The 288,358-nt window shown below is 43.7% G+C and overlaps 1 protein-coding gene across 2 annotated transcripts; it reads right to left on the minus strand.

The window, feature by feature from the left end:
• Nucleotides 1-82,516: 82,516 nt before the first annotated feature.
• On the minus strand, nucleotides 82,517-243,454 carry HSD17B3 (hydroxysteroid 17-beta dehydrogenase 3). 2 transcript variants are annotated; one of them, XM_069745460.1, is made up of 11 exons: nucleotides 243,218-243,454; nucleotides 233,030-233,076; nucleotides 201,550-201,625; nucleotides 192,871-192,978; nucleotides 188,645-188,712; nucleotides 152,330-152,365; nucleotides 108,671-108,705; nucleotides 105,883-105,964; nucleotides 102,331-102,396; nucleotides 86,308-86,457; nucleotides 82,517-83,039 (listed from the first exon to the last, which is right to left on the minus strand). In XM_069745460.1, exons 1-11 carry the CDS (start codon nucleotides 243,369-243,371, stop codon nucleotides 82,941-82,943), a joined length of 921 nt encoding a protein of 306 aa, XP_069601561.1. In that variant the 5' UTR covers nucleotides 243,372-243,454; the 3' UTR covers nucleotides 82,517-82,940. The 2 variants fall into 2 exon arrangements, with proteins under 2 accessions (XP_069601561.1, XP_069601562.1); XM_069745461.1 differs by lacking the exon at nucleotides 152,330-152,365.
• Between the last annotated feature and the right edge of the window lie 44,904 nt (nucleotides 243,455-288,358).

A 288,358-nucleotide genomic window follows, 5' to 3' on the forward strand; every position in this document is an offset into this window, starting at 1 on the left:
TAAGAGAATCTCTTGTGTCTGGACATTGTGGATGGTTTTGGCGCTCTTATTGGTTGCCAGAAAGTCCACATATTAACATAAAAAAAAAGAATAACAGTACATCACTCCTCAGATCTCTACCCAACCCCATCCCTCATGAAACACTTCCCCTCCATTCAACATACAGCATCACTATTCTAGCCAAAGTACTAACAAAAGCATTAGTGTAATTGCGATCATTTACAGAACTGCTCCCAAATTTTTGCAACTCTGATGGAAAATGCATGGGAATCCAAATGAGCAACGTTCCAAATCTGAGATTGGCGCACATTTCCCGAACAACTTACAGTATCTCATCTCTATTGTTGAAATCGAACAGTCTGTGATGCTGTTACGTTAAGCTAATAGAATTTTTCATTCTAATTCAAATAGATTCTATTCTCTAATAATACTGCTCTTATCTGCAATTTGTGTAGGGTGAGCATCAAGGTAACATCTATTCTATTCCCTATTAATTCCGCTGTTAGCTGTGTTTAGTGTAGGGATAGGTGCTAGGTATCCTGTTCTGGAAATTAGTGTTCATTCTGGCCACATACATGTCTTCCACAGTCCATAACTTGATTGCTTTTTTCCATGCACTGATTGAAAGATTCATGTTTTTACAGTGATCTGTACTCAGAAATTCATTAAAGCAGGCCAAATTAACTGATTTCATGTGTCCATTTGCAGTTTCTCTTTAGCATCTGTATGTAAGAGGTGGTGGTGAGAAACTTTACACTACTGGAACTGAAATTGCCACTTCTGAACTCTCTAGTGATTTTTTTTACATCAAGTAGAAGTACAGGTGCATCTCACAAAATTAGAATATTATCAAAAAGTAAATTTATTTCAGTTCTTCAATATAAAAAGTGAAACTCATATATTATATAGAGTCATTACAGATAGTGTGATGTATTTCAAGTGTTTATTTCTGTTAATGTTGATGATTATGGCTTACAGCCAATGAAAACCCAAAAATAATTATCTCCGTAAATTAGAATACTTTCTAACACCAACTTGAAAAAATGATTATAACATGCAAAATGTTGGCCTACTGAAATGTATGTTCACTAGTGTTGAGCATTCCGATACTGCAAATATCGGGTATTGGCCGATATTCGCTGTATCGGAATTCCGATACGGAGTTCCCATACTTTTGCGATATCGGATACCGGAATCGGAAGTTCCCATAGTGCAATGATGCACTATAATGGAGTGTGGGCGGTGCGTGGGCGGAGACTGCGTGTGTGTGGGCGGGTTCTGTGTGTGACCGTGGGGGGTCTGTGTGGGCTGCCGGGGGTCTGTGCATGCCTGCCAGGGGTCTGTGCATGCCTGCCGGGGGTCTCTGTGCTGGCTGCCGGGGGTCTGTGCGGGCCTGCCGGGGCTCTGTGTGGGCTGCTGGGGGTCTGTGTGGGCTGCCAGGGGTCTGTGCGGGCCTTCCGGGGCTCTGTACGGGCTGCCGTGGGTCTGTGTGGGCTGCCGGGGGTCTGTGCGGCCTGCCGGGGGTCTGTGCGGGCCTGCCGGGGCTCTGTGCGGGCCTGCCGGGGCTCTGTGCGGGCTGCAGGGGCTCTGTGCGGGCTGCAGGGGCTCTGTGTGGGCTGCCGGGGCTCTGAGCGGCTGCCGGGGGTCTGTGCGTGTGCAGGCATCATCCGATGGGACTACAAGTCCCACAATTGTGTTCCTTGTGTCCTTAGACAGCTCTTTGGTCTTGGCCACAGTGGAAAGGTTGGAGTGTGGTTGATTGACTGTGTGGACAGGTGTCTTTTACACAGATGAGTCCAAACAGGTGCAATTAATACAGTTAATGAATGTAGAGAAGAAGGGCTTCTTAAAGAAAAACTACTAGGTCTGTGAGAGCCAGAATTCTTGCTGTTGGTAGGTGATCAAATACTTATTTCATGCAATAAAATGCAATTCAATTATTTAAAAATCATACAATATTATTTTCAGTTCTTTTTATTTTTAGATTCTCACTCTCACAGGTGAAGTGTACCTATGATAAATATTATAGACCTCTTCATTCTTTGTAGGTGGGAAAACTTGCAAAATAGGCAGTGTATAAATTACTTATTTTCCCCATTGTATGTACTCCACCCCCAATGTCTCAAAAGTGATGTATATGCTCAAGACCCAGTGTCTCCTTTGATTTATATGCTCTGACCCCAATGTCTCCTGTGATGTGTATGCTTCAGCCCCAATGTCTCCTATTGTATTTACTTGAGTTCCATTCAAGTAGGAGACTATGTGATATATATGCTCCAGCATCCCCTATTTGATGTATATACTCCAGACCCAGTATTTTTTATGTCATGTATATGCTCCGTTCCCAATGTCTCCTATTGTATACACTCCAGTCCCAGTCTCTCTTATACAATGTTTATGCTCCAGCATCTCCAATGTAATGTATATGCTGCAGCCCCAATGTCTTCTATTTTATATATACCAGCTTCAATGCCTCCTATATGATGTAAATACACCAGCCCCAGTATAACTTATGTGATGCTTATACATCAGTCCCAGTGTCTCCTGTGATGTATGTGCTCTGACACCAAAGTCTCCTGTGGAGATAATTGACAAAAAAGGAAGAAAAGGATCCACATGGCCGTATGGATAAACTATATGTACCTTTATTTCACATGATTAAAAAAGTTGTCCAGACAATTAAAAACCGTTGCCAATTCTGACGTACGTGTCTGGCCGAAGCCCTTAGGCTACGGACACACTAGCAGTATTTGGTCAGTATTTTACATCAGTATTTGTAAGCCAAAACCAGGAGTGGAACAAACAGAGGGAAAGCTATAATAGAAGCACGTCACCAAGTCTGTATTTTTGACCCACTCCTGGTTTTGGCTAACAAATACTGATGTGAAATACTGACCAAATACTGAATGTGTGACCATAGCCTTAGGCCAGGTTCACATTGTGTTAACAGCAGCCCAACACATGCGTTAACGGGCTGCTGTTAACGCAAGTGCCGGTATGTCATCGCGCTAGCAGATGCTCTATCTGCGCTAGCAGTGACGGACCTGGAAACGCTGCAGCCCGCGTACCAGGGTCCGTCACTCAATGACGGCACATTGCTAGCGCACGCCCATTGTGGGCGTGCGCTAGCGATGCATCCGATATTGGACTCAATGGCGCCGTTAACGGACTGCGTTACACCGCGTTATGCCATGGTGTAACGTAGTCCGTCTAACGGACGCCAGTAACGTAATGTGAACCCAGCCTTAGTCATAGAATGTGGCACGATGCCAATGGAAGCACTATATAACGGGTTGACCTTATGTGACTTCACAACATGCATTTGCATATAATACATGTTTATGAAAAAAAAGAATCAGAATATATGCAAAACTATTCTTCACTGTATACATTTTTTTTCCGTGGGTCCTAATTGCTTCACAGTTTTTTTTTTTTTTTTGGTTTTTACTCTGCAGTTTCTAAGTAGCCTCCCTTTTATAATTATGGCTGGTTAAATATTGCATGGAGTCTCATCTTGATAGAAAAGTTTCTGTTGCATTGCTATAATCATGGCATTTTCATTAGCCATTGTTCAGACATCGTTTTTTCTCATTATTTATTTATTTTAATTTGCAAATTGCCTCTTCAAAGAAAAAGAGGGCTTGAACTCTATAGTGCCACCTGTTGGAAGTAGCGATCCTACAAGTCACAATCAACCCTTTAACGAGTCTTAAAATATGACTTAGGATAAGAGCCAAATCAGTATCTCAATTTGCAGACACGGTGTTTAGGGCTGTTGTCCTTCATCAGTATGAGAACTGATTTGGCTAAGTGAGAGGCCCTGGACTGAGGTCTAAGGCCGGCGTCACACTCAGCGTATGAAAATACAGTCTGTTTTTTACGGCCGTAATACGTAGAAATGTTCCCAAAATAGTTATCCGTATGTCATCCGTAGGCAGGGTGTGTCAGCGTATTTTGCGCATGTCATCCTCCGTATGTAATCCGTATGGCATCCGTACTGCGAGATTTTCTTGCAGGTTTGCAAAACAGACATGGATCTATGGTCTCAAATATTCATTAAAACATATATACTGTCTATATATATATATACAGTTAGGGCCATATATATTTGGACAGAGACAACACTTTTCTAATTTTGGTTATAGACATTACCACAATGAATTTTATACACAACAATTCAGATGCAGTTGAAGTTCCGAGTTTCAGCTTTCATTTGAGGGTATCCACATTAAAATTGGATGAAGAGTTTAGGAGTTTCAGCTCCTTAACATGTGCCAACCTGTTTTTAAAGGGACCAAAAGTAATTGGACAATTGACTCCATGGCTATTTCATGGACAGGTGTGGGCAATCCCTTCTTTATGTCATTCTCAATTAAACAGATAAAAGGCCTGGAGTTGATTTGAGGTGTGGTGTTTGCATTTGGAAGGTTTTGCTGTGAAGTAAACATGCGGTCAAAAGAGCTCTCCATGCAGGTGAAACAAGCCATCCTTAAACTGCGAAAACAGAAAAAACCCATCCGAGAAATTGCTACAATATTAGGAGTGTCAAAATCTACAGTTTGGTACATCCTGAGAAAGAAAGAAAGCACTGGTGAACTCATCAATGCAAAAAGACCTGGGCGCCAAGGAAGACAACAGTGGTGGATGATCGCAGAATAATCTCCATGGTGAAGAGAAACCCCTTCACAACAGCCAACCAAGTGACCAACACTCTCCAGGGGGTCGGCGTATCAAAATTCAAATCTACCATAAAGAGAAGACTGCATGAAAGTAAATACAGAGGGTTCACTGCACGGTGCAAGCCACTCATAAGCATCAAGAATAAAAAGGCTAGACTGGACTTTGCTAAAAAAAATCTAAAAAAGCCAGCACAGTTCTGGAAGAACATTCTTTGGACAGATGAAACCAAGATCAACCTCTACCAGAATGATGGAAAGAGAAAAGTATGACAAAGGCGTGGTACAGCTCATGATCCAAAGCATACCACATCATCTGTAAAACACAGCAGAGGTAGTGTGATGGCTTGGGAATGCATGACTGCCAGTGGCACTGGGTCACTAGTGTTTATTGATGATTTGACACAGGACAGAAGCAGCTGAATGAGTTCTGAGGTATTCAGAGACATACTGTGTGCTCAGATCCAGCCAAATGCAGCCAAACTGATTGTCGTCATTTCATACTACAGATGGACAATGACCCAAAACATAAAGCCAAAGCAACCCAGGAGTTTATTAAAGCAAAGAAGTGTAATATTCTTGAATGGCCAAGTCAGTCACCTGATCTCAACCCAATTGAGCAGCATTTCACTTGTTAAAGACTAAACTTCAGACAGAAAGGCCCACAAACAAACAGCAACTGAAAACCACCGCATTGAAGGCCTGGCAGAGCATCAAAAAGGAGGAAACACAGCGTCTGGTGATGTCCATGAGTTCAAGACTTCAGGCAGTCATTGCCAACAAAGGGTTTTCAACCAAGTACTAAAAATGAACATTATATTTAAAATTATTGAATCTGTCCAATTACTTTTGGTCTCTCTAAAAACAGGGTGGCACATGTTAAGGAGCTGAAACTCCTAAACCCTTCATCCAATTTTAATGTGGATACCCTCAAATGAAAGCTGAAAGTCTGAACTTCAACTGTATCTGAATTGTTTTGTGTAAAATTCATTGTGGTAATGTCTATAACCAAAGTAAGAAATATGTTGTCTCTGTCCAAATATATATGGACCTAACTGTATATATATATATATATATATATATATATGTCAGTGAGACACATATATGTATATATATTAATATTTCATACAGCGCTAGATAGCAGAAAAGCTGGTAATTCAATTGCCGGCTTTTCCTATCTCCTTCTCAAACCCAACCCGACATGATATGAGACATGGTTTACATACAGTAAACCATCTCATATCCCTTCTTTTATTACATATTCCTCTTTAGTAATGTAAGAAGTGTCTTGGTGTAAAATTTGGGGGCTCTAGCTTTTAAATTAAAGGGTTAAATCGCGGAAACAATTGGCATGGGCTCCCGCGCAATTTTCACCGCCAGATTTGGAAAGCCAGTGACTGAGGGCAGATATTAATGGCCTAGAGAGGGACCATGGTTATTGGCCCCCCTGGCTATAAACATCTGCCCCCAGCCACCCCAGAAAAGGCACATCTGGAATATGCGCCTATTCTGGCACTTAGCCTCTCTCTTCCCACTCCTGTGTAGCGTTGGGATATGGGTTAATGAAGGGTTAATGTCACCTTGCTATTGTAAGGTGACATTAAGCCAGATTAATAATGGAGAGGCGTCATTTATGAAACCTATCCATTATTAATCCAATAGTACAAAATGGTTAATAAAACACACACACATTATTACAAAGTATTTTAAAGAAATAAAGACAAAGGGTGTTTTAATATTTTATTATACTCTTAATGCACCTGAAGACCCTTGTCACCTGGAAGAAAGTTAGAAAAACAAACAACAATATTCCATACCTTCCGTCGTGTAGTCTTGTCCCACGCTGTAAATCCATCTGAAGGGGTTAAATCATTTTACACCCAGGAGCTCTGCTAATGCAGCTGTGCTCGTGGCTGTTAAAACCCAGGGAATGAATGGAATGCAGGGGAATGACCTGTAGTTACCTCGAGTCGCGGTGATGCACCCTCTGCTGGATGTCCTCATATGAACTCGAGCTTGGGAACTTTTCAGAATATTTTTCCACTTTGGTCCAGGTGACAAGGGTCTTCAGGTGGATTAAGAGTATAATAAAATATTAAAACACCCTGTGTCTTTATTTCATTAAAATACTTTGTAATAATGTGTGTGTGTTTTATTAACCATTTCGTACTATTGGATTAATAATGGATAGGTGTCATAGTTGACGCCTCTCCATTATTAATCTGGCTTAATGTCACCTTACAATAGCAAGATGACATTAACCCTTCATTACCCCATATCCCACTGCTACACGGGAGTGGGAAGAGAGAGGCTAAGTGCTAGAATAGGCGCATCTTCGAGATGTGCCTTTTCTGGGGTGGCTGGGGGCACATGTTTTTAGCCAGGGGGGCCAATAACCATGGACCCTCTCCAGTCCATTAATATCTGCCCTCAGTCACTGGCTTTCCAAATCTGGCGGTGAAAATTGCGCGGGAGCCCATGCCAATTGTTTCCGCGATTTAACCCTTTAATTTAAAAGCTAGAGCCACCAAATTTTACACCAAGACACTTCTTACATTACTAAAGAGGAATATGTAATAAAATAAGGGATATGAGATGGTTTACTGTATGTAAACCATGTCTCATATCATGTCGGGTTTGAGAAGGAGATAGAAAAAGCCAGCAATTGAATTACCGCCTTTTCTGCTATCTAGCACTGTATGAATTATTAATATATATACATATATGTGTCTCACTGACATACATATATATAAATATATATATACCCCTATACTATGCGTAGACATTTATTTTAGCTATTCTATTCTAACCTGTCAATGTGATTTTACTGTACACCACACTGAATTGCCGGCTTTTCTATAGAACACCGCTGCATATTTCTCACAAGTCACACTGTTGGTCCGTGTGTAATCCGTATTTTTCTCGTCCTCATAGACTTTCATTGGTGATTTTTTTTTTTGCGCAATACGCTGACAAACGCAGCATGCTGCGATTTTCTACGGCTGTAGAAGACCGTATAATATGGATCAGTGAAATACGGCAGAAAGGAGCTGGGCCATAGAGAATCATTGTACCGTGTGCAATCCGTATTTTCTGCACCTCTCATACGTCCGTAAAACTCGCTAGTGTGACGCTGGCCTCAGGGGTAAGGTTTCTCCTTGTGGAGAGTGACATACCAGCTCTGGCTTGTCAAGGTAAGGAGACTTATTCGCCATGCAATGCTCCTTTGGGAAATTTAATATGCAAATTGCCTCTTCAGAGAAAAAGAGGACTTGAACTCTATAGTGCCACCTGTTGGAAGTAGCGATCGTACAAGTCACAAGGAACCCTTTAACGAGTCTTACAATATGACTTAAGATAAGAGCCAAATCAGTATCTCAGTTCACAGACACGGTGTTTCGGGCTGTTGGCCTTCATCAGTGCGAAGCATGAGAACTGATTTGGCAAGGTGAGAAGCTCTGAACTGAGGTCTAAGGCCGGTTTCACATGTCAGTGGCTCTGGTACGTGAGGTGACAGTTTCCTCACGTACCGGAGACACTGACTCACATAGACACATTAAAATCAATGTGTCTCTGCACATATTAGCGTGTTTTCACAGACCATGTGTCCGTTTGAAAAACACGGAGACATGTCAGTGTTCGTGGGAGCGCACGTATTACACGGACCCATTAAAGTCAATGGGTCCGTGTAAAACACGTAATGCACATGGATGTTGTCCGTGTGCAGTCCGTGTGCCATGCAGGAGACAGCGCTACAGTAAGCGCTGTCCCCCCAGCGTGGTGCTGAAGCCGCCATTCATTTCTTCTCTCCAGCAGCGTTCGCTGGAGAGAAGATATGAAAAATCTTTTTTTGTTTTTTTTTGGTGTTTAAAAAAAAAGATCCCTGTCCCCAACCCCCTCCCACCCCCTGTGCGCCCCCCTCCCCCGCTGTTAATAAAATACTTACCCGACTCCCTCGCTGCTTCCTCTCCTGGCCGCAGCTTCTCCTGTATGAGCGGTCATGTGGTGCCGTTCATTACAGTGATGAATATGCGGCTCCACCTCCCATAGGGGTGGAACCGCATATTCATCACTGTAATGGGTGGCACCACGTGACCGCTCATACAGGAGAAGCTGCGGCCAGGAGAGGAAGCAGCGAGGGAGCCGGTTAAGTATTTTATTAACAGCGGGGGGGCGCACAGGGGGTGAGAGGGGGTTGGGAACAGGGATCTTTTTTTTAAACACCAAAAAAAAAAGAAAAGATTTTTCATATCTTCTCTCCAGCGAACGCTGCTGGAGAGAAGAAATTAATGGCGGCTTCAGCACCAGATGAAGGGGACAGTGCTTAACTGTAGCGCTGTCTCCTGCACGGTGCGTGTGGTACCCAGTCGGCACACGGATGCCGCATGTGTGCCACACTGATGTGCCGCGTGAGCACACGGACACATGGAAACGGATAATTCCGGTACCGATTTTTCCGGTACCGGAATTATCTGGACGTGTGAGTCTGGCCTAAGGGGTAAGGTTTCTCCTTGTGGAGAGTGAAATGTCAGCTCTGGCTTGTCAAGGTAAAGAGGCTTATTTGCCGTGCAATGCTCCTCTGGGAAATTTCATATGCAAATTGCCTCTTCAGAGAAAAAGAGGACTTGAACTCTATAGCAAAACCTGTTGGAAGTAGCAATCCTTCAAGTCACAATCAACCCTTTAACGAGTCTTACTGTTACGACCGCTACTCACCTTTGCTGCCCCGCTCCTGGCTCTCGGCGAGCTGTTCCTGCTCCTTCGGCTGTGGCTGCGGTTCCTGCTCGCCTCGGTCGCTCTTCTTCCGGGTCCCGGCGCGCTTCCTCCTTGGCGACGCTGACTCCTTCCTTCGCTGCTCATTCCTGCTGTCCTGCTTCCGGAGGGCAGCGCGCTGGTCCCCGGTGGGCTCCTCCTCCACGTCCAGCTTCTGCGCAGGCGCACAGGGGTCTGCGTTTGATCCACTCGCTCCAGTCCTGATCCTCTGCTACCGGATGTTTAGATCCGGAAATCTTCTGCAGCCAATCCCTGTAAGGTTCACAGTATTTCAGGCTACCTCCTCTGCTAGGAGGTGCCTGAGTGTCATTTGCAATAGCTTCTGCCTCCGGCCACCTTCCGCTCTGTGCTTTAGTACTTCCGTGCTAGCTCCGTGTTCTACTCCTTGCCTCTCGCTTTGTGCCTCCATTTACCCTCCTCTCTCCATTCTCTCTCTCCCTACAGTTTCGCTCCTGTTCCAGCTCTCCTTCAGCTCATGCCTGACGTCCACTCCCCGTTTCCATTGCTGTTGGTTCCACCGCCCTCGTTCCAGTGTTTCTGTTTAGGTCTTTTTTTTGTTTCCTCTCCTTCTGAGCCATCCCTCTTGGTATCTGCTACCGTGGATTAGTGATCTCTGGGCCTGCTCCTGACAGCCCCTGTATAGGGGTTGGTTAACTCTAGGTCAGCTCGCCCAGGGGTAGGTCTCTTCCACGGTCCAGAGGGTCCACTCTCGTTCTTACCTCCGATAACGTAATACTTACAATATGATTTAGGCTTAGATTTTACATATATATATTTTATATATTCTTCTTTATGCCTTTTTTCATTATACTTTATCACAAACTTGATGTTCAATTGAAATTGTGATATTTATATTATTGATGACTAATAATTTTTTTTCATTTATTTTTTTACGCTGCATTTTCTAGGCATACACCCTTTTATAACTATGGCTGGTTAAATATCGTATGGTGTTTCACCTTGATAAAGAAGTTTCTGCTACATTGCTCTAATCATTGCTTTTCCATTAGCCATCGTTTAGACATCATATTTTTTCTTTATATATTTTTTTTTCACAATTTTTTATGCTTTTTTTCCTGTCTTCATTATACTTTATCATGGACTTGATGTTTAAGTCAAATTGTGATATTTGTATCATTGATTAATAATTTCTAAAAATGTGTTTTTTGCTGTTTTTTTATTTTTTATTCATTCATATTTATATTCTTTCTTTTTTATAGTTCTCCAAAGGCCACATTTGCCCAATATATTTTTCACCTCAATTGTGGCTGCTTTAATATCGCACGCTGTCTCATTCAGTTTTTCTGTCACCCATAACAGCACCAACGAGAGAAGTAATCCATCCCTCAAGGACAGGAAACATTCAAGATAAAAAGGGTGGCTCCTCTTTCCACCTCAGTGATTTCCTATCCTTGAACCTCCAGTCCTGCGCGAAGAAGAAAACAAGTTCCCAGACCTGGACCGTTCGGTTGGGGCAGGGCACCGTCTCTGCTGCAACCAGCACCAGGATTGCTGGAAGCGCCGTGGGGACCATCACTGCACGGTAAGCTGGCAGCCACTGAGCGCATACGGAAACCAGAAATCACGCTCTGATGACATGGCCAGCACCTTTCGAGTACTACTGGGGGTCGGGTGCTGGAAGCTACAGGAGCGCACCGGCCGGCAGATCCATCTGTAGTAAAATACTTACGGGTGGATTGCCTGTCAGGCAGAGGCACTTGTGCAGGCATGGATGCACAGCAGCCCTCTTCACAGCAGCAGCAGATGCTGCAGCCACAGCAGCACTTGGAGCCAGAGCAGCCACAGCGACCCCAGCATCAGAAGTGTCCCCAGGAGTGACCACACCAGGATAGAACCAGCGAGACATGCAGGTCCAGGATTCCGGTTCAAGTTGTCACAGCTCTATCAGAATGGAGGATTCCGCAGTCTCCAGGGGAGACCTTTTGGATGACATTCTGCCTCCTGTTCTGGTACCCTTCAATTTCCTCTGAGTGGTGAGTGAACTCTGAGAATGTCATTTTAATAATGGAAATCTCTCTCTCTCCCTCTCTATCCTCTTGCTTTTCTGTCTAGGAACCCCCTTAGGAAATGTACAGAAAAATCGAAGCACAGGGCTTGTGGTCTGTGCGGTCACGGATTTTCTAGTGCATTGCCCCCAAAATTGTGCCAATCATGTAACAATGATACAATTGCAAATGAGACCCCAGATTTCTCCTCCACCTTAAAGACTCATCAAGACGGAGGTAGAGAATTCAATAAGATGCCGGTCCCACTCAGAGGAAGCACCCTGAAGAGACAGGGCTGAAACATCTCCCACATCATCGGTTATAGACTCAGACAAAGGGGTTTTCATCGGAAGCAGGTTATTGTTTCCACCTCGAGGAAGTAGACAATTTTATTAAAGCCGTGAGGTCCACAATGGGTCTGGTCAACCAAAAGGCCAAAAATCAGTCCAGGATGTAATGTTTGGGAGTCTGACCGGAAGAAACATAGATCCTTCCTTATTAATGAGAAAGTGCTCGATCGCATTAATAAAGAATAAGAAAGGCCAGACAAAAAGGGCCCTCTGCCATCCTCCTTGGAAAGGAAATACCCCTTTGAGGAAGAGGCAACGACATCCTGGAATAATGCTCCAAAATTGGATGTCGCTATTTCCAAAGCCTTAAAATGGTCATCTCTTACCTTTGAGTTTGAGGATGTGGGCTTGCTGAAAGACCCCTTTGATAGGAAAGTGGATACCTTTCTCAAGGGTATCTGGGAGTCATTGGCGGGCATTCTGAGGCCAGCTATTGCAACAACCTGTATGGCTAGGTCTCTTATGATCTGGCTGGCCAGGTTGGAAGACCAGCTGAGGGAAAATTCACCCAGACACTCCATTCTGGCCACATTCCCAGTAATCAAGGGGGTGGCAGCCTTCCTACGCGACGCCTTGGCTGCCTTGGCAAGACTAGCTGCAAGATCTGCCGCGCTATCCAATGCAGGCCGAACAGCAGTTTGGTTGAAAGGCTGCTCGGGAGACTGACAAGCTAAAGGGAAACTGTGTTCTCTCCTTTGTGAAGGACAGTATTTATTTGGCACAGCTTTGGATGACATCCTGGAAAATGCTGGGGATAAAAAAAAAAAAAAACCTCCCTTCTCATGCTTCAGGCAGTCCTTTTGGAGAAGAAATTCAGAAGAAGGATACTGGTCACAGAACACAACAGATGAGATGATCGACTCATGAAAGGCAAGGGATACTTGTTTGGATCCCTCCCAGAATAGTATAAAACCCTCCAAATGACTTAGTACCCCAGGTGGGATTAAGACTCTCTTTTTTCTTCCCAGCCTGGGAGAAGATTTCCTCCAGAACTTGGATCATCTGTCTGGTAAGATCAGGGTTAAGGCTGGAGTTCCTGAAATAACAGCCAGACAGGTTTACCATGACGGCCCCATGAACATCCTTCTTGGAACAAAAAGCTCTGGAAACAGAGATATGCATCTCTAGCAATCCTACTAGCAGCTCTCAATGAAATTTTGAATGGCCTTCCAGACCTTACCTTGACCTTCACTGTTCCTGTTAACTACCATTTCTTATTTACATTTCCAACTGAGGAAATGGCAACTTGAAAACACTTTGCTATCTTCTTATAGCCTTTTCCTGCTTTGTGGACCTCCATCATTTTCAATTTCAGACTGCTAGGCAGCTGCTTAGAAATATTCTTGGCTGCTGGTTTTTGCACAAGGTTAGTGGAGGCTGGAATTTTATAACGCTGGGAAATTTGCATCACCTTACCTTTCCTAATGATGATAGCGAACAAGCCCTAATACTAATAGACCAGAGGCATAGCTAGGGTTTTGGTTCAGGGGGTGTAAGGAGGTGAAGCACAAGAAGAGTCCCGAGGCGGTTACCTTCTCGGCTCTATGCCTGGAACCATTGAGCTGTGCTACAGGTTCCCCAGGGGGCAGAATTAGAGACTGGGACAGGAAGGAAGCCGGGAAGAGAGCGGAAAAGGCGCGTGCAAGGAGCAGAACAGCGTGAGCAGCAGTCAGAGCAGGGCGCAGCTGCGCTCTGGGAGAGAGAGAGAGCTCTCGGTCAGAGGACAAATAGAGGGAGATTGCCCAGAAAGATTGCATCTTGTGAGTACATTAAAGTGGACTCTGCTGTGACTGGAGAGGGGCGCTTTGAGACCCATGCAGAGACATTGGCCCGGGCAGAGACTGTGACTCCCTGCTACCCACGGTATCAGTACAGAGACTGTGACCCCTGGTACCCACGGTATCAGTGCAGAACCCCTGATTCCTGGTGGGTGAGAGACCTAATAATAGATTGACCATCGTTTTCCTGGGATAGGCTGTGCTGTAAAAGCTAAAGACTCAGAGCCAGTGCATATCACATTAACTCCCGGAACCCCATGCAACGGGCTCCTAGCGACTACTCAGCCCACAGACAACAGAGGGACGACAAGTGCCGCTGTTTCTCGGCACCTATGTTGGAGAAGACGACCCTTCAAGCAAGTCCTCATCAGACTGATAAGTGTTCTTTTTCTCAAGAAGTCCTGCTTAATTCTGTTACACTGTTTGACTCCCATATTTTTGCATTGTTTTATTGTTAGTTATATTCTACTGATTCCTCCCTGCGAGGAGAACCCGATTCCTGTTATTAAACCCCTCAACTGTTGGTCTGTCTGTTCCGTGGTGACACACTCAGTATCTGCATACTATTACATTTGGCGTAGTCGGCAGGTTGTCACACGGTAGCGCAGAAAGGGCAGACCAAGCAGCTGGGGAAGTTCCCAGGTCTAGCATTTCCCTGGGAGCCATGTTGAATAGTTTGCCAAGGTTCACTGGGAACAATGTAATGCTGTGGAGTTGGACGGAGCGTATCCGGGGAATGATGCGGATGCTTCCAATGACACCAGCCCTGGAGGCGGAAAGTGCATTGATAGCCCTGGAGGGGGAGGGGCGGGATTCTGTCATGCATAGGTCCCCCCAGGAGAGAGATACCCTGGACAAAGTACTGCGCATACTTGAGGAGACGCATGGGGACCCCACTGACATAGGGGAATTTCGCATGCGACTGTTTCACCGGGTACAACGACAGGGGGAGACCGTGACCCAATTCATGAATTCCCTACAAGAATTTCACACTGCTATCAGATGAAAGGATGGTGTAGGGGTTGGGTCAGTTGATGTGGTGCTCAGGGATCAGCTGGTGACGGGACTGCGTGACGCAATGATGAAACAGGCACTGCGAGAACGCATGTGAGTAAAGCCAGACATGACTTTCTTAGAGGTTGGCAGTGAGGCGTGTGCGAGAACAAGAGCAGGGAGTGATGGGGCTGGTGGGAAGGGTGTGGAGCGGGGAGGTAACCGCCACTGCAGACAATATCCCCCAATGGGTGGAGGACTTGAGAATGGAGAATAGACACGTCCATGAAGAAATGGCGGCCTCCAGAAGAACTCTGGCAGAAGGACCTGGCCCTCTGGTGTGAGACAGAGAAGCTGCCCCCCGAAGGGAGGGTGAAACTACCAGGAGGAGAAGCCCTCTGACATGCTACAGCTGTGGAGAATCCGGCCACATTGCTCGATAGTGTCCCCGGTGGAGCCAACCATCCCTGCGCCCTCCTTTAAACTAGGTGGCTCTGAGCTCGAGGGGCACCGCTCGGAGTGTGAAGAACAGAGGAGGAGGAGTAAAATTCCCCACAGCCTTGTTTCCACGTGCCCTCTGGTCTGGGCAGAAATCAATGGAAGAGCAGTGCGGTGCTTGATAGACGCCGGCTCACAAGTGACCATAATGCCTGAGAGCTATTTCCACTGTCACTTCACAGGGGCGCTACGGCCTGAATGGGGCCCTGTGATCAAACTTATGGTGGCCAATCACTTGCCCATCCCAGTCACAGGGGTGGTATGGATGAACATAGACCTCAGGAGGAGTGGTACTGGTGGATGGAGAGTTGGCTAAAGACCATACCGTGACCCTGGGCATGAATGTGTTAAAAGACCTCGGAAGCCTGGTTTTCAACGAGTCCCCAGAGCAGTTCCCGCAACAATGGAGCAACCAAACCCACCAGAGAAGGGTCTTTCAACAACTGATACGGACCGCCCAGGTCCGAGAAGCATACATCGACGGAAAGGAACTCGGCAAAGTCATCGCCCCCGCCTCAGTCAATCGAGTGTTGCCCCCTGGGCAGATGGTGCTTCCCCTTTGCACTGTGTTTTGTTTCTCTTTTCCCCTAGACCTTTGGGTGGTTCAGGACACAGGTGTAGGTATGGACATTCAAGGTCTGTCCTCTTGTGTGGATCATCTCACTACAAGGGTACAAAACATTCAAGATTTTGTGGTTCAGAATCCTATGTTAGAGCCTAGAATTCCTATTCCTGACTTATTTTTTGGGGATAGATCTAGGTTCTTGAATTTAAAAAATAATTGTAAACTGTTTCTAGCTTTGAAACCCCGCTCCTCTGGTGACCCCGCTCAACAAGTAAAAATCATTATTTCTTTGTTGCGTGGTGACCCTCAAGACTGGGCATTTTCCCTTGCGCCAGGAGATCCTGCATTGCGTGATGTTGATGCGTTTTTTCTGGCGCTTGGATTGCTTTATGATGAACCAAATTCAGTGGATCAGGCAGAGAAAATCTTGCTGGCTTTGTGTCAGGGTCAGGATGAAGCGGAGGTGTACTGTCAGAAGTTTAGAAAGTGGTCTGTGCTTACTCAGTGGAATGAATGTGCCCTGGCAGCAATTTTCAGAAAGGGTCTTTCTGAAGCCCTTAAGGATGTCATGGTGGGATTTCCCACGCCTGCTGGTCTGAATGAGTCTATGTCTTTGGCCATTCAGATCGATCGGCGCATGCGTGAGCGCAAAGCTGTGCACCATTTGGCGGTCTTCTCTGAGCATAGGCCTGAGCCTATGCAGTATGATAGGACTTTGACCAGAGCTGAAAGGCAAGAACACAGACGTCGGAATGGGCTGTGTTTTTACTGTGGTGAATCCACTCATGCTATCTCCGATTGTCCTAAGCGCACTAAGCGGTTCGTTAGGTCTGTCACCATTGGTACGGTACAGTCTAAATTTCTTTTGTCCGTTACTCTGATTTGCTCTCTGTCGTCCTATTCTGTAATGGCATTTGTGGATTCAGGCGCTGCCCTGAATTTGATGGATCTGGAGTTTGCCAGGCACTGTGGTTTTTTCTTGGAGCCCTTGCAGTATCCTATTCCATTGAGAGGAATTGATGCTACGTCTTTGGCCAAGAATAAGCCTCAGTACTGGACTCAATTGACCATGTGCATGGCTCCTGCACATCAGGAGGATATTCGCTTTTTGGTGTTGCATAATCTGCATGATGTGGTCGTTTTGGGGTTGCCATGGCTACAGGTCCATAATCCAGTGTTGGATTGGAAATCTATGTCTGTGTCCAGCTGGGGTTGTCAGGGGGTACATGGTGATGTTCCATTGCTGTCTATTTCGCCTTCCACTCCTTCTGAAGTCCCTGAGTTTTTATCAGATTACCGGGATGTATTTGAAGAGCCCAAATCCGGTGCCCTACCCCCTCATAGGGATTGCGACTGTGCTATTAATTTGATTCCTGGTAGTAAGTTTCCTAAGGGCCGTCTGTTTAATTTATCTGTGCCAGAGCACGCCGCTATGCGGAGTTATATAAAGGAATCCTTGGAGAAGGGTCATATTCGTCCGTTGTCGTCACCATTGGGAGCAGGGTTCTTTTTTGTGGCCAAGAAGGATGGCTCTTTAAGACCTTGTATTGATTACCGCCTTCTTAATAAGATCACAGTCAAATTTCAGTATCCTTTGCCGCTGCTGTCTGATTTATTTGCTCGGATTAAGGGGGCTAGTTGGTTCACCAAGATAGATCTGCGTGGTGCGTATAATCTTGTGCGAATTAAACCGGGTGATGAATGGAAAAAGGCGTTTAATACGCCCGAGGGCCATTTTGAGTACCTGGTTATGCCATTCGGGCTTTCTAATGCTCCATCTGTGTTTCAGTCCTTTATGCATGACATCTTCCGAGAGTACCTGGATAGATTCATGATTGTATATTTGGATGACATTTTGGTCTTTTCGGATGATTGGGAGTCTCATGTGAAGCAGGTCAGAATGGTGTTCCAGGTCCTTCGTGCGAATTCCTTGTTTGTCAAGGGGTCAAAGTGTCTCTTTGGTGTTCAGAAGGTTTCATTTTTGGGTTTCATTTTTTCCCCTTCTACTATTGAGATGGACCCTGTTAAAGTTCAGGCCATTCACGATTGGACTCAGCCTACATCTGTGATGAGCTTGCAGAAGTTCCTGGGCTTTGCTAATTTTTATCGTCGCTTCATCGCTAATTTTTCCAGTATTGCTAAACCGTTGACTGATTTGACCAAGAAAGGTTCTGATGTGGTCAATTGGTCCTTTGCGGCTGGAGAGGCTTTTCAGGAGTTGAAGCGTCGGGATCTAAAAATGTGAAGGCTGACGCCCTGTCAAGGAGTTTTGTGCCTGACTCTCCGGGTGTTCCGGAGCCGGCGGGTATTCTTAAAGAAGGGGTAATTTTGTCTGCCATTTCCCCTGATTTGTGGCGTGTGCTGCAAAAGTTTTAGGCTGATAGACCTGACCGTTGTCCTACGGAGAAACTGTTTGTCCCTAGTAGAGTTATCTCTGAGATTCATTGTTCAGTGTTGGCTGGTCATCCTGGAATCTTTGGTACTAGAGATTTGGTGGCTAGATCCTTTTGGTGGCCTTCTTTGTCACGGGATGTGCGTTCTTTTGTGCAGTCCTGTGGGACTTGTGCTCGGGCTAAGCCCTGCTGTTCTCGTGCCAGTGGGTTGCTTTTGCCCTTGCCGATCCCGAAGAGGCCCTGGACGCATATTTCCATGGATTTTATTTCAGATCTCCCTGTTTCTCAAAGGATGTCGGTCATTTGGGTGGTTTGTGATCGCTTCTCTAAGATGGTCCATTTGGTACCCTTGTCTAAATTGCCTTCCTCCTCTGATTTGGTGCCATTGTTTTTCCAGCATGTGGTTCGTTTGCATGGCATTCCAGAGAACATCGTCTCGGACAGAGGTTCCCAGTTTGTTTCGAGGTTTTGGCGGTCCTTTTGCGCTAAGATGGGCATTGATTTGTCTTTTTCTTCGGCTTTCCATCCTCAGACTAATGGCCAAACCGAACGAACTAATCAGACTTTGGAGACATATCTGAGATGCTTTGTTTCTGCTGATCAGGATGATTGGGTGTCCTTCTTGCCTTTGGCTGAGTTCGCCCTCAATAATCGGGCCAGCTCGGCTACTTTAGTTTCTCCTTTTTTCTGTAATTCTGGTTTCCATCCTCGTTTCTCTTCAGGGCAGGTTGAGCCTTCGGACTGTCCTGGTGTGGATGCGGTGGTGGACAGGTTGCAGCGGATTTGGACTCATGTGGTGGACAATTTGACATTGTCCCAGGAGAAGGCTCAACGTTTCGCTAACCGCCAGCGTTGTGTTGGTCCCCGACTTCGTGTTGGGGATTTGGTTTGGCTGTCATCTCGTCATGTTCCTATGAAGGTTTCCTCTCCTAAGTTTAAGCCTCGTTTCATTGGGCCTTATAAGATTTCTGAAGTTCTTAATCCTGTGTCATTTCGTTTGGACCTTCCAGCTTCTTTTGCCATCCATAATGTGTTCCATAGGTCATTGTTGCGGAGATACGTGGCGCCTATGGTTCCCTCCGTTCATCCCCCTGCCCCGGTGTTGGTTGAGGGGGAGTTGGAGTATGTGGTGGAGAAGATTTTGGATTCTCGCGTTTCGAGACGGAAACTTCAGTACCTGGTCAAGTGGAAGGGTTATGGTCAGGAAGATAATTCCTGGGTTTTTGCCTCTGATGTTCATGCTGCCGATCTTGTTCGTGCCTTTCATCTGGCTCATCCTGATCGGCCTGGGGGCTCTGGTGAGGGTTCGGTGACCCCTCCTCAAGGGGGGGGTACTGTTGTGAATTCTGTTGTCGAGCTCCCTCCTGTGGTCGTGAATGGTACTTCGGTGAGTTCTGTCTATGGGCTCCCTCTGGTGGCTATGAGTGAAGCTGCGGCTTCTGAGGTTCCTTACACAGGTGACGTGGTTTATCCTTTGGTTGACTGCTCTATTTAACTCCTCTCAGATCGTTACTCCATGCCAGCTGTCAATATTTTTGCATTTGTTCAGTTCGCTCCTGGATCTCTCTGGTGACCTGCCTTCTCCTGCAGAAGCTAAGTTCCTGATAGTCATTATTTGTTCTTTGTTTTCTTGTCCAGCTGGTTATCATGATTTTGTCTTGCTTGCTGGAAGCTCTGGGATGCAGAGTGGTCCCTCCGCACCGTGAGTCAGTGCGGAGGTTTTTTTGCACACTCTGCGTGGTCTTTTGTATGTTTTTGTGCTGATCGCAAAGTTACCTTTCCTATCCTCTGTCTATTTAGTAAGTCTGGCCTCCCTTTGCTGAAACCTGTTTCATTTCTGCATTTGTGACTTTCATCTTTACTCACAGTCAATATATGTGGGGGGCTTCCTTTACCTTTGGGGAATTTCTCTGAGGCAAGGTAGGCTTTATTTTCCATCTCTAGGGCTAGATAGTTCTTAGGCTGTGACGAGGCGCCTAGGTCTGGTCAGGAGCGCTCCACGGCTATTTCTAGTGTGTGATAGGATTAGGGCTTGCGGTCAGCAGAGTTCCCACATCCCAGAGCTCGTTCTGTATGAGGTTTAACTATCAGGTCATTCCGGGTACTCCTAACCACCAGGTCATAACAGATTGCCCAGAAAGACTGCATCTTGTGAGTACATTAAAGCGGACTCTGCTGTGACTGGAGAGGGGCGCTTTGAGACCCGTGCAAAGACATTTGCCCGTGCAGAGACTGTGACTCCCTGGTACCCACGGTATCAGTACAGAGACAGTGACCCCTGGTACCCACGGTATTAGTGCGGAGCCCCTGATTCCTGGTGAGAGACTTAACAATAGACTGACCATCGTTTTCCCGGGATAGGCTGTGCTGTAAAAGCTAAAGACTCAGAGCCTGTGCATATAACTCCCGGTACCCCAAGCAGCGGGCTCCTAGGGACTACTCAGCCCATGGACAACAGAGGGATGACAAGTGCCGCTGTTTCTCGGTGCCTACGTTGGAGAAGACGACCCTTCAAGCAAGTCCTCATCAGACTGATAAGTGTTCTTTTTCTCAAGAAATCCTGCTTAATTCTGTTACACTGTTTGACTCCCATATTTTTACATTGTTTTATTGTTAGTTATATTCTGCTGCTTCCTCCCTGCGAGGAGAACCTGATTCCTGTTATTAAACCCCTCAACTGTTGGTCTGTCTGTTCCGAGGTGACACACTCAGTAACTGCATACTATTACAGGGAGCGAAGCTTCTGAGTGGGGTCCTAACCAGGTAACCTTGATTACAACTCGGTGACGTGCCCTAATAGTGGAGAAGAAGCTCAGCAGATGATAGCAATGTTACGGAAGATAATCTCTATATAACGACCAACATGGATATTACCGCCATATGGTCAGTGGTAGATACCAGTCCTACAGAGCAGACCCCCCATAGGCAGACCCTGTAGTATTAGGCAGACCCCCCATAGGAAGACCCTGTAGTATTAGGCAGACCCCCCATAGGCAAACCCTGTAGTATTAGGCAGACCCCCCATAGGCAGACCCTGTAGTTTAAGGCAGACCCACCATAGGCAGACCCTGTAGTATTAGGCAGACCCCCCATAGGCAGACCCTGTAGTATTAGGCAGACCCCTATAGGCAGACCCTGTAGTATTAGGCAGACTCCCCATAGGCAGACCCTGTAGTATTAGACAGACCCCCCATAGGCAGACCCTGTAGTATAAGGCAGATCCCCATAGGCAGACCCTGAAGTATAAGGCAGACCCCCCATAGGCAGACCCTGTAGTATTAGGCAGACCCCCCATAGGCAGACCCTGTAGTATTAGGCAGACCCCCCATAGGCAGTCCCTGTAGTATTAGGCAGACCCCCCATAGGCAGACCCTGTAGAATTAGGCAGACCCCCTATAGGCAGATCCTGTTGTATTAGGCAGACCCATCATAGGCAGACCCTGTAGTATTAGGCAGACCCCCCCATAGGCAGACCCTGTAGTATTAGGCAGACCCCCCCATAGGCAGACCCTGTAGTATAAGACAGCACCCCCCAATAGGCAGTCTGTAGTATAAGCCAGCACCCCTTCAAAATAAATACTCACCTCTCTTCTTCCTGGTTCCTGCGCTGCTCTGAGCTCCCGCTCATCTCCTGACAGTGGAGGATGATCCAAAAAAATTCTGGAACAAATAAGAAAAAAGTAATTGAGATGTATCAGTCTGGAAAAAAGTTATAAAGACATTGCAAAAGCTTTGGAACTCCAATGAACCACAGTGAGAACCATTATTCACAAATGGCCAAAACATGAAACAATAGTAAATCTTCCCAGGAATGGCCGTCCGACCAAAATTACCCCAAGAGTACAGCGTTGACTCATCCAAAAGGTCACAAATACTCCACAAAAACATCCAAATAAATGCTGGCCTCACTTGCCTCAGTTAAGGTCAGTGTTCATGACTCCACCATAAAAAAGAGACTGGGCAAAAATGGCCTGCATGGCAGAGTTCCATGATGAAAACCACTGCTGAGCAATAAGAATATAAAGGCTTGTCTCAGTTTTGCCAGAAAACATCTTGATGATCCCTAAGACTTTTGGGAGAATATTCTGTGGGCTAAGCAGGTACAAGTTGACCTGTTTGGAAGGTGTATGTCCCATTTCATTTGGCATAGAAGTAACACAGCATTTTAGAAAAGGAACAGCAATCCAACAATAAAATATGGTGGTGGTAGTGTGATGGTCTGGGGCTGTTTTGCTTCAGGACCTTGAAGACTTGCTGTGGTAAATGGAACCAGGAATTCTGTTGTCTACCAAAAAATCCTAAAGGAGAATGTCCGGCCATGTGTTTGTGACTTCAAGCTGAAGCACATGTGGGTTACCATGTAGTAGAACAATGATCTAAAACACACCTGCAAGTTCACCTCTGAATGGCTTAAGAAAAACAAAACTAAGACATTGGAGTGGCCTAGTCAAAGTCCTGACCTTAATAAGATTGAGATGCTGTTGTATGGTGTTAAAAAGGGTAGTTCATGTTCGTAAACTCTCCAATGAGAGTTGCTGCTTGATTGCAGTTGTTGCTGCTTAACATGGCCCAATCCAGTTATTAGGTTTAGGGGCAATCACTTTTTCACACAGGGCCCGGTAGGTTTGGATATGTTTTTCCCTTAACCCCTTTCTGCCATATGATGTACTATCCCGTCGAGGTGGGGTGGGCCCGTATGACCACCGATGGGATAGTACGTCAAACGCGATCGGCCGTGCTCACGGGGGGAGCGCGGCCAATCGCGGCCGGGTGTTAGCTGCCTATCGCAGCTGACATCCAGCACTATGTGCCAGGAGTGGTCACGGACCGCCCCGGCACATTAACCCCCGGCACACCGCGATCAAACATGATCGCGGTGTGCCGGTGGTGCAGGGAAGCATCACGCAGGACGAGGGCTCCCTGCGGGCTTCCCTGAGACCCCCGCAGCAACGCGATGTGATTGCGTTGCTGCGAAGGTCTCCTTACCTCCCTCCCTGCAGCAGGCCCGGATCCAATATGACCGTGGCATCCGGGTCCTGCAGCGAGGGAGGTGGCTTACCAAGTGCCTGCTCAGAGCAGGCACTTGGTAAGCCTGCAGTGCTCTGAGACAGATCGGTGATCTGACAGAGTGCTGTGCAAACTGTCAGATCAGCGATCTGTGATGTCCCCCCCGGGACAAAGTAAAAAAGTAAAAAAAATGTTTTCCAAATGTGTAAAAAAAATTAAACAAAAAAATCCAAAATAAGGAAAAAAATATTTATTATTCCCATAAATACATTTCTTTATCTAAATAAAAAGAAAAAAACAATAAAAGTACACATATTTAGTATCACCGCGTCTGTAACGACCCGACCTATAAAACTGGCCCACTAGTTAACCCCTTCAGTAAACACCGTAAGAAAAAAAAAAACGAGGCAAAAAAAACCGCTTTATTATCATACCGCCGAACAAAAAGTGGAATAACACGCGATCAAAAAGACAGATATAAATGACAATGGTACCGCTGAAAACGTCATCTTGCCGTGCAAAAAACGAGCCACCATACAGCATCATCAGCAAAAAAATAAAAAAGTTAAAGTCCTCAGAATAAGGCGATGCAAAAATAATTATTTTTTCTGTAAAATAGTTTTTATCGTATAAAAGCGCCAAAACATAAAAAAATTATATAAATGAGGTATCACTGTAATCGTACTGACTTGAAGAATAAAACTGCTTCATCAATTTTACCAAACGCAGAACAGTATAAACACCTCCCCCAAAAGAAATTCATGAATAGCTGGTTTTTGGTCATTCTGCCTCACAAAAATCGGAATAAAAAGCGATCAAAAAATGTCATGTGCCCGAAAATGTTACCAATAAAAACGTAAACTCGTTCCGCAAAAATAAAGACCTCATATGACTCTGTGGACCAAAATATTGAAAAATTATATATATAGAAAAATTATATATTTTTTGCAATAAAAAGCGTCTTTCAGTGTGTGACGGCTGCCAATCATAAAAATCCGCTAAAAAACCCGCTATAAAAATAAATCAAACCCCCCTTCATCACCCCCTTAGTTAGGGAAAAATTAAAAAAAAATGTATTTATTTCCATTTTCCCATTAGGGCTAGGGTTAGGGCTAGTGTTAGGGCTAGGGTTAGGGTTAGGGCTAGGGTTAGGGTTGGGGCCAAGGTTAAGGCTACAGTTAGGGTTGGGGCTAAAGTTAGGGTTAGGGTTGGGGCTAAAGTTACGGTTAGGGTTTAGATTACATTTACGGTTGGGAATAGGGTTGGGATTAGGGTTAGGGGTGTGTCAAGGTTAGAGGTGTGGTTAGGGTTACTGTTGGGATTAGGGTTAGGGGTGTGTTTGGATTAGGGTTTCAGTTATAATTGGGGGTTTTTCACTGTTTAGGCACATCAGGGGCTCTCGAAACGCGACATGGCATCCGATCTCAATTCCAGCCAATTCTGTGTTGAAAAAGTAAAACCTCCTTCCCTTCTGAGCTCTCCCGTATGCCCAAACAGGGGTTTACCCCAACATATGGGGTATCAGCGTACTCAGGACAAATAGGACAACAACTTTTGGGGTCCAATTTCTCCTGTTACCCTTGAGAAAATACAAAACTGGGGGCTAAAAAATAATTTTTGTGGGAAAAAAAAATCTTTTATTTTCACGGCTCTGCGTTATAAAGTGTAGTGAAACACTTGGGGGCTCAAAGTTCTCACAACTCATCTAGATAGGTTCCTTGGGGGGTCTAGTTTCCAATATGGGGTCACTTGTGGGGGGTTTCTACTGTTTAGGTACATTAGGGGCTCTGCAAACGCAATGTGACGCCTGCACACCATTCCATCTAAGTCTGCATTCCAAATGGCGCTCCTTCCCTTCCGAGCCCTCCCATGCGCCCAAACGGTGGTTCCCCCCACATATGGGGTATCAGCATACTCAGGACAAATTGGACAACAACTTTTGGGGTCGAATTTCTCCTGTTACCCTCGGGAAAATACAAAACTGGGGGCTAAAAAATAATTTTTTTGGGAAAAAATTTTTGTTTTATTTTTACAGCTCTGCATTATAAACTTCTGTGAAGTCCTTGGTCGGTCAAAGCGCTCGCCACACATCTAGATAAGTTCCTTAGGGGTCTACTTTCCAAAATGGTGTCACTTGTGGGGGGTTTCTACTGTTTAGGTATATTAGAGGCTCTGCAAACGCAATGTGACACCTGCAGACCATTCCATCTAAGTCTGCATTCCAAATGGCGCTCCTTCCCTTCCGAGCCCTCCCATGTGGCCAAACAGTGGTTCCCCAACATATGGGGTATCAGCGCACTCAGGACAAATTGGACAACAAACTTTGGGGTTCAATTTCTCCTGTTACCCTCGGGAAAGTACAAAACTGGAGGCTAAAAAATAATTTTTGTGGGAAAAAATTTTTGTTTTATTTTTACGGCTCTGCATTATAAACTTCTGTGAAGCCCTTGGTGGGTCAAAGCTCTCACCACACATCTAGATAAGTTCCTTAGGGGGTCTACTTTCCAAAATGGTGTCACTTGTGTGGGGTTTCAATGTTTAGGCACATCAGTGGCTCTCCAAACGCAACATGGCGTCCCATCTCAATTCCTGTCAATTTTGCATTGAAAAGTCAAACGGCGCTCCTTCCCTTCCGAGCTCTCCCATGCGCCCAAACAGTGGTTTACACCCACATATGGGGTATCAGCGTACTCAGGACAAATTGTACAACAACATTTGGGGTCCAATTTCTTCTCTTACTCTTGGGAAAATAAAAAATTGGGAGTGAAAAGATAATTTTTGTGAAAAAATATGATTTTTTATTTTTACGGTTCTGCATTATAAACTTCTGTAAAGCACTTGGTGGGTGTTAGGGTTGGCGGAACGCACCAAATATATTGTTTATTAAAAGGAATTAGTGCGTTCGCAACCCGGGATCCACCGTGCAGGAAAGTACCTGCTGCTAAATAATGGCGGCTCTATATGGCGGTATATACCAACTCTGTTAGCTTCACAGAGTAACCGCGAGAGATGAGCTCTGTGCCCTGTTAGACTTTCACAGAGGCACAGGCCAACTACCCAGATGTGAGCAGTGAGTGGTCATGCATGCATACACAATCTCCTCGCCGGAGGAGCCAGCATTCTAGGGGCTTATTTCAGCCGGGTCCCTGAACACTCTTATACACAATCTCCTCGCCGGAGGTGCCAGCATTCTAGGGGTTTATTTCAGCCAGGTCCCTGAACACATACAAACACATGACCACATTGGCGCAAAGCATATAGCAAAAGACGATACTAGCGCATGGCCGTGCGGTCATGCGCAGTTTATATAGTTGCAGCACAGGAAGCTGCTACTGAAGTTTTTGCCCTTTCAGGACCTTCCAGAAGGACCAATGGAAAGTGCTGCAGTACCTGAGCATGTTTTGCCCTTTCAGGACCTTCCAGAAGGACCAATGGAATGTACTGCAGCACCTGAGCATGTGACCGAACATGTGGCCCTCGACCTCCAATGGGAGACCCTGCCCTGGGCATGCTCAGTGTGAGTAAACAAGGACTTAGTCCCAGAGAGGCTCGCTCGCCGCAGATCAGTGCAGGGTACCATAGGAAAGCCAGAAAAGGCAGTAGTGACCCTATGCACCGAATCAGCCCCAGCGAGACGCTGGGAGCGACGTCTCCGCTGAGCAGAGCCCACTGCGGCCGATACCAAATGGGAGACCGCAGCAGACACGGATCGAGATTCCCCCTGTGCAGCAGAGGAAACTCGACTCCTAACATTACCCCCCCCTCCTAGGGCCCCCCCCTCCTTGAGTCTCACTACGCTCAAAAGCTGCGATAAGCAGCGGAGCCCGAATGTGCTCCACAGGCTCCCAGGTTCTATCCTCTGGGCAGTGACCCTTCCAGTCCACCAGATAAAATTTCTTGCCACGTACCACCTTGCACCCCACAATAGCATTCACCTCAAACTCATCCGTGGATGAACCCGATGTCCCAGCAGATGACTCGGAAAACCGGGACAAATGAACGGGCTTTAAGAGGGAAACGTGGAAAGTATCGGTGATACCAAGGCGTGGAGGAATAGCCAAACGGTAGACCACAGGGTTGACCTGTTCCAGAACCTTAAACGGGCCAATGTAGCGAGGAGCAAACTTAGTGGACTCAACTCGCAGCCTGATGTTACGGGCGGAGAGCCACACTAAGTCGCCAGGAGCAAAGACCGGAGCAGGGCGCCGGTGTGTATCAGCCGAAACCCTCATTCTCTCCTTGGAGGCCCGGATGGCATCCTGTGTGCGGTCCCAGATGTCACGTGCCTCCACCGCCCAGTCTGCCACCCTAGAATCGGTGGATGACACGGGCATGGGCACAGGGACACGCGGATGCTGGCCGTAATTAAGGAGAAAAGGAGTTTGACCAGTGGAATCGGCTACAGCGTTGTTCAGGGCAAATTCCGCCCAAGGTAGCAAAGATGCCCAGTCATCCTGCCTAGCAGAGACAAAATGTCGCAAATATGTCACCAGAGTCTGGTTGGTTCTCTCCACCAACCCATTCGTCTCGGGATGGTATGCAGAGGAGAGGTTTAACTCTATGCTGAGTAAACGGCAGAGCTCTCTCCAAAACCGAGATGCGAACTGGGGACCCCGATCGCTGACAATCTTATCAGGCATACCATGCAAACGGAAAACATGTTTAATGAACAACACCGCCAAGGCCCGTGCTGAGGGTAACCGAGGAAGCGGCACCAAATGCACCATCTTGGAGAAATGGTCGGTGACAACCCAAATAATGGAGCAGCCATGCGACTTGGGTAGACCCACCACAAAGTCCATCCCGACCATCTCCCAGGACCTGTCTGCCACCGGTAGAGGGTAAAGCAACCCAGCAGGCCGTTGCCGAGGAGACCGATTCTGGGCGCAAGAAACGCACGCCTGAATATAGTCCTTGACATCTCGGGCCATATGGGGACACCAGTATGTTCTCGCCAGAAGCTCAGATGTCCTCTTGGTCCCAAAATGCCCACCCACTCTGGAGGAGTGAGCCCAAGAGAGAACCTCCGGTCGCAAGTTAGCTGGTACGAAAGTCTTGCCCGGGGGCACAGACTCTAGCGAAACCGGAGCTACAGTTCTCAGGCTCTCAGAAGGGACAATAAGCCGAGGCTCCTCCTCCTCCGATGACACCACGGAGTGGGAGAGAGCGTCAGCACGAACGTTCTTCTCCCCGGAGAGGAAATGGAGAGTAAAATGGAACCGGGAGAAGAACAGGGACCATCTAGCCTGGCGAGAATTCAGCCGCTGGGCCGTTTGCAGATACATCAAGTTCTTGTGGTCAGTGAAGACTTGGAAGGGAAAGCGAGCTCCCTCCAAGAGATGTCTCCACTCTGAAAAAGCCAACTTCATGGCCAGCAACTCCCTGTCCCCGATGGAATAATTCCTCTCCGCTGGTGTGAAGGTCTTGGAGAAGAAGAAGCAAGGATGCTTCCGACCTTGAGCATCCTTTTGGAAAAGGACTGCTCCAGCAGCAACGGATGAGGCATCCACCTCCAAGATAAATGGTTTATCAACATCGGGGCGATGTAGGATGGGAGCGCTAGCGAAGTGTGACTTGATCGAGAGAAAGGCTTTGGAGACCTCCTCTGACCACAACTTGGGATTTGCTCCCTTCTTGGTGAGGGCAACCAAGGGAGCTACCAAAGTTGAGAAGTGTGGAATGAACTGGCGATAGTAATTAATGAACCCCATAAAGCGCTGCACCGCTTTAAGAGAATGGGGTTCCTGCCAGTCCATTACAGCCTGTAGCTTGGCAGGATCCATAGCCAAACCCTGGGCAGAGATGATATAACCAAGGAAAGGAAAGGACTCCTGCTCAAACACACACTTCTCCAACTTGGCGTAGAGGGAGTTTGCCCGTAAGAGGTCGAAGACTTTGCGAACATCTCTCCGATGGGAGTCAATATCTGGAGAGAAGATGAGAATATCATTCAGATAGACTACGACCGAGGTGGTGAGCATATCCCAGAAGATGTCGTTCACAAAGTCTTGGAAAACGGCTGGGGCATTACAGAGCCCGAAGGGCATCACCAGATATTCATAGTGTCCATCCCTGGTGTTAAAAGCCGTCTTCCATTCATCCCCCTCACGGATGCGAATCAGGTTGTAAGAACCCCACAGATCTAACTTTGTAAATACCCTCGCTCCCCGTAGCCTATCAAACAGCTCAGATATCAGGGGTAGTGGGTACTTGTTCTTAACGGTGATGGCGTTAAGACCCCTGTAGTCTATGCATGGACGTAAGTCTCCAGTCTTCTTCTGTACGAAGAAGAACCCTGCCCCTGCCGGTGACACTGACTTCCCAATGAATCCTCTTGCCAGATTCTCCTGGATGTACTGGGACATTGCCTCCGTCTCTGGGAGAGATAACGGATAGACTCGACCCCGGGGAGGCTCAGCACCAGGCAAGAGGTCAATAGGACAGTCATAGGGGCGGTGAGGCGGAAGGGTCTCCGCAGCTCTTTTGGAGAACACGTCTGCATAGGGCCAATAGTGCTTGGGGAGAGAGGAAAGATCTGTGGGTACCTGTGTAGTAGCAACCTGAACGCACTCCCTCAGACATCTACCCTCGCAAGATTTACTCCAACCCAAAATTCTCCCAGAGGACCACTCAATATGAGGAGAATGATAGCGAAGCCATGGTATCCCCAACAGGACCTCATCAATTCCCTCAGGAATGACTAATAGGGAGATTATCTCCTGATGTGATGGAGACACAGATAGCGTGAAAGGAATGGTTTGGTGGGTAATCTGTGAAGGTAGTGTTGACCCATTTACCACTCGAACGGTTACCGGCTTGGCGAGCATCACCAAGGGTATTGCGTGACGCTGGGCAAAAGCGGAAGACATAAAGTTACCCTCTGCCCCAGAATCCACGCATAGCTCGACCATAAGAGTGGATGGGCCTATGGTAATTGTCCCCTTGAAGGACAACTTTGAGGCAAATGTCGCCGTGTCTAGTGTACCTCCTCCAGCTGCCACTAGACGCTGACGTTTCCCCGACCGCTGAGGACCCTTGGAGGCAAGGTGTCCTGACTGCTGGCAAACATGACGGACCTTATGTGCACGGGCAGACTGAGACTTGGATCCCGCTCGTGTCACCTCTAAGGCCTCATGTGACTCGGATGCCTGGACTGGAGATTCCAAAGGTTTGGCGAAGGTGGGAGCCAGCCGAAACCTCTGCCTACACTGGGCTCGCTCCAACCTCCGCTCGTTAAAACGGAGGTCAATACGAGTAGATACGGCTATGAGCTCCTCCAGTGTGGCGGGAATCTCCCTAGTGGCCAAAGCGTCCTTCACATGATCAGCCAGCCCCCTCCAAAATACGGGAATGAGGGTTTTATCTGGCCATTCCAACTCAGACGCTAATGTCCGGAAGTGAACAGCAAAATGGCTGACCATGGTTGAACCCTGAGTCAAAGCCAGCAGTTGGAGCGCTGCATCATGGGTGACTTGAGGTCCTAAAAAGACCTGTTTCAGAGTGTCCAGAAACCTAGGAACACTCCGCACCACATGATCGTTGCGCTCCCACAGCGGCGTAGCCCACTCCAACGCTCTGTCCGCCAGGAGAGAGATTATGAATCCCACCTTTGCCCGCTCAGTAGGGAAACGTGCAGCCAGAAGCTCGAGGTGTATACCACATTGGCTCACGAAACCCCTACAGGACTTACTGTCCCCAGAGTATCTCTCAGGCAAAGGAAGGTGAGATAGGGTCGGAACAGAGGTGGCAGTGGGTAAAGCTGCTGCAGCCACGCTAGCAGCCTGAACAGCTATTGCGGTAACATCCACCGCCGAGGTTGCACGCTCAAGAGACGCCAACCGGCCCTCCAGCAGCTGGATGTACCCCTGCAATCGCTGTTCATCAGCCATTACTTAGCCAGATCCTGGCGCTAGTATACTGTTAGGGTTGGCGGAACGCACCAAATATATTGTTTATTAAAAGGAATTAGTGCGTTCGCAACCCGGGATCCACCGTGCAGGAAAGTACCTGCTGCTAAATAATGGCGGCTCTATATGGCGGTATATACCAACTCTGTTAGCTTCACAGAGTAACCGCGAGAGATGAGCTCTGTGCCCTGTTAGACTTTCACAGAGGCACAGGCCAACTACCCAGATGTGAGCAGTGGGTGGTCATGCCTGCATACACAATCTCCTCGCCGGAGGAGCCAGCATTCTAGGGGCTTATTTCAGCCGGGTCCCTGAACACATACAAACACATGACCACATTGGCGCAAAGCATATAGCAAAAGACGATACTAGCGCATGGCCGTGCGGTCATGCGCAGTTTATATAGTTGCAGCACAGGAAGCTGCTACTGAAGTTTTTGCCCTTTCAGGACCTTCCAGAAGGACCAATGGAAAGTGCTGCAGTACCTGAGCATGTTTTGCCCTTTCAGGACCTTCCAGAAGGACCAATGGAATGTACTGCAGCACCTGAGCATGTGACCGAACATGTGGCCCTCGACCTCCAATGGGAGACCCTGCCCTGGGCATGCTCAGTGTGAGTAAACAAGGACTTAGTCCCAGAGAGGCTCGCTCGCCGCAGATCAGTGCAGGGTACCATAGGAAAGCCAGAAAAGGCAGTAGTGACCCTATGCACCGAATCAGCCCCAGCGAGACGCTGGGAGCGACGTCTCCGCTGAGCAGAGCCCACTGCGGCCGATACCGAATGGGAGACCGCAGCAGACACGGATCGAGATTCCCCCTGTGCAGCAGAGGAAACTCGACTCCTAACAGTGGGTCAAAGTGCTCACCACACCTCTAGATAAGTTCCTTAGGGGGTCTACTTTCCAAAATGGTGACACTTGTGGGGGGTTTCAATGTTTAGGCACATCAGGGGCTCTCCAAACGCAACATGGTGTCCCATCTCGATTCCAGTCAATTTTGCATTGAAAAGTCAAATGGCGCTCCTTCGCTTCCAAGCTCTGTCATGCACCCAAACAGTGGTTTACCCCCACATATGGGGTATCGGTGTACTCAGGACAAATTGTACAACAACTTTTGAGGTCCATTTTCTTCTGTTACCCTTGGTAAAATAAAACAAATTGGAGCTGAAGTAAATTTTTTGTGAAAAAAAGTTAAATGTTCATTTTTATTTAAACATTCCAAAAATTCCTGTGAAGCACCAGAAGGGTTAATAAACTTCTTGAATATGATTTTGAGCACCTTGAGGGGTGCAGTTTTTAGAATGGTGTCACACTTGGGTTTTTTCTATCATATAGACCCCTCAAAATGACTTCAAATGAGATGTGGTCCCTAAAAATAAATGATGTTGTAAAAATGAGAAATTGCTGGTCAAATTTTAACCCTTATAACTCCCTAACAAAAAAAATGTTGGTTCCAAAATTGTGCTGATGTAAAGTAGACATGTGGGAAATTTTACTTATTAAGTATTTTGTGTGACATATATCTGTAATTTTATATATATCTATATCCGCGCTGTAGATACCATAGAATTCAAGCATAATCATAAAAAGACTTTCTAAATGAAATACCTATCCTAACTTAGATAAGCAGTAACCTAATTGGGCAATGTTGCAGCATTCAAATAGCATATAGGATATAAATGATTACCCGATGTGAACAAGCAGATGTCTCTGGATCCGGAATTCCAAAATGTTTGCCCGATGATGGAGAAATCTTCAGCTGTCTTTGAAGCAAGTATGTGAGGGGGGGTGTTAAAAAAGCCTGTCCCGGCCGGTGACAGACACCCCCTGCCTCACAAATGTGGTTACCTGATCTTCAGCGCAAGACGGCGCTTCCACACGCTGATTGCCGGCGAGGTGCAGGAAGTTTGCAGGACCTCGCGTGACGTCACATACACGTGATGCTTCACGTGAACGGCTACGGAATACACACTGTGCCAAAAAAGGTTCTTGTCCTGTCCAACGCGTTTCGGAGTCTGCGGACTCCTTCCTCAGGGATGGACCAGTGCATGTCGGCGGTACTATTTATATTTTGTAGCGAGTGGAAGCGCTAGATGTGGTTGGTTGAACATAAGGAATTAAAAGCTGCTATAAACCCATCATATGGAGAATGAAAGCACTGGGTTCTAATTATTGAAAGCGAAAAGTTCGATCTCGCTATGGAGTCCATTCGGAATTAATGTGTTTAATTCAAAAATCCATTTGCTTTCCTCCCTTGACATCTGGTGGATGAAGTTGCCTCTCCGCCAATTCCTTTTCACAATTTTAATTCCAGTGACTACAATATCTTTTATAGAGCCCTCGTGATATTCTTCAAAATGTTTTGATAGTGGATGACCCGCAAATTTTCTATTGATATTGCGCAGGTGTTCCGCTATACGTGTACTCATAGGACGGATGGTACGCCCTATATATAATTTTCCACACGGGCATTTTATGCCATAGATCACTCCTCGGGTGGAACAGGTTATGAGATCCTTAATCTCTACCTTATTATCTTTATAAGTGATACTCAGTTGTTTTTCTGTCTTCAATTTTCTGCACGGAAGGCACTTTTTGCATGGGAAAAAGCCAGACAGGGTTTGTGATGTAAACGATAATATGGGCAGTGTCGGTTTACGCACTGAACAAAAAAAGAAAAAAAGTAACATCATAGGAAATGAAGTGGTACCGATAATAACGTCATATAACACCAATAGTTATCTTTTGAAAAAAATCGTTAATAAACATTGGAATTTACTCAAGGAGGATAGGGTAATTGGTAACATATTAACGGAACATCCACGATTTATCTACAGGAGGGCTAGTAATTTGGGTAATATATTAGCTCCATCTGTGCGTAAACCGACACTGCCCATATTATCGTTTACATCACAAACCCTGTCTGGCTTTTTCCCATGCAAAAAGTGCCTTCCGTGCAGAAAATTGAAGACAGAAAAACAACTGAGTATCACTTATAAAGATAATAAGGTAGAGATTAAGGATCTCATAACTTGTTCCACCCGAGGAGTGATCTATGGCATAAAATGCCCGTGTGGAAAATTATATATAGGGCGTACCATCCGTCCTATGAGTACACGTATAGCGGAACACCTGCGCAATATCAATTGAAAATTTGCGGGTCATCTACTATCAAAACATTTTGAAGAATATCACGAGGGCTCTATAAAAGATATTGTAGTCACTGGAATTAAAATTGTGAAAAGGAATTGGCGGAGAGGCAACTTCATCCACCAGATGTCAAGGGAGGAAAGCAAATGGATTTTTGAATTAAACACATTAATTCCGAATGGACTCAATAGCGAGATCGAACTTTTCGCTTTCAATAATTAGAACCCAGTGCTTTCACTCTCCATATGATGGGTTTATAGCAGCTTTTAATTCCTTATGTTCAACCAATCACATCTAGCGCTTCCACTCGCTACAAAATATAAATAGTACCGCCGACATGCACTGGTCCATCCCTGAGAAAGGAGTCCGCAGACTCTGAAACGCGTTGGACAGGACAAGAACCTTTTTTGGCACAGTGTGTATTCCATAGCCGTTCACGTGAAGCATCACGTGTATGTGACGTCACGCGAGGTCCTGCAAACTTCCTGCACCTCGCCGGCAATCAGCGTGTGGAAGCGCCGTCTTGCGCTGAAGATCAGGTAACCACATTTGTGAGGCAGGGGGTATCTGTCACCGGCCGGGACAGGCTTTTTTAACACACCCCGCCCCCCCCCTCACATTCTTGCTTCAAAGACAGCTGAAGATTTCTCCATCATCGGGCAAACATTTTGGATTTCCGGATCCAGAGACATCTGCTTGTTCACATTGGATAATCATTTATATCCTATATGCTATTTGAATGCTGCAACATTGCCCAATTAGGTTACTGCTTATCTAAGTTAGGATAGGTATTTCATTTAGAAAGTCTTTTTATGATTATGCTTGAATTCTATGGTATCTCCAGCACGGATATAGATATATATATGATTGTTGGTGTTTTTTGCACTTTACATTGGACAATTTAGGTAGTTGTGTCCGCATATTCGCAGCAGGAGCACTACCAGTATTAATACATTTTGTATGCAGCGCCCCCAGCCGCTTTTATATTTGGATATATTTGTGATTTAATTGCATAAAAATTGAAAGTTGGAAAATTGCGAAATTGTGAAAATTTTTGCCAAATTTCCATTTTTTTCACAAATAAACGCAGGTCATATCAAAGGAATTTTACCACTATCATGAAGTACAATATGTCACGAGAAAACATTGTCAGAATCACTGGGATCCGTTGAAGCGTTCCAGAGTTATAACCTCATAAAGGGACAGTGGTCAGAATTGTAAAAATTGGCTCGATCATTAACGTGCAAACCACCCTTGGGGGTAAAGGGGTTAATGGTAAAGATCATTATTAGAATTTACTGCATGTTGTGTTTACGTGTGTTATCTTTGTCTAATATTTAAATTTGTTTGGTGATCTGAAACATTTAAGTGTGACAAACATGCAAAAAAAGAATAGGAAATAAGGAAGTGAGCAAACACTTTTTCACACAACTGTATATGCTTCAGCCCCAGTGTATCCTGTGATGTGTATGCTCCAGCCTTAATGTCTCCTATTGTATGTACTGCAGCCCCAATGTCTGCTTTGTGATGTATATACACAAGCCCCAGTGTCTCCTATGTGATGTTTATGCTGCAGCCCCAAAGTCTTCTATGTGATGTATATACTCCAGCCCCAATGTCTCCTATTGTATATAATGCAGCCTCAATGTCTGCTTTGTGACGTATATACACAAGCCCCAGTGTCTCCTATGTGATGTTTATGCTCCAGCGCCAAAGTCTTCTATGTGATGTATATACTCCAGCCCTATTGTCTCCTATGTGATGTATATACATCAGCCGCAGTGTCTCTGATGTGATGTATGTGCTCCGGACAAATGTGTCTCCTGTGATGTGTATGCCCTGATCCCAATGTCTACTGTGATGTGTATGCTCCAGCCTCAATATCTCCTATTTTAAATACTCAACCCCAATGTCTCCTAGGTGATATTTATGCTTCAGCCCCAATGTCTCTCATTGTATATACACCAGCCCCAATGTATCCTATGTGATGTATATGAACCAGCCCCAGTGTCTCCTAAGATGTACCGTATTTTTCGGACTATAAGACGCACCGGACTATAAGGCGCACCCAGGTTTTAGAGGTGGAAAATAGGGAAAAAAAAATATTTGAAGCTAAAAAATGTGGTAAAATATTTAATAACATAAATGACATACTATTATATGTGGTGTTATTATATATAATAGTATGTTATTATGTTGGAAGCTGCGGGACAAGTGTGGTGTCTGTACAGTACTATATGAAGATGCTGGAGGGTGAGTATAAGAATGGGGGCACAGGGCTTATATTTAAAGCACCACTCCAGCACTGCAAAATAACACTGGAGTGCTGCTTTAAAATCCCATGGGAGAACTATAACTCCCAGCATGTCCTGCAGATCCTATGACATGCTGGGAGTTATAGTTCACCAAAGGAGTGGCAGAGTGCTTTATTGTGTTTTGTAAAGACTAACCTCTTAAATGTGGCAGCCAGCCACACTATGGTGAGGTTAAAGCTGGAGCATCCCATTACTGTACACAGAGCAGTCCCTCTTTCATTTCAATAGCACAGGTTATGAGGAAGCTGCAGTGGAGACTGGAAAGCCTGAAGGACCTGTGATGATGTCAAGAAGAGGGAGGGCTCTGAGCTGCCATGTGATGCTCCAGCCCGCCCACTCCTGACATCATCACAGGTCCTCCTGCACAGAACTCAGCGTCCAGCCCAGGCATGGCAGGCAGGTATGCAGCCATCTCCTCTCTCCCTTGGCCCCTGCTGCTGCCTCCTCTCCCCCGGACACACAGACCTGCCCAGCTGCTGCAGGAATCAGCCCTGGAGAAGCCATGTGTGTCCCTGCTTAAGCATTTGCTGCTCCTGACTCACCGCTCAGCTGATAGGTGGGCGGGGAGCCGCTAATGAATATTCACTGCACTTAATCGTCGGTAGAGCACATGGTTTCTCCAGCGCTGATTCTGGGCAGCGGGGACATCCTGAAGTGGGATAACAGTGCGATCCCACTCACTGCTGCCCCCCTCCCCACATGCTACATCCGTACCATAAGACGCACCCACACTTTCCTCCCAAATTTGGAGGGAAAAAAGTGCGTCTTATGGTCGGAAAAATACGGTATATGCTGACCCCAAAGTCTCATGTGAAGTGTATGCTCCAGCCTCAATGACTCCTATTGCATATACTCCAGCCCCATTGTCTACTATGTAATGTATATACACCAGTCTCAGTGTCTCTTATGTGATGTATATACACCAGCACCAATTTCTCCTACGTGATATACAGTGGGGCAAAAAAGTATTTAATCAGTCAGCAATAGTGCAAGTTCCACCACTTAAAAAGATGAGAGGCGTCTGTAATTTACATCATAGGTAGACCTCAACTATGGGAGACAGAGAAAAAAAATCCAGAAAATCACATTGTCTGTTTTTTTAACATTTTATTTGCATATTATGGTGGAAAATAAGTATTTGGTCAGAAACAAAATTTCATCTCAATACTTTGTAATATATCCTTTGTTGGCAATGACAGAGGTCAAACGTTTTCTCTAAGTCTTCACAAGGTTGCCACACACTGTTGTTGGTATGTTGGCCCATTCCTCCATGCAGATCTCCTCTAGAGCAGTGATGTTTTTGGCTTTTCGCTTGGCAACACGGACTTTCAACTCCCTCCAAAGGTTTTCTATAGGGTTGAGATCTGGAGACTGGCTAGGCCACTCCAGGACCTTGAAATGCTTCTTACGAAGCTACTCCTTCGTTGCCCTGGCGGTGTGCTTTGGATCATTGTCATGTTGAAAGACCCAGCCACGTTTCATCTTCAATGCCCTTGCTGATGGAAGGAGGTTTGCACTCAAAATCTCACGATACATGGCCCCATTCATTCTTTCATGTACCCGGATCAGTCGTCCTGGCCCCTTTGCAGAGAAACAGCCCCAAAGCATGATGTTTCCACCACCATGCTTTACAGTAGGTATGGTGTTTGATGGATGCAACTCAGTATTCTTTTTCCTCCAAACACGACAAGTTGTGTTTCTATCAAACAGTTCCAGTTTGGTTTCATCAGACCATAGGACATTCTCCCAAAACTCCTCTGGATCATCCAAATGCTCTCTAGCAAACTTCAGATGGGCCCGGACAAGTACTGGCTTAAGCAGTGGGACACGTCTGGCACAGCAGGATCTGAGTCCATGGTGGCGTAGTGTGTTACTTATGGTAGGCCTTGTTACATTTGTCCCAGCTCTCTGCAGTTCATTCACTAGGTCCCCCCGCGTGGTTCTGGGATTTTTGCTCACCGTTCTTGTGATCATTCTGACCCCACGGGGTGGGATTTTGCGTGGAGTCCCAGATCGAGGGAGATTATCAGTGGTCTTGTATGTCTTCCATTTTCTAATTATTGCTCCCACTGTTGATTTCTTCACTCCAAGCTGGTTGGCTTTTGCAGATTCAGTCTTCCCAGCCTGGTGCAGGGCTACAATTTTGTTTCTGGTGTCCTTTGACAGCTCTTTGGTCTTCACCATAGTGGAGTTTGGAGTCAAACTGTTTGAGGGTGTGCACAGGTGTCTTTTTATACTGATAACAAGTTTAAACAGGTGCCATTACTACAGGTAATGAGTGGAGGAAAGAGGAGACTCTTAAAGAAGAAGTTACAGGTTTGTGAGAGCCAGAAATCTTGATTGTTTGTTTCTGACCAAATACATATTTTCCACCATAAAATGCAAAAAAAATGATAAAAAAACAGACAATGTGATTTTCTGGATTTTTTTTTCTCAGTTTGTCTCCCATAGTTGAGGTCTACCTATGATGTAAATTACAGACGCCTCTCATCTTTTTAAGTGGTGGAACTTGCACTATTGCTGACTGACTAAATACTTTTTTGCCCCACTGTATATGCTCTGACACCAATGCCTTCTATATTGTGTTTGCTCCTGCCCCAATGTCCCATATTGTATATTCTTCAGCCTCAATGTCTTCTAGGTGAAGTATATGCTGAAGCCCCAATGTGTTCTGTGATGTTTGTGCTATGGCCACAATGTCTCTCATGTAATGTATACAGGGTGGTCCATGTATATTGATACACATAAATGGAAATGGTTGGTGATATCAATTTCCTGTTAGTGGCACATAAGTATATGGGAGGGGGAAAACTTTTCAAGATGGGTGGTGACCATGGAGGCCATTTTGAAGTCGGCCATTTTGGATCCAACTTTATTTTTTCCAATGGGAAGAGGGTCATGTGACACATCAAACTTTTTGAGAATTTCACAAGAAAAACAATGGTGTGCTTGGTTTTAACATAACTTTATTCTTTCATGAGTTATTTACAAGTTTCTCTTTGATTACAGCCATTGACATGTTGCAGAGGTTACCACGTGAGGAGCGGATAGAAATTGTGTTGATGTCTGGTGAATGCAGTACCTGGGTCATTGCAGCAGATTTCAATGCAAGACACCCTACGCAAGAAAACTGTTACCATTACCATGTTATTTAGGTGTATCCATACAATTGGCCCACCCAAAAAAGTTTGCCTCATCACTGCAGAGGCGTAGCTAGAGCTTTTGCCGCCCGGGGCTGATCCCGAGTTTGGCGCCCCCCCCCCATCCCACCCCCCCAGCTCAATACACACAAAGGTTACCAAAAATGGTTTTCCTGTTTTGTAGAACTTAAACTGGGCCTAATGGTGTCACCCCCACATGCCACACCTGTGACTTAATACCACCACACCATGACCAGGCCACATAGTGACCGAATAATACTACATACAAGGGACAAATACCACCGCACCATTTCCAGACCACATATTACCACCACATAGTGACTGAATACTACAATACTGATCAGTAATAATAAAAAAACCACAATACTATCACCATAAGTGCCAGTATTCACAGGAGATCTGTACTTAGTATGCAGTGTCTGTGTAGAGGTAATACAGAGATCACTGGTGACATTATACACAGGACCTCTATATAGTATACAGTGTATAGTGTCAGTGTATAGGTAACACTGACTCACCAGTGACGTCTCTAGGTGAAGTCCTTCATCTTTCATCCAGCACAGACCGCCATCATTCCTTCCAGCCAGGACTCGTTTCTGCAGGAAATAACACAGTTATCTCGAGCTCCGCTTGCAGAACACATTACTTAATTTTTCACAACTTCTACATTACACCACATGAAGAAAAAAAGGTGATATAGTGTCACTCTGCACAGTAACAGGACCGCCCCCCCATTTAAAACAGTATACTCAAAAAATAAAATAAATACATCACTGCAGTAATAATATCCCTTAATTATCCCCTATGGTAATAATATTCCCCACCCTGGCCCCGTTTATCTCATTCCTGGCTCCAGCCATATGTTGTCGTATCCTGCCCTCATGAGTATCCATTCTACCCCATATGATCTCCCCATCCTGCCCCACCAGTCTCCATCGTATCCGTCCTGCCCCATGATCCAATCCTGCCCCGTGTCTCCAATCATGCCCCGTATCTACATTCTGCCCATGCCTCAAGTCCTGCCCCCAGTGTGTCCAGCATATTACCCCCAGTGTCCAGCATTGCCCCAGTGTGTCCAGTATATTACCCCCAGTGTGTCCAGCAATCTGCCCCAGTGTCCAGCATTGCCCCAGTGTGTCCAGAAGTCTGCCCCAGGGTCTCCAGCATTGCCTCAATGTGTCCAGAAATCTGCCCCAGGGTCTCCAGCAATCTGCCCCAGGGTCTCCAGTATTGCCCCAGTGTGTCCAGCAATCTGCCCCATGGTCTCCTGTATTGCCCCAGTGTGTCCAGCATTCTGCCCCATGGTCTCCAGTATTGCCCCGGTGTGTCCAGCAATCTGCCCCATGGTCTCCAGTATTGCCCCAGTATGTCCAGCATTCTGCCCCATGGTCTCCAGTATTGCCCCAGTGTGTCCAGCATTCTGCCCCATGGTCTCCAGTATTGCCCCAGTGTGTCCAGCATTCTGCCCCATGGTCTCCAGTATTGCCCCAGTGTGTCCAGCATTCTGCCACATGGTCTCCAGTATTGCCCCAGTGTGTCCAGCATTCTGCCCCATGGTCTCCAGTATTGCCCCAGTGTGACCAGCAATCTGCCCCATAGTCTCCTGTATTGCCCCAGTGTGTCCAGCAATCTGCCCCATGGTCTCCTGTATTGCCCCAGTGTGTCCAGCAATCTGCCCCATGGTCTCCTGTATTGCCCCAGTGTGTCCAGCAATCTGCCCCATAGTCTCCAGTATTGCCCCAGTGTGTCCAGCATTCTGCCCCATGGTCTCCAGTATTGCCCCAGTGTGACCAGCAATCTGCCCCATAGTCTCCTGTATTGCCCCAGTGTGTCCAGCAATCTGCCCCATGGTCTCCTGTATTGCCCCAGTGTGTCCAGCAATCTGCCCCATGGTCTCCAGTATTGCCCCAGTGTGTCCAGCATTGCCCCAGCCCCAGACAGTCAGACATAAAGAAAAAAAAAAAAAAAGTAAAATCCTCACCTCTCCCGTTCCCAGCGCAGGTCCGGTGCAGTCAGCGTCTCTCCGGCTCTGCGACGCTCAGGACAGAGAGGCAGAGCGGCGCGCACAGTAGTGACGTCATCGCGCCCTCTGCTCTGAGACGTCGCAGAGTCAGAGGACGCTGCAGCTGCCGGCGCCGCAGGAACCAGGAGAGGTGAGTATAGAGCGGGGGGCGGGGGCGGGGGCGGGACCCGGGGGTGGGGGGAGCTGGCCCTGGTCGTGGCGGCGGACGGCGCCGCCCGAAGATTTAAAGGGGCGTCTTTTTTTTTTTTTTTTATCTTCTTCTCCTGCAGCGCCGGCCGCCCCCAGCATTGTGCCGCCCGGGGCAGACCGCCCCCCCCGCACCCCCCTTCCTACGCCACTGCATCACTGAACATAATGTTCTGTGTAAACTGAGGGTCCTGATCCAATTTTTGTTTTGCACATTCTGCAAATTCAGCACGCCGATCAGGCATCAGTCGAACATCCCTTCGGCAGATATTAGCTACTCACAAATGGCACTCTTACAAAATCCAGCTGCTGCAGCATCTCAACGTGGATGAGCCAGATCGGCGCGCTGAATTTGCAGAATGAACAAAACAAATATTGGAACAGGACCCTCAGTTTACACATGGAATATTGCAGAAAACAAGGTTCCCCACCCCTGACCAAGCCAAACAATGTTGCAAACCAAATTTAATTAATTTAATTTTTTCCCAATTTTCATTTTTGTATTTTTTTTTCTTTTTCTTCTTCATACTTTATGACAGTATTTAAAGCTGCATATCTGGACACATCTTTTTGCCTTCGTGTAAAACAATGAAAAATGATATACTGTACACTAAAAATAACTGCATATAAATGAATAATTACAAGCCTACCTGTGCTGTAGAGTGGGTTTTATATGAAGTAAGATCACGATAGTCCATGCTAAATAATGATTCTTGGCAAGGTTGCTGAGGATATGATCCTAGTTATTCATTTATATTTGTTGCAATTTCAGTAATTTTAGTGCATATCATTGTTTTACATTTTTGGATTTAAGAGACGATATCATGATATGATGGATATCACTATAGCTTCGGTGATAATATTATATAGTGGTAACATACAACTGTATAGTGGTAACTATCCACATGATACTTACGAAAAGAAAGGCAGGCAGAGCCTAAAGTATATCCATCTGCTTTATTAAAGTCAATAGCCCTGTCAACAAATCCACATAAATACCTTTTTTTTAAGGGCTTTGGCGAAAGCCTTGGTGAAGCCACTGATCTATGGCCAAAACGTGATGCTCACACAGATTAAGGCTGTCCATACACTTTAATGGCTGTTGACAAAACAATGATTTGGCCAATCATTTGGCTGACTGCAATCTCAGATAGCTCTTCGGCTACGTTCACATTGGCGTTCCGCCAATGTGCGTCGCTGTTGCGCCGGCGATGCAGCGGCGACGCAGCGGTGACGCAGCGGCGACGCGCCCCTATGTTTAACATAGGGGACGCGTGCGTTGTTTTGGTGGCGTTTTTGCCACGTGCGTCGTTTCCGACGCTAGCGTCGGACGCAAGAAAACGCTACATTGTAGCATTTTCTGTGCGTCCGATTTTCGTCAAAAACGACGCACGCGTCGCAAAACGCGCGCGTTTTTGCGCGTGTTTGCGCGCGTTTTTACGTGCGTCGCGCGTTGCGTCGCCGACGCAGGGCGGCGCAACGCTAGTGTGAACCTAGCCTTCCATAGACACTATATTAACCAAGTGCTCCTGTGCTCTCTATGAGAAAGCCATCAACAGATAAGTCTAACAATGGCTTATCTGTGGGAAAACAAACAGATCGGCAGCCCAAAATCAGGCATGCTCATTCAACATTTTCCTGACGATATAAAGGTACCGTCACACTGAACAACTTAACAACGATATCGATAGCGATCCGTGACGTTGCAGCGTCCTGGATAGCGATATCGTTGTGTTTGACACGCAGCAGTGATTAGGATCCTGCTGTGACATCGTTGGTCGGAGCAGAAAGGCCAGAACTTTATTTCGTCGCTGGATCTCCCGCAGACATCGCTGAATCGGCGTGTGTGATGCCGATTCAGCGATGTCTTCACTGGTGACCAGGGTAAACATCGGGTTATTAAGCGCAGGACCACGCTTAGTAACCCGATATTTACCCTGGTTACCAGTGTAAATGTAAAAAAAACAAACACTACATACTTACATTCCGGTGTCTGTCCCCCGGCGTTCTGCTTCCCTGCACTCCTCCTGCATCCTGTGTCAGCGTTGGCTGGCTGTAAAGCAGAGCACAGCGGTAACGTCACCGCTCTGCTTTAAGGCCGGCGGTTACGCAGTGCAGGAAAACAGAACGCCGGGGGACGCGACAGACACTGGAATGTAAGTATGTAGTGTTTTTTTTTTTTTACATTTACACTGGTAACCAGGGAAAACATCGGGTTACTAAGCGCGGCCCTGCGCTTAGTAAACCGATGTTTACCCTGGTTACCCGGGGACCTCGACATCGTTGGTCGCTGGAGAGCTGTCTGTGTGACAGCTCTCCAGCGACCACACAGCGACGTCTAGATCGCTGCAGCGTCGCTAAATGTGACGGTACCTTAAGGTGTTCGGGTCTGCCATACACATTGTTGGCTAAACCCATCGATATAAGAAAGTTTAGCAGGCAATAGTCTAATGAGTATGAGGGCCTTAATACTGTGAAGAAAAAAGAAAATATAATTTCATCTCACTATTGCGTAGGAACCTGGATGAACTCCTTCAGCGAAGCAAAGGATTGAGTCTCTGCCAGACTCCACAGACCATGAGGAAGGAAAGATAATCCAGCTTCATTGTTAAAATCAAAAAACTTCAAGAAACTGGATGCATTTCAAACACTGTGAAGTGTTCTTAAACTCGGCACTTCGCAGTGTTCGAAACGCGTCCGGTTTCTTATTTATTTTTTTGCACTCGCCAATCAATCTACATTTGCAATTGATTTGGAATTATATGCTATGCTTTTTTTTTTTAAATTTTGGGGGGAATAAAGGTTTTTCGGTTTTAACAATGAAGCTGGATTATCTTTCCTTCCTCAGCGCCATAAGACTAACTGTATACCCATTTTGCAGATTCATCTATTTAAGGCAGAGGTCCCCAATGTTTTTGACCTTGAGAGCCACATTCAACTCTTAGAGAGGGTCGCGAGCCACATTCATGTCCCGCCCCCTCACAATTGTGGCAACCAAAGCCCCCATTACAGGCATAATGGTTAACCAAAGCTTTTCCACAAAAATCAACCACCCCAAAGCAGTATACTAAGATCCAGAGGTTCCCACAATACCCCCATTCAGTATTCTCCTATAAAGCACTCCCAACACACTGTCACATTCAGCTTCAAACATCTCGTCTGACAGGTGGTATCATCTTGTCTCCAGCGTACCATACTTACATCATCTCAAAACCCCCTAAGACCAGTATATGTGCATCCAGATCTGCTCTTCTGTGCAGGGCTGCTCACAAAATTCACCATTTTCAGATTTGCTCATTATACCTGTTTGCTAGAATTGGAGCTAATTCACCAAGCTGACAGACAGCCGCGAGCCACAATTCATGGGATGGCGAGCCACATGTGGCTCCTGAGCTAAAGGTTGGGGACCTGTTATGGACCTGGTGGTTAGGAGCACCCGGAACGACCTGATGGTTAAACTAACACAGGACAAGCTCTGGGAAGTGGGAGCTCTGCTGACCGCAACCCCTAATCCTATCACACACACTAGAAATAGCTGTGGAGCGGACCTAACTCTGCCTAGACGCCTCTTCACAGCCTAAGAGCTAACTAGCCCTAGAGATAGAAAATAAAGCCTACCTTGCCTCAGAGAAATTCCCCAAAGGAAAAGGCAGCCCCCCACATATATTGACTGTGAGTTAAGATGAAAGTCACAAACACAGAAATAAAACAGGTTTCAGCAAAGGAGGCCAGACTTACTAAACAGACTGAGGATAGGAAAGGTATCTTTGCGGTCAGCACAAAAACTACAAAAAGACCACGCAGAGTGTGCAAAAGACCTCCGCACTGACTCACGGTGCGGAGGTGCCACTCTGCATTCCAGAGCTTCCAGCTAGCAAGGCAAAATCATGATAGCAAGCTGGACAAGAAAACAATGAACAATTAACTAGCAGGGACTTAGCTTCTTGTTACGAAAGGCAATTCAGAATCACAATGGACATGGAGGTCAGAGCACATATAGTGAACTGACAATAACCCAAAATAATAGAACGAGCTCTGAGACGTGGGAACTCTGAAGACCGCAATCCCTAAGCCTATCAAACCACACTAAAGGTAGCCGTGGAGCGCTCCTGACCAGAACCTAGGCGCCTCGTCACAGCCTGAGAAACTAGCTAATCCTGAAGATAGAAAAATAAGCCTACCTTGCCTCAGAGAAATTCCCCAAAGGAAAAGGCAGCCCCCCACATATAATGACTGTGAGTAAGATGAAAACACAAACATAGAGATGAAACAGATTTAGCAAAGTGAGGCCCGACTAGCTGAACAGAACGAGGATAGGGAAGATAACTTTGCGGTCAGCACAAAAACCTATAAAAACCACGCAGAGGGGACAAAAAGACCCTCCGCACCGACTAACGGTACGGAGGTGGTCCCTCTGCATCTCAGAGCTTCCAGCAGGTGGGAAAAACCAATAAAGCAAGCTGGACAGAAAAATAGCAACAAAATAACATAAGCAAAACTTAGCTTTGCAGAGCAGCAGGCCACAGGAATGATCCAGGGAAAAAACAAGTCCCACACTGAAACATTGACAGGAAGCATAGATCAAAGCATCAGGTGGAGTTAAGTAGAGAAGAAGCTAACGAGCTCACCAGATCACCTGAGGGAGGAAACTCAGAAGCTGCAGTACCACTTTCCTCCACAAACGGAAGATCCCAGAGAGAATCAGCCGAAGTACCACTTGTGACCACAGGAGTGAACTCTGCCACAGAATTCACAACAGTACCCCCCCCTTGAGGAGGGGTCACCGAACCCTCACCAGAGCCCCCAGGCCGACCAGGATGAGCCACATGAAAGGCACGAACAAGATCGGGAGCATGGACATCAGAGGCAAAAACCCAGGAATTATCCTCCTGAGCATAACCCTTCCATTTAACCAGATACTGGAGTTTCCGTCTTGAAACACGAGAATCCAAAATCTTCTCCACAATATACTCCAATTCCCCCTCCACCAAAACCGGGGCAGGAGGCTCAACAGATGGAACCATAGGTGCCACGTATCTCCGCAACAATGACCTATGGAATACGTTATGTATGGAAAAAGAGTCTGGAAGGGTCAGACGAAAAGACACAGGATTAAGAACCTCAGAAATCCTATACGGACCAATAAAACGAGGTTTAAACTTAGGAGAGGAAACCTTCATAGGAATATGACGAGAAGACAACCAAACCAGATCCCCAACACGAAGTCGGGGATCCACACGGCGTCTGCGATTAGCGAAAAGTTGAGCCTTCTCCTGGGACAAGGTCAAATTGTCCATTACCTGAGTCCAAATCTGCTGCAACCTGTCCACCACAGTATCCACACCAGGACAGTCCGAAGACTCAACCTGTCCAGAAGAGAAACGAGGATGGAACCCAGAATTGCAGAAAAACGGTGAAACCAAGGTAGCCGAGCTGGCCCGATTATTAAGGGCGAACTCAGCCAAAGGCAAAAAGGACACCCAATCATCCTGATCAGCAGAAACAAAACACCTCAGATATGTTTCCAAGGTCTGATTGGTTCGCTCGGTCTGGCCATTAGTCTGAGGATGGAAAGCCGAGGAAAAAGACAAGTCAATGCCCATCCTACCACAAAAGGCTCGCCAAAACCTCGAAACAAACTGGGAACCTCTGTCAGAAACAATATTCTCTGGAATGCCATGCAAACGAACCACATGCTGGAAGAACAAAGGCACCAAATCAGAGGACGAAGGCAATTTAGACAAGGGTACCAGATGGACCATCTTAGAAAAGCGATCACAGACCACCCAAATGATTGACATCTTTTGAGAAACGGGAAGGTCAGAAATAAAATCCATAGAGATATGTGTCCAAGGCCTCTTCGGGACCGGCAAGGGCAAAAGCAACCCACTGGCACGAGAACAGCAGGGCTTAGCCCGAGCACAAATCCCACAGGACTGCACAAAAGCACGCACATCCCGCGACAGAGAGGGCCACCAAAAGGATCTAGACACTAACTCTCTGGTACCAAAGATTCCAGGATGACCAGCCAACACCGAACAATGAAGTTCAGAGATAACTCTATTCGTCCACCTATCAGGGACAAACAGTTTCTCCGCTGGGCAACGATCAGGTTTATTAGCCTGAAATTTTTGCAGCACCCGCCGCAAATCAGGGGAGATGGCAGACACAATTACTCCTTCCTTGAGGATACCCGCCGGCTCAGATAAACCCGGAGAGTCGGGTACAAAACTCCTAGACAGAGCATCCGCCTTCACATTTTTAGAGCCCGGAAGGTACGAAATCACAAAGTCAAAACGGGCAAAAAACAACGACCAACGAGCTTGTCTAGGATTCAAGCGCTTGGCAGACTCGAGATAAGTCAAGTTCTTATGATCAGTCAATACCACCACGCGATGCTTAGCTCCTTCAAGCCAATGACGCCACTCCTCGAATGCCCACTTCATGGCCAGCAACTCTCGGTTGCCCACATCATAATTACGCTCAGCAGGCGAGAACTTTCTAGAAAAGAAGGCGCATGGTTTCATCACTGAGCAACCAGAACCTCTCTGCGACAAAACAGCCCCTGCTCCAATCTCAGAAGCATCAACCTCGACCTGGAACGGAAGAGAAACATCTGGTTGACACAACACAGGGGCAGAAGAAAAACGATGCTTCAACTCTTGAAAAGCTTCCACAGCAGCAGAAGACCAATTGACCACATCAGCACCCTTCTTGGTCAAATCGGTCAATGGTTTAGCAATACTAGAAAAATTGCAGATGAAGCGACGATAAAAATTAGCAAAGCCCAGGAACTTCTGCAGACTTTTCAGAGATGTCGGCTGAGTCCAATCATGGATGGCTTGGACCTTAACAGGATCCATCTCGATAGTAGAAGGGGAAAAGATGAACCCCAAAAATGAAACCTTCTGCACACCAAAGAGACACTTTGATCCCTTCACAAACAAAGAATTAGCACGCAGGACCTGAAAAACCGTTCTGACCTGCTTCACATGAGACTCCCAATCATCCGAGAAGATCAAAATGTCATCCAAGTACACAATCAGGAATTTATCCAGGTACTCTCGGAAGATGTCATGCATAAAGGACTGAAACACTGATGGAGCATTGGCAAGTCCGAACGGCACCACGAGATACTCAAAATGACCCTCGGGCGTATTAAATGCAGTTTTCCATTCATCACCTTGCTTAATTCGCACCAGATTATACGCACCACGAAGATCTATCTTTGTGAACCAACTAGCCCCCTTAATCCGAGCAAACAGATCAGATAACAATGGCAAGGGGTACTGAAATTTATCCGTGATCTTATTAAGAAGGCGGTAATCTATACAAGCTCTCAGCGAACCATCCTTCTTTGCTACAAAAAAGAACCCTGCTCCTAATGGCGACGATGACGGGCGAATATGCCCCTTCTCCAGGGATTCCTTCACATAACTGCGCATAGCGGTGTGCTCAGGCACGGACAAATTAAACAATCGACCTTTTGGGAATTTACTACCAGGAATCAAATTGATAGCACAATCACAATCCCTATGCGGAGGTAGGGTATTGGACTTAGGCTCATCAAATACATCCCGGTAATCAGACAAGAACTCTGGGACCTCAGAAGGAGTGGATGACGAAATTGACAGAAATGGAACATCACCATGTACCCCCTGACAACCCCAGCTGGACACCGACATGGATTTCCAATCTAATACTGGATTATGGGCTTGTAGCCATGGCAACCCCAACACGACCACATCATGCAGATTATGCAACACCAGAAAGCGAATAACCTCCTGATGTGCAGGAGCCATGCACATGGTCAGCTGGGTCCAGTACTGAGGCTTATTCTTGGCCAAAGGCGTAGCATCAATTCCTCTCAATGGAATAGGACACTGCAAGGGCTCCAAGAAAAACCCACAACGCTTAGCATATTCCAAGTCCATCAAATTCAGGGCAGCGCCTGAATCCACAAATGCCATGACAGAATATGATGACAAAGAGCAGATCAAGGTAACGGACAGAAGAAATTTTGACTGCACAGTACCAATGGTGGCAGACCTAGCGAACCGCATAGTGCACTTAGGACAATCAGAGATCGCATGAGTGGAATCACCACAGTAGAAACACAGACCATTCTGACGTCTGTGTTCTTGCCGTTCAACTCTGGTCATAGTCCTATCGCACTGCATAGGCTCAGGTTTAAGCTCAGGTAATACCGCCAAATGGTGCACAGGTTTACGCTCATGCAAGCGTCGACCGATCTGAATGGCCAAAGACATAGACTCATTCAAACCAGCAGGCATAGGAAATCCCACCATGACATCCTTAAGGGCTTCAGAAAGACCCTTTCTGAATATTGCTGCCAGCACAGATTTATTCCATTGAGTGAGCACTGACCACTTCCTAAATTTCTGACAATATACCTCTATCTCATCCTGAGCCTGACAAAGAGCCAGCAAATTTTTTTCTGCCTGATCCACTGAATTAGGCTCATCGTACAGCAACCCAAGCGCCAGGAAAAACGCATCGATATTACTCAATGCAGGATCTCCTGACGCAAGAGAAAACGCCCAGTCCTGAGGGTCGCCGCGCAAAAAAGAAATGACGATCCTAACCTGTTGAATTGGGTCACCAGAAGAGCGAGGTTTCAAAGCCAGAAATAGTTTACAATTATTTTTGAAACTCAGAAATTTAGTTCTATCTCCAAAAAACAAATCTGGAATAGGAATTCTCGGTTCAAGCAAAGAATTCTGGACCACAAAATCTTTAATATTTTGAACTCTTGCCGTGAGCTGATCCACACATGAAGACAGACCTTTAATGTCCATTGCTACACCTGTGTCCTGAACCACCCAAATGTCTAGGGGAAAAAAAAGACAAAACACAGTGCAAAGAAAAAAAAATGGTCTCAGAACTTCTTTTTTCCCTCTATTGAGAATCATTAGCACTTTTGGCTTCCTGTACTGTTATGAAAGGCAATTCAGAATCACAATGGACATGGAGGTCAGAGCACATACAGTGAACTGACAATAACCCAAAATAATAGAACGAGCTCTGAGACGTGGGAACTCTGCAGACCGCAATCCCTAAGCCTATCAAACCACACTAAAGGTAGCCGTGGAGCGCTCCTGACCAGAACCTAGGCGCCTCGTCACAGCCTGAGAAACTAGCTAATCCTGAAGATAGAAAAATAAGCCTACCTTGCCTCAGAGAAATTCCCCAAAGGAAAAGGCAGCCCCCCACATATAATGACTGTGAGTAAGATGAAAACACAAACATAGAGATGAAACAGATTTAGCAAAGTGAGGCCCGACTAGCTGAACAGAACGAGGATAGGGAAGATAACTTTGCGGTCAGCACAAAAACCTATAAAAACCACGCAGAGGGGACAAAAAGACCCTCCGCACCGACTAACGGTACGGAGGTGGTCCCTCTGCGTCTCAGAGCTTCCAGCAGGCGAGAAAAACCAATAAAGCAAGCTGGACAGAAAAATAGCAACAAAATAACATAAGCAAAACTTAGCTTTGCAGAGCAGCAGGCCACAGGAATGATCCAGGGAAAAAACAAGTCCCACACTGAAACATTGACAGGAAGCATAGATCAAAGCATCAGGTGGAGTTAAGTAGAGAAGAAGCTAACGAGCTCACCAGATCACCTGAGGGAGGAAACTCAGAAGCTGCAGTACCACTTTCCTCCACAAACAGAAGATCCCAGAGAGAATCAGCCGAAGTACCACTTGTAACCACAGGAGTGAACTCTGCCACAGAATTAACAACAGCTTCTACTGGAGTAGACAGGTCACCAGAAAGATCCAAGAGCGAACTGAACCAGTACAAGAACATTGACAGCTGGCATGGAATAACGATCTGAGTGGAGTTAAATAGAGCAGCCAGCCAAAGAATAAACTAAGTCACCTGTGGAAGGAACCTCAGAAGCAGCAGCTCCACTCACAGCCACCAGAGGGAGTCCATGGACAGAACTCGCCGAAGTACCATTCATGACCACAGGACGGGGGTTCGATAACAGAATTCACAACAGTACCCCCCCTTGAGGAGGGGTCACCGAACCCTCACCAGAGCACCCAGGCCGATCAGGACGAGCCAAATGAAAGGCACGAACTAGATCGGCAGCATGAACATCAGAGGCAACAACCCAGGAATTATCTTCCTGACCATAAGCCTTCCACTTGACCAGGTACTGGAGTTTCCGTCTCGAAATACGAGAATCCAAAATCTTCTCCACCACATACTCCAACTCCCCCTCGACCAACACTGGGGCAGGAGGATCAACGGAGGGAACCATAGGCGCCACGTATCTCCGCAATAACGACCTATGGAACACATTATGGATGGCAAAAGAAGCTGGAAGGGCCAAACGAAATGACACAGGATTGAGAACTTCAGAAATCTTATACGGACCAATGAAACGAGGCTTAAACTTAGGAGAGGAAACCTTCATAGGAACATAATGAGACGACAACCAAACCAAATCCCCAACACGAAGTCGGGGACCAACACAGCGCCAGCGGTTAGCGAAACGTTGAGCCTTCTGGGACAATGTCAAATTGTCCACCACATGAGTCCAAATCTGCTGCAACCTGTCCACCACAGTATCCACACCAGGACAGTCCGAAGGCTCAACCTGCCATGAAGAGAAACGAGGATGGAAACCAGAATTACAGAAAAAAGGCGAAACCAAAGTAGTCGAGCTGTCCCGATTATTAAGGGCGAACTCAGCCAAAGGCAAGAAGGACACCCAATCATCCTGATCAGCAGAAACAAAGCATCTCAGATATGTTTCCAAAGTCTGATTAGTTCGTTCGGTTTGGCCATTTGTCTGAGGATGGAAAGCCGAAGAAAAAGACAAATCAATGCCCATCTTAGCACAAAAGGACCGCCAAAACCTCGAAACAAACTGGGAACCTCTATCCGAGACGATGTTCTCCGGAATGCCATGCAAACGAACCACATGCTGGAAAAACAATGGCACCAAATCAGAGGAGGAAGGCAATTTAGACAAGGGTACCAAATGGACCATCTTAGAGAAGCAATCACAAACCACCCAAATGACCGACATCCTTTGAGAGACAGGGAGATCTGAAATAAAATCCATGGAAATATGCGTCCAGGGCCTCTTCGGGACCGGCAAGGGCAAAAGCAACCCACTGGCACGAGAACAGCAGGGATTAGCCCGAGCACAAGTCCCACAGGACTGCACAAAAGAACGCACATCCCGTGACAAAGAAGGCCACCAAAAGGATCTAGCCACCAAATCTCTGGTACCAAAGATTCCAGGATGACCAGCCAACACCGAACAATGAACCTCAGAGAAAACTCTACTAGTCCATCTATCAGGGACAAACAGTTTCTCCACTGGACAACGGTCAGGTCTATCAGCCTGAAACTTCTGCAGCACCCGCCGCAAATCAGGGGAGATGGCAGACAAAATTACCCCCGTCTCAGGAACACCCGGAGAGTCAGGCACAAAACTCCTTGACAGGGCATCAGCCTTCACATTCTTAGAGCCCGGAAGGTACGAAACCACAAAATCAAAACGGGAGAAAAACAGCGACCATCGAGCCTGTCTAGGATTCAACCGTTTGGCAGACTCGAGATAAGTCAAATTCTTGTGATCCGTCAAGACCACCACGCGATGCTTGGCTCCTTCAAGCCAATGACGCCACTCCTCGAATGCCCACTTCATGGCCAACAACTCTCGGTTGCCAACATCATAATTGCGCTCAGCAGGCGAGAACTTTCTAGAAAAGAAGGCACATGGTTTCATCACCGAGCCATCAGAACTTCTTTGCGACAAAACAGCCCCTGCTCCAATCTCAGAAGCATCAACCTCGACCTGAAACAGGAGCAAAACATCTGGCTGGCACAACACAGGGGCAGAAGAAAAATGACGCTTCAACTCCTGAAAAGCCTCTACAGCCGCAGAGGACCAATTGACCACATCAGCACCTTTCTAGGTCAAATTAGTCAACGGTTTAGCAACACTAGAAAAATTAGCGATGAAGCGACGGTAAAAATTAGCAAAGCCCAGGAACTTCTGCAGGCTCTTCACAGATGTTGGCTGAGTCCAATCATAAATGGCCTGAACTTTAACAGGGTCCATCTCGATAGTAGAAGGGGAAAAAATGAAACCCAAAAATGAAACCTTCTGAACTCCAAAGAGACATTTAGACCCCTTCACAAACAAGGAATTCGCACGAAGGACCTGGAACACCATTCTGACCTGCTTCACATGAGACTCCCAATCATCCGAAAAGACCAAAATATCATCCAAATATACAATCATGAATCTATCCAGGTACTTTCGGAAGATGTTATGCATAAAGGACTGAAACACAGATGGAGCATTAGAAAGCCCGAATGGCATCACCAGGTACTCAAAATGGCCCTCGGGCGTATTAAATGCTGTTTTCCATTCATCACCCTGTTTAATACGCACAAGATTATACGCCCCTCGAAGATCTATCTTGGTGAACCAACTAGCCCCCTTAATCAGAGCAAACAAATCAGACAGCAGCGGCAAAGGGTACTGAAATTTGACTGTGATCTTATTAAGAAGGCAGTAATCAATACAAGGTCTCAAACAACCATCCTTCTTGGCCACAAAAAAGAACCCTGCTCCCAACGGTGATGACGACGGGCGAATATGACCTTTCTCCAAGGATTCCTTTATATAACTCCGCATAGTGGCGTGCGCTGGCACAGATAAATTGAACAGTCGGCCCTTAGGAAACTTACTACCAGGAATCAAATTAATAGCACAATCACAATCCCTATGAGGAGGTAGGGCACTAGATTTGGGCTCATCAAATACATCCCGATAATCCGACAAAAACTCAGGGACTTCAGAAGGAGTGGAAGACGAAATTGACAGCAATGGAACATCACCATGTACCCCTTGACAACCCCAGCTGGACACAGACATAGATTTCCAATCCAATACTGTATTATGGACCTGTAGCCATGGCAACCCCAAAACGACCACATCATGCAGATTATGCAACACCAAAAAGCGAATATCCTCCTGATGTGCAGGAGCCATGCACATGGTCAATTGAGTCCAGTACTGAGGCTTATTCTTGGCCAAAGGCGTAGCATCAATTCCTCTCAATGGAATAGGATACTGCAAGGGCTCCAAGAAAAAACCACAGCGCCTGGCAAACTCCAGATCCATCAAATTCAGGGCAGCGCCTGAATCCACAAATGCCATAACAGAATAGGACGACAAAGAGCAAATCAGAGTAACGGACAAAAGAAATTTAGACTGTACCGCACCAATGGTGGCAGACCTAGCGAACCGCTTAGTGCACTTAGGACAATCGGAGATAGCATGAGTGGAATCACCACAGTAAAAACACAGCCCATTCCGACGTCTGTGTTCTTGCCGTTCAGTTCTGGTCAAAGTCCTATCACTTAGCATAGGCTCAGGCCTATGCTCAGAGAATACCGCCAAATGGTGCACAGCTTTGCGCTCAAGCAAGCGCCGATCGATCTGAATGGCCAAGGACATAGACTCATTCAGACCAGCAGGCGTGGGAAATCCCACCATGACATCCTTAAGGGCTTCAGAAAGACCCTTTCTGAAAATTGCTGCCAGGGCACACTCATTCCACTGAGTAAGCACAGACCACTTTCTAAACTTCTGACAATATACCTCCGCTTCATCCTGACCCTGACACAAAGCCAGCAAGATTTTCTCTGCCTGATCCACTGAATTTGGTTCATCATAAAGCAATCCAAGCGCCAGGAAAAACGCATCAACATCACGCAATACCGGATCTCCTGGTGCAAGGGAAAATGCCCAGTCTTGAGGGTCGCCACGCAACAAAGAAATAATGATTTTTACTTGTTGAATGGGGTCACCAGAGGAGCGGGGTTTCAAAGCAAGAAACAGTTTACAATTATTTTTGAAATTCAGGAACTTAGATCTATCCCCAGAAAACAAATCAGGAATTGGAATTCTAGGCTCTAACATCGGATTCTGAACCACAAAATCTGTTGCCGTGTTTGACGTCTCCTAGCAACCTAAACAGCAACGCTGCAGCGATCGGCTCGTTGTCTATATCGCTGCAGCGTCGCTAAATTTGACGGTACCTTTACTGAAGGAATCAAGACAAAATTACAAATGACATTCAATCAGTAGCAAGATCAGTGCATGGAAATAGTGCATTTCTTTAAGACGTAGTAATAAGAGGCTTAAAGGGCTTGCCCAGAGTGAGAATGATGGATCTGTTTTTTTATTTCATTAACAGTGCGATGGGCAATCATTGGTATTGCAGTTAGTTCACATCTATTACAATACCAGAAGAAGCCCAAGGTCACACAGGGTGCTGTTTCTAGGGAAAAATAAACATTTTTTAACACCAAACAACCATTCTTGGGTCTCATGTTTTGTAATGTACTCTCATATGAATCTTTTTTGGCTAACATGTAGACCATATGACAATACTACATGTGCCCATGTACATGATCACTACTAGTTAATTCTGTATACATACTGTGCATTTCAATGTTAGATAAAAAGAATACAATTTTAACCCCTTAGTGACAGAGCCAATTTGGTACTTAATGACCGAGCCAATTTTTGCAATTCTGACCACTGTCACTTTATGAGGTTATAACTCTGGAACGCTTCAACGGATCCCGCTGATTCTGAGATTGTTTTTTCATGACATATTGTACTTCATGATAGTAGTAACATTTCTTCGATATTACTTGCGATTATTTATGAAAAAAATTGAAATATGGCGAAAATTGTTAAAATTTTGCAATTTTCAAATTTTGTATTTTTATGCCCTTAAATCAGAGAGATATGTCACTAAAAATAGTTAATAAATAACATTTCCCACATGTCTACTCTACATCAGCACAATTTTGGAAACAAAATTTTTTTTTGTTAGGGAGTTATAAGGGTTAAAAGTTGACCAGCAATTTCTCATTTTTACAACACCTTTTTTTTTTAGGGACCACGTCACATTTGAAGTCATTTTGAGGGGTCTATATGATAGAAAATAACGAAGTGTGACACCATTCTAAAAACTACACCCCTCAAGGTTCTCAAAACCACATTCAAGAAGTTTATTAACCCTTTACGTGCTTCACAGGAACTGAAACAATGTGGAAGGAAAAAATGAACATTTAACTTTGTTTTGCAAACATTTTAATTCAGAACCATTTTTTTTATTTTCACAAGTGTAAAAACAGAAATGTAACCATAAATTTTGTTATGCAATTTCTCCTGAATACGCCAATACCCCATATGTGGGGGTACACCACTGTTTGGGCGCACCGCAGAACTTGGAAGTGAAGGAGCGCCGTTTGACTTTTTCAATGCAGAATTGGCTGGAATTGAGATCGGACGTCATGTCACGTTTAGAGAGCCCCTGATGTGCCTAAACAGTGGAAACCCCCCACAAGTGACACCATTTTGTAAACTAGACCCCTTAAGGAACTTATCTAGATGCGTGGTGAATACTTTGAACCCCCGAGAGCTTCACAGAAGTTTATAACGTAGAGCCGTGAAAATGAAAAATCGCATTTGTTTACACAAAAATGATCTTTTCGCCCACAAATTCTTATTTTCACAAGGGTAACAGGAGAAATTAGACCACAAAAGTTATTGTGCGATTTCTCCTGAATACGCCAATACCCTATATGTGGGGGTAAACCACTGTTTGGGCGCACCGCAGAGCTTGGAAGTGAAGGAGCGCCGTTTTACTTTTTCAATGTAGAATTGTCTGGAATTGAGATTGGACGCCATGTCGCGTTTGGAGAGCCCCTGATGTGCCTAAACAGTGGAAACCCCCCACAAGTGACCACATTTTGGAAACTAGACCCCCCATGGAACTTAAACAGAATTGGTCCACGGGGACCAAGAACAAACGACCAAACAGTCAATATCAAGATTCAAATATAGAAAAAATCTTTATTAAATATAACAACAAAAACATAGAACAAGAAAGAAACAAGTAGGGGGAAGTACCGCATGGTGTGCACATCTGCCTCACCGGTGCATAAAAGACCACAGACGCACGGGACCAGGGAGGAAGGACATCCGCATATATAATAATAAATGAGTAACAAGGAAGCTAGGAGAGTCAGCAGCCACAGAGGCCCAATATGGGTGATACTGCAGAACAAAGCTTAATAAGTAAACAGAGACCACCCATTCTTACATAATGAAGCTCAAATTAGTGCGTATAGTGAGACTCCACTTACAAAAAGCAGTACCGCAGCATATACAGCATATAAATAATGGCCATGGCGCAGCGCTTACCTCGGATGTAAAAAGCAGAACACTCCTCCCTGGGACCGTACGCCCTCCCCGACGCGCGTTTCGGCAACACACCTTCTTCAGGGGGCTTGGTGTGAGAATGCCAGGCAAAGATTTTATGTGCTATACCGACCCGGAAGTGACCGCGGAGAAACCGGAAGTACATACCGGTAATCATGGCAACAAAGCTAAACTATCTCCGCTGTTATAAGAGGCGCCCAGAAAAGCCGGCAGATAAATGATGCTGATAGCGTCAATCGGATACCAGGAAGTCCTCCTGTGTTGTGCCGTCCGCCCGGCCACCGCAGGGCCCTGCGGCTCCAGGCGGCGGACACGCCACCAGGAGAACGCCCAGCAATACCGATATAAGGGCGCACATGCGCAGAGCGCAGCAGAAGCCGGCGGCGCCATCTTAGAACAGGAAACATGGAAAGAAAAGAAAGTACTAGGGAAGGACATAACAAACTAAAAAATAAAAAATCAAGAAGATAACGATACATCAAATACTACTGTGGATATAGCCATATCATGTAAATCCTATAATTGGCACATAAGCCGCGCGATAACAAGCCGCACTCACATACCATACGAGCGCTGCCATAAGTGGGCCAGTGTATCCAGGGTAGAAATGGATCATCAGCCCCATATATATCAGCATGGAGAGTACGACAGTGTAAAAAACCACTACCCTAATCTCCTTGGTACTATCCCTGCCAAATCGGAAATACATGAGATTCCATTAAACGCCAAAAAAATGATAGATATTAATAGCCATACATTAACCTCTCAACATTACATATAAGTATCGATATATATCAGTTGGTTTAATACAAGAAATGCACACATCGAACAGGAAATGAGGCTATAGAATGATAAAGCGGCGAAACGTTATAATAGTGGTCCCACGCAAAGGAGCCTTCTATGGTAGTATCAATCATCAGTAGTTCATCCAACAAATCTTCTAACGACGAAATCCAATTTCCTCATCCATCAGCTGGCCAGATAATACCCACAGGGATCACAGGAAAGCAGACTCCACATATCCACACAGTAAGGTTAATAACATTTAAAGCCATGGGCATAAACACTAAACCTACAATAAAAGAGAAAGATTAGTAAAACATAAAACAACAATGTAAAACAATAAAAACACGTACATACTACACACCCGGTGAAGCATGTGAAGAAAATATAAAAATGTGCAGCGGGCGGTGATCACAGAAAGGGTGAGAAGCTAAGGTTCTCGTTCAACCCACGCGGATGGACGGTGCCCAGAGTCCAGATCCAACGCGACTCAAGTTGAGCCAAGCGTTGGGAGATATTACCACCACGGATACCCAGGTCAATTTGATCAATACCTCTAACACGTAATAATCTACCGTTACAGTCATGATGAATCTTAAAGTGTCGAGGTATAGTTTTAAGGAGGGCTGTATCCGTCTGGCCGCTGGCCGCCTGAATGCCCCGCACATGCTCCCTGACTCTGATCTTAAATTGGCGTGTGGTGAGGCCAACGTAGATCAGGGAGCATGGGCAGGTAGCATAATAAATCACATTGGTGGTGGAACATGTAATCGACTTCCTGATTTTATAGTTCTTACTACCCGAAGAGTCCGAAAATGAATCACACCGATCAATGTTGGTACAGGCGACACAGCGGCCACAGGGCCTACAGCCCCCCCTAGATGGAATATCACTCAAAAATGTACTGATGGGTACCCCTTTGTGGTGACTGTTGACCAAGTGGTCACGTAAATTCCTAGACCGTCTAAAAGTAATAGACGGCCTAGAAGGTAAGATTTTAGCCAAGGTGGAATCGGTCATAAGGACAGGCCACGCCTTCTCCAATGTAGAGCGGACCAAATCAGAACGGGTGTTGAAGTCAGTAATAAATCTGACTACTCCAGATTCCCCAGTTCTGGCCGTACTCCGATAAAGCAGTGTATTCCTATCTGACCATTTTGCCCTGTGATATGCTCGTTTGATGGACCGGCGGCTATACCCCCTCTCCATGAATCTTTCCTTGAGTTTGTCCGCCTCCACCTCAAAAAGGGCCAGTGAGGAACAAATACGCCGTAGGCGCAAAAATTGGCCCACAGGTACAGATCGAATCATGTGGGCCGGGTGTGAGGAGGAGGCATGTATTAGCATATTAGTCGAGGTGGGTTTACGATAGATGTTGGTGCTGATGCTATCACCCGAATCCCTCCGAAGGGTAACATCCAAGAATTCCATTTCGTCTGGATGGTATTTAACCGTCAGTCGAATGTTCAGATCATTCTGATTAATCCCCTCAAAAAAACTCTCAAGGGCTAAAGGGGTACCCTGCCAGATGAGAAAGACGTCGTCGATGTACCGCGTCCAGGAAAGGACGCAGTCCACCGACGACGGCCGCTCATCTGACAGAAAGAGGTCCCTCTCCCACAGCCCCAGGAACAGGTTTGCATAGGAGGGAGCAAAAGCCGCCCCCATAGCAGTGCCCTGGAGCTGCAGGTAGAGGGACCCCTTAAAAGTAAAAAAATTATGGGTCAGAGTGAACTCCAACATTTCAAGTACCAGAGCCCTGAAGGCGGGGGAGTGGTCCGACGAGCCCAGAAAAAACTTAACGGCCCTTAATCCGTCACAGTGGCGTATGCTAGTATACAAGGACTCGACATCAGCCGCCACCAGGAGGGTATCGGGTTCCAAGGAGAGCCCGTCAACCATCCGGAGCAGCTGAGTCGTGTCCTTGAGGAAAGAAGGAAGTCCCACCACCAGAGGTTGAAGGATAGAATCGATCCACTTATTGATATGCTCCAGGAAGTTTCCCCGACCCGACACAATTGGACGTCCAGGGGGGACTTTGATATCCTTATGTATTTTAGGGAGGAGGTAAAACGTAGGGATGGTGGGTTCACACACCACCAAGGCGGCCGCCAACTCCCTAGTAATCACACCACCATCCACAGCGGCAGACAGAATGGAAGAAAGCTGTGCACTATAGGCGGACAAGGGGTTAAACGTGAGCTTCCTATAGCACACCAGATTATTCAATTGGTGGAATGCCTCATGCTCATACATGGCAATAGGCCAGATTACAACGTTACCCCCCTTGTCCGCCGGTTTGAGCACAACGTCTGGAAGCCGCTGTAGATGATGGAGCCGTTGACGCTCCTCCCTAGTTAAATTGTCCCCCTGAATGTGCTGTGGAATTTTAAGGATATCATTAGTAGCTACCTGCACAAAGAGGTCAATGGCACTACAATTGGACGGGGGGGAAACCTCCTGGAGCGTGGTCTGATCGATAAAGGTATCCTACCTCCCTCTGTGGACCTGTGCTCGTCCGACAACTCCTCCAACGCCCTCAGGGCTGCTTGTTCTTCATCTGTAGGGAACAAATTGTGTAAATGATCATCAAAGAAAAATCTTTTAAACAGTAAGGATCGGGCAAATAAATGGAGATCCTTAATCAGAGAAAAGGTATCTAAACCAGCTGATGGGGAAAAGGAAAAGCCCTTATTGAGCAAGGATAGATCAGTAGATGTTAATAGATGTTCACTGAGGTTAATTACCTTATTATTGTCTTGTCCCTCATTGCAAGTGCCGAATTCCCGGCGTCTATATGGATGATAAGTACGTTTACGGGATCTATTATACGTTGATCCTGATCGCGTCACCATAGAGGATCCAGATGCATCAGAAACTTCCCCAGCCGATGACATAGATGAAAAAGAATTGCCCCGATTCCTGAGCGATGTCTGTGATGCATGTTTAGCCCACCGATAAACGGTCTTTAACTGATAATCCTTTGAATCTCTGTTGAATTTCTGAATCTGGTTATCGTGGATCCTCTTAACTGTCTGGTCTAATGTTTTTTCAAGATTAAGTTCAAAAAGTTTAATCTTCTCCTCTGTGCCGCTTATCCGAAGATCCGCCTGTGCTGCATCAATTTGTCTATCAAGATCTTCGATTGACTTTGTATTCAATTTGATAAGTAGCTGCATCAGTGTCATTGAGCAGCCACTACATGCCTCCTCCCACTCACTAATAAATGTCCCATCATCGATCGGATATACCGGAACTACTCTAACCCTCAGGCCACGGGGAATCATGGAACGAGTCACATATTTTTCTAAAAAAGCCCGATTCCACCATAGCTTAGTCCGCTTGGTCAACAGCAACTGAACCTGGGCACACTTCTCCTCCCACAAGTGATCACCAGCCCGCTGAACACCAGAGGCACCCCCCCCAAAAACCTGCTCCATTTGTCCGAGCCAGACTTGTTCTCTGGCCCTATAGTCCATTTTGTTATGCGAGAAACCTGTGCAAAACACAGTAAACATACAATAGTAAATAGATAGCACTACAAACCTCAGCATTATATAGACCATAGAATACACGCTGAGCCCAAAATCGGGGACTATGACAAGACTAGTCGCTATATAGCACAACCAAACAGAATTGGTCCACGGGGACCAAGAACAAACGACCAAACAGTCAATATCAAGATTCAAATATAGAAAAAATCTTTATTAAATATAACAACAAAAACATAGAACAAGAAAGAAACAAGTAGGGGGAAGTACCGCATGGTGTGCACATCTGCCTCACCGGTGCATAAAAGACCACAGACGCACGGGACCAGGGAGGAAGGACATCCGCATATATAATAATAAATGAGTAACAAGGAAGCTAGGAGAGTCAGCAGCCACAGAGGCCCAATATGGGTGATACTGCAGAACAAAGCTTAATAAGTAAACAGAGACCACCCATTCTTACATAATGAAGCTCAAATTAGTGCGTATAGTGAGACTCCACTTACAAAAAGCAGTACCGCAGCATATACAGCATATAAATAATGGCCATGGCGCAGCGCTTACCTCGGATGTAAAAAGCAGAACACTCCTCCCTGGGACCGTACGCCCTCCCCGACGCGCGTTTCGGCAACACACCTTCTTCAGGGGGCTTGGTGTGAGAATGCCAGGCAAAGATATTATGTGCTATACCGACCCGGAAGTGACCGCGGAGAAACCGGAAGTACATACCGGTAATCATGGCAACAAAGCTAAACTATCTCCGCTGTTATAAGAGGCGCCCAGAAAAGCCGGCAGATAAATGATGCTGATAGCGTCAATCGGATACCAGGAAGTCCTCCTGTGTTGTGCCGTCCGCCCGGCCACCGCAGGGCCCTGCGGCTCCAGGCGGCGGACACGCCACCAGGAGAACGCCCAGCAATACCGATATAAGGGCGCACATGCGCAGAGCGCAGCAGAAGCCGGCGGCGCCATCTTAGAACAGGAAACATGGAAAGAAAAGAAAGTACTAGGGAAGGACATAACAAACTAAAAAATAAAAAATCAAGAAGATAACGATACATCAAATACTACTGTGGATATAGCCATATCATGTAAATCCTATAATTGGCACATAAGCCGCGCGATAACAAGCCGCACTCACATACCATACGAGCGCTGCCATAAGTGGGCCAGTGTATCCAGGGTAGAAATGGATCATCAGCCCCATATATATCAGCATGGAGAGTACGACAGTGTAAAAAACCACTACCCTAATCTCCTTGGTACTATCCCTGCCAAATCGGAAATACATGAGATTCCATTAAACGCCAAAAAAATGATAGATATTAATAGCCATACATTAACCTCTCAACATTACATATAAGTATCGATATATATCAGTTGGTTTAATACAAGAAATGCACACATCGAACAGGAAATGAGGCTATAGAATGATAAAGCGGCGAAACGTTATAATAGTGGTCCCACGCAAAGGAGCCTTCTATGGTAGTATCAATCATCAGTAGTTCATCCAACAAATCTTCTAACGACGAAATCCAATTTCCTCATCCATCAGCTGGCCAGATAATACCCACAGGGATCACAGGAAAGCAGACTCCACATATCCACACAGTAAGGTTAATAACATTTAAAGCCATGGGCATAAACACTAAACCTACAATAAAAGAGAAAGATTAGTAAAACATAAAACAACAATGTAAAACAATAAAAACACGTACATACTACACACCCGGTGAAGCATGTGAAGAAAATATAAAAATGTGCAGCGGGCGGTGATCACAGAAAGGGTGAGAAGCTAAGGTTCTCGTTCAACCCACGCGGATGGACGGTGCCCAGAGTCCAGATCCAACGCGACTCAAGTTGAGCCAAGCGTTGGGAGATATTACCACCACGGATACCCAGGTCAATTTGATCAATACCTCTAACACGTAATAATCTACCGTTACAGTCATGATGAATCTTAAAGTGTCGAGGTATAGTTTTAAGGAGGGCTGTATCCGTCTGGCCGCTGGCCGCCTGAATGCCCCGCACATGCTCCCTGACTCTGATCTTAAATTGGCGTGTGGTGAGGCCAACGTAGATCAGGGAGCATGGGCAGGTAGCATAATAAATCACATTGGTGGTGGAACATGTAATCGACTTCCTGATTTTATAGTTCTTACTACCCGAAGAGTCCGAAAATGAATCACACCGATCAATGTTGGTACAGGCGACACAGCGGCCACAGGGCCTACAGCCCCCCCTAGATGGAATATCACTCAAAAATGTACTGATGGGTACCCCTTTGTGGTGACTGTTGACCAAGTGGTCACGTAAATTCCTAGACCGTCTAAAAGTAATAGACGGCCTAGAAGGTAAGATTTTAGCCAAGGTGGAATCGGTCATAAGGACAGGCCACGCCTTCTCCAATGTAGAGCGGACCAAATCAGAACGGGTGTTGAAGTCAGTAATAAATCTGACTACTCCAGATTCCCCAGTTCTGGCCGTACTCCGATAAAGCAGTGTATTCCTATCTGACCATTTTGCCCTGTGATATGCTCGTTTGATGGACCGGCGGCTATACCCCCTCTCCATGAATCTTTCCTTGAGTTTGTCCGCCTCCACCTCAAAAAGGGCCAGTGAGGAACAAATACGCCGTAGGCGCAAAAATTGGCCCACAGGTACAGATCGAATCATGTGGGCCGGGTGTGAGGAGGAGGCATGTAGTAGCATATTAGTCGAGGTGGGTTTACGATAGATGTTGGTGCTGATGCTATCACCCGAATCCCTCCGAAGGGTAACATCCAAGAATTCCATTTCGTCTGGATGGTATTTAACCGTCAGTCGAATGTTCAGATCATTCTGATTAATCCCCTCAAAAAAACTCTCAAGGGCTAAAGGGGTACCCTGCCAGATGAGAAAGACGTCGTCGATGTACCGCGTCCAGGAAAGGACGCAGTCCACCGACGACGGCCGCTCATCTGACAGAAAGAGGTCCCTCTCCCACAGCCCCAGGAACAGGTTTGCATAGGAGGGAGCAAAAGCCGCCCCCATAGCAGTGCCCTGGAGCTGCAGGTAGAGGGACCCCTTAAAAGTAAAAAAATTATGGGTCAGAGTGAACTCCAACATTTCAAGTACCAGAGCCCTGAAGGCGGGGGAGTGGTCCGACGAGCCCAGAAAAAACTTAACGGCCCTTAATCCGTCACAGTGGCGTATGCTAGTATACAAGGACTCGACATCAGCCGCCACCAGGAGGGTATCGGGTTCCAAGGAGAGCCCGTCAACCATCCGGAGCAGCTGAGTCGTGTCCTTGAGGAAAGAAGGAAGTCCCACCACCAGAGGTTGAAGGATAGAATCGATCCACTTATTGATATGCTCCAGGAAGTTTCCCCGACCCGACACAATTGGACGTCCAGGGGGGACTTTGATATCCTTATGTATTTTAGGGAGGAGGTAAAACGTAGGGATGGTGGGTTCTGATTTGGTCCGCTCTACATTGGAGAAGGCGTGGCCTGTCCTTATGACCGATTCCACCTTGGCTAAAATCTTACCTTCTAGGCCGTCTATTACTTTTAGACGGTCTAGGAATTTACGTGACCACTTGGTCAACAGTCACCACAAAGGGGTACCCATCAGTACATTTTTGAGTGATATTCCATCTAGGGGGGGCTGTAGGCCCTGTGGCCGCTGTGTCGCCTGTACCAACATTGATCGGTGTGATTCATTTTCGGACTCTTCGGGTAGTAAGAACTATAAAATCAGGAAGTCGATTACATGTTCCACCACCAATGTGATTTATTATGCTACCTGCCCATGCTCCCTGATCTACGTTGGCCTCACCACACGCCAATTTAAGATCAGAGTCAGGGAGCATGTGCGGGGCATTCAGGCGGCCAGCGGCCAGACGGATACAGCCCTCCTTAAAACTATACCTCGACACTTTAAGATTCATCATGACTGTAACGGTAGATTATTACGTGTTAGAGGTATTGATCAAATTGACCTGGGTATCCGTGGTGGTAATATCTCCCAACGCTTGGCTCAACTTGAGTCGCGTTGGATCTGGACTCTGGGCACCGTCCATCCGCGTGGGTTGAACGAGAACCTTAGCTTCTCACCCTTTCTGTGATCACCGCCCGCTGCACATTTTTATATTTTCTTCACATGCTTCACCGGGTGTGTAGTATGTACGTGTTTTTATTGTTTTACATTGTTGTTTTATGTTTTACTAATCTTTCTCTTTTATTGTAGGTTTAGTGTTTATGCCCATGGCTTTAAATGTTATTAACCTTACTGTGTGGATATGTGGAGTCTGCTTTCCTGTGATCCCTGTGGGTATTATCTGGCCAGCTGATGGATGAGGAAATTGGATTTCGTCGTTAGAAGATTTGTTGGATGAACTACTGATGATTGATACTACCATAGAAGGCTCCTTTGCGTGGGACCACTATTATAACGTTTCGCCGCTTTATCATTCTATAGCCTCATTTCCTGTTCGATGTGTGCATTTCTTGTATTAAACCAACTGATATATATCGATACTTATATGTAATGTTGAGAGGTTAATGTATGGCTATTAATATCTATCATTTTTTTGGCGTTTAATGGAATCTCATGTATTTCCGATTTGGCAGGGATAGTACCAAGGAGATTAGGGTAGTGGTTTTTTACACTGTCGTACTCTCCATGCTGATATATATGGGGCTGATGATCCATTTCTACCCTGGATACACTGGCCCACTTATGGCAGCGCTCGTATGGTATGTGAGTGCGGCTTGTTATCGCGCGGCTTATATGCCAATTATAGGATTTACATGATATGGCTATATCCACAGTAGTATTTGATGTATCGTTATCTTCTTGATTTTTTATTTTTTAGTTTGTTATGTCCTTCCCTAGTACTTTCTTTTCTTTCCATGTTTCCTGTTCTAAGATGGCGCCGCCGGCTTCTGCTGCGCTCTGCGCATGTGCGCCCTTATATCGGTATTGCTGGGCATTCTCCTGGTGGCGTGTCCGCCGCCTGGAGCCGCAGGGCCCTGCGGTGGCCGGGCGGACGGCACAACACAGGAGGACTTCCTGGTATCCGATTGACGCTATCAGCATCATTTATCTGCCGGCTTTTCTGGGCGCCTCTTATAACAGCGGAGATAGTTTAGCTTTGTTGCCATGATTACCGGTATGTACTTCCGGTTTCTCCGCGGTCACTTCCGGGTCGGTATAGCACATAAAATCTTTGCCTGGCATTCTCACACCAAGCCCCCTGAAGAAGGTGTGTTGCCGAAACGCGCGTCGGGGAGGGCGTACGGTCCCAGGGAGGAGTGTTCTGCTTTTTACATCCGAGGTAAGCGCTGCGCCATGGCCATTATTTATATGCTGTATATGCTGCGGTACTGCTTTTTGTAAGTGGAGTCTCACTATACGCACTAATTTGAGCTTCATTATGTAAGAATGGGTGGTCTCTGTTTACTTATTAAGCTTTGTTCTGCAGTATCACCCATATTGGGCCTCTGTGGCTGCTGACTCTCCTAGCTTCCTTGTTACTCATTTATTATTATATATGCGGATGTCCTTCCTCCCTGGTCCCGTGCGTCTGTGGTCTTTTATGCACCGGTGAGGCAGATGTGCACACCATGCGGTACTTCCCCCTACTTGTTTCTTTCTTGTTCTATGTTTTTGTTGTTATATTTAATAAAGATTTTTTCTATATTTGAATCTTGATATTGACTGTTTGGTCGTTTGTTCTTGGTCCCCGTGGACCAATTCTGTTTGGTTGTGCTATATAGCGACTAGTCTTGTCATAGTCCCCGATTTTGGGCTCAGCGTGTATTCTATGGTCTATATAATGCTGAGGTTTGTAGTGCTATCTATTTACTATTGTATGTTTACTGTGTTTTGCACAGGTTTCTCGCATAACAAAATGGACTATAGGGCCAGAGAACAAGTCTGGCTCGGACAAATGGAGCAGGTTTTTGGGGGGGGTGCCTCTGGTGTTCAGCGGGCTGGTGATCACTTGTGGGAGGAGAAGTGTGCCCAGGTTCAGTTGCTGTTGACCAAGCGGACTAAGCTATGGTGGAATCGGGCTTTTTTAGAAAAATATGTGACTCGTTCCATGATTCCCCGTGGCCTGAGGGTTAGAGTAGTTCCGGTATATCCGATCGATGATGGGACATTTATTAGTGAGTGGGAGGAGGCATGTAGTGGCTGCTCAATGACACTGATGCAGCTACTTATCAAATTGAATACAAAGTCAATCGAAGATCTTGATAGACAAATTGATGCAGCACAGGCGGATCTTCGGATAAGCGGCACAGAGGAGAAGATTAAACTTTTTGAACTTAATCTTGAAAAAACATTAGACCAGACAGTTAAGAGGATCCACGATAACCAGATTCAGAAATTCAACAGAGATTCAAAGGATTATCAGTTAAAGACCGTTTATCGGTGGGCTAAACATGCATCACAGACATCGCTCAGGAATCGGGGCAATTCTTTTTCATCTATGTCATCGGCTGGGGAAGTTTCTGATGCATCTGGATCCTCTATGGTGACGCGATCAGGATCAACGTATAATAGATCCCGTAAACGTACTTATCATCCATATAGACGCCGGGAATTCGGCACTTGCAATGAGGGACAAGACAATAATAAGGTAATTAACCTCAGTGAACATCTATTAACATCTACTGATCTATCCTTGCTCAATAAGGGCTTTTCCTTTTCCCCATCAGCTGGTTTAGATACCTTTTCTCTGATTAAGGATCTCCATTTATTTGCCCGATCCTTACTGTTTAAAAGATTTTTCTTTGATGATCATTTACACAATTTGTTCCCTACAGATGAAGAACAAGCAGCCCTGAGGGCGTTGGAGGAGTTGTCGGACGAGCACAGGTCCACAGAGGGAGGTAGGATACCTTTATCGATCAGACCACGCTCCAGGAGGTTTCCCCCCCCTGTCCAATTGTAGTGCCATTGACCTCTTTGTGCAGGTAGCTACTAATGATATCCTTAAAATTCCACAGCACATTCAGGGGGACAATTTAACTAGGGAGGAGCGTCAACGGCTCCATCATCTACAGCGGCTTCCAGACGTTGTGCTCAAACCGGCGGACAAGGGGGGTAACGTTGTAATCTGGCCTATTGCCATGTATGAGCATGAGGCATTCCACCAATTGAATAATCTGGTGTGCTATAGGAAGCTCACGTTTAACCCCTTGTCCGCCTATAGTGCACAGCTTTCTTCCATTCTGTCTGCCGCTGTGGATGGTGGTGTGATTACTAGGGAGTTGGCGGCCGCCTTGGTGGTGTGTGAACCCACCATCCCTACGTTTTACCTCCTCCCTAAAATACATAAGGATATCAAAGTCCCCCCTGGACGTCCAATTGTGTCGGGTCGGGGAAACTTCCTGGAGCATATCAATAAGTGGATCGATTCTATCCTTCAACCTCTGGTGGTGGGACTTCCTTCTTTCCTCAAGGACACGACTCAGCTGCTCCGGATGGTTGACGGGCTCTCCTTGGAACCCGATACCCTCCTGGTGGCGGCTGATGTCGAGTCCTTGTATACTAGCATACGCCACTGTGACGGATTAAGGGCCGTTAAGTTTTTTCTGGGCTCGTCGGACCACTCCCCCGCCTTCAGGGCTCTGGTACTTGAAATGTTGGAGTTCACTCTGACCCATAATTTTTTTACTTTTAAGGGGTCCCTCTACCTGCAGCTCCAGGGCACTGCTATGGGGGCGGCTTTTGCTCCCTCCTATGCAAACCTGTTCCTGGGGCTGTGGGAGAGGGACCTCTTTCTGTCAGATGAGCGGCCGTCGTCGGTGGACTGCGTCCTTTCCTGGACGCGGTACATCGACGACGTCTTTCTCATCTGGCAGGGTACCCCTTTAGCCCTTGAGAGTTTTTTTGAGGGGATTAATCAGAATGATCTGAACATTCGACTGACGGTTAAATACCATCCAGACGAAATGGAATTCTTGGATGTTACCCTTCGGAGGGATTCGGGTGATAGCATCAGCACCAACATCTATCGTAAACCCACCTCGACTAATATGCTACTACATGCCTCCTCCTCACACCCGGCCCACATGATTCGATCTGTACCTGTGGGCCAATTTTTGCGCCTACGGCGTATTTGTTCCTCACTGGCCCTTTTTGAGGTGGAGGCGGACAAACTCAAGGAAAGATTCATGGAGAGGGGGTATAGCCGCCGGTCCATCAAACGAGCATATCACAGGGCAAAATGGTCAGATAGGAATACACTGCTTTATCGGAGTACGGCCAGAACTGGGGAATCTGGAGTAGTCAGATTTATTACTGACTTCAACACCCGTTCTGATTTGGTCCGCTCTACATTGGAGAAGGCGTGGCCTGTCCTTATGACCGATTCCACCTTGGCTAAAATCTTACCTTCTAGGCCGTCTATTACTTTTAGACGGTCTAGGAATTTACGTGACCACTTGGTCAACAGTCACCACAAAGGGGTACCCATCAGTACATTTTTGAGTGATATTCCATCTAGGGGGGGCTGTAGGCCCTGTGGCCGCTGTGTCGCCTGTACCAACATTGATCGGTGTGATTCATTTTCGGACTCTTCGGGTAGTAAGAACTATAAAATCAGGAAGTCGATTACATGTTCCACCACCAATGTGATTTATTATGCTACCTGCCCATGCTCCCTGATCTACGTTGGCCTCACCACACGCCAATTTAAGATCAGAGTCAGGGAGCATGTGCGGGGCATTCAGGCGGCCAGCGGCCAGACGGATACAGCCCTCCTTAAAACTATACCTCGACACTTTAAGATTCATCATGACTGTAACGGTAGATTATTACGTGTTAGAGGTATTGATCAAATTGACCTGGGTATCCGTGGTGGTAATATCTCCCAACGCTTGGCTCAACTTGAGTCGCGTTGGATCTGGACTCTGGGCACCGTCCATCCGCGTGGGTTGAACGAGAACCTTAGCTTCTCACCCTTTCTGTGATCACCGCCCGCTGCACATTTTTATATTTTCTTCACATGCTTCACCGGGTGTGTAGTATGTACGTGTTTTTATTGTTTTACATTGTTGTTTTATGTTTTACTAATCTTTCTCTTTTATTGTAGGTTTAGTGTTTATGCCCATGGCTTTAAATGTTATTAACCTTACTGTGTGGATATGTGGAGTCTGCTTTCCTGTGATCCCTGTGGGTATTATCTGGCCAGCTGATGGATGAGGAAATTGGATTTCGTCGTTAGAAGATTTGTTGGATGAACTACTGATGATTGATACTACCATAGAAGGCTCCTTTGCGTGGGACCACTATTATAACGTTTCGCCGCTTTATCATTCTATAGCCTCATTTCCTGTTCGATGTGTGCATTTCTTGTATTAAACCAACTGATATATATCGATACTTATATGTAATGTTGAGAGGTTAATGTATGGCTATTAATATCTATCATTTTTTTGGCGTTTAATGGAATCTCATGTATTTCCGATTTGGCAGGGATAGTACCAAGGAGATTAGGGTAGTGGTTTTTTACACTGTCGTACTCTCCATGCTGATATATATGGGGCTGATGATCCATTTCTACCCTGGATACACTGGCCCACTTATGGCAGCGCTCGTATGGTATGTGAGTGCGGCTTGTTATCGCGCGGCTTATGTGCCAATTATAGGATTTACATGATATGGCTATATCCACAGTAGTATTTGATGTATCGTTATCTTCTTGATTTTTTATTTTTTAGTTTGTTATGTCCTTCCCTAGTACTTTCTTTTCTTTCCATGTTTCCTGTTCTAAGATGGCGCCGCCGGCTTCTGCTGCGCTCTGCGCATGTGCGCCCTTATATCGGTATTGCTGGGCGTTCTCCTGGTGGCGTGTCCGCCGCCTGGAGCCGCAGGGCCCTGCGGTGGCCGGGCGGACGGCACAACACAGGAGGACTTCCTGGTATCCGATTGACGCTATCAGCATCATTTATCTGCCGGCTTTTCTGGGCGCCTCTTATAACAGCGGAGATAGTTTAGCTTTGTTGCCATGATTACCGGTATGTACTTCCGGTTTCTCCGCGGTCACTTCCGGGTCGGTATAGCACATAAAATCTTTGCCTGGCATTCTCACACCAAGCCCCCTGAAGAAGGTGTGTTGCCGAAACGCGCGTCGGGGAGGGCGTACGGTCCCAGGGAGGAGTGTTCTGCTTTTTACATCCGAGGTAAGCGCTGCGCCATGGCCATTATTTATATGCTGTATATGCTGCGGTACTGCTTTTTGTAAGTGGAGTCTCACTATACGCACTAATTTGAGCTTCATTATGTAAGAATGGGTGGTCTCTGTTTACTTATTAAGCTTTGTTCTGCAGTATCACCCATATTGGGCCTCTGTGGCTGCTGACTCTCCTAGCTTCCTTGTTACTCATTTATTATTATATATGCGGATGTCCTTCCTCCCTGGTCCCGTGCGTCTGTGGTCTTTTATGCACCGGTGAGGCAGATGTGCACACCATGCGGTACTTCCCCCTACTTGTTTCTTTCTTGTTCTATGTTTTTGTTGTTATATTTAATAAAGATTTTTTCTATATTTGAATCTTGATATTGACTGTTTGGTCGTTTGTTCTTGGTCCCCGTGGACCAATTCTGTTTGGTTGTGCTATATAGCGACTAGTCTTGTCATAGTCCCCGATTTTGGGCTCAGCGTGTATTCTATGGTCTATATAATGCTGAGGTTTGTAGTGCTATCTATTTACCCCCATGGAACTTATCTAGATGTGTGGTGAGAACTTTGAATGCCCAAGTGCTTCACAGAAGTTTAGAATGCAGAGTCGTGAAAATAAAAAATATTTTTTTTTCCACAAAAAAGATTTTTTAGCCCCCAAGTTTTTATTTTCACAAGGGTAACAAGAGAAATCGGACCCCAAAAGTTGTTGTGCAATTTGTCCTGAGTATGCTTGTACCCCATATATGGGGGTAAACCACTGTTTGGGCGCACGGCAGAGCTCGGAAGGAAGGAGCGCCGTTTTGGAATGCAGATTTTGAAAGAATGGTCTGCGGGCGTTATGTTGCGTTTGCAGAGCCCCTGATGTACCTAAACAGTAGAAACCCTCCACAAGTGACCCCATTTTGGAAACTAGACCCCCCAAGGAACTTATCTAGATGTGTGGTGGGAACTTTGAATGCCCAAGTGCTTCACAGAAGTTTAGAATGCAGAGTCGTGAAAATAAAAAATAAAAAAATTTCCACAAAAAAGATATTGTAGCCCCCAAGTTTTTATTTTCTCAAGGGTAACAGGAAAAATTGGACTCTCCCTCCGTTGCCCTTTACTTGCTGGCTGCCCAGTTCTTGCTATATTGTCTCCATATTTTGTGAGCCTTCTGTCTGGATCACCTTCTAGCTGCCGCAGCATGTTCCCCTCTTATGCTCAGGACGGGTGACAGCCGTGCTCCTTTTTCCTATTTGGGGTAATTATTTGGCGATATTTGCATGTGCCTTACTCATTACATACCAGGAGGACTATTTGCTGTGGGTAAGCTGCAGCCTGACAGGGTTTTGCTATTGACAGATATATCTTTTGCTGATCAGGACAGGGCGGCTTTGCCAGTAATTATTTGTGTATACCATTTTCTGCCATATCTGATGCATGTTTTCCACCACTATATGGAAGTATTGTGTGTTGGGCACACGTATATGGAGGGAGTTTTGTGTGTATGGTTTTAATTGTTTTTATATGTTACCAATAAAGCTTGTGTGACTTATTATAACTTTTGGTGGTGTGCATACATTATAGTGGCTTTTCTTTTCTTGTTTATTATCTGCTTTGCATATTAGCCATTGTTTTGCACCCCCAGTATATATTTATTTATTTGATATCATTGTGGTGCGCCAACTAATTTTTCTATGAAGGAGAAATTGGACTGCAATAGTTGTTGTCCAATTTATCCTGAGTACACTGATGTGCCATATGTGGGGGTAAACCACTGTTTGGGCGCACGGCAGAGCTCGGAAGGGAAGGAGCGCTGTTTTGGAATGCAGACTTTGATAGATATCTTTGTGAACCAACTAGCCCCCTTAATCCGAGCAAACAGGTCAGATAACAATGGCAAGGGGTACTGAAATTTAACCGTGATCTTATTAAGAAGGCGGTAATCTATACAAGGTCTCAGCGAACCATCCTTCTTGGCTACAAAAAAGAACCCTGCTCCTAATGGCGACGATGACGGGCGAATATGCCCCTTCTCCAGGGATTCCTTCACATAACTGCGCATAGCGGTGTGCTCAGGCACGGACAAATTAAACAATCGACCTTTTGGGAATTTACTACCAGGAATCAAATTGATAGCACAATCACAATCCCTATGCGGAGGTAGGGTATTGGACTTGGGCTCATCAAATACATCCCGGTAATCAGACAAGAACTCTGGGACCTCAGAAGGAGTAGATGACGAAATTGACAGAAATGGAACATCACCATGTACCCCCTGACAACCCCAGCTGGACACCGACATGGACTTCCAATCTAATACTGGATTATGGGCTTGTAGCCATGGCAACCCCAACACGACCACATCATGCAGATTATGCAACACCAGAAAGCGAATAACCTCCTGATGTGCAGGAGCCATGCACATGGTCAGCTGGGTCCAGTACTGAGGCTTATTCTTGGCCAAAGGCGTAGCATCAATTCCTCTCAATGGAATAGGACACTGCAAGGGCTCCAAGAAAAACCCACAACGCTTAGCATATTCCAAGTCCATCAAATTCAGGGCAGCGCCTGAATCCACAAATGCCATGACAGAATATGATGCCAAAGAGCAGATCAAGGTAACGGACAGAAGAAATTTTGACTGCACAGTACCAATGGTGGCAGACCTAGCGAACCGCTTAGTGCGCTTAGGACAATCAGAGATAGCATGAGTGGAATCACCACAGTAGAAACACAGACCATTCTGACGTCTGTGTTCTTGCCGTTCAACTCTGGTCATAGTCCTATCGCACTGCATAGGCTCAGGTTTAAGCTCAGGTAATACCGCCAAATGGTGCACAGGTTTACGCTCATGCAAGCGTCGACCGATCTGAATGGCCAAAGACATAGACTCATTCAAACCAGTAGGCATAGGAAATCCCACCATGACATCCTTAAGGGCTTCAGAAAGACCCTTTCTGAATATTGCTGCCAGCGCAGATTCATTCCATTGAGTGAGCACTGACCACTTCCTAAATTTCTGACAATATACCTCTATCTCATCCTGAGCCTGACAAAGAGCCAGCAAATTTTTTTCTGCCTGATCCACTGAATTAGGCTCATCGTACAGCAACCCAAGCGCCAGGAAAAACGCATCGATATTACTCAATGCAGGATCTCCTGACGCAAGAGAAAACGCCCAGTCCTGAGGGTCGCCGCGCAAAAAAGAAATGACGATCCTAACCTGTTGAATTGGGTCACCAGAAGAGCGAGGTTTCAAAGCCAGAAATAGTTTACAATTATTTTTGAAACTCAGAAATTTAGTTCTATCTCCAAAAAACAAATCTGGAATAGGAATTCTCGGTTCAAGCAAAGAATTCTGGACCACAAAATCTTGAATATTTTGAACTCTTGCCGTGAGCTGATCCACACATGAAGACAGACCTTTAATGTCCATTGCTACACCTGTGTCCTGAACCACCCAAATGTCTAGGGGAAAAAAAAGACAAAACACAGTGCAAAGAAAAATGGTCTCAGAACTTCTTTTTTCCCTCTATTGAGAATCATTAGCACTTTTGGCTTCCTGTACTGTTATGAAAGGCAATTCAGAATCACAATGGGCATGGAGGTCAGAGCACATACAGTGAACTGACAATAACCCAAAATAATAGAACGAGCTCTGAGACGTGGGAACTCTGCAGACCGCAATCCCTAAGCCTATCAAACCACACTAAAGGTAGCAGTGGAGCGCTCCTGACCAGAACCTAGGCGCCTCGTCACAGCCTGAGAAACTAGCTAATCCTGAAGATAGAAAAATAAGCCTACCTTGCCTCAGAGAAATACCCCAAAGGAAAAGGCAGCCCCCCACATATAATGACTGTGAGTAAGATGAAAAGACAAACGTAGGGATGAAATGGATTCAGCAAAGTGTGGCCCGATATTCTAGACAGAACGAGGATAGGAAAGATAACTTTGCGGTCTACACAAAACCCTAAAGAAAACCACGCAAAGGGGGCAAAAAGACCCTCCGTACCGAACTAACGGCACGGAGGTACACCCTTTGCGTCCCAGAGCTTCCAGCAAAACAAATAGACAAGCTGGACAGAAAAAATAGTAACAAATAGCAAAGAAGCACTTAGCTATGCAGAGCAGCAGGCCACAGGAATGATCCAGAGAAACACAAGTCCAACACTGGAACATTGACAGGAAGCATGGATCAAAGCATCAGGTGGAGTTAAGTAGAGAATCAGCTAACGACCTCACCAGATCACCTGAGGGAGCAAACTCAGAAGCTGCAGTACCACTTTCCTCCACAAACGGAAGCTCCCAGAGAGAATCAGCCGAAGTACCACTTGTGACCACAGGAGTGAACTCTGCCACAGAATTCACAACAGTCCGCCATTTCTGACCGCGCATGCGTGGCCGTAACTCCGCCCCTTCCTCCCCAGGACATAGATTGGGCAGCGGATGCGTTGAAAAACTACATCCGCTGCCCACGTTGTGCACAATTTTCACAACGTGCGTCGGTATGTCGGGCCGACGCATTGCGAAGGCCCCGTACCGACGTAAGTGTGAAAGAACCCTAACCCTGAATTTAGCCCCAACCCTAACCCTAAATTTAGCCCCATTCCTAACCCTAGCCCTAACCCTAGCCCTAACCCTAACCCTAGCCCTAACCCTAGCCCTAACCCTAGCTCTAACCCTAGCCCTAACCCTAGCCCTAACCCTAACCCTAACCCTAGCCCTAACCCTAGCCCTAACCCTAACCCTAGCCCTAACCCTAGCCCTAACCCTAACCCTAATTTTAGCCCCAACTGCTCTTCTCCTGACGGCCGGCAGATGGCGATAGATGGCGGGCGCACTGCGCATGCGCCCGCCATTTTCTTTTCCCCGGCAGCCAGGAGGAGCAGCAGGAGGATCCAGGGACACCGGTGAGTATGATAGGGTCCCCGAATCCCCCTATTTCTCTGTCCTCTGATGTGCGATCACATCAGAGGACAGAGAATTACACTTTGCTTTTTTTTTTTTTTTTTTTTTGCGGTCGCCGGTAAACAGTTAATTACCGGCGATCGCAAAACATGGGTTCATGTTCTTTGCGGTCTTGGCTACCCCCGGCAGCTGAGACCCCAAAGATTCTCCCGATGCCGGCCGGCGGGCGCATGCACCCGCCATTTTGAAGGTGGTGGCGCCCACCGGGAGCCACGAGGAGCACCGGGGGAGATAGGTGAGTATCGGGGGGCTATCTGGGACCCCTTTTCTCTGTCCTCTGATATGGTCCCGGGTCACCTTTGTAGGTTTTTAGTTTTTTGACATATTGGAGACCCTTAATAGCCCTGTGCATTGGTGGGGGTCTCTGTCCTAAGACCGTGTATAGTGTTTAGTGTCCCCCAGAGTCAGATTTTCTCTGGGATTTCGGCTGCCAGGGGTAGCCAAGTCCCCAGAGAACATGATTCGGGACGGTTTTTACCGACCCCGATTTTGTGATCGCCGGTATTACCCGTGTAGTGGCGGCCGCAAAAAAAGTTCGATGTGCCATTTAATTTCTCCTGATGTGATCGCACATCAGAAGAGAGAGAAATAGGGTCCCCAATCCCCCCATACCTCCCAGTGCTCCTCGGCCTCCTGCTTCCTCCGGTGGGTGCCGCCATCTTCATCGGGGAAAAAATGGCGGGCACATGGGCAGTGCGCCCGCCGAGATCTACCGGCCGGCACCCTGGAACAATAGGAAGATTTTTCTTATTGGTTCATTTTGGTTACTGTGATAAAAATAAAAAAAATAGTAAATAAACCCACCTTTATTACCCCCTTAGGGAAAAATAATAAAATAAAGACCATGTATTTATTTCCATTTTCCCATTAGGGTTAGAGTTGGTCTAAAGTTAGGGTTAGGGTTGGGGCTAAAATTATGGTTAGGGTTGGTGCTAAAATTAGGGTTAGGATTAGGTTAAGGCTTCTTTTACACTTACCGTGGTTTTGCGTCCCGTTTTTGCTGACCCAATAGATTTCTATGGGGCCGCATAAATGGGCCTCAATAGTTCCACGGAGCACCCTATGCTGTATGGCCGTGAGGGCGGTATTTACGGCTGTGAAAAATATCGAGCCTGCTCAATATTTTTCACGGCTTACGGACACGGCCCCCATTGTAATTCAATGGGGCTGCAAAAACAACGGAAGGCTGTTTTTGTGGGGCACCATGACTTCCAGTTTTGCAGACCGACTTTTTATTCCAATACAATAAAATAGTATTGCAAACCCAAAAAACTGCGATCCACAAGTTTTTTGCAGTCCGTTATTGCGGCAGACCGTGAAAATTGGGGCAATACAGCCCGCAAAAAAGTCCCGCAATAACGGGCCGCAAAAAAACTTGTCAGTGTAAAAGAAGCCTTAGGTTTGGGATTAGGGATAGGTTTGGGATTAGGGTTATGGTTAGGGATGGGATTAGGGTTAGGGTTGGGGTTAGGATTAGGGTTAGGTTTGGGATTAGGGTTATGGTTAGAGTTGGGATTAGGGTTAGGGGTGTGTTGGGGTTAGGGTTGTGATTAGGGTTAGGGTTGGGATTAGGATTAGGGTGTGTTGGGGTTAGGGTTGTGATTAGAGTTATGGTTAGGGATGGGATTAGGGGTGTGTTGAGGTTAGGGTTGTGATTAGGGTTATGGTTAGTGTTGGTATTAGGGTTAGGGGGTGTTGGGGTTAGGGTTGGAGTTAGAATTGGGGGTTTCCACTGTTTAGGTACATCAGGGGGTCTCCAAACGCGACATGGCTCCACCACTGATTCCAGCCAATTTTGTGTTGAAAAAGTCAAATGGTGCTCCCTCCCTTCTGAGCTCTGCCGTGCACCCAAACCGTGGTTTATCCTCACATATGGGGCTTCAGCGTACTCAGGACAAATTGGACATTTTGGGGTCAGTTTGTCCTGCTACCCTTAGGAAAATAAAAAAAAATTGGGGGCTAAAAAATCATTTTTGTGGAGAAAAAGATTTTTTATTTTAATGGCTCTACGTTATAAACTTCTGTGAAACACTTGGGGGTTCATAGTTCTCACCACACTTCGAGATAAGTTCCTCGAGGGGTCTAGTTTCCAAAATGGGGTCACTTGTGGGGGATTGCTACTGTTTAGGCACATCAGGGGCTCTGCAAATGCAACATGACGCCCGCAGACCATTCTATCAAAGTCTGCATTCCTAAACGCCGCTCCTTCCCTTCCGAGCTCTGCCATGTGCCCAAACAGGGGTGTCTCCCCCATATAAGGTATCAACGTACTCAGGACAAATTGCACAATAACTTTCATGGTCCAATTTCTCCTGTTACTCTTGTGAAAGTAAAAATTTGAGGGTGAAAATATCATTTTTGTGGAAAAAATGTGATTTTTTTTATTTTTACGGCTCTATGTTATAAACTTCTGTGAAGCACTTGGGGGTTTATAGTGCTCACCACACATCTAGATAAGCTCCTTGGGGGGTCTAGTTTTCAAAATGGGGTCACTGGTGGGAGGTTTCTACTGTTTAGGTACGTCAGGGGCTCTGCAAATGCAACATGATGCCCACAGACCATTCTATCAAAGTCTACATTTTAAAACGTCACTACTTCCCTTCCGAGCCCCGCTGTGCGCCCAAACAGTGGTACCTCCCTCATATGGGGTATCGGCGTACTCAGGACAAACTGGACAGCAAGTTTTGGGGTCCAATTTCTCCTGTTACCCTTGTGAAAGTAAAACATTGCGGGCTAAAAATTAATTTTTGAGGAAAAAAAAGATTTTTTATTTTCACGGCTCTACGTTATAAACTTCTGTGAAGCACTTGGGGATTAAAAGTGCACACCACACATCTATTTAAATTCCTTAGGGGTCTAGTTTCCAAAATGGTGTCACTTGTGGGGGGTTTCCACTGTTTAGGCACATCAGGGGTTCTCCAAACACAACATAGCGTTTGATCTCAATTACAGCCAATTCTGCATTGAAAAAGTCAAACAGCGCTCCTTCCCTTCCGAGCTCTGCCATGTGCCCAAACAGTGGTTTACCCCCACATATGGGGTATAGTTGTACTCAGGACAAATTGCACAACATCTTTAGTTGTCTAATTTCTCTTGTTACCATTATAAAAATAACAATTTGGGGGCAAAAAAATCATTTCTGTGGAAAAAATTCGATTTTTTTTATTTTCACGGCTCTACCTATAATTAGGATTATTTAGTCTAGAAAAAAGACGACTGAGGGGCGATCTAATAACCATGTATAAGTATATAAGGGGACAATACAAATATCTCGCTGAGGATCTGTTTATACCAAGGAAGGTGACGGGCACAAGAGGGCATTCTTTGCGTCTGGAGGAGAGAAGGTTTTTCCACCAACATAGAAGAGGATTCTTTACTGTTAGGGCAGTGAGAATCTGGAATTGCTTGCCTGAGGAGGTGGTGATGGCGAACTCAGTCGAGGGGTTCAAGAGAGGCCTGGATGTCTTCCTGGAGCAGAACAATATTGTATCATACAATTATTAGGTTCTGTAGAAGGACGTAGATCTGGGTATTTATTATAATGGAATATAGGCTGAACTGGATGGACAAATGTCTTTTTTCGGCCTTACTAACTATGTTACTATGTTACTATGTTACGTTATAAACTTCTGTGAATCACTTGGGGGTTCAAAGTGCTCACCACACATCTAGATAATTTCCTTAAGGGGTCTAGTTTCCAAAATGGTGTCAGTTGTGGGGTGTTTCCACTGGTTAGGCACATCAGGGGCTCTCTAAACACAACATGGCGTCCGATCTCAATTCCAGCCAATTCTGCATTGAAAAAGTCAAACGGCACTCCTTCTCTTCCAAGTTCTGCGGTGCGCCCAAACAGTGGTTTACGCCCACATATTCGATATCGGCGTATTCAGGAGAAATTGCACAACAAATTTTGTGGTTCATTTTCTTCTTTTACACTTGTGAAAATAAAAAAATGGCTCTGAAGTAAAATGTTTGTAAAAAAAGTTAAATGTTAATTTTTTCCTTCCACATTGCTTCACTTCCTGTGGTTTTGAGCACCTTGAGGGGTGCAGTTTTTTGAATGGTGTCACTTTTGGGTATTTTCTGTCATGAACACCCCTTAAAGTGACTTTAAATGTGAGATGCTCCCTAAAAAATGGTTTTGTAAATTTTGTTGTAAAAATGAGAAATCACTGGTCAACTTTTAATCCTTATAACTTCCTAACAAAAAAATTGTTTCCAAAATTGTGCTGATGTAAAGTAGACATGTGGAAAATGTTATTTATAAACTATCTTTGTGTGACATATCTCTCTGATTTAAGGGCATCAAAATTCAAATTTTGAGAATTGCAAAGTTTTAACATTTTTTGCCATATTTCTGTTTTTTTCATAAATAAACGCAAGTAATATCAAAGAAATTTTACCACTAACATGAAGTACAATATGTCACAAGAAAACATTCTCAGAATCAGTGGGATCCATTAAAGCATTCCAGAGTTATAACCTCATAAAGTGACAGTGGTCAGAATTGTAAAAATTGGCTTGGTCATTAAGCACCAAATTGGCTCTGTCACTAAGGGTTAAAAAAGTTGTTTGAGTGTTTGCAGGGGTCTCAGAACTAAGACCTCATCAGATATACAGCGTCTCCAGTTTGTCGAAAAGTTTAGTCACACTTTCAGGGCTCATACTCACTTGTGCGAGTCTCGGATGAGTCTCGCATGGCAATACCCGACACTGCACCTGGCACGGAGGAGCGGAGCGTGCAGCTGCATGCATTCCTATGCGGCCGCACGCTCCGATCTGAGTGCCGGCAGTAGCGACAGGTATTGCTGTGCGAGAGTCATCCGAGTCTCGTGCAAGTGAGTATGAGCCCTAAAGGACAGATTCACTTTTGAACTGCGTCTTGCTATCTATAGACTTAGGAATCATAAAAAATAACTTGTGAGGCATGCTATGGCATTGACATAGCTCGGTTATTTCAGAACACAGTTTACTTTGCATTTGAACTACAACTTCATGAACTACCAATTTACTTAAATTGCTACGGCAAACAAAAATTCAGGGTGCATCATGAAGTAATTTACAAATGCTATATTTTGGATCTCAATTGTCAGTTTTTTCTTTATACATTCGCAATAGCTTTTATGTGCACTATAAACTGGTATGGCAAAGTATAAAAACTGTAGTGTAGATGCTCTGCACAAAAGCAATGGAGACCAATGATTACATGCATAATGGCTGTTTTCTTATGTCATTCACACCACCAGTCTCCATATATACCACAATAAAGATCTGTAATGTGCCTTTTATAGTAAATGTTTTTCTTCCATAGGAACACACCTACAGTATATGTTGCTTTGGTGTCTTTTTTTTTATTTACTAGGAGTTCATAAGATGCTAAACATTTAATGCCTATAGGCTCCTGGAATATGGATCCAGTCTTGGTAGCCAGCTTAGGTTTTGTCTTCCAACCAATTTACTTTTTTTTATCTATTTCTTCCAATATTTTCAGAAAACTCTTTTGTACCCTATCGCTGTGGAGCACCGACAGTGGAACTTGTTTCATAATACTTCCCTGGAAAAAAAACAAAAATATTTACAATTCAGTCATTATATTATGTGTTGTTAGAATTAAAAATGGCATATCAAAATTAAACTTAGAGTGGTAGAGATAAAAAGGTTGTTGACCCCTTATAAGTTTTGAACTTTTTGAATTTTTTGTATTAGTTTGATTTAAAATACTGGGTGTTCCACAAAATACTAGAGTGAGATTTGGGTCATCTATTGTAAAAGAATATATACCTGAGTCTTTAATACCTAAGTATGGTTTATGAATAGTGATGAGCGAATTTGTTTGGAAAATGATTGCCAAACATAAATTCGGCATGAATATGGCACTTTCGGATTTGTGATAGGAAACACGAGCAAAATTTTATAAAATCGGAAAAAAATCGGTAACCTTCGGTAAAAAGTGCTGGAAAATATTTGCGTTGCCACAAAAGTATTTTCAGCACTTTAGCAACGATAATGGTGGTGTATCATGAGCGTTTGACACATGTTTGATGAGGGGAGGGGGTTTGCAGAGCTCAGGAGGTGTGGTGTCCATGTAAACAGTCATTTTTTCCCCCTAACTTTATATTTGCACATTGCAGCTAGCCAATCATTGTCCAACAATGTCCTGACTAGAGATGAGTGAATATTTCAGTGTTGAGTTCAGATTACAATTTGCAATATTCGCTAATTAATTTGTTGAATATTTGCCGAACATAGCTGAACGCCATTACAATCATTGGGAGCCAAAAACAAACGCATGCACATCACCTTATAGCAGCCCCAAATGCTGCCAAAACACATCAAATGAGGGACAGACACAAGGAAAGTGGCCTCAATTCACCCATAGTAAAAATTGTAGCATGGCACTGCAGCATGAGGTATCGGGGTCTGGGACAGCATTTACAGAATTCAATTGAACATCACAGTAAGATGAGGTGGGTTAGGGATTGGTGTAGGCCGCCTGTGCTGGGAGCCCTGATACCACATGCAACACCTCTACCTGCTTTCATGCTGAGCCACACGCAGGTGGCACAAATATCAGTTTTCTAGACTACCATTGTCAGAAAAATTTAAGGATAGTAACTAGAGTAGTTGAGTCCAAGGAAGTGGAGGCCTGATGGTCTCTGAGGCCTACTGCTACAGGCAACACACATGAAGGAGACCCAGCCAGGAGTGTTCACATTTCCAAAAATTATTGACGGACACCATCAAAGTGGCATCAATTTCACAACAGTAGAAATAGTATAATAGGGACCAATAGTCTTCCACTACACCCAATGCAGCAGATGGACACCCAACCAGGAGTGTCAACATTTAAACAAAATGTGGGCCTTACACCACAGAAGTGGCAAACATGGATGAACATCTCTACTTATGAACACTTTAAAATAAATGTTTCAAGAGCTAAAAAAAAGGACAAAAAAAAGGATAATTATCATGCTTTCGTTTGGCAAACGAAATTCTCAAAGAGGCATTCCCATCTACAAATCTTATGGCACGGAAGATATGAAAAATCATAGCAATCTGATTTGCTGGTGGTCTGATCTCTGAGATCTTTGCCGAACTTCAACAAAAAAAGGAAACTAATTTCTTATTCTGTACAGTGGTCCTCTTAGCCATCCATTGTGCATGGAACAGCAATGCACACGACACATGTTGTGTAGAAAGAAGTTATGAAGTTGTAGTAGCTGTTAAATAGTACGGGCCAAGCTCAGACAAAGTTTAAGAACGAGGCTTGTTTTTGAAATTTGTTTGGTTTCTCAGGATGTTCTTTCCCTATTCACATACACACATGTTTTCAACGTGTATGCATTTTAAGGTATGAAGATATGTTTTTTTCTATTATCATCACAATTGGAAGCAGGATCAATCTTCTCTCTTTGTTAAATAGTACTGCTATCCCTTCAATTTCTTGATGCTTTAGGTGTCAGAGTATCTAGCAATACAATCTATTTGGTTTCGATCTGTGCCAAACGTTTTTTATTGTATTTTGGTGACCATAAAAAACGTTTGGCACAGATCGAAACCAAATGGATTGTATTGCTAGATACTCTGACACCTAGAGGTCTTTATGAATCTTTGAGCTTTGCCTCTTATCTTTAGTATGTTTTGTTTTATTTAACTCTTTGGTTCTTTTTTTCTTTTTCCATCATTTTGTACCCCATCATTTTCTTTCGGATTTATTGTTCTGTTTTTATCTTGTTTTTAATTCTTTTTTCTCTTTCCATTATCAGTAAAATTTCCAACCTATGGGTCCTGTTTTTGACTCCCTCTGCTCCGTATGGACTTAACTGATCACCACCCCCGCCATCTGCAATCACGGACACCAACTATGGACAAGAACATGCCGCTTATTGCCCGCATAACGTGAATGGACTTCTATATACTTATATAGTCCTTTCTGAGGATTGCATTTATCTTTATATTATTAAGTGCCTTTCTTGAGAATATTGTGGACTAGAAGTATAAATGACTATATGGTATTGTCTTTCCATCCTGTTTGCGGTTATTATACCTTCTGCAGCATGCTCCTCCTTGTGGCCGTGCGCATCGCACTGTGTATGGCCGGCTCCGGCATGTTGGCGGGCGTCTTTGTGCTTTGTGCGCCCACTCCGGGACATTTTCCCCGCGCCTGCGCACTTGGCTTGACGCCCTGTCTTCATGCAGGGACCTGGCTGTCGCAGTGCGCATGCACCGCTTGTGCCGCTATGATTGGCTGGGTATGTACATGTAACTGGGGTCGGGGGGTTATTAGAAGGTCCTGGACGATCTAACTTTATATCCCTTTGAGAAAGCGGCGTGGCAGTGCCGCAAAACGCTCATCGGGGCTTCTTTTCCGGTTGTGCCTCTCCTTCTCCCCCTGTTTCTGGTAAGACCATCATCAATAGATGATGTTACGTCCTAGACAATTGATGATTTTCTATTTATGTTAGTACATGTGGCTATATTGCCTGATACATCTTCTCTATATGGGCTTACCAATTTTACATTGCATATGGGGACTGGTTTTTCCCTGTTTAACTACCTACTATTTACTGGGGTGAAAAGGGGTGGCAGCTCTCTTTCTGTTATTGATTGGAATATTAATATAACGATGTATTACTGATTGCTACTTTAATGTTTATACTAATAAAGATACCGTTTACATACACTCCTACTGTATGCTCCTTGTTCTCCACTTTTCTACAACTAACTTTATTGTTAAGTGTTATTTTTACATATATTTAATTTAATATTTAATTCTATAAATTAAGAATAGCTGAACATGCACAGTTCTTAATTGAATTTACCAAAACTGCATGTGCAAGGCAACCAAATGTCTCATTTCCACGTGTAACATGATTTAGTGACTCTTGTACAAAGTCTCTTGGAGATTTTGTTATTATATTTGTGTTTTGGTTTTTGGTCATAGGAGTAGAAACTCCAAATGGAGTAACAGCCTGTAAGGAGATAAAAAACAGACAGATTAAAATACTGATGGAAAGTACATTATCAGCAAATTATTGCAATCTCTTTTCATTACATAATAAATAGATTATTGTTATATTTTTCTTTATGTCAACTTTGTAAATGTAGCTGTTTTCAGATAGCAAAGCAGAGATTGCGAACACTTTCAGCTTACATTGCATGGCAGTCACTATGGTGGGAGGGGAGTATAACTGAACTGACAGTACTGTGTCAGGAGAGCTGCAGCTGCAGATGTGTTTGTAATACTACAAAGCCCAGCTCTGCTTTACTGCCTCTCCCCCAAACAGACTGCCCTGAGATGAAAGCTGTAGGGTGTTAGTAGTCTCTACTCTACTTTAGCACTTGAAATCATGCATGGCTCTGCAGTGAGACCAGTGAGGAGAACAAACTGTCTTTACATATCTCACCAGAGAAACCCGTTATAGTCTATTGTTGGGGGCGTGTTCTTTATACTCCTGTATATTGTTGCCTACCTGTGATTGGCCAACATAATGCAGGAGATAAAGTATATGTCTCTCAGTGAAAAAGTGTTTGGTAATGCCCTTGGACAAAATATACAGCTCTGGCAAAAATTAAGAGACCACCACATTAAAAGCCCTGTCATGGGCAGTCCAATCTCCAGACCTGAACCCCATTGAAAACCTCTGGAATGTAATCAAGAGGATGATGAACAGTCACAAGCCATCAAACAAAGAAGAACTTAAATTTTTGTGCCAGGGGCAGTGTGAAAGACTAGTGGTAAGCATGCCAAGACGCATGAAAGCTGTGATTAAAAATCATGGTTATTCCACAAAAATTTGATTTCTGAACTCTTCCTGAGTTAAAACATTAGTATTGTTGTTTCTAAATGATTATGAACTTGTTTTCTTTGCATTATTTGAGGTCTGAAAGCAATTTTTTATTTTTTTTATTTTGACGATTTCTCCTTTTCTGAAAAAAATACTAAATTTATTGCTTGGAAATTCGGAGACATATTGTCAGAAATTTAAAGAGTAAAAGAAAAATGTACATTTTACTCAAAAATACACCTGTAAAGCGAAAAATCGGAGAATCTGAACATTGTGCAGTGGTCTCTTAATTTTTGCCAGACCTGTATATTAGAACCTTGACTTTACAAGCTTATATCTCTGTAATGATAAATTAAAAATGAACAACTATGTTTTACTCAGCTCTACAGCCACTATTCCATGATGTGGCTAGCTTAACATTCTAAAACTGGTGAAAGGTCCTCTTTATGAGCATAGGTGCCCATTAAACCAGAATCATATATATTATTTTCCTAGTAGCTGTACAAAATAGCATTTAGTCAAATACATTGTTTTGGTCATAAATGTAACATAAAATTAAAGGGTCCAATCTACCATTTGCCATTTATATTACTAGTGTCATTTCATGTGGAAGAGGATATTTTGGGCCTAATAAAGCTGCAATGCCTGGGTGCAACTATTACCTCTGGTCCCCATACAGTGGCATGTAAAGGTATGGACTCCCCTGGTCAAAATTAGTGTTATTTTGAACAGTTAAGGTACCGTCACATTTAGCGACGCTCCAGCGATATAGACAACAATCCGACCTAAACTAGATCGCTGGAGCGTCGCTGTTAGGTCGCTGTAGAGATGTCAAAAACAACAACTCCAGAACGATGCAGGCGCGATCCAGTGACGCATTTAAGGTACCGTCACACTAAGCGACGCTGCAGCGATACCGACAACGAGGTCGATCGCTGCAGCGTCGCTGTTTGGTCGCTGGAGAGCTGTCACACAGACAGCTCTCCAGCGACCAACGATCCCGAGGTCCCCGGTAACCAGGGTAAACATCGGGTTACTAAGCGCAGGGCCGTGCTTAGTAACCCGATGTTTACCCTGGTTACCAGCGTAAACGTTAAAAAAACAAACACTACATACTTACATTCCGTGTCTGTCCTCCGGCGCTCTGCTTTCCTCTGCACTGTCAGCGCCAGTCAGCCGGAAAGCAGAGCGGTAACGTCACCGCTGTGCTTTCCGGCTGGCCGGCGCTGACACAGGATGCAGGAGGAGTGCAGAGAAGCACAGCGCCGGGGACAGACAGCAGAAGGTAAGTATGTAGTGTTTGTTTTTTTAACGTTTATGCTGGTAACCAGGGTAAACATCGGGTTACTAAGCGCGGCCCTGCATTTAGTAACCCGATATTTACCCTGGTTACCAGTGAAGACATCGCTGGATCGGTGTCACACACGCCGATCCAGCGATGTCAGCGGGAAGTCCAGCGACGAAATAAAGTTCTGGACTTTCCTCAGCGACCAACGATCTCCCAGCAGGGGCCTGATCGTTGGTCGCTGTCACACAAAACGATTTCCTTAACGATATCGTTGCTACGTCACAAAAAGCAACGATATCGTTAACGATATCGTTATGTGTGATGGTACCTTTATCGTTATCACTGGTTGTTAGCTCCGTGAAAAAACATTGCAGGCATCGTTGCTTTTGCTGTCAAACATGACGAATCACGCTGACCTGACGACCAAATAAAGTTCTGGACCTTCAGCTACGACCAGCGATGTCACAGCAGGATCCTGATCGCTGCTGTATGTCAAACACAACGAGATCGCTATCCAGGACGTTGCAACGTCACGGATCGTTGTCGTTCTCGTTGTAAAGTTGCTCAGTGTGAAGGTACCTTTAAGCAAGTTGAAGATTAAATGATCTCTAAAATGGATAACGTTAAAAGTGACATATTTACCTTGTATTTCAGGCAAAAAAATTATATATTTTCATCTTTTACATTTTAAAGATTACAAATAGGAAAATGGGCCGATGCAAAAATTTGGGCACCCTGCATGATTACTACCTAGTAGCACCCCTTTTGCAAGTATAGCAGCTTCTAATTGCTTTTTATAGCAAGCCAAGAATCTTTCAATTCTTGTTTGAGGGATTTTCATACATTCTTCCTTGGAAAATTTAGTTCTGTGAGATTCCTGGGTCATCTTGCATGCACAGCTATTTTGAGGTCTAGCCACTTGATTTTCAATGATGTTCAGATCAGGGGACTGTGAGGACCATTGTAAAAGCTTCAGTTTGATCCCTTTGAGGTAGTCTATTGAGGATTTTGACATTTGTCTAGGATCATTATCCATTTGTAGAAGCCATCCTCTTTTCAACTTCAGCTTTTTTACAGATGGTGTTACTTTCGCATCAAGAATTTGATGAAATTCCATTGCAAACGTCTGATACTGAATTTCATGATGAGGATGCAGGAGAGGTTTTCTTCTGTTGACTCTTCTATTACTGCGATATTTGTGCAGGTGTCTCTGAACAGTAAAACAATGTATCACAATTCCAGACTTTGGTAAATCTTTCTGAAGGTCTTTTGCAGTCAATCAGGGGTTTTAATTTGCCTCTCTAGCAATCTTACGAACAGCTATCACTGAAATTTTGATTGGTCTTCCAGACCTTATCTTGACCTATACTGTTCCTGTTAACTGCCATTTCTTAATTACATTTTGAACTGAGGAAAGGGCAACTTTAAAATTCTTTACTATCTTCTGGTAGCCATCTCCTGCTTTGTGGGCCTCCACCATTTTAATTTTAAGACTGCTAGGCAGCTGCTTAGAAGAACCCGCGGCTGCTGTTTTTTGGCACACAGTTAGGAAAGGCTGGGTTTTTATAAGGGTACGTGCACACGTTGTGGTTTTTGATGCATTGCCATGGTGTTTTTGGATGCACAAAATGGTCTTAAATCCGCAGTGCACTGTGCGCACAATGTTAATGGTAAATTCAAAAACGTGCGCATGCTGCAAAACAAACGCGCGCATTTGCAGCTTTTTTCCGCAGCATGTCAATTCATTGTGCGGAACTTCAGTGTTTCTGCACCCATTGGCTTCCATTGTGTCAGGCCAATCCGCAGGAAGACCGCAGATGTAAAAAAGATCTGCAGTTTTGCTGCGGATGTGGTTCGGGAAATGCTGCGGCCCGGGAGGAGGGAAGTGTGTGGGCAGAGTGTAGGCAGTGACTGTGTCCATGTCTGTGTGTGTGGGCAGGGTCTGAATGTCTGTGTGTGGGTCTGCGGGGCTGTGTGCAGGGTCGGCAGGGCTGTGCTTGGGTCGGCGGGGCTGTGCTTGGGTCGGCGGGGCTGTGTGCTATGTCAGTGAGGGTCGGTGGGGCTGTGTGTGGGGATGGCAGGGCTGTGTGTGGGGGGTCTGCGAAGCTGTCCGGGGGTCTGTGGGCTGTTCATGGGTCTGTGGGGGTCTGCCGGGGCTGTGTGGGGTCTGCTCGTTGCCCGGGGGTCTGCCGAGGCTGCGCGGGGATCTGCGGGGCTGTCCGGGGGTCTGCTTGCTGTCCAGTGGTCGGCCAGGGCTGTGTTAGTGTGTGATTGTGTGTGCAGGCATCATCCGATGGGACTATAAGTCGCATCCACTATGCATGCTACAGTGACAGTGATTGACACATTAGCCAATGATGGGCCAGTAGTAGTCCCATCATCCGGCTAATGTGTTGAATGTAAAGAAAAAAAAACACATACAGTACATATATAGTTCATACTCACCATTTACACTTAATTCCCGAAACCATCGCTCACCTGAAAAAAAATGAAAATAATAAACTAACAATATACTCCCTGTGTCCGATGTAATCCAATTAATACGATTGTCCCACGGCGATCTCCCATGGAGAACTGTCACATCAGCTGATGCGACCGCTCTCCAGGGGCTCTGGTGATACAGATAGGTTTCTTGCTCTTCTTGCCACTACCCTCGGTTTACTTGGGATAAGTGCCTTGAGCCTTATGTCATTCAGCAGGATCCCCCAGTTTCCCTCCATTATTTGATGAACATCACCCCACTGATTGTTAAATTTAGTTATAAGGCTCAGTTGGTTTGAGCTGGTTCTTAACCGTGTTTGTAGGACTTCTTCTATTGGTCTCTGTCGGGAATATTCGAACGCCCTTGAGATGATTTTACGTGGGTAACCCTGTTCCTGAAAACGGTTTGTAAGTGATCTTGTTTTATCCTGAAAATCCGACATAGTGCTACAATTCCTCCTAAGGCGCAGGAACTGTCCTTTTGGGATGCTGTTGCGTAGGTGGTTCGGATGAAAACTTGAATAATGCAATACATTATTAGAGGCCATCCTTTTACGGAAGAGAGTGGTATTGATCCGATTATCCCGAATCATAATTTTCAGGTCCAGGAAATCGACCGAGCTGGTAGAATAACAAGATGTTAGTCGAATGTTGCATTGACTGGTATTCAGCTCCTCAACAAAATTTTCCAAAGCTTCTGCTGAACCTGTCCAGAAAAAAATAATATCATCAATGAATCGGTACCATTTTAAAACATTCTCATGAAAGTACCTATTCTTTGCCACCTGAGTCTCCTCCCACCACCCCAAAAAAAGATTCGCATATCAGGGCGCGCACAAAGCCCCCATAGCTGTTCCTGACCCCTGTTTGTTGAAAACTCTGTCAAGAATAAAGTAGCTCTTTTATGAAATCATTCTCAAAAGGTCCAAAATAAATGGGTCGTGACCCCTATTTTCCGTTGAGAACTTGTCCAAAAAATATGCCACGGCAGAAATACCTAAGTCATGCTTGATACTTGTATACTCATCAAGGGGTCCAACTGTTGAATCAGAAATGATGAGTCACGTATGTATGAATCCAGTTTGAGGATGATGGGCTGTAGAAAGAAGTCAAGATAGATACAGAATTTCTCATAGAGACCCCCGATTCCCCAAAAAATGGGCCTACCCGGAGGATCAGACAAAGATTTATGCACCTTCGGTAACATATAAAACGTTGGAACAACCGAGTGCTTGACCGTCAGGAAATCCAATTCTTTTTTGTCTATGATGTTTAGAGAGTGGGCATTACCCAAGAGTCTATCCAAACTAGATTTAAACACCACCGTCAGGTCCAAAGGTGTTATGACCTGGTGGTCAGGACAATAATGGACCTGGTGGTTAAGAGCACACGGAATGACCTGATAGTTACTGATAATAAAGGACGAGCTCTGGGACGTGGGAACTCTGCTGACCGCAATCCCTAATCCTATCACACACACTAGAAATAGCCGTGGATTGCTCCTAACGCTCCCTATGCAACTCGGCACAGCCTAAGGAACTAGCTAGCCCTGAAGATAGAAAAATAAAGCCTACCTTGCCTCAGAGAAATTCCCCAAAGGAAAAGGCAGCCCCCCACATATAATGACTGTGAGTAAAGATGAAAATACAAACACAGAGATGAAATAGATTTAGCAAAGTGAGGCCCGACTTACTGAACAGACTGAGGATAGGAAAGGTTGCTTTGCGGTCAGCACAAAAAACTACAAAAAGACCACGCAGAGGGTGCAAAAAGACCCTCCGCACCGACTCACGGTGCGGAGGCGCTCCCTCTGCGTCCCAGAGCTTCCAGCAAGCAAGACAACAATAAAAATAGCAAGCTGGACAGAAAAATAGCAAACCAAAGAAAAACAAGCAGGAACTTAACTTCTGCTGGGAAGACAGGTCACAAGAACGATCCAGAAGTGAACTAGACCAATGCTGGAACATTGACAGGTGGCATGGAGCAAAGATCTAAGTGGAGTTAAATAGAGCAGCCAGCTAACGAATTAACCTCGTCACCTGTGGAAGGAAACTCAGAAACACCCACCAGAGGAAGTCCATGGACAGAACCAGCCGAAGTACCATTCATGACCACAGGAGGGAGCCCGACAACAGAATTCACAACAGTATTCCCCCCTTGAGGAGGGGTCACCGAACCCTCACCAGAGCCCCCAGGCCGACCAGGATGAGCCAAATGAAAGGCACGAACCAGATTGGCAGCATGAACATCAGAGGCAAAAACCCAGGAATTATCTTCCTGACCATAACCCTTCCACTTGACCAGGTACTGGAGTTTCCGTCTCGAAATAGGAGAATCCAAAATCTTCTCCACCACATACTCCAACTCCCCCTCGACCAACACCGGCGCAGGAGGATCAACGGATGGAACCACAGGCGCCACGTATCTCCGCAATAACAGCCTATGGAACACATTATGGATGGCAAAAGAAGCAGGAAGGGCCAAACGAAATGACACAGGATTGATAACCTCAGAAATCTTATACGGACCAATGAAACGAGGCTTAAACTTAGGAGAGGAAACCTTCATAGGAACATAACGAGACGACAACCAAACCAAATCCCAAACACGAAGTCGGGGACCCACACAGCGCCGGCTGTTAGCGAAACGTTGAGCCTTCTCCTGGGACAATGTCAAATTGTCCACCACATGAGTCCAAATCTGCTGCAACCTATCCACCACAGTATCTACACCAGGACAGTCCGAAGACTTAACCTGCCCTGAAGAGAAACGAGGATGGAAACCAGAATTGCAGAAAAATGGCGAAACCAAAGTAGCCGAGCTGGCCCGATTATTAAGGGCGAACTCAGCCAATGGCAAAAAGGACACCCAATCATCCTGATCAGCAGAAACAAAGCATCTCAGATATGTTTCCAAAGTTTGATTAGTTCGTTCGGTTTGGCCATTTGTCTGAGGATGGAAAGCCGAGGAAAAAGACAAATCAATGCCCATCCTAGCACAAAAGGATCGCCAAAACCTCGAAACAAACTGGGAACCTCTGTCAGAAACGATGTTCTCCGGGATACCATGTAAACAAACCACATGCTGGAAAAATAATGGCACCAAATCAGAGGAGGAAGGCAATTTAGACAAAGGTACCAAATGGACCATCTTAGAAAAGCGATCACAAACCACCCAAATGACCGACATCTTTTGAGAGACGGGGAGATCCGAAATAAAATCCATAGAAATATGCGTCCAGGGCCTCTTCAGGACCGGCAAGGGCAAAAGCAACCCACTGGCATGAGAACAGCAGGGCTTAGCCCGCGCACAAGTCCCACAGGACTGCACAAAAGAACGCACATCCCGTGACAAAGACGGCCACCAAAAGGATCTAGCCACCAAATCTCTGGTACCAAAGATTCCAGGATGCCCAGCCAACACTGAACAATGAATCTCAGAGATAACTCTACTAGTCCATCTATCAGGGACAAACAGTTTCTCCACTGGGCAACGGTCAGGTCTATCAGCCTGAAATTTTTGCAGTACCCGCCGCAAATCAGGGGAGATGGCAGACAAAATTACCCCCTCTTTGAGAATACCCGCCGGCTCAGGAACACCCGGAGAGTCAGGCACAAAACTCCTTGACAGGGCATCAGCCTTCACATTCTTAGAGCCCGGAAGGTACGAAACCACAAAATCAAAACGGGAGAAAAATAACGACCATCGAGCCTGTCTCGGATTCAACCGTTTGGCAGACTCAAGATAAGTCAAATTCTTGTGATCTGTCAAGACCACCACGCGATGCTTGGCTCCTTCAAGCCAATGACGCCACTCCTCGAATGCCCACTTCATGGCCAACAACTCACGATTACCAACATCATAATTACGCTCAGCAGGCGAAAACTTTCTAGAAAAGAAAGCACATGGCTTCATCACCGAGCCATCAGAACTTCTTTGCGACAAAACAGCCCCTGCTCCAATCTCAGAAGCATCAACCTCAACCTGAAATGGGAGCGAAACATCTGGCTGGCACAACACAGGGGCAGAAGAAAAACGACGCTTCAACTCCCGAAAACCTCCACAGCTGCAGAAGACCAATTGACCACATCAGCACCCTTCTTGGTCAAATCAGTCAACGGTTTAGCAACACTAGAAAAATTAGCGATGAAGCGCCGATAAAAATTAGCAAAGCCCAGGAACTTTTGCAGGCTCTTCACAGATGTCGGCTGAGTCCAATCGTAAATGGCCTGGACTTTAACAGGGTCCATCTCAATAGTAGAAGGGGAAAAAATGAACCCCAAAAATGAAACCTTCTGAACTCCAAAGAGACACTTTGACCCCTTCACAAACAAGGAATTCGCACGAAGGACCTGGAACACCATTCTGACCTGCTGCACATGAGACTCCCAATCATCCGAAAAGACCAAAATATCATCCAAATATACAATCAGGAATTTATCCAGGTACTCTCGGAAGATGTTATGCATAAAGGACTGAAATACTGATGGAGCACTGGAAAGCCCGAATGGCATAACCAGGTACTCAAAATGGCCCTCGGGCGTATTAAATGCTGTTTTCCATTCATCGCCTTGTTTAATACGCACAAGATTATACGCCCCTCGAAGATCTATCTTGGTGAACCAACTAGCCCCTTTAATCCGAGCAAACAAATCAGACAGCAACGGCAAAGGATACTGAAATTTGACGCTAATTTTATTAAGAAGGCGGTAATCAATACAAGGTCTCAAAGAACCATCCTTCTTGGCCACAAAAAAGAACCCTGCTCCTAACGGTGATGACGACGGGCGAATATGGCCTTTCTCCAAGGATTCCTTTATATAACTCCGCATAGCGGCGTGTTCTGGCACAGATAAATTGAACAATCGGCCCTTAGGAAACTTACTACCAAGAATCAAATTAATTGCACAATCGCAATCCCTATGAGGAGGTAGGGCACTGGCTTTGGGCTCATCAAATACATCCCGATAATCCGACAAAAACTCTGGAACTTCAGAAGGAGTGGAAGACGAAATAGACAAACATGGAACATCACCATGTACCCCCTGGCAACCCCAGCTGGACACAGACATAGATTTCCAGTCCAATACTGGATTATGAACCTGTAGCCATGGCAACCCCAAAACGACCACATCATGCAGATTATGCAACACCAGAAAGCGGATATCCTCCTGATGTGCAGGAGCCATGCACATGGTCAATTGCGTCCAGTACTGAGGCTTATTCTTGGCCAAAGGTGTAGCATCAATTCCTCTCAATGGAATAGGATACTGCAAGGGCTCCAAGAAAAAACCACAGCGCCTAGCATACTCCAAGTCCATCAAATTCAGGGCAGCGCCTGAATCCACAAATGCCATAACAGAATAGGATGACAAAGAGCAAATCAGACAATAGAAATTTCGACTGTACCGTACCAATGGTGGCAGACCTAGCGAACCGCTTAGTGCGCTTAGGACAATCGGAGATAGCATGAGTGGAATCACCACAGTAAAAACATAGCTCATTCCGACGTCTGTGTTCTTGCCGTTCAGCTCTGGTCAAAGTCCTATCACATTGCATAGGCTCAGGCCCATGCTCAGATAGTACCGCCAAATGGTGCACAGCTTTACGCTCACGCAAGCGTCGATCGATCTGAATGGCCAAAGACATAGACTCATTCAGACCAGCAGGCATGGGAAATCCCACCATGACATCCTTAAGGGCTTCAGAGAGACCCTTTCTGAAGATTGCTGCCAGGACACATTCATTCCACTGAGTGAGCACAGACCACTTTCTAAACTTCTGACAACATATCTCCGCTTCATCCTGACCCTGACACAGAGCCAGCAAGATTTTCTCTGCCTAATCCACTGAAATAGGTTCGTCATAAAGCAATCCAAGCGCCAGGAAAAACGCATCAACATCACGCAATACCGGATCTCCTGGTGCAAGGGAAAATGCCCAGTCTTGAGGGTCACCACGTAACAAAGAAATAATGATCTTTACTTGTTGAACAGGGTCACCTGAGGAGCGAGGTTTCAAGGCAAGAAACAATTTACAATTATTTTTGAAATTCAAGAACTTAGATCTATCACCAAAAAACAAATCAGGAATTGGAATCCTAGGCTCTGACATCGGATTCTGAACCACAAAATCTTGAATGTTTTGTACCCTTGTAGTGAGATTATCCATCCAAGAGGACAGAACTGGAATGTCCATGTTTACACCTGTGTCCTGAACCACCCAGAGGTAAAGGGGAAAAGAGAGACAAAACACACTGCAAAGAAAAAAAAATGGTCTCAGAACTTCTCTTATCCCTCTATTGAGATGCATTAGTACTTTGGGCCACCTGTACTGTTATGACCTGGTGGTCAGGACAATAATGGACCTGGTGGTTAAGAGCACACGGAATGACCTGATAGTTACTGATAATAAAGGACGAGCTCTGGGACGTGGGAACTCTGCTGACCGCAATCCCTAATCCTATCACACACACTAGAAATAGCCGTGGATTGCTCCTAACGCTCCCTATGCAACTCGGCACAGCCTAAGGAACTAGCTAGCCCTGAAGATAGAAAAATAAAGCCTACCTTGCCTCAGAGAAATTCCCCAAAGGAAAAGGCAGCCCCCCACATATAATGACTGTGAGTAAAGATGAAAATACAAACACAGAGATGAAATAGATTTAGCAAAGTGAGGCCCGACTTACTGAACAGACTGAGGATAGGAAAGGTTGCTTTGCGGTCAGCACAAAAACCTACAAAAAGACCACGCAGAGGGCGCAAAAAGACCCTCCGCGCCGATTCACGGTGCGGAGGCGCTCCCTCTGCGTCCCAGAGCTTCCAGCAAGCAAGACAACAATAAAAATAGCAAGCTGGACAGAAAAATAGCAAACCAAAGAAAAACAAGCAGGAACTTAACTTCTGCTGGGAAGACAGGTCACAAGAACGATCCAGAAGTGAACTAGACCAATACTGGAACATTGACAGGTGGCATGGAGCAAAGATCTAAGTGGAGTTAAATAGAGCAGCCAGCTAACGAATTAACCTCATCACCTGTGGAAGGAAACTCAGAAACACCCACCAGAGGAAGTCCATGGACAGAACCAGCCGAAGTACCATTCATGACCACAGGAGGGAGCCCGACAACAGAATTCACAACACAAAGGTAAGGCAACATAGTGCTGTGGATTACCCAATTGTCTCTTAGCTTCCTTACTATACATATCCTTGGGCCACAGCACTATGTTGCCCCCCTTCTCTGTCTCCTTAATCTCAAAGAGTTCATTGGATTTTAATTTTGATAGGGCCTGTTCCTCTTCTTTGGACAGATTATTTTGACCAAATCTATCTATCCTTAGATTCTGAATGTCCCTACTAGTTTTTTCAAAAAAGATTTGGATGGCTGGGAACAGGGAAAATGACGGGGTGGCTTGAGATGCCAACCTGCCACCAAATTTGCGCCTACCTTGGTAGTTCTCATTTTCCTCAAGAAGCTCCATCAGATCCCGCAAGAGCTGTCTATACATATCTGTTAGGTCATCCAATATTGAGGGGTTTTGATACAGTAATCTGAAAGTCAGTTGTCTACAAAATAAATACAAGTCCTTCGTTAACCCAAATTTGTCAAGGGTGTTCATTGGGGAAAAAGACAGACCCCTGGATAACAACACCCTTTCAGCATCGGATAGACTATATGAGGACAGATTAATGATATTCATCTCACCCATCTCCCCTTCTGGTGTTGTATCTTCTCCTATCGTTTGCGGTTGTTGTATCGGGTGACTCGTTTGAAACTTGGTGACCAATCCCTGTGGCGGCCATTCTTCTTTCTTTGAGTCCAGGGTGATGAAGAAGTGCGTTCCACTTCGAAACGCGTTGGTTAATTTTGACCCTTCTGCTACTCCGTTGTCCAGTGACGTCACATCGTAGTCCTGCGACTGCGCAACAGCGGCCATCTTTTTTGTATCTCCGCGTGTATCAAGGGACGCCGCCGGCCGGGGCGCCTCAGGCTCTACTCACTTCAACATTTTCCTCTCCACCTCTTGCTCTGCCTACAAGCTATACCGGGTACGTGCACACTTGCCTCGGCTCTGCAGAGACCAACAAGTACTGGTTGCACAAACGCTTGCTGGAGCCCTTCCACACAGCATTAGACTCCACACGCTACTAAGGTATGTGAAACACGTATGTATGCTAATCTGGTAACGCAGGATTAACATAGGGATGATTGAATAGGAGTACTTACCATACGAAGTTATAAGTGTGATCAAACAGCTAGTGATTGACTCTATAGAGCACAGCAGTACCTTCTGCGTATTCATTTTCAGTTAATCGAACCCCCAACTCCCATGGGATTTTTTTTCGTTGCGCGGTATTTTATAGTGTTTCTTGTTTTGGGATTTTTAACCTGTTTTTTTATGCCAAGAGATGCAGATTCTGTGTGGAAAAATCCGCAGGCAAATCTGCAACGTGTGCATATACCCTAAAGCTGGAAAATTTACATCACCTGGCCTTTCCTAATAATGATGTTGAACAAGACATAACCCTAACAGGCTAATTAAGGTATCAAACTTTGGTCAAAGTTATTTGAGCACACTTATACCCAAGGATGCCCAACCTTTTGCATTGGCCCATTTTCCTTTTTGCATTTTTGTAAAAGATAAAAAATAACAATATATACATTTGTTTACCTAAAATACAAAGCAAATGTGTCTTCTTTAACTTTGGCATTTTAGAGATCATTTCATCTTCAACTTGCTAATCTGTTCACAATAACAGTCATTTTAACCTGGGGTGTCCAATCTTTTACATGCCACTGTATATGTAAACTCCTGTACCAAGATTTGACTTCTCTTTTATACAGTTGTGCTCAAAAGTTTACATATCCTGGCAGAATTTTTGCTTTCTTCACCTTTTTTCAGAGAATATGAATGATAACACCAAAACATTTCCTCCACTCATGGTTAGAGGTTGGGTGAAGTCATTTATTGTCAAACTACTGTTTTTTTTCTCTTTTTAAATCATAATGACAACCCAAAACATCCAAATGACCCTGATCAAAAGTTCATATTCCCTGGTGATTTTGGCCTGATAACATGCACAGAAGTTGGCACAAATGGGTTTGAATGGCTACTAAAAGTAACATCCTCACCTGTGACCTGTTTGCTTGTAATCAGTGTGTGTGCATAAAAGCTGAGTGAGTTTCTGGGATCCAGACAGACTCTTTCATCTTTCATCCAGCCACTATCAGTTCTGGATTGTGAGTCATTGTGAGAATTGTCAACAGATCTACCGGAAAAGGTAGTTGAACTGTATAAAACAGGCCAAGAAAGCAAAAATTCTGCTGGGGTATGTAAACTTTTGAACACAACTGTATGTTTGTCAATTAACATCACAGTCTAGTATCTAACACAAGTAATTTGCTATTAGGTTTATAAAGTGTTATAAGAAATGTGGAACTTGTAAATGGTTTACAGGAATCTGTTAGCCATTTTAATTGTGCTTACAGCATCATTCCAGGCAGAATTTATCTAATAAGTCAGTGAGTATTGTTCTTACAGCATCATTCCAGGCTGAGTTCACTTAATAAATCAGTGAATATTTAGTGTTGCTCAATTGAGGGGTTGTTCTTTTACCTAGGGTTTCATTTCCATTATAGGCAAAATAGTAACAACAGTACTAGGTAAGAAGCCAGCACAGAAATGGGGTATATTCACCAGACACCTTATAATAATATTTTATTAACCACTTGATGTTCCCTATAATCCAAATAAATGTGCTAATTGATGCTGATAATTGAGGGTGAGTTCATATGTAATGCCTAAGGCAGAACCATTGGAAAATATAGAATTGCATCATGCATTGGAAGTTATTATCGGGAATACTAATGAAGTACTTAAAAATACTTACTTAGTATTAATAGGATCGGTCTAATGAGTAAGCATTGAACATTTCAATATGGAAGCTGCAAAAGCTGAAATTAAGCAGTTTCTTACACCTATGTTAGTACTGGGCATAAAAACACTTTTCAAGATTTCAACCTGGCCATACACATGAGACAATTGTCCGCCAAGCATTTGATTGACAATTTGCCATTTCTCCCAACTTACCCCCCACATATTTGTCTCTGACGGACTTTTGATATATCAATGCTGGCCACAGTTTTCCTAATATTGTATGGGTAATAATGAAATAATGAAATTATTTTTTTAGAGGCTCAGTTGCCAGAGCAAGTGTCATCCTGCTTTTTAAAGTGCAGCCCACAGAGACATCACTAGTGGTCCATAATAAAACTAGCCAATGTTCCAAATAACAGAGTTAGCCATAACATCCTCTACCAGTGCAAGCCTGAAAGTGCCCATAACATCAATACACTTTATCATCCCCAACAAGCTCCTTTGCCACCAGGAGGAAATTATGTGTTAGAGGCAGTTCTTATGTAAATTTACTACATCATATCACTTCCTAGAGTATTAGGTACCCAATGACCGTGTAGCATGTGGTGATATCACAAAATACTCATACATTGTTGCAGGGTTTATATATGGATTGAGGGTATTGCGTAACAATTTTATCTCTAATCATTCACTGAACATGTGACAGAGAACTTCAAGCAAGTTCTTACTGTATCTTACCCAGATGCTTTCTAACGACCTCAATATTTTTTTAAAACAAGGCTTGCATTTTATATCTTAAAAAAGAGGTCAAATACTAATAGCTAGTAAAATTTGAGTTCCATATGAATTACTTTAAAAAAATCTAATTATTATGTCTGCCTGGAAGAATGCTACAAAAAATACAGCATAAGAATACCACTTAAATACTGTACTTTGTACTTGTCACGCTGGTGGATCATGGACACATAGTGCCACAGGCCGGCCATACCCTGGAGGGGCGTGGATAAGCGGCTACCTGGTTTTCACTAGAGCCTCTGATGGTGGAGTTAGGCTTCAGCTGCAGGTAGCCACCAGGTACCACTCCAGGACAGTCCCTGGTACTGCGGCAGCTGACCCAAGAGTCAGGATCCCAGACATGGACTTGGGGTCACTGGCAGGACAGGATACTGCTGCTGGTTTAGACAATGCAGATTCTCAAACACTAGAAAGGACAGACATTGGTGATGGTTTAGACAATGCGGATTCCTGAACACTAGACAGGATGGACACTGGTGCTGGTTCAGACAGGTCGGGTACAGCAACAGGTTCAGGTTCTGAGTAACTGAATAAGTTCGGCCAACTCTAGTCTTCACAAATATTAAGACTAACAGAATAACAATATGAAAACTTGATATTGTTTATTACAGATTACCTGTATAATAATCCCTTTGGTTTTGTATTCAGCTTGAAGTGCTTTGGAGAAAGTAGTAATAAATGCCTATTGAAAAAATACAATAACAAACAGATCAACTCATTATTGCAACTTAGCTAATAATAAAAGAAAATACAAGGGACCTGATACATTATTACTAGTGATGAGCGAGCACTAAAATGCTCGGGTGCTCATTGCTCAGGTCGAGCAGATTGGTATACTTGGGTACTCGAGCAGAACAACGAGCCCAATGTAAGTCTATGGGAGCCCAATGTAAGTCTATGGGAGCCCCCAGTATTTTTACCGCAATCCCCCCGGGGGTCCTTTTAAGGTCTAAAAACATCTGAAAATGATGGAAACACTGCTCAAATGACACAGGGACTTCATGGGGATCGAACCTGAAAGCATTCCTGACTCCTAGTTCACAGCCGTAAACTTTTTTTTCCGAGATTCATACCATTTTTCCCGGTGCAACAAAAAACACACTAAAACGAAACCAAAACAGATTTACCTGGGAAATATGTCAAAGTACATCCTTTGCAGGTTAATGACTTGCCTGTAAGGCCAAATAATTAACCCTAGACCGAAAATTTCCTTCCCCACATAGGCTTAGTTCAGACGCAGCATTTTTGAAGCGTTTTTCAACTTTAACATTGCTTTCAACCACTAGAAATGCATTCACTGGGAAATGTCATTGAAATATTTAACAACTCTAGCTGGCCATGTGGTGTGTGACACATAAGCAGACCGATCTTGTTTCATTTATGAAGGAGGGACTCTTAAAGTCACAGAGCCTATTTTTACTGGTGCATCAGGCGGCATTAATCTTCCTAAAGCTGTTGTAGCCTATGCTATGAGTGGATGGGCTTCCAAGAATTACGACGCGCCAAGCATGAAATGGACTCTACAACCCACAAAAGTGGCTCAGGTAGTGCAGCTCATCCAGGATGGCACATCAATGTGAACTGTGGCATGAATATTTGCTGTGTCTGTCAGCATAGTGTCCAGAGGCTGGAGGTGCTACCAGGGGACAGGCCAGTACACCAGGAAATGTGGAGGGGCCATAGGAGGGCAACAACCCAGCAGCAGTACTGCTACCTCAGCCTTTGTTCAAGGAGGAACAGGAGGAGCACTGCCAGAGCCCTGCAAAATGACCTCCAGCAGGCCTAAATGTGAATGTGTCTGCACAAACAGTTAGAAACCGACTCCATGGGGATGGTCTGAGTGGCTGACGTCCACAGATGGGGGTTGTGCTCACAGCCCAACACTGCGCAGGATGCTTGGCATTTGACACAGAACACCAGGATTGGCAAATTTGCCACTGGCGCCATGTGCTCTCAGATGAAAGCAGGTTCACACTGAGCACATGTGACAGACATGACAAAGTCTGGAGATGCCATGGAGAGCGATCTGCTGCCTGCAACTTCCTACAGCGGAACGATTTGGCAATGGGTCAGTAATAGTGTTGGGTGGCATTTCTTTGGAGGGCCGCACAGCCCTCCATGTGCTGGCCAGACGTAGCCTGACTGCCAATAGGTACCGAGATGAGATCCTCAGACCCCTTGTGAGACCATATGCTGGTGCTGTTGTCCCTGGGTTCCTCCTAATGCCAGACCTCATGTGGCTGGAGTGTGTTAGCAGTTCCTGCAAGATGAAGGCATTGCAGCTATGGACTGGCTTGCCTTTCCCCAGACCTGAATCCGATTGAACACATCTGGAACATCATATCTTGCACCATCCACCAACGTCTCATTGCATCACAGACTGTCCAGGAGTTGGCAGATGCTTTAGTCCAGGTCTGTGAGAAGATCCTGTCGCCTCATCAGGAGCATCCCCAGGCATTGTAGGGAGGTTATACAGGCACTTGGTGGCCACACACACTACCGAGCATCATTTCCTTGTCTTGAGGCATTTCCACTGAAGTTGGATCAGCCTGTAATTTGATTTTCCACTTTGATTTTGAGTATCATTCCAAATTCAGACCTCCATGGGATATTAATTTTGATTTACATTGATCATTTTTATGTTTTAGTTTTCTCAACACATTCCACTATGTAATGAATAAAGATTTGCAACTGGAATATTTAATGGATGTGGGATTTTAGTGTTCCCTTTATGCTTTTGAGCAGTGTGTATATATATATATAGAGAGAGAGAGTTGCACTCACTGTCTAAAAAAAGTAGCCCATCACTGTGAACTGTGGTGATCTCATTGAGCACCATGAGAATTTTCTCATGAAGGTCACCGAAGTTCACCCACCCAGCTCACAGTAAACTGCTTTCTCAGCAGATGATTGAGTCCTGCTTCTCTGCGTGGTCGCATCATGGCACCATTCATGTTGAAAACCAGATGTTGCAGAGATGGATCACTACGTGGGACAGTATGGCTTATCTGCACTTCGGACAGGTGAGGGATATGGTTGTTTATTATTATTATTTTTTTTTTACAGAGGACAGGGGCATCGGTGGGTTAGATGTAAAGTGATTATTTTTGTTGTTTATTATTTTCTGTCTTTTACAGGGAGACAAAGGCTTCAATGGATTAATAATAATAAAACTCACTTTGTTTTATTTCAAATAAGGACTTTTATTGCTGTGTGTTTTAGTCCAAATTTAATAAGGGGTTAGTAATGTGGGTGTCTTAACTCCTGGGATTGATGTCACCTGACAATACAAAGGTGACATCAACTCTAACCCTATTACTCCACTTGCCACCACAAAGCAAGTGGGAAGAGCGAGGATAAGCACCAGATTTGATGCATCTTATAGATGCACTCTTTCTGGGGAAGCTGAGGGCTGATGTTGCTAGCCTGGGGGCAGGAAATATCTCTGACCCATTCATATCAGGCTATTAATATCATCCCACAGCTGTCTAGTTAGCCTTTGCAGGGTTGAGTTTACACGGGGACTCTCGGTCATTTTTTTTCTGGGGTCCCCCACAAATTTACCAGGAAAAGGTTTGTAAACAGCTGTGAGCTGTTAATAGCCTGGGAACCTTATGTGGTATTGTCTCTTGTCCCAGATTATTAACACCAGCTCTCAGCCTTGGGCTATCCTTCTGCAGGTTATGAAAATTGTGCAGGAGTCCACACCGTTCTTTTATTTCTTTATTTTACACAAGAGTTACACAGCTGCTGCGGAATCCAACTCCCTGCCTTCAGCAGCGAGCCGGCGCCCGGGAACAGCGCAAACTGTACTGCTTCTTCCCAGGCTCCGGTACTTGTGATGCTGATTACAACTCCCATCATTGTCTTCTGGTCATGGCGATCTCAGAGTGAGCAGGAGACATTAATGAGAGTTGCTTTCAGCCGGCAGCGTCTGGAAGCAGCGCAAAACTGTACCACTACTTTCCAGATGCTGTTACATGTCAAGCTGGTGACACACGGATGCCATCCTTGTGTCAATAGTGTGCACGTGTGCAGCACGCATTTTGTTCATGCTGTGGAATAAAAACTGAAATGTCTGTGGGTTTTATTGAATGACATCTCCATTTTTTATTAGAAAAAAAAGCCAGTTCATTTTCAAACATTTTGTGCCCACCACATTACTTACTTTGGAAGCAGAATATATGGTATAAAGGGGGCAAGGAAAGATACCAATAGCAGAGGAAACATTCAAAATTAGACCCTTTTTCCTAAAAGTAAAAAAAAAGCAAATATAAACATGACATATTTTTTTTACATTGTAGCACTTTGATTTGTTCATTTAAGATAAAGCAATTTATATATTTCAGGAAATAGCAGCATTTCATTAAAGTGTAATTTTGTTTCAGGTGACTTTTCAGGATAAGCTGCAATGTTGGGATAGCACAATTTCTGTCCACTAAATGATTCATATTCTGCCTTTGAGTCTTTGTGTCTCTCTGCCAGGTGCTCAGCTATCTCCGAGCTGCTACTGACCAGATGCAGGCGGCACCATCTTGGAGGAGTAATTTTTTTCTTCTCCAGTAAGATGGCGCCGCCGGCGCATGCGCAGTAGCAGCTATCAGATCACAGCTATAGACACCGATAATTGCTACTGCGCAGACACAGTGGGCGACATTTTCAAAGTTTATTTCTCTCTAAGCTGAATAACATGAAGAAAATGTATTCTTCATAAAACAAGCGATTATGCTGCAGCGCAGGTGTACACAGATATTCATTATGCAAACTAGGAGGCAAGTCAGTGAGGGATCAGTGACCTGTCAGCAGTCTGCATTATGAATAGCTAATCAGAGCACCACATGCAGCCCCCCCACAGGCCGCTCCGGAGCACGAGCATATCATTAACTCAAAACTGAAAATAAAGATTAACAACAACCACAAGACAGACTTCATCAACCAAGGTATCATTTTAATCAATATAACAGCGCTGACCTGACAATGTGTGTAGGTTACTGTGCACAATGCTGCTGACAGGTTCACTTTAAGGTTAACAAAGTTGTTTTATTTTCCAGGCTGTAAACTACAAGCTGTACGTTATGAAATTACTGCTAATATTAGACTATATCCAGACTGGACCACAGGAGAACAGGTGAATTCCCCGGTGGGCCTCTGTGCAGAAGTATGAATTGTAGTTGACACAATATACTTGATTCACTCTGTACAGACATAGGCAGCATCTCTTCATCCATACAAACTACCCAACGTATTATATAGAAGCAGTGCATGATGTAAGACCATAGGGGAGCCCACACGGTGGGAAAAGTTATACCACTAGATTGCCTCTTGTGCCAGCTAAAATGTCCAAATGTCTAGAGTGGTGGTCATTCACATGGGGTACAGGTAAACCCCACCATTCTGCTAGTGAGTGTTATAGATTTAAATAAGGGTGAAAGCGACGCTGGTGATATAGGGTATATAAATACCTGCAGCGAATAAAACAATCACCACAGATTGTAAAAAGTACAAAGTTATAAAATATATATATATATTCGCGCTGGTATACCCTAAAAATAAGATGACCTTCCAATTGCCAGAATATACAAAGTGAAATCGCATGTGCGATGCAATCCAGATATACACCTAGGTTCTTTCCTCAACCCGTTCTAATAGTCACAAGTCCAATATGTAGTCCACTATATGACTGCCGCACAATCACAACTCCAAAAAAAGATGTTAATATTGTTTACCAAAAACGTACTACGTTCTCCCACTAAAATTGTGAACATATGCTCAGATGGAGGTCAGTACCTTAAGTAGTAAGAATCAGTCGTCTCCTGGTTCAAAGAAGTTCCCGGTTTATGATAAACCACACACGTAGATTCTAAGAAGCGTGATGCCGGAGAGCTGCCCTGGCCGGTGGCAGCTGACTCCGGATATCGGGTTCCAGCTGGGGGCGGAGATCCTCCGTCTTGGTCCGGCGACGCCGCAAAGTGCAAACAATGTGAGCGGCGCGACTAGGACCTGTGTGACGTAAGTGATCAGGTGACCGCCCCACGTGACCGTAAAACTCCGTACGGATCGCTGTAAGGAGTGTTATAGATTGTTTAAAATAAAGCAGATAAAACCAAACAATAAGCACATAAAGGTAATGTTAGTCTTTCACAAATATACATGCTGGCTACAGTATTAGAAAAGTTGTTTTACCTTATCGTTGTCAAGTCTGTAGTCCGGTAGCTGGGGAGGAAGATCTTCAGTGCTGCCTTTTGTAAACATGGGGATAAATAGTGGGCAGATGGAATTGTAGCGTTGTCCCAGCCGGTGACAAGCGCTCTGTGCGACTCTTCCGGCCAACTGTAGGAGTGCAGGCACTGCAACGAAATGGTGCGTGCTTGCAACGGTGCAGGACCTGTCCAATTCTTCCTAAAACCACTTTTCCAATATTATAGCCAGCACATATATTTGTGAAAGACTAACATTACCTTTATGTACTTATGGTTAGGCTTTAACTGCCTTATTTTAAATTATCTATAATACTCACTAGCAGGCCAGACCACCACATTTGGACATTTTAGCTGGCACTAAGGCAATCTGGTGGCATAACTTTCACTACCGTGTGGGCTTCCCTATGGTCTTACATCTTGCCCGGCTAATTTATACTTCTTTTTTCTCCTGCTAGGGAAGGCAAAATATATTATAAATTAATTATAACAATCTATAAAATGTTTACACTTGACAAATTTGTGGTTATTGTCTTATTTGCAGCTGAATCCTCTCCACTTTGTATCAGCGTCACTAACTGTCAATTTCACTATTATATAGAAGCAAAGCCAAATTTGTGAATGAAGGTAATGTAATATTTGCATGTAGGAGAACAATGGGCCCCCAGCGTCAATGTTATTGGTGGGCCCTTGACACCCCTGACTAAATCACATTCAAACAGAAGAAACAAAAATGGGCATATAAGTAACAGATTTTACCTTTGCTCCATCTGCTTCAATACTAGTCTTGTCATCTAGATAAAAAAGTAAGTAATATTTAGTATAATATAGTGGCTTGAGAAAGGTCCACACTTGGGACCGAAACGTTGCATATTGGCCAATAAACCGAACGTGAATTTTCAGCTGTTGGTGTGCTGCCTTCATTTTTTGGATTTAATGCAAAGGTTTGGTACATGCCTGGTTTTTGCTTTTCTTCTTTATATACAGTATATGTAGATATACAGTTAGGGCCAGAAATATTTGGACAGTGACACAATTTTCGCGAGTTGGGCTCTGCATGCCACCACATTGGATTTGAAATGAAACCTCTACAACAGAATTCAAGTGCAGATTGTAACGTTTAATTTGAAGGGTTGAACAAAAATATCTGATAGAAAATGTAGGAATTGTACACATTTCTTTACAAACACTCCACATTTTAGGAGGTCAAAAGAAATTGGACAAATAAACATAACCCAAACAAAATATTTTTATTTTCAATATTTTGTTGCAAATCCTTTGGAGGCAATCACTGCCTTAAGTCTGGAACCCATGGACATCACCAAACGCTGGGTTTCCTCCTTCTTAATGCTTTGCCAGGCCTTTACAGCCGCAGCCTTCAGGTCTTGCTTGTTTGTGGGTCTTTCCGTCTTAAGTCTGGATTTGAGCAAGTGAAATGCATGCTCAATTGGGTTTAGATCTGGAGATTGACTTGGCCATTGCAGAATGTTCCACTTTTTGGCACTCATGAACTCCTGGGTAGTTTGGATGTTTGCTTGGGGTCATTGTCCATCTGTACTATGAAGCGCAGTCCAATCAACTTTGCAGCATTTGGCTGAATCTGGGCTGAAAGTGTATCCCGGTACACTTCAGAATTCATCCGGCTACTCTTGTCTGCTCTTATGTCATCAATAAACACAAGTGACCCAGTGCCATTGAAAGCCATGCATGCCCATGCCATCACGTTGCCTCCACCATGTTTTACAGAGGATGTGGGGTGCCTTGGATCATGTGCCGTTCCCTTTCTTCTCCAAACTTTTTTCTTCCCATCATTCTGGTACAGGTTGATCTTTGTCTCATCTGTCCATAGAATACTTTTCCAGAACTGAGCTGGCTTCTTGAGGTGTTTTTCTGCAAATTTAACTCTGGCCTGTCTATTTTTGGTATTGATGAATGGTTTGCATCTAGATGTGAACCCTTTGTATTTACTGTCATGGAGTCTTCTCTTTACTGTTGACTTAGAGACAGATACACGTACTTCACTGAGAGTGTTCTGGACTTCAGTTGATGTTGTGAACGGGTTCTTCTTCACCAAATTAAGTATGCGGCGATCATCCACCACTGTTGTCATCTGTGGACGCCCAGGCCTTTTTGAGTTCCCAAGCTCACCAGTCAATTCCTTTTTTCTCAGAATGTACCCAACTGTTGATTTTGCTACTCCAAGCATGTCTGCTATCTCTCTGATGGATTTTTTCTTTTTTTTCAGCCTCAGGATGTTCTGCTTCACCTCAATTGAGAGTTCCTTTGACCGCATGTTGTCTGCTCACAGCAACAGCTTCCAAATGCAAAACCACACACCTGGAATCCACCCCTGACCTTTTAACTACTTCATTGATTACAGGTTAACGAGGGAGACGCCTTCAGAGTTAATTGCAGCCCTTAGAGTCCATTGTCCAATTACTTTTGGTCCCTTGAAAAAGAGGACGCTATGCATTACAGAGCTATGATTCCTAAACCCTTTCTCCGATTTGGATGTGGAAACTATCATATTGCAGCTGGGAGTGTGCACTTTCAGCCCATATTATATATATAATTGTATTTCTGAACATGTTTTTGTAAACAGCTAAAATAACAAAACTTGTGTCACTGTCCAAATATTTCTGGCCCTAACTGTATAGATAGAGAGAGAGCATATGTATATATATATATATATATATATATATATATATATATATATATATGTATTCTGTACACAGATACACACGCCTCTAACATCTACCTCTCCTGTGGAAACATGTCTTTATTTATGCACTTTAGCTTTTTTCCTTCCCTTCATCCCAAAAGCCATAACTTTTAAGCCATATGAGGACTTTTTTTTTGTCAGAGAAGTTGTAGTTCTAAATGACACCATTTATTTTAGCATATAACAAATAAAGAAATAGAAACAAAATTGTGAAAAAAAGAAATCCCGCCCTTTTTTTTGATTGGTTTTGTTTTTATAGACTCTTTTTATGCATTTTACTGCTTTTAAAAAACCCAGTCCTTTGTTTTTTTTATACATACCGTATAAACTCGAGTATAAGCTGAGATTTTCAGCCCCAAAAAATAGGCTGAAAGTGCCCCTCTCGGTTTATACTCGAGTCATGGATGGCGGGAGGGTCGGCGGGTGAGGGGGAGTGACGCTTGTCAAATACTCACCTGCTCCCAGCGCTCCTGGCGTGGTCCCCGCATCTTCGGGCACGGCAGCTTCTTCCCCTGTTCAGCGGTCACTGGTACTGCTCATTAAAGTTATGAATATGGACTCCACTCCCATAGGGGTGGAGCCGCATATTCATTACTGTAATGAGCGGTACCACGTGACCGCTCACTATAGGAAGAAGCTGCCGCTCCCGGAGACATGGGACATGCGGGGACCGCGTCAGGAGCGCTGGGAGCAGGTGAGTATGTCATATTCACCTTTCCGCGTTCCACCGCCGCCTCGTCTTCCGCGTCCTCTACAGTGACTGTTCAGGACAGAGGGTGCGATGACGTATTAGTGTGCACGCCGCTTTCTGCCTGAGCAGTTAGTGCAGAGAGATGGGGCGCTGAGGAGCAGCGGGCAGCGACGAGAGGTGAGTATGTCATTTTTTTTGTTTTAGTGCAGCAGCAGCAGCATTACATGTGGCACAATGCTATATGAATCGTCTATGGGGCCATAAAGAACTGCATGAAGCATTATATGGGGCACCTATGGGGCCATAACTGCATGGAGCATTATATGGGGCATCTATGGGGCCATAACTGCATGGAGCATTATATGGGGCATCTATGGGGCCATAAAGAACTGCATGGAGCATTATACGGGCAACTATGGTGCCATACTGAACTGCATGGAGCATTATATGGAGCATTACATCGGGCCATAAAGAACTCCATGGAGCATTATATGGAGCATCTATGGGGCCATAAAGAACTGAATGGAGCATTATATGGGGCATCTATGGGGCCATAAAGAACTGCATGGAGCATTATATGAAGCATCTATGGGGCAATAAAGAACTGAATGGAGCATTATATGGGGCATCTATGGGGCCATAAAGAACTGCATGGAGTATTATATTGGGCATCTATGGGGCCATAAAGAACTGCATGGAGCATTATATGGGGCATCTATGGGGCCATAAAGAACTGCATGGAGCATTATATGGAGCATCTATGGGGCCATAAAGAACTGAATGGAGCATTATATGGGGCATCTATGGGTCCATAAAGAACTGCATGGAGCATTATATGGGGCATATTTGTATATGGAGCATCTTATGGGGCCATAATAAACTGTATGGAGCATTATTTGGGGCCTATTTTGTATGGAGCATCTTATGGGGCCATAATGAACTGTATGGAGCATTATATGGGGCCTATTTTGTATGAAGCATCATATGGGGCCATAATGAACAGTATGGAGCATTATATGGGGCTCCTGATTCAATATGGGTATTCAAAAACACTTAACCTACTGATGTCTCAAATAATTTTACTTTTATTGGTATCTTTTTTTATTTTGGACATTTACCGGTAGCTGCTGCATTTTCCACCCTAGACTTATACTTGAGTCAATAAGTTTTCCCTGCTTTTTGTTGCAAAATTAGGGGGGTCGACTTATACTCGGGTCGGCTTATACTCGAGCATATACGGTAATTGGTTTGTATTACCACTGTCTAAAACCAACAACATTTCTATCGCTCCGCCGAAGAACTGGTAAGGGCTTGTTGTTTGAGTGGTGAGCTGTAGTTCTCATTAGTTCTCATTTGGTAACATTTTTAATGGTCACCTTTACTCCACTTTTTTAAGCAGGCAAGATGACCAAAAAAAACAGCATTTTGAGGTTTTCATTTATTGTTTTTGGATTTGCATTGTTTACCATATAAATTAAATAATTTTGTATTTTGAAAGATTGGACTTTTCTCGAAGTAGCAACATTATAGACCCAATGTAAAAGAAGAGGAGTGGGTCAAAAAGACCCAAAAGAACGGCCCAAAAATTCAAAAAATAACAGGATATCAAAAAATCTTTATTAATAAAACAGTAGCAAACAGGTAGGGGCATGGCGCAGCATGGCATACAAAGACACTGCACAGTCATGTAAAATACCAAGGGCACACGGAGCCGGGGAATCAACACACCCAAATACTATTATGGATCAACATAGAGAACCATGCATTCCCTCTGCAAGGGGAGAAGATTATAGGGTACATACATATCTATATAGGAAACATGGATGCACTTTCAGCATACAAATAAATAGACGAGGGCCACAAAAATCTTAAGAATAAACCTTTGTAGGAGATGTAACAGATACAAAATACAAGGTCCCCATATTAAACTGCAAGATGGAGAAAATGCTAATTATCTTATGGATGTGAGACTCCCAGGATCCGTGCGCCCACCCCGACGCGTGTTTCGGTAACACACCTTCCTCAGGGGGCTTGGAGAAGGAGTACCAAGAGTGACGCTTTATACACATGGATGCCGGAAATGAACCCAGCGTGATCCCGGAAGTGCTCTGGGATACCCATAGCAACCAATACTCACCGCCCACTGCTGACATTAAAAACACAGGCGTTTAGTGCAGGGAGTGCCCACCCATACAGCCAACCCTCCCAAGATACCCGGCGCCCGCGCCGCACCCCGCCGGCCAGCAGACAAACCACAGGGCCCCGTGTAGTCTGATACCGGACGTGCAGCCAGCGCGAACGCCGGGTAAAGCAGGGAAGACCGGCGCATGCGCAGTAGACTCCCGAGCAGCAAGACGCCATGTTGCAAAAGGGAAACAAGTGTGGGCACACAACAAGTGAATAAAAAACAATTTTAAAATGGAATGGAATTGAACATACATGGAGGGGAAACTACATACAGGGATGCGTGGCTAATATATACTGCCATATCATCACCCCACACGGCAATGGACGAAAGCGCCTCAGCACTATTAACAGTTACAGTAACCGGTTGAAATGCAACAGATAGAGCCTCCGCCATCCAGGTATTTTGATAATTTGAATGAATATGGGCAAGTATTTCCATTAATACCAAAAGATGTAATATATATAAAAGCGAAAAGACTCATGGTTCATTATTACAGCACAATATTCATCCAAAAAAGCGTCCCAACTAAAAGCTCCTTTCCAAATTGTCCTCCGTGCTTGATGACAATGGGGCAATTTTTGCGCCTTCGGCGGATTTGCTCCACACAAGTGTTATTTGAGGAGGAGGCTAAAAAACTTAAGCAGCGGTTTCTCGAGAGGGGATATAGTCGGCGAGCAATTAAAAGGGCATACCATCGAGCGAAATGGTCAGAAAGAAACTCGTTATTGTATTCTAATAACAGCCATGCAAGCGATTCTGGAGTGTTGAGATTTATTACTAATGTCAACACCCAATCTGAATCAGTAGGCTCAGACCTCACTAAGGCATGGCCTATACTAATGACTGACTCAACCATTGCCAAATTGCTACCTGATAAATCCGCTATTACATTTAGAAGGGCTAGAAATTTGCGTGACTACCTGGTGCATAGCCACTACAATAGAGAGCCTCGGAGGACATTTTTGAGTAGCACCCACGGGGTCTGAATGAGAGTCTCAGCTTTTCGTCCTTTTTGTGATCGCCGCTTGCTGCGCGTTCTGTACTTGACTCTGTTACAGGTGTTTGTTTTTAATTTTTTATTGTATGCTTCATATTTTATTTTAGGATTTGTCACGGAGTTTCTTTTGGTTAAGTGTTCCTGGAAATTTTGGAAGTATGGACTTGTGATGAAGGGGATTTACCATTGGCTGTATTGGCCCCTCCATCGGCCCCCCTGCGGAGGAGTTAGCTGGGATCCAGTCTGGTGCATCGAATCATCATCCCTTTATTTAGCACAACTGGACAAATCTCATCATGCACGGAGGACAATTTGGAAAGGAGCTTTTAGTTGAGACACCTTTTATGGATGAATATTGTGCTGTAATAATGAACCATGAGTCTTTTCGCTTTTATATATATTACATCTTTTGGTATTAATGGAAATACTTGCCCATATTCATTCAAATGATCAAAATACCTGGATGGCGGAGGCTCTATCCGTTGCATTTCATCCGGTTACTGTAAGGGTTAATAGTGGACAGGCGCTTTCGTCCATTGCCGTGTGGGGTGATGATATGGCAGTATATATTAGCCACGCATCCCTGTATGTAGTTTCACCCTCCATGTATGTTCAATTCCATTCCATTTTAAAATTGTTTTTTATTCACTTGTTGTGTGCCCACACTTGTTTCCCTTTTGCAACATGGCGTCTTGCAGCTCGGGAGTCTACTGCGCATGCGCCGGCCTTCCTTGCTTTACCCGGCGTTCGCGCTGGCTGCACGTCCGGCATCAGACTACACGGGGCCCCGTGGTTTGTCTGCTGGCCGGCGGGGTGCGGCTTGGGCGCCGGGTATCTTGGGAGGGTTGGCTGTATGGGTGGGCGCTCACTGCACTAAACGCCTGTGTTTTTAATGTCAGCAGTGGGCGGTTAGTATTGGTTGCTATGGGTATCCCAAAGCACTTCTGGGATCACGCTGGGTTCATTTCCGGCATCCATGTGTATAAAGCGTCACTCTTGGTACTCCTTCTCCAAGCCCCCTGAGGAAGGTGTGTTACCGAAACGCGCGTCGGGGTGGGCGCACGGATCCTGGGAGTCTCACATCCATAAGGTAATTAGCATATTCTCCATCTTGCAATTTAATATGGGGACCTTGTATTTTGTATCTGTTACATCTCCTACAAAGGTTTATTCTTAAGATTTTTGTGACCCTCGTCTATTTATTTGTATGCTGAAAGTGCATCCATGTTTCCTATATAGATATGTATGTACCCTATAATCTTCTCCCCTTGCAGGGGGAATGCATGGTTCTCTATGGTGATCCATAATAGTATTTGGGTGTGTTGATTCCCCGGCTCTGTGCGCCCTTGGTATTTTACACGACTGTGCAGTGTCTTTTTATGCCATGCTGCGCCATGCCCCTACCTGTTTGCTACTGTTTTATTAATAAAGATTTTTTGATATCCTGTTATTTTTTGAATTTTTGGGCCGTTCTTTTGGGTCTTTTTGACCCACTCCTCTTCTATGTATCATTGCGACTAGTTCGTATATTTTGTCCTGATTCGTATCAGCATTACCACATCTTCTAATAATTTCTTTGATTTTTTGGGTAGGATTTTTCATTATGCTGATTTTGGTCGTTTGTTTGTTTAAATATTACACCCAATGTGTGTAGAGAGGACTCAATCCACCCGGAACTGACATCCGCCATACATCTATGGGAGTTATCGGGACGGAATTAGAAGATGTTACAATAAGAACTTAACATCTTTTAAATGTTGTTCTTCTGGCTTATTAATTTCTAAACTTTCCTGTTGAAGGAGATGCTTCGTTTTTAAAGTTTGCAAATATAATTTTTCTATTTAGCTGATAAAGTTATCTATATATATAATTGTCTAAGGGGCACTTCCGTCTGTTTGTCTGTCTGTCTGTCATGGAAATCCCGCGTCGCTGATTGGCCGAGAATTAGTCCCTCCCTACTTCCGTCCAGTCAGTGCCTGGCACCCGCTCCATACTCCCCTCCAGTCAGCGCTCACACAGGGTTAATGGCAGCATTAATGGACCGCGTTATGCCGCGGTGTAACACACTCCGTTAACGCTGCTATTAACCCTGTGTGACCAACTTTTTACTACTGATGCTCCCAATGCAGCATCAATAGTAAAAAAATCTAATGTTAACCTTCATCAGGCTGCATAATTTTACAACGTTAACAGGCTGCAGAGGTATAATTGTACCTTCATATATACCTCCACTGTGATATTTGGCCAATATATTCTGGACCAAAACTGCAGAGATGTCACGAAATTTCAGCCCTCTACGGCTTTACGAAAAAAAGTTATTGCAATTTTAAAACTGAATAGTTACAATTGTACCTAGTCAGGCGGACGAAGGTTAAAAATAATAAAAAAACAAAAAAACCTGCTATTCTCACCTCCCGTCGTCCGCCGATGCGCACGCTACTGCCGCCTGCTTCCATTCCCAGAGCTGCATTGCGAAACTACCCAGAATACTTAGTGGTCTCGCGAGACCGCTAAGTCATCTGGGTAATTTCACAATGCATCTCTGGGAACGGAAGCTGGTGGCAGCAGCGCGCGCATCGGGACAGCTTTGCTGGACACCGGAGGGTGAGTATATAACTATTTTTTATTTTAATTATTTTTTTAACAGGGATATAGTGCCCACACTGCTATATACTATGTGGGCAGTGTTATATACTGCGTGAGCTGTGTTATATACTGCGTGGGCTGTGTTATATACTGCGTGGGCTGTGCTATATACTGCGTGGCTGCTATATACTACGTGGGCAGTGTTATATACTGCGTGGGCTGTGTTATATACTGCGTGGCTACTGTTATATACTGCGTGGCCACTGTTATATACTGCGTGGCCTGTGTTATATACTGCGTGGCCTGTGTTATATACTGCATGGGCTGTGCTATATACTGTGTGCCCTGTGTTATATACTGCGTGGCTGTGTTATATATTGCATGGCCTGTGTTATATACTGCGTGGGCTGTGCTATATATTACGTGGGCTGTGTTATATATTGCGTGGGCTGTGTTATATACTGTGTGGGCTGTGTTATATACTGTGTGTGCTGTGTTATATACTGCGTGGGCTGTGTTATATACAGAGTGGGCTGTGTTATATACTGCATGGGCTGTGTTATATACTGCATGGGCTGTGTTATAAACTGCGTGGCCTATGTTATATATTGCATGGCCTGTGATATACATTATGTGGGCTGTGTTATATACTACGTGGCTGTGTTATATACTGCGTGGCTGCTATATAGTACGTGGCTCCTATATACTATGTAGCTCCTATATACTACATGGAATGTGCTATATACTATGTGGCTGCTATATACATACATACATACATATTCTAGAATACCCGATGTGTTAGAATTGGGCCACCATCTAGTTAATTATATATTTCTGGAGGCAGAGCTATGAAAACAGCTGAGAAATTCTGAGCTCTATTTCCTTGATTCCCAAAGTAATGAATGGGAGTTAAGAAAACTGCATAGGCAGAGATGGGAATTAATCCTAAAATTGGAGTAAATAAGGTTTTTCTGTGTTGGATTTTTAGACCAGTTACCTTCAAAGTTATTTATAAAAATTAATTTGAAAATACTTTGCACAACTCGGCATCTAACCAAAATTCTGCTTTCATAATTCGAAGAACGTTGTTTCCCATTGTGTAATGTTCTTACATTCATCTTTATAATTGAAATAGACTACCATAACTAAATTAAAATAATCCATGTTTCTTAGGGGAATTTAAGGAAAGTACAAAAATTGTTATGGTTAAAGTAAACCCATTTATTTGCCACTTTTGATTAGTTTTAATGCATGCAGTTTTACAACAATTCTACGAATCTGTATAGGAAATTTGGCAACATAGTTTTGTGCTGCATCAGGCATAAAATATACCAAAACAATCTGGAATAAGGAAACACTAATAAGCTATGTGGAAAGAAGCTGGCCAACAATCCGATAATTTCATGTCAGCAAGACCTTATTTCATTGATATGTAATCTACGGTGTGAACATAAAACTATTTAAATGATAAAAAACAACTACATCTTAGGAATATCTGTATATAACGCTTGTCAGGAGATTTGCTTGACTTGTCACCAGTGGAGAAGAGCAAAACTTAAAGTGGATGTTTTGTTTTATTTACATTTCTCCTTGACAATGTGGCAGCTAGGGTTGAGCGAAACGGATCGGTCAATTTCCTAAGTCGCCGACTTTCGGCAAAGTCGGGTTTCATGAAACCCGACCCGATCCCAGTGTGGGATCGGCCATGCGGTACGCGATCTTCGTGCCAAAGTCGCGTTTCATATGACGCGTTCAGCGCCATTTCTCAGCCAATGAAGGTGGACGCAGAGTGTGGGCAGCGTGATGACATGGGTCTCAGTCCCCACCATCTTAGAGAAGGGCATTACAGTGATTGGCTTGCTTTCTGCGGCGTCACAGGGGCTATAAAGGGGCGTGCACGCCGACCGCCATCTTACTTCTGCCGATCTGAGCATAGGGAGATGTTGCTGTAGCTTTGTCTGAAGCAGGGATATTGTTAGGAAGGGAAAATTAACCCCCAAACTGCTTGTGCTATAGCGATTTCCACTGTCCAACAACACCTTTTCCTTGCAGGGACAGTGGAGGCTAGATTTCTTTGCATCAGCTCTGTAGCTTATAAGGCTGCCTTATAAGGTTCCCTGATAGCTGCATTGCTGTTTGTATGCCGCTGTGCAAACCAACTGCTTTTTTCAAGGCAAAAATCATGTTGCTCCTTCTTTTCTGCACAGTTCTCTTGTTTCTTTGCCCACACTCTTGTGTGCAGCAGTCCTTTTTATTGCTGCCATACTTGTCCTTTGATCATTGTAGGGAGATTGAAATTTTACTACAGCCCTTGTATTTTTTGATATATCTGCCAACCACTTTCTGCCACTCAAACTGTAGTGTAATACAGTGGGCCTGATGTTTTCCTGCTGTCTCCCACACATAAAAAAGGGAGATTTATATTGCCACTGAGTGCATCTGCGTCAGTGCTGTTTGTGGCATCTGTCATCCACTTTCTGCCACTCAAACTGTAGTGTAATACAGTGGGCCTGATTTTTTCCTGCATTCTCCCACACATAAAAAAAGTGAGATTTATATTGCCACTGAGTGCATCTGCGTCAGTGCTGTTTGTGGCATCTGTCATCCACTTTCTGCCACTCAAACTGTAGTGTAATACAGTGGGCCAGATTTTTTCCTGCATTCTCCCACACATAAAAATGGAGATTTATATTGCCACTGAGTGCATCTGCGTCAGTCCTGTTTGTGGCATCTGTCATCCACTTTCTGTCACTCAAACTGTAGTGTAATACAGTGGGCCTGATTTTTTCCTGCATTCTCCCACACATAAAAAAGGGAGATTTATATTGCCACTGAGTGCATCTGCGTCAGTCCTGTTTGTAGCATCTGTCATCCACTTTCTGCCACTCAAACTGTAGTGTAATACAGTGGGCCTGATTTTTTTCTTGCATTCTTCCACACATAAAAAAGGGAGATTTATATTGCCACTGAGTGCATCTGCGTCATTCCTGTTTGTGGCATCTGTCATCCACTTTCTGCCTCTCAAACTGTAGTGTAATACAGTGGGCTTGATTTTTTCCTGCATTCTCCCACGCATAAAAAAGGGAGATTTATATTGCCACTGAGTGCATCTGCATCAGTCCTGTTTGTGGCATCTGTCATCCACTTTCTGTCACTCAAACTGTAGTGCAATACAGTGGGCCTGATTTTTTCCTGCATTCTCCCACACATAAAAAAATGAGATTTATATTGCCACTGATTGCATCTGCGTCAGTCCTGTTTGTGGCACCTGTCATCCATTTTCTGCCACTCAAACTGTAGTGTAATACAGTGGGCCAGATTTTTTCCTGCATTCTCCCACACATAAAAAAGGGAAATTTATATTGCCACTGAGTGCATCTGCGCCAGTCCTGTTTGTGGCATCTGTCATCCACTTTCTGCTACTCAAACTATAGTGTAATACAGTGGGCCTGATGTTTTCCTGCAGTCTCCTTCACATAAAAAAGGGAGATTTGTATTGCCACTGAGTGCATCTGCGTCAGTCCTGTTTGTGGCATCTGTCATCCACTTTCTGCCACTCAATCTGTTTAGTGTAATACAGTGGGCCTGATTTTCCCCAGCAGTCTCACACACCTATAAAGGAAGATTTAAACTCACAACAAGTTTACGTACACCTTCTAACTGGTTTTACAGTACCATATAACATTTGTTAGTTTGGTTACATTTTTCCAAGAATGAAGAAGTCTGGTGGAAGAGGTCGTGGCCGTGGGTGGTCATTGCCAGCTAGTAATGATGGTAGTGGTGGTGGAGCATCAGGTGGTCGTGGGAAAAGCAATATAGCACCTAAGTCTCGAGTTGTTGAGCCAGCGTCATCATCTGGCTACACGAGGCCTCGAACGCTCCCTTTTCTGGGAGTAGGAAAACCGCTTTTAAAGCCGGAGCAGCAGGAACAAGTTTTGGCTTTCCTTGCTGACTCTGCCTCTAGCTCTTTCGCCTCCTCTTCGGAAGGTGCAAAATTTAAAAGCAGTGCGTCGTCAGTGGATGCTCCCGGTTAGGAACAAGTCGCTTCCTTGTGTCCTTCACCCAGAACAACAGAGAAGGATACATCAGGCGACACAAAAGGTTACTCCATGGAGCTCTTTACACATACCGTGCCTGGGTTAGAAAGGGAAATTGTTAACAGGCCATGCCCATTACAAGATGAATCGGACATGGAGTGCACAGATGCACAGCCACAGCTAGATAATTATGCTTTTCCATTGACTCAGATCACAACATTGCCCTCACAATGTACTGAGCCAGAATCTGACCCTGATGAGAATATTGGGCCCCGTCCCAAACGCTCTAGCACCGGCTTACACGGTGACACAGAGGAAGGTGCACAGGACATAGAAGAGGAGGTGATAGATGACCCAGTTGTTGACCCCGATTGGCAGCCATTGGGGGAACAGGGTGCTGCCAGCAGTAGCTCTGAAGTGGAGGAGGAGGAGCCACAGCAGGCATCAATATCACAACAGCTTTCATCAGGCAGGCCCGTATCTGGCCAAAAACGTGTGTCAAAACCAAAAACAGTTGTAGGACAGTGTGGCCATCCGGTTAATGTAGCTCAGTGTGCAATGCCCGACAAGGTATCCGATAGTAGGAAGAGTGCAGTCTGGCAATTTTTTAACCAAGATCCAAATGATCAGTGCAAAGTCATCTGTAAAAATGCTCAAGGACCTTCAGCAGAGGTCAGAATGTGAAAAATCTAAATACAAGTTGCATGCGTAGACATTTAACCACCATGCACTTGCAAGCCTGGACTAACTACCAAATGTCCCGTAACGTTGTTGCACCCTCTCACAATGAAGCTAGTCAGCAACGCTACATTCCTTCCCTCACTGTAAGCCCACCGTTTATGACACCACCTGCAGCAAATGTGGAGGTTTCGTCACAAGGACAAAGCAGTCAGGGAATCACCGGGTTCGTGGTAGGAAACACTGTATGTAGACCAACTGCAAGAATACCATCACCAACCCTCTCTCAGTCTGCCATGTCCACCATCACCACCGCTAGTTCCACCATGTGCAGCTCTCCAGTCCAGCTCACTCTACAAGGGACTCTCGTTAGGAAAAGGAAGTACTCATCCTCTCATCCACGTACACAGGGTTTGAACGCCCACATTGCTAGACTAATATCGTTAGAGATGATGCCCTACCGGTTAATTAAAAGCGAAGCTTTCAAAGCCCTGATGGACTACGCAGTACCATGCTACGACCTACCCAGTCGACACTTCTTTGCGAGAAAAGCCATCCCAGCCCTCCACCAGCATGTAAAAGACCGCATTGTCCATGCACTCAGGCAATCTGTCAGTAGAAAGGTGCACCTCACAACAGATGCATGGACCAGTAGGCATGGCCAAGGACGTTACGTGTCCATCACGGCACACTGGGTTAATGTGGTGGATGCAGGGTCCACAGGGGACAGCCATATTGGGACAGTTCTGCCTAGTCCACGGTCTAGGAAACAGTTGGCTGTAGGCGTTGGCCCCCCTCCTCCTCCTCCTCGTCCTCCAGCAGAAGCGAGAGCTCGTCCACAGACCGCAGTCCCACGACCACTCCATCCGCAGCTGCCACTGTTGCACACGAGGTGTCCCATTACGGAACAGCTAGTGGCAAGCGTCAGCAGGCTGTGTTTGGGCGACAACAGACACACCGCGGACGTTCTGTCTGAGTTCTTGCAGCAAGAAACTCAGTCATGGCTGGGCAGTGTACATCTTGAGGCAGGCAAGGTAGTCAGTGATAACGGAAGGAATTTTATGGCTGCCATAGCCCTTTCACAACTGAAACACATTCCTTGCCTGGCTCACACCTTGAACCTGGTGGTGCAGTGCTTCCTGAAAAGTTATCCGGGGGTTACCCAACCTGCTCCTGAAGATGCGCAGACTTTGCTTGCACATTCTCCGTTCGCCCGTACACTCCAGCCGTATGCAGAACCATCAGCGATCTTTGAAGCTTCCCCAGCACCGCCTAATAATCGACGTTGCAACAAGGTGGAACTCCACATTGCACATGCTTCAGAGGCTGTGCGAACAGAGGCGTGCTGTTATGTATTTGTGGGAGGATACACATACACGGGCAGGCAGTTGGATGGCAGACATGGAGTTGTCAGGTGTACAGTGGTCGAAGCTACAAGATCTGTGTCAAGTCCTTCAGTGTTTTGAGGAATGCACACGCCTGGTTAGTGCAGACAACGCCTTCATAAGCATGCGCATCCCCCTAATGCGTCTGCTGATGCAAAGTTTGACGCACATAAAGGAGCAGGCGTCTGCAGCCGAGGACGAGGAAAGCCTTGATGATGACAGTCAGCCATTGTCTGGTCAGGGAAGTCAACTGGACGAGGTGGCGGGCGAAGAGGAGGATGATGGGGATGAATATTTTTTGGATGAGGAAGCTTCTCAGGGGGCAATAGAAACTGGTGGCGTTGCAAGGTCAGGTTCAGGGTTTTTGAGGGAGACAAATGACGTTGATTTGCCAGAAAGTGCTCCTCAACCCAGCAGTGAATTGACACCTGGAACATTGGCCCACATCGCGGATTATGCCTTGCGTATCCTAAAAATGGACCCCCGCATTATAAAAATGATGACCGATGACGATTACTGGTTGTCCTGCCTCCTAGATCCACGCTATAAAGGGAAATTGCAAAATATCATGCCACATGAGAACCTTGAGCAAATCTTGGCAATCAAACAAGCAACTCTTGTAGACCGTTTGATTCAGGCATTCCCAGCACACAGCGGCTGTGATGGTTCTCACACGAGCTGCAGAGGGCAACATGGTAGAGGTGTTAGAGGTGCACAAATCAGAAGTGGCGTTGGACAGAGGGGTTTTCTGACCAGGTTGTGGAGTGATTTCGCCATGACCGCAGACAGGACAGGTACTGCAGCATCAATTCAAAGTTTGCATCAATTCAAAGTGACAGGAGACAACATTTGTCCAGTATGGTTACTAACTATTTTTCCTCCCTTATCGATGTTCTCCCTCACCCGCCATTCCCATTTGATTACTGGGCATCCAAAATAGACACCTGGCCTGAATTGGCAGAATATGCATTGCATTGCAGGAGCTTGCTTGCCCAGCAGCTAGTGTGCTATCAGAAAGAGTCTTCAGTGCTGCTGGTTCAATACTGACTGAAAAAAGTAGTCATCTGGATACCTCAAATTTGTTGATGATCTAACCTTCATTAAAATGAACCACTCATGGATTTCTAATTCTTTTGCCCCACCTTTCCCGGCTGACACCTAGCTTTCCTGTAAAAAGGTCTTGCTTTTGGACTGGTCTTACTGACTGTTCCAATTTCTCCATTTTCAGCAGCTTTATGTCCAGCATACGACATTTTTACACCTCCCTAAATGGGCTGACTCCCCCACGGGGCCGTGGTCACCACTTGGCGAAGCACCCGTGCGAGTGCCGTTTGGCTGAAGAGGTGGGTGTGCCCACTTTTGGGCGACGGCACTGGCACAGGGTCCCTCATAGTACAATGAAGTGTCTCTGGCAGTGGTGGTGCACCCCCAACGTCAGACACACCGTCGTAACATGAGGGGCCCTGGGCCAGTACCGCCGGCCACGAGAGAGCCCCCCCCCAAGCTAAAACAGTGCTCTACCACTTGCAAAATTATCTCTCACTGCTCCACCACTGTTTAGTCTATGCGGTTAAATCCTTCAATGGCACTGCCAAAACCAATTTGTTGACATATATGATGCTAGTAAAAAGATTCAGGTGCCCTGTCCTACATTTACACCAGCTAATACTTTGCGCCAAATACCACTGTCTGCAAGTCAGCAGAGGAGCCCACCCCTGAACCTAGGTATGCCACTTGTTTATTTGTTACTTTTTTTTTTGCCAGACATTAACCTCAATTTATTATTTTGGCCTACTAACTGTGTCAGACACTCCTTTCAATTGTCCTCCGCTGACCACACCAATGCTGCCTGTGTACTCCTGGAACCTATTTAAAAGTGCATAGAGCCTACTTTTTTATTTTAGGCCTAGTAAGTCTGTCTGCGGTCCCTCCTTCCAATTGTCCTCCGCTGACCACACCAATGCTGCCTGTGTAACCCTGGAACCTATTTAAAAGTGCATAGAGCCTCCTTTTTTTATTTTAGGCCTAGTAAGTCTGTCTGCGGTCCCTCCTTCCAATTGTCCTCCGCTGACCACACCAATGCTGCCTGCGTACCCCTGGAACCTATTTAAAAGTGCATAGAGCCTCCTTTTTTATTTTAGGCCTAGTAAGTCTGTATGCGGTCCCTCCTTCCAATTGTCCTCCGCTGACCACACCAATGATACCTGTGTACTCCTGGAACCTATTTAAAAGTGCATAGAGCCTACTTTTTTATTTTAGGCCTAGTAAGTCTGTCTGCGGTCCCTCCTTCCAATTGTCCTCCGCTGACCACACCAATGCTGCCTGTGTAACCCTGGAACCTATTTAAAAGTGCATAGAGCCTCCTTTTTTTATTTTAGGCCTAGTAAGTCTGTCTGCGGTCCCTCCTTCCAATTGTCCTCCGCTGACCACACCAATGCTGCCTGTTTACCCCCTGGAACCTATTTAAAAGTGCATAGAGCCTCCTTTTTTTATTTTAGGCCTAGTAAGTCTGTCTGCGGTCCCTCCTTCCAATTGTCCTCCGCTGACCACACCAATGCTGCCTGCGTACCCCTGGAACCTATTTAAAAGTGCATAGAGCCTCCTTTTTTATTTTAGGCCTAGTAAGTCTGTATGCGGTCCCTCCTTCCAATTGTCCTCCACTGACCACACCAATGATACCTGTGTACTCCTGGAACCTATTTAAAAGTGCATAGAGCCTACTTTTTTATTTTAGGCCTAGTAAGTCTGTCTGCGGTCCCTCCTTCCAATTGTCCTCCGCTGACCACACCAATGCTGCCTGTGTAACCCTGGAACCTATTTAAAAGTGCATAGAGCCTCCTTTTTTTATTTTAGGCCTAGTAAGTCTGTCTGCGGTCCGTCCTTCCAATTGTCCTCCGCTGACCACACCAATGCTGCCTGTTTACCCCTGGAACCTATTTAAAAGTGCATAGAGCCTCCTTTTTTTATTTTAGGCCTAGTAAGTCTGTCTGCGGTCCCTCCTTTCAATTGTCCTCTGCTGACCACACCAATGCTGCCTGTGTACTCCTGGAACCGATTTAAAAGTGCATAGAGCCTACTTTTTTATTTTAGGCCTAGTAAGTCTGTCTGCGGTCCCTCCTTCCAATTGTCCTCCGCTGACCACACCAATGCTGCCTGTGTAACCCTGGAACCTATTTAAAAGTGCATAGAGCCTCCTTTTTTTATTTTAGGTCTAGTAAGTCTGTCTGCGGTCCCTCCTTCCAATTGTCCTCCGCTGACCACACCAATGCTGCCTGTGTACCCCTGGAACCTATTTAAAAGTGCATAGAGCCTCCTTTTTTTATTTTAGGCCTAGTAAGTCTGTCTGCGGTCCCTCCTTCCAATTGTCCTCCGCTGACCACACCAATGATACCTGTGTACTCCTGGAACCTATTTAAAAGTGCATAGAGCCTACTTTTTTATTTTAGGCCTAGTAAGTCTGTCTGCGGTCCCTCCTTCCAATTGTCCTCCGCTGACCACACCAATGCTGCCTGTGTACCCCTGGAACCTATTTAAAAGTGCATAGAGCCTCCTTTTTTTTATTTTAGGCCTAGTAAGTCTGTCTGCGGTCCCTCCTTCCAATTGTCCTCCGCTGACCACACCAATGATGCCTGTGTACCCCTGGAACCTATTTAGAAGTGCATAGAGCCTACTTTTTTATTTTAGGCCTAGTAAGTCTGTTTGTGGTCCCTCCTTCCAATTGTCCTCCACTGACCACACCAATGCTGCCTGTGTACCGCTGTAACCTTTTTTAAACTGCTTTGAGCCAAGTTTTTGGTTTAAGGCCTACTACCTGTGTCTGTTTGCGCCACTCAATACAGCTGTCCTCCTCTTTAAAAAGCTGAGCTTCAATTGTCAGGTTTTTAGCCTATCGGAATTTGAAAACTGCATTTGGCCTACTAGTTGGGTTGGGGCCTACTAACGGTGTCTGCCGCTCCAAGGTGTTCTCCTGGTCTCCTTTCCTAAGCTTCGATCTTCAGGCTTTCATTAAGTAGTTTTTAGATTACACAGCATTTGGCCTACTAGTTGGGTTGGGGCCTACTAACGGTGTCTGCCGCTCCAAGGTTTTCTCCTGGTCTCCTTTCCTCAGCTTCAATCTTCAGGCTTTCATTAAGTAGTTTTTAGATTACACTGCATTTGGCCTACTAGTTGGGTTGGGGCCTACTAACAGTGTCTGCCACTCCAAGGTTTTCTCCTGGTTTCCTTTCCTGAGCTTCGATCTTCAGGCTTTCATTAAGTAGTTTTTAGATTACACTGCATTTGCATTTGGCCTACTAGTTTGGTTGGGGCCTACTAACGGTGTCTGCCACTCCTTGCTGTTCTCCACTGAACAAAGCAGTGCCGCCTGTTTACTACTGTTACCAATTTTGAACTGCATTTAGCCTACTTACTGATTTGGGCCTACTCACTGTGTCAGCCTTTCATTATAGTTGTCCTCCACTGAACAAAGCAATGCCGCCTGGTTAGTCCTGTTACCAATTTTGAAATGCATTTAGCCCACTTTATTATTTGGGCCTATATCACATGGTTGAGTTCATGCTGCAGTGCCTGAGAAACAACCGCTGCCTCGCCCACATTCTCAACACGGCTGATTATTAGGTGTCCACCCTCCTAGATCCTTGCTACCGGGACAACTTACAAAGCCTCATAACACTGTTGAACCGGGAGCGTAAAATGCGGGAGTACCAAGACGCACTGGTGCATTTTATCATGTTCTCCATTCCACCCGAGAGCAGTGCTGCTAGTGCTTTACCAAGCAGCTTAGTGCGTCGAGGCAGTGGAGGAAGCTCTGCACATAGAGGGAGCAGAAGCAGTGCCTCAACACAAGGCAAGACCAGTATGGCCCAAATATGGCAAAGTTTTGTGTCCCCGCCACAAATGTCTACACCATCACAGACGGCTCCAGTCAGCAGGAGGCAAAGTTTCTGTCAGATGGTGATAGACTACATGTCTTGCCCTCTCAGTGTACTCCCAGACGGCTCTTCCCCCTTCAAGTTTTGGGCCTCTAAGCTGGATACATGACCAGAGCTTAACCAGTATGCATTGGAGGTGCTGGCATGCCCTGCTGCTAGTGTATTATCGGAACGCGTCTTAAGAGCCGCAGGTGGTAGACTAACAGACCATCGCATGCGACTATCCTCCGATAAGGTTGATCGGGTTACTTTTCTGAAAATGAACAAGGCGTGGATCTCGCAGGAATTTGCCAGTCCTCTTCCAGATTAAATAATTGGTTCGGCAACAGTATCCAGGTCTTCTGCTGTGTTCATGTTTCTACCACCTGAACTGTAATCCCTGGGCTCCAACACCGCCAGTTGCTGCTCAGAAGTGCCGTCTGCACAGTCAACACTTGCTCCTGTGCTATTGGGGTTCAGTAACGTCAGCTGATCCCCTGCTGTGTGTTCGGAAATTTCTCCTGCTCTGTCCGCATTCACACTACTACTGATGTTAAACTAGCTCCAATTAGGCCTCTGCCTCCCCTCTGTTTCTAGTATTTACCCTGGGCTCCAGCACCGCCAGCTGTTTCCCGTCAGTGTCTTTGGCACGGGTACTCCCTCCTGCCCAGCCTGGTTCCAGCACGCCAGCTGTTTCTGGGTAGTGTCAACGTCACTTTGCCTCCAATACGTTGTCCTGTCTTGTTGCGGTCGGGTTAGCCGACTCTATGGTGACTGCAGTGTAGGTGCTTCCTGTGGGATCTGGCAATGAAGACTGGTTCCGTAGTGCCAATAGGACAAGCACCCCCTGTAGGACTGTGGGTTTTAGTAACTCCGGCCAGCTCGCAGCTTTGCAACTTTTTTTTCATGTGTACCTTCTGCTGCCTTTCTGAGTTCCAGTACTATTAGCTGGTTCTTTGGAAGTCAATCTTGAATATCTCCCCCTGGGTTCCAGTAGCATCAGCTGGTTCCAGGCAGTGCCTTTGGATTAGGTGCCTCCTTCTCGGTATCCGAGTTCCACCAATGTCTGCTGATCCTTGGTAGTGCTTTCTGGCACAGGTACCTCCTGCTTAGTAACCGGGTTCCAGTACCATCAGCTGGTCCTCGGTAGTTCCATCGGCTCTTGTACCTTTTGCTACCCATCCGGGTTCCAGTACCGTCAGCTAGTTCTCGGCAGTTCCTCAGCCTTCTTATACCTTCTGCTACATTTCCAAGTTCAAGCTTTTTGAAATGGTTTCTGGTAATCACTCTGGATCTCCCTGACGACGACCCTAAAGATGACGACGCTGAAGACCACCTCGAAGAAGACGACGACCCCGAAGACGACGACCCTGAAGACGACGACCCTGATGACTACCCCGAAGAAGACGATGACCCCGAAGACGACGACCCTGATGACGACGACCCTGATGATGACGACCCTGAAGACCACCCCAAAGAAGACCAGGAAGATGACCCTGAAGAGGATGATGAAGGAGAAAGTGTGGGAGAAGTAAAAAAGAAGGTGAAGAGCATGGAAGTAGTAAAACATAAATATCTGATAAAATATAAAAAGCTTAACATAGTCAATATCTTTGTACCTCCGAACGTCTTAAAAATTTTTTTTAATTCCTGCTATTCCATTTGATTGGGCTAAACCTCTATGCCTTTAATGTCTCTTCCATCAACCCCAATACATTCTACATTATTCTTAGTTGCTTTACTTCATGTAGAATTAACCTACAAGGAAAGAAAGGGTTTTTTTCATTCCGATATTTGTGTCCCATTTACTTGCATTGGTTTCCGGTATCGGAATCAGCGATATCCGATATTTTTGGGGTATTGGTCTGATCCAATCCGATCCGATATTTCCCGATATCGGAAGGTATCGCTCAACACTACTAGTGAACACTGTATAAAAATAATTAGAAAAACAGGCAAAAAACAATGCTTTATCATCATACTGCTGTACAAAAAGTGCAATAAAACACGATAAAAAAGACGAATGTAAATAAAAATGGTACCTCTGAAAACATTGCATTGTCCTGCAAATACGAAGCAATCATACAGCTCCATCAACAGAATATAAAAAAAGTTATAGCTCTCAGACTACAGCGATACAAAAATAACTATTTTTTCTATAAAATAGTTTTTATTGTGTAAAAGGGCCAAAACATAAAAAAAAATATAAATTGAGTATCGCTGTAATCGTACTGACCTGAAGAACGGGCAGCACGGCGGCGCAGTGGTTAGCACAGCAGCCTTGCAGCGCTGGAGTCCTGGGTTCTAATCCCACTCAGGACAACATCTGCAAAGAGTTTGTATGTTCTCTCCGTGTTTGCGTGGGTTTCCTCCGGGCACTCCGGTTTCCTCCCACATTCCAAAGACATACTGATAGGGAATTTAGATTGTGAACCCCAACAGGGACAGCGATGATAATGTGTGTAAATTGTAAAGCGCTGCGGAATATGTTAGCGCTATATAAAAATAAAGATTATTATTATTATAAGAATAAAGCTGCCTTACCAATTTTACCACACGTTGAATGGTATAAGAAAATAAAATAAAAGCCAATTCGTGAATAGCTGGTTTTTATTCATTCTGTCACCAAAAATATCAGAATTTAAAGCGATCAAAAAATGTCATGTGCGCAAATATGGCACCAATAAAATAGTCAGCTCAGCCTGCAAAAAACAAGCCAGAACATCACTCTGTCGGCTGAAATATGTAAAAATTATAGCTTTCAAAATGTGGTGCAAGATTTTTTGACATGAAAAGCATCTTTTAGTGTGTAACAGAAGCCAAACATAAAAATCTGATATAAATCTGGTATTGCTGTATTCGCACCAACCCAAACAATAAAGTCGCCAATTCACTTACACAGCACGAGAAATGGCATAAAAAATAAATAAAACCAATTCTTCGCATGCTGTTTTCATTCTGCCTCCCAAAGACCGCAGAAGACTCGGCGCACAGCTTTCCTGCACTGAGCTCTTACACCGGGGTTTCCATGTAAATGTCTGAAATATGTGATTCAGATGGAACCTCTGGCGGAAGATTCTGTATAATGAGGCAGATGGAGGCAGACGGTGGTGTCTGTCTTTTTAAGATTGCATAAAAGTGCCGTCGGCCACAGTTTTGTGCACTTCTGAAAAGAAGGACACCGCTGAACAGAGGCCCGGATGGAGTCCAGAGTAATGCATTATATTGAATGGATCCATCGGAGGTTTCATCTGTCATGTCATTCAGAGATTTAGATGGAAATCTCGATGTAAGTGCTCAGCGTAGAGCGTGGATACATGTGATCATAAATGTTATGTAAAATGTTCCCAATTAAAGCTTTAATTCCCAAAAAAGAAAGCCCTCACTCAGGTCTGTCATCTGTTAAAGGAAATATAACGGCTTCCATGTTACTGGTAGCACAAAGGTTCTTGAAAATCAAAATGGCTCCTCGCCACCCAAAAGAAATTCAACAAATTTTCCGCTCTCAAATCCAAATTCCGCTCCTCCTTTCTGAGCCCCAGTGTGCCTACCACATTTAGCACCCACATGTTTGGCATTCCTGTAGTGATGAAAGCCCTCCTAATTTACAGGTACGTGTCTCCAGAAGCAAGGGCTAGTGTTATAACACGGTGGTTTAGGAGCAACATGGAACGAGCTCAGAAGGAAGTGGTAACTGTACTGACCGCAGTCCCTAAGCTCAACACAACACTAGAAGTAGCCGTGGGATGCTCCTAACTCTCCCTAGGCACCTCGTCACCGCCTAAGAGCTAACTACACCTAAAGATAGAAGCAGGAAAACTATCTTGCCTCAGAGAAAATCCCCAAAGGATAGATTAGCCCCCCACAAATAATGACTGTGAGTGGAGAGGGAAAAGACATACACAGAATGAAACCAGGATGAGCACAGGAGGCCAGTCTAGCTTGATAGATAGGACAGGATGAAATACTGTGCGGTCAGTATAAAACACTACAAAAATCCACGTAGAGTTTACTAAAAATCTCCACACCTGACTAAAGGTGTGGAGGGTAAATCTGCTTCCCAGAGCTTCCAGCAAGACAGAATTAATTCATACTGATAACGCTGGATAAACATAGAAAACACCGAACTGATAAGTCCACAATCTGTGAACAGAAAAGAGCAAGCAAAAACTTAGCTTTGCTGAACTGGTCAGGATAACAGGGAAATCCAAAGAGATGTGAATCCAACCAGGAACCATTTACAAGTGGCACTGGCTGAAGGACAGAGCCAGGCATAAATAGCCGAGCAGAAAAGACGATCAGTGGAAGCAGCTGCGGACAGCTAACTCCAAGGAGCAGCCATACCACTTGAAACCACAAGAGGGAGCCCAAGAGCAGAACTCACAAAAGTGCCACTTACAACCACCGGAGGGAGCCCAAGAGCGGAATTCACAACAGGCTAGGCATAACGTACTGGTCACTACAACAGCAGTTTGCAATTTTCACTCAGGAACATCCACATATGGGGTATTTCAACATTCAGCAGAAATTGTAAGACAAATTTTGGTGCCATTTTTACCGTTTCCTCAGTATAAAAATGTAAGATTTGGAGCGAACACAATTTTGGTGGTAAAAATGAGACATCGCAGGTCAACTTTTAATCCTTATAACTTCCTAACCAAAAAAAAATTCTGTTACAAAAATTGTGCTGATGTAAAGTAGACATGTGGGAAATGTGATTTATTAACTACTTTGTGCAATATGACTCTCTAATTTAGGGGCATAAAAAATAAAAGTTTGAAATTTGCGATAATTTCAAAATTTTCGCCAAATTTCCTTTTTTTCACAAATAAACAGAAATCATATCTAAGAAATTTTACCACTATCATGAAGTACAATATGTCACAAGAAAACAAACAATCTCAGAATCAGTGGATTCATGAAGCTTTCCAGAGTTATGACCTCATAAATTGACAGTGGTCAGAATTGTAAAAATTGGCCTGGTCAAGAAGGTGAAAACAGGGTGAAGGGGTTAAAGAACAGTGGACATATATTCCAAAAAGGGGCCTTGAATAGGGGACATGTATACCAGAAAGGGGGCCATGATGTGGGGACATATCTACCAGGAAGGGAGACATACATACTAGGAAATGGGACGCATACACTTACAAGCAAAAAGGAAACAATGTTTTCAACTTTTGACTTTCAGGCTCCATATCTCACCATCATAACTGCTTTGAATATGTGACTGCTATCATTTTATAGACAATCATCTCAGCTATCTCATACATAAATTTGACTTTGTATTTTGCATATGCTTAGTTATGCAGATCCTTGTCAAGTCACTGCATTATTACTGTTCTGTTCCTAGAAATCTAAATTTTAACTTTTATTATCTTGTGAGTATCTTTGGCTTTCAACACTGCCTGAATTCTTCGGGGCATGCTATCTATCAAATTTAACCATGTCTCTACCGAAATCTGATCCACGTCACTTCTACACATTCCCAAAGTTGGTGCATACTGGTCGACTCACTTGAGTATGTATACAGCTTTTTCTTCAACTCTACCCACAAGTGTTCAATTGGGTTGAGGTCAGGGGACTGTGGGAGAAAATCCAGCACCTCTACTTCATTGTCATTGAACCATTTCTTTGCCAATCTCGACATATGCTTTGGGTTGTTGTTCTGCTTGGAACACTATGTCGTCCTTGTAATACCCATAATATTTGAGTGTGTGAAGTAAGTCGACTTGTATATACAGTAGTTCAGCACTGAGACCACCATCGATCTTGGTCAAGTATTCAATGCCTTTGGCTCTGAAACATTCCCCTATCATCATGCTTACTCCACTGAACTTGACAGTTCCTTCAATTTCTCAATCCGTAAGCTCCTTTTCCCTTGTTTCTTCCAGACAGATTTGCACCCATTAAAGTCTAATATTTTACTGTTCAGCTTTTGTACTTTTTTGCACACTTGTGCTGGTGCTTCTTATGACGGTATTGAACACGAAGCTTCTTAGCCTTTTTTTAATGCCGGGATCACACATACGCGAGATACGGCCAAGTCTCGCAAGTGAAAACCCAGCTCTGGCGCCGGCACTCCGGAGCGGAGCGTGCAGCTCCATGTCTTGCTGTGCGGTTGCACGTTCCACTTCGGAGTGCCGGCACCAGAGCTCGGTTTTCACCTGCGAGACTCGGCCGTATCTCGCGTATGTGTGATACTGGCCTAAGGCTACCATTGACTCTGATATTTTGCCTTGACATCCACTTCTTGGCTTTTGAATGAATGGATGGACATCATTGCATATACTTTAAACTGTCATGGCACTCACATGATGCAGTTTGGCAATTTTCTTGGCCGAGAGAATGCTATCAATGATGCTGTTTCTCTTTTCTTGGGAAATCTTCATGTCTGCTCCTCAATTCGAATTAGTAACCTTTTGCTTGGTAATCAACTTTCTAACAGTCTGAGCTTTTAGAGAAAATGAGAACAGGTTGTAATTTGTATTATACAGAAGGAAAAGATTTTTCCACCACCAGGAGCAAAACAGTTACAATGCAGTGACATAACAAGAATCTGCATATCTATTATATGCTAAAGCACTGTTATCCTCTTCATTGTATGTATGGATATATATATATATATCCCAGAAAAAATGAAGGCAGCACTCCAATAGAAAAATAAATGTGATATATTGGCCCATATGCACATGGGCCAATAAACCACATTTATTTTTTCTATTGGAGTGCTGCCTTCATTTTTCTGGATAATAGCACGGGGTTTGGTACACATGTACCTGGGAGGATTCTTTGCACCAATTGTTTTCTTTCGGTGCTGCTTTTTGTTATATATATATATATATATATATATATATATATATATATATACTGTATATACATATGCAGCGCCCCAGAGATCTGGTCGTTGCAGTATGACACTCTGCCACTAAGGGGAGTGATGGTACGTCTGATGGCACTAAGGAGTTCTCCTGACCAGGTATCACCAGAACACATTACACTTCACACTCCGGCCACTAGGGGCAGAAAAAGGCTTTATTTATTGGGCCACTCCTCGCACTTGTAAAACTAGGGGTTGGGGAGGAAGTTAGTCAGAAGCTGACTGGGTTGGATTCAGGCAACATTCCGTGGCAGGGGGTGTTGCAGGGAGAAGACACAGGGGGTCCCTGTCAGGCGTGGGAACCTGGCAGGTGCCTAGCGAACAGAGCAGAACGTAAAGGAACCGTGCCTGCACACCCCGCGGCGGTGTCCAAGAGAGAGACATGAAGGGAAGGATATTGTGGAACAGTGTAAACGAGATCAAGCACAAAGGAGTACCAGTAGGAGTCGTGCCGTGAGACCGAGACAACATCCTACTGAGGCGCGTAGCCGGTGGCCAGAACACCGCGGGAGTAACTGACTCTAGGCCTTACTTCGAACTCCGCAGGACAGTTAATCATAGGTTGGCTGTCTACCTTACTACACCTACGAAGACATAGGGGGCAACAGTGGGAGAGGGGCATCTCTAGGGTCCCGGAAGACCTCCAGGCCTTCCCGTCATACGGGTGCGTCCTAGCCATAACATACCTGGGGGACGTTGAAATAGAAACATCTGGAACCAAAGAGAGAGAGAGCTGTAGAGAACGAATGAACGAGAACAGCAGTTGTGAGGACTATTCCGAATGCTCAGCAGGGTAGGACTACAACACACAGGCGCTAGTGGTAGGCAACAATTTCCATCTGTGAAGGAAACTCTGGATGTGCCCATCGGACCGGCCGGTCTCAGATAGCCCTGTTAAGCGTGCTCTGGATTGAGGATCCTGAAGTCTTCAGTAAAGAGGTAAAGAGACTGCAACCCTGTGTCCTCGTTATTGACTGCACCCTACACCATTACCATCCACCTTACTGGAAAGCCCTGGGGACATACTTCACCTGTGGGAAGGTATACCATCCAGCTGCCATTCCATCACCCCAGCGGACCACACAGCAGCGTCGGTCACCATGACCGAACACCACAGGTGGCGTCATGAACCCCTGACAGACTGCACCACCTTTATTGGACGCCCCTTAGCAGGGTCGCGGACCGGGTCTAGCCACCGTGACAGCATCAGAACCGAACCAGAGAGGCCCGGTACCGAGAACTCGTAGCTCTGTGTCTGGGGGCGCTCCACATATATACACACATATACAGTGGGGGGGAAAAAGTTTTTAGTTAGCCACCAATTGTGCACATTCTCCCACTTTAAAAGATGAGAGAGGCCTGTAAGTGACATCATAGGTAGACCACAACTATGAGAGTCGAAATGAGAAAACAAATCCAGAAAATCACCTTGTCTGATTTGGCAAGATGTATTTAGCAAGTTATGGTGGAAAATAAGTATTTGGTCGTTAACAAAAGTTTATCTCAATATTTTGTTATATATCTTTTGTTGGCAATGACAGAGGTCAATCGTTTTCTGTAAGCCTTGACAAGGTTGGCACACACTGCTGCCGGTATGTTGGCCCATTCCTCCATGCAGATCTCTTCTAGAGCAGTGATGTTTTAGGCCTGTCGCTGGGCAACAGGGACTTTCAACTCCCACCCAAGGTTTCTATGTGGTTGAGATCTGGAGACTGGCTAAGCCACTCCAGGACCTTCATATGCTTCTTACGAAGCCACTCCTTCATTGCCCTGGTGGTGTGCTTGGGATCATTATCATGCTGAAAGACCCATCAACATTTCATCTTCAATGCCCTTGCTGATGGAAGGAGGTTTGCACTCAAAATCTCAGGATACATGGCCTCATTCACTCTTTCATGTACACGGATCAGTCGTCCTCATTCTTTTGCGGAGTAACGGCCCCAAAGCATGATATTGCCACACCCTCATGCTTCACATTATGTATGGTGTTCTTTGGATGCAAGTCGGCATTCTGTCTCCTCCAAACACGACGAGTTTTGTTTCTACTAAACAGTTCTACTTTGGTTTCATCAGACCATATGACATTCTCCCAATACTCTTCTGGATAATCTAAATGCTCTCTAGCAAATTTCAGACGTGCCCAGACATGTACTGGCTTAAGCAGGGGGACACGTCTGGCACTGCAGGATCTGAGTCTCTGGCGTCGTAGTGTGTTATTGATGGTAGCCTTTGTTATGGTGTTTCCAGCTTTATGCAGGTCATTCAATAGGTCCCCTCGTATGGTCCTGGGATTTTTGCTTACCGTTCTTGTGATCATTTTGACCCCACGGGGTGAGATCTTGCGTGGAGCCCCAGATCGAGGGAGATTATCAGTGGTCTTGTATGTCTTCAATTTTCTTATTATTGCTCCCACAGTTGATTTCATCACACCAAGCTGCTTGCCTATTGCAGATTCAGTCTTCCCAGCCTGGTGGAGTGCTACAATTTTGTTGATGGTATCCTTCGACAGCTCTTTAGTCTTCACCATAGTAGAGTTTGGAGTGTGACTGTTTGAGGTTGTGGACAGGTGTCTTTTATACTGATAACAAGTTCAAACAGGTGCCATTACTACAGGTAATGATTGGAGGACAGAGGAGCCTCTTAAGGAAGAAGTTACAGGTCTGAGAGCGAGAAATCTTGCATGATTTTAGGTGACCAAATACTTATTTTCCACCATAATTTGCTAAATAAATTTTGCCAAATCAGACAAGGTGATTTTCTGGATTTGTTTTCTCAATTTGACTCTGATCGTTGTGGTCTACCTATGATGTAAATTACAGGCCTCTCTCATCTTTTTAAGTGGGAGAACTTGCACAATTGGTGGCTGACTAAATCCATTTTTTCCCACTGTACATGTATACATATACACACACCCACTTTCCAGGACCTGCTGCTTGATTTGTTGAATTCCTGGAAGAGGGGGGTCAGTTATGGTGATGAAGAGTGGAACATACTGTATGACTGCTGGTGGCTTTCTGTCTTGGGGTCTGCACACTGCAGTTAGCCAGCCATTCCACCTCCCCATCCTCTCAACTTCTGACCCAACACTGCTGGGGGAGAGAGAGAAAGATAAGTAACAAATTACAGAGGATGTACATTACACTGATGTACATTCCCTGTGCACTGCATGGAAGGGTTGAAGGAGCAGGGGGGTCCCATTTGTTATGGGAAAGCAGACAGGGCCATCCACACTGTCCCTAGTCCTGCTGCAGAAATTTTTTAGGCTAATCAGATGCCTCCCTGATGGGTAGTGCATTATGAAAGGAATTGCAATTTGCAAACCATATACAAGTCTTTCCATCCTTGCTAGAGCCAATTATGAACAAGAGGGTTTAATCTAGATTTTCCTCCTTCATCTACCTGCTGACATTCTTATAAAGTAATTATAGTCTGCAAAAACATAAATTTCAGACTTTCTATTCACTCTATTTCAGATCCGTTCTGCCATTGTCCTCCACCATCTTTGGTTCTTCTATTCAAAATTGAGTTCTGATTAAGTGTGATGTGTGACTTTGGCTATGGAATGCTTATTGGTGCCAAACAAGTGATTCACAATAGCCTCTTGAGTTAACAAAGTATGTCGAGTAAAAAAAAAAACGAAAAAAAAAAAACACCTAGTCATGCAATGCAGCACCAGCTTCACTTCTGTGGGAGAAAAAGTTTTCTTACTGCAGAAGGTCAGAGCAGAATGGGTAGGGTTCAAGTCCATACAATACTGAATTGAAGGAGATTGGTTACAATGGGAGATTGTAGCGTGCAGCTAAAATCAAAAAGCAAAACTCCTCAAAGCTGAAAAAGCAGACTCATCAAGAACATGATGAGAATTTCTTGCAAACCATTTGCATCCACATATTCCTTTTGTCATACGTATGGTAGAATGTTTTCTTGTCCAACATTACACTCCTTAAAGGGTTATTCAACCCCTGGCAAAAATTATGGAATCACCGACCTTGGAGGATGTTCATTCAGTTGTTTAATTTTGTAGAAAAAAAGCAGATCACAGACATGGCGCAAAACTCATTTCTGAAGAAAAAATTATGGAATCACCCTGTAAATTTTCACAACCAAAACTAACACTTGCATCAAATTAGATCTGCTCGTTTGTCTGCATCTAAAAAGGAGTGATCACACCTTGGAGAGCTGTTCCACCAAGTGGACTGACATAAATCATGGCTCCAACAAGAGACAAGTCAATTGAAACAAAGGAGAGGATTATCAAACTCTTACAAGAGGGTAAATCATCACGCAATGTTGCAAAAGATGTTGGTTGTTCACAGTCAGCTGTGTCTAAAATCTGGACCAAATATAAACAACATGGGAAGGTTCTTAAAGGCAAACATACTGGTAGACCAAGGAAGACATCAAAGCGTCAAGACTGAAAACTTAAAGCAATATGTCTCCAAAACAGGAAATGCACAACAAATCAAATGAGGAACGAATGGGTGGAAACTGGATTCAACGTCTGTGACCGAACTGTAAGAAACCGCCTAAAGGAAATGGGATTTACATATAGAAAAGCTAAACGAAAGCCATGATTAACACCTAAGCAGAAAAAAACAAGGTTACAATGGGCTAAGGAAAATAAATCGTGGACTGTGGATGACTGAATGAAAGTCATATTCAGTGATGAATCGCGAATCTGCATTGGGCAAGGTGATGATGCTGGAACTTAGGTTTGGTGCCATTGCAATGACATTTATAAAGATGACTGCCTGAAGAGAACATGCAAATTTCCACAGTCATTGATGATATGGGGCTGCATGACCAGGTAAAGGCACTGGGGAGATGGCTGTCATTACATCTTCAATAAATGCACAAGTTTATGTTGATATTTCGGACTCTTTTCTTATCCCATCAATTGAAAGGATGTTTGGGGATGATGAAATCATTTTTCAAGATGATAATTCATCCTGCCATAGAGCAAAAACTGTGAAAACATTCCTTGAAAAAAGACACATAAGGTCAATGTCATGGCCTGCAAATAGTCCAAATCTCAATCCAATTGAAAATCTTTGGTGGAAGTGGAAGAAAATGGTCCATGACAAGACTCCAACCTGCAAAGCTGACCTGGCAACAGCAATCAGAGAAAGTTGGAGCCAGATTGATGAAGAGAACTGTTTGACACTCATTAAGTCCATGCCTTAGAGACTGCAAGCTAGAGGTAATGCAAAAAAATACTAGTGATGTTTTGGAGTGGTTTTTTTGTTTGTTTATTTTTCATGATTCCATAATTTTTTCCTCAGAATTGAGTGACTCCGTAATTTTTCCCTATGCTTGGTTAAAAAAAAGTAACCATTACTGACTACCACATTTTTTGTTCTTGGTTTCTTTTAGTGTTTCTTAAAGCCAGAAAGTTGCCATTTGAAAGGACTTTAGTTTTGTGTCATGTCTCTGATCTGCTTTTTTTCTACAAAATTAAACAGCTGAATGAACATCCTCCAAGGCCAGTGATTCTAAAATTTTTGCCAGGAGTTGTATCCATCTTCATAAATGCTATATATATGTATGTGATCGCGCTGGAGGTGCCGATACAACAAGAAAAGCTTTCTTTTTAGAAAAACATTCACACTATGCTTAATTACCTACTTAGCATTTGGCGTCTGTTTCCCACATATAAGCAGTTGCCAGGTTTTCCTGTTAATTCTAGAGGTCTTCCCAGATATGAACGGTTACCGTATTTTCCTATTGATTCTGATGATCTTCACGGATAAATATAAAGTGCTGTGCTTAAAAATATATATGCGAGGGAGTGGGTATAAAACTGTCCCGGCCGGTGACAGTTACCCGTTACCTCACATGCGGTGTGTTCCAGACCTTCAGCGGTGAAGTCGCGCTTAGAAAATGGAATTGCCGGCGAGGTACAGGACCTCGCGTGACGTCACATGCACGTGGTACTCCACGTGATCAGCTAACGGAATGCACCTAGGACCAAAAAGTCTCTCCAACGCGTTTCGAAGTCGGCAGACTTCTTCCTCAGAGATGGTCCGGTGCAGAATAAAGGTGCTTTTATATCTGGCCATGAGTGGAAGCGCTGAGTCTATTGGTTGAAGGCAAAAAGCTCAATCTCGCTATTTAACCCATTCGGCATTAGTGTGTTCAATTCAAAAATCCACCTGCTTTCTTCCCTCGACATCTGGTGGATAAAATTGCCTCTTCGCCAGTTCTTTTTTACTATTTTTATCCCGGTGACCACTACATCTTCAACTAAACCCGCATGAAATTTCTCAAAATGTTGAGATAGGGGGTGACCCACAAATTTTTTATTAATATTACGCAAATGTTCCCCAATGCGTATGCTCATAGGTCGTATAGTGCGGCCTATATATAATTTCCCGCACGGGCATTTAATGCCATAAATTATTCCTCGGGTGGAACAGGTAATAAAATCTTTGATTTCTACTTCATTGTCTTTATAGGTAATACTCAGTTGTTTTTTCGTGTTCAGTTTTTTGCATGGTAGACATCTTCCACATGGAAAAAAGCCCGATCGAGTCTTTAATGTAAGTGGCATCATAGGAGGTACAGGTTTCCGCACAGTTGGGGCTATAATATTACCCAAGTTATTCGCCCTCCTAAAAACGAACCTGGGATATTCGGCTATTGTGTCCCCAATCACTTTATCCTCTTTTAATATATTCCAATATTTCTTGACAATTCTCCTCAAGAGATAACTATTAGAATTATACGAGGTTATGATTGGTATCATTTCCTTCTCCATGTTGTTCGTTTTTTTAGATTTAGGTTTTAGAAGTTTTTTTCTAGATTGTTTACCTACTTGTTCCTTCACCTGTATCAGAGTTTCTTTGTCATATCCTTTTTGACTAAACCTTTCTATGAGGATATCTGTCTCTTTCCTGAAGTCCTCTAATTTGGAGCAATTTCTATGAGCTCTAATGAATTGGCCTTTGGGGACATTTAAAAGCCAACTTGGTAAGTGGCAACTATTTAATGCAATATAATTATTCGAGTCGGTGGGTTTGTGGTACAAGCTAGTCTGAATCTCATTGTCCTCCACAAAAATCTTCAAATCTAAAAAATTAATTGCTTTATTGCTTGTGTTTACTGTAAAATTTAAAAAATAATCATTTTTATTCAGTTCATTGATAAAATCTAATAATAAAACCGGTCCCCCTGACCAAATAAAAACTATATCGTCTATAAAACGCTGCCATTTCAGAGGAACGTCATTAATGATATTAGGAATATATCAAATAAAAACTGCTCTAAATATAAGTATAATTTGTCTTACCGTGAACGGACAGCAATTAGACAACTCCAAGACAATAAAAACATCACGATAAGGCCAGCAGACAAAGGGGGGGGAATAGTTATTTTAAACACTGCGGACTACAATAAAGAATCCTTACGCTTATTGGGAGATGAGTGTACATATAAAATACTTAAGGCAGATCCAACTGATAGTTATATCCTCGAAATGCAAAACTTAATTAAAATAGGATTACAAAAAGGTTTTTTAAACAAAGGGGAATATGATTTTATTAATATAATACATCCCAGAGTCCCATGTTTTTACTATTTACCCAAGATCCATAAAGATCTGTCACGTCCGCCGGGTAGGCCTATTGTTTCAGCTATAGGAGGCCTCACTACCAATATGTCAAGATATGTCGATTGCCATCTTCAGAAACTTTGTCATTCACTTCCTTCCTACCTAAAGGATAGTGCTCATATATTACGTATATTACAGACCGTTCGGTGGGAGGACCACTATATAATAGGCACACTCGATATTACTTCCTTATATACAGTGATCCAGCATCAGAAAGGCTGTGAGGCCGCTCAATATTTTTTATCTAAGGATGGAAATTTGCCTAGTGACCAAATTTCTTTTATTATTGATTGTATAAATTTTATTCTTACCCACAATTATTTTTGCTTTGGGAGGGACTACTACTCCCAGCAGTGGGGCACTGCCATGGGTACCAGGTTCGCCCCCAGCTATGCCAACCTGTATGTTGGCAGGTGGGAGGAGGACCATATCTATGCGAATGGACTCCTGAGGGCGAACCTGGTCCTATGGCAGCGTTTTATAGACGATATAGTTTTTATTTGGTCAGGGGGACCGGTTTTATTATTAGATTTTATCAATGAACTGAATAAAAATGATTATTTTTTAAATTTTACAGTAAACACAAGCAATAAAGCAATTAATTTTTTAGATTTGAAGATTTTTGTGGAGGACAATGAGATTCAGACTAGCTTGTACCACAAACCCACCGACTCGAATAATTATATTGCATTAAATAGTTGCCACTTACCAAGTTGGCTTTTAAATGTCCCCAAAGGCCAATTCATTAGAGCTCATAGAAATTGCTCCAAATTAGAGGACTTCAGGAAAGAGACAGATATCCTCATAGAAAGGTTTAGTCAAAAAGGATATGACAAAGAAACTCTGATACAGGTGAAGGAACAAGTAGGTAAACAATCTAGAAAAAAACTTCTAAAACCTAAATCTAAAAAAACGAACAACATGGAGAAGGAAATGATACCAATCATAACCTCGTATAATTCTAATAGTTATCTCTTGAGGAGAATTGTCAAGAAATATTGGAATATATTAAAAGAGGATAAAGTGATTGGGGACACAATAGCCGAATATCCCAGGTTCGTTTTTAGGAGGGCGAATAACTTGGGTAATATTATAGCCCCAACTGTGCGGAAACCTGTACCTCCTATGATGCCACTTACATTAAAGACTCGATCGGGCTTTTTTCCATGTGGAAGATGTCTACCATGCAAAAAACTGAACACGAAAAAACAACTGAGTATTACCTATAAAGACAATGAAGTAGAAATCAAAGATTTTATTACCTGTTCCACCCGAGGAATAATTTATGGCATTAAATGCCCGTGCGGGAAATTATATATAGGCCGCACTATACGACCTATGAGCATACGCATTGGGGAACATTTGCGTAATATTAATAAAAAATTTGTGGGTCACCCCCTATCTCAACATTTTGAGAAATTTCATGCGGGTTTAGTTGAAGATGTAGTGGTCACCGGGATAAAAATAGTAAAAAAGAACTGGCGAAGAGGCAATTTTATCCACCAGATGTCGAGGGAAGAAAGCAGGTGGATTTTTGAATTGAACACACTAATGCCGAATGGGTTAAATAGCGAGATTGAGCTTTTTGCCTTCAACCAATAGACTCAGCGCTTCCACTCATGGCCAGATATAAAAGCACCTTTATTCTGCACCGGACCATCCCTGAGGAAGAAGTCTGCCGACTTCGAAACGCGTTGGAGAGACTTTTTGGTCCTAGGTGCATTCCGTTAGCTGATCACGTGGAGTACCACGTGCATGTGACGTCACGCGAGGTCCTGTACCTCGCCGGCAATTCCATTTTCTAAGCGCGACTTCACCGCTGAAGGTCTGGAACACACCGCATGTGAGGTAACGGGTAACTGTCACCGGCCGGGACAGTTTTATACCCACTCCCTCGCATATATATTTTTAAGCACAGCACTTTATATTTATCCGTGAAGATCATCAGAATCAATAGGAAAATACGGTAACCGTTCATATCTGGAAGACCTCTAGAATTAACAGGAAAACCTGGCAACTGCTTATATGTGGGAAACAGACGCCAAATGCTAAGTAGGTAATTAAGCATAGTGTGAATGTTTTTCTAAAAAGAAAGCTTTTCTTGTTGTATCGGCACCTCCAGCGCGATCACATACATATATATAGTCCTTGTGTTCGCACACCTGGCATTTGACACTTTTGTAGTGGTGTCTGTGTATTTGCTGCAGGAGGGTGACCGAGGAATGTGCAGCGCCTCTGGTTGTTTTGAATTCTGATCTTCATAAATGCAGCTGCAGACCGGACTTCCTCTTCATGTTCGAATCGCTGATTGGGCACTGGCATCGCATGTTACAAACAACACCGCAGGCTGACACCACGAGAACGGCACTGTCATGGGAGGGGAGTATAGGCTTTATTATTTTAATTGAGGCCAAGTGGTGGGTATGAGAAGAAGTTGACACTGCTGACTTCCTCAAGGAGTATATGTATATGTACAGTATAAGCCTAAAATTAGCATAATTGTTTTTGCCACTCCTCTTCTGTTTATATATAAATAGGCATGTTTTCCACTTCAGAAATAGGTTATCATTAGGAACCCTTCTGTTCGAAACGCGTCACCTTATCCCTATGGTTTTAATATTTTTTCTTGTTTTTCTTTTTTCTCCATGTTTTTCATTTTTTTTTTAAATAAATAAAATGGGACAGCAGAAGCTGTTGCCTTTTGATGGAAAGATTAATTGGGGTATTTGAAGTGGTTATTCTCATGGATTTCAAAACAGAATCTATTTTTAAATCCTCAAAAAACCTGTGTGAATATACCATTACTGTGTTGATTGGGGGAGCAAAGGGTCCTGAAAGTAGAATATGCACCTATTAGACATTTATAGCATAAAATTTCAGTATGCCATACATGTCACAGAAGGTAATACTGTTTATTGTGGTCTTTAAAAAGAAGAAAGGTTGTGCACCCCCGGCCTAATGGTTGCCAGATCTGAATCAAGCCAGAATTTTTGTAATGTCACAGTTTGAAATCTGACAAACTTGCAACAATTACCTGATACAAACATGTCAACAGGGACCAGAAACTTTAAGGACATTTTTCACCAAAAACCATGCAATTTAAACTTTTAGCTATTCTGAGAACATACTGAAAGTTACACAAAGTACAGTACTTGGAAAGTTGACTGTTAGTATTGCTACTTCTTTTAGGTGGCACTAGAGTTCTAGTCATCTTCCTCTCTGAAGATACAATTTGCATATTTCCCAGTAGAGCATTGCGGTTCACCTCGGCATGTCAGGCTTAACATGTCACTTTCTGAAATGAGAAACGTTACCCCTTGGATCCCAGTCAGTCGCCTCTCACACAGCCAAACCAGAGCTCACACTTTGCACTAAAGAGTGGCAGTACCCCAAAACAGGGACTGCAAATTGAGATTCTGGTTTTGGCTTTTATCCTAAGTCATGTGACAAGGCTCTTTGGAGATTCGATATTGACTTTTAGGATTGCTACTTCCAATAGGTGGCACTAGAGTTCCAGTCCCATTCCTCTATGAAGAGGCAATTTGCATTTTTTTCACAAAACATTGATTTAACCCTAAATTTTTCAATTTTGAGACTCTCACATTTCGTTACCCACTTTCTTCTGAGCGCATCAATACCCTACATGTAGTCAAAAAGTTCTCTTGGAAACATGGCAGGCTCGGAAGGGAAGAAGCGACATTTGGTATTTGAAATGTAAATTTGGCTCGAGTAGATTGCATGCACCATGTCTCATTTGCACAGCCCCTGAGGTACCAAAACAGCAGAAAGCCTCGTACATGACCCATTTTAGAAACTGGGCCCATCAAGGAATTCATCTAGGGCTATGTTGAGCAGGTTGAACCCATAGGTGCTTCACACAACTTTTAAAAATATAGATGTGAAACGAAAATTAAGTATTTTCCTCAAATTGTTTTAGGACTGAATTTGCAATTTTCACAAAGGATAATAGGAGAAAACAAACCCCATAATTTGTTACGCAAAGTCTTTCAAATGCGATGATACCCTATATGGGTTCGAAAACTGCTACATTGGCATATGGCAAGGCTTGGAAAGGAAGGAGCGCTATTTGTTTTTTGGAGTGTAAATTTGTCTGACAGATTGTGAATGCCGTGTCGCATTTGCAGAGCTCCTGGTTTGCCAAAACAGCAGAAATCCTCCCATTTTGGAAACTAGACACCTGAAGGAATTTATCTAGAGGTAGACTGAGAATTTTTAACCTACAGGTGATTCACAAAACTTTAACATTTAGACACAAAAAAATTGCATTTGTCCCTAAAATACTGTTTCAGCAGTGCATCAAAGTTACAATTTCCATGAGAGGTAATAATAAAAAATGGACCCGATAATTTGTTATGCAATTTTTACTGAACATGGCAGTATTCTATATGTGGTTGTACACTACTGTTTGGACACATAGCAGGGATCAAAAGAGCGCTACTTGGCTTTTAGAACGCAGATTCTGCTTAAATAGATTGTGAGATCTATTAACTGAGCCACTGGGGTGCCAGAACATCAGAAACCCCCCAGGTGACCCTATATTGAAAATTTCGCTGCTTACGGAAGTTATCTAGGGGTGTAGTAAGTATCTTGATCCCACAGGTGCCTCATAGAATTGTATAACTTCGGGACAGCTACATAAGGGTTACAATCTCTGCTTGCTGTCATCGGCTGTTTATCGTCCTGCAACATTTCCTTTAATGGTATATAACAGTGCCTGCTGAATCTTTGATAAATTCATCTATTGCATTGTACTCAATGCTCACTGCTGTATATCCATGCTGGGGTCACTAGAGATGTTATTTGGTGCAAAGTGTTATAGCATATAGATGTAGCCAGGCCCAGTACCTTTGTCATCTAACCTCCCCTGGTTTGCTAGCCAACTGCTAATTTATCAAAAACCAGCTCCCACAATCCCTTTCACCTGATCCTCTATCCAGTCCTATAAATTTAGTAGCATCTTAAAGGGTGCACACAGTGTGGGGTCTGGCATGCGTCCCCTGCAGCAAAGCTCCACTGTAGCTAAGCATCGATCAGCTGCAGTTATTTAAATGGCAGTTAGTCACGGCAGAAGTCAGGACCCTACACTATGTATCTGTCTCTTTTGGGTATGTCTGCCGAGTAAACACTTTTTATTACTTGGACCTAGCTTTTCTATTAACCATCTTACTCCTTCACCATGTTTACATATGCCCTTACAGTGTTTGCTCCATTAATCCTCATGCTCCTTCGCTATCCCCAAACCCCAGAACCCTCTAACCAAATAACCATTTCCCCTTCCCTCTTTACTCCCCTCTTCTGCCGACCTGCTCCTCAACCTCAGATCTCTCCTAACAAAACATAAAGCAAGCCGGCCACTCTCGTTCTCCCACCTGCTCTTCCTCTGCTTATCCTCACTGCTGGTGACATGTCTCCCAGTCCTGGACCCCAACAGCGCATACCCCCCATTACTACCCCCTCCTACTGCTCCCTATCAAATATGAACTACCGCAATCTTTCCAAAGTAAAACTCGTGCCCCTGACGCCCACCCCCCTGCTCCCTCTCTGGAATGCCTGCTCTATCTGCAATAAGCTTGATTTTATTCACAACCTCTTTCTCTCTCGCAATCTTGCCTTCCTTGGCTTCACAAAAACATGGCTGACACCCTCCGATACCACCTCCCCTGCTGCACTGTGTTATGGTGGCCTCCACTTCACCCACACGCCTCGCCCCGGCAACAGACATGGTGGAGGAGTGGGTCTTCTCCTTTCCACTAACTGCAGCTTCAACCCAATCCTACCTCTACCTTCCCTTGTCCTCCCCTCTTTTGAAGTCCACTCAGTCCGCATCTACTCTCCCTCCAACCAGCCGTCATATGCCAACCTCTGAGCCTGGCCACTGCCTTTATTGACCAATTCTCCACCTGGCTTTATCTCTTTCTTACCACTGACATTCCCACTATGATCATGGGTGACTTCAACATCCCCACTGATACCCTTCAGTCAACAGCCTCCGAACTCCTGTCCCTTACTTCATCTTTTGGGCTTACTTAGTAGTCCTCCGCAGCCACCCACACAGATGGACATACATTAGACCTGGTCTTCACCCGTTTCTGCTCTCTATCTAACTTCACCACCTCCCCTCTTCCTCTATTCGACCACCATCTACTCACTTTTTCATCCCTGCCCTCCTCACCAGTCACCCATGTCCAGTAACATGCGCACCCCCACAGAAACCTCGCACACCTAGACACACACGCACTCTCTGACTCTATTCTACCACTGGCAACCATATCCTCACTCCACGACACAGGCAGTGCCACTGCTTTCTACAATGCCACTCTCACATCAGCTATTGACACGATCGCCCCTCTCATTCACGGCAGTGTGCGATGTATCAATAGACAACCATGCCACAATAACTTCACTAAAAAGCTCTGGAAAGTGTCCAGGGTTGCAGAGCGACGTTGGAAGACAACAAATTCGTGAGATCATTTCACTGCATTCAAACAGGCAACGCTTGCTTTCAAACCTGCCCTCACCTCTGCTAAACAGGTCTACTTTACAACCCTCGTATCTTCCCTATCCTACAACCCCAAAGAGTTATTCAAAACTTTTAACTCCATCCTCCGCCCACCACTGCCCCCTCCAACCACCCACATCTCTGCTGAGGACTTTGCCACACACTTCAAAAGTAAGATCGACCAAACAAGGCAAGTCTTTATTGTTCAACCACCACAACACCTTTGTATACCAGACCAATGCCCAAAACCCATAACCTCCCATGCCCCACTAATTCATCTCTCTCCTTGCTACTCCTCCACTTCTCCCCTCTACAATCTCTTCACTGGCTCCCATTCTCTCAGTGTATCCAGTTCAAATTACTAATACTGACCTACAAAGCCATCCATAACCTATCTCCTCCATATATCTCTGAACTAATCTCTTGATATTTACCCTCACTTCATCTCCGGTCCTCCCAAGACCTCCTTCTCTTCTCTACACTTATCCGTTCCTCACCTAATCGCCTCCAAGACTTCTCCTGAATATCCCCCATCCTCTGGAATTCTGTGCCCCAACACATCCGACTATCAACCACATTTGGATCCTTCATACGGAACCTGAAAACCCACCTCTTCAAGAAAGCCTACAGCCTGCAATGACCCCGCTGCCTCCTCTCCACTACCGGAGCTACCACCTCACCAACATCGGAACTGTCGCAAACCCCCAACCTATTGTCTCCTTCCTCACCATCCTGTAGAATGTAAGCCCGCAAGGGCAGGGTCCTCTCCCCTCTGTATTAGTCTGTTATTGTTAGTTTGTTTACTGTAATTTGTATGTAACCCCTTCTCATGTACAGCACCATGGAATGAATGATGCTATAAAAATAAATAATAATAATAATAGGTGAGACTGGAACCCTCAATATATTGTGCACATTTTCTCAAACGTGGTGATGCTCTATATGTCACCAGAAACTGTTATGCCATACATCAGGATTGAAAAGGCAGGCCTGCTATTTGACTTTTGGAGCACAGATTTTAGTAGAATAGTTTGCGGGCAACATTTGCGGAGCCCCTAAGGTGCCAGAATAGCAGGGAAAAAAAACCCCAAAGTGACCACATAGTGGAAATTGCACCTTTCAATTACCGTAATTCATCTATGGCTGGTGTGACTATTTTGTAAAATCCACACTGTGCTTTATTATGGAGAATTACAAATCTGCCAATTTAGTGCCCACACGGTGTAGAGCCCCATTATATTGTAGCGCCCACATACATTGTGGACCCCCTATATTTACAATGACAGATGATGGATCTCAGTGGGGGCTGGGTTTTTATTGATAACATTTGGAGGGTACATAACAGGTTGTAATCACTTCCAATGTAAGGCTGGGATAACATTATTGTGTCTCCGCTGAGCACTTACGTCAGGGTTTCCACTCACCATAATGAGGCAGATCGAGACTCTTTGGACTCTGTTTGGTGTCTGTTCCGGGGGTATCCATCTTTTTAGGCATGTACAGAACTGTGGTCTTCCACACTTGTCCACTAAAAATACACCTAAAATAACATGACACCACCGGATAGAACAGAGATCAGACAGAGTGCAAAGTGACTCCATCTGTCTCATAAGTGAGTGATTCTATTCAGGGGTTTTGTCTGAATTGCGTTTTTGGAGATTTACATGGAAACTCCAATGTAAGAGCTCCGTTAAAAGCACAGTATAAATGTGAACCAAGCATTATTCAGATTTTTGGGAGGCAGAATGAACAAATAATCAGCAGTACAATAAGAGTTCTTATTTTTATTTTTACGTTGTTCACCGTATGGTAATAATGATAAAACGGCTTAATTATTCAGGTCGGTGCGATTGCAATTCCAGAGTTATATTTTTTATTATGCTTTATTGTAAAATTAAAAAAAAATGTCACGATATTCTGAGAGCTGCAACTTTTTCTATTTTTTGGCGAACAGAATTCATTGGTACCATTTTTGGGCACATAACTCTTTGATTGCTTTTTATTCAGATTTTTCAGACACAGAATGAACAAAAAACAGCAATTCCATTATTGTTTTTATTTAAATTTAAAAATAATATTTTAGAAACAATTTGTTTTTGCATTGTCATATTCTATAGGCTGTATGTATTTTTTCATTAATTTAATTTTTTAGGTAAGACTTTTCGAACACTTTTTATGTAAGGAATAAATAGCATGACAGTTTTAGAAATCAGGTCATTCCAGATGCGGTGTTACCAATTATGTTGACTTTTTTTGTTAATTTTTGTTTTGACAAAGGCTGCGTTTTTAGTGGCAAATTGGGTTTTCGTGATTTGTGTGAGCTTTTGTGTTTTTTTTAAACTTTTTTACATATTTTATTTTTATTTAACGTTTTTGTACTTTTTCACTTAGTCCCACTGTGGCACATGAATATTTTTACTAATCCACCTGTCCCCCCGCTATTCCCTGGCCTCTCCCCTCTGTTAATCCCTTCACTGGCTCCCCATTACCCAGAGACTCCAGCACAAAAGCCTAAACAAGACATACAAAGCCATCTACAACCTGTCTCCTCCATACATCTGTGACCTTGTCTCCCGGTACTTACCTACACGCAACCTCCGATCCTCACAAAGGTCTAAAAAGCCGCCACCATATCTTGGGGTCATTAGATGACTTCAGGGTGCCATGGCAATGATCGGTAATCGCGGGTGGTCGAACCTGTTTAAGTGGGTCTTTTAATCCCATTTTATCAGGTTAGATGTCACTGTCACAATTGACAGTGGTATTTAAGTGGTTACTCGGCCCCGATCGGTTCCCAAATCTGCCAGGGCCAATGCTGCAGGGTGTCCACTGTCATGTTAATTGTCACCCGCAGTAATTTGGCTCTCTGGGGGTGCTATTCACTTGTTCCCGATTGACATTTTAAAACGGCGATCAGGATTGAGGTCTCTTAACGGACGCCGTTTTAATGCATATTGGTGGTTGGCAATGGGTTAACTTAAGTGCAAGATCCTATACAAAGAACTGTCCTTACTTTCATATGGATTCTGAAGCTGACTAATTTGAAAAGACAAAAGAGAGAACAAGAAGGTGGAGCATTTTTTTTCAGTGTAACTTAGTGAATTGAACTTTAAATAAAAGTAATTATTAATGTTATTAGTAACAAGTTTGTTGAAATTTAACATTAACATACTTTATAGAAGCACAAATTAAAAAAGATGCACACTGTTTATACATACCCTCACAGTGGAAACAACATTGCAATGAATGAGATTCTACATGAGAAACAGAAAAGTATAATGATAATGATTAATATCATTCTCTTGTGACATGTCATACATTTTCTGTTCCATTGATTTCCATTCTACCAAAAGGTAAAGACGCATGCATTTCATTATCAATAGGTTCAGCATTTGATTCTTAATATAGTACACATTGCTATAGGGCTTATGTACAGTATATTGTGGGAGAACTAAGTCACTGTTAGGTCACGTGGCTAACAGCAGATTGAAGAGCATTCACCATAAGTATGCTAATTGCCACTAAGTGAATAAATAATATTTTGTAATATATATTTTCATACAGTTAGGGCCAGAAATATTTGGACAGTGACACAATTTTCGCGAGTTGGGCTCTGCATGCCACCACATTGGATTTGAAATGAAACCTCTACAACAGAATTCAAGTGCAGATTGTAACGTTTAATTTGAAGGGTTGAACAAAAATATCTGATAGAAAATGTAGGAATTGTACACATTTCTTTACAAACACTCCACATTTTAGGAGGTCAAAAGTAATTGGACAAATAAACATAACCCAAACAAAATATTTTTATTTTCAATATTTTGTTGCAAATCCTTTGGAGGCAATCACTGCCTTAAGTCTGGAACCCATGGACATCACCAAACGCTGGGTTTCCTCCTTCTTAATGCTTTGCCAGGCCTTTACAGCCGCAGCCTTCAGGTCTTGCTTGTTTGTGGGTCTTTCCGTCTTAAGTCTGGATTTGAGCAAGTGAAATGCATGCTCAATTGGGTTTAGATCTGGAGATTGACTTGGCCATTGCAGAATGTTCCACTTTTTGGCACTCATGAACTCCTGGGTAGCTTTGGATGTATGCTTGGGGTCATTGTCCATCTGTACTATGAAGCGCTGTCCAATCAACTTTGCAGCATTTGGCTGAATCTGGGCTGAAAGTATATCCCGGTACACTTCAGAATTCATCCGGCTACTCTTGTCTGCTCTTATGTCATCAATAAACACAAGTGACCCAGTGCCATTGAAAGCCATGCATGCCCATGCCATCACGTTGCCTCCACCATGTTTTACAGAGGATGTGGTATGCCTTGGATCATGTGCCGTTCCCTTTCTTCTCCAAACTTTTTTCTTCCCATCATTCTGGTACAGGTTGATCTTTGTCTCATCTGTCCATAGAATACTTTTCCAGAACTGAGCTGGCTTCTTGAGGTGTTTTTCTGCAAATTGAATTCTGGCCTGTCTATTTTTGGTATTGATGAATGGTTTGCATCTAGATGTGAACCCTTTGTATTTACTGTCATGGAGTCTTCTCTTTACTGTTGACTTAGAGACAGATACACCTACTTCACTGAGAGTGTTCTGGACTTCAGTTGATGTTGTGAACGGGTTCTTCTTCACCAAATTAAGTATGCGGCGATCATCCACCACTGTTGTCATCCGTGGACGCCCAGGCCTTTTTGAGTTCCCAAGCTCACCAGTCAATTCCTTTTTTCTCAGAATGTACCCAACTGTTGATTTTGCTACTCCAAGCATGTCTGCTATCTCTCTGATGGATTTTTTTTTTTTTCAGCCTCGGGATGTTCTGCTTCACCTCAATTGAGAGTTCCTTTGACCGCATGTTGTCTGCTCACAGCAACAGCTTCCAAATGCAAAACCACACACCTGGAATCCACCCCTGACCTTTTAACTACTTCATTGATTACAGGTTAACGAGGGAGACGCCTTCAGAGTTAATTGCAGCCCTTAGAGTCCATTGTCCAATTACTTTTGGTCCCTTGAAAAAGAGGACGCTATGCATTACAGAGCTATGATTCCTAAACCCTTTCTCCGATTTGGATGTGGAAACTATCATATTGCAGCTGGGAGTGTGCACTTTCAGCCCATATTATATATATAATTGTATTTCTGAACATGTTTTTGTAAACAGCTAAAATAACAAAACTTGTGTCACTGTCCAAATATTTCTGGCCCTAACTGTATATAATAAATCTCTCATTTGGGAGATGAGAACTCATGACATATACAGTGGCTTGCGAAAGTATTCACCCCCTTGGCTTTTTACCTATTTTGTTACATTACATCCTATGCTCAAATATTTTTGCAATCCGATTTGTTTGTGATGAACCAGCACAAAATATTCTAAGTTGGTGAAGTGAAATGAGAAAAATATAGGCATAAATTAAATTTATGGGATCAAAAAACTAAAATTTAGCATGTGCATATGTATTCACCCCTTTTGCTATGAAGCTCCTAAAAATTTCTGGTGCAAGCAATTACCTTCATATGTTACATGTTTAGTGAAAGGACGTCCATCTGTGTGCAATCTGTGTCACATTCCCTGTCTGTATGCACACCCCTTTACTGAGAGGCCGCAAAACCATTAACCCCTTAACGACTGCCGATACGCCTTTAAACGATGGCAGTTAAGGATAGTTAAAGCACAGCATCGCTTTTTAACGGCGCTGAGGTTTAAGGTTATAGCGCACACCAGAGTCGGAATTTCTCCGGGGTCTCAGCTGCCAGGGGTAGCTAAGACCCCAGAGAACATGATTAGCGTCGGTTTTTACCAACCCTGGTGTTGCGATCACCGTCATTAACAGTATAACGGCGACCGCAAAAAAAAAAACTGGCACCGGCAACAATAGGAAATGTTTCCTATTGAAATGTGGTTTTGCGCACCTTGAGGGGTGCAGTTTTTAGAATGGTGTCACTTTTGGGTATTTTCTGTTATACAAAAAGGTTCTGTAAATTTTGTTGGAAAAATGAGACATTGCTGGTCAATTTTTAACCCTTATAACTTCCTAACAAAAAAAAAAATTGTTTCCAAAATTGTGCTGATGTAAAGTAGATGCAACGCCCTCTAGGACCGTGGGGTACTCGGTTGTTGTGAATTCTGTGGTCAAGCTCCCTCCTGTGGTCATGAGTGGTACTTCGGCTGGTTCTGTCCATGAGCTTCCTTTGGTGGATGTGAGTGGGGCTGCGGCTTCTGAGTTTCCTTCCTCAGGTGACAAGGTTAAGTCGTTAGGTACTGCTCTATTTAACTCCACCTAGTTCTTTGTTCCTGGCCTCCAGTCAATGTTCCAGTATTGGTCTTGCTCTCTCCTGGATCGTTCTTGTGGCCTGTCTGCCCTGCATAAGCTAAGTTCTGCTTGTGTTACTTTTGTTTGCTATTTTTTCTGTCCAGCTTGCTATATTGGTTTGTCTTGCTTGCTGGAAGCTCTGGGACGCAGAGGAAGCACCTCCATACCATTAGTCGGTGCGGAGGGTCTTTTTGCGCCCTCTGCGTGGTTGTTTGTAGGTTTTTGTGCTGACCGCAAAGCTATCTTTCCTATCCTCGGTCTATTTAGTAAGTCGGGCCTCACTTTGCTAAAATCTATTTCATCTCTGTGTTTGTGTTTTCATCTTTGCTCACAGTCATTATGTGTGGGGGGCTGCCTTTTCCTTTGGGGAATTTCTCTGAAGCAAGGTAGGCTTATTTTTCTATCTTCAGGGCTAGCTAGTTTCTCAGGCTGCGCCCGAGGCGCCTAGGTCTGGTCAGGAGCGCTCCACGGCTACCTCTAGTGTGGTGTGATAGGATTAGGGATTGCGGTCAGCAGAGTTCCCACGTCTCAGAGCTCGTCCTATGTGATTAGCAACTATCAGGTCATTTTCTGTGCTCGTAACCACCAGGTCCATTGTGGTTCTGAATCACCTGTTCATAACAGTACTGGAGGACCAAAGTACTAATGCTTCTCAATAGAGGGAAAAGAGAAGTTCTGAGACCATTTTTTTTCTTTGCACTGTGTTTTGTCTTTCTTTTCCCCTTTACATCAGGGTGGTTCAGAACACAGGTGTAGACATGGACATTCAAGGTCTGTCCTCTTTGATGGATAATCTCGCTATAAGTGTACAGAACATTCAAGATTTAGTGGTTCAGAATCCTATGTTAGAACCTAAAATTCCTATTCCTGAGTTATTTTCTGGAGATAGAGCTAAGTTTCTGAATTTCAAAAATAATTGTAAACTATTTCTGGCTTTGAAACCCCGCTCCTCTGGTGACCCAGTTCAACAAGTAAAGATCATTATTTCTTTATTACGTGGCGACCCTCAAGACTGGGCATTTTCCCTTGCGCCAGGAGATCCTGCATTATGTGATATTGATGCGTTTTTTCTGGCGCTCGGGTTGCTTTATGATGAACCTAATTCAGTGGATCAGGCAGAGAAAATCTTGCTGGCTCTGTGTCAGGGTCAGGATGAGGTAGAGATATATTGTCAGAAATTTAGGAAGTGGTCTGTGCTCACTCAATGGAATGAATGTGCTCTGGCAGCAATTTTCAGAAAGGGTCTCTCTGAAGCCCTTAAGGATGTCATGGTGGGATTTCCTATGCCTGCTGGTCTGAATGAGTCTATGTCTTTGGCCATTCAGATCGATCGACGCTTACGTGAGCGTAAAACTGTGCACCATTTGGCGGTATTATCTGAGCATAAACCTGAGCCTATGCAGTGTAATAGGACTTTGACCAGAGCTGAACGGCAAGAACACAGACGATGGAATGGGCTGTGTTTTTACTGTGGTGATTCCACTCATGCTATCTCCGATTGTCCTAAGCGCATTAAGCGTTTCACTAGGTCTGCCACCATTGGTACGGTACAGTTGAAATTTCTTTTGTCCGTTACTTTGATCTGCTCTTTGTCATCCTTTTCTGTCATGGCATTTGTGGATTCAGGCGCTGCCCTGAATTTGATGGACTTGGAGTTTGCTAGGCGCTGTGGGTTTTTCTTGGAGCCCTTGCAGCATCCTATTCCATTGAGAGGAATTGATGCTACGCCTTTGGCCAAGAATAAGCCTCAGTATTGGACCCAACTGACCATGTGCATGGCTCCTGCGCATCAGGAGGATATTCGCTTTTTGGTGTTGCAGAATCTGCATGATGTGGTCGTGTTGGGTTGCCATGGCTACAAGTCCATAACCCAGTATTGGATTGGAAATCAATGTCTGTGTCCAGCTGGGGTTGTCAGGGGGTACATGGTAATGTTCCATTTCTGTCTATTTCATCATCCACCCCTTCTGAGGTCCCAGAGTTCTTGTCAGATTACCGGGATGTATTTGATGAGCCCAAGTCCAGTGCCCTACCTCCGCATAGGGATTGCGATTGTGCTATCGATTTGATTCCTGGTAGTAAGTTTCCTAAAGGTCGACTGTTTAATTTGTCTGTACCTGAGCACGCCGCTATGCGGAGTTACGTAACGGAATCCTTGGAGAAGGGTCATATTCGCCCCTCGTCGTCGCCATTGGGGGCAGGGTTCTTTTTTGTGGCCAAGAAGGATGGTTCGTTGAGACCTTGTATTGATCACTGCCTTCTAAATAAAATCACAGTCAAATTTCAGTACCCCTTGCCGCTGCTGTCTGATTTGTTTGCTCGGATTAAGGGGGCTAGATGGTTCACCAAGATAGATCTTCGTGGTGCGTATAATCTTGTGCGTATTAAACAGGGCGATGAATGGAAAACAGCATTTAATACGCCCGAGGGCCATTTTGAGTACCTGGTTATGCCATTCGGGCTTTCCAATGCTCCACCTGTATTTCAGTCCTTTATGCATGGCATCTTCCGAGAGTACCTGGATAAATTCCTGATTGCATACTTGGATGATATTTTGGTCTTCTCGGATGATTGGACTCAGCCGACATCTCTGAAGAGTCTGCAAAAGTTCCTGGGCTTTGCTAATTTTTATCGTCGCTTCATCAATAATTTTTCTAGTATTGCTAAACCGTTGACTGATTTAACCAAGAAGGGTGCTGATGTGGTCAATTGGTCTTCTGCTGCTGTGGAAGCTTTTCAGGAGTTGAAGCGTCGTTTTTCTTCTGCCCCTGTATTGTGCCAGCCAGATGTTTCGCTCCCGTTCCAGGTCGAGGTTGATGCTTCTGAGATTGGAGCAGGGGCTGTTTTGTCGCAAAGAAGTTCTGATGGCTCGGTGATGAAACCATGTGCCTTCTTTTCCAGGAAATTTTTGCCTGCTGAGCGTAATTATGATGTTGGCAATCGTGAGTTGCTGGCCATGAGGTGGACATTCGAGGAGTGGCGTCATTGGCTTGAAGGAGCTAAGCATCGCATGGTGGTCTTGACTGATCACAAGAACTTGACTTATCTCGAGTCTGCCAAATGGTTGAATCCTAGACAGGCTCGTTGGTCGCTGTTTTTCTCCCGTTTTGACTTTGTGGTTTCGTACCTTCCGGGCTCTAAAAATGTGAAGGCGGATGCCCTGTCTAGGAGTTTTGTGCCCGACTCTCCGGGTTTGACTGAGCCGGCGGGTATTCTCAAAGAGGGGGTAATTTTGTCTGCCATCTCCCCTGATTTGCGGCGGGTGCTGCAAAAATTTCAGGCTAATAGACCTGACCATTGCCCGACGGAGAAACTGTTTGTCCCGGATAGATGGACGAGTAGAGTTATCTCTGAGGTTCATTGTTCGGTGTTGGCTGGTCATCCTGGAATCTTTGGTACCAGAGATTTGGTGGCTAGATCCTTTTGGTGGCCGTCTCTGTCGCGGGATGTGCGTTCGTTTGTGCAGTCCTGTGGGATTTGTGCTCGGGCTAAGCCCTGCTGTTCTCGTGCCAGTGGGTTGCTTTTGCCCTTGCCAGTCCCGAAGAGGCCCTGGACACATATCTCTATGGATTTTATTTCGGATCTCCCCATCTCTCAAAAGATGTCGGTCATTTGGGTGGTTTGTGATCGCTTCTCTAAGATGGTCCATTTGGTACCCTTGTCTAAATTGCCCTCCTCCTCTGATTTGGTGCCATTGTTTTTCCAGCATGTGGTTCGTTTACATGGCATTCCGGAGAACATCGTTTCTGACAGAGGTTCCCAGTTTGTTTCGAGGTTTTGGCGAGCCTTTTGTGCTAGGATGGGCATTGATTTGTCTTTTTCCTCGGCTTTCCATCCTCAGACAAATGGCCAAACTGAACGAACCAATCAGACCTTGGAAACATATCTGAGATGTTTTGTTTCTGCTGATCAGGATGATTGGGTGTCCTTTTTGCCTTTGGCTGAGTTCGCCCTTAATAATCGGGCCAGCTCGGCTACTTTGGTTTTGCCGTTTTTCTGCAATTCTGGTTTCCATACTCGTTTCTCTTCAGGGCAGGTTGAGTCTTCGGACTGTCCTGGTGTGGATACTGTGGTGGATAGGTTGCAGCAAATTTGGACTCATGTAGTGGACAATTTGACATTGTCCCAGGAGAAGGCTCAACTTTTCGCTAACCGTAGGCGCTGTGTGGGTCCCCGACTTCGGGTTGGGGATTTGGTTTGGTTGTCGTCTCGTTATAATCCTATGAAAGTTTCCTCTCCTAAGTTTAAGCCTTGTTTCATTGGTCCGTATAGGATTTCTGAGGTTCTTAATCCTGTGTCTTTTCGTTTGACCCTTCCAGCTTCTTTTTCCATCCATAATGTATTCCATAGGTCATTGTTGCGGAGATACGTGGCACCTGTGGTTCCATCCATTGATCCTTCTGCCCCGGTTTTGGTTGAGGGGGAGTTGGAGTATATAGTGGAGAAGATTTTGGATTCTCGTATTTCGAGACGGAAACTCCAGTACCTGGTCAAGTGGAAGGGTTATGGTCAGGAAGATAATTCCTGGGTCTTTGCCTCTGATGTTCATGCTGCCGATCTGGTTCGTGCCTTTCATTTGGCTCATCCTGGTCGGGCTGGGGGCTCTGGTGAGGGTTCGGTGACCCCTCCTCAAGGGGGGGGTACTGTTGTGAATTCTATGGTCAAGCTCCCTCCTGTGGTCATGAGTGGTACTTCGGCTGGTTCTGTCCATGAGCTTCCTTTGGTGGATGTGAGTGGGGCTGCGGCTTTTGAGTTTCCTTCCTCAGGTGACGAGGTTAAGTCGTTAGGTACTGCTCTATTTAACTCCACCTAGTTCTTTGTTCCTGGCCTCCAGTCAATGTTCCAGTATTGGTCTTGCTCTCTCCTGGATCGTTCTTGTGGCCTGTCTGCCCTGCATAAGCTAAGTTCTGCTTGTGTTACTTTTGTTTGCTATTTTTTCTGTCCAGCTTGCTATATTGGTTTGTCTTGCTTGCTGGAAGCTCTGGGACGCAGAGGAAGCACCTCCATACCATTAGTCGGTGCGGAGGGTCTTTTTGCGCCCTCTGCGTGGTTGTTTGTAGGTTTTTGTGCTGACCGCAAAGCTATCTTTCCTATCCTCGGTCTATTTAGTAAGTCGGGCCTCACTTTGCTAAAATCTATTTCATCTCTGTGTTTGTGTTTTCATCTTTGCTCACAGTCATTATGTGTGGGGGGCTGCCTTTTCCTTTGGGGAATTTCTCTGAGGCAAGGTAGGCTTATTTTTCTATCTTCAGGGCTAGCTAGTTTCTCAGGCTGTGCCCGAGGTGCCTAGGTCTGGTCAGGAGCGCTCCACGGCTACCTCTAGTGTGGTGTGATAGGATTAGGGATTGCGGTCAGCAGAGTTCCCACGTCTCAGAGCTCGTCCTATGTGATTAGCAACTATCAGGTCATTTTCTGTGCTCGTAACCACCAGGTCCATTGTGGTTCTGAATCACCTGTTCATAACACTCGGTACCAGGTCGGACATTCTTAAAGGGGTGGTCATGGCGGCGGTGACCCAGTCCATGGCCCTGGGCGCGCAATTAAATATGAAGAATGAGTAATGGGAATAAAGTTTATATAGGAAAGGGGATTGTTCGTGACGCCAACTGTGGTATTCGGCCAAAAATAGCAGACGCTGCAGTTTAGGTCCTCTGGGGCAGATGGTGATGCAGCAGAGTTGTTATAGCTCTCCACAGGTAGAGCTTAATTCCCAGGGCAGTTAAAGAAGTTTATGGTAAAGTTATTGATGGAGTGAAGTGGTGCAGGGCGAGTGATGCAGGAAAGAATAGAGAGGACACAGCAGGGTGCACTTTCCACACTTTTACTCACAGTTCATATGTTATTCCCCAGATGGGGTGCTGTGTCCTCCAGGTCAGTGGTCCAGCCAACTCTCCAGTAACTTGGGGCACTTGTCCAAACGCCCTTAGTATGTGCTTCCCTGGCCAACTCACTGTGCTGGCTCCCACCTCTCCTGTGCTTCACACCCAGTGTCCCAAGCCGGTAGTCGCAGGGCCTGTCTTCACTTTCCCCTGGACCCTCTGTGCCTACTTTTTTAGCAAAATAGATGTGCATGTGGCTGTCGCACTTGCAGACACAACAGCCTCCGGGTTCCTAGCTGGGACTTGTAGTTCCTCCACTAGATCAGAGGCCGGTTCCCCTACTGTGACCTGGTCCCTCCACTTGGCAATGGTTAGCATAGATGTGGGCCCCAGGGGTGTTTTCCACACTTCCCGTGCCCCTAGGACTCCTTCGTTCCATCTGGGAGCTTCTTTCCTTTCTTTCTCTTCTCAGACTGTCTGGAGCTTCAGACTCACATGTCTGCTCCTCTCCACTTCTCAACAACTCCTCTGACTCCCTAACTCTCTCCTCCCCTTGTCCACTTTCTCCACCCACACCCTCTACCTAATCCCTCCCTGGCATGGAGAGGTCTTGTGATGGGTGCAAGTGTTAGGGTTATGTACAGTGTCCCCTCCTTACCAGAGAGTTGGGGCACCACACCTCTGGATGAGGTGCAGTACCTCTATGGCGACTGTATCCTCAATGGCACCACATAGACTTGTGGGAAATGTTATTCATTAAGTATTTTGTGTGACACCACTCTCTAATTTTAGGGCATAAAAATTCAAAGTTTGAAAATTGCTAAATTTTCAAAATTGTCACCATATTTCTGTTTTTCATAAATAAACGCAAGTCATATTGAAGACATTTTACCGCTATCATGAAGTACAATATGTCATGAAAAAAGATTCTCAGAATCAGTGGGATCCGTTGAAGTGTTCCAGAGTTATAACCACATAAAGTGTAAGTGAAAAATTGGCTTGGTCATTAAGTGCAAAATTGTCTCTAAGAGGTTAAGCAAGAGGCACTACTAACCAAACAGCACCATGAAAACCAAGGAGATATCCAAACAAGTCAGGGACAAAGTCAGGGTTGGGTTATAAAAAATATCACAATGTTTGATAATCCCAAAGAGCACCATCAATCCATTATCATCAAATGGAAAGAAGGTGGTAGACCTGCCAAGAAAGGGCCGCTCACTAAAACTCTCAGCTTGGGCAATGAGGGCATTAATCAGAGAGGCAGCACAGAAACCAAAAGTAACTCTGAAGGAGCTGCAGAGCTCCCAAGCAGATACTTGGAGTATCTGTCCATACAACCACAATAAGCCGTATGCTCCATAGTTTTCATGGAAAAATATGAAAAAGATAAGAAAGATAAAAAAGATACAAAAGCTCAAATTACCCCATTAAACAATAAAACAATTAAAAAAAAAATAAAAACTACACATATTTGGTATCACTGCATTTGTAAAAGTCCAATTTATCAAAATATAAAATAAATTAATCCGATTGGTAAACAGCGTAATGAGAAAAAAATGAAAATTACTTTTTTTGGGCCACTCCATCGCATTGCAGTAAAATATAATAATAGACAATCAAAACATTGTATATACCCCAAAATACTATCAGTAAAAATGTCAATTCACAGCATAAAAAAAAAATAATCCTTTACAGAGCCCTATATCCCAAAAATGAAAACATTACGGGTCTCAGAAAATGGAGACAAAAAGAACAATTTTTGGGCAATTTCTGAATATGTTTTTACACCACTTAAATAATAATTATACATGTTTGGTAACTGTGTACTCATACTGACCTGGATAATCATGTTTCTAGGTGTGTTTTATCATATAATGAATGTGATAAATAAAAAAAACATTGTGGAATGGCACTTGTTTTTGCAGTTTCACGTATTTGGAATTTTTCTACTATTTTCCAGTACACTATATGGTAGAATGAACGGTGCTATTCAAAAGTACAGCAAGCCTTCATACGGCCTTATTGACAATGAAATAAAAAAGCTATGGCTCCTGGAAGAAGGGATGAAAAAAACAAAATGAAAATGATCGGATAAAAGTCCTATAATTTACACCATTTTTGGAGCGCTGCCTCCATTTTTATCTTTACTATTCAAGTTAGGCTTTTGTCTGGAAAGCCTTGCACCCCCCTTTCTCTTTTTGATATATAGCTGGCGCTGCTTTGTAATTTATTTATTTATACAGTGTGGAAAATAAGTATTTGATACACTGAAAACATATTTCTTATTTATCATACTTATTTCATGCTATAAAATGTAATTTAATTATGTAAAAATCATACAATGTGATTTTCTGTCTTTTTTTTAGATGTTGTCTCCGACAGTTAAAGTGTAAAATATAAAAAAAATTATATATATAATAACTTTCAAAATTGGCAGTGTGTCAAATGCCTATTTTTATATATATATATATATATATATATATATATATATATATATACACACACAACTCTGGCAAAAATTAAGAGACCCCTTCAAAATGTTCAGTTTGTCTGATTTTTCTCTTTATAGGTATATTTTTGAGTAAAATGTAAATTGTTCATTTATTCTATAAACTTCTGACAACATGTCTCCGAATTTCAGACCTCAAATAATGCAAAGAAAGCAAGTTCTTAATCATTTAGAAACAACAATACTAACGTTTTAACTCAGGAAGAGTTCAGAAATAAATATTTTGTGGAAAACCATGATTTTTAATCACAGGTTTCATGCGACTTGACATGCTCTCCTCAAGTCTTTCACACTGCTTCTGGCGCAAAAATGTAAGCATTTCTTCTTTGTTTGATGGCTTGTGACTATCCATCATCCTCTAGATTACATTCCAGATATATATATATATATATATATATATATATATATATATATATGCTACTCAAAAAAATAAAGGGACCACTCAAATAACACATAGATCTGAATGAATGAAATATTCTCATTGAATACTTTGTTCTGTACAAAGTTGAATGTGCTGACAACAAAATCACACAGAATTCATCAATGGAAATCAAACTTATTAACCAATGGAGGCCTGGATTTGGAAAGATACTCAAAATCAAAGTGGAAAATCAAATTTCAAATTACAGGCTGATCCAACTTCAGTGAAAATGCCTCAAAGCAAGGAAATTATGCTCAGTAGTGTGTGTGTGGCCTCCACGTGCCTATATGACCTCCCTACAATGCGTGGGCATGCTCCTGATGAGGCGGCAGATGTCTCCTGAGAGATCTCCTCCCAGACCAGGACTAAAGCATCTGCCAACTCCTGGACAGTCTGTGGTGCAATGTGACGTTGGTGGATGGTGAGAGACATGATGTCCCAGATGTGTTCAATCGGATTTAGGTCTGGGGAACAGGCGGGCTAGTCCATATCTGCAATGCCTTTATCTTGCAGGAACTGCTGACACACTCTAGCCATATGAGGTCTCGCATTGTCCTACATTAGGAGGAACCCAGGGCAAACCGCACCAGCATATGGTCTCACAAGGGGTCTGAGGGTCTCATCTCGGTACCTAATGGCAGTCAGGCTACCTCTGGAGAGCACATGGAGGGCTGTGCGGCCCTTTAAAGAAATGCCACCCTACACCATTACTGATCCACTGCCAAATCGGTCATGCTGAAGGATGTTGCAGGCAGCAGATCGCTCTCCACGGCGTCTTCAGACTCTGTCACATCTGTCACATGTGCTCAGTGTGAACCTGCTTTCATCTGTGAAGAGCACAGGGTGCCAGTGGCAAATTTGCCAATCCTAGTGTTCTGTGGCAAATGCCAAGCGTCCTGCACGGTTTTGGGCTGTGAGCACAAACTCCCATCTGTGGACGTCGGGCACTCAGACCATCCTCATGGAGTCGGTTTCTAACCGTTTGTGCAGACACATGCACATTTGTGGCCTGCTGGAGGTCATTTTGCAGGGCTCTGGCAGTGCTCCTCCGGTTCCTCCTCCCTCCAAAGGCTGAGGTAGCAGTCCTGCTGCTGGGTTGTTGCCCTCCTACGGCCCCTTCCACGTCTCCTGGTGTACTGGTCTGTCCCCTGGTAGCGCCTCCAGCCTCTAGACACTACGCTGACAGACACAGCAAACCTTCTTGCCACAGCTCGCATTGATATGCCATCCTGGAAAAGCTGCACTACCTGAGCCACTTGTGTGGGTTGTAGAGTCCGTCTCATGCTACCATGAGTGTGAAAGCACAACAAACATTCAAAAGTGACCAAACATCAGCCAGAAAGCATAGATACCGGGATGTGGTCTGTGGTCGCCACCTGCAGAACCACTCCTTTATAGGGGGGTATCTTGATAATTGCCAATAATTTCCATTTGTTGTTTATTCCATTTGCACAACAGCATGTGAAATTGATTGTCAAACAGTGTTGCTTCCTAAGTGGACAGTTTGATTTCACAGTAGTTTAATTTATTTGGAGCTATATTCTGTTTAAGTGTTCCCTTTATTTTTTTAGCAGTGTGTGTGTGTATATATATATATATATATATATATATATATATATATATATATATAAAGTATATATATATATATATATATATATATATATATATATATATACAGTTAGGGCCAGAAATATTTGGACAGTGACACAAGTTTTGTTTTTTTTAGCTGTTTACAAAAACATGTTCAGAAATACAATTATATATATAATATGGGCTGAAAGTGCACACTCCCAGCTGCAATATGATAGTTTCCACATCCAAATCGGAGAAAGGGTTTAGGAATCATAGCTCTGTAATGCATAGCGTCCTCTTTTTCAAGGGACCAAAAGTAATTGGACAATGGACTCTAAAGGCTGCAATTAACTCTGAAGGCGTCTCCCTCGTTAACCTGTAATCAATGAAGTAGATAAAAGGTCAGGGGTGGATTCCAGGTGTGTGGTTTTGCATTTGGAAGCTGTTGCTGTGAGCAGACAACATGCGGTCAAAGGAACTCTCAATTGAGGTGAAGCAGAACATCCTGAGGCTGAAAAAAAAGAAAAAATCCATCAGAGAGATAGCAGACATGCTTGGAGTAGCAAAATCAACAGTTGGGTACATTCTGAGAAAAAAGGAATTGACTGGTGAGCTTGGGAACTCAAAAAGGCCTGGGCGTCCACGGATGACAACAGTGGTGGATGATCGCCGCATACTTAATTTGGTGAAGAAGAACCCGTTCACAACATCAACTGAAGTCCAGAACACTCTCAGTGAAGTAGGTGTATCTGTCTCTAAGTCAACAGTAAAGAGAAGACTCCATGACAGTAAATACAAAGGGTTCACATCTAGATGCAAACCATTCATCAATACCAAAAATAGACAGGCCAGAGTTAAATTTGCAGAAAAACACCTCAAGAAGCCAGCTCAGTTCTGGAAAAGTATTCTATGGACAGATGAGACAAAGATCAACCTGTACCAGAATGATGGGAAGAAAAAAGTTTGGAGAAGAAAGGGAACGGCACATGATCCAAGGCACACCACACCCTCTGTAAAACATGGTGGAGGCAACGTGATGGCATGGGCATGCATGGCTTTCAATGGCACTGGGTCACTTGTGTTTATTGATGACATAAGAGCAGACAAGAGTAGCCGGATGAATTCTGAAGTGTACCGGGATATACTTTCAGCCCAGATTCAGCCAAATGCTGCAAAGTTGATTGGACGGCGCTTCATAGTATAGATGGACAATGACCCCAAGCATACAGCCAAAGCTACCCAGGAGTTCATGAGTGCCAAAAAGTGGCACATTCTGCAATGGCCAAGTCAATCTCCAGATCTAAACCCAATTGAGCATGCATTTCACTTGCTCAAATCCAGACTTAAGACGGAAAGACCCACAAACAAGCAAGACCTGAAGGCTGCGGCTGTAAAGGCCTGGCAAAGCATTAAGAAGGAGGAAACCCAGCGTTTGGTGATGTCCATGGGTTCCAGACTTAAGGCAGTGATTGCCTCCAAAGGATTTGCAACAAAATATTGAAAATAAAAATATTTTGTTTGGGTTATGTTTATTTGTCCAATTACTTTTGACCTCCTAAAATGTGGAGTGTTTGTAAAGAAATGTGTACAATTCCTACATTTTCTATCAGATATTTTTGTTCAACCCTTCAAATTAAACGTTACAATCTGCACTTGAATTCTGTTGTAGAGGTTTCATTTCAAATCCAATGTGGTGGCATGCAGAGCCCAACTCGCAAGAATTGTGTCACTGTCCAAATATTTCTGGCCCTAACTGTATATATATATATATATATACATATATATATATATATATATCAATGCTAGAATAAGGAAAAATAAATACTGTGCTAAATATTGGGGTTACTAAATTAGGAGCTAATTTAAAAGGCTCATCAAACTCTTAAATATTTTTTAACCCCTTTACCCCTGAGGGTGCTTTTAATGTTAATGACCAAGCCAATTTTTACAATTCTGACCATTGTCTCTTTATGAGGTAATAACTCTGGAACGCTTCAACAGATTTCTGAGATTCTTTTCTCATAACATATTGTACTTCACGATAGTGGTAAAATTTCTTCGATATAATTTGCGTTTACTTGTGTAAAAAACAAAAATTTAGTGAAAATTTGGAAAATTTTGCAATTCTCAAAATTTTAATTCTTATACCCTTTAAACACAGAAATATATGTCATACAAAATAGTTAATAAATAACATTTCCCACATGTCGACTTTACATCAGCACAATTTTGGAGCCCAAATTTTTTTTTGTTAGAAAGTTATAAGGGTTAAAAGTTAAACAGCGATTTCTCATTTATACAACACCATTTTTTTAGGGACCACCTCACATTTGAAGTCACTTTGAGGGGTGTATATGGTAGAAAATATCCAAAAGTTAGACCACTCTAAAAACTGCACCCCTCAAGGTGCTCAAAACCACATTCAAGATGTTTATTAACCCATCATTTGCTTCACATTAATTTTTTGAATACTTAAAAAAATGAACATTTAACTTTTTTCACAAAAAAATTAATTGAGACCAATTGTTTTTTTTATTTTTCCAAGAGTAACAAGAGAAATTGGACCTCAAAAGTTGTTGTGCAATTTGACCTGAATACGTTGATACCCCATATGTGGGGGTAATCCACTGTTTGGGCGCATGGCAGAGCTAAGAAGGGAAGAAGCACCATTTTACTTTTTCAACGCAAAATTGACTGGAATTAAGATCGGAAGCCATGTTGCATTTGGAGAACCCCTTATGTGCCTAAACAGTGGAAACTCCCCACAAGTGACAGCATTTGAAAACTAGACCCCCTAAGGAACTTATCTAGATGTGTGGTGAGTAGTGATGAGTGAATATACTCGTTACTCGAGATTTTTTTGAGCACACTCTTGTGACCTCTGAGTATTTTTTAGTTTGGAGATTTAGTTTTCCTCATCTCAGCTGAATGATTTACATCTGTTAGCCAGCATAAGTACATGTGGGGGTTGACTGGTTGCTAGGGAATCCCCACATGTAATCAAGATGTAAATCATTCAGCTGAGGTGAGGAAAACTAAATCTCTGAACACTAAAAAATACTAGGAGGTCACCCGAGCATGCTCGGGAAGTCTCGGGTAACGAGTATATTCGGTCATCACTAGTGGTGAGCACTTTGAACCCCCAAGTACTTCACAGAAGTTTGTAACGCAGAGGCGTAAAAATGAAAAATCATATTTTTTTCACAAAAATGATCTTTTCACCCCCAATTTTTTATTTTCCCAATGGTAACAGGAGAAATTTGACCCCAAAAGTTGTTGTGCAATGTTTCTTGAGTATGATGACTTCCCATATGTGGGGGTAAACTACTGTTTGGGCACATGAAAGAGCTCAGAAGGGAAGAAGCGCCACATGTTACTGTTATGGTTTGCAGGTGCCATGACCCACTGGGAGAACCCATGAGTTGCCAAAACAGCAGAATACCCCATAAATAACCCCATTTTACGAACTATACCTCTCAATGAATTCATCTAGGGGTGCAGTGATCATATTGACACCATGGATGTGTCACAGATTTTAATACCATTGGGCAGTGAGGACAAAATAACCACATTTTTACCTCTAAAATTTTGTTTTAGCCAAAGATTTTACATTTTCACACAAGAAGTGGGTAAAAATGCAACAAAATTTGTCCCACAATTTCTACTGAATATGGCAATACCTCATATGTGGCTGTACAGTGCTACTTAGCCATGTGGAGAGACTCGGGAGGAACGGAGCCCTATTTGCCTATTCACGTGAATGGGTCTATACACATGTCAGTGTGTTTCCACGGACTGTGTGTCCGTGGGCAAAACACACTGACAGGTCCAGTTTTTAATGTCAGCTCGGGCCATAAAACGTCCCGCACACGTACATACACATAACACACATGGATGTCATCCATTTGACACGTATCGGCGTCAGGGAAGAAGCTTTACAATAAGCGCTGTTCCCCTGGTGCTGAGCACAGCTCTCCTCATTATTCCTTGCTCTGCCGGCGATCAGCTATATACATCTGTGGGATCATTTGAAGAGGGCTGTCCATGCTCGGCGACTATTAAACTTAACTGAACTGGAATTGTTTTGTAAAGAGGAATGGTCAAAAATACCTTCATCCAGGATCCAGGAACTCATTAAAAGGTACAGGAAGCGACTAGAGGCTGTTATTTTTGCAAAAGGAAGATCTACTAAATATTAATGTCACTTTTCTGGTGGGGTGCCCATACTTATGCACCTGTCAAATTTTGTTTGAATGCAGATTGCACATTTTCTGTTAGTACAATAAACCTCATTTCATATATGAAACTGAAATAGCTGTTGCAAAAAAAAACAATTTTTAGAAAACATTAAGCTTAAGATTAATAGGGGTGCCCAAACTTTTTCATATAACTGTATAAGTAATAAAAGAGATAAGAGGCGGCGGCTGATTGGACTATTACTCCCATCAGCCTACCCCTGCTGTCGCTAATAACAGTGACAGCAGGAGCGGCGGATAGGAGTATTCATCTGCCATTCCTATGCTGTAAGTAAATACGGTAATTTAAAAAAAACGGCGTGGGTTCCCCCCTATTTTTGATAACCAGCCAGACAAAACTCACGGCTGGGGGCTGCAACCCTCAGCTGTCCGCTTCAACAAGGTTGGACATCAAGGGCAAGTGGGAAGAGCCAGGCAAAGAGTCAGAATTGTTGCAATCTATTATCCATGACCCCTTACCAGCCTGAAAATACCAGCCCCCAGCTGTGAGCTTTAGCAAGGCTGGTTGTGAAAAATGGGGGGGGCCACGCCATTTTTTTAAATTATTTATTTAAATAATTAAAAAATATGGCATGGGGACCCCTCTCTTCTTGATATCCAACCTTGCTGAAGCTGACAGCTTAGGGTTGCAGCCCCAAGCTGTGAGTTTTGTCTGGCTGGTTATCAAAAATAGGGGGGAACCCACAACGTTTTTTGTTTTAATTACCGCATTTATTTACAGTGCAGGAGCAGCAGATGAATACTCCAATCCGCCGTTCCTGCTGTCACTGTTATTAGCAGCAGCAGGTGTAGGCTGATGGGAGTAATAGTCCTATCTGCCGCCGCCTGCTGTCTCTTTCATTACTTAAATGTAACTCTCATCATTCTACCCAGCTTGTGGCGATCGCCGGCAAAGCATTGGAGAATGATGAGAACCGTGTTCAGCACATGGAACCGGGGAACGGCGCTTACTGTAACGCTTCTTCCCTGGCACCCATCCCTGGCGCGCATGCCACACATGTGCCGCAAGTATTACACAAACAAAACACTGACATCTGCGGTACCGGAAATATCAGGATGTGTGAAGGAGACCTTATAACCGGTTTGGCTGCTGTCACACAATAAAAGACAGTTTTTATTGCCAAAAATAGTTTTTGCATCACCATATTTTTTTAGAGCTATAATGTTTTCATATTTCGGCCAACAGAGTCATGTGAGGTCTCGTTTTTTGTGGGACGAGTTGACATTTTTATTGGTACCATTTTCAGGCACATGACTTTTTTGATCACTTTCTATTCTGATTTTTGGGAGGCAGAATTTGTTCATTTCATGAATTTGTTCAATTCATGAATTTCTTTTGGGGGAGGGGGAGTTTAAACCTTTCATTTGTGGTAAAATTGGTAAGGCAGCTTTATTCTTCGGATTAGTATGATTACAGCAATACCTCATTTATATCTTTTTTATGTTTTGGCGCTTTTATACAATAAAAACTATTTTATATAAAAAATAATTATTTTTGCATCCCTTTATTCTAAGAGCTATAACTTTATTATTTTTCTGCTGATGGAGCTGTATGGCGGCTTGTTTTTTTGCGGGACAAGATGTTGTTTTTACTGGTACCATGTTTATTTATATCTGTCTTTTTGATTGCATGTTATTCCCCTTTATGTTCGGCGGCATGATGATAAAGCATTGTTTTATGCCTTGGTTTATTATGGTGTTTACTAAAGGGGTTAACTAGTGGTATAGTTTTATAGCTCAGGTCTTTGCAGATATGGTGATGCAAATATGTGTACTTTTATTGGTTAAATTTCTTTTTCACTAAAATATTTATTTATTCTTGGAATAAATATTGATTTTTTTATATATATTTTACAATTATTTAAAACTTTTTTTAACTTTTTTTTATTTGTCCCACTATGGGACTATCATTTTTTGCAGGATGATCGCTCCTATGGCATGCAAATGAAGCACAGCTGTTAGCCCCTGCGCCGGCATCTGGAATGCTGCGATCATGGGGGATAAAGTGTCACAGACCACTCCCTTCACCTAATGCTGGGTGCCAGCTGTCAGAATCAGCAGACACCCGGCGGCGATCGGCCGTGATCCCCCTGTGATCGCGGCTGATCGCTGAGATGTACTATTACATCCATGGTCAAATTGGCCAATATTGGTTAAATATATTCTCTCTCTCTGGTTAGTCCAGAGGTCCAGCTCCAGATTGTTGCAGAGTGTGTCTTCTTGCAGTCACCGCTGTACTTAGGAGAGCTTCAATCAGCAAGATACCTTGAGTAAACAGTATTTACTTCATACTGGATAAACATGAGATACAATTCAGTGTCACACAGTCCGTGCACTGAACACAACACATTCATGAAGAAAAGCAAAACAGAAAGTAAGAAAACAACCAACAACTGAGAGCTTCCCTCCCCACATTACAGCAAGTATATAACTTTACACACTATCGCCATCTGCTGTCTGGTTAGTATAAAGTCCTCCTTTCACTTATAATAAGTCCTAATCTGTTGCATATGCCAACACCCTTTCTCAACAGTAAGGACTTATTCAATCAAACCCAACTTTTTTATTAGTCTCTGATGTTTATCAGCATTCAACGCCTTCGTGAAAATGTTTGCTGTCATTTCTTCAGTAGGACAATACTCTAACTTCAAGACTCCTTGTTCCTGATGATCTCTCAAGAAATGATATTTCACATCAATATGTTTGGTTCTTGGATTGACTCTTTCCATCTGAGCAAGAACAAGGCATCCTTGATTGTCCTCTTTTAGTTTTGTTGGTGCCAACTGTGGTTGTCCTAATTCTGTCAACAATTGTCTTAACCACAGTGCTTCTTGACTCGCATGTGCTGCGGCAACATATTCTGCTTCTGTTGAAGATAGTGTCACAATTGACTGTTCCTTACTTGTCCAACTAATTGGTCCACCTGAGAGGAAAAAAAATATGTCCACTGGTAGATCTTCTGTCAGTTGGATCTCCAGCCCAATCTGCATCAACATATCCTGTTAAAATGCAATCATTGCTTGTGGGTAATTTCAGCTTAACATTGCTAGTTCCTTTCAAATAACGTATTACTCTCTTCACGGCATTCCAATCAGCTTTATTTGGTTTTGATACCTTTCTACTCAGGATTCCTACTGCTGCTGCGATGTCTGGTCTTGTAACGGTCGCTAGATACAGTAGTTTTCTTTTTGCTGTTCTGTATTCTTCATTATTTGGTAGCATATTTTGTTCACTGTTCATCTCTTTGAGATAATTAGTTTCCATTGGAGACTTTACTGTTTTTGCATCCTTTAATCCAAATTTTTCTGTTATGTCTTGAATCATGTGATTTTGATTCAGTAGGAAACTTCCATCTTCTTCTCTTTCTACTTGTATTCCTAGATATTGTTTTACATTTCCCAAGTCTTTGATTTCGAAATGTCGCTTCAGGATTTTTAGAATATTTTCGTTATCCCTTTCTTGTTCAAAACAAATCAAAATGTCGTCTACATATATGAGTATGTAAATCCATCTATCAATCAGCCTTTTTGTGTATAAGCATGGATCAGCTTTGCTTCTTTGAAATTTTTCATTTGTAAGTACTTCCGTGATTTTGTCATTCCATGCTTTAGCTGCTTGCTTTAAACCATATATGCTTTTCAGTAGTTTACAAACTTTGTTTGGATTTCTTTCATCTTTGAATCCTGGAGGTTGTTCCATATATATGTCTTCTGTTAAATCTCCATTCAGAAAAGCTGTCTTTACATCCAGATGTCTCAGTTGCATCTGTTTCATTGCTGCAACTGTAAGTAAAGTTCTTATTGTAGTGTGTTTGACAACTGGAGCAAATGTCTCATCATAGTTTTCTCCATATTTTTGAGAATACCCTTTAGCTACGAGTCTTGCTCGGTATCTTTCAGCTGTGCCATCTGTTTGGTATTTAACTTTAAAAATCCATTTACATCCTATGGTTTTTCTTCCTTCTGGTAAATCTGTCAGTGTCCATGTATTTGAATCTTGCATGGATTTAATTTCCGTTTCTGTTGCTTCTATCCATTTATTAGCTTCTTCCACAGGCAGTTTAGATATTTCTTCAGTTGTGTCATTATTGGTTTTCTCATTTTTTGTTTCAACTGAAATCATAATATCTTCATTCAAATCTTCAATGAATGTCACACTGTTACTCACCGTAACTCTGTCTGTTTTGGGATCTAGGATTCTGTATCCTTTGCAATTTTCACTATATCCAACAAATATTCCTTCCATGGATCTGTTTTGAAGTTTGGAACGTTTTTCTGTTGGAATGAATATGAAAACTTTACATCCAAAAACTTTTAAATGATTGACACTTGGTTTCATACCTTGCCACAGTTCATATGGAGTTTTCGTCAGTTTTCTGGAAAAAAGTCGGTTCTGTAGATAAGTAGCTGTCATTGCTGCCTCACCCCAATATTTCTCTGGTAGTTTGGAATCCATCAGCATACATCTTATCATCTCTGTTAGAGTTCTGTTTTTTCTTTCTGCTACTCCATTTTGTTCAGGTGTGTATGGAACCGTTTTCTGGTGTTCTATTCCATTTTGTCTTAAGTAGTCTTCTATTCTGTGACCTGTAAATTCACCTCCATTATCACTTCTGATGACAATTGGCTTCCTTTGAAATTTGTTACTTGATCTTGTTACATAGTCTACAAGTTTATCAAAAACTTCACTTTTGTTTTTAATTAAGTATGTGACTGTGTATCTTGAGTAATCGTCTATAAAGGTCAACATGTATCTACTGCCTCCTGATGTAGTCACTTTCATGGGTCCACATACGTCAGTATGCACCAAATCAAGTGGTCTTTCGCTTTTCATCTCACTTTCTTTTGGAATAGATATCCTTGTGGCTTTGGATTTTATACAACAACTAGCTGAAGAGCCCGGCGTTGCCTGGGCATAGTAAATATCTGTGGTTAGTTATAGCACCTCACTTCTCTTATTTTCCCGTCACGCCTCTCATTTTCCCCCTCACATCTCATTTTCCCCCTCACTCCTCTCATTCCCCCCTAAAACTTGTCATTTCGACCTTACATCTGTCATTTTCCGATCACTCCACTATTTTCCCTCACTCCTCTCATTTTGCACTCACTCCTTTTCATTTTCACCTCACACCCCTCATTTTCACCTCACACCTCTCATTTCCCCTCAGTATATACATGTTTGTCATCTCCCTTATATATAGTATACACCTGTATGTCATCTGTATACAGTATATACCTGTATGTCATCTCCTCTGTAAATAGTATATACCTGCTGTATGTCATCTCCTCCTGCATATTGTATATACCTATGTGTCATCTCCTCCTGTATATAGTATATACCTGTATGTCATCTCTTCTGTATATACTATATACCTGTATGCCATCTCCTCCTATATATAGTATATACCTGTATGTCGTCTCCCCTGTATATACTATATACCTGCTGTATGTCATCTCCTCCTCTATATACCTATGTGTCATCTCCTCTTTTATATAGTATATACCTGTATGTCATCTCCTGTATATAGTATATGCGTGTGTCATCTCCTCCTGTATATAGTATATACCTGTGTCATCTCCCCTGTATATAGTATATATGTGTGTCATCTCCCCTGTATATAGTATATACCTGTGTGTCATCTCCTCCTGTATATAGTTTATATATGTGTGTTATCTCCTCCTTTATTAGACCTCGTTCGCACGTTATTTGCTCAGTATTTTTACCTGGGTTTATGAGAAATCGCTCCTGTCAAACCAATCTAATCAGTTTTTATGAAGAGGTAAGCTATAGGCTGGACCACGGTGAGTCATTGGACGTGGTATATCTCGATTTTTCCAAAGCGTTTGATACCGTGCCGCACAAGAGGTTGGTACACAAAATGAGAATGCTTGGTCTGGGGGAAAATGTGTGTAAATGGGTTAGTAACTGGCTTAGTGATAGAAAGCAGAGGGTGGTTATAAATGGTATAGTCTCTAACTGGGTCGCTGTGACCAGTGGGGTACCGCAGGGGTCAGTATTGGGACCTGTTCTCTTCAACATATTCATTAATGATCTGGTAGAAGGTTTACACAGTAAAATATCGATATTTGCAGATGATACAAAACTATGTAAAGCAGTTAATACAAGAGAAGATAGTATTCTGCTACAGATGGATCTGGATAAGTTGGAAACTTGGGCTGAAAGGTGGCAGATGAGGTTTAACAATGATAAATGTAAGGTTATACACATGGGAAGAAGGAATCAATGTCACCATTACACAATGAATGGGAAACCACTGGGTAAATCTGACAGGGAGAAGGACTTGGGGATCCTAGTTAATGATAAACTTACCTGGAGCAGCCAGTGCCAGGCAGCAGCTGCCAAGGCAAACAGGATCATAGGGTGCATTAAAAGAGGTCTGGATACACATGATGAGAGCATTATACTGCCTCTGTACAAATCCCTAGTTAGACCGCACATGGAGTACTGTGTCCAGTTTTGGGCACCGGTGCTCAGGAAGGATATAATGGAACTAGAGAGAGTACAAAGGAGGGCAACAAAATTAATAAAGGGGATGGGAGAACTACAATACCCAGATAGATTAGCGAAATTAGGATTATTTAGTCTAGAAAAAAGACGACTGAGGGGCGATCTAATAACCATGTATAAGTATATAAGGGGACAATACAAATATCTCGCTGAGGATCTGTTTATACCAAGGAAGGTGACGGGCACAAGAGGGCATTCTTTGCGTCTGGAGGAGAGAAGGTTTTTCCACCAACATAGAAGAGGATTCTTTACTGTTAGGGCAGTGAGAATCTGGAATTGCTTGCCTGAGGAGGTGGTGATGGCGAACTCAGTCAAGGGGTTTAAGAGAGGCCTGGATGTCTTCCTGGAGCAAAACAATATTGTATCATACAATTAGGTTCTGTAGAAGGACGTAGATCTGGGGATTTATTATGATGGAATATAGGCTGAACTGGATGGACAAATGTCTTTTTTCGGCCTTACTAACTATGTTACTATGTTACTATGTTACCTCAGTATTTGTAAGCTAAATTTGCAGCCTGATAAATCCCCAGCCAACAGGAAGCCCTCCCCCCTGGCAGTATATATTAGCTCACATATACACATAATAGACAGGTCATGTGACTGACAGCTGCCGTATTTCCTATATGGTACAGTTGTTGCTCTTGTAGTTTGTCTGCTTATTAATCAGATTTTTATTTTTGAAGGATAATACCAGACTTGTGTGTGTTTTAGGGCAAGTTTCATGTGTCAAGTTGTGTGTGTTGAGTTGCATGTGGCGACATGCATGTGGCGACTTTTATGAGATGAGTTTTGTGTGGCGACATGCGTGTAGCAACTTTTTGTGTCGAGTTGCATGTGACAGGTTAGTGTAGCAAGTTGTGTGCAGCAAGTTTTGTGCATGGCGAGTTTTGCACGTGGCGAGTTTTATGTGGGGTGCGTTTTGAGTATGTGCAAGTTTTGTGTGAGGCAACTTTTGCATGTGTTGCAACTTTTGTGCATGTGGCAATTTTTCCGCGTGTGGCGAGTTTTTACATGAGGTGAGTTTTGCACGTGTGGTGAGTTTTGCGTGAGCCTAGTTTTGCACGTGGCGTGTTTTGCGCGTGGCAAGTTTTGAGCGGCGACTTTTGTGTTTCGACTTTTATGTGGCGAGGTTGGTGTATGTGTGGTGAAATGTGTGCTGAGGGTGGTATATGTGTTCAAGCACGGGGTAGTGTGTGGCGCATTTTGTGTGTGTGTTCATATTCCCGTGTGTGGTGAGTATCCCATGTCGGGGCCCCACCTTAGCAATTATACGGTATATACTCTTTGGCGCCATCGCTATCACTCTTTAAGTCCCCCTTGTTCACATCTGGTAGCTGTCAATTTGCCTCCGACACTTTTCCTTTCACTTTTTCCCCATTATGTAGATAGGGGCAAAATTGTTTGGTGAATTGGAATGCGTGGGGTTAAAATTTCGCCCCACAACATAGCCTATGACGCTCTCGAGGTCCAGACTTGTGACTGTGCAAAATTTTGTGACTGTAGCTGCGACGGTGCAGATGCCAATCCCAGACATACACACACACATTCAGCTTTATATATTAGATATACCTATATGTCATCTCCCCTGTATATAGTATATACCTGTATGTCATCTCCTCCTGTATAGAATATACAGCTGTATATCATCTCCCCTGTATATAGTATATACCTGTATGCCATCTCCTCCTGGCTGTCAATTTGCCTCCAACACTTTTCCTTTCACTTTTTCCCCATTATGTAGATAGGGCCAAAATTGTTTGGTGAATTGGAACACGCAGGGTTAAAATTTCACCTCACAACATAGCCTATGACGCTCTCGGGGTCCAGACGTGTTTCTGAGCAAAATTTTGTGACTGTAGCTGCGACGGTGCAGATGCCAATCCCGGACATACATACATATTCATACACACACACATTCAGCTTTATACCGGTACTAGCCCGGCGTTGCCTGGGCATAGTAAACATCTATGGTTAGTTATAGCACCTCACTTCTCTTATTTTCCCATCACATCTCTCATTTTCTCCCTCACACCTCTCATTTTCTCCCTCACTCCTCTCATTTTCTCCCTCAATCCTCTCATTCCCCCCTAACACTTCTCATTTCGACCTCACATCTCTCATTTTCTCCCTCACACCTCTCATTTTCTCCCTCACACCTCTCATTTTCTCCCTCACTCCTCTCATTCCCCCCTAACACTTCTCATTTCGACCTCACATCTGTCATTTTCCGATTACTCCACTATTTTCCCTCACTCCTCTCATTTTGCACTCACACCTTTTCATTTTCACCTCACACCTCTCATTTTCACCTCAGTATATACATGTTTGTCATCTCCCTTATATATAGTATACACCTGTATGTCATCTCCTGTATATAGTATATACCTGTATGTCATCTCCTCCTGTATATAGTATATACCTGTGTGTCATCTCCCCTATATATAGTATATATATGTGTGTCATATCCTCCTGTATATAGTATATACTGTATGTCATCTTCTATATATAGCATATACCTGTATGTCATCTCCTCCTGTATATAGTATATACCTGTAGGTCATCTGCTCCTGTATATTGTATATACCTGTGTGTCATCTCCTGTATATAGTATATACCTGTATGTCATCTCCTCCTGTATATAGTATGTACCTGTATGTCATCTCCTCCTCTATATAGTATATACATGTGTCATCTCTCCTGTATATAGTATATATCTGTGTGTCATCTCCCCTGTATATAGTATATACCTGTGTGTCATCTTCTCCTGTATTAGACCTCGTTCGCACGTTATTTGCTCAGTATTTTTACCTCAGTATTTGTAAGCTAAATTGGCAGCCTGATAAATCCCCAGCCAACAGGAAGCCTTCCCCCTGGCAGTATATATTAGCTCACACATACACATAATAGACAGGTCATGTGACTGACAGCTGCCGGATTTCCTATATGGTACATTTGTTGCTCTTGTAGTTTGTCTGCTTATTAATCAGATTTTTATTTTTGAAGGATAATACCAGACTTGTGTGTGTTTTAGGGCGAGTTTCGTTTGTCAAGTTGTGTGTGTTGAGTTGCGTGTGGCGACCTGCATCTAGCGACTTTTGTGAGATGAGTTTTGTGTGGCAACATGCGTGTAGCAACTTTTTGTGTGTCGAGTTGCATGTGACAGGTTAGTGTAGCAAGTTGTGTGCAGCAAGTTTTGCGCATGGCGAGTTTTGCGCGTGGTGAGTTTTATGTCTGGTGCCTTTTGAGTATGTGCAAGTTTTGTGTGAGGCAACTTTTGCATGTGTTGCAAATTTTGTGCATGTGGCAATTTTTCCGCATGTGCAAGTTTTGCGTGTGGCGAGTTTTCCATGAGGTGAGTTTTGCACTTGTGGCGAGTTTTGCGTGAGCCTATTTTTTGCATGTGGCGAGTTTTGCGCGTGGTGAGTTTTGAGCGGCGACTTTTGTGTTTCGACTTTTATGTGGCGAGGTTGGTGTATGTGTGGTGAAATGTGTGCTGAGGGTGGTATATGTGTTCAAGCACGTGGTAGTGTGTGGCGCATTTTGTGTGTGTGTTCCCACCTTAGCAACTGTACGGTATATACTCTTTGGCGCCATCGCTCTCACTCTTTCAGTCCCTTGTTCACATCTGGCAGCTGTCAATTTGCCTCCAACACTTTTCCTTTCACTTTTCCCAATTATGTAGATATTGACAAAATTGTTTGGTGAATTGGAAAGCGCGGGGTTAAAATTTCACCTCACAACGTAGCCTATGACGCTCTCAGGGTCCAGACGTGTGACTGTGCAAAATTTTGTTTCTGTAGCTGCGACGCCTCCAACACTTTTCCTTTCACTTTTTTCCCCATTATGTAGATAGGGGCAAAATTGTTTGGTGAATTGGAAAGCGCGGGGTTAAAATTTCACCTCACAACGTAGCCTATGACGCTCTCAGGGTCCAGACGTGTGACTGTGCAAAATTTTGTTGCTGTAGCTGCGACGCTTCCTGTTGTGAATTCTGTGGCAGAGCTCCCTCCGGTGGTCAAAAGAGCCTATGAGGTGCGATAGGACTATGACCAGAGTTGAACGGCTAGAACACAGACGTCTGAATGGGCTGTGTTTCTACTGTGGGGATTCCACTCATGCTATCTCTGATTGTCCTAAGCGCACTAAGCGGTTCGCTAGGTCTGCCACCATTGGTACAGTACAGTCAAAATTTCTTCTATCCGTTACCTTGATCTGCTCTTTGTCATCGTATTCTGTCATGGCGTTTGTGGATTCAGGCGCTGCCCTGAATTTGATGGACTTGGAATATGCTAAGCGTTGTGGGTTTTTCTTGGAGCCCTTGCAGTGTCCTATTCCATTGAGAGGAATTGAGGCTACGCCTTTGGCCAAGAATGAGCCTCAATACTGGACCCAGCTGACCATGTGCATGGCTCCTGCACATCAGGAGGTTATTCGCTTTCTGGTGTTGCATAATCTGCATGATGTGGTCGTGTTGGGGTTGCCATGGCTACAAGCCCATAATCCAGTATTGGATTGGAAATCCATGTCGGTGTCCAGCTGGGGTTGTCAGGGGGTACATGGTGATGTTCCATTTCTGTCAATTTCGTCATCCACCCCTTCTGAGGTTCCAGAGTTCTTGTCTGATTACCGGGATGTATTTGATGAGCCCAAGTCCGATGCCCTACCTCCGCATAGGGATTGTGATTGTGATATCAATTTGATTCCTGGTAGTAAATTCCCAAAAGGTCGACTGTTTAATTTATCCGTGCCTGAGCACACCGCTATGCGCAGTTATGTGAAGGAATCCCTGGAGAAGGGGCATATTCGCCCGTCATCGTCGCCATTAGGAGCAGGGTTCTTTTTTGTAGCCAAGAAGGATGGTTCGCTGAGACCTTGTATAGATTACCGCCTTCTTAATAAGATCACTGTTAAATTTCAGTACCCCTTGCCATTGTTATCTGATTTGTTTGCTCGGATTAAGGGGGTTAGTTGGTTCACCAAGATAGATCTTCGTGGTGCGTATAATCTGGTGCGAATCAGGCGAGGCGATGAATGGAAAACTGCATTTAATACGCCCGAGGGTCATTTTGAGTATCTAGGGATGCCATTCGGACTTGCCAATGCTCCATCAGTGTTTCAGTCCTTTATGCATGACATCTTCCGAGAGTACCTGGATAAATTCCTGATTGTGTACTTGGATGACATTTTGATCTTCTCGGATGATTGGGAGTCTCATGTGAAGCAGGTCAGAACGGTTTTTCAGGTCCTGCGTGCTAATTCTTTGTTTGTGAAGGGATCAAAGTGTCTCTTTGGTGTGCAGAAGGTTTCATTTTTGGGGTTCATCTTTTCCCCTTCTACTATCGAGATGGATCCTGTTAAGGTCCAAGCCATCCATGATTGGACTCAGCCGACATCTCTGAAAAGTCTGCAAAAGTTCCTGGGCTTTGCTATTTTTTATCGTCGCTTCATCTGCAATTTTTCTAGTATTGCCAAACCATTGACCGATTTGACCAAGAAGGGTGCTGATTTGGTCAATTGGTCTTCTGCTGCTGTGGAGGCTTTTCAAGAGTTGAAGCGTCATTTTTCTTCTGCCCCTGTGTTGTGTCAACCAGATGTTTCTCTTCCGTTCCAGGTCGAGGTTGATGCTTCTGAGATTGGAGCAGGGGCTGTTTTGTCGCAGAGAGGTTCTGATTGCTCAGTGATGAAACCATGCGCTTTTTTTTCCAGGAAGTTTTCGCCTGCTGAACGAAATTATGATGTGGGCAACCGAGAGTTGCTGGCCATGAAGTGGGCATTCGAGGAGTGGCGTCATTGGCTTAAAGGAGCTAAGCATCGCGTGGTGGTATTGACTGATCATAAGAACTTGACTTATCTCGAGTCTGCTAAGCGTTTGAATCCTAGACAGGCTCATTGGTCGCTGTTTTTTGCCCGTTTTGACTTCGTGATTTCGTACCTTCCGGGCTCTAAAAATGTGAAGGCGGATGCTCTGTCTAGGAGTTTTGTGCCCGACTCTCCGGGTTTATCTGAGCCGGCGGGTATCCTCAAGGAAGGAGTAATTGTGTCTGCCATCTCCCCTGATTTGCGGCGGGTGCTGCAAAAATTTCAGGCTAATAAACCTGATCGTTGTCCAGCGGAGAAACTGTTTGTCCCTGATAGGTGGACGAATAAAGTTATCTCTGAGGTTCATTGTTCGGTGTTGGCTGGTCATCCTGGAATCTTTGGTACCAGAGAGTTAGTGGCTAGATCCTTTTGGTGGCCATCTCTGTCGCGGGATGTGCGTACTTTTGTGCAGTCCTGTGGGATTTGTGCTCGGGCTAAGCCCTGCTGTTCTCGTGCCAGTGGGTTGCTTTTGCCCTTGCCGGTCCCGAAGAGGCCTTGGACACATATCTCTATGGATTTTATTTCAGATCTTCCCGTTTCTCAAAAGATGTCAGTCATTCCAGAGAATATTGTCTCTGACAGAGGTTCCCAGTTTGTTTCGAGGTTTTGGCGAGCCTTTGGTGGTAGGATGGGCATTGACTTGTCTTTTTCCTCGGCTTTCCATCCTCAGACTAATGGCCAGACCGAGTGAACCAATCAGACCTTGGAAACATATCTGAGGTGCTTTGTTTCTGCTGATCAGGATGACTGGGTGTCCTTTTTGCCTTTGGCTGAGTTCGCCCTTAATAATCGGGCCAGCTCGGCTACCTTGGTTTCGCCATTTTTCTGCAATTCTGGGTTCCATCCTCGTTTCTCTTCAGGACAGGTTGAGTCTTCGGACTGTCCTGGTGTGGATACTGTGGTGGACAGGTTGCAGCAGATTTGGACTCATGTAGTGGAGAATTTGACCTTGTCCCAGGAGAAGGCTCAACGTTTCGCTAATCGTAGACGCCGTGTGGGTCCCCGACTTCGTGTTGGGGATCTGGTTTGGTTATCTTCTCGTCATATTCCTATGAAGGTTTCCTCTCCTAAGTTTAAACCTCGTTTCATTGGTCCGTATAGGATTTCTGAGGTTCTTAATCCTGTGTCTTTTCGTCTGACCCTCCCAGATTCTTTTTCCATACATAACGTATTCCATAGGTCATTGTTGCGGAGATACGTGGCACCTATGGTTCCATCTGTTGACCCTCCTGCCCCGGTTTTGGTGGAGGGGGAATTGGAGTATATTGTGGAGAAGATTTTGGATTCTCGTGTTTCAAGACGGAAACTCCAGTATCTGGTTAAATGGAAGGGTTATGCTCAGGAAGATAATTCCTGGGTTTTTGCCTCTGATGTCCATGCTTCCGATCTTGTTCGTGCCTTTCATGTGGCTCATCCTGGTCGGCCTGGGGGCTCTGGTGAGGGTTCGGTGACCCCTCCTCAAGGGGGGGGTACTGTTGTGAATTCTGTGGCAGAGCTCCCTCCGGTGGTCACAAGTGGTACTTCGGCTGATTCTCTCTGGGAGCTTCCGTTTGTGGAGGAAAGTGGTACTGCGGCTTCTGAGTTTCCTCCCTCAGGTGATCTGGTGAGGTCGTTAGGTGCTTCTCTACTTAACTCCACCTAATGCTTTGATCCATGCTTCCTGTCAATGTTCCAGTGTTGGACTTGTTTTTCCCTGGATCATTCCTGTGGCCTGCTGCTCTGCATAGCTAAGTTCTTCTTTGCTATTTGTTTGCTATTTTTTCTGTCCAGCTTGTCTAATTGTTTTGCTGGAAGCTCTGGGACGCAAAGGGTGTACCTCCGTGCCGTTAGTTCGGTACGGAGGGTCTTTTTGCCCCCTTTGCATGGTTTTCTTTAGGGTTTTGTGTAGACCGCAAAGTTATCTTTCCTATCCTCGCTCTGTTAAGAAAGTCGGGCCTCACTTTGCTGAATCTATTTCATCCCTACGTTTGTCTTTTCATCTTACTCACAGTCATTATATGTGGGGGGCTGCCTTTTCCTTTGGGGTATTTCTCTGAGGCAAGGTAGGCTTATTTTCTATCTTCAGGCTAGTTAGTTTCTCAGGCTGTGCCGAGTTGCATAGGCAGAGTTAGGCGCAATCCACGGCTGCCTCTAGTGTTGTTTGGAGAGGATTAGGGATTGCGGTCTGCAGAGTTCCCACGTCTCAGAGCTCGTTCTATTATTTTGGGTTATTGTCAGATCACTGTATGTGCTCTGACCGCTATGTCCATTGTGATACTGAATTGCCTATCACAACAGCTTCCAACACTTTTCCTTTCACTTTTTTCCCCATTATGTAGATAGGGGCAAAATTGTTTGGTGAATTGGAACGCGCGGGGTTAAAATTTCGCCTCACAATTTAGCCTATGACGCTCTCGGGGTCCAGACGTGTGACTGTGCAAAATTTTGTGGCTGTAGCTGCGACGGTGTAGATGCCAATCCCGGACATACACACACACATACACACACACATTCAGCTTTATATAGTAGATCACATCTTATTGTAATTGAGCAATCTGATATCTTTAAATCTTTTGTCAATTCTTTTCTCTGTAGTTCCCTTATACTGTCAGGGTGTCTATGTCCTAGACGTCTATGCCACATGTGAATACAGTTTTTGTGATCATGTGTACATACCTTCATCTGTTCCTTTGGTGTGTCAAAATGATATAATTGTTCATCTGCCTTGACTTTGGTTATCACCTTGTTTCCTGCAATAATTGCACACTCATTGTCTTTGAATTTCACTGTAAGTCCTTTTGCTGTTAAACGTTTCACAGATAATAATCTGCCTTCCAATTTTGGAGCATACAACACATCTTGTACAAGTATCTTTGAATCTTGTCCGAACTTGTTTGAACAATTTAGCATACCTTGTCCGATACCTTCTGCGGTTATTTTGCTTCCATCTGCGAGATAAATGGCTTCTTTCTTATCTAAATCAAGATCAGTAAAGAAATTCTTGTCACTTGTCATATGACTCGTTGCTCTAGAATCAATAAACCAACCAAGTGATGATTTCTTGTCTGTTATTCTCACATGAATCGGAAATTGTGTTTTTTACTTTCTGTGTATGCTTATTATGTTGTAATTTTTGTTGTTCTGCTTTCCATATGGTACAGTCTTTCTTTAAATGACCTTTTTTCTTACATCTGAAGCATTCTCTTGTCTCTTTGTTATAGGGTTTTTGGAATTCTGTAGCTTTAAGAGCGTTTTCACTGTCCTTTTCAGTAGAAGAATCATTTCTTTGTTCTTTTCTTCTCTGATATTCATCTTTTAGTCTTGTTTTCACAAAATCTAATGTAATGTCAGTTTCTGGTCTCGTCTCAAGGGCATTTATCAAGGCTGTATACGTATCTGGTAAACTGCACAACAATATAGCTGCTGCATTACTTTCTTTAACATCTTCACCAATAGATCTTAGCTGTGATATCACTTCCATCATTGAGAATATGTGTTTTTGCATATCGTCATTTGCACTCAATCTCATACTGTACAGCTTTCTTAATAAAAATAACTTGTGATTCAAGCTAGGTCTTTCATACAGTTTTCTTAATGCTTCCCACATTCCCTTAGCTGTTTCTTCATTTCTTATATGTATTAATTGAGCATCATCCACTAGTAAGCTAATGGTGGCTCTCGCTTGTATATTCTTCTTATCCCATGTCTGATTATCTTGATCTGGTCTTGCTGTAACAATTACTTCCCATAGATCATCCTTAGATAACAACATCTCTACTTTGAATTTCCATAACTGATAATTTTCACTATTCAGTTTAGCTACTGTAAATTTCAGTTCTGTGGTACTCATCATCTTTATATAGTCTTACTTGTTTAGAGAGTTGTACTGAAGATATTCTCCTATATGTCCTGTGAATTCTCTGCAATTATATCCAGCTCCTGGGATGGTGAATTCCTCTGTCACTCTGTATCTGGATTTAGTTCCTTCTGTTTACAGAGCTTATCTGTGTGCTCCGTTATCTGGGCTATAAACCAGGATCCTTCTGCCTGGACTTGTAGTGCAGACCTGTAGTGTCTGGGGTGCCTGGGCCCTAAACCTGTTGCAGAGTACGTCTTCTTGCAATCACCGCTGTACTTAGGAGAGCTTCAATCAGCAAGATATCTTGAATAAACAGTATTTACTTCATACTGGATAAACATGAGATACAATTCAGTGTCACACAGTCCGTGCACTGAAGACAACACATTCATGAAGAAAAGCAAAGCAGAAAGTAAGAAAACAACCAACAACTGAGAGCTTCCCTCCCCACATTACAGCAAGTATATAACTTTACACACTATCGCCATCTGCTGTCTGGTTAGTATAAAGTCCTCCTTTCACTTATAATAAGTTCTAATCTGTTGCATATGCCAACACAGATACCTCTTACCAATCGCTCAAACTAATGGCTAGAAGTGATGAGTTTATCCTTAAAGAGATCCTTTCAGCAGGTGTTTAAAGTAATGCCATCATGGTAAAAATCTGTGATCTGTGTCTCCGTTGTTTTGTCATCCATCAGCCGGGAAAGCAAGCCACAAAGAAGAGTGACCTGTCAATCACTGGCAAGAGGCCAGTACTGGGAGGAGAAAGTCCTTGCACTTGCTAGCTCATTTGCATAAGAATTTGCTAATGGAATACAACACAATGTATGGATTTATAATATGAAGATATGGAAGCAGTCTTCATTACTGATAGTTTACTATGAAGGATATATGGAAGGATATTATGGAACTAGACCGAGTACAAAGGAGGGCAACAAAATTAATAAAGGGGATGGGGGAGCTACAATATTAGCAAGAGATTAGCAAAATTAGGATTATTTAGTCTAGAAAAACAATGACTGAGGGGCGATCTAATAACCCTGTATAAGTATATAAGGGGACAATACAAATCTCTCTCTGAAGATCTGTTTATACCAAGGAAGGTGAGGGTCACAAGGGGGCATTCTCTGCGTTTGGAGGAGAGAAGGTTTTTCCACCAACATAGAAAAGGATTCTTGGCTGTTATGGCAGTGAGAATCTGGAATTTCTTGCCTGAGGCGGTGGTGATGGCGAACTCAGTCAACGTTTTGCCTTTGCTGCTTTCCTTGCATTGTCATTGGCGCACTTTTTAGGAGGAACCATGTTGGCGTTGATATTTGCTTTTTAATGGGGTTTTCCCACGAATGAAAGTTCATTTTAAAAATTGTCTGCGTCTGACTGTATACAGAACATACCACAGCTCCTGGACAGGGGAGGAAGCAAAAGACAATACTGACATTACAGCAGGAGATCGCAGAGGATACATTTTGTGAGGTAAAATATTTTTTAAAAACAGTCAGTGAAATATTTTACCTCACAAAATGAATCCATTGTGATCCCCTGCTGTAATGTCAGTATTGTCTTTTGCTTCCTCCCCTGCCAGGAGATGTGGTATGCTCCGTACACGGTCAGACACAGTCAATTTTTAAAATTAACTTTCGTTCGTGGGAAAACCCCTCTAATATGACCGGCTTCCTCTGCCTGTAGACACGTCATGCATCTGCCGCCGAGATCTGCCGAATGATTCACTGTGCCTGCATGGAATTCGGACAGGCACAGTAAATTAGACTGTTGTCATCTTTGTGCAGGCAGATAACGGCAATCAGACTAAAACTGCGCATGTGCTCCTCCTGTACAAAGTTGGCGGCAGTCACTGAATCATTCGGCTGATCTCGGCGGCGGCGTGTTCGCGACGGTGTTCCGCTGGTGGTACCACCCAAGAGGCTGTGTATGGCGTATACAGTGTGTTTATGTGTGTGTGGTGTATATGGCATATACAATGTGTGTTTGTGTGTGTGTGTGGTGCGTACGGCGTGTACAGTGTGTGTGTGGAGCGACGGTGTTCCGCTGGTGCTACCGCACAAGAGGCTGGTACCACCAGGTTAACAGGTTCCTTTAAAGGATAAGCTGAGGACTTCTGCACTTAGTTTGAGCAATTTGCGATGGTTCTCTGGACCTGGACCCCCAACCATGAAAACTGCTAAATGCAGGCGCAAATGGAATGATGAATATGGTACAAACAAAAAAGTCACAAAACACTAAAAACGCCAAAAAAAGAACACAGTGTAAATAATATAAAACAGAATACATTTACACTAGTGGCATTAACCAGTGAAATCTGTAAAATTATACAGCAAGCTATGAAAAGTAAGACAGCAATATGTTATTTTCACAAATCCAAAAAGAAGTGTTCTAGTCATTAAAATACTGTACCTCATCATTGTTTGGAGTAGCAAGAAAATGACAAGGATCTGGACTGGGGAGCATTCCAACATTATTAACTAGCGGACCAGAAGAAAAGACAAAAATGTTAAAGTTTACATAACACATAGTAAAGTGTTCAGAAATTACTGAAAAAAATCTAAACATTAGAATTTAAACGTATTAACTTTTTTGTAAAAGGCCTCATTCACACGTCCGTGTTAAAATACATACTGTACATGAAAAAATAGTACCGTGTCATCGGTCTTTTCCATCAGTGTGTCATCAGTGTACAGTCCGTGTGCCATCCATGTGTCTGTTATACCATCAGTATGTCATCCGTGTGTCCATTTTTACCATCAGTGTGTCATTCCTGTGTCCATTTTTACCATCAGTGTGTCATCCAAGTGTCCATTTTTACCATCAGTGTGTCATCAGTGTGTCCAAATTTACCATCAGTGTGTCCGTTTTTACTATCAGTGTGTCCGTTTTTATCATCAGTGTCCATTTTTACAATCAGTGTGACATCCGTGTGTCCGTTGTTACCATCAGTGCGTCATCCGTGTCAATTTTTACCACCAGTGTGTCATCCATGTGTCCATTTTTACCATCAGTGTATCTGTTTTTGCCTTCAGTGTGTCATCCATGTGTCTGTTTTTACTGTCAGTGTGTCATCAGTGTGTCCATTTTTACCATCAGTGTGTCCATTTTTACCACCAGTGTGTCTTTTGTGTGTCCGTTCTTACAATCAGTGTGTCATCAGTGTGTCCATTTTTACCATCAGTGTGTCTGTTTTTACCATCAGTGTGTCCGTTTTTACCATTAGTGTGTCATCCGTGTGTCCATTTTTACCATCAGTGTGTCATCCGCGTGTCCATTTTTACCATCAGTTTGTCTGTTTTTACCATCAGTGTGTCCATTTTTACCATCAGTGTGTCATCAGTGTGTCCGTTTTTACCTTCAGTGTGTCATCCATGTATCCATTTTTACCATCAGGGTGTCATCAGTGTGTCCATTTTTACCATCAGTGTCTGTTTTTACCATCAGTGTGTCCATTTTTACCATCAGGGTGTCATCAGTGTGTCCATTTTTACCATCAGTGTCTGTTTTTACCATCAGTGTGTCCGTTTTTACCATCAGTGTGTTCGTTTTTACCATCAGTATTTCACCAGTGTGTCCATTTTTACCATCAGTATTTCATCTGTGTGTTCGTTTTTACCATCAGTGTGTCCGTTTTTGCCATCAGTGTCATCCATGTGTCTGTTTTTACCACCAATGTGTCCGTTTTTACCATCAGTGTGTCCATGTTTACCATCAGTGTGTCCATTTTTACCATCAGTGTGTTCGTTTTTACCATCAGTTTGTCATCAGTGTGTCCGTTTTTAGCATCAGTGTGTCCTTTTTTACCATCAGTGTGTCCATTTTACCATCAGTGTGTTCATTTTTACCATCAGTGTGTAATCAGTGTGTCCATTTTTACCATCAGTGTGTCCATTTTTACCATCAGTGTGTCCGCTTTTACCATCAGTGTGTCATCAGAGTGTCCGTTTCTACCAGTGTGTCATCAGAGTGTCCGTTTTTACCATCAGTGTGTCCGTCTTTACCATCGGTGTGTCGATTTTTACCATCAGTGTGTCCGTTTTTACCATTAGTGTGTCCATTTTTACCATCAGTGTGTCATCAGTGTGTCTATTTTTACCACCAGTGTGTCCGTTTTTACCATCAGTATGTCATCAGTGTGTCCGTTTTTACCATCAGTGTGTCATCAGTGTGTCCGTTTTTACCATCAGTCTGTCTGTTTTTACCAGTGTGTCATCAGTGTGTCCATTTTTACCATCAGTATTCTGTCCAGCCATATAATTGCTGTCTAGAAAGTCTAGTCATTTTCTTTATGTCTCCGTTATTACAGACATTGTATTTTTGTGTGTATTAATCCTTCCTATGTTTCATATTGTAAGGTAACAGCACCACCTGCTGGCCGTTTAATGCATAGATTCTAGTTTAATTTGCAATGTGTTATGGGAAGTTCCTAGGGCATTGTGAGATTGTTCCTGTTGCATTGTGGTCTTATTATTGACACTGTGAAGGGAACAGCAGCCATTATTCCTCCATGTGTCTTAGCAGAAACTACATAATTCGTGTTCTTCATGCTCCTTAAATAGCCTGCTCTAAGCATAGTTGGTAAGCACTGTTACAATCCTGTGTTTATCAATACGTTCCCTGTACTAAGTAGGTAATCATCAGTTTGTATTACCTCATGTTACTGTATTGCAGACTATTTGTGTTTTATGCTCTGTGCAGATATAAATTCTGAAATGCTCCTGTTATTGCATCTTATAGTTTCACCCTTTCCTGTCACATCTACAATCAATAAAAGAAGATTACAAATTTGCAGCCTCTTTTCTTAAAGAAGACGGGGGAGGGGGTTAGCTACATGTCTCATTGCACACCAGAACACATGAGCTGCGCGCACAGTGAACAAGCCCGTAGAGACATGTTCACACCACCAAGAGACTTGAAAACACAAAAAAGCATAGTAAAACCAAAAACACACTGTTGCAAAAAAATCACAGTGGACAGCAAGTGCTAGTAAAAAGATGGAAAAAACAGGGTATTTGGTTGATATGTTTTTTGCAAAAAATGTATATTAAGCCGCTCTACCAAACGTCAAGGTATACCCATATCAGAGCAGTCCTAACTAATGTATGTAATCCCTATCTGATGTATTTAAAACCTGGTCATATGTACAATACCTGTATGAGCAGGATTCAGAAAAGGAATGTCCATGTGGACACGCTGGACAGAACGGCTCCTGTGCGCACAGCTCAAAAAAGCTTTTTTGAGCTGTGCGCACAGGAGAAAAAAACGTATCAACCAAATACCCTGTTTTTTCCATCTTTTTACTAGCACTTGCTGTCCACTGTGATTTTTTTGCAACAGTGTGTTTTTGGTTTTACTGTGCTTTTTTGTGTTTTCATGTCTCATTGCACACCCTGCTAACGTGTATGAGGACAGTATAATCAGTATGTCCGCTTTTACCATCAGTGTGTCATCCTTTTGTTCATTTTCACCATCAGTGTGTCCGTTTTTACCATCAGTGTGTCCTTTTACCATCAGTGCGTCTGTTTTTACCATCAGTGCGTCTGTTGTTACCATCAGTGTGTCCGTTTTCACCATCAGTGCGTCTGTTTTTACCATCAGTGTGTCCGTTTTCACCATCAGTGCGTCTGTTTTTACCATCAGTGTGTCCGTTTTCACCATCAGTGCGTCTGTTTTTACCATCAGTGTGTCCGTTTTTACCATCAGTGCGTCTGTTTTTACCATCAGTGTGTCCGTTTTTACCATCACTATGTCATCAGTGTCCATTTTTACCATCAGTGTTTCATCAGTATGTTTGTTTTTACCAGTTTTTCATTAGGGTTGAAACGGTAAAACTTTCCCAATCCCCTGAGATACAAAAGCTTCAGGGGGGTGCATTTGTACAGCACGATCCAAATGGGTTAAAATTAGAACATTATTTCAAATATTCATTCAGTATTCAGAGCACACATAGTGTCCTCTCACTTTTATGTATTTTAATGATATGAAATAAACCAGGGGTGTCAAACTGCATTCCTCGAGGGCCGCAAACAGGTCATGTTTTCAGGATTTCCTTGTATTGCACAGGTGATAATTTAATCAACTGCAGAGAATGATTCCAGCACCTTGTGCAATGCTAAGGAAATCTTGAAAACACGCATGGTTTGAGGCCCTCGAGGAATGCAGTTTGACACCCCTGAAATAAAGTGCTAATTTTAACCTTTTTGGATCCGACTGGAAAAACCCACCTCTTTTTCCAATTGATCACCACCTTGCAACAGCTTCTGCTCCAGGCTCTCCAAAATGGAGGGTTGGAAACATACTTGTAGGTGAGCTGGTGACCTGTTTCATATTTATACAAAAGCTTCTCTGAGCTCCTTAGTGACAATTGTTTCGCTGATATATCTATGTGGCCACAGCTCTATATATTCAACTTTCATTGGGTTTTGGTGCAATCTGTTTTTTGTTTTCAACATTGCCAAAAAGTCGATATGTAAAATCAATGATATAAATTGTGCTGTTGACTATTATATGGTCTATGGACTGCCAGGGGGCAGTCTGTTGTGACAGAGAAAGAACAAGGACTGAAAAAATGTTTGACTCAAGATTTATTTAAAACCCTTTTTTCCAAATTATCAGATCATGACATACTGCCTTACCTAGGATTCCAATCTCCAGCCCTTTAAGACTTTCTTCAATGTGCTTATAAATCTCAGTTTTGGTGAAGTCGGCTTCTATGATTAGGACTTTTCTTCTTGTATTTTGCTCTGTTGAAATGTAACCAAATGTACGGTATATAACATATTCCTTTTAGACGGATCAATGTTTTTTTTCCCCTAAATCAATTGCACAATGCTTTTATAAATATGACGTATGACAACCACTTATGTCCAACTCCATAATTTTTCTTGACAGGCTGTTGGTAGTGGCTTAAAATAGCAAAAGGAGGAGTACTCACCTTATCAATTCCCTTCCGCTTTGGTGCAGATGCTTCCATGATTTCCCACAGACTCTGATCTTCCATGATTAGCAATGATGGGTCCACACGACATGTAAACACAGCCACCAAGCACTGGCTATAGCAGTGGCCTCATTGGTGTTGACACTTCATCAGTGCCGGTGTAGAGTCACAGTGTACAGGGGTCCTTGTTTATTCGTCAAGCTATAGTGCTTACCGAAGAGGCTGCCATGGGAACCCGGATACCTGGAGCGCTTCTGAAAATCAGGTGTCCAGCGCCACAGCTGCATGTGTCGCGGCTGTGTGACAGTGACAACACATGCATGGAGAGCCTGTTTGTTGCAGCTCGGAACAGCTGATTAGCCAGCACGCTCCATGTATCCAGGTTCCCTCTGCAGCTTATTCGGTAAGTGCTATAGCGTGCCAAATAAGCAGGAACCCGATCAAATTCGCTCATCTCTAAGCTTGCTAACCAACCTCTATACACAGGCTATCCAAGAGTGCTGAGGACAAAATGATCGCTAAGGCCGGCGTCACACTTGCGAGTTTTATGGACGTAAGAGCGCAGAAACTACGTCCGTAAAACTCGCAAAAAATACGGCACAATTATTCTCTATGCCCCTGCTCCTGTCTGCCGTATTTTACTGATCAGTATTATACGGCTTTCTACGGCCGTAGAAAATCGCAGCATGCTGCGTTTGTCACCGTATTGCGCAAATAAAACGGCAATGAAAGTCTATGGAAGCCCCAAAAATACGGATTACACATGGACCAGCAGTGTGACTTGCGAGAAATACGCAGCGCTGTTACAGAGAAAAGCCGGTAATTCAGTGCGGTGTACAGTAAAATCACACTGACAGCTTACAGTAGAATAGGTAGAATAAATATGTACACATAGAATAGGTATATATATATATATATATATATATATATATGTCAGTGAGACACATATATGTATATATATTCTTACTTCATACAGCCGCGATATAGCAAAAAGCCGGTAATTCAATTACCGGCTTTTGCTTTCTCCTTCCTAAAACCCGACATGATATGAGACATGGTTTACATACAGTAAACCATCTCATATCACCATTTTTTTTGCATAATCCACACTACTAATGTTAGTAGTGTGTATCTTCAAAATTTGGCCGTTCTAGCTCTTAAAATAAAGGGTTAAATGGCGGAAAAAATTGGCGTGGGCTCCCGCGCAATTTTCTCCGCCAGAGTAGTAAAGCCAGTGACTGAGGGCAGATATTAATAGCCTGGAGAGGGTCCACGGTTATTGGCCCCCCCCCTGGCTAAAAACACCTGCCCCCAGCCACCCCAGAAAAGGCACATCTGGAAGATGCGCCTATTCTGGCACTTGGCCACTCTCTTCCCATTCCCGTGTAGCGGTGGGATATGGGGTAATGAAGGGTTAATGCCACCTTGCTATTGTAAGGTGACATTAAGCATAATTAATAATGGAGAGGCGTCAATTATGACACCTATCCATTATTAATCCAATTGAATGAAAGGGTTAAAAAAAAACACACACACATTATTAAAAATTATTTTAATGAAATAAAAACAAAGGTTGTTGTAATATTTTATTTAACGCCCAATCCAATCACTGAAGACCCTCGATCTGTAAATAAAAAAAAAAAATAAACCAACAATATACTTACCTTCCGCAGATCTGTAACGTCCAACGATGTAAATCCTTCTGAAGGGGTTAAAACATTTTGCAGCAAGGAGTTCCGCTAATGCAGGCTGCTCCTTGCTGCAAAACCCCGGGGAATGAAGCGAAATATAGGTCAATGATCTATATTTAGCTTCATTTGCGGTGAGGCGCCCTCTGCTGGCTGTTCATAGATCGTGGGAACTTTCCTAGAAAGCCTGGGAGCTTGTATGAAGGAATAATATATATATATATATATATATATATATATATATGTGTCTATATATATATATATATATATATATATAGACAGTATATATGGTTTTATTTTTTTTAACACATGGATCCCTTGTATAGGCGTATGTCGGTTTGGCAAGCCTGCGATAAAAACACGCAGTACGGCTGCCATACGGATTACATACGGAGGATGCCATGCGCAAAAAACGGTGACACACCCTGCCTACGGAGGAGCTACGGACCACTATTTTCGGGACTTTTCAGCGTATTACGGCCGTAATATACGGACCGTATTTGCATACGCTGAGTGTGACGCCGGCCTAATAGATCATTCTGTCTCCACAGTATCATGTTATCAACAGCACATCTCTAATTTAAAAGGGTGATGTGCTGCCGAGAACACTGATATTTGGTCCAACCAACCAAATAATGAGCGCGTTATTTGTTTGTTGTGTGATTGCCACCTACAAATCCTTCTGTGCGCTGCTGAAACTTTTTAATGCAGATGCTATTCACACGTATGTTTATACACTCTCTGCATATTACATACACACACTGCATATTAAATACACATATTGAAGACAGGTTGCCTAGTGTGGCGGTCCGAAGTGCCTCCCCCAGCGGCTGCAGGTTGCTGCATTTTGCCACACCCCCCGGACTGGAAGTCAGTCATTATCTGAGCCGTCTCACAGAACTTGCAGCTCTCTGGCTACCAGTGAACAATTGTACTTGCGTCTTTCAGATGTGAGTGCAATTGGATCTCTGACCACCGGGTCAGAGCGACGTCAGCAGTGTGACCAGGTCATGTGATCATGCTACTGATGCTACCCATCGATGCGCAGTAGCACGAAGAACATTGGTGGTAAGTGCCCCACATTAGTGGAGCTGAAGACACCGAAGATTAAATGTAATGAAGGAGAGGAGATTCGCTGTGTGTGAGGGGAGATTTACTGTATTGTGAGGGTACTGTGTGGGGGAGATTTAGTGTAACAGGGCTGGGGGACATTTACTGTGTGGGGGTATGTTCTTAACTTACATGTCATGACTAGATCCAGGGATTCATTGACACAAAGAGTTCAGTATGCTTTCCCAGTGGTTACTTATATATATACACTAGATGGTGGCCCGATTCTAACGCATCGGGTATTCTAGAATATGCATGTCCACGTAGTATATTGCCCACCCACGTAGTATATTGCCCAGTTACGTAGTATATTGCCCAGTGATGTAGTATACAGCACAGAGCCATGTAGTATATTGCACAGCGACGTAGTATACAGCACAGAGCCACGTAGTATATTGCCCAGCCACGTAGTATATTGCCCAGTCACGTAGTATATTGGCCAGTCACGTAGTATATTGCCCAGCCACGTATGTCACAGGTTAAAAAATAAAAAATAAACATATACTCACCTTCCGAGGGCAAATATATACTCACCTTCCGAGGGAGCCCTTGTAGTCATGTCGCCTGTGTGCGGTGCACTCGGCAGCTTCCGGTCCCAGGGTTGGTAGCGCAGGACCCGTGATGACGTCGCAGTCACATGACCATGACATCATGGCAGGTCCTTCGCACACAGGTGCGCAGGACCTGTGATGAGGTCGCGGTCACATGACCATGACGTCATGGCAGGTCCTTGTCGCATACCATCCTTGCCACCGGAACCTGCCGCTTGCATCGAGCGGTTACCGGAGTGTCGCGAGGCGCGGGAAAGGTGGCGGAAGGTGAGTACATAATGATTTTTTATTTTTTAAATTATTTTTAACATTAGATCTTTCTACTATTGACGCTGCAAAGGCAGCATCAATAGTAAAAACTTGGTCACACAGGGTTAACGGAGTGAGTTACCCGCAGATTAACGTGGTCCGTTACCGCTGGCATTAACCCTGTGTGAGCGGTGACTGCAGGGAGTATGGAGCGAGCACTGACTGCGGGGAGGAAGGAGCGGCCATGTTGCCGCCGGACTGCGCCCATCGCTGATTGGTCGTGGGCATTTTGCCACGACCAATCAGCGACGTGGATTCCATGACAGACAGAGGCCGCGACCAATGAATATCCGTGACAGACAGAAAGACAGACGGAAGTGACCCTTAGACAATTATATAGTAGATATACACATGCATACATACATACATTATTATGCAGAATTCTATGTATTTAAGCATTAACACTGGATAGGTAATGTTATGTGGAAACCTGTTTCCTAAATTAATGTTCATAATAGTAACATATCAATAAAATTTAGTTACAAAACAAAATATTAATCATTTTGATACTGTGATGCCAAGTGTCCACTGGGCAGTTCATTCAGCAGTAAATTGTCTCAAACTCCTCTCCTCTGCATATTGACAGTAGAAGTCCCCTGGATAACACACTGTTTGATGTAGGGTACTGCTTTAGCAATCTACTATATGGTGGGTTAAAGGAAAAAGCTTTAATCTCTTTTACTATATGATATTAAATAACACAGGAAAGTGTGGTATTTATATACAGTGCCTTGAAAAAGTATTTATTACGAGCTAGGGTGGGAGAATCTGTCCACAGAACAACTATTGGTTGTGCACTCCACAAATATGGCCTTTATGAAAAAGTGGCAAGAAGAAAGCCATTTTAAAGCAAGAAGGGAACACAGATAGAATGTGGAAGAAGGTGCTCTGGTCAGATGAGATCAAAGTAGAATTTTTTTAGGCTAAATGCAAAGGGCTATGTGTGGTGGTAAACTAACACTCCTGCACATGATCTTGAAAATACCATCCCTACCATCAAACATGGTGATAGCAGCACCATGCTGTGTCAATGCTTTTCTTCAGCAGGGACAGGGAAGCTCATCAGAGCTGATAGGAAATGGATGTAGCTTACTTCAGGAAAATCCTGGAACAAAACCTTTTAAAGGCAGCAAAAGACTTGAGATTGGGGTGTAGGTTCACATTCCAGCAAGACAATGATCCTACATGCTCTTCATCCAATTTCACTGACCTAGAGATGCTTTACAGAATGAGCTAAAGAATGAGCTAAAATTTCAACCTCTTGATGTGCAAAGCTGGTAGAGGTATACCCCAAAAGACTTGCAGCAGTAATTGCATTGAAAGATGGACCTTCTCAGGGAGGCTGAATACAAATGCATGTCACAATTTTCAGATTTATATTTTTCAAATATTTGGAAATCCACATATTATTTCCTTTACACTTCACAAATACTTGATACTTTGTGTTGGAATATCACATACAATTTGATTAAAAATAATTAAATTTTGTGGATCTAATGTAAATTGAAACGTACATAGGGTATTAATACTTTTTCAACACACTGTATGTAGTGATTGTATGAGGCAAATCAATATTAAACCATGGATAATGAGATTAGAAATATGCAGAATGTTTTCTAAAATGGCAGTCTGTTACTAGTGTAGTGCAGTGGTATCCACACTGTGCAGTGATGAGGCAGTGACCCAGCAACGTTCAAAGCTAAACGTTTTTTATCGTTCAACTCACAGAAAATACACAGCACATGATATCCTCCGGATCACAGCCAGGAACAAGACAGTCCACATCCGAGACTTGGTTGCCGTGGCGACTGCACTGCTGTGTATGCTGTTGGTGCCAAGCTTTTTGGTTGTGTTTGCCTGTGTTGCCTCACACAGGTGGAGCTCTGCAGAGCCTTCTGCTCTTCATACTTGCAAACCCAAACTGACACACCCAACCCTCTGCTTCAGGGTTATTTTACAAGGAACCTGTGGCCATATGCCACGAGGAAAGCCTAGTCAGAAAGGAAATGGACAGCACCACTACCATCCTGTAGTTTGTTTCAAAAATAAAAGCCCAGAGATGGTTTTCTTAAATCTGCCTTGGACAAATAGTTTGCCCAAGACCGACATTCACTCTTATTCTGCATTGCAATCACAGCTATGCCTGTGACTGCAATGCACTCTCACGGCCTCAATACACCTCCGTGCGCATCCTGAGGGGGACACATAGTGGCTCACACTACATTACCTAGCCATTAATAGACAATCACACACTGGAGTAGTCAGCATGTACATTTACAAAAAATATTAAAGCAGACCAATAGATTTAAGAAGGTTTTCTTGCCAAAAACCATATTGCCATTTACCATAGCCAATTATGTAATTTAATTGCCTGCTAGTACCATGTAGATTCAATGACACAGCAATAGTGAAAAAATTCTATCTACGGACAGATTCAATAGTTTGCATATGTTGGCAAAAGTATTAAATATTAGTAATTGTTTAACTTGGAAATTTGGGTGTTTCTCTTACATCTGCTAAAACTACATTTCCCAGCAGCACTTGTTTCTCCTCAGTGCTGAAGATCCCTTCCCCCTCTCTTGTGTGCTCCTGACTAGAGATGAGCGAATTTGATCGGGTCCCTGCTTATTCAGCCACCTATAATGTTTACTGAATAAGCTACAGCGGGAACCCGGATACATGGAGCGTGTCGGCTGATCAGCTGTATGGCTCTGCGGCTGCATGTGTCGTGGCTGTGTGACAGTCCTAACACATGCATGGAGAGCCCAACAAACAGGCTCTCCCTGTATGTGTTGGGACTGTGACACAGCCACGACACATTCAACTGCGGAGCCGAACAGCTGATCAGCCAGCGCGCTCCATGTATCTGGGTTCCCTCTACAGCTTATTCGGTAAACTTGCTGAATAAGCAAGGACCCAATCAAATTAGCTCGTCTCTACTCCTGACTAGCTCCACTCTACATTAGTATAGTTGCCTATGTGGTTTTACATAATTAATGGATCTACCAGGAGGCAATTGTCCTACACTCATCTACATTGGCAGCACAGAGTTGTGTTTGTTGCTTGCTGCAGAAATATCAGTGATGTAAAACTGGAAATGATGCTCTGTTGACGCATATAACTGAAGATGACCTTCTGACATACTGTATGTATCACTAGAACGGCAATATAGCAGAAGATAATCTTCTTACATAAGGATCAATAGAGTGGCACTTGCAGTTTCAGATCAATGAAATCTTAGCAGCAGGTAACAAAAATAGTTCAATGAATCTCAGACCTGTACAAAGAGCCCCATACTTCAGTATATTTCTCATCTCAGTCATCTGTAAACAGCCCATTTTGCAGTTTATCTCCCCTTTCTGTCCCCTATATCACAGCACATCCTACAATATACAGCTCTGGCAAAAATTAAGAGACCACAACATCATGTGCAGCCCAATTTCCAGACCTGAACCCCGTTGAAAACCTCTGGAATGTAATCAAGAGGACGATGGATAGTCACAAGCCATCAAACAAAGTAGAACTGCTTAAATCTTTGTGCCAAAAGCAGTGTGAAAGACTGGTGGAAAGCATGCCAAGACGCATGAACGTTGTGAATAAAAATCATGGTTATTCCACAAAATATTGATTTCTGAACTCTTCCTGAGTTAAAACATTAGTGTTGTTGTTTCTAAATGATTATGAACTTGTTTTCTTTGGATTATTTGAGGTCTAAAGCCACTGTTTTGTTTTATTTAATTTTGACCATTTTTTCTTTTTCAGAAAAAAAATACAAAATTTATTGCTTGGAAATTTTGAGACATGTCAGAAGTTTATATAATAAAAGAACAATTTACATTTTACTCAAAAATATACCTAAAAAGAGAGAACATTTTGCAGTGGTCTCTTAATTTTTTTCCAGAGCTGTTTTTTTCCTTTCTATCCCCTCTATATACAGCCCGTACCTCAATATATCTCTAATTCCTGTTCCCCCTATATATAACCTGATGTACAGTATATCTCTTTTTTGTCCCCTCTATATACAGCCTCCTCCTGCACGTCCTGGTCTGAATTTCACGAATTTAATGAAAGAGGCTTCACCCCTTTATTCTCTCTGATATCATCTCTCACAATAGAAAATCCATATTAGACACAGCACACTTATGCTGGCACAGCTGAGAAAGACGGCACTGTGCAGGATAGACAAGGGCCCCTATAACTACAGGACAGTTCAAATGGTAACTGAAGGCTAAATAGAGTCACCCTTAGGGGGTGTGATATGTGCATAAGGCTACTTTCACACTGGCGTTTTTTTTAATATGTCGCAATGTGTCGTTTCGGGGAAAAAACGCATCCTGCAAAGTTGTTTGCAGGATGCGTTTTTGCCCCATAGAGTTACATTACCGACGCATTGCGACATATTGACACATGTCGCAACCATCTTGCGACGGTTGCACCGTGTTGTGGCGGACCGCCGGGAGCAAAAAACGTTAAATGCGCGTCCGGAACTCCGCCCCCACCTCCCCGCACCTCACAATGGGGCAGCGGATGCACCGGAGAAATGCATCCGCTGCACCCGTTGTGCGGCACGACAAACGCTAGCGTCGGAATCTCGGCCCGACGCAATGCGACAGGCCGAATCCGACGCTAGTGTGAAAGTAGCCTAAGCTCCAGTACAGAATTAAACACAGCTTCATTGTGTTAGATGTTATTCAAGTACAAAATGAGTGAAAGAAATACCGATTTCCATCGCAATCTTCTGCATTTTTTCAAAGGTCCGGCTGATCATCACAATATTCATGCCACGATTTGCAAGCTACAAAAGAAGATGTTGCATATGTGATCAAGTGAATTAGATTAATACAAAATAGGTGTAAAACTTTGTTGTGAATATTCAAGGTCAGTGGAAGGTGACTGGCAACCCGGAGAAAGCTCAATACTCTTAGGCCGGCTTCACACTTGCGAGTTTTACGGACGTAAGAGCGCAGAAACTACATCCGTAAAACTCGCAAAACATACGGCACAATTATTCTCTATGCCCCTGCTGCTATCTGCCGTATTAAACTGATCAGTATTATACGGCTTTCTACGGCCGTAGAAAATCGCAGCATGCTGCGTTTGTCACCGTATTGCGCAAATAAAACGTCAATGAAAGTCTATGGAAGCCCCAAAAATACGGATCACACACGGACCAGCAGTGTGACTTGTGAGAAATACGCAGCGGTGTTAGCGAGAAAAGCCGGCAATTCAGTGCGGTGTACAGTAAAATCACACTGACAGCTTACAGTAGAATAGGTAGAATAAATGTGTACACATAGAATAGGTATATATATATATATATATATATATATATGTCAGTGAGACACATATATATATATATATATATATATATATTAATATTTCTTCCAGCGCTAGACAGCTTTAAAGCCGGTAATTCAATTACCGGCTTTTCCTATCTCCTTCCTAAACCCGACATGATATGAGACCTGGTTTACATACAGTAAACCATCTCATATCCCCATTTTTTTGCATATTCCACATTACTAATGTTAGTAGTGTGTCTATGCAAAATTTGGCCGTTCTAGCTAGTAAATTAAGGGGTTAAATGGCGGAAAAAATTGGCATGGGCTCCCGCACAATTTTATCCGCCAGAGTGGTAAAGCCAGTGACTGAGGGCAGATATTAATAGCCTGGAGAGGGTCCATGGTTATTGCCCCCCCCCCGGCTAAAAACATCTGCCCCCAGCCACCCCAGAAAAGGCACATCTGGAAGATGCGCCCATTCTGGCACTTGGCCATTCTCTTCCCATTCCCGTGTAGCGGTGGGATATGGGGTAATGAAGGGTTAATGTCACCTTGCTATTGTAAGGTGACATTAAGCCAGATTAATAATGGAGAGGCGTCAATTATGACACCTATCCATTATTAATCCTAAACTAGTAAAGGGTTAAAAAAATACACAAACACATTATTAAAAATTATTTTAATGAAATAAAAACAAAGGTTGTTTTAATATTTTATTGAACGCCCATTCCAATCACTGAAGACCCTCGTTCTGTAACAAAAAAAACATAATAAACCAACAATATCCTTACCTTCCGCAGATCTGTAAAGTCCAACGATGTAAATCCATCTGAAGGGGTTAAAATATTTTGCAGCCACGAGCTTTGCTAATGCAGCTGCTCATGTCTGCAAAACCCCGGAGAATGTAGGTAAAGTAGGTCATTGACCTATATTTACCTGCATATGCGGTGAGGCGCCCTCTGCTGGCTGTTCCTAGATCGTGGAAACTTTCCTAGAAAGCTCCCTGGCTCGAGTTCATATGAGGACAACCAGCAGAGGGCGCCTCTTATGTTTTCGAGCCAGGGAGCTTTCTAGGAAAGTTCCCACGATCTAGGAACAGCCAGCAGAGGGCGCCTCACCGCAAATGCAGGTAAATACAGGTCAATGACCTACTTTACCTACATTCTCCGGGGTTTTGCAGACATGAGCAACATTGCATTAGCAAAGCTCGTGGCTGCAAAATATTTTAACCCCTTCAGATGGATTTACATCGTTGGACTTTACAGATCTGCGGAAGGTAAGGATATTGTTGGTTTATTATGTTTTTTTTGTTACAGAACGAGGGTCTTCAGTCATTGGATTGGGCGTTCAATAAAATATTAAAACAACCTTTGTTTTCATTTCATTAAAATAATTTTTAATAATGTGTTTGTGTATTTTTATAACCCTTTACTAGTATTGGATTAATAATGGATAGGTGTCATAATTGACGCCTCTCCATTATTAATTTGGCTTAATGTCACCTTACAATAGCAAGGCGGCATTAACCCTTCATTACCCCATATCCCACCGCTACACGGGAATGGGAAGAGAGTGGCCAAGTGCCAGAATAGACGCATCTTCCAGATGTGCCTTTTCTGGGGTGGCTGGGGGCAGGTTTTTTTAGCCATGGGGGGGGGGCCAATAACCATGGACCCTCTCCAGGCTATTAATATATATGATTAATCCCCAATCCCCACAGTTTTAAGCATACCCTAAAAACTCACTTGTTCAGACTGGCCTACCGCCTCAATGCATTAACCTAACGATCCCTGTGTGGCCTATTTATATATAAAGAAAAAAAAAAAAAAAAAAACAGGTTCCTCGCATCATGTTCTCATTCACTTTATGCAATTAATAGCCCTCTGTGTCTGTAATGCTACATACTTAGGCAGTTAACTGGTTCATGCAGCTTTACATGAACACCCGAGCCTTACACTATGGCCGGTCCGAATAACTAAAGCAATTGTTACCATCCACCTCTTGTGTCTCCCCTTTTCCTCATAGTTTGTAAGCTTGCGAGCAGGGCCCTCATTCCTCCTGGTATCTGTTTTGAACTGTATTTCTGTTATGCTGTAATGTCTATTGTCTGTACAAGTCCCCTCTATAATTTGTAAAGCGCTGCGGAATATCTTGGCGCTATATAAATAAAAATTATTATTATTATATTATTATCTGCCCTCAGTCACTGGCTTTACCACTCTGGCGGAGAAAATTGTGCGGGAGCCCACGCCAATTTTTTCCGCCATTTAACCCTTTAATTTACTAGCTAGAACGGCCAAATTTTGCATAGACACACTACTAACATTAGTAGTGTGGAATATGCAAAAAAAATGGAGATATGAGATGGTTTACTGTATGTAAACCATGTCTCATATCATGTCGGGTTTTTGGAAGGAGAAAGCAAAAGCCGGTAATTGAATTACCGGCTTTCTGCTATATCGCGCTGGATGAAATATTAATATATATACAGTGCCTACAAGTAGTATTCAACCTCCTGCATATTTAGCAGGTTTACACATTTGGAATTAACTTGGCATTGTGACATTGGGACTGTAGATCAGCCTGGAAGTGTGAAATGCACTGCAGCAAAAAAGAATGTTATTTCTTTGTTTATTTTTTTTTTTAATTGTGAAAAGTCTTTTCAGAGGGTCATTTATTATTCAACCCCTCAACCCACCAGAATTCTGTTTGGTTCCCCTATAGTATTAAGAAGTAGTTCAGGCACAAAGAACAATGAGCTTCACATGTTTGGAATAATTATCTCTTTTTCCAGCCTTTTCTGACTATTTAAGGCCCTCCCCAAACTTGTGAACAGCACTCATACATGGTCAACATGGGAAAGACAAAGGAGCATTCCAAGGCCATCAGAGACAAGATCGTGGAGGGTCACAAGGCTGGCAAGGGGTACAAAACCCTTTCCAAGGAGTTGGGCCTACCTGTCTCCACTGTTGAGAGCATCATCCGGAAGTGGAAGGCTTATGGAACTACTGTTAGCCTTCCACGGCCTGGACAGCCTTTGAAAGTTTCCTCCCGTGCCGAGGCCAGGCTTGTCCGAAGAGTCAAGGCTAACCCAAGGACAACAAGGAAGGAGCTCCAGGAAGATCTCATGGCAGTGGGGACATTGGTTTCAGTCAATACCATAGGTAACGTACTCCACCGCAATGGTCTCCGTTCCAGATGAGCCCGTAAGGTACCTTTACTTTCAAAGCGTTATGTCAAGGCTCGTCTACAGTTTGCTCATGATCACTTGGAGGACTCTGAGGCTGACTGGTTCAAGGTTCTCTGGTCTGATGAGACCAAGATCGAGATCTTTGGTGCCAACCACACACATGACGTTTGGAGACTGGATGGCACTGCATACGACCCCAAGAATACCATCCCTACAGTCAAGCATGGTGGTGGCAGCATCATGCTGTGGGGCTGTTTCTCAGCCAAGGGGCCTGGCCATCTGGTCCGCATCCATGGGAAGATGGATAGCACGGCCTACCTGGAGATTTTGGCCAAGAACCTCCGCTCCTCCATCAAGGATCTTAATATGGGTCGTCATTTCATCTTCCAACAAGACAACGACCCAAAGCACACAGCCAAGAAAACCAAGGCCTGGTTCAAGAGGCAAAAGATCATGGTGTTGCAGTGGCTTAGTCAGTCTCCTGACCTTAACCCAATTGAAAACTTGTGGAAGGAGCTCAAGATTAAAGTCCACATGAGACACCCAAAGAACCTAGATAACTTGGAGAAGATCTGCATGGAGGAGTGGGCCAAGATAACTCCAGAGACCTGTGGCGGCCTGATCAGGTCTTATAAAAAACAATTATTATCTGTAATTGCAAACAAAGGTTATTCCACAAAATATTAAACCTAGGGGTTGAATAATAATTGACCCACACTTTTATGTTTAAAATTTATAAAAATTTAACTGAGCAACAAAACTTTTTGGTTTGTAAGATTTATGCATCTGTTAATAAATCCTGCTCTTGTTTGAAGTTTGAAGGCTCTAACTTATTTGCATCTCGTTAAACCTGCTAAATCTGCAGGGGGTTGACTACTACTTGTAGGCACTGTACATACATATGATATATATATATATATATATATAGACAGTATATATGTTTTTTTTTTTTTTTTTTACACATGGATCCCTTGTATAGCCGTATGTCGGTTTTGCAAGCCTGCGATAAAAACACGCAGTACGGATGACATACGGATTACATACGGAGGATGCCATGCGCAAAAAACGCTGAAACACCCTGCCAACGGAGGAGCTACGGACCACTATTTTCGGGACTTTTCAGCGTATTACGGCTGTAATATACGGACCGTATTTTCATACGTTGAGTGTGAAGCCGGCCTTAGGTGTTCAAACTTTGGCCACTAGCCTGCTTATTATCTGTGTGCCTTACATTGTATACCACAAACAGCTCTGTGCATGCACCTTGCTATCCAGCTGCACATTCTGCATATATCTAATGCACCATTTATTTCAGAAAATTAGGTTCTGTGCTTTGCTTTTTGCAGCAGAAAGGTGGTCATGTTCAGTTACTCTCATACTTATAACCACAATGGAGAGTAATGGGCACATGCCTCTGTGCTGCCAAAAAAACCCTAGAACACTATATGTAATGTGCATTCCAAAACCTCATAGTGTAGTGAATCATTACCCACTGCTTTAGGCCTCTTTCACAAGTCCGTGTCTCTAGTAAGTGTGGTGACAGTTTTCACCCGTACCGAATACAATGACACACCTAGAACCATATCCATTCACTTGAATCATTCAAGTGAATGGATCTGTACACGTCAGTGTGTTTCCATGGACCGTGTGTCCGTGGGCAAAACATGCTTGCTGACATGTCTGTTTTTTACTGTCAGCATGGGCCACAAAACATCTCACACACGAGCACACAAGGATGTCATCCGTGTGACATGCCCAGGCGCCAGGTAAAAAGCGCCACAGAAAGTGCTGTTCCCCGGTGCCAAGTGCTGAAGCGGCACTCATCATTCTGCTCTGCCGGTGATCAGCACGAGCAGGGGAGAATGATGAGAGTTATATTCAAGTGATAACAATGACAGCAGGTGGCAGCTGATGGGACTATTACTCCCATCAGCCTACACCTGCTGCTGCTAATAACAGTGAGAGCAGGAGTGGCTGTTGAGAGTATTCATCAGCCACCACCTGCGCTATAAACAAATAATAAAAAAAAACCGGTAATCTGCTGTGACATCACTGAGCTTGAACTGCCGTGACCTCATGACTTACTTTTTCCTACGGTGCTGAGGTGACCGCAGTTTAGCCCTCCAGGGAACGCAGCATCACTGACCGGCGGTAACCATGATGATGTCACCACTGGTCAATGATGCTGCACTCGCAGAAGCTCATTCACCAGTAATAATAATCTTTATTTTTATATAGCGCTAACATATTCCGCAGCCCTTTACAATTTGCACACATTATCATCGCTGTCCCCAATGGGGCTCACAATCTAAATTCCCTATCAGTATGTCTTTGGAATGTGGGAGGAAACTGGAGAACCCGGAGGAAACCCATGCAAACACGGGGAGAACATAGAAAACTCCTTGCAGATGTTGTCCTTGGTGGGACTTGAACCCAGGACTCCAGCGCTGCAAGGCTGCATTGCTAACCACTGAGCCACCATGGTTCTCAACCTGGACGGTTGCATCTTGGCACAGTCCAGGTTGAAAACTATTTATCCACCAGACATGGATTACAGTGGGACAGAACGATGCAGACGATTGCTGTTTTTTATTTCAGTTTTATTACAGAAGACGAGGGCTTTTGTGGAATTAGGTGTTAAGTGAGTATAACTGTGTTTGTTATTTTTAAATAAAAATGGATAACTGTGTTTTGTTTTATTTCTAATAAAAGACTTTATTCTGGCTGTGTCTTTACTTACATATAGCTATAGGATTAGTAATGGATAGATGTCTTAGACGCCTCTCCATTACTAAGCTGTGGGCTTGATGTCACCTGACAATACAAAGGTGACATCAACCCCACAAATATGAACCCCATTTGCCACCACTACAGGGCAATAGGGAAGAGCAGGGCAAAGTGCCAGAATTGTAACATCTAATAGACGTGCCTTTTCTGGGCAGCTGCAGGCTGCTATTTTTAGTCTGGGGGGCTATATCAATGGCCCCTTACCAACCAGAGATACCAACCCCCAGCTGTCAGTTTTAGCGAGGCTGGTTGTCAAAAATGAGGGGACCCCATGCTGCTTTTTTTAATTATTTATTTAAATAATTTAAAAAACAGCATGGGCCCCCTCTATTCTTGATAACTAGCCTTGCTGAAGCTGACAGCTGAGGGTTGCAGCCCTCTGCTGTCAGCTTTGCCTGGCATGTTATAGAAAATAGAGGGGAGCCCAAACCGTTTTTTTTTATTCATTTATTTACAGTCAGGCAGTGGGTGAGGAATCCTCCCATCAGCCAGTTGTGCTGTGTTATTGGCAGCAGCAGGTGTAGCTGATGGGAGTAATTGTCCCATCAGCCACCGCCTGCTGTCATTGTTATCTCTTCAATACAACTCTCATAATTCTCCCCTGCTCGAGCTGTTTGCCGGAAGAGCGGAGGAGAATGATGAGAGTGCCCTCAGCACCCAGCGCCGGGAAACAGCATTACTGTAGAACTTCTTCCCTGGTGCCCATCCATGTGGTACTGATGCAGCACAGTACCGGAAATATCAGGACATGTAAAACCAGCCGTAGGTGGTACACGGTGCAATGAACAAAGATGATATGTGTACATAATTTACAAGAGGCAATGCAGTTATTAGTTTCTTTGAACTTCATTATTGTTAATATTCAGTAGTCAGGTGTGGGGAAAATGCCACAAAGTAAGAATGCTTTGAAATTTGGTCTGACTCTTTTGAAGCACACTCTGGTGCAAAATGGCCATTGTCTGCCTCATTGCACCCGCTGTTCTCCTCCTCTTCTCAATCCCTCTGCTACAGGGATGTTTTAAAGGATTTTAATGAAGAAGAAACCTCTTTTACCTATAATGGTGAGTGCCGCTAATTTTCTTTTTTCAAATGCTGCTGTGCCTTTTCCCATTCGGACTTGTTTGCTGAGCACCACTGTATTACTGTCTTTCACATATGTCAGACTGCATTCATGAGTTCCTCACCCTAACATAACAATAGTTACATAGTTACATAGTTATTAAGGTTGAAGGAAGACTATAAGTCCATCTAGTTCAACCCATAGCCTAACCAAACATGCGCTAACATGTTGATCCAGAGGAAGGCAAAAAAAACCCATGTGGCAAAGAGTAAGGTCCACATTGGGGAAAAAAATTCCTTCCCGACTCCACATACGGCAATCAGACTAGTTCCCTGGATCAACGCCCGATCAAGGAATCTAGTGTATATACCCTGTAACATTATACTTTTCCAGAAAGGTATCCAGTCTCCTCTTAAATTTAAGTAATGAATCACTCATTACAACATCATACGGCAGAGAGTTCCATAGTCTCACTGCTCTTACAGTAAAGAATCCGCGTCTGTTATTATGCTTAAACCTTTTTTCCTCCAAACGCAGAGGATGCCCCCTTGTCCCTGTTTCAGGTCTATGATTAAAAAGATCATCAGAAAGGTGTACTGTCCCCTCATATATTTATACATTAAAATAAGATCACCCCTTAGTCTTCGTTTTTCCAAACTAAATAGTCCCAAGTGTAATAACCTATCTTGGTATTGCAGACCCCCCAGTCCTCTAATAACCTTGGTCGCTCTTCTCTGCACCCGCTCTAGTTCAGCTATGTCTTTCTTATACACCGGAGACCAGAACTGTGCACAGTATTCTAAGTGTGGTCGAACTAGTGACTTGTATAGAGGTAAAATTATGTTCTCCTCATGAGCATCTATGCCTCTTTTAATGCATCCCATTATTTTATTTGCCTTTGTAGCAGCTGCCTGACACTGGCCACTGAATATGAGTTTGTCATCCACCCATACATCCAGGTCTTTTTCATTGACGGTTTTGCCCAGAGTTTTAGAATTAAGCACATAATTATACATCTTATTACTTCTACCAAAGTGCATGACCTTACATTTATCCCCATTAAAGCTCATTTGCCATTTATCAGCCCAAGCTTCTAATTTACATAAATCATCCTGTAATATAAAATTGTCCTCCTCTGTATTAATTACCCTGCAGAGTTTAGTGTCATCTGCAAATATTGAAATTCTACTCTGAATGCCCCCTACAAGGTCATTAATAAATATGTTAAAAAGAAGAGGGCCCAATACTGACCCCTGTGGTACCCCACTGCTAACCGCTACCCAGTCCGAGTGTGCTCCATTAATAACCACCCTTTGTTTCCTATCCCTGAGCCAGCTCTCAACCCACTTGCACATATTTTCCCCTATCCCCATTATTCTCATTTTATGTATCAACCTTTTGTGTGGCACCGTATAAAAAGCTTTTGAAAAGTCCATATACACTACATCCACTGGGTTCCCTTGGTCCAATCCGGAACTTAGCCTTTCATAGAAACTGATCAAATTAGTCTGACATGAACGGTCCCTAGTAGAGTTGAGCGACCTTGACCTTTTTAGAGTCGAGCCGGGTTTCGCGAAACCCGACTATCTCAAAAGTCGAGTCGAGTGGAATCGGCCGATTATCGCGAAAAGTCGGGGATCGACCGAAACACGAAACCCAATGCAAGTCAATGGGGGAGCATAGTCGGCAGTGAGTAGAGGCCAGGAAAACATGTACAGAGCCCATTGTATTGGCAAAAACATCCATTCTTGCTACTGAAGCTTGTCAATCGTAATTTAGCTTATAATAATTGGAAGGCATTTGAAATTGGGGGTCATTTGGCTAAATTTGTGGGGGGTAGGGCCGGTTCAAGTAATTAGTGTGCCCGATAAATCTGTACCACGTCACGGCAGTGGAGCAGGGAGAGGTAAGTATTTCAACTTTGCAAGTGCTGTGATCCTGAGCAAGCAGGGGGGGCCCACTCGTTGGCATTGGCACTGGCACAGGGCCCCTCAAAGTACAGCGGTGTGTTTGCACGGCGGGGGCGCCTCCCACCGGCAGCAACACTTTTGCGTACTATGAGGGGCCCTGTGCCAGTGACGTCGCCAACGAGTATTCCTCCCTTCACCTGATGAAGGAACCTGCACCTTCATCTGCACCTTCCTCTTTGTCCCCGTGTAAGGTGGTATGGTATGCGGGAAGGGGGACCTGACTTTCAGCAGGGTCACAATCTTGCAGTGTAGCGTGCACGGGGAATGTTGTATTATGGGTCAATGTACCAGCAGACTCATCTATCACTGGCTGGGCAATGGGCAGCATGAGGGGGAAACAGATATGGGCCCAAAGAATAAAGTGGGCTAAATGCAGTTCAAAATTGGTAACAGGACTAACCAGGGGGCATTGTTTTGTTCAGTGGAGGACAACTGGAATGAGAGGCTGGAATGAGAGGCTGACACAGAGAGTAGGCCCAAATCAGTAAGTATTCTAAATGCAGTTCAAAATTGGCAACAGTAGTAAACCGGCGGCACAGCTTTGTTCACTGTAGGAGAACAGCAAGGAGCGGCAGACACAGATAGAAGGCCCCAACCCAACTAGTAGGCCTAATGCAGTGTTGTTTTCAACAACTACTAAACGAGAGCCAGAAGATCGAAGCAATGGAGAGGAAACCTGGGGAACACCTTGGAGTGGAAGACACCGTCTCTACACCCCAGACCCAACTTGTAGGCCGAATGCAGTGTTGTTTTCAACAAATACTAAACGAGAGCCAGAAGATTGAAGCAATGGAGAGGCAACCTGGAGAACACCTTGGAGCGGAAGACACCGTCTCTACACCCCAGACCCAACTTGTAGGCCGAATGCAGTGTTGTTTACAACAACTACTAAACAAGAGCTTTAAGATTGAAGCAAAGGAGAGGAAACCTGGAGAACACCTTGGAGCGGAAGACACCGTCTCTACAACCGAGACCCAACTTGTAGGCCGAATGCAGTGTTGTTTTCAACAACTACTTAAGAAGAGCTTTAAGATTGAAGCAATGGAGAGGAAACCTGGAGAACACCTTGGAGCGGAAGACACCGTCTCTACAACCCAGACCCAACTTGTAGGCCGAATGCAGTGTTGTTTTCAACAACTACTTAAGAAGAGCTTTAAGATTGAAGCAATGGAGAGGAAACCTGGAGAACACCTTGGAGCGGAAGACACCGTCTCTACACCCCAGACCCAACTTGTAGGCCGAATGCAGTGTTGTTTTCAACAACTACTGAACGAGAGTCAGAAGATCGAAGCAATGGCGAGGAAACCTGGGGAACACCTTGGAGCGGCAGACACCGTTAGTAGGCCCTACCAAAGTAGTAGCCCCAATGCAGTTTTCAAATTCCTAGAGGCTGAAAACAAGACTATTGACGCTCTGCTTTTTTCAAAGGAGGACAGCTGTATTGAGTGGCGCAGACAGACACAGGTAGTAGGCCTTAAACACAACATTTGGCTCAATGCAGTTTAAAAAAGGTTACAGGGGTACACAGGCAGCATTGCTCTGGTCAGTGGAGGACAATTTCAATAGTGGACCGCAGACAGACTTTGTATGCCTACTATTAAAAAAAGGATGCTCTATGCAATTAAAAATAGGTTCCAGGGGTCCACGGGCAGCAGTGGTGTGGTCAGTGGAGGAGTATTGGAAGGAGGGACCGCAGACAGGCGTAGTAGGCCTAACATAACAAAATTAGGCTGCAGGCACTTTAAAATTGGTTCCAGGGGTACACTGGCAGCAGTGGTGTGGTCAGCGGAGGACAATTTGAATTAGGGACTGCAGACAGACTTTGTAGGCTGTACCCTGTGGACCATGCATTCAACACATTAACCCAGTGCGCCGTAATGGACACGTAACTTTTTGTGGACATGCCTACTGGTCCATGCGTCTCTTGTCAGGTGCACCTTTCTACTGTTTGATTGCCTGAGTGCTATGACAATGCAGACTTTTTCATGCCGGTGGAGGGCTGGGATGGCTTTTCTCGCAAAAGAAATGTCGACTGGGTAGCTTGAACCGTGGTATAGCGTAGTTCATCTGGGCTTTCTAAATATAAAACAAAGAAAAAAAGGAAGCTCCATGCACTTTCAGCTGGATTCCAGGGGTACACGGCCAGCATTGGTCTGGTCAGTGGAGAACTATTGGAAGGAGGGACCGCAGACAGGCTTCGAAGGCCTAACATAATATAATTGGGCTGTAAGCACTTTAAAATTGGTTCCAGGGGAACACGGGCAGCAGTAGACAGGTCAGTGGAGGCCTAGTGGAAGGACGGACCGCAGACAGGCTTCGAAGGCCTAACATAATTGGGCTGTAGGCACTTTAAAATTGGTTCCAGGGGAACACGGGCACCAGTAGACAGGTCAGTGGAGGCCTAGTGGAAGGACGGACCGCAGACAGGCTTCGAAGGCCTAACATAATATAATTGGGCTGTAGGCACTTTAAAATTGGTTCCAGGGGTACACGGGCAGCAGTAGACAGGTCAGTGGAGGCCTAGTGGAAGGACGGACCGCAGACAGGCTTCGAAGGCCTAACATAATAAAATTGGGCTGTAGGCACTTTATAATTGGTTCCAGGGGTACATGGGCAGCAGTAGACAGGTCAGTGGAGGCCTAGTGAAAGGACGGACCGCAGACAGGCTTCGAAGGCCTAACATAATAAAATTGGGCTGTAGGCACTTTAAAATTGGTTCCAGGGGAACACGGGCAGCAGTAGACAGGTCAGTGGAGGCCTAGTGGAAGGACGGACCGCAGACAGGCTTCGAAGGCCTAACATAATATAATTGGGCTGTAGGCACTTTAAAATTGGTTCCAGGGGTACACGGGCAGCAGTAGACAGGTCAGTGGAGGACTAGTGGAAGGACGGACCGCAGACAGGCTTCGAAGGCCTAACATAATATAATTGGGCTGTAGGCACTTTAAAATTGGTTCCAGGGGTACACGGGCAGCAGTAGACAGGTCAGTGGAGGCCTAGTGGAAGGAGGGACCGCAGACAGGCTTCGAAGGCCTAACATAATAAAATTGGGCTGTAGGCACTTTAAAATTGGTTCCAGGGGAAAACGGGCAGCAGTAGACAGGTCAGTGGAGTCCTAGTGGAAGGACGGACCGCAGACAGGCTTCGAAGGCCTAACATAATATAATTGGGCTGTAGGCACTTTAAAATTGGTTCCAGGGGTACACGGGCAGCAGTAGACAGGTCAGTGGAGGCCTAGTGGAAGGAGGGACCGCAGACAGGCTTCGAAGGCCTAACATAATAAAATTGGGCTGTAGGCACTTTAAAATTGGTTCCAGGGGAACACGGGCACCAGTAGACAGGTCAGTGGAGGCCTAGTGGAAGGACGGACCGCAGACAGGCTTCGAAGGCCTAACATAATATAATTGGGCTGTAGGCACTTTAAAATTGGTTCCAGGGGTACACGGGCAGCAGTAGACAGGTCAGTGGAGGACTAGTGGAAGGACGGACCACAGACAGGCTTCGAAGGCCTAACATAATTGGGCTGTAGGCACTTTGAATTCTCTTGCAGGGTTACACAGGCACCATTGGTGTTGTCAGCGGTGGCCGATTGTAATGAGTGTCTGCCAGTTAGTAGTCCCACACAATAATTACATGTTAATGTCTCGCATTACAACAAAACGAAAACACAAAAGGGTGCAATCATTAGGTACAGGGGTGGGCTCCTCTGCGTAGTTTCAGACCTAGTAATTTGGCACAAAGTATTTACTTGGGTAAATATAGGACACTGCCCCTGACTATGTTAAGTACCATCATACATGTCAACACGATGGTATTGTCAGTGGCAGGAATTTACGGATGTCAGCGCATAGACTGAACATTGGTGGAACTGTGAGAGATAATTGTGCAAGTGGTAGAGCAATGTTTGAGCTGGGGGTGGGGGAACTCTCTTGTGGCCGGCGGTACATGCCCAGGGCCCCTCATGTTACAACAGTGTGTCTGACGTTAGGTGCGCACCACCACCGCCAGAGACACTTTATTGTACTATGAGGGACCCAGTGGCAGTGACGTCGACCAAAAGCGGGCACACCCACCTCTTCAGACAAACAGCACTCTCACGGGTGCTTGCGCCAAGTGGCGATACCTCGGCCCCGTGTGGGGAGTTTGGCCATTTAGGGAGGTGTAAACATGTCGTATGCTGGACAATCAGCTGCTGCAAATTACGAGATTGGTAAAGTCATTCAGAGTAGTCCACAGGCAATACCTTTTCATAGGAAAGCTAGGTGTCGGCCGGGCAAGATGGGGCAAAAGAATTCGAAATCCAGTTGTGGTTCATTTTAATGAAGGTTAGATCATCAACATTTTGGGTAGCCAGATGAGTCCTTTTTTCGGTTAATATTGAACCTGTAGCACTGAATACTCTTTCTGATAGGACACTAGCTGCCGGGCAAGCAAGCTCCTGCAATGCATATTCTGCCAATTCTGGCCAGGTGTCTAATTTGGATGCCCAGTAATCAAATGAGAATGACAGTTGAGGTAGAACATCGATAAGGGATGAAAAATAGTTAGTAACCATACTGGACAAATGTTGTCTCCTGTCACTTTGAATTGATGCAGCGGTACCTGTCCTGTCTGCGGTCATAGCAAAATCACTCCACAACCTGGTCAGAAAACCCCTCTGTCCAACGCCACTTCAGATTTCTGCACCTCTAACACTTCTCGTCTGCTGCCCCCTGCTGCTCGTGTGAGAACGATCACGGGCGCTGTGTGCTGGGAATGCCTGAAGCAAACGGTCAACAAGAGTTGATTGTTTGGTTGCTAATATTAGTTCCAAGTTCTCATGTGGCATAATATTTTGCAATTTGCCTTTATAGCGAGGATCAAGGAGGCAGGCCAACCAGTAATCGTCATCGTTCATAATTTTCGTAATGCGTGTGTCCCTTTTGAGGATACGTAAGGCATAATCCGCCATGTGTGCCAAAGTTCCAGTTGTCAAATCTGCGGTTGTGCTTGGTTGAGGGGCAGTTTCAGGCAAATCTACGTCACTTGTGTCCCTCAGAAACCCAGAACCCGGCCTTGCCACGCCACCAATTTCCAGTGGCCCCGGAGAAGCTTCCTCATTAAAAAAATACTCATCCCCATCATCCTCCTCGTCCTCCTGTTCACCCGCTACCTCGTCCTGTACACTGCCCTGACCAGACAATGGCTGACTGTCATCAAGGCTTTCCTCTTCCTCGGCTGCAGATGCCTGCTCCTTTATGTGCGTCAAACTTTGCATCAGCAGACGCATTAGGGGGATGCGCATGCTTATTATGGCGTTGTCTGCACTAACCAGCCGTGTGCATTCCTCAAAACACTGAAGGACTTGACACATGTCTTGTATCTTCGACCACTGCACACCTGACAACTCCATGTCTGCCATCCTACTGCCTGCCCGTGTATGTGTATCCTCCCATAAAAACATAACAGCCCGCCTCTGTTCGCACAGTCTCTGAAGCATGTGCAGTGTTGAGTTCCACCTTGTTGCGACGTCTATGATTAGGCGATGCTGGGGAAGGTTCAAAGACCGCTGATAGGTCTGCATACGGCTGGAGTGTACGGGCGAATGGCGGATATGTGAGCAAAGTCCGTGCACTTTGAGGAGCAGGTCGGATAACCCCGGATAACTTTTCAGGAAGCACTGCACCACCAGGTTTAAGGTGTGAGCCAGGCAAGGAATGTGTTTCAGTTGGGAAAGGGAGATGGCAGCCATGAAATTCCTTCCGTTATCACTCACTACCTTGTCTGCCTCAAGATCTACTGTGCCCAGCCACGACTGCGTTTCTCTCTGCAAGAACTCGGACAGAACTTCCGCGGTGTGTCTGTTGTCGCCCAAACACTTCATAGCCAATACAGCCTGCTGACGCTTGCCAGTAGCTGCCCCATTATGGGACAACTGGTGTGCAACAGTGCCAGCTGCGGATGGAGTGGTTTGGCGACTGCGGTCTGTGGACTAGCTCTCGCTTCTGCAGAAGGACGAGGAGGAGGGGGTGCGAACACCTACAGCCAACTGTTTCCTAGACCGTGGGCTAGGCAGAACTGTCCCGAAATTGATGTCCCCTGTGGACCCTGCATCCACCACATTCACCCAGTGTGCCGTGATGGACACGTAACGTCCCTGGCCATGCCTACTGGTCCATGCATCTGTTGTCAGGTGCACCTTTGTACTCACAGATTGCCTGAGTGGATGGACGATGCGCTCTTTAACATGCTGGTGGAGGGCTGGGATGGCTTTTCTCGAAAAGAAGTGTCGACTGGGTAGCTCGTTGCGTGGTACAGCGCAGTCCATCAGGGCTTTGAAAGATTCACTTTCAACTAACCGGTAGGGCATCCTCTCTAACGAGATTAGTCTAGCTATGTGGGCGTTCAAACCCTGTGTACGCGGATGCGAGGATAAGTACTTCCTTTTTCTAACCAGAGTCTCATGTAGGGTGAGCTGGACTGGAGAGCTGAAGATCGTGGAACTAGCGGGTGTGCCGGTGGACATGGCAGACTGAGAGACGGTTGGAGACGGTATTGTTTCCGCCGGTGCCCTAGATGCAGTGTTTCCTACTACGACACTGGTGATTCCCTGACCCTGACTGCTTTGGCCTGGCAAAGAAACCTGCACAGATACTGCAGGTGGTGCGGAAAATGGTGGCCTTAGAGTGACGGCAGGGATGTAGCGTTGCTGACTAGCTTCATTGGCTGAGGGTGCTACAACCTTAAGGGACGTTTGGTAGTTAGTCCAGGCTTGCAAATGCATGGTGGTTAAATGTCTATGCATGCAACTTGTATTGAGACTTTTCAGATTCTGACCTCTGCTTAAGGTAGTTGAACATTTTTGACAGATGACTTTGCGCTGATCAATTGGATGTTGTTTAAAAAAATGCCAGACTGCACTCTTTCGAGCCTCGGATCCCTTTTCAGGCATTGCAGACTGAGCTTTAACCGGATGGCCACGCTGTCCTCCAACAGGTTTTGGCTTTGCCACGCGTTTTGTCCCATCTACGGGCCCGGCAGATGGAACCTGTTGCGATGTTGATGCCTGCTGCGGCCCCTCCTCCTCCGCTTCAGAACTACTGCCGCCTGCACCCTGTTCCCCCAATGGCTGCCAATCGGGGTCAACAACTGGGTCATCTATAACCTCCTCTTCTAGCTCGTGCTCAACTTCGTCTGTGTCACCGTGTAAGTCGGTGGTAGAGCGTTCGTGACGGGGCAACATAGTCTCATCAGAGTCTGATTCTGGATCAGTACCCTGCGAGGGCAATGTTGTGGTCTGAGTCAAAGGACCAGCATAGTAGTCTGGCTGTGGCTGTGCATCAGTGCACTCCATGTCAGATTCAACTTGTAATGGGCATGGCCTGTTAACTGCTTCACTTTCTAAGCCAGGGACGGTATGTGTAAAGAGCTCCATGGAGTAACCCGTTGTGTCGCCTGCTGCATCCTTCTCTGTTGTTGTTTTTGCTGAAGAGGACAAGGAAGCGACTTGTCCCTGACCGTGAACATCCACTAACGACGCGCTGCTTTTACATTTACCAGTTTCAAAAGAAGAGGCAAAAGAGCTAGAGGCTGAGTCAGCAAGGTAAGCCAAAACTTGCTCTTGCTGCTCCGGCTTTAAAAGCGGTTTTCCTACTCCCAGAAAAGGGAGCGTTCGAGGCCTTCTGTAGCCAGACGACGAACCTGGCTCCACAGCTCCAGACTTAGGTGCAATATTTTTTTTCCCACGACCACCTGATGCTCCACTACCACTACCATCATTACCAGCTGACAATGAACGCCCACGGCCACGACCTCTTCCACCAGACTTCCTCATTGTTTTAAAAACTTAGCCAAAGTAACGGTATTTGTTGCTGTCAAACAACTTACACGGTGAGCTATAACTTCAGTATGATTTAGATATCCCTTTACAGGTGTGTGAGACCGCAAGGAAAATCAGGCACAATGTTACACACTCTGTTTTCGGTGGCACCAAATGAGAGAGATGCCACACACGCAGGACTGTCACTCAAGCACAAATGTCAATATTGATTTCCCACTGATTTTTTTTTATTTTTTCAGGGAGAATTTAGAAACCAAAAAAAAAAAAATAGGTTTTCTATGGCCCACTATTTGAGAGAGAGAGATGGCACACCCAGGAGTCAAGACTGGCACACAAGCAGAAAGGCCAATATTAATCTCCCAACTGTTTTTTTTTTTTTTTTCAGGGAGAATTTAGAAACCAAATTTAAAAAAATAGGCTTTCTATGGCCCACTATTTGAGAGAGAGAGATGGCACACCCAGGAGTCAAGACTGGCACACAAGCAGAAAGGGCAATATTAATCTCCCACTGATTTTTTTTTATTTTTTCAGGGAGAATTTAGAAATTAAATAAAAAAAAAATTGGCTTTCTATGGCCCACTATTTGAGAGAGAGAGAGGGCACACCCAGGAGTCAAGACTGGCACACAAGCAGAAAGGCCAATATTAATCTCCCACTAATTTTTTTTATTTTTTCAGGGAGACTTTAGAAACCAAATAAAAAAATGATTTTTTCAGGGAGAATTTAGAAACCAAATAAAAAAAAATGATTTTTTCAGGGAGAATTTAGAAACCAAATAAAAAAAAAATAAATAGGCTTTCTCTCGCCCACTATTTGAGAGAGAGAGATGGCACACCCAGGAGTCAGGAGTGGCACACAAGCAGAAAGGCCAATATTAATCTCCCACTGATTTTTTTTTATTTTTTCAGGGAGAATTTAGAAACCAAATAAAAAAAACTGATTTTTTCAGAGAGAATTTAGAAACCAAATAAAAAAAATAAATAGGCTTTCTATGGCCCACTATTTGAGAGAGAGAGATGGCACACCCAGGAGTCAAGACTGGCACACAAGCAGTTTTTTTTTTTTTTATTAATCTCCCACTGATTTTTTTTTATTTTTTCAGGGAGAATTTAGAAACCAAGTAAAAAAAATAGGCTTTCTATGGCCCACTATTTGAGAGAGAGAGATGGCACACCCAGGAATCAGGAGTGGCACACAAGCAGAAAGGCCAATATTAATCTCCCACTGATTTTTTTTATTTTTTCAGGGAGAATTTAGAAACCAAATAAAAAAAAATAGGCTTTCTATGGCCCACTATTTGAGAGAGAGAGATAGCACACCCAGGAGTCAAGACTGGCACATAAGCAGAAAGGGCAATATTAATCTCCCACTGATTTTTTTTAATTTTTTCAGGGAGAATTTAGAAACCAAATAAAAAAAAGATGGCTTTCTATGGCCCACTTTTGAGAGAGAGAGAGATGGCACACCCAGGAGTCAAGACTGGCACACAAGCAGAAAGGCCAATATTAATCTCCCACTGATTTTTTTTTATTTTTTCAGGGAGACTTTAGAAACCAAATTTAAAAAAATGATTTTTTCAGGGAGAATTTAGAAACCAAATAAAAAAAAAAAATAGGCTGTTAGGGTTGACGGAACGCACCAAATATATAATTTATTAAATGGAATTGGTGCGTTCGCAACCCGGGATCCACCGTGCAGGAAAGCACCTGCTGCTAAATAATGGCGGCTCTATATGGCGGTATATACCAACTCTGTTAGCTTCACAGAGTAACCGCGAGAGGAAAGCTCTGTGCCCTGTTAGACTTTCACAGAGGCACAGGCCAACTACCCAGATGTGAGCAGTGAGTGGTCATGCATGCATACAAAACTCCTCGCCGGAGATGCCAGCATTCTAGGGGCTTATTTCAGCCGGGTCCCTGAACACACTTAAACACAATCTCCTCACCGGAGGTGCCAGCATTCTAGGGGCTTATTTCAGCCGGGTCCCTGAACACATTCAAACACATGACCACATTGGCGCAAAGCATATAGCATAAGACGATACTAGCGCATGGCCGTGCGGTCATGCGCAGTTTATATAGTTGCAGCACAGGAAGCTGCTACTGAAGTTTTTGCCCTTTCAGGACCTTCCAGAAGGACCAATGGAAAGTGCTGCAGTACCTGAGCATGTTTTGCCCTTTCAGGACCTTCCAGAAGGGCCAATGGAATGTACTGCAGCACCTGAGCATGTGACCGAACATGTGGCCCTCGACCTCCAATGGGAGACCCTGCCCTGGGCATGCTCAGTGTGAGTAAACAAGGACTTAGTCCCAGAGAGGCTCGCTCGCCGCAGATCAGTGCAGGGTACCATAGGAAAGCCAGAAAAGGCAGTAGTGACCCTATGCACCGAATCAGCCCCAGCGAGACGCTGGGAGCGACGTCTCCGCTGAGCAGAGCCCACTGCGGCCGATACCGAATGGGAGACCGCAGCAGACACGGATCAAGATTCCCCCTGTGCAGCAGAGTAAACTCGACTCCTAACATAGGCTTTCTATGGCCCACTATTTGAGAGAGACAGATGGCACACCCAGGAGTCAGGAGTGGCACACAAGCAGAAAGGCCAATATTAATCTCCCACTGATTTTTTTTTATTTTTTCAGGGAGAATTTAGAAACCAAATAAAAAAATAAATAAATAGGCTTTCTATGGCCCACTATTTGAGAGAGAGAGATGGCACACCCAGGAGTCAGGAGTGGCACACAAGCAGAAAGGGCAATATTAATCTCCCACTGATTTTTTTTTATTTTTTCAGGGAGAATTTAGAAACCAAAAAAAATAAATAAATAAATAAATAGGCTTTCTATGGCCCACTATTCGAGAGAGAGATGGCACACTCAGGACTGGCACACAAGCCCAAAGGCCAATATTAATCTCCCACTGTTTTTTTTTTTAAGGGAGAATTTATAAACCCCACAAAAAAAAAACCAGAAAAATAAAAAGGCTTTCTATTGCCCACTATGTGAGAGAGATGGCACACACTGGGATGGCACTCTAGCAGAAATGCCAATCTTAATCTCCCACAACTTATTTTTTTAGGGAGAATTAAAAAAAAAAAAAAAAACAGGGACTGTCCTACAATTACTATCTCCCTGCAGTAATCTCAGCCAGGTATGGCAGGCAGCAATAAGGAGTGGACTGATGCACAAATTAAATAAAAAGTGTGGACAAACAAACAAGATAGCTGTGCAGAAAGGAAGGAACAACAGGATTTGTGCTTTGAAAAAAGCAGTTGGTTTGCACAGCGGCGTACACACAGCAATGCAGCTATCAGGGAGCCTTCTAGGGCAGCCCAATGAGCTACAGCGCTGAGGGAAAAAAAATGTAGCTTCCACTGTCCCTGCAAACAAAAGGTGGTGTTGGACAGTGGAAATCGCTACAGCACAAGCGGTTTGGTGGTTAATGGACCCTGCCTAACGCTATCCCTGCTTCTGACGAAGCGGCAGCAACCTCTCCCTATGCTCAGATCAGCAGCAGTAAGATGGCGGTCGGCGGGAACGCCCCTTTATAGCCCCTGTGACCCCGCAGACAGCAAGCCAATCACTGCAATGCCCTTCTCTAAGATGGTGGGGACCAGGACCTATATCATCACGCTGCCCACACTCTGCGTCCACCTTCATTGGCTGAGAAATGGCGCTTTTAGCGTCATTGAAACGCGACTTTGGCGCGAAAGTTGCGTACCGCATCGCCGACCCAACACAGGGGTCGGGTCGGGTTTCATGAAACCCGACTTTGCCAAAAGTCGGCGACTTTTGAAAATGAACGATCCGTTTCGCTCAACCCTAGTCCCTAGTAAACCCGTGCTGATACTTGGTCATGAGGTTATTCCTCTTCAGATACTCCAGTATAGCATCCCTTAGAATTCCCTCCAGGATTTTACCCACAGTAGAGGTTAAGCTTACTGGCCGATAATTTCCGAGTTCAGTTTTTGTCCCCTTTTTGAATATTGGCACCACATTTGCTATACGCCAGTCCTGTGGTACAGACCCTGTTATTATGGAGTCTCTAAAGATTAAAAATAATGGTCTATCAATGACTGTACTTAATTCCTGCAGTACTCGAGGGTGTATCCCATCCGGGCCCGGAGATTTGTCAATTTTAGTGATTTTTAGACGCCGCCGCACTTCCTGCTGGGTTAAGCCGGTGACATTTAATTGGGAATTTTTATCACTAGTCATTTTGTCTGCCATGGGATTTTCTTGTGTAAATACTGATGAAAAAAAGTCATTTAGCATATTGGCTTTTTCCTCATCCTCATCCACCATTTCACCCAGACTATTTTTAAGGGGGCCAACACTATAATTTTTTAGTTTCTTACTATTTATGTAGTTAAAGAATATTTTAGGATTATCTTTACTCTCTCTGGCAATGAGTCTCTCTGTCTCAATCTTTGCTGCCTTGATTTGCTTTTTACAGAATTTATTTAATTTTTTGTATTTATTTAATGCCTCCTCACTACCTACTTCTTTTAATTCTCTAAATGCTTTCTTTTTGTCACTTATTGCGCTCCTTACAGCTCTATTTAGCCATATTGGTTTCCTCCTATTTCTAGTATGTTTATTCCCATACGGTATATACTGGGCACAGGTCCTATCCAGGATGCTAATAAACGTCTCCCATTTTCTTTGTGTATTTTTATGTCTCAGTATATCGTCCCAGTTAATTGCACCAAGATCCTCTCTCATCCGTTGGAAATTTGCCCTCCTGAAATTTAGTGTCCTTGTAAGCCCTCTACTACAAATCTTATTAAAGGATACATGAAAACTTATTATTTTGTGATCACTATTCCCCAAGTGACCCCCAACCCTTATGTTTGATATGCGGTCTGGCCTGTTGGTTAATATTAGGTCTAGCAGTGCCCCCCTTCTTGTTGGGTCCTGAACCAGTTGTGAAAGGTAATTGTCTCTCAAAGTTGTCAAAAACCGATTACCTTTGCTGGAACTGCAGGTTTCTGTTCCCCAATCTATTTCAGGGTAGTTTAAGTCCCCCATAATAATGACTTCTCCTTGAGTCGCAGCTTCATCTATTTGCTTTACGAGGATATTCTCCATTGCTTCCATTATTTTTGGAGATTTATAACAAACCTCTATCAGTAATTTATTATTTTTTCCCCCTCCCCTTATCTCCACCCACAGGGATTCTACATTTTCATTAAATTCACCTATATTATCACGCAGGATGGGTTTTAAGGACGATTTTGCATACAGACACACCCCTCCCCCTCGCTTATCTGTACGGTCATTTCTGAACAGGCTATAGCCCTGCAAGTTCACAGCCCAGTCATGGCTCTCATCCAGCCACGTTTCAGATATCCCCACCATGTCATAATTATGCTCCAACAACATTAGTTCTAATTCGTCCATTTTGTTGGCGAGGCTTCTGGCATTAGTATACATGCATTTTATGTATCTCTCTGTACCTCTATTCTTTCTTAAATTATTAACTGTTCTAACCCCACCCCCCATGCCACCGCCACCCCCAACTTCCTTATTTGTGCCCAGGTCTCTGTCTGCACTATCTTCCCCTCCTATAAAATGAATACCCTCCCCCCAATTCCTAGTTTAAACACTCCTCCAACCTTCTAGCCATTTTCTCCCCCAGCACAGCTGCACCCTCCCCATTGAGGTGCAGCCGTCCTTAGCGTAGAGCCTGTAGCCAACTGTCTGCAGGAACCCAAACCCCTCCTTCCTACACAAATTCTTGAGCCACTTATTAACCTCCCTAATCTCTCGTTGCCTCTCTGGCGTGGCACGTGGTACAGGCAGTATTTCGGAAAATACCACGTTGGAGGTCCTTGCTTTCAGCTTGCAGCCTAAATCCCTGAAATCATCTTTAAGGACCTTCCACCTACCTCTAACTTTGTCATTTGTGCCAATGTGCACCATGACCGCTGAGTCCTCACCAGCCCCTCCCAATAATCTGTCCACCCGATCAGCGATGTGTCAGACTCAAGCGCCAGGTAGGCAGCACACCGTTCGACGATCCCTGTCTTTGTGACAGATTGCCCTATCTGTTCCCCTAATAATTGAGTCGCCCACTACCAGCACCTGTCTGCCCTGTCCTGCTCTCCTATTTCCCTCCTTACTGGAGCAGTCACTCCTCCGGCTTTCAGAGGACATGCCTGACTGCAGCAGTGCTACCCCTGTACTGTCACCCCCCTCATCTGCCAACTTAGCAAACTTATTGGGGTGTTCCAGATCAGGACTAGCCTCCCTAGCTCCCTGCTCCGTGAGCAGAAGACTCCTCTCCATATTGTCTATGGATCTCAGTGTTGCCAGCTGCACATTTAGAGTCAGAATCTGGGTTTCCAAATGCACAACATGCTCACATCTCGCACAGCAGTATGCACCCTCGACCGGCTGCTCAAGGACTGCATACATGTGGCAAGATGTGCACTGGATGGCATTAACAAGAGTGGAGCACATTTCCTAATGGGGATTGCACCAGACAGAAAAGTGTCAAGCCTATTCTCTCCTTGATCAGAAATCAAAATCAAATCACTATTTAGTGTAACCACCCTTTGCCTTCAATTTAGAATTAAACCATTCATTCTTTTAGGTACATTTGCATTCAGTTTTGGATGGAATTTGGCAAGGAGGTTGTTCCAAATATCTCAGAGAACAAACCACAGGTCTTTTAGGGATGAAGGTTTGCCCAATCCATCAGTTACTTTGATTAGCCATAGATAGACTAAATGACTTGGGCACACAGCAAGGCTGGGAAGGGAAGGAGCGCCATTTTACTTTTTGAATGTAAAATTTGCCGGAATAATTAGCTGTTGCCATGTCACGTTTGCAGAGCCCCTGATGTGCCTAAACAGTGGAAACTCTGACAATTGGCACCATTTTGGAAACTAGACCCCTTTGGGGACTTATCTAGATGTGTATTGAACACCTAGAACCCCCAGTTGCCTCTCAGAAGTTTATCATGGTAAGCAGTGAAAATAATTTTAACAAAAATCACATTTTTCCCTCAAAAATCTTTTTAGCTCCAAATTTTGTATTTTTGCAAGGGTAGCAAGAGAAAATGACCCCAAAATTTGTTGTGCAATTTCTGTTGAGTTCACCGGTAGCCCATATGACGTCAAAAACTACTTTTGAGGCACAGTACAAAGCTCAGAAGGGAAGAAACGACATATTACAGTGCAGATTTTGCTGCACTTGTTTGAGTGTGCTATGCTGCACTGGGAGAGCCCCTGAGGTGCCAGCAGTGTCCCCATTTTATAAGCTGAACCTCTCAATGAATTCATCTAGGTGTGCAGTGATTATATTGACACCACAGGTGTGTCACAGACTTTTATACCATTGAGCAGTGAAGATAAAATAATTTACATTTTTTACTACCAAAATTGTGTGTTAGCCCCAAGTTTTACATTTTGATGCTGGGAAATGGGTAAAAATGGCACTAAAATTTGGCCCAAAATTTCTACTGAATGTTCCAATACCCCATATGTGGCTGTCCAGAACTACTTAGCCATACGGAGAGACTCTGGAGGGACAGAACACTATTTGCCTCCTGGAGTACAGATTTTTCTAGAATAGTTTACAGATTTCATATAAAGAGCTCCTAAGTGCTAGAAAAGCAGAATCCCCCTCAAGTGACCCCATTTTGGAAATTATAACCCTTTGGGATTTTATCTACAGATGTAATGACGATTTTGACTACATGAGAATTTTCCCAAAACGAGCAGCAGTGGATTTTGCTGAGTGAAAATTGCAAACTACCATTGTAGTGATGAGTACATTATGCCCAGCTCATGCTTCTGGAGAAACGCACCTGTAAATTAGGTGGGCTCTCATCACTACAGAAAGGCCAAACATGGGTGCTAAATGTGGTTTAAGCACACTGGGGCTCAGAAGGGAGGGGGGCATTTTGAATTGGGAATGGAGAATGTGCTAAATTTCTTTTTGGGGGAGCCATTTTGCTTTTCCAGAGCCTTTGTACTACCAGTAATGTGGAAGCCCTATATTTCAGATGACAGACCTGAGTGAAGGATTGCCTTTTTGTGGATAGAGTTGAAGCTTTTATTGGGAACATTTTACATAACATTTATGATCACATTTATTTGACGTTCTGATCACTTACATCGGGGTTTCCATCTAAATCTCTGAGTGACATGACATATGAAACCCCTGATGGATCCATTCACTTAAATGAGGCAGCAGAGTTATTCTGGACTCCATCTGGCTTCTGTTCAGTGGTGTCCTTCTTTTCGGAAGTCCACAAAACTGTGGCCGAAGACACTTTATTGCAATCCTTAAAAGGTGGACACCGCCAGATCACAGGTCCTATTGCATCCACAGTGCCTCCATCTGCCTCATTATCGGGAATCTTCCGCTGGGGGTTCCATCTGAATCATGTATTTCAGCTGATGGAGCTGTGTGATGGCTTGTTTTTTTGCAGGACAAAATGATGATTTCAGCAATACCATTTTTTTACATTCTTCCTTTTTATTGCATTTTTTGCTCGGCAGAATTATGACAAAGCATTATTTTTTGCCTCGTTTTTTATTTATTTTTTTACGGTGTTCACTGAAGGGGTTAACTAGTGGTACAGTTTTATAGAGCGTGTCGTTACGGATGTGGCGATACCAAATATGTACCATATATACTCGAGTATAAGCCAACCCCCCTATTTTTGCCACTAAAAACTGGGAAAACTTAATGACTCGAGTATAAGCCTGGGGTGGAAAATGCAGCAGCTACTGGTAAATTTCAAAAATAAAATAGATACCAATAAAAGTAAAATTAATTGAGACATCAGTAGTTTAAGTGTTTTTGAATATCCATATTGAATCAGGAGCCCCATATAATGCTCCATACAGTTTATGATGGGCTCCATAAGATGCTCCATATTAAAATATGCCCCATACAATGCTACACAAATGCGGATTATGGCCCCATAAGATGCTCCATAGACACATTTGCCCCGTATAATGCTCCACAAATGCGGATTATGGCCCCATAAGATGCCCCATACAGATATTTGCCCCATATAATGCTGCACATTTACCCCATATGATGCTCCATACAGATATTTGCCCCATATAATGCTGCACATGGCCCCATACAGATATTTTCCCATATAATGCTGCACATGGCTCCATAAGATGCTCCTTATAGATATTTGCCCCATATAATGCTGCACATGGCCCCATACAGATATTTGCCCCATATATATGCTGCACATGGCCCCATAATATGCTCCATACAGATATTTGCCCCATATAATGCTGCACATGGCCCCATAAGATGCTCCATACAGATATTTTCCCCATATAATGCTGCACATGGCCCCATACAGATATTTGCCCCATATAATGCTGCACATGGCCCCATACAGATATTTGCCCCATATAATGCTGCACATGGCCCCATACAGATATTTGCCTCATATAATGCTGCACATGGCCCCGTACAGATATTTGCCCCATATAATGCTGCACATGGCCCCATAAGATGCTCCATATAGACATTTGCCCCATATGTTGTTGCTGCGATTAAAAAAATTAAAAAAAAAATCACATTCTCACCTCTCGTCGCTCAGGCCCCCGACACTTGCTATATTCACCTGCTCCCCATTCCAGCGCTGACCGCCACTGTACCTTCCCCATCCTCTGCACTGACTGTTCAGGCATAGGGTGGCCCGCACTAATCGCGTCATCGTGCCCTCTGACCTGAGCATCAGTGTAGAGGACGGGGAAGAAGCAGCGGTGCCGATGGTGGAACGGGGAGCAGGTGATTATCGCGCACTGCCCCCCATCATACTCACCTGATCCTGGCGCTTTCCCTTCATGTCTGTTCCCCGGCGCCGGCAGCTTCTTCCTGTAGTGAGCGGTCACATGGTACAGCTCATTACAGTAATGAATATGCGGCTCCACCCCTATGGGAGTGGAGTGGGGTCCATATTCATTGCTATATTGAGCGGTACCATGTGAACGCTCACTACAAGAAGAAACTGCCGGCACCGGGGAACCAGGGACATGCAGGGACCGCGTCAGGAGCAGGTGAGTATGATTAGACAGCTGCCGCTCCCCCTCCCATGCCGACCCCTGGGTATGACTCGAGTATAAGCGAGAGGGGCAATTTCAGCCTAAAAAAATGGGCTGAAATTCTCAACTTATACTCGAGTATATACGGTACTTTTATTGTTTATTTTTTTATTTACTGTACATAAATAAATGTATTTATTGGAAAAATATTTGTTTCTTTTTTTTCTTCATTTAGGGATTTAAAAAAAAATATTTTTACACTTTCTAATATTTTTTAGGATGGGACATTACTGTATTATATCATGTTGCCGATCTGATGTTCTGCAATGCATCTGCACTGCAGATCTTTGGAGCAGCGACTGACAGGCATGGAAGGAGGCATCTCAGGTCCTGCTCTCTGCAGGCACCGACACACCATCTTCCCTGAATGACCCCGCGGCCATCTTCCGGCCAGGGGACTCCATGGAGACCATCAGGACAACACAATCGCATGGCCTTGTCCTGATGGAAGCGTGCAGGGAATGAGTTTCCTGCGCGGTTCTCCTCTATGTCACTGTCACTCCTGACAGCGGCATCAGAGTGGTTAGATTCAAGCGATCAGTGCTAGAACTGATTGTGGGCATTGCTGCGGGGTGTCAGCTATCACACAGAGCTGAGACCTGCACCCGTTTGCTACGGCGCTCAGGCTGGGCGATCGGTGCGCCATACTTGTACTGCTGTCTGTGGGAACGCAGCTCCCGCAGAGCAGTACATGTACAGCGCACGTCTGGAAGGGGTTAATGTTGTTGGCTGTATATCTGGTGCTGTTGTGCTACAGCAGAATAAATTGGAGCAAATCAGTCTCATCCTTAATGGTTTTGCATCATGGATAAGTATCTGCCTGTATTTATCAGCATTGAGTAAACCATTAATCCTTATATATTATTTCTAAACACTCTTTTTGGGTGATTACTTGTATATCCATTCAAACTGCATCCACATACACAAATGATACACCATTTGAAAGGTAAACTTGCCCCCCTTCAGCAAGAAAATAGCCAAACAAACCACACATCCATGATTTGATCACAAAATACAGTGTACATTAATTTTCATAAACCTGCAGTAAGGAAAAATGACCTGCAGGTGGCACCACACTACCCCAAAGCACACTACCACAAAGCTGCTTACAGACATTACAAACAAATCCTAACATTTGCCTTGGGCCTATTCAATTGCACACTTGCTCCGTTTATACTCCACCGACACACACAAATGATACACCATTTCAAAGGTCAAATTACCTGCAGGTGACATTTGCCTTGGGGTCTTTCCAGCTTGCCCAGCCTTTTTCAGGCCAATTCGAAGATTGCACACTTCACTGCAGGTGAGTCACATATGCAAACACATTTGTAAGCATGCACTGCTTTTTCGGTGATTACTTCACCCCACACACACAAATAATACACCATTTGAAAGGTAAACTTGCCCCTTTCAGCAAGAAAAGACACAAACAAACCACACCTTCACGATTTGATCAATAAATACAGTTTAAACATTCATTTTCAGAAACCTGCAGAAAAAAACAATAACCTGCAGATGGCACCATAACCTGAAGACATTTTTTTAGCCTCTACTTATCAAACCAATTTATTGTATTACCAATCTACATATATAAATACCTCCGTGTTCATCATCTCATTAAATACATTAACATTTGACCAGCTTGATTTTCCTGAAATTGCCTGCACCCCCGACAACCAATGTGAGAAAATTTCACAGGGGCCAACTAGTCTTTAAAAAATTTAATTTACAGAAATGCAGCCCCAAACTTGCAAATAACTGAGCATACTTCACTGGTGCTTGCAGACACTCATGATTGTACCACTCTCCAACCCTTTGGTGAACAAACTGCTTTAAGTTACAGACAAATATTTCTAATTTTTACTCATCAATCAAGAACACCTGGTAGCATTTTTCTTCTTTTAGGTTCCTATGTTTTCATGCATACTCGAGTTGCTTGGCCTTGTTTCCATGTCAAAGGTGTATTTTTGGGGTACAATACTGTTAGGTCTCGAGTTCCCACCGCTGCACAGGGGGAATCACGAACAATGTCTGATGCGGTCTCCCATACTACATCAGCTGCAGTGGAGCCTGCTCAGCAGAGACGTCGGTCCCAGCGTCTCACTGAGCCTGATACTGTGCAAAGGGTTACTGCTGCCTTTCCAGGCTCTGCTTTTGTAGCCAGCACTGGTCAGCGGTGAGCAGGCTTTTCTGGGACTAAGTCCAGCTTTGCACACATTGAGCATGTCCACGGGAGGACCTCTCATTAGAGGTCAGGGGTCCTTGTCTGCTGCAGCTATAAATGGTTTGTATGGCCGCATGGCCATGTGCTAGTATCAACCTATGTTATTGAGCTTTGCTATCTTGTGGTCTTGTGTGCATGGTCAAGGTTGGCTGAAATAGGCCCCTAGAATACCGGCACCTCCGGTGAGGAGTTTTGTGTGTATGGATTCAGGGCTGGCATATAGCCACTAGAATTCCGGCTCCACCGGAGCGGAGTTGTTCGTGTGCTAGGCTGACTGCATGACCACTCTTTGCTTTTGCTCAGTTGGGTAGCTGTGATCCTTTGTGAAGTTAACAGGGCACAGCATTTTTATAACTTTGATTCTGTGAAGTAACAGAGTCCAAAACAATGCTCAAGGTCGGAAGCATCTTTGCTTCTTCTTCTCCAAGACCTTTTCACCAGCGGAGAGTAATTATTCCATCGGGGACAGAGAGTTGCTAGCCATGAAGTTGGCTTTCTCAGAGTGGAGACACCTTCTGGAGGGAGCTTGCTTTCCCTTCCAAGTGTTCACAGACAACAAGAACTTGGTGTATTTAAAGACAGCCCAGCGGCTAAATTCTCGCCAGGCTAGATGGTCCCTGTTCTTCTCCCGGTTCCATTTCACTCTCCATTTTCTTTCCGAGGAGAAGAACATTTGTGCCAACGCACTCTCTCGCTCTGTAGTGTCATCAGAGGAGGAGGAGCCTTGGTTTATTGTCCCTTTAAAGAGCCTGAGAACTGATGCTCCGGTTTCGCTAGAGTCTGTGCCCCCAGGCAAGACTTTCGTTCCATCTAATTTGCGACTGGAGGTTCTCTCTTGGGCTCACTCGTCCAGGGTGGGTGGACATTTTGGGACCAAGAGGACATCTGAGCTTTTGGCGAGGACGTAAACGCTTTTGTAGCCAGACAAGAGTCTTTCAATTCTTTGAGGGATTTTCATCCATTCTTCCTTGGAAAATGCTTCCAGGTCTGTGTTGATTGCTGGGAAGTCTTGCATGCACTACTATTTTGACAGCTAGCCACAGATTTTCAATAATGTTCAGATCAAGGGACTGTGAATGGCATTGTAAAACCTTCAGCTTGCATCTTTTTGGGTAGTCTATTGTGGATTTTAACACGTGCTTAAGATCACCATCCATTTTCCGAAGCCATCCTCTTTTCAACTTTAGCTTTTTTTTTGTGCAGATAGTGTTATGTTTGCATCAAGAATTTGTTGAAATGTCATAGAATCCATTCTTCCCTCTACCCGTGAAATGTTCCTCATGCCATTGGTTGCAACACAACCTTAAAGCATGATTGATCCACCTACATGCTTCATGGCTGGTGAGATGTTCTTTTCCTGAAACTCTACATCTTTTTTTACCACAATGGTTACAAAGTTAGCAAAGTCAATGTTTTAGAGTGGCGATCACACAGCCCTGATCTCAATCCTGGAAATGTATGGGCAAAGCTGAAAAGGCAGGTGCAAGCGAAGCGACCTACAAACACCAGTTTTGTCAGAAGGAATGGGCCCAAATTCCGACCAACTATTGTGAGAAGCTTGTGGAAGAATATCCCAGATGTTTGACCAAAGTTATTATTAAATAAATATGTATTTCATATAATATTATAGATATTACATTAATTATATTATATATTTATTGAGAAAAGAAATGCAATGCATTTCTCTTTTTTTCTGCTTTCCAAGTGTCTATACGTCAACACAACTGTTTAGAAATAAAGACTGATTCATAAATTTGAAGCTAACTAAAAGACTCACCTCAACTGAGTATGCTTTGCCGATACCATCTCCAGCCCCAGTTACAACTAGGAGAGAAAGCAGACACCATTACTCATTGTGTGCGCACTGCTTCTGAACAGCAAAGAATATGGAAGAGTTTACCTAGAAGTATATATGAAATTGCTTACATTTTTATAGCATTTGTTTCTTTTAATATACAGTACATATGTGCTATAGCCTAAATAATATGAACAATACATAATGTCATGTGAACAAATCCTTGTCTTCTCCTAATAGAGAATTATGTACTTCGCGCACATAACATTGCAATATTGATATGAAAGCTGTCACAGATTTCCACTCCATTAGGTATACATCTGAACATATTAGTCATGAGTGTTACATGGTTACATTGAAAAAGGAACAAATTACATCGATAAATCATAACAGGGAGGATGGATTTGTGTCCTATTTTGGAATAAAGAAAAATAAAGAAAAATACTAACAGTAGGGTAACATTGTACAGAGACCTTGTCAGTATTAATACAATAAATCATCAACATGTGCATACCAGATAACGGTAATATCTTCTGTGCGTATTGATGCAATATGTATCTCATAGGAATGATTGTATTCAAGCAAAAGTTATTATACAACAGAGTGTAACAAAAAAATAATAACATTGCAAAGAACTACTTTAAACTTTAACCCCTCTGTGGCTAGCCAGTGGCGTAACTGGAGTCTCATGGGCCCAGATGCAAGATTTGGACTCCCCCCATCCTGAATAAATTATATAGTGGTTTTATATATATATATATATATATATATATATATATATATATATATATATATGCTACTCAAAAAAATAAAGGGAACACTCAAATAACATGCGCTAGATCTGAACTAAGGAAATATTCTCATTGAATATTTTGTTCTGTACAAAGTTGAATGTGCTGACAACAAAATCACACAAAAGTCATCAATGGAAATCAAATTTATTAACTAATGGAGGTCTGGATTTGGAATCCCACTCAAAATCAAAGTGGAAAATCCAATTACAGGATGATCCATCTTCAATGGAAATGCCTTAAGACAAGGAAATGATGCTCAAAGTGTGTGTTTGGCCTTCATATGCCTGTATGACCTTGCTACAATGTGCGGCCATGCTCCTGATGAGGTGGCAGATGGTCTCCTGAGAGATCTCCTCCCAGACCAGGACTAAAGCATCTGCCAACTCCTGGACAGTAATGGTGCAATGTGACGTTGGTGGATGGTGCGAGACATGATGTCCCAGATGTGTTCAATCGGATTCAGGTCTGGGGAATGGGCGGGCCAGTCCATAGCTGCAATGCCTTCATCTTGCAGGAACTGCTGACACACTCTAGCCATATGAGGTCTCGCATTAGGAGGAACCCTGGGCCAACCGCACCAGCATATGGTCTCACAAGGGGTCTCAGAATCTCATCTCGGTACCTAATGGCAGTCAGGCTACCTCTGGCGAGCACATGGAGGGCTGTGCGGCCCTCCAAATAAATGCCACTCCACACCATTACTGACCCACTGCCAAACCGGTCATGCTGAAGGATGTTGCAGGCAGAAGATCGCTCTCTACGGCGTCTCCAGACTCTGTCACATGTGCTCAGTGTGTACCTGCTCTGTGAAGAGCACAAGGCACCAGTGGTGAATTTGAAAATCCTGGTGTTCTGTGGCAAATGCCAAGCATCCTGCATGGTGTTGGGCTGTGAGCACAACCCAAATCAGTGGATGTCGGGCACTCAGACCATACTCATGGAGTCGGTTTCTAACTGTTTTTGCAGACACATGCACATTTGTGGCCTGTTGGATGTCATTTTGCAGGGCTCTGGCAGTGCTCCCCCTGTTCCTCCTTGCACAAAGGCTGAGGTAACGGTCCTGCTGCTGGATTGTTGCCCTCCTATGGCCCCCTCCACATCTCCTGGTGTACTGGTCTCCTGGTAGCGCCTCCAGCCTCTGGACACTAAGCTGACAGACACAGCAAACCTTGTCACAGCTCGAATTAATGTGCCATGCTGGATGAGCTGCATTACCTGAGCCACTTGTGTGGGTTGTAGAGTCTGTCTCATGCTACCACGAGTGTAAAAGCACAACCAACATTCAAAAGTGACCAAAACATCAGCCAGAAAGCATTGGTACTGAGATATGGTCTGTGGTCCCCACCTGCACAACCACTCATTTATTGAGTGTGTCTTGATAATTGCCAATAATTTCCTTCTGTCTTCTATTCCATTTGCACAACAGCATGTGAAATTGATTGTTACAGAGTGTTGCTTCCTAAGTGCACAGTTTAATTTCACAGAAGTTTGATTTACTTGGAGTTATATTCTGTTGTTTAAGTGTTCCCTTTATTTTTTTGAGAAGTATATATATACAGTCATGGCCAAAAGTATTGAGACCCCTGCAATTCTGTCAGATAATACTCATTTTCTTCCTGAAGATGATTGCAAATACAAATTATTTGGTATTATTATCGTCATTTAATTTGTCCTAAATGAAAAAAACACGAAAAAATTGTCCTAAAGCCAAATTGGATATAATTCCACACCAAACATAAAAAAGAGGGTGGACAAAAGTATTGACACTGTTCGAAAAATCATGTGATGCTTCTCTAATTTGTGTAATTAACAGCACCTGTAACTTACCTGTGGCACCTAACAGGTGTTGGCAATAACTAAATCACACTTGCAGCCAGTTGACATGAATTAAAGTTGACTCAACCTCTGTCCTGTGTCCTTGTGTACCACATTGAGCATGGAGAAAAGAAAGAAGACCAAAGAACTGTCTGAGGACTTGAGAAACCAAATTATGATGAAGCATGAGCAATCTCAAGGCTACAAGTCCTTCTCCAAAGACCTGAATGTTCCTGTGTCTACCGTGCGCAGTGTCATCAAGAAGTTTAAAGCCCATAGCACTGTGGCTAACCTCCCTAGATGTGGATGGAAAAGAAAAATTGACAAGAGATTTCAACGCAAGATTGTGCGGATGTTGGATAAAGAACCTCGACTAACATCCAAACAAGTTCAAGCTGCCCTGCAGTCCGGGGGTACAACAGTGTCAACCCGTACTATCCGTCGGCATCTGAATGAAAAGGGACTGTATGGTAGGAGACCCAGGAAGGCCCCACGTCTTACCCCGAGACATAAAAAAGTGAGGCTGGAGTTTGCCAAAACTTACCTGAAAAAGCCCTTAAACGTTTTGGAAGAATGTTCTCTGGTCAGATGAGACAAAAGTAGAGCTTTTGGGGCAAAGGCATCAACATAGAGTTTACAGGAGAAAAAAAGAGGCATTCAAAGAAAAGAACACGGTCCCTACAGTCAAACATGGCGGAGGTTCCCTGATGTTTTGGGGTTGCTTTGCTGCCTCTGGCACTGGACTGCTTGACCGTGTGCATGGCATTATGAAGTCTGAAGACTACCATCAAATTTTGCAGCATAATGTAGGGCCCAGTGTGAGAAAGCTGGGTCTCCCTCAGAGGTCATGGGTCTTCCAGCAGGACAATGACCCAAAACACACTTCAAAAAGCACCAGAAAATTGTTTGAGAGAAAGCACTGGAGATTTCTAAGGTGGCCAGCAATGAGTCCAGACATGAATGCCATAGAACACCTGTGGAGAGATCTAAAAATGGCAGTTTGGAGAAGGCACCCTTCAAATATCAGGGACCTGGAGCAGTTTGCCAAAGAAGAATGGTCTAAAATTCCAGCAGAGCATTGTAAGAAACTCATTGATGGTTACCGGAAATGGTTGGCCGCAGTTATTTTGGCTAAAGGTTGTGCAACCAAGTATTAGGCTGAGGGTGCCAATACTTTTGTCTGGCCCATTTTTGGAGTTTTGTGTGAAATGATCAATGTTTTGCTTTTTGCTTCATTCTCTTTTGTGTTTTTTCATTTAAGACAAATTAAATGAAGATAATAATACCAAATAATTTGTGTTTGCAATCATTTTCAGGAAGAAAATGAGTATTATCTGACAGAATTGCAGGGGTGTCAATACTTTTGGCCATGACTGTATACAATCTCCAGACCTGAATTCCATTGAAAACCTCTGGAATGTAATCAAGAGGATGATGGATAGTCACAAGCCATCAAACAAAGAAGAACTGCTTACATTTTTGCGCTAGGAGCAGTGTGAAAGACTGGTGAAAAGCATGCCAAGACGCATGAAAGCTGTGATTAAAAATCATGGTTATTCCACAAAATATTGATTTCTGAACTCTTCCTGAGTTAAAACATTAGTATTTTTGTTTCTAAATGATTGTGAACTTGTTTTCATTGCATTTTTTGAGGTCTGAAAGCATTGGTTATTTTTTTTTACATTTTGACCATGTCTCCTTTTAAAAAAAGAAATAAAAAAAATTATTGCTTGGAAATTCGGAGACATTATGTCAGAGTTTATAGAATAAAAGAACAATTTACATTTCACTAAAAAATATACCTATAAAGTGAAAAATCAGACAAACTGAACATTTTGCAGTGGTCTCTAAATTTTTGCCAGAGCTGTATGTCCCTCATCCTGGCCTCATCCTGGTGTATTTGTCCCTCATTCTGCCGCTCTTTAATGTACATGCAAAGAAGTCATGGGGCTCCATAGACAAAGTATAATGCACCCCCATAGTTCTCCATATTGTATAATGCATCCCATAGTCCTCCAAATAATATATTGCATAGCCCATAGTCATCCATGTAGTATAATTAATGCACCCGATTGTCATCTATAGTACTATAATGCACCCCCATAGTCATCCTATAAATTATAATGCACCCCATAGTCATTCATAATAGTATCATACACCCCAGTCCTCCTATAAAGTTAAATGCACCCTCATAGTCATCCATAGTAGTATAATGCACCCCATAGTTATGCTATAATGCATAATGCACCCCATAGTCATCCATAGTAGTATAATGCACTCCATTTTCATCCATAGTAGTACAATGCATCCCATAGTCGTCCTGTCACACTCAGACATGGGTAAGTCCGGCTGATGACACAGCATATAAATATGACGGGAAAGAAAAGGGAGAGGAAGGCCTTAATAGTAGGGAGTGGGGGATGGGACACCTCCTGACACCAACCTGTGCCTGTCCCTAAGCTTCCCTAACACGCGTTCCCCACCATCACGTGCCTAGTCCCTGACTGTCACCTCGGTGTACCCTAGCTAGTGTACTGGCCAGCAAAGATGCTAGCTTCACCACTGCAGATGGTAATACACAGGGGAAGAGACAAACACAGGACAAAAAAAAGGGAAATACTCAGCTCCGGCTCCTCTGCTAAGCTCCAAAGCAGCAGAGAAAATGGCAACAGAATAGCGGAACTCCCACAGCAGCAACACCACCGTCACGTGTGAGCTCCACACACCACGATGGTTTGCATAGTACAAAAACTCTATCACTGACAATGAGCTGATGGATCATGTGACTATTTAAAGGGAGGTGGGAGTGGTTACTAACCAATATCAGGTGACCAGCCTAAAAGAACCGACAGCAAGAGATTGACATTAACTCTTTCAGCAGACCCAGACCTGCCAGGAATCCATTAATGATTCATGACAGTACCCCCCTTTCTACAAGGGGCTTCTGGACCCTTAAGACTGGATTGACCGGAACTGACGTATGGCAAGGACGGATCACAGCACTACTATTCATCTTCGTGATCCTCAAGGTCAAAGCAAACGCAGCCCGATGGTGATGGTAATAATGTAGGCTCCAGAGACTCAACAAGTCTCCTAAGAGACTACCTGTGGAACGCGTTATGTACATTCATCACTGAGGGTAACTCCAACTGGAAGGTCCCAAGGCTGAGAATGGCCACCACCCTATTATACGGCCAAATAACTAGAACTTCAAGTCCCACATGCGTACTTCCACCCACATGTACTCATTCACCCACAAGTCTGCACGTTTATTACCACGAGTACGTTTTGCACAAGATGGTACTCTCCTTGAAGGACAGATAACAGAGACATCCCCCGTGTAACAAAACTTTTATTCTCAGGATACTGAGAGGGAACCACCACTCTCACCTGACCAATTTTCCCAAGAGGACTCCAAGATCCAGAGTGAACCTGAGGTGAGAGTAGAGTCTTACCCCTATTCTCCGGTAGCACCTTAGCTACCTCCACCAGAGAAAAATGGGTAGATTTAATAAAGACGGCAGAGATCGTAGCCCTCAGGCAACAGTTTTTGCAAAACTTGCCCCAACTGACTACTTCTCTGGACCACCAATCTATGACCGGATTGTGTTTCTTCAGCCAGGAAAGGCCTAAGACAATGGGAGTAGGCATACCCTCCAAGATATAGCATAACAGGAACTCTTCATTAAGAGTCCCTATGTGGAAGTTCACATTATATATGACATTGGTCAAATTCTTCGGGCTGAAAGGAGCAGAATGAATAGCACGAATAGGAATGGATCTTGCTAGCATCCTACCTTTTAGACCATGGGTCTGAGCAAAGCGAGAATCCACCAAACTGAATTCAGCTTCACTAGTCAAAACAACCAGAATACTCTCTGTTTTCCCACCAACCACTAATTCAGCCGAAATGGTAAATGGAGATGAAATGGTAAATGGAGATGCGTGGTAGTACCATTTTTGGTTCTAGATGGATAGACTTTAATGTAATGATCCATAAGGACACACTAGAAACATGCCCCTGTCCCACATTGAACCGCAGGCAACCTAGTATGACAGTTGACACCCCCCAACTACATGGGTTTGTCAGACAGCACCTGCATGACCTTTTCTCTAGGAAGAACAACAAGGGGCAGAGTGGGTGTATGTCTCTCCCTGAGGTGTCTATCCACCCTGATAGCAAGGGCCATGGTGGCCTGCAACAACCTTGGAGTAGCATATTGTACCAGAGAATCCTGAATCCTAGCTGACAGACCTTGACAAAAATACCTTCTTAGAGCAGAGTCATTTCAATACGTGTTAGTGGCGCATCCCAGAACTCCGAGCAGTACTCCTCAGCGGGCTGGGCCCCCTTCTTGATATTATGGAGTTGTGACTCAGCCAAGGAGCTGGCATCAGGATCGCCGTTCATTAGGGCCAAAGATGGAGAGTCGGTCGGCAGGGAGAAGGCCAACTCTTGGTTTTGCAGTAAATAGTAATAACGGTCCTAGGAGCGCTGGAAATGAGACCAAAACAAGGATTTTAGTGTTGAACCACAACGCGTTTCAACGGTTAAACCGTCTTCATCAGGTGAAAGTTCCAAGGTCCCCTTGTTCATGTCAGCACATGTCCAGGCCCATTTGAAGTTCGCCAATGACATCTGGATGATCCAGAAGAGGCCTGGCAGAAGGTCATGTGGTTAGATAAAATACAACTTTTGGTATCAGCTCCACTTGCCGTGTTTGGAGGAAGAAGAAGGATGAATACAACCCCAAGAACACCATCCCAACAGTGAAGCATGTTGGGAGAAACATCATACTTTGTGGTTGCATTTCTGCAAAGGGGGTGCAGGACAACTGCACCGTATTGAAGGGAGGATGGATGGAGTCATGCATCACAAGATTTTGGCCAACAACCTCCTTCCCTCAGTAAGAGCATTGAAAATGGGCCGGGGCTGGGTCTTCCAGCATGACAATGACCCAAAACACACAGCCAAAGCAACTAAGGAGTGGCTCCGTAAGAAACATTTCAAGGTCCTGGAGTGGTCTAGCCAGTCTCCAGACCTGAACCCAATAGAAAATCTTTGGAGAGAGTTGAAACTCAATGTTGCCCAACTACAGCCCCAAAATCTGAAACATCCAGAGAAGTTTTGTATGGAGGAGTGGGCCAAAATCCCAGCTGCACTGTGTGCAAACTTGGTTAAGAACTACAGGAAATGTTAAACCTCTGTAATTGCAAACAAAGATTTCTGTACTAAATATTCTGTTCTGTTTTTCTATTGTATCAAATACTTAATTCATGCAATTAAATGCAAATTAATTATGTAAAAATCATACAATGTGATTTCCTGGATTTTTCCCAGATTTTGTCTCTCACAGTTGAAGTGTACCTGGGATCGATGTGGGACATGGATTATTAGAGGAAAGTTGAGGATTACTTTAGTTTTTTAATTTTACGTTTTGATTAATAGATGTGTAAAAGAGGGTTGGGGAGCGTTTGTTTCAATCAAAGGACTTTACTCTATTTGTGTCTTTATTAAATTTGAGTATGGGGTTAGTAATGGGGGTGTTTGATATGCACCTCTCCATTACTAACCCCTGGGCTTGATATCAATGGACATAAAACAGATGACATCAACAATAAAACTATTACCCCACTTGCCACCACACCAGGGCAAGTGAGAAGATATGAGGCTAAGTGCCAAAATTGGCACATCTAATTATAGGTGGGACACCACTTCATTTTTTTGGAGGGTCCCCCTATACTAACAAGTGAAGGCTAAGCAAACAGCTGTGAGCTGATATTAATATGCTGGATCCATACTGGCTATTGGCCCCTCCCTAGAATATTAACACCAGCCCCAGCTGTTGGCTTTCCCTCAGCTAGTTTTGATAATTAAGTGGGACCCCACGCCATATTTTTATTTAATTATTTATTTAATACATACAATACACAGACGGACGGTGCAGGGACACTATGGATACAAGGCACCAATGATACGAGCTGCATTCAGTGCCTGAGAGCAGCACTAACTGGACTGCTTTTTCCCAGGCACTGGTACATGTCACACTGATGTGGCACATGGATGCCACTCATATGTTACGCATGGACACAGATAATTATAATAATAATTTTTATTTATATAGCGCCAACATATTCCGCAGCACTTTACAATTAAGTGGGGACATGTACAGACAATAAATTCAGTACAAGTTAAGACAATTTAAACAGTGACATTAGGGGTGAGGTCCCTGCTCGCAAGCTTACAATCTACAAGGAGATAACACCAGTACTGGTTTTTCCAGTACCGGTAATGTCAGGACGTGTGGAAAAGGCCTAATTCTATGCCTCATTCTGTCTCTCATAGACTTACATTGAGTCGTGACCTTTGGACCACCCAGCAAATACTGGAGCGACCTGGCAGGTCACAAACTGCTGGAGACCAACTAGAACGGCAGTGACAACAGATGAAGATGGTGGCTGATAAGTATAAGACTAGGGGAAGGGAACTTAGTGACACCACTGCAGCAGCAAAATAAAAATAAACTGTGGAGTGGTGCTATAAAAAGTTATTTTGCACTGACAGACTTCCTTTAAAGATGTTAGACTTCTGCACTGGGACTAATTTATTAAAGCCGTCTACCTTTTTAGATGGTGAAAATACTCAACTAGAGAGTCTTAATATGTATTTTTTCAAGTGTCTAATGCTGGCTGATAAATCGGATGCATCTTTAGACTAAGTTTATATTATTCCTTCACAGAATTACTAAATGTTTTGGTGCAATATATTAGCACAGGATCGTGAGTTAGATGATACCCTTTCTCCCTCAACAATCTATTAGGTCCTTTCCAAATGTCAAAAAATCATGTCTAACGTGTCTATAACACTTAATATATCTGGTGCAAATCATGAAAGGTTTTTTGCACAATGTAGACCACATGTCTGGTGCAAGTAGTTTAGTAAAACAATCCCACTGTCTATACTATTTAAGCCAATCCCTGTCTATGAGGGCATATAGATGTCATACAGCGATTCGTCCACTTAGGACCCCCTCCATGTGTCAGAATACAGATTCAATCTGTAGGAGCAGCTCCCACTTTGGCATTTCTATCTATTCATGTATCATATCTGAATGGCTTGACATGTAATACTACATTTCCCCTGCAAAGTCCAACGTTCTCATGAGCCAACAATCTGAAAACAGTTGTCTCTAATGCAAATCTGCCTCAGGATATATGCCAAAATACAACTATACAGACACATACACCCACCATTCTTACTAAAATATATGATGCACATTACACAATTGTTTCAGAAACCTTTGGCAGATACTACATTTTCCAATACAATCTAAAAAGAAAAATATGCTGAGGTTCGCGGGCAATTGATATTTTATATAGTTATATACAAAGTAAATAAGTCAATGAACTGCATAAAAAATATATATATATTTAAAACAAAATCTAATACTTATATATGTCAAGATAAAAGGATAGATAGATAGATAGATAGATAGATAGATAGATAGATAGATAGATAGATAGATAGATAGATAGATAGATAGATAGACAAAATCTTTACCTGCCCATTCTCCCATTGTTCGAAAAAATGATGATGGCATTACACCCCACAGTCTTGGAAACAGGTACTTTGAAAATCCAAAACATTTCACTATAAATTGAAGGCATACAAAAATTCCCAGCGCAGTTAAAAACTGCTGAATGAGCAGCTCCATGCCAGCAGATTCCGGGACAAATGAAGTGCACTGTCTCACTCACTCACTGCCCTGTTACTTGCTCCTTAGTTACTTGCGAGAGAATTTATGCTTAACAACTGTTAGGGAGAGGTTTGACATCACATGTATTCCAAGAGTCATGGTTTATATGGTTACTCCTTCTCTCCTCCTTTTTTTCTGTTTAATTATAATCCTTTAAGACTTGCTATCAGAATATGACTTTGAACTATTTTTTTACACATTGTACAAAAAGTAAACCAGTAACTACATCCCAGGCAGAATTTTTCAGATTTTTCGCATATTGTGGAAATGTTAACATTTGCTCTTCATTCAAATTCTATTCAAATAGAGTTGAACAAACTCTACAGTGATCAAACGGGTGATATGTCAAAGCTGCACGATAAGTAAACATTCTCTTTTAACTTATCTGCGCTCTTCAGCATTCACTCATTCACTCATTCCCAGACTTCTAATATAGTTTCTTATCCAAAGTACTGCAGCCATTTATAGTAAACTATGAACGGTAATTTTGTAGCGTACAAGCAAATTTTAAGTCTTAGGAGCATACCCAAACAAGCATAAGGAGATCATCAAACTTCACGCAAATGTTATTGGTGGTCAAATTTGAACCTAGGACCCCAATGGTGGAAGGCAACAGTGCTATTTGTGTATTACAAAACAAGGCATCGTTTGCAAAAGCTGTTTACAAAATGCTGACCTAAATACGAACACATTCCAGAGATCTATTGGAAATTTGGTCCATATTTGTGTTCATATTATGCAGGATTTTCTCCAACACTGCAGATATTACATAAATGTAATTTAAATATAATACATAGCACCAATGAAAAACAGAAGATGAGACAATTGCCTTTAAACTATTATCCCACACATTAATATTAAAGAGGATCTTTCACCAAACTTTTCCTGTATAACTGGACACACAATTTAATGCAGAGTGGACTAAAACATTTTTTGTTTTCTTTTTGTCTTTAAATTCTGCATCTCTCTGTTGCAGAGATATTAGCAATCAAATCATTTGGCACCTAATGAGTTAACTTTTGTTAAGTCATGTGGGTATCAGTTTTCATAAGCCGGCACCAACATTCAAGGGAAGGCAGTACAAGCCCTCACCATAACTTAGAGTAGGTTTCTCAGAGTGTGAGACATATAATGTAAGACAGCCCCTGATGTCCTGTGAAATAAAGTAGAAAAATGGACAGCACCCAAACTTGAGTGAAGTGAATCTTCTTTTATTTTGACAAATGCATGCATAAAATAATAAAATAAGATTTATTCATTTCACTCAGGTTTGGATGCAGTCCATTTTTCTACTTTTTTCATAGTTGATGTTTACAAGTGAGCTCCTTAGAATTTTTAGACATGCATCCATCTGTGGATCTGTGGGTATGATGACATTGTTTCCTGGATGTCCCTGATGAGTGCTGTGTGCAACATTCTACAGCCCTCATCTCCTGGTCTAACTTCCTGCATGATTAGAAAGTGTTGGGAGTGGAGCACAGATGACTAACACCTTTCATATGAGGGAGCACAGCTAAGTTTAGCTGTGTCACATTGCACACTCTTCTTCCTTCTCTCATACCACGATAACCTCTGCTGTACTGCCCTTCTAGAGATGTGTCTGTGCTCACACTTATGTTTGCTGTGCTCAGGGTAGCTTGTAGTCTTGTAGTTGCTCTCCAGTGAGATCAGAGCAGGGAGGGATTACATCTCACATAGGAATAGGCCAGAACAGACTTTATTAGTGATGAGCAAAAATACTCATTACCCGAGATTTCCTGAGCACACTCGGGTGTCCTCCGAGTTTTCTTTAGTGCTCGGAAATTTAGTTTTTCTTGCTGCAGCTGAATGATTTACATCTGTTAGCCAGCATAAGTACATGTGGGGGTTCCCTAGCAACCAGGCAACCCCCACATGTATTTATGCTGGCTAACAGATGTAAATCATTCAGCTGCGGCAATAAAAACTAAATCTCCGAGCACTAAAAAATACTCGGCGGACAGCCGAGCGTGCTCGGGAAATCTCGAGTAACGAGTATATTCACTCATCACTAGATTTTATCTGTATGAAAAGTAATGACAGCCCTTACTGCAGAGCTATTACAAGTTGCTTGAGCACAGCAGACATAATTGCTATTACATCTCACACACTGAGAAACCTACTCTAAGCTATAGTGGGGTCATATTTTTTCTGCTTTGTTGCCTTTTTAATATGATTGGTCAGTGTCATACAGGGAGAAGAAGTACATGCCCTCAGTGAAAATACCCACTTGGAATTAGTAATAATTAGCTCATTAGGAGCCAATTCCAATATCTTAGCAACAAAGGAGCAACATTAAAAAATATATATATATTTAATGCTACAGCAACTATTACATGGGGAATGGTCCTTTTAAGTCCTTTGGTAGAATATCAGTGATAAATATTTTTCCACTGTTAGATCATCCAAAGCTGGACAAAAATAAGTGCTCAACCTAAATTGTGCCCAGTCTACAGCGCTTTCCATTCATATACCATAATTATCTATGGTATGATAGAAACAGCGGAAAAATAAGAATCTCCAATTTTAGAAAGTAAAAATCCAAGACTAAGCTGTATATAATTATTTGATGAAAAAAAAAAAAATATTCAGAAGCACAAAATAAACATACCATGAATTCAGGGTCTAACAAAAATACCATTTTAAATTTACGATGTGTAAAAACTCATGCTGAGCTTGTCTTGACATGCCAGAAATGTCACTACACTAATATTTCTGGAGTAAAAAAAGCTGACATGTTTCATAAATTAGATGGGTGTGGCCTGTCCGAACCCACCTCCACCCCAGCTTTTCCTAATTCAGGGGAGCTCACCCGAATTTGCGCGAAAACACCAAAGGTCACCAAATCTTCGTGAAAATTTGCATTGCACAAAAATTCTGCAATGTTTCCCTTTGTGATGTAAAAACTTGGATGAATTAGCCCCATTATTTTTTTGGCTTTTGGTGTGTTTTGTGACTCAGACTTTGTACATGGGGGGATTTTTCCTGTTTTTTTATAGATACATTGATACATGTTAAAAATGGGATCTTTTTTTTAATTCCTCAAAGAATCATCATATTGGTGTATGCTAACTTGCATTTTTTGTTGTGGATTTTGGAGTGTATCCTCTTCAAAATCCACATCAAAAATTTCTACAAATACTCTTTGAACGCTCTGTGATGTGATTTTTCAAATGAATTCACTTTAAAATTCAAATAAAAAAAAGCTCTGTATAAACATGCCAAAGCAGAAAAACAGCACTATTTGCACCATAAGTGTGTGTTCACATTGATTGATTGAGTATTTCAAGCAATTTTCATATGGATTTTGGAGCACAATCCACTCTAAAATCCATGTTAAAAAAAACCTTTGTATGAATATCCCTTAAACTGCAATGATGTGACTGTCTTTTTACTATATTGTGCATAGTCTGTCATTGTTCTCGGCAGCACAAGTCCTGTTTACACATAATGATGTGCTGCCGAGGACGATGTTATTTTGTGCAGAACGAAAATCATTTTACCCCAAAAATGTGCTTTTTGCTTGTTCGGTAGCCGGTTTTGACAGCAAGATTATTAAGAAACGCTCTTTCCTATGTAGGTTCATGATAATCTTACAGTAGAAAAGAGCCTTAAGTTGTTAAATAAGTTTTCAATGTACACATCGTAAGTGTCTTGATATTACAATGTATGTACACATAACACTAGATGTAATTAGCGCTATTCCCAGGAATGATTAATTAAAGAATGCATATTACAAATTATGAGGACAACATGCGACCTTTTCTTCTTTATTTACAGTATATTATCTTATAAATGGTAGCAAATAAAGGCTCTAGTGGCTGGCTATGTGTAATTAAAGTGTGTTTGCTGAGCTCCAACATCTGTATATGAAGTGGATTAGTATATTACTCTTCTATATTTTCTAGCATTACACGTAATGGCACCACTTATAGTCATAATTCCTGTATAAACCTTTTTAAATATGTGTGATACTCAGAGTTCATCATCATTTAATCAAAATGTGTGAACCCATGCGCCATGTCACACTGACCTAGGTCAGATGGGTCAGCACACTAAAGTTTTATTTGTATAACCTCTCTTCCTTGGCCTTTAGCCAGGTAAATGATATATATATTGCTGTGCTGTCTTACACTCTTTTAACAAATATCCTCATTTTGTGTATGGTTTGCACTTTGGCACTTTAATCATTGGATATTGATTTTACACACTAATATTCATATCTTCTCTACAGCAAATGCTGCTGCAGGGAAGATATGAATGGGGCTTCAGCACGATGCCGGGGACAGCGCTAAACTTTAGCGCTGTCTCCGGCACGGTGCGTGTGGTACCCAGTGGGCACACGGGCGGCACACGTGTGCTGCACGTGTGCCACACTGATGTGCCACAGAAACGCACCGGCACACGGACACGGATAATTCCGGTACCGATTTTTCCGGTACCGGAAATATCTGGACGTGTGAGACTGCCCTTAGATTATATTTGTTTGGCTACTAATGCACTTTGGCACTTTGCTGTGATTTATATTGATATATATTTTTGTGCATAACATTACACCTCAATTCTTTTTTGGCACCTTGCGATATGCACAGCTGAACCAAAATCCTTATATTTGGAACTCTTGGGGGTCTTGCTGGGTATAATCATATCTATTATCCTATGTAATCCTGCTTTTGCGCACTTATGAATATTTTTATATATATTTTAATTTCTGTAATCATTGCCACTGTTATAAATAAAGGCATATTTTAATTATTCTCGTGCTCATATACTATCTGGTGGTTCTTTGTTTCGTATTGCTTTGGTATTGGTCTCCTCTTTGCAGTGGTTCCCACTGCTAGTCTTCACAGCGCACCCTGGTTGTTGGTTTATTTTATTTATTCTTATTTTTTACAATACTGGTATGTGATATACAGTGAGATCTGCGTATAATTTTGGGTGTGCTATGTTTTTAATCTTGGCCTTTAGCCTGCATAGTACAATATACAGTGGGGCAAAAAAGTATTTAGTCAGTCAGCAATAGTGCAAGTTCCACCACTTAAAAAGATGAGAGGCGTCTGTAATTTACATCATAGGTAGACCTCAACTATGGGAGACAAACTGAGAAAAAAAATCCAGAAAATCACATTGTCTGTTTTTTTAACATTTTATTTGCATATTATGGTGGAAAATAAGTATTAGGTCAGAAACAAACAATCAAGATTTCAGGCTCTCACAGACCTGTAACTTCTTCTTTAAGAGTCTCCTCTTTCCTCCACTCATTACCTGTAGTAATGGCACCTGTTTAAACTTGTTATCAGTATAAAAAGACACCTGTGCACACCCTCAAACAGTCTGACTCCAAACTCCACTATGGTGAAGACCAAAGAGCTGTCAAAAGACACCAGAAACAAAATTGTAGCCCTGCACCAGGCTGGGAAGACTGAATCTGCAATAGCCAACCAGCTTGGAGTGAAGAAATCAACAGTGGGAGCAATAATTAGAAAATGGAAGACATACAAGACCACTGATAATCTCCCTCGATCTGGGGCTCCACGCAAAATCCCACCCCATGGGGTCAGAATGATCACAAGAACGGTGAGCAAAAATCCCAGAACCACGCGGGGGGACCTAGTGAATGAACTGCAGAGAGCTGGGACCAATGTAACAAGGCCTACCATAAGTAACACACTACGCCACCATGGACTCAGATCCTGCAGTGCCAAACGTGTCCCACTGCTTAAGCCAGTACATGTCCGGGCCCGTCTGAAGTTTGCTAGAGAGCATTTGGATGATCCAGAGGAGTTTTGGGAGAATGTCCTATGGTCTGATGAAACCAAACTGGAACTGTTTGGTAGAAACACAACTTGTCGTGTTTGGAGGAAAAAGAATACTGAGTTGCATCCATCAAACACCATACCTACTGTAAAGCATGGTGGTGGAAACATCATGCTTTGGGGCTGTTTCTCTGCAAAGGGGCCAGGATGACTGATCCGGGTACATGAAAGAATGAATGGGGCCATGTATCGTGAGATTTTGAGTGCAAACCTCCTTCCATCAGCATGGGCATTGAAGATGAAACGTGGCTGGGTCTTTCAACATGACAATGATCCAAAGCACACCGCCAGGGCAACGAAGGAGTGGCTTCGTAAGAAGCATTTCAAAGTCCTGGAGTGGCCTAGCCAGTCTCCAGATCTCAACCCTATAGAAAACCTTTGGAGGGAGTTGAAAGTCCGTGTTGCCAAGCGAAAAGCCAAAAACATCACTGCTCTAGAGGAGATCTGCATGGAGGAATGGGCCAACATACCAACAACAGTGTGTGGCAACCTTGTGAAGACTTACAGAAAACGTTTGACCTCTATCATTGCCAACAAAGGATATATTACAAAGTATTGAGATGAAATTTTGTTTCTGACCAAATACTTATTTTCCACCATAATATGCAAATAAAATGTTAAAAAAACAGACAATGTGATTTTCTGGATTTTTTTTTCTCAGTTTGTCTCCCATAGTTGAGGTCTACCTATGATGTAAATTACAGACGCCTCTCATCTTTTTAAGTGGTGGAACTTGCACTATTGCTGACTGACTAAATACTTTTTTGCCCCACTGTATTTGTAGTAACCCACCAAAAATCTGCTTTACATACAGGCATTATGGCCATTTGGCAGAAGTGAGTTCAGTTTGAGTTTTTAATCCATTTTTAGGCAGTGTTAGGGCGGTGTCACACTTGCGAGTGCAATGCGAGAAACTCACAGCGATTGCCGGCACCCGGGACTGGAGTGAGCGTCTGCATGTATTTCTATGCAGCTGAACGGAAGATCCGGTCCTGAGTGCCGGCGGCAGTGCCGGGTATTGAGGCGAGAGACTTGCGCGAGTTTCTCACATTGCACTCGCAAGTGTGACACCGGCCTTAGTATAAGGACTGTCCCACACGTCCAGATAATTCCAGTACCGGAAAAATCGGTACCGGAATTATCCGTGTCCGTGTGCTTACATAGCACATCAGTGTGGCACACGTGCGGCAGCCGTGTGCCGACTGAGGACCACACGGACCGTGCAGTAGACAGTGCTACAGTTAAGCGCTGTCCCCCACGTGTGGTGCTGAAGCTGGAATTCATCCCTTCTTCCCAGCAGCGTTCGCTGGAGAGAAGGAATGAATAAACTTTTTTTTTCTTTCCCCTTAAAAATAAAGTTTGTGCGTCCCCTCCCGCCTCCCATCCCCTGTGCGCCCCCCCGCTTGCCAGGAAATACTCACCGACACCCAGCTCCGGTGATGTCTCCTCTCAGCGCCGGCAGCAGGCCCTGTGTGAGCGGTCACGTGGTCCCGCTCATTACAGTGAGGAATATGTGAATATTCAAAACTGCTATCAGTAAATGTTGTAACCCTTTAGGTGCAACACAGGAATTAATGCAATCTGGAATGAAAAAAAAAATTGTATATTTTTCTCTAAAATGCTGCTATAGCCCCATTTTTTTTCACTTTTACAAAGAGTAGCATGAGAAAATAGACCCACAATTTGTTACCCAGTTTCTGAGCATGCTGATATGCCACAAGTGGTCTGAAACCTCTATTTGGACCAATGGCAGGGTTCGAAAGGAAAAGAGTACCATTTGAATTTTGGAACAAAAATTTGGCTGAAAGAGATTGCAGGTGCTGTGTCACCCCCACAAAGGACTCCATTTTGGAAACTACCACCCTCAACTATTTCATCCAGGCATATAGCAAGCATTTTTAACACAAATTTGTTAATATTAGGTCGTCTAATAGGGAGGAATTCCAAATACAGAGTCAGAGGAGCACCAAAAGGTCAGTAGCGGTCCGAAGCAGAAGTACTAGAAGGAAGAGACAAAATCAGATCAGAGCCAAAGCTAAAGGTACCTTCACACATAACGATATCGTTAACGATATCGTTGCTTTTTGTGACGTAGCAACGATATCGTTAAGGAAATCGTTATGTGTGACAGCGACCAACGATCAGGCCCCTGCTGGGAGATCGTTGGTCGCTGAACAAAGTCCAGAACTTTATTTCGTCGCTGGATCTCTCGGTGTCACACACGCCGATCCAGCGATGTCTTCACTGGTAACCAGGGTAAACATCGGGTAACTAAGCGCAGGGCTGCGCTTAGTAACCCGATGTTTACCCTGGTTGCCAGCGTAAAAGTAAAAAAAAAACAAACACTACATACTTACCTACCGCTGTCTGTCCCCGGCGCTGTGCTCTGCACTCCTCCTATACTGGCTGTGAGCGTCGGTCAGCCGGAAAGCAGAGCAGTGACGTCACCGCTCTGCTTTCTGGCCGCTGTGCTCACAGCCAGTACAGGAGGAGTGCAGAGAAGCAGAGTGCCGGGGACAGACAGCGGTAGGTAAGTATGTAGTGTTTGTTTTTTTTTACTTTTACGCTGGTAACCAGGGTAAACATCGGGTTACTAAGCGCGGCCCTGCGCTTAGTAACCTGATGTTTACCCTGGTTACCGGCATCGTTGGTCGCTGGAGAGCTGTCTGTGTGACAGCTCTCCAGCGACCAAACAGCGACGCTGCAGCGATCCGGATCGTTGTCGGTATCGCTGCAGCGTCGCTTAATGTGAAGGGGCCTTAAGTTGAGTACTGGGGAATCCAAACACACAGGGAAACGCAGAGTCGGGCAGGAAGAAAGGAATGAACAGACACGGGCAAAGACAGCTAAATGCAGCAGGACAAATCAGGGTTAAACCAGAGCCAGCTACATATGCCGTAGGCAGGAAATATAACTGAAACTGCCTGCAGGATGCAGCACAGAGAAATAGCAGACCTGACACAGGAACGAGGCAGAGAAAGTTATCCCCTGACATAACCAGAGCGGGGAAAGGAGAGACAAGACCCAAAACCTTGTATGGATCATGACAGACCCATTGTAGATAGTGGGAACCATTAATCGAGCTCTAGAGGTGCCAGACAATCAGAAATCTCCACAACTGACCCAATATTAGAAACTGCATTGCTGAAGGAATCTATCTAGGGGTGTAATGAGTATTTTGAGCCCATAGTCTCCTCACAGAATTTTAGAAAATTGGGATGTAAAAATATAGCATTTTAGTGAAAAAAATGTAATTTTTTTTCATTTGCTGCATATTTGTCAGTTACATAAGGGTTAATAGGTGAAACTGAACCTCACAATTGACTGCGCAATTTCTTCCAATGCCACACATGTCCTCAGAAACTACTGTTTGGCTACACATCAGTGCTGAGAAGGAAGGAGTGCTAATTGGATTTTGGAGTACAGATTTGGCTAGTAGTTTGCTGGTGACATTTGCAGAGCCCCTAAGATGCCAGAAAAGCAGAAAAGAAACTCAAGTGACCCCTTTGAATAAATTGCACCTCTCAATGAATTAACCCTTTCATGACCCAGCGTATTTTGATCTTAATGACCTGGCCGTTTTTTGCAATTCTGACCAGTGTCCCTTTATGAGGTACTAACTCAGGAACGCTTCAACGAATCCTAGCGGTTCTGAGAATGTTTCGTGACATATTGGGCTTCATGTTAGTGGTAAATTTAAGTCGATAATTTTTGCGTTTATTTGTGGAAAAAAATGGAAATTTGGCGAAAATTTTTAAAATTTTGCAATTTTCAAATTTTGAATTTTTATTCTGTTAAACGAGAAAGTTATGTGACACAAAATAGTTAATAAATAACATTACCCATACGTCTACTTTACATCAGCGCAATTTTGGAAACAACATTTTTTTTTTGCTAGGAAGTTATAAGGGTTAAAATTGACCAGCGATTTCTCATTTTTACAGCAAAATTTACAAAACCATTTTTTTTAGGGACCACCTCACATTTGAAGTCAGTTTGAGGGGTCTATATGGCTGAAAATACCCAAAAGTGACATCATTCTAAAAACTGCACGCACCCCTCAAGGTGCTCAAAACCACATCCAAGAAGTTTATTAACCCTTCAGGTGCTTCACAGCAGCAGAAGCAACATGGAAGGAAAAAAATGAACATTTAACTTTTTAGTCACAAAAATTATCTTTTAGCAACAATTTTTTTTATTTTCCCAAGGGTAAAAAGAGAAACTGGTCCCCAAAAGTTATTGTACAATTTGTCCTGAGTATGCAATACCCCCATATGTGGGGGGGGGGGGGGGGGACTACTGTCTGGGCGCATGACAGGGCTCGGAAGGGAAGGAGCGCCATTTTTTTCAATGAAAAATTGGCTCCAATCTTTAGCGGACACCATGTCGCGTTTGGAGAGCCCCTGTGTGCCTAAACATTGGAGCTCCCCCACAAATGACCCCATTGTGAAAACTAGACCCCCCAAGGAACTTATCTAGATGCATAGTGAACACTTTGAACCCCCAGGTGCTTCACAAATTGATCTGTAAAAATGAAAATTTACTTTTTTTTCACAAAAAATTTCTTTTAACCTCAATTTGTTCATTTATACACTGGCAACAGGATAAATTGGATCCTAAAATGTGTTGGGCAATTTCTCCTGAGTACACCGATACCTCATATGTGGTCACAAACCACTGTTTGTGCACAGGGCAAGGCTCGCAAGGGAACGAGCGCCATTTGACTTTTGAATGAAAAATTAGCTCCAATCGTTAGCGGACACCATGTCGCGTTTGGAGAGCCCCTGTGTGCCTAAACATTGGAGCTCCCCCACAAGTGACCCCATTTTGGAAACTAGACCCCCCAAGGAACTTATCTAGATGCATATTGAGCACATTGAACCCCCAGGTGCTTCACAAATTGATCTGTAACAATGAAAAAGTACTTTTCTTTCACAAAAAAATTATTTTGGCCTCAATTTGTTCATTTCCACCTGGGCAACAGGATAAAATGGATCCTAAAATTTATTGGGCAATTTATCCTGAGTACAGTGATACCTCACATGTGGGGGTAAACCACTGTTTGGGCACACGGCCGGGCTTGGAAGGGAAGGAGCACCATTTGACTTTTTGAATGAAAAATTAGCTCCAATCGTTAGCTGACACCATGTCGCGTTTGGAGAGCCCCTGTGTGTCTAAACATTTGAGCTCCCCCACATGTGACCCCATTTTGGAAACTAGACCTCCCATGGAACTAACCTAGATGTGCGGTGACTACTTTAAACCCCCAAGTGCTTCACAGAAGTTTATAACGCAGAGCCGTGAAAATAAAAAATCATTTTTCTTTCCTCAAAAATGATTTTTTAGCCCGCAATTTTTTATTTTTACAAGAGTAACAGGTGAAATTGGACCCCAAAAGTTGTTGTCCAGTTTGTTCTGAGTACACTGATACCCCATATGTGGGGGGGACCACTGTTTGGGCACATGTCGGGGCTAAGAAAGGAAGGAGTGACGTTTTGGAATGCAGACTTTGATGGAAGGGTCTGCGGGCATCATGTTACATTTGCAGAGCCACTGATGTGCCTAAACAGTAGAAACCCCCCACAAGTGACCCCATTTTGAAAACTAGACCCCAAGGAACTTATCTAGATATGTGGTGAGAATTTTGAACCCCCAAGTGCTTCACAGAAGTTTACAACGCAGAGCCGTGAAAATAAAAAAAATAATTTTTCTTTCATCAAAAATGATGTTTTAGCAAGCAATTTTTTATTTTCACAAGGGTAACAGGAGAAATTGGACCCCAAAAGTTGTTGCCCAGTTTGCACTGAGTATGCTGGTACCCCATATGTGGGGGTAAACCACTGTTTGGGCACACGTCGGGGCTCGGAAGGGAAGTAGTGACGCATTGAAATGCAGACTTTGATGGAATGGTCTGCGGGCGTCATGTTGCATTTGCAGAGCCCCTGATGTGCCTAAACAGTAGAAACCCCCCACAAGTGACCCCATTTTGGAAACTAGACCCCCCAAGGAACTTATCTAGATACGTGGTGAGCACTTTGAACCTCCATGTGCTTCACAGAAGTTTACAACGCAGAGCCGTGAAAATAAAAAAATAATTTGTCTATCCTCAAAATTATGTTTTAGCAAGCAATTTTTAATTTTCACAAGGGTAACAGGAGAAATTGGACCCCAATAGTTGTTGCCCAGTTTGCACTAAGTATGCTTCTACCCCATATGTGGGGGTAAACCACTGTTTGGGCACACGTCGGGGCTCGGAAGGGAAGTAGTGACGCTTTGAAATGCAGACTGATGGAATGGTCTGCGGGCATCATGTTGCGTTTGCAGAGCCCCTGATGTGCCTAAACAGTAGAAACCCCCCATTTAGTGACCCCATTTTGGAAACTAGACTCCCAAAGGAACTTATCTAGATATTTGGTGAGAACTTTGAACCCCCAAGTGCTTCACAGAAGTTTACAACGCAGAGCCCTGAAAATAAAAATAAAAATTTTCTTTCCTCAAAAATGATGTTTTAGCAAGCAATTTTTTATTTTCACAAGGGTAACAGGAGAAATTAGACCCCAATAATTGTTGCCCAGTTTGTCCTGAGTACACTGATACCCCATATGTGGGGGTAAACCACTGATTGGGCACACGTCGGGGCTCGGAAGGGAAGTAGTGATGTTTTGAAATGCAGACTTTGATGGAATGGTCTGCTGGTGTCACATTGCATTTGCAGAGCCCCTGATGTGCCTAAACAGTAAAAAAAAACACAAGTGACCCTATTTTGGAAACTAGACCCCCAAAGGAACTTATCTAGATATGTGGTGAGCACTTTGAACCCCCAAGTGCTTCACAGAAGTTTATAACGCAGAGCCGTGAAAATAAAAAATAATTTTTCTTTCCTCAAAAATGATGTTTTAGCAAGCAGTTTTTTATTTTGACAAGGATAGCAGGAGAAATTGGACCCCAATAGTTGTTGCCCAGTTTGTCCTGAGTACACTGATACCCCATATTTGGGGATAAACCACTGTTTTGGCGCACATCGGGGCTCGGGAGGGAGGGAGCACCATTTGACTTTTTGAACGCAAGATTGGCTGGAATCAATGGTGGCGCCATGTTGCGTTTGGAGACCCCTGATGTGCCTAAACAGTGGAAACCCCTCAATTCTAACCCCAACACTAACCCCAACACACCCCTAACCCTAATCTCAACTCTAGCCATAATCCTAACCCTAATCCCAACCCTAACCCCAACACACCCCTAACCACAAGGCTAACCCCAACACACCCCTAACCCTAACCATAACCCTAACCACAAGCCTAATCTTAACCCTATTTCCAACCCTAGCCCTAATTCCAACCCTAACTCTAATTCCAACCCTAACCCTAAGGCTATGTGCCCACGTTGAGGATTTGTGTGAGATTTTTTCGCACCATTTTTGAAAAATCCGCAGGTAAAAGACACTGCGTTTTACCTGCAGATTTACCGCGTATTTCCAGTGTTTTTTGTGCAGATTTCACCTGCGGATTCCTATTGAGGAACAGGTGTAAAACGCTGCAGAATCCGCACAAAGAATTGACATGTTGCGGAAAATACAACACAGCGTTTCCGTGCGGTATTTTCCACACCATGGGCACAGCAGATTTGGTTTTCCATAGGCTTATATGGAACTGTAAAGCTGATGGAAAACTGCTACGAATCCGCAGTGGCCAATCCGCTGCGGAAATCCGCTGCGGATCCGCAGCCAAATCTGCATCGTGTGCACATAGCCTAATTCTAAGGGTATGTGCACACGATGCGGAAAACGCTGCGGATCCACAGCATTTCCGCAGCTGCGGGTCTGCAGTAGTTTCCCATGAGTTTGCAAAAATCACTGCGCACATGCTGCGGATAAAACTGCGCGGAAGCGCAGCGGTTTACATTCCGCACATTTTACTTCTTTCTGCGGATTCCGCAGTGGTGTTACAACTGCTCCAATAGAAAACCGCAGTGAAATCCACAGAAAAACCGCTGTAAATCCGCGATAAATCCGCAGCGGTTTTGCACTGCGGATTTATCAAAACAGCTGCGAAAAAATCCGCAGAGGACCAGAGTACGTGTGCACATTCCCTAACCCTAACCCTAATCCTAACCCTAGTTCTAACTCTAGTGGAAAAAAATATATATATATATTTTCTTTATTTTATTATTGTCCCTACCCATGGGGGTGATAAACGGGGGTTCATTTACGTTTTTTTTTTATTTTGATCACTCTGATTCTGGTTTTATCACAGTGATCAAAATGTACATGGAACGAATCTGCCGGCCTGCAGATTCGGCGGGCACACTGCGCATGCGCCCGCCATTTTGGAAGATGGCGGCGCTTATGGAGAAGACGGGAGGCTCGGTAAGTATGAGGGGGGGAGATCAGGGCACGGGGGGGCGTCGGAGCACGGGGGTGGCATCGGAGCACAGGGGAGCGGACAGGAGGAGGGGGGAGCAGACAGGGCGACGGAGGGGAGCGGACCACAGTATCGGACTGAACGGAGGACTGGGGAGGAGATCGGTGGCGGTGGGGGGGCACTTCAGGGTTTCCAGCCATGGCCGATGATATTACAGCATCGGCCATGGCTGGATTGTAATATTTCACCAGTTTTCATAAGTGAAATATTACAAATCGCTCTGATTGGCAGTTTCACTTTCAACAGCCAGAGCGATCGTAGCCACTGGTGGGTGAAGCCACCCCCCCTGGGCTAAAGTACCAATCCCCCTATCCCTGCAGATCGGGTGAAATTGGAGTTAACCCTTTCACCCGATCTGCAGGGACGCAATCCCTCCATGACGCCACATAGGCGTCACAGGTCGGATTGGCACCGACTTTCATGACGCCTACGTGGCGTCAAAGGTCGGGAAGGGGTTAATCTACAACTACAGTGACTATTCTATAGCATGCATGATGTGGATTTTTTCTGGAAAATTGCAAATCTGCCAGTGCCATACATTGTGCCCCCTTAGGGTCCGTTCCCACGTTCTGGATTTACTGCGGTTTTGAGGCTGCGTATTTATGCAGGTATGCATGCGGATTTTCAAAATAGGCTTTCAATAATCAGAAAAATCCGCATGTGTAATAGGTGTGTAGTAGATCCTGAATGTGGAAGCGTACTCTTACACTGTAGTCGAAAAACAAAGGACAGAGGGCACCACCTTATATTGGTATCAACCAAGCACATACTTTAAGGTTAATGAGCATGAGAGAAAAGGAAGTATGCAATTGCTATGGGATCACCATATAAAATACTTTTAATGAAAAGAACATCAAGAGACATGGAGAAACACTAAAGTAATAAAAACATTTTAAAAACTTGACTAGCAAAAAATGAACAAGGTGTTCCCATGATGAAGTCACCAACTAATCTCATCTGACTGATGTGGTATCAAAATCACAGGTACTAGATACAGTGGGGCAAAAAAGTATTTAGTCAGTCAGCAATAGTGCAAGTTCCACCACTTAAAAAGATGAGAGGCGTCTGTAATTTACATCAAAGGTAGACCTCAACTATGGGAGACAAACTGAGAAAAAAAAATCCAGAAAATCACATTGTCTGTTTTTTTAACAATTTATTTGCATATTATGGTGGAAAATAAGTATTTGGTCAGAAACAAACAATCAAGATTTCTGGCTCTCACAGACCTGTAACTTCTTCTTTAAGAGTCTCCTCTTTCCTCCACTCATTACCTGTAGTAATGGCACCTGTTTAAACTTGTTATCAGTATAAAAAGACACCTGTGCACACCCTCAAACAGTCTGACTCCAAACTCCACTATGGTGAAGACCAAAGAGCTGTCAAAGGACACCAGAAACAAAATTGTAGCCCTGCACCAGGCTGGGAAGACTGAATCTGCAATAGCCAACCAGCTTGGAGTGAAGAAATCAACAGTGGGAGCAATAATTAGAAAATGGAAGACATACAAGACCACTGATAATCTCCCTCGATCTGGGGCTCCACGCAAAATCCCACCCCGTGGGGTCAGAATGATCACAAGAACGGTGAGCAAAAACAGCAGAACCACGCGGGGGGACCTAGTGAATGAACTGCAGAGAGCTGGGACCAATGTAACAAGGCCTACCATAAGTAACACACTACGCCACCATGGACTCAGATCCTGCAGTGCCAGACATGTCCCACTGCTTAAGCCAGTACATGTCCGGGCCCGTCTGAAGTTTGCTAGAGAGCATTTGGATGATCCAGAGGAGTTTTGGGAGAATGTCCTATGGTCTGATGAAACCAAACTGGAACTGTTTGGGAGAAACACAACTTGTCGTGTTTGGAGAAAAAAGAATACTGAGTTGCATCCATCAAACACCATACCTACTGTAAAGCATGGTGGTGGAAACATCATGCTTTGGGGCTGTTTCTCCGCAAAGGGGCCAGGACGACTGATCCGGGTACATGAAAGAATGAATGGGGCCATGTATCGTGAGATTTTGAGTGCAAACCTCCTTCCATCAGCAAGGGCATTGAAGATGAAACGTGGCTGGGTCTTTCAACATGACAATGATCCAAAGCACACCGCCAGGGCAACGAAGGAGTGGCTTCGTAAGAAGCATTTCAAGGTCCTGGAGTGGCCTAGCCAGTCTCCAGATCTCAACCCTATAGAAAACCTTTGGAGGGAGTTGAAAGTCCGTGTTGCCAAGCGAAAAGCCAAAAACATCACTGCTCTAGAGGAGATCTGCATGGAGGAATGGGCCAACATACCAACAACAGTGTGTGGCAACCTTGTGAAGACTTACAGAAAACGTTTGACCTCTATCATTGCCAACAAAGGATATATTACAAAGTATTGAGATGAAATTTTGTTTCTGACCAAATACTTATTTTCCACCATAATATGCAAATAAAAAGTTAAAAAAACAGACAATGTGATTTTCTGGATTTTTTTTTCTCAGTTTGTCTCCCATAGTTGAGGTCTACCTATGATGTAAATTACAGACGCCTCTCATCTTTTTAAGTGGTGGAACTTGCACTATTGCTGACTGACTAAATACTTTTTTGCCCCACTGTATATAAAACTAGGGGTTTCATTTAGAGCCATATATTTGGTATTATCTTATCTCATGGGAAACCTTACCATTTTGCACTGGTATTCACATTTATTTTAATTTGGATTTATAGTTTTATATGGCTAGCACCTGTGACTTTGATACTTCATAAGGCAAATGAGATAAGGTGGTGACTTCATAAGTGAGTGGTTTTGTCAGGCATTTAGTCTGAATTAAATATTTTGGGATATGCACGGAAACCCCAACACAAGCACTCAGCGGGGAACACAGGATAAATGTGAGCCAAACCTTGTTTCAAGTAGTTATTATTTTTATTTCTGTGTGGTTTACTGTGTAGTGTAAGTGGTAAGGTGGCTTTTATTTTTTTAATTACAGCGATACCAGATTTATAGCATTTTTTATGTTTTGCTGCTATCACACAGTATTTTCGTCACCATAGCTGTAACATTTTTATTTTTGGTGAGCAAAGCTATATGAGGGCTTATTTTTTGCATGAGTTGGAGATTTTTTTGTACCATTTTGGAGCACATAACTTTTTTAGATAGCTAAAAAGCTATCTAAATCAGATTTTTTAGATGCAGAATGAACAAAAACTAAAATTAGCAATTCAGTTATTGTTTCTAGTTTTAATTTTTTGCTCTGTTCACCGTGCCGTGAAAGTGATAAAACCGATTTGTTCGTTGAGTCAGTACGATTACAGTGATACCAGAATTATATACGGTAGTTTTTTATGCTTTGCTACTTTTACAGACTAAAAACAATACTGTGATTGACAGTGGTATCTAAGGGGTTAATTGGCTTAGATCAGTCAGTAACAAAATGGGCCTTGGCCGATGCCGCAGGGTGTCAGCTGTCACGTACAGCTGGCACTCATGTGAATTGCTGGGCAGCGCTATTCACATATTACTCAGCACAGTTAAAAAGCTGCACTGAGGGATAAGGCTCCTTCGGGACCGCCGTTAAAAGTCTTATCGGTGGCCGTTAAGGGGTTAAAGAAGCACTTCCATCATAGTTTTTGATCCTCTTGATATATTGCAGTCATCATATTATATAGCATTGTGAACTTACAATTGCTCATTTTGTCTTTCTACCCAGCTAATTTGTCTCTTTTTCATTAGGTCTATGACATCACATGATTAAAAACTGACTATTTTAATATTTCTAAGCTTTATGTAGAAACAGGAATACTATTTTGCCAGTATGAGTCATACGTCAACAGCAAAACTCCCTGGCAGGGGGAGGAGGGAGCAGCTGGAACAGGAGTTGAAGAGGGAAATGAATCAACCAGGGAAAAGAGACTTCCTGTTTCTAGATAGAGCAGAGAAAAAAAAGAAGAATTAGCTGGGTAAAAAGTGTTGACAGACTTAACAGTAATTCACATACCATCTTGCATACCTCTTTGCTAAAATGAAAATAATGTAAATACAAAAATAACACGTGAAACAGACAGAATCAACCGAAACTCTCTCCACAGAGCAAAGTTCAGGGAAACATTTATAAGGCTACGTTCACATTTGCGTTGTGCGCTGCTGCGTCGGCGACGCAACGCACAATGCAAATAAAAATGCACCAAAACGCACGCTAAAACGCTGCGTTTTGCGACGCATGCGTCCTTTTTTGCCGAAATTTGGACGCAAAAAAATGCAACTTGTTGCGTTTTCTGCGCCCAACGCTTGCGGCAAAAAAAACGCATGCGTCACACAACGCAGCACAACGCATGTCCATGCGCCCCCCATGTTAAATATAGGGGCGCATGACGCATGCGTCGCCGCTGCTGCGCCCGACGCAAACACGCAAAACGCTAATGTGAACGTAGCCTAAGAGATAACAATGTTCTATGACCAAATTTGTTCAGAGATGAAAACAGTTGAACTCAAAGAATTTTGTGTTGTTGAAAACGAATATGATGCTTAAATTTTCTGATTGCTAATTTTCAAGATCCTGAGGAAGTTGTAATTATGTGTGAAACCTTTCATGAAGGCTTATAGAAAAATTGCATCTTTATGAATTTATCATTATTGCATTGTTAGTAGCCAGTCTATTACATCATCTATTTAGTCTACTGAGCCTTTAGTATTCTATAATTTTAGGGTGACCAATCAAAAAAGGCAAACTAATTAATTATAGTTGCATCACATACTTTTATAAATGCTCTCTGTGTAATGTATAGACTTTTAGATTTCTTAGCTTACTTTCTTAGCATATTGCCATGTTTCTACAGGTTCTTTCAGATGTGCATCGTTTTTGCGTTAACAAAGCAGATAGTTTTTGCTACATATGCAGAAAGAAACCGGGGTCAACAATGTCACATGTGCCAAACATAAGGACGGTACAACTTAGTAATGCCACCAGAGTCTAAATACCACATGCATTGGCTACCATCTTGCCCTTTCTTTTAAACCATATATACAGTACAGACCAAAAGTTTAGACACACCTTCTCATTTAAAGATTTTTCTGTATTTTCATTAGTATGAAAATTGTAAAGTCACACTGAAGGCATCAAAACTATGAAATAACACATGTGGAATTATATACTTAAATTGTGAAGCAACTGAAATTATGTCTTATATTCTAGGTTCTTCAAAATAACCACCTTTTGCTTTGATGAAAAGCACATGTGACATTGTTGACCCCGGTTTCTTTCTCTTCCAGACCCCGATGTTCGCCGGATGAGAGGGTCTTATTTGTGGAGGGTTCTTGGACCAAAGAGATGATTAAGGTCCTCAAGCCATAAAAAGTCGCACTCATAGATAAGCAATTTGGCTCTGTGGTATACATCCATTTTTACGCAATAGTGAGTGTTTTTTTACTAGTACCCACCATTATTGTCTGATTTATACAGAACATACATACACCCCATACCCTATCAATTCGTGTTTTGAAAAAAAGGGGGGGGTGTTATATTCTAGGATATAAATAGAGCAAGAGAGAAGAGTTGTATATACTGATACTTTATTCGCCTAGAATATATCTCGGTGTATTTTTGATTGTTGTCTGTTTTTTGCACCTTGCACATTTTTCATTTTTTTGATATATGTGATATTTTTGCTGATTTTAACGGCTATATTAAAGGTTACTTTTTATTCAAGTTTAGATTTATATGTTAAGAAAGTTGGATTTCACCACTAGTATTTAGTCTGGACTTTAATATTATGGCCGGTTTCCTCACAACAGGAATAGATATTAATGCCTGGTTATCTGAGGCTAGAGACGTTTTCTCGGATAGAGTTTTTGTGCAGCCTAATTGACCAAAACATACAGGGACCAAATATCCTCTTGGTGGGAGGTCCAGAGTTTGGACAGCTACATTAGAGCAGGCATAGTCCCATGACACTTAAGAATTTCTCTTACTCCCAGTTTTAGATACAAAAGTCCGGGACTCCTAGCGAAGTGGGAAAAATAAGCTACAGAGAGCTCCATTAGGCTAATGAGAATCTTGCTTAAGGAGGAGAAAATTACTTTGAATAAACTGAACGAGAACAAATCGAGGTCACTAAAAAGTTTTTAAGTGAGCCCGATTTTTCGGTTAAGGAAAAAACTTTGCAGAATAATTTGGAGAGGTTCCAGTTCCACTTGAAGGAACGGAAACACAAGTGCTATAACAGAGATTTGTTGGAGTTTAAAGAAAACAAAGCATATTCGATAACAGCGAGTCGTAGCTCCAAAGTACCTGATACAGACATTTCTTCGTCTGAAGCAGAGTTCTCTGTCTCTGACACCAGGTTTAAGCACCAGAGGGGAAGAGGTAGGGCAGGGGCGGACGATAAGGTAACAGAGGGGGAGGGGGAATAAGAGATCGCCACAGAGAGATTAGAGCTGCATTATCCCCTCAGGAACAGACAAAACCCCCACAATGCCTCCTAGAACCCCAGGTCCTTAACCTGTCCTCACGACCCCTATCTGATAGAGAAATATGCGTCTTAAGTAAGGGACTATCCTTTTTTCCAACAATGGACTATGACAATTTTGAAACTATTAAAGATCTTAACCTGTTTGCACGGAGACTTAAATGGCGAAAACACTTTGCTAGAGAGGAGAAAAAGACATCGGAGGAGTTGAGGATTCCTGATAGTATGTTGCCTGATGTGCGTTTGTTGTTTCATTTGGGAGATAGCAATCCTAATGAGATGGGAGATGGCCCTTTCACCGGCCTTAGTAAAAAAATACCACCTCCAACAGGAGACCTAAGCTCAGTTGATGTCTTTGTGAATTTGGTATCCGAAGAACTCCTTAGTTTACCTAAATCGGTGAACTTTAAAAGACGGAATCTCTCTAGAGAAGAGACCTTGAGTCTGAACAATATGGAAAAGGACCACAAAATTACAATTAAACCATCTGATAAAGGGGGGGAATGTGGTGGTTATGGATACTATCCAATATAGCGCCCTTTGTGCATCATTGTTGGCAGATCCAGATGGATATGAGGTCCTACCACATAACCCCACCAACAAGATTATGAGGAGACTTAAAGATCTCGTCAAGGAGGGGTATGAAACAGCTCTTTTAGACACCAATTAGAGAGATTTTTTTATTCCCAGTCATCCCATTATGGCCACTTTTTATTGTACACCTAAGGTCCATAAAGGTACTAACCCACTTAAGGGTAGACTGATAGTGGCCAGGATTAACAGTATGACACAGAACCTTGGCCTCTATATTGATCAGGTCCTCGGACCTTTTGTGATGGCTTTGAACTCGTATGTGCGTGATTCAACCGACCTCCTTGGTAGACTTGAGGGCATTTGTTTTGACACTGATATGATTTTGGGGAGCACTGACATGGAGGCTCTATATTCCTCTATCCCTCACAGGGTGGGTTTAATGGCTGTGGACTCATACCTACAAATAAGGGGATGCCAATTTAGGAGACATAACGAATTCATTTTGAAGGCCTTAGATTTTTGTCTGACCAATAATGTATTTCTGTTCAATGGGAAGTACTTCCACCAGCTCAGGGGCACAGCAATGGGTAGCCCTTGTGCACCTACATATGCTAATTTGCTCCTGGGCTGGTGGGAGGAAAAAGTCGTATTTAAAGAGGCATCATCCATCGCAGAAGACAGGGTGATACTGTGGTTACGTTATATCGACAATGTTTTTGCTATCTGGAGGGGCACTGAGGTCAATTTTGGTGATTTTGTAGAAGGCCTTAATATAAATGACTTGGGCCTACATTTTACGTATGAAGCCAATAGGTTGACACTTGCATTCCTTGATGTCCTTGTCAAAAGGGGCATAGAGGGTGAAATTATTACAAAAACCTATCGTAAACCAACCCCCACTAATTCCCTTCTACGATGGGAGAGCTTCCACCCAAGGCCACTTAAAAGAGGTATTCCTAAAGGACAATATCTTAGGATTCATAGAAACTGCTCTAATCTGGCAAATTTCAAATCCCAAGCGGATGATTTAAGAGACAGGATTCAGGAAAGAGGGTACCCGCAGAATGTGCTGAGGGAGGCATACAAATCATCCCTAAGTAGGGATCGGAGGGACTTGTTGACATATGCACCCCCTCGCGAAGAAGAGAATATCTCCCGTTTTGTGACTAAATTCTCCAATGGAGCGAGTGAGATTAGAAGTATTCTTCAATGCCATTGGCAGATACTCCAGATGGACATGGACATCAGAGATGCTATCGGCCCCTCACCACAGATCACTTTCCGTAAAGGCAAGTCCCTGAAGGATAGGTTGGTCCACAGCCATTTTTGTACCCCCAGAAATGACACTTGGCTAGGTCCTCAACCTGCGGGTTGCTACAAATGTGGTAAATGTAAGGCATGCAGCTCTTTGCAGAGCAGTAAGACATTTACCAGTAACAATATGGGTAGGATCTATTCAATTAGACAGTTCATTAACTGTCACACGAGAGGTGTTGTGTATAAAGCAACATGTGAGTGCGGCTTGGAATACGTAGGAAAAACAAGAAGTGATTTCTGCAGAAGGATTAGGAAACATGTCAGTGATATTGTTAATAAAAGGGATACGGCTATATATAATCATGTTAATAGATGTCATCAAGGCAATCCGAAGAAGAAAAGATTTATTGATATTGACAGAGTGGACCCTCCAATTAGAGTCGGGGATTGGGACCAAATGATTCTTCAAAGAGAATGCAAGTGGATATTCTGATTACAGACATTACATTGCAAGGGTCTTAATGACCAACTTTCCTTTTCTTCTTTCCCATAGAGTAGTGTAATCTAGGGACTGTAGAGAGGGTTAGCCGCCGACGAGTGGGGGTGCCATGGCGTAGGTTTAGGATGCCAACCTCCGTGTTAGGCAGGGCGCATTAAGTATAGGACGATGGCAGGTGGCAGATGAGGTTTAACAATGATAAATGTAAGGTTATACACATGGGAAGAAGGAATCAATATCACCATTACACACTGAATGGGAAACCACTGGGTAAATCTGACAGGGAGAAGGACTTGGGGATCCTAGTTAATGATAAACTTACCTGGAGCAGCCAGTGCCAGGCAGCAGCTGCCAAGGCAAACAGGATCATGGGGTGCATTAAAAGAGGTCTGGATACACATGATGAGAGCATTATACTGCCTCTGTACAAATCCCTAGTTAGACCGCACTATCGGGGCGATCTAATAACCATGTATAAGTATATAAGGGGACAATACAAATATCTCGCTGAGGATCTGTTTATACCAAGGAAGGTGACGGGCACAAGGGGGCATTCTTTGCGTCTGGAGGAGAGAAGGTTTTTCCACCAACATAGAAGAGGATTCTTTACTGTTAGGGCAGTGAGAATCTGGAATTGCTTGCCTGGGGAGGTGGTGATGGCGAACTCAGTCGAGGGGTTCAAGAGAGGCCTGGATGTCTTCCTGGAGCAGAACAATATTGTATCATACAATTATTAGGTTCTGTAGAAGGACGTAGATCTGGGGATTTATTATGATGGAATATAGGCTGAACTGGATGGACAAATGTCTTTTTTCGGCCTCACTAACTATGTTACTATGTTACTATGATGTAGGGACTTTGTAGATCCATTTGTCTTTATTGTCCCCTCTCTTGTTTTCCCTATGCACTTTTGGTCCTGCCAAGGGGGTCGGTTGTAAGCATGGGCGGTTTAGGCATTTTTTTATTATTGCTTAAGAGTAAAATGTTTACATCTCTCCCCTAATTATGCACCTCTTTGCTCCCTGGTTTTTCTAGCAAGTTTACCTCTTGCCTGTACAGATGATTTTCTTTGCAGTATATAGATTTGTGTCCCAGGCTGTTTTAGTAAACTTTTCTAGGAGTGAAACCGGTACATATTTCTGAGTCGTACTGTCGCGGATTGATATTTGTTTGGTCCACAGAAGAATGATGCCCGACAGTTGAAGAGATGCACTGTTGCGGGCAATGGGCCACTCTGCCTGGAGAGCGGCTCCTCAAAAGAGCGATATGGAGCGGTACTCTATGCATGCGTGAGTATACTGATAGAGCTTGCGTTCCACGTAGCGCCTGCGCTCTATGACGGACCCGAGAACATGGTTTTTTACTTCCGGGTCAGGTCTGCTTCCATACAGAGCACTTCCGGTATCCGCGCCTGATCCAGAGAGCGGACGTGACGTATTGTAATGACCGGAGGTGAGGCGGCGTTTTTTTATTGCAGGGCGCGACTATAAGTTTGGATAACTTTCACTTGCCCACACACTATTGACAGCGTCTGTTTCACGGCATGAGTATGTTTGACCCCAGTTTATCCCCTGAAGAGCAGCAGCGAAACGCGTCGGGATGGGGCTTTTGAAGTGATCCACAAGCACATCCAGATGAAGGTTGCCCGAGGTGACATTAATGCAGGTGAGATCTTTCCAATTTGCCTAAAAGATGCGTATTGTTTCGTGTGTCAACCCCCTGAGATATATATATGGTTTAAAACAAAGGGCAAGATGGTAGCCAATGCAAGAGGTATATAGACTCTAGTGGCATTACTAAGTTGTACCGTCCTTATGTTTGGCACATGTGACATTGTTGACCCCGGTTTCTTTCTCTTCCAGACCCCAGTGTTGGCCGGATGAGAGGGTCTTATTTGTGGAGGATTGTTGGACCAAAGAGATGATTAAGGTCCTCAAGCCATAAAAAGTCGCACTCATAGATAAGCAATTTGGCTCTGTGGTATACAACCATTTTTATGCAATAGTGAGTGTTTTTTTGACTACTTGTTACACCGAGAGACTATAAACATGGGGGATGTGATCTAAGTACCTTCCATTATTGTCTGATTTATACAGAACATACATACACCCCATACCCTATCAATTCGTGTTTTGAAAAAAAGGGGAGGGTGGTTGTTATATTCTAGGATATAAATAGAGCAGGAGAGAAGAGTTGCATATACTGATACTCTATGCGCCTAGAATATATCTCGGTGTATTTTTAATTGTTGTCTGTTTTTTGCATCTTGCCCTTTTTTCATTTTTTTGACTATATGTGTTATTTTTGCTGATTTTAACAGCTATATTAAAGGTTACTTTTTAACCAAGTTTAGATTTATAGCCAAGTCAGTCACTTGTTCTCAACCTAATTGAGCATGCATTTCACTTGTTAAAGACTAATCTTCAGACAGAAAGGCCCACAAACAAACAGTAACTGAAAACCACTGCAGTGAAGGCCTGGCAGAGCATCAAAAATGGGGAAACACAGCGTCTGGTGATGTCTATGAGTTCAATACTTCAGGCAGTCATTGCCAACAAAGGGTTTTCAGCCAAGTACTAAAAATTAACATTTTATTTAAAATTATTGAATCTGTCCAATTACTTTTGGTCCCTTTAAAAACAGGGTGGCACATGTTCAGGAGCTGAAACTCCTAAACCCTTCATCCAACTTTAATGTGGATACCCTCAAATGAAAGCTGAAAGTCTGAACTTCAACCACATCTGAATTGTTTTGTTTACCCCTTTACCCCCAAAGGTGGTTTGCACGTTATGGACCGGGTCAATTTTTACAATTCTAACCACTGTCCCTTTATGAGGTTATAACTCTGGAACGCTTCAACGGATCAAGGTGATTATGACTTTTTTTTTCTCGTGACATATTGTACTTCATGATAGTGGTAAAATTTCTTTGATATTGCCTGCGTTTATTTGTGAAAAAAACGGAAATTTGGCGAAAATTTTGAACATTTCGCAATTTTCCAACTTTGAATTTTTATGCAATTAAATCACAGAGATATGTCACACAAAATACTTAATAAGTAACATTTCCCACATGTCTACTTTACATCAGCACAATTTTGGAACCAAAAATTTTTTTTGTTAGGGAGTTATAAGGGTTAAAAAATGACCAGCAATTTCTCATTTTTACAACACCATTTTTTTTTAGGGACCACATCTCATTTGAAGTCATTTTGAGGGGTCTATATGATAGAAAATACCCAAGTGTGACACCATTCTAAAAAACTGCACCCCTCAAGGTGCTCAAAACCACATTCAAGAAGTTTATTAACCCTTCAGGTGTTTCACAGGAATTTTTAGAATGTTTAAATAAAAATGAACATTTAACTTTTTTTCACAAAAAATTTACTTCAGCTCCAATTTGTTTTATTTTACCAAGGGTAACAGGAGAAAATGGACCCCAAAGGTTGTTGTATAATTTGTCCTGAGTACGCCGATACCCCACATGTGGGGCTAAACCACTGTTTGGGCGCATGACAGAGCTCGGAAGCGAAGGAGCACCATTTGACTTTTCAATGCAAAATTGACAGGAATTGAGATGGGACGCCATGTTGCGTTTGGAGAGCCACTGATGTGCCTAAGCATTGAAACCCCCCACAAGTGACACCATTTTGGAAAGTAGACCCCCTAAGGAACTTATCTAGAGGTGTGGTGAGCACTTTGACCCACCAAGTGCTTCACAGAAGTTTATACTGCAGAACCGTAAAAATAAAAAATCATTTTTTTTCACAAAAATTATCTTTTCGCCCCCAATATTTTATTTTTCCAAGGGTAAGAGAAGAAATTGGACGGCAAAAGTTGTTGTACAATTTGTCCTGAGTACGCTGATACCCCATATGTGGAGGTAAACCACTGTTTGGGCGCATGGGAGAGCTCGGAAGGGAAGGAGCGCTGTTTGACTTTTCAATGCAAAATTGACAGGAATTGAGATGGGACGCCATGTTGCGTTTGGAGAACCCCCCACAAGTGACACCATTTTTGAAAGTAGACCCCCTAAGGAACTTATCTAGATGTGTGGTGAGCACTTTAACCCACCAAGGGCTTCACAGAAGTTTATAATGCAGAGCCGTAAAAATAAAACAAAAATTATATTTTAGCCCCCAGTTTTGTATTTTCCTGAGTGTAACAGGAGAAATTGGACCCCAAAAGTTGTTGTCCAATTTGTCCTGAGTGCGCTGATACCCCATATGTGGGGGGAACCACCGTTTGGGTGCATGGGAGGGCTCGGAAGGGAAGGAGCGCCATTTGGAATGCAGACTTAGATGGAATGGTCTGCAGGCGTCACATTGCATTTGCAGAGCCCCTAATGTACCTAAACAGTAGAAACCCCCCACAAGTGACACCATTTTGGAAAGTAGACCCCCTAAGGAACTCATCTAGATGTTATGTGAGAGTTTTGAACCCCCAAGTGTTTCACTACAGTTTATAATGCAGAGCCGCGAAAATAAAAATATTTTTTTTTCCCAAAAAAATATTTTTTAGCCCCCAGTTTTGTATTTTTCCAAGGGTAACAGGAGAAATTGGATCCTAAATATTGTTTTCCAATTTGTCTTGAGTAGGCTGATACCCGACATGTGGGGGGGGGACCACCGTTTGAGCGCATGGCAGAGCTCAGAAGGGAAGGAGCATCATTTGAAATGCAGACTTAGATGGATTGGTCTGCAGGCGTCACATTGCATTTGCAGAGCCCCATATGTACCTAAACAGTAGAAACCCCCCACAAGTGACCCCATATTGGAAACTAGACCCCCCAAGGAACTTATCTAGATGTGTTGTGAGAACTTTGAACCCCCAAGTGTTTCACTACAGTTTATAACGCAGAGCCGTGAAAATAAAAAATCCTTTTTTTTCCCACAAAAATTATTTTTTAGCCCCCAGCTTTGTATTTTCCCAAGGGTAACAGGAGAAATTGGACCCCAAAAGTTGTGGTCCAATTTGTCCTGAGTACGCTGATACCCCATATGTTGGGCTTAACCCCTGTTTGGGCACACGGGAGAGCTCGGAAGGGAAGGAGCACTGTTTTACTTTTTCAACGCAGAATTGGCTGGAATTGAGATCGGACGCCATGTCGCGTTTAGAGAGCCCCTGATGTGCCTAAACAGTGGAAACCCCCCAATTATAACTGAAACCCTAATCCAAACACACCCCTAACCCTAATCCCAACGGTAACTGTAACCACACCTCTAACCCAGACACACCCCTAACCCTAATCCCAACCCTATTCCCAACCGTAAATGTAATCCAAACCCTAACTCTAACTTTAGCCCCAACCCTAACTGTAGCCTTAACCCTAGCCCCAACCCTAGCCCTAACCCTAGCCCCAACCCTAACCCTAGCCCTAACCCTAACCCTAGCCCGAACCCTAAACCTAGCCCGAACCCTAACCCTAGCCCTAACCGTAACCCTAGCCCTAACCCTAATGGGAAAATGGAAATAAATACATTTTTTTAATTTTTTAATTTTTCCCTAACTAAGGGGGTGATGAAGGGGGGTTTGATTTACTTTTACAGCGGGTTATTTAGCGGATTTTTATGATTGGCAGCCGTCACACACTGAAAGACGCTTTTTATTGCAAAAAATATTTTTTGCGTTACCACATTTTGAGAGCTATAATTTTTCCATATTTTGGTCCACAGAGTCATTTGAGGTCTTGTTTTTTGCGGGACGAGTTGATGTTTTTATTGGTAACATTTTTGGACACGTGACATTTTTTGATCGCTTTTTATTCTGATTTTTGTGAGGCAGAATGACCAAAAACCAGCTATTCATGAATTTCTTTTGGGGGAGGCGTTTATACCGTTCCATGTTTGGTAAAATGGATAAAGCAGTTTTATTCTTCGGGTCAGTACGATTACAGCGATACCTCATTTATATCATTTTTTTATGTTTTGGCGCTTTTATACGATAAAATCTATTTTATAGAAAAAATAATTATTTTTGCATCGCTTTACACTGAGGACTATACCTTTTTTTTTTTTTTTTGCTGATGATGCTGTATGGCAGCTCGTTTTTTGTGGGACATGATGACGCTTTCAGCGGTACCATGGTTATTTATATCTGTCTTTTTGATCGCGTGTTATTCCACTTTTTGTTCGGCGGTATGATAATAAAGGGTTGTTTTTTGCCTCGTTTTTTTTTTTTCTTACGGTGTTTACTGAACTAGTGGGACAGGTTTATAGATTGGGTCGTTTTACTTTTTTACTTTGTCCCAGGGGGACATCACAGATCGATGATCTGACAGTTTGCACAGCACTCTGTCAGATCACCGATCTGACTTACAGTGCTGCAGGCTTCACAGTGGTAATGTCTATAGCCAAAATTAGAAAAATGTTGTCTCTGTCCAAATATATATGGATCTACCTGTATTTTGATCCATCAAGTATTACGAACTTTGAGGTCCTTTTTTCTGTTACATTATACACCCAAAAATCGTTGAAAGATTTTCCTGGGCTACATTTGTCAGCTATACACTATTCCGTAGTGTGGAGTACATTTCTGTGATCTATAAAACTGAGAATACGCTTTTAAAAATTTTGTAGGCTTCAGTTTCTCAGCGTTACATGGTCTTCAAACATTTCTGTGATCTCTAAAACTGAACAAAAGCTTTTAAAAATATTGTAAGCTTACATTTTTCAGCCGTACAGCGTTACATGGTCTGTGAATATTTTTGTGTTCTCTAAAACTGAGAAAAAGCTTTTAAAAACTATGTAGGCTTCCATTTCTCAGCCATACAGTGTTACATGGTCTGGTAACATTTCTGTGATCTCCAAAACTAAACAAAAGCTCTTAAAAATTTTGTAGGCTTCCATTTCTCAGCCATACAGTGTTATGTGGTCTGTGAACATTTATGCGATGTCAAAAACTAAAAAAAAGCATTGAAACATTTTTCTGGATTGAATTTGATTGTCATTCATACACTTGTGAGTTCTTTCTGTTACATTATGGTAGAATCCACTCCCAAGAACTACTTTGATTGCCGCAGGTGACCAGTTTTATTTTATTAAAAATAAACTTCATTTCAAGAGACCTAGCAATTACAAAATGCATAAGGCGTGCAGTAAGGAACGTGGAAGTGGACCAACAAGTTTTCCACTACGCCCAATCCAGCAGATGGAAATCCAACCAAGAGTATTCATATTTCCAAAATTTATTGGCAGACACCACCAAAGTGGCATAAAAAATTAGAATTCATCTGTACAATTAAAGGGAACCTGTCAGCAGTTTTGGCCGACATAAGATGTGGTCACTGGCTTTCAGGGCTTATTTACAGCATTCTATAAAGCTGTAGCTAAGCCCCCAATCCAAGCTGCAAGATTAGAGAAATAAGTTTTATTATACTCAACCGGGGGGCGGTCCAGTCCAATGGGTGTCGCAGGTCCTGGTCCCGAGCCTCAAATCTTCTTGTGATGACACCATCCTGTTGCTTCATCGCTCCCCGGCATCGCGCTCCTTCACTGGCGTACTTCTCTGCCCTGTTGAGGACAGAGTAAATTCCTGCAGTGCGCAGGTGCTGGGCCTCTCTGACCTTTCTTGACTCCTGCGGAGGATCTATTTTACTTTTCTGTTTGTGATTTCGCTGTACATTAAAAGAGACTTTATTTTGAACTTTTGCCGGGTCACTGCCTTCTCACTGCACAGCAAGGACACCGCTGCACTACAATATATATTTATATGTGTCTTTGTATATGAATGTGGAATTGTAAGTATTTGTGCATATGTACATGTGCTGTCGAGAACAATGGTAGCCTATGTGCTTGGTAATTCTTTCATATCTATGTGGTAAGCTTGGTTCTGTTCCTGTATTTATGTAGGAAACTTGGTTCCTCTCCTGTTCTTATGTAGTAACCTTGGTTCTGTTCCCGTATCTATGTTTTATGCTTGGTTTTGTTAATGTAACTACTGTATGTTGTAAGCTTCATTCCAATCCTGTATCTATGTACCAGTAACCCTTGTTTTAAAAACCTGCTATCTCTCCTGCTTATTGCAGCAGGCAGGGATAAGCAGGTTAAAGACACACTTCCTCAACTCTTGGGACAGTGTTTTTAATTGCCTGCCAGGCTAAAACTTTCCTGCTTTAAGTCATAGTAATCATTAAGCTGCTTGTGTTTCTGTGTAAGCTAAAAAGAAATATTTTGCAACAAAGAGTCACTCTTTTATAGTTTGATCATGGTCTGAATTTATTTGGAGAGGTATGGATTTATTTATGTTTTTTGGGTCTGAATTTGTGCCACCATAGATACAAAACACACCTCTAAGATGACCATTGCCTTGCTAAAAATAAAAATGAGGTTAAAGGTGTTGGACTGTCCAACCATGTCTCCAGATATAAACCATATTGATCATCTGTGGGGCATCCTCAAACAGAAGGTGGAGGAGCACAAGGTCTCTAACATCCACCAGCTCAGTGATGTCATCATGGAAAAGTGGAAGAGGATTCCAGTGGCAACCTGTAAAGCTCTAGTGAACTCCATGCCCAAGTGATGAAAGGCAGTACTTGACAATAATGGTGGCCACACAAAATATTGACACTTTGGGAGCAATTTAGCCATTCTCACTGACAGGTGTACTCACTTTTGTTGACAGAGGTTTATGAGTCGCCCTACCAGGGCAGCGGGGTACTCAGTACCGAGTCCGGTCTTAAAGGGGATGTCACGGTGGCTGCGACTCGGTCCGTGGACCTGGGTGCCCAATTAAAGGGGAACGTCTTTAAGGGAATTTGTAATGTCTATGTTCGTGACGCCATCTGTGGTTTTTGGTCAGTGAGGACCAACGCTGCCTAAAGGGGTCCTCTGGGGTGATGGTATGCAGCTAGATGGTGACACTTCCCACAGATGAAGCGGGGTCCCCAGGGCTTCCCAAGTGTAGGGCACCGATGGTGTGGTGGATTATATGGAAAAACGTAGACACAGGTTTGCAGTCTTTACCTGGTTTACTGATGGTAATAGTAGTCCTCAGTCCAGTACCAAGTACCAAGTGCAGGGTACCAAGTGCAGGGTAGCTGTGGTCTGGCCGGCTTGGAGGCAATAGGAGATCCCCCTCCCAGGTGAGGTCCGTAAGCCTTTCCTACTAGCGCTGTTTAGTTGGTTAGGTCCCTGCTGCTTAATGCTCAGTGTAAGTCCCCTGTCGTAAGACAGATGTCTGTACGATAGGCAGTTTGAGCCTGTTTATAGGGTCTCTATCATGACCTGGGCTCTAAGGTCACTGCTTCACCCCAGACTTGATGCAGGCAATAGACATACAGTCCTATGTCCTCTGGTTCTGCTAAGTGGCCTAGAGTCCCACTATAGCCTCGGGCTCTCGGTACCTGGTTCTGCGCTCTGGCCCCCATGGTGTCCTTCCACTGTTCCCCTGCTGAGCTTCTTCTTCCTCTCTGCTTCTTCCCTCTGAGCTCCTCCACAATTCAACTCTTTCAGTAATCCTCTTTCCAGGGGTTGCAACTCCCTCATGGCTGCTCGGCCCCCACATCTGCTCCAGATGTCCTTTTTCTCTCTCCTGGAGACCAACTGTCCCCCTCCACTGTCTCGCTCAGACTGGCTAAGACTCACTGGCTCCTCCTCCAGACCAGGATACATAAAGTGTAAGGAAGATCCCCTGAATCCAGGTCCTGAGCTCCCCCTCCTGGCCTAGATTCAGATGTGTTGAATGTGAGTGCCTTACCTGACAGAAAGAATCTCCCTTGCCTCCAAGCATGACATCACCCTCCCCGAAGGGAAGGCAACATCACTGCAACAACCAGTTACCTGGGGTGTTGCATTTACACAATGACTGTGTATTGAGTTATTTAGAGGGCACACCAAATTTACACTGTTATACAAGCTGTACACTGACTACATTGTATCAAAGAGTCATATCTTTAGTATTGTTCTATGAAAAGATATAATAAAATATTTACAACAATGTGATTCCACAGCCAGTGGCTGATACATGCTGCGCATGGTTTAAACAGCAGTATCAGATAACAGGCTCCTTTTAAGATGAGGAAGGTGCATGTGCATGAGTTCACATTTCAAAAGGGGTTTGGTTTGACTTAAATGTTTGCGTTGCTATATCTTACTGAAGGCAGTTTTCAAAAATTTGCTTTTAAAAGATCTTTGTTATTTGGGGACATATAAAGGCTTTATTGGGGACCTGTACCAGATTTATTTTGGAGGAGTTTGGGCATGGGTTCTGTAGGAGAACAACCTCCTTTGCACTGTGGGGTACTCAGGCACAATTGTTTTATGGGGCAATATTCTTGTGCTAAAAGGGGCACTTTGATTGGCACACTTGCTTTAGTTGACCAGTATTTGAGACATGCCTCAAGGCACTATATCAGAACTTTGATTAGTACAAATATTTTGCTCTAACTACATCGGCATTATCACTGCAGGCAACTATCTGCTAAGCATTTTTTTGTGGGCACTCTCTATTCAGAATTATTTCGTAGGTTGTTAATGTTGGCAAGAATTATCATAATGGCCACTGTCTACTTATTTTGAGTAGCACTATGTGTGTCAGTAATTTTTTTTAGTGGGGTAAGGGTCACTTTAACACAGTAGGAAAATTATTGAGAGTAGCAGCAGAATGACACTGCTAAAGATACACCACAAAAAAACGGAGCAAAAACGTCCATAACCACATAGTTATAAAAATATGTAAAGTCTTTATTTATTTTTAGAAATAACACACTATCAAAATTGCAAATAAGTGCTGTACGCACTATGCACTTACAAGAGGACAACAGGAAGGAGACATGACGATGGCCAAGCAAAGACGGGGGAAAGAAAACCAATGTACATCCCTTCTAATTTAGCAGTAGTAGTAGTAAGGCACTGATCTCTATATACAGGGTCCAACCGGTATCCCCTTAGAAAAAGTAGCGCTGATACAATGCATTTGATGCAGCAAATAGCGGATCAAGCTTACCCATTGCAGTCATCTAAGTAAGGTACCCCCTCCTTGTTTGGCGCCCCCGCCACAATTATTTCATAGGTTGCTAATGTTGGCAAGAAGTATCATAATGGACACTGTCTACATATTTTGAGTAGCACTATGTGTGTGTCAGTAATTTTTTTTAGTGGGGTAAGGGTCACTTTAACACAGTAGGAAAATTATTGGGAGTAGCAGCAGAATGACACTGTTAAAGCACCAAGATGTAGAGCTTGTTTGAGAAAGTAGAAAGGATACTAAACCTAGGAGTCAAAGATGTCTGGACAGCAAACTCCAGTCCTCAAGATCCACCAACAGGTCATGTTTTCAGGATTTCCATAGTATTGCTCAGGTGATAATTGTCGTACCTGCACAGGAAAGAATTCCATCACCTGTGCAATACTAAAGTAATCCTGAAAACATGATCTCTTGGTGGCTGTTGAGGACTGAAGTTGTAATATATACAAAGTCTGCAGCCACCTGTAATATTTCCACAACAAAGTCCTGTTTGGCATGAGATAGTGTTGCTCAGTTATAGTGTTTTTATGTCATGCAAGTGACAGGTATTTCCTCTGATGACTCCCATGGCTCACAACAGCACTGCTACATTGATACAGGGAGCTCAGTCCTAGCTTTTAGGCACTAGAGGAAATTCAGAGATCCCCTGATCTAGGGGAGGATGCAGGATTGTGAACTGTGGGCAAGGCCTCTATCACTCTTCAGTGTCTCCAGTAAGTGTGGTGACAGTTTTCACACGTACCGGAGACACTAAAACACATAGACCCATTCAAATGACACCTGGGGACACCTGGAAATTGCAAAGCAATATGTGAATAACTACACAATACTGATATAAGTTATCTACTTACAGAGGGATATCATGTGCCCAAGTATATCAAGTGTCAATATAATTGTAAGTAAGGTGTATGTGCTATAAATATAACAAACCACATGGTTAATTTAGACACAATATGATATCCCTGTGGATCGCAGAGACAAAGAGTAAGGCCGGAGTCACACTTACCGTATAAAAAATCGGTCTTATTTTGACGGCCGAAAATCGCTCAAATGTTCCCAAACAGTGATCCGTATGTCATCTGTGTGCAATGCGAGGATGTGATTTCCTCGGATATAGAAACAGTGTGACATCCGTATTGCATCCGTATTCAATGCGATTTTAACATGAGCTTTTACATACAGCAGTTCTCTCTATGTAAAAGCTCATGTTAAAATCGCATTTCATATGAATGCCATACGGATGTCACACTCATGGTCCGTGTGGTGTGCGAGTTTTTCTCTCACCCATAGACTTGCATTGGCGAGTCTCGGCCGAGATACGCTGACAATCGCAGCATGCAGCGATTTCACTCAGATCCTGAATACGGCCGAGAAAACAACGGATGATAGGAGCTGCCCCATAGATTAACATTGGTCCGAGTGCTATGCGATTTTTTATAGCATAGCACTCGTCCATATTATGGTCTAATGTGACTCCGGCCTAAGGCACAATGTCACAGTGTCTAGTGTGACCCAGACCTGCGACACCCATCGGACCTGGACTGCACCGGATAGCCCCTGGGTAATCTAACTTGCTTTTCTTATTTTTCAGGTTACATCGGGGGCTTATTTACAGCATTACAGAATGCTGTAGATAAGCCCCTAATGGCGGTGGCCGCAGCTTATATGCAAAAAATTAGGTGACAGAGTCCCTTTAAAGGGACTCTGTCACCTGAATTTGGAGGGAACAATCTTCAGCCATAGGGGCGGGGTTTTCGGGTGTTTGATTCACCCTTTCCTTACCCGCTGGCTGCATGCTGGCTGCAAAATTGGATTGAAGTTCATTCTCTGTCCTCCATAGTACACGCCTGCGCAAGGCAATCTTACCTTGTGCAGGCATGTACTACGGAGGACAGAGAATGAACTTCAATCCAATATTGCAGCCAGCAGGCAGCCAGCGGGTAAGGAAAGGGTGAATCAAACACCCGAAAACCCCGCCCCTATGGCTGAAGATTGTTCCCTCCAAATTCAGGTGACAGAGTCCCTTTAATAAGAAGCATTTCTCACATGTCTACTTTACATACTTTACATCAGCACAATTTTGGAACCAAAATGTTTTTTTGTTGTGAAGTTATAAGGATTAAAATTTGAACAGCGATTTCTCATTTTTACAACACCATTTTTTTTTAGGGACCACATCACATTTGAAGTCACTTTGAGGGGTCTATATAAGAGAAGATAGCCAAAAGTGATGCCATTCTAAAAACCGCACCCCTCAAGTTGCTCAAAACCACATTGAAGAAGTTTCTTAACCCTTCATGTGCTTCACAGGAATTTTTGGAATGTTTAAAAAAAATGAACATTTAACTTTTTTTCACAAAAAGTTTAACTTCAGATCCAATTTTTTATTTTCCCAAGAGTAACAGGAGAAATTGAACCCCAAAAGTTGCTGTGCAATTTGTCCTAAGTATGCTGATATCCCATATGTACGGGTAAACCACTGTTTGCGCGCATGGCAGAGCTCGGAAGGGAAGGAGCGTCATTTGACTTTTTCAATGCAAAATTGGCTGGAATTGAGATCGGACACCATGCCGCGTTTGTAGAGCCCCTGATGTGGAAACCCTCCACAAGTGACCCCATTATGGAAACTATACCCCCTAGGAACTTTTCTAGATATGTGGTGAGCACTTTGAACCCCCAAGTGCTTCACAGAAGTTTATAAGGTTGCGACGTAAAAATAATAAAATCACATGTTCCTCACAAAAATGTTATTTTAGCTCCAAATTTTGCATCTTTATAAGGGTGACAAAAGAAATTGCATCATACAATTTGTTGTGCAATTTGTCTTGAGTATGGAAATACTACTTTTGAGGCACAGTGCAAAGCTCAGAATGGAAGAGGTGCCATATTGGAGTTCAGATTTTGCTGGAATGGTTTGAGGGTGCCATGTCACATTGGCAGAACCTCCAAGGTGCCGAAACAACAGAAACCCATATGTGAACTCATTTTACAAACTACACTCCTCAATGAATTCATCTAGGGTTGCAGTGATCATGTTGATACCACATGTTCCTCACAGAGTTTTATACTACTGAGCGGTGAAGAAAGAATAAATTACATTTTTCCACTAAAATGTTGTTTTAGCCCCAAGTTTTTAACTTTTCTAAGGTCTAATAGGAAATTTTTTTTCAACAAATTGAGGTCCATTTTTTCCTGAGTGTGTTGTTGGGTATTGGCGCACTCAGGACAAAAATCGGGAAATATTTTTCAGGCACAGTGCAAAGTTCAGATGGCAAGGAGCACCAGATTTTAGTGTTATGGTTTTAAGGTGCCATGACCCACTGGGAGAGCGCATGAGATGCCAGAACAGCAGAACGCCTCATAAGTGACCCTATTTTGCGAACTTACCTCTAAATGAATTCATCTAGCAGTGATCATATTGATATCAAGGGTATGTCACAGAATTTTATACCATAGAGCAGTGAAGACAAAACTACATTTTTACCACCAAAATTTTGTTTTAGCCAAAGATTTTACATTTTCAGAAAAGAAGTGGTTAAAAATGGCGCCAAAAATTGTCTCACAATTTCTGCTGAACATGGCAATACCCCATGTGTAGCTGTACAGTACTACTGGAGCGCAGATTTTTCTACAACAGTTTGCGGACTCCATATACAGAGCCCCTAATTGCTATAAGAGCAGAATTCCCCCTCAAGTGACCCCATTTGGGAAACTATACCCCTTGGGGAATTTATCTACAGGTGTAGTGACGATTTTTACGCCATGGGCATTTTCCATAAACAAGCAGCAATGAATGTTGCAGAGTGAAAATTGCAAACTGCTATTGGAGTGAGCAGTATGCTCTAGTGACCAGTACATTGAAGTCACCAGCACGTTCTGCCCAAATCATGCTTCTGGAGGCATACACCCGTAAGTTAGGTGGGCTCTCATTGCTTCAGAAATGCCAAACGTGGACGCAATATGTGGTTTAGGTACACTGTGGGGCTCAGAATGGAGGGAGCACTTAGATTTTGGAGAAGAGAATTTGCTGAATCTCTTTTGGCATGTGAGGAGCCATTTCACTTTTCCAGAGCCTTTGTACTACCAGTAACATGGAAGACCCCTATATTTCCATTAACAGATGGTAGACCTGAGTGAGGATTTGCTTTTTTTGTTGATTGAGTTGAAGTTTTTATTGGGAACATTTTACATAATGTTTGGGATCACATTTATCTGGCACTCTACGCTGACCACTTACTTTGATGTTTCCACCTAAATCTCAAAGTGACATGATTTAGATGAAACCCTTGATGGATCCATTCACTAAAATGAGGCAGCAGAGTTACTTTGGACACCATCTGGCCTCTGTTCAGCAGTGTCCTTCTTTTCAGAAGTCCACAAAACTGTGGCAAACTGCACTTTTATGCAATCCTAAAAAGACGGACCCCGCCAGATCATAGGTCAGTTGTCATCCACAGTGGCTCCATTTGCCTCATTATAGGGAATCTTCCGCCAGAGGTTCTATCTGAATCACGCATTTCAGAGATTTACACGGAAACTCCAGTTCCCAACGCAGGATAAATGTGCGCCAAGCCTTAATGCGATCTTTGGGAGGCAGAATAAAGAAATAAACAGCGTGTGAAGAATTGGTGATTATTTGACTTTATTCTTTGGGTCGGTGCGATTACAGCGATGCCAGATTTTAGCCTCTTTCACGCGTCCATGAATCCAGTACATTTGGTGACAGTTTTCTTAAGTACCGGAGACATGTACACATGTAGACAGATTCAAGTAAATGGGTATGTGCACATGTCAGTGTGTTTCAACGGACCAAAACAAGCTGCCATGTCTGTTTTTAAATGTCAGTGCGGCCCGCAAAATGTCCCGCACTCGTGCACTCAGATAACACACATGGATGTCATCCGTGTGACATGCATCGGCACCAGGGAAGAAGCATTATAATAAGCGGCGACCGGGATGAGCAGGGGAGAATGATGAGAGTTATACTTAAGTGATAAAAGAGACAGCAGATGGTGACTGATGGGACTACCATCAGCCTACCCCTGCTGCCACTAATATCAGTGACAGCAGGAGTGCTGATGGGAGCATTCATCAGCCGCCGTCTGTGGTATAAATAAATGAAAAACAACAAACCCAGTTATGCTTACCTAACACCTTATAATAATATAATAATAATTTTTATTTATATAGCGCCAACATATTCCGCAGCGCTTTACAAATTATAGAGGGGACTTGTACAGACAATAGACATTACAGCATAACAGAAATACAGTTCAAAACAGATACCAGGAGGAATGAGGGCCCTGCTCGCAAGCTTACAAACTATGGGGAAAAGGGGAGACACGAGAGGTGGATGGTAACAATTGCTTTAGTTATTCGGACCAGCTATAGTGTAAGGCTCAGGTGTTCATGTAAAGCTGCATGAACCAGTATGTAGCAGTACAGACACAGAGGGCTAATACTGCATAAAGTGTATGAGAACATGATGCGAGGAACCTTTTTTTTTTTTTAATTATTATAAATAGGCCACACAGGGATCGTTAGGTTAATGCATTGAGGCGGTAGGCCAGTCTGAACAAATGAGTTTTTAGGGTACGCTTAAAACTGTGGGGATTGGGGATTAATCGTATTAACCTAGGTAGTGCATTCCAAAAAATCGGCGCAGCACGTGTAAAGTCTTGGAGACGGGAGTGGGAGGTTCTGATTATTGAGGATGCTAACCTGAGGTCATTAGCGGAGCGGAGGGCACGGGTAGGGTGGTAGACTGAGACCAGGGAGGAGATGTAGGGTGGTGCTGAGCCATGGAGTGCTTTGTGGATGAGGGTAGTAGTTTTGTACTGGATTCTGGAGTGGATGGGTAGCCAGTGTAATGACTGGCACAGGGTAGAGGCATCGGTGTAACGGTTGGTGAGGAATATGATCCTGGCTGCAGCATTCAGGACAGATTGGAGCGGGGAGAGTTGTGCAAGAGGGAGGCCGATTAGTAGAGTGTTACAATAGTCCAGACGAGAATGAATAAGTGAAACAGTAAGAGTTTTTGCAGAGTCGAAAGTAAGAAAAGGGCGAATTCTAGAAATGTTTTTGAGATGCAGGTAAGAAGAGCGAGCCAGTGATCGGATGTAGGGGGTGAATGAAAGGTCAGAATCAAGGATGACCCCAAGGCAGCGGGCTTGTTGCGTTGGAGTAATGGTGGAACCGCACACGGAGATGGCAATGTCAGGCAAAGGTAGGTTAATAGAGGGAGAGAACACGAGGAGTTCAGTTTTTGACAGGTTTAGTTTCAGATAGAGGGAGGACATGATGTTAGAGACAGCGGTAAGACAATCACTGTGTTTTCTAAAAAGGTCGGTGTGATATCAGGAGAAGAAGTGTATAATTGGGTGTCGTCAGCATAGAGATGGTACTGGAAACCAAATCTACTGATTGTTTGTCCAATAGGGGCAGTATACAACGAGAAGAGGAGGGGGCCTAGGACTGATCCTTGAGGAACCCCAACAGTAAGGGGAAGGTGAGAGGAGGAGGAACCAGCAAAACATACAGTGAAGGATCGGTCAGAGAGATAGGAGGAGAACCAGGAGAGAACGGTGTCCTTGAGGCCGATGGAGCGGAGCATAGTGAGGAGGAGCTGATGATCCACAGTGTCGAATGCTGCAGAGAGATCGAAGAGAATTAGCATGGAGTAGTGACCATTAGATTTAGCTGTTAGTAGGTCATTAGAGACTTTAGTGAGGGCAGTTTCAGTAGAGTGTAAAGAGCGGAAGCCAGATTGAAGAGGGTCGAGAAGAGAGTTATCTGAGAGATAGCGGGTAAGACGGGAGTGGACCAGGCGTTCGAGGAGTTTAGAGATGAAGGGAAGATTAGAGACAGGTCTATAATTAGCGGCACAGTTTTGATCGAGGGATGGTTTTTTAAGTAATGGATGTATGATGGCATGCTTAAATGAGGAGGGAAAAATACCGGAAGTGAGGGAAAGGTTGAATATTTTTGTTAGGTGAGAGGTGACAGCCGGGGAAAGGGACTGGAGGAGATGTGATGGAATGGGGTCACTGGTGCAAGTGGTCGGGCGAGAAGATGCAAGGAGCCTGCTTACTTCTTCTTCTGTAACTGCTTCAAAGTCAGAGAGTGAACTAGATGCAGTGGGGGAGGGAGGACAGTGCATGGTATGAAGAGATTGGGAGATGATTTCCTGTCGAATGTGGTCAATTTTTTCTTTGAAGTAATTGGCCAGATCGTCAGCACGGAGATCCGTGGTTGGGGCCTGCGCTCTTGGGTTGAGTAGGGACTGGAACATGTCAAAGAGACGTTTAGGGTTATTGGACAGGGAGGTGATGAGGGTGTTGAAGTAGGTTTGTTTGGAGAGGTGAAGGGCAGAATTGTATGTCTTTAACATGAACTTATAATGGATGAAATCTTCGGGTAGATTAGATTTTCTCCACAGACGTTCTGCGCACCTGGAGCACCGCTGCAGGAAACGTGTTTGCAGCGTGTGCCACGGTTGTTGCCGTCTGTGCCGAGTTGTTTTATGTATAGGAGGAGCAGCTTCATCCAGAGCACTTTGCAGGGTTTCATTGTAATGCTTCAGAGCAGAATCAGGACATGAGATGGAGGAGATAGGGGCCAATGAGGACTGCAAGTTCTTCATAAGTTTCTGGGTGTTAATGGCCTGTATGTTTCTATAAGTGTGGAAAGTGGGGGTGACCTGAGCGGGATGGCAGTTCTTGATAGAGAATGAAAGAAGGTTGTGGTCAGAGAGCGGGAGAGGGGAGTTTGTGAAATCATCCACTGAGCAAAGTCGGGAGAAGACCAAGTCAAGGGAGTTTCCATCTTCATGTGTTGGAGAGTTAGTATGCTGGGAGAGGCCAAAAGAGGAGGATAGAGATAAAAGGTGAGAAGCAGATGGGGAGAGGGGAGAGGCAATGGGGATGTTGAAATCACCCATGATAAGGGTGGGGGTGTCACAGGAGAGAAAGTGTGGAAGCCAGGTGGCAAAGTGATCCAGGAACTGATGAGAGGGGCCGGGAGGACGATACACCACCGCCACTCGCATGGACTCTCGCCTTATTCCACCAAAGCCCTCATTCTCCTGTAATAAAACTAAAATAAAAAAAACAATATCCCTCACCTCTCCGTGGTTCTTCCCTTGTGCCCATCCGTGTGGTATTGATGTGGCACACGCATGCCACACGTGTGCTGCAAGTATTACACACACGGACACTAACATCTCTGGTACCAGAAATATCAGGAAGTGTGAAAGAGGCCTTATAGCGGGTTTTTATATTTGGCTGCTGTCACACACTAAAAGATGCTTTTTATTGCAAAGAATAGTTTTTGCATCACCACATTTTGAGAGCTATAATTTTTCCATAATTTGGCCCACAGAGTCATGTGAGGACTTGTTTTTTTGTGAGACGAGTTGACGTTTTTATTGGTTCCATTTTCGGGCACATGACATTTTTTCATCGCTTTCTATTCCGCTTTTTGGGAGGCAGGGTGAACATAAAACAGCAATTTATGAATTTCTTTTGGGGGTGTGGTTTATGCCGTTCTGTGTGTGGTAAAATTGACAAGGCAGTTAGATTCTTTATTTTATTTTTTAGGTCAGTACAATTACAGCAATATCTCATTTATATTTTTTATGTTTTGGCACTTTTATGCAATAAAAACTATTTTATAGAAGAAATGCATCGCTTTATTCTGAGAGCTATAACTTTTTTATTTTTCCACTGATGGAGCTGTGTATGGTGGCTTGATTTTTGCGGGACAAGATGACGTTTTCAGCTGTACCATGTTTATTTATATTATATAAGATATATATTATATCTTTTGGATTGTGTGCTATTTCACTTTTTGTTCGACAGTATGATGTTTTTTATTTTATATAGTGTTCACTAAGGGGTTAACAGTTTTATAGGTCGGGTAGTTGTGGATGTGGCGATACCAAATATGTGTACTTTTACCGTTATTTTTCATTCAAATATTTATTTAGAGATATTTTTACAATTATTTTAAGAAAAATTTACTTTTTTTCTAACTTTTTTACTTTGACCGAATATGGGACTATCATTTCTTGCAGGCTGATCGCTTCTATAGCATGCAGGTGTAGCAGCCTCTCCATGCTATAAAAACTGTCAACTCTGCACTGACAGAAACTTGCTGATCATGCCCTGCGCATGATAAGCAAGTTTCCTAGCTATGGTGACCCGGATGTCCTCATGATGACATCGGGTCACCATGGCCACGATCGAGACCCTGCATCATGCCGCAGGGTCTCCGTTTCAAAGGCAGAGGGGCTGTCAGCCCGCTGGCGGCCTCCGGAATGCTGTGATCGTGTTCAATCGCAAAGTTTTGTGGGTTAAAGTGCCGGGAGTGGTCTGTGACAGCTCCTGGCACCTAGTGCCAGGTGTCAGCAGTCAGAATCAGCTGACTCCCGGCGGCAATCGCCCACGCACCCCGTGTGTGCGGGGGGCGATCGCGATGACATAATATTTCGTCCAAGTGACCTGGGCCTATTAAACCATGGACGGATGTCAATAAAGGGTTAAAGTGAAAGTAGTGCATAGTCAAGAACAGGTATTGTGCTTTCAGTAAGGGAGAAGTAAATGCTACCCCTATACAGGGCCCAATAATAATAATAATTTACATTAACCATATAGTAATCATATATCAGGTTTATAGGGCAGTTTGCAGCATTGTATAAGTTTGGCATCCAAGGTAGTTGCTAGGGCCATGAAACATTGGGCGGGGGGCAAAAGGGAATAATAATAATTAGGGTTGAGTGACTTTGACTTTTTTAGGATCGAGTCGGGTTTCGCGAAACCCGACTTTGTCAAAAGTCGGGTCGGGTGAAATCGGACGATTATTGCGAAAAGTTGGGGGCCGACCGAAACACGAAACCCAATGCAAGTCAATGGGCAATCAAATTCTGCAGTGAGTGGAGGACAGGAAAACACCTACAGTGCCCATTTTAATGACAAAACATCAATTCTTATTTCTTAAGCTTGTCAATCTTAATTTAATTTATAATAATAGTTAGGCATTGAAAACAGGGGGACATTTGGCTAAAGTTGTGGGGGGGTAGGGCTGGCTCAAGATTTTCGTGGGCCCAGGACACGCGGAATACGTCACGGCGGTGGAGCAGGGAGAGGTAAGTATTTCAACTTTGCAAGTGCTGTGATCCTGAGCAAGCAGGGGGGGCCCACTAGTTGGCACTGGCACAGGGCCCCTCATAGTATGGTGGTGTGTTTGACGGTGGGTGGTGCCTCCCACTGCCAGAGACACTTTTGCGTACTATGAGGGGCCCTGTGCCAGTGCCCACGAGTATGCCCCCCCACCTGATGAAGGAACCTGCACTTTCATCTGCACCTTCCTCTTTGTCCCTGTGTAAGGTGATATAGTATGCGGGAAGGGGAACCTGACTTTCAGCAGGGTCAGATTCTGGCTGTGTAGAGTGCAAGGGGAATGTAGTGGTCTGGGTCAATGTACCAGCAGACTCATCTAGCAGTGGCTGGGCAATGGGCAGGATGAGGAGGAAACACAGATATAGGCCCAAAACAAAAAAAGTAGGCTAAAAGCAGTTCAAAATTGGTAACAGGACTAAACAGGCGGCATTGCTTTGTTAAGTGGAGAACAATTATAACAAGTGGCGCAGACACAGGTAGTAGGCCCAAACTAAAAAAGTATGCTAAATGCAGATCAAAACTGGTAACAGGACTAAACAGGCGGCATAGCTTTGTTAAGTGGAGGACAATTGTAATGAGTGGCGCAGACACAGGTAAGAGGCCCAAAATAAAAAAGTAGGCTAAATGCAGTTCAAAACTGGTAACAGGACTAAACAGGCGGCATAGCTTTGTTAAGTGGAGGACAATTGTAATGAGTGGCGCAGACACAGGTAGTAGGCCCAAATCCAAAAGTAGGCTAAATGCAGTTCAAAATTGGTAACAGGACTAAACAGGCGGCATTGCTTTGTTCAGTGGAGGACAATTGTAAC

The sequence above is a fragment of the Ranitomeya imitator genome, chromosome 1 (assembly GCF_032444005.1).
Source record: "Ranitomeya imitator isolate aRanImi1 chromosome 1, aRanImi1.pri, whole genome shotgun sequence".
Classification (NCBI taxonomy): Eukaryota; Metazoa; Chordata; class Amphibia; order Anura; family Dendrobatidae; genus Ranitomeya; species Ranitomeya imitator.

What these genes read in the sequence shown, in the direction of transcription:
- HSD17B3 (XM_069745460.1), bottom strand. Translation starts at nt 243,371, where the DNA reads ATGGAGCTGCTCATTCAGCAGTTTTTAACTGCGCTGGGAATTTTTGTA. An exon ending in AACAATGGGAGAATGGGCAG is followed by an intron (nt 233,077 to 243,217) that starts GTAAAGATTTTG and finishes TTTCTCTCCTAG; the next exon opens with TTGTAACTGGGGCTGGAGAT. An exon ending in GCAAAGCATACTCAGTTGAG is followed by an intron (nt 201,626 to 233,029) that starts GTGAGTCTTTTA and finishes CTTCTTTTGTAG; the next exon opens with CTTGCAAATCGTGGCATGAA.